This window comes from Crinia signifera, chromosome 3 (assembly GCF_055691185.1).
Source record: "Crinia signifera chromosome 3, ASM5569118v1, whole genome shotgun sequence".
NCBI classification, from domain to species: Eukaryota; Metazoa; Chordata; class Amphibia; order Anura; family Myobatrachidae; genus Crinia; species Crinia signifera.
In genome coordinates, this window is record NC_139219.1 from 167,531,158 (window position 1) to 167,819,515 (window position 288,358).

General features: G+C 43.8%; 1 protein-coding gene across 3 annotated transcripts; it reads left to right on the forward strand.

The window, feature by feature from the left end:
* The first annotated feature begins 4,737 nt into the window (after positions 1-4,737).
* CDK19 (cyclin dependent kinase 19) lies at positions 4,738-229,675 on the forward strand. 3 transcript variants are annotated; one of them, XM_083176899.1, is made up of 14 exons: positions 4,739-5,075; positions 26,471-26,524; positions 31,225-31,300; positions 82,053-82,163; positions 91,321-91,461; positions 125,709-125,766; positions 135,050-135,181; positions 168,041-168,184; positions 170,499-170,568; positions 171,947-172,019; positions 175,853-175,950; positions 185,497-185,575; positions 188,121-188,357; positions 220,972-229,675. In XM_083176899.1, the coding sequence occupies exons 1-14, from the start codon at positions 4,948-4,950 to the stop codon at positions 221,092-221,094; spliced, it is 1,524 nt and encodes a 507-aa protein (XP_083033025.1). In that variant the 5' UTR covers positions 4,739-4,947; the 3' UTR covers positions 221,095-229,675. The 3 variants fall into 3 exon arrangements, with proteins under 3 accessions (XP_083033028.1, XP_083033025.1, XP_083033026.1); XM_083176902.1 differs by lacking the exon at positions 91,321-91,461 and having other exon boundaries at positions 4,738-5,075; XM_083176900.1 differs by lacking the exon at positions 26,471-26,524 and having other exon boundaries at positions 4,742-5,075.
* The last annotated feature ends 58,683 nt before the right edge of the window (positions 229,676-288,358 follow it).

Consider the following 288,358-nt stretch of genomic DNA (forward strand, 5'->3'; position numbering starts at 1 on the left):
CCTCATACATACATTTATACACCGCCACCATCATACATACATACTGTACATTTATACACCACCACCCTCATACATGCATACATTTATACACCACCACCATCATACATACATACATTTATACACCATCATACATACAAACATTTATACACCATCATACATACAAACATTTATACACCACCACCCTCATGCATGCATACATTTATATGCCACCCTCATACATACATACATACACCACCACCACACATTTACACCACCCTCATACATGCATTTATACACCGCCACCATCATAGATACATACTGTACATTTATACACCACCACCCTCATACATGCATACATTTATACACCACCACCATCATACATACATACATTTATACACCATCATACATACAAACATTTATACACCACCACCCTCATGCATGCATACATTTATATGCCACCCTCATACATACATACACCACCACCACACATTTACACCACCCTCATACATGCATTTATACACCGCCACCCTCATACATACATACATTTATACGCTACCATCGTCATACATTAAGTACTTACACCACCACTCTCATCCATCCATCCATACACTGCCTCCTTCATACATGCATACAAATATCCATACATACACTGTCTCTCATATACATTCATCCACTGCCTCCACCAACACAACATAGTGCAGCTACATAGATATGCATCCCCCCCCCCAACACAGCTTTCCTGCCGCTACATAGATGTTTAAAATTCTCCCCCCCCCCAACACAATCCCTGGTTGCCCCCAAACAAGGCCACCGTACCTTCCCCGGGTAACTTACTGAGTAGTTGACTGCACGCTGGGAGCCAGGCGTCCTCCAAATATGGAGACGGGGGAGGTGCTCCGCAGACCGCGGCCAGCCTGTTAAGCAGCCGATCAGTGTACCCAGGGCCGGTGCTAGGGTATTTGGTGCCCTCCTGCAAGCTATAAAATTGGTGCTTTCCCTACACAAAAACGGGTGTGGTATAGGGTTCCGACAGTTCGGGATCCTGACAGTCATTAGCCCGACGACGGGATCCTGTCGGCCCGGACTCAGACAGCTTGGTGGTGCAACAAAGCCCCTTGCGGGATCGCTGCACTCGCCACGCTGCGGGCACGGTGGCTCAGTACGCTCACCACCTATTCTATTCTCCCTCTATGGGGGTTGTGGACCCCCACGAGGGAAAATAGCGGGTAGCCGTCGGGCACCTATATGTCGGCATCCCGTCCGGCACCCTACAAAAACTACATTATGGAACTGATTTAGAACTGATCGCTGCTGTGATCAGATAGCCGCCGCCCCGCCAGAGTAAAGGCCCGCCCTGTGCAAGTCTGCAAATTAATCACTGATCGCAAACCATCTGAAACTCACAGAAAACGTCTGGTTACCACTAACAAACACCGGCTTTCTGTCAGTCAAGCTGTGAAGGGATTGCGAAAAAGTAATCCGTTTTTCTTGTTTGACCTTGCACATGCGCACTATGATCCGTACGCATGTGTAGTCATTCAGTACTCGATCGGCTTGTGAATTCACACAGCGATCAGGTCTGAATAACCCCCTATCACTGCTACTCTGCTTCCCGAACACACTACACTACTGCCGCTACCCTGTACACACTACATTAGTGCATACCCTCCAACATCTGAAGGGCAGAAATCGGTACACATTCGGAAAGGGGGCATGGTCACATGGAAAGGGGTGTGACCACACCCTCTTACCGATTATGTACTGGTAATTTTTTTCCCTTTTTTATGGTTGCCTGTAGTGCACTATATAAAACACACAGCTGTTGGCAAAGCCATACCTGCTGAAGAGACACAATGGCATATATTCAATGCCGTGGGCGAGCGGTGACTGCGAGCAGGACTTTTTGCTCGCAGTCACCGCTCACCCTGTCAGTATTCAACTGACCCCCCCCTCATACGCAAATTCCCCCTCGCTCCGTTTTTTGAGCGAGGGGGAATTTGCGAATGTGCCTCCAAAAGCTGCGAGAGCCGAGGCTAATTACAGCGAGTTTGCTGCACTAGCCGCGGCTCTCGCAGTTTAGGGGAATCCTCGCAGTTTTGTGACTGCGAGGATTCCCCCGGAATGTTGCATAGTGTGAGCGGCCGGCGCGGGGGTTAAACTGCGAGGATCACTGGTTTTCTGTGATCCTCGCAGTTTAACCCCCTCGCCGGCCGCTCGCACCGGCATTGAATACTGCACAATCTGTCCTCCAGTAACCTAAAAAATGCAAACAGTATTGCTCATGTAAAGACCAGCTCCCGCCCCAGACTGTCCCTGGACAGTGACACATTTCCCACTATGTCCCCACTCACATCGTCTATATGAAGCTCCAACATCCCGATTCCTCCACCATCTCCTGAGGGCCGTAGAAACTGACAGTCATTGCCTCCTCTCTTCTGTGCAGCGCTAGTGCGCTGTGGCTACAATAGACATAGTCCTGGTGCCGGCGTGTGACGTCATGAAGCATCGCACGCTGGCCCAGGACCCGCAATGCACCCTTGGGAACCAGTGCTTGGCATGTGGAGCGCACTGTCAGCACAGTGACACAGCCTGGAGCCATGAGGACACCTGGAGTCTGGAGAGATTAAGAAATTCGGTACACATTTAATTTGCCGGTACAGACCGTAAAAAAACGGTACTGTACTGGCAAATTCGGTACAGTTGGAGGGTATGTTAGTGTTCATGCTAGGCTGTTTTAGCAGGGCGCCACATCCTGACGGAGGTTTAAAAGGTAAAAATATGCCCTGCTAGAACAGAAAAAAAAAAATCAGTAATGTCATTTACTAATTCAGCATAACATATAGAACTAATAGAAGGGAGATAAAAATTTGAAATGTGTGTTCTAATAATCAGAGACAAAAGGATGTGTGTGTGTGTGAGATAGATAGCTATATGTACAAACTGCTCAACAGTTGGGCAAAAAGTACATTCCACTGTTCATAAAACTTCAGCTAAGCAGTGATCTTTATGCTTGACCTGTCCTGTGAGTAATAGTGTGCCTCACCGCAATTCTGGAAGTTCGTCCCTGGTCTCTGGATGTGACACCCATATGTCTTCTCAGGGTGCGTGGGGGTATAAGAACAGTGGCAGCTCAGCGGTGTCCCGGCGTGCAGTAGTTTCAGGTCCAGTGGGGAGGGAGAGAGTGCGGAGGGCTGCGGTGCTGCCTGTCTGTCATCTATTCTGACAGGAGCAGCAGGGAGGAGGAAATCGGAGCCACACAGATTATGCTGCCTGCCTGCCATGAGAGCAGTATAACAGGCACACTACACTACTCTTCACCGTGGATGCAAAGCAGGCCCTGAGTGTGTCCTGTCCACAGCTTCTGCAATGAGGGGGAGGGGCTGCATAGAGCCGGGCGGCCCCGCCTCCTCTGACTGGATAGAGTAGGGGTGACCAACCTGCGGCTCATTAAGCAGAGAGCCGCAGCTTGGCCACCCCTGCTCTACGCAGTCAGAGGAGGAGGGGCCGCCCGGGGACACGGCCTTGGGGGGCTGCCGTCTGCCACACTGCACAAACTGTAATGAGGGTCCCCTCCCGGCCAGAATTCGGCCTCAAAGCAATCGGCCTCCCGGGAAACTTCCCGGTCAATTTAATGGCCAATCCGCCCCTGCGTGCCGCACACAGCAGTTTACAATGGTAGGGATGGCCACAGCCAGGAAGCCGTCCCTTCCAGTGGTGGGATCCGGCTGCAACCGGGCGGCCGGGCCGTTGCCGTCCCGTGTGAATGGACACAATAGTGTCCATTAACAACTACTAAGTGCGGCACGGCTTTTGGCCGTGCGGGATTTCGCCGTCTGGCAGGAGCGGGAGCATGTGAAATAAGCCTTAGGGCGTGTTATCGGAGTGATATGGGCGAGTTTCTGATAGTGGTGGCATACAGAGAAGCTGATTTGCTCGCATTGGAGGCCATACTGAGATGGATCATCTGCACCAAGGATAGAGCTGGTGAAAGTTTCAATAATGCAGCCAATGGTGGCAGCGTAGCAGCATTAGCATAAAGTCGAATATGCAACTGCATCAAAAAATACAAGGAAGGCCGCAACTGCATGCAACTCTGAATCAGATTCTATTAGTAGGGATCCGCCCCCTCTTGACAGACTCCACCCCCTCAGAAGACTCCGCCCCCAGGGCTGCTTCCATAAATTTCCCGGGCTGGTTTTACATCCCAATCCGCCCCTGTTTCTGACAGTCGGTGAAAAGGGGTGGTTACCACCCCCACATCCCAACTCAGTCAACCTCTGGTCGCTTTGCATTTATGATCTATATGCATTTGATGCAAATTCGCTGATCAGTGGTCAACTCTGAATTAGGCACCCATGAGCCTTCTAAGAAAATTGGTGTCCATGGTAATTGTACTGTATGCTATGTTTAAATGTTTATACTGCTAGACATATAAAAATCACCCTTGTGTGGGAAATGTATCAGACGGTATGGTAATTCCAAGTTTCTGATTTCAGCTACTGTATGCAGCTTCAATTCAGACACCAGCTAGCAGGTCCTGCTCTCCTGTGTCCCTAAACATGTAAAGACATATCTGCACCTGCGAGTCATAACGCTATGCACATTCATGTCATACGCGCGCTTAGCGCGCCGCTTTCACCTGCACACGCGGGGACGAAGAGCTCACACTCTCCTCCGCTCTTCCAGCTGCTGCTGCAACCATATATGCCGCGTCCACGCCCCGCCCCCCGAAACGATACGTCAGCGATGTGGGAGGGCAGTAACCCGTTGTATCCGGACAGCTAGCGATGGAAACAGAAAGCGAAGAAAGGGGGCGCTGTGCCCGCGGAGTACATGGCATACGTCTGTGTCCACAGAAGGAAAACAAGGAAATGGTGGCGGTAGAGCTGGCTACACATTGCATGTAAGCCGCCGCCGCCGCCCGGGTGGGAGAGCATTAATGGGTTAAGCACCGCCCGGCCGGGGAGCATGGATTACGAATTCAAGAGCAAGCTGTCTGCCGAGCGGGAGCGGGTGGAGGATCTCTTTGAATATGAAGGTTGCAAAGTGGGTCGGGGAACCTACGGGCATGTTTACAAAGCCAAGAGGAAAGATGGGTAAGTGGCGCCGGGGGGAGGGCAGGGGGCGGGCGCAGGGCGGTGTGTGTGAGCCCGGTACACACGTTCTCTGGCAGCGGCACAGCTGCGTGCCCTCTGATGCGGGTGCTACATGTGTGTGCTGTGTGTGGGTGTACTGGCATGTAGCCTGTGTAGAAGGCATGTAATGGGCGGCGGGTGCTGTCAGGCGGGCAGGTTATTGATGATGGTGATGCCCCGTGTGCGCTGCTCCCTCCTCCTCTGCACACGCCCGGGATGCTGGAAGTTGTGTTGGGGGAGGGGGGGACTGGGCTACAATTGTTTATGTTGGGGTAAGCCTGCCCCGTGGTTCCTCCCCCTCCTGCCCCCATGTGTCACTCGCGCATCCATCCTCCATCTCTGCTGCTTCATCGGCCGCTGACATGGCCACACAGCTGCGGCTGCGCTTAGGGATCAGTGACAGCCGTTCCCGTTTCACACGAGCAATAATAAGAATAACAGTAATATATGTCACTACCTCCTGTGAGACCCGCACACAGCTAGATATGGCCTCCGGGCTGCCGCTTCCCCACACTCTTCTGCTCGAAAGTTTTAGAAAGTATGCAGTTTACATATCCTGCAGATGTAAAGGTGCCCATACACTAGTAAGATTTATCTTAAGATTTGGCTGGTTGGAACAAAAACATGGTTATGGATTAGTGACAGTTTGTCAGTTTTCCAGCATTTCCAAGCAAATGGTCAACTGTCATCTGCTCTCATTCATAACCATGTTTTTGTTCCAACCAGACAGATCTGCAGATAAATCTGTGTGTGTATTAAGACGAATCAGGGATGTCTCACTACCACCAATGTTTGTTCGATGTCAACATTCCGATGTTTGATGGTAAACATTAGATGGTGTTCCAATGGTCCCAACCACCAGCCACACTGCAGTGCTTCTGCACATGTGTGGCTAGGCTGAAGAAGTGCTTTTATTGGGCATGCGTCAATCATGATTGTTTTTCCTATTTAATTATTTTGATGCCAACACATTTTAAGAGTCGATGGAGGATGCCCAGCCATGGTTTGATTGTGGGCTTCCAATGTCCATTCTTAAGATGAATTATACTAAAAATAACAAAACCTTAATTTAATACCATCCTAATACTGGTGTAATGTGAGGGAAGGACCTTTCACGCTCATGGGGAGGAGCCAGGCCGGTGGTCTCACAGTGTCACTATCTATGCCACCACCTGTTGCCTTTAGTAACAAGGTGGCAAGCAGCCCGAGCCACTATGCCCGAAGCATGGTGAGCATTCCCATGGGTACGTGGGCAGGACGATGTCTACTGAGGGTGGACAGCTGAAGTCACAGGACGTCACCACATCTTATGGTGTGTATCAAACGGTACACAAAATAATTTGATTTGACTGCATAGTACAGATCTGTACTATATAGTCTTGCCTGCACGGTTTATTTTACTGTTCGATTTACACTAAATGGGAGCGTGCATCGGGATAAAATCGTCATTGAAGGAGGCTGAAAAGCAATCAATGTCCATTCGATTTAGATTCAATTTTGACTATATAGTCAGAATCAAACACAAAATCTCACCGTGTGTACACAGCATTAGTCCCGGTGCTCGCAAATAAAAGTCAGTGGAAACAGGACTTTTCCCACTGACTTTTATTTGCGAAGGCAGGTGAAATCAAGGTTGTTGGTAACCATTGAATGATTTCTCCTGCATCAGAGACATGCGAGGGGATGTGTCTTGATTACACATTCCCTCGCATGTTAATGTGGGGATTCGACGGGGCAGCGTCAAAGGCTTAAGGCCCCCATACACTATGCGATTTGGTCCTGATTTCACTGCCGGATCCATCCGAATTGGGTGAAATCGGGCCAAATCACTTGTCTAGACACCCCGTTGGACCGGCTGCAATTAACATTTGGAAAATTTTATTTGATAAATCTTATGCCAGGGCTTGACAATTTTTTTTAAAATCTAGGAGCCAGCATGAAAAAGTAGGAGCCAGACAAACTAAAAATAGGGGCAGTGCGCTCCGAAGGCGTGGAATTTTTTTTTACAATGTAATGCCTATTACACATGTCACACACCCATTACATGTTTTTCCACATGCCATAATGCCCATCCCACATTCTACAAAACACCGGCATGCCCATTACACGCTGTAACGCTTAGTACATATAACGTTCAAAAGGGCCGCATACATACATGCTCATTTGCTACGGGTTGCATGTTTGATGCTTGGCGTAACTTGCCCTTTTGCCCAGTCGTAACTTGCCCTTTTGCCCAGGGGTAATTTGCCCTTTTGCCCAGGGGTAGCATGCTGGAAACCGGGCTTGTCCAGCAGCAAGAAGCGGTGAGGGCTCAGCGCACGGTGCCCCGGAGAGCAGAGGTGCGGCTGCCAATAGAGGTGCGGGGTCGGGGGAAACACCCCTGTTTGATTAGTGGGTAGTAGCTGTCTCCCTCGATGATCCACACAGCGGGAGAGTCAGGAGGCGCAGCGGCTCTGCGGGGACTCGGTGCCCGGCGTCTGTCAGGATGAAGCCATGCAGGGAAGGAAGGTCAGAGGTCTCAGCCTCAGGCTACCCTGCAGTAATTGGGTGAGGCAACGGCGGCGCTGGGGACTTCTATTGGCTGCTGCAGGAGTCAGGACCAAGTGTATTTTAAAAATGTGTTCTGCTGCCGCTGCTACGAACACGGGGAGGGGGGGTGGGGGTCAGGGACCGCGCTGCCGCTGGCCTGACAGGACGGGGGAGACGGGTGGTCGGGCTGCCAATGACCAGATTCTGCTTCCTCCCTCCCTGCAAAAAATCTGGTCGCCAGGATGCAGAGTCTGGTCGCCGTGGTGATCTGGCGCCCGGTATTTGTCAAGCCCTGTCTTATGCACATAAGATTTATTTGCTAAATCTTATGTGCAGCCGGGCAGGGAACGCTGCGAGGCGGGCAGGGGTGGCGGACACTGCAAGGAGGGCAGGAGCGGGGGACACAGAGGCAGTGGATGCGTCGAGGGTAACAGAGCTGGGTCGGTGGGGCGGAGCAGGGAGCTGTCAGTGCGGCAAGAAAAAAAAAAGCCTGTACAAATGAATGGGCAGCTAGTGATTGACTGCCCATTCATTTGTATGGGCTTTTTTTCCCCCTTGAAGCACTGAGAGCTCCCTGTTCCGACTCCCCCAGCCCGGCTCTCTGTTACCAGCGCCTGCGTCCTTTGCCTCTGTGTCCCCTGCCCTGCAGCATCCCCCGCCCTGCAATATCCCCTGCCTGCTGCCTCTACCCTACTCGCAACGTCCCCCGCCAGCAGCATTCCACGTCACCCCCCCTGCTCTCTCCACCTTGGAGCTCCCCGGGAGTTTCATATGATAAATCGCATGCAATTTGTCATATGCAAAACTTGGCACATCAAGTGCCTAATCGTGTGTCCCCCCTCCCGGTGAGCTGCAGGGGAAATCAGGTCCCACTTGTCCTTATATATTTCATGTTATCAATTTTTTAATTAGACAGTCAATGGGGGAAATTTACTAAGATGTGAATTCTACATTTGCCCATACTACATTTGCCCATTGCCCATGTGATTATTGCATGTGTAAAGTACAAAACGCATTGCATGTGCGATAATCGCACTGTGTACCTGCGGTACACAGTCCCCGCAGTTACAATATTGTAAAGCCAAAAAGTATTTTCAGGCAGTATTTTTTGTGCTTCATTGCATCGCATCAGTACAGGAGTACATGCGATGTGATGCGATGTCCATTAGAACCTATCAACTTAAAAAAAAAAAAAGTGGCTAAAATCGCATCGCATCCCACCCGCAAAGTACAGTACATCGCATTGCATCGCATCCCCCTACAAGTGCCAAAACGCACAGCACACATCAGTGCGTGTATGGGCACCTTACTTCACATCTGTTGTTGCTATGGGCAACCAATCAGAAACTTCTTCTTATTTGTTTAGCACCCTCTAGAAGATAGTAGACAGGATCTGATTGGTTTCCCATAGCAACATCACATGTGAAGTAGAATTCATATCTTATACCCCTTTTAGACATACTACCTGGGATTTTGGCCAGGTTTACCTGGGATTTTCAACCCAGGTCACTCCCGGGTTTTTAGTAACAGACCCCCTTTCACACAACACCTCAGATCCGGGGAAAAAACGGGTATACCCCTTTCACACATACGCCAGGCTTTTCAAGCATTTCAGTGTTTCATCATTGAAATGGGACACTTTGCTGGCTCACAAGAATGACATCATCAAAAGGTGGGGGCAATATTTCCATAAACTATGGCATCCTTCACAGTGCCTGTGATTTGAAATTTGATCTCCTCTTCTCCACGCACATGTAACAGCTCCTTGACCTCCTCTTCCTTCCAATGATGTGCCATGGCACCTGACTTCCCACTGTTGCTGTAAAGGGAGCAAAGGAGCACCATTCAGCCACTGCCTCTGCAAGCACCTCCACACATGTGCCTGAGGTGTCTTTCTCGGCTGCAGCTGATGACGTCATCAGAAGACGCCCCCGGCAGCAAAAAAAAAAGCAACATCACATGTTTAAAACTGAAAAACCAATACAGATAGTGCGCGCCGTAGGCGCGCGTCAAAAATTTTCAACATAATGCCGATTACACGTCACACACCCATTACCTAGCATACAAAATGCCATAGTATGCCACATGCCATAATGCCCATTACACGTTATGCCACACAGCGTGATGCCCATTACATGTTACGCCATACACCACAATGCCCATTACACGATATGCTAGGACTGAAAAGGTATTTTGGAAAGTCGGAACAACACAGACAGTGCGCGCCGTAGGCGCGCGTCAAATTTTTTTTTACATAATGCCGATTACACGTCACACACCCATTACATAGTGTACAAAATGCCATAGTATACCACATGCCATAATGCCCATTACATGTTATGCCAAAAATTTACACCGTAATGCCTATTGCACGTCACACCAATTACATATTATACCCCATGCCGTAATGCCCATTACACGTTATACCAAACACCATAAGGCCCATTACACATGATTCCACACTGTAATGCCCTTTACATGTTATGTCAAACACCGTAATGCCCATTACACATTATCCCAAACACCTTAATGCCCATTACACATTATGCCACACACTGTGATGCCCATTACATATACCGTAATGCCTATTAGATATAAGTGTTGCTTACCTACATGTTAATTGATAGTGGTTTTGTGCTGGATGCCAGGGCCTTCATGCTCGATGCCACTGGGGAGTGCAAATGCCTTTTGCCAAGGGGGAGAACAAATGCCTATTGCCAAGATGGAGCTTAATTAATGCTTGTTGCCAAGGGGGAATTTAATTAATGCTCATTGCCAAGGTGGGGATATTATTAATGCTCGTTGCCAGGGGGGGGGATATTATTAATGCTCGTTGCCATGGGGGGAATATTAATAATGCTCATTGCCAAGGGGGAGTTTAAGCAGGCAGGTAACAGGATTGTAGTCTAACACCGCGCTTACCTGTGATGCTATCATGTGTTGTGGCGCTGCTATACTTACAGGGTGTGACAACCCCTTTATGTTGTAGATACTGAAAAAATAATGTACAGCGCTGCCAACCAATTTGTGCTATGTTAGAGATATGGAGTCCCTGTAATTAGGTCTGTATGTGCAGTAAACGTTGTGCTGCTATGGAGTAGATTATGGCAAAAAGTGTTTATTGAAAATGTATCTGCTACATATAAACAGTGGTAACTTTCACTGGTGCAAAAGGATAATGTCTCCATCTCAATGGGCTGAGCCTGTGCTTTACAAATAATTAGTTTGCTTGTAAAGCTGGGGTGAGCCCTGGGAAGGGGGTCTGGCGTCCCAGTTGCCCCGATATAGGAGTCGGTACCTTAATGCTCTCTCACACGGTTTGCTGGGGCTGGACTTGATCCCTTGCCACATGATCAGTCCCCGTCTGCATCCAGGTGCTGAGCTGCCAGTGGTCCTGCACGCCGGCACTATAGACCACCTGCTATACGAGGTGCAACTTCTAGGCAGAAGGTAATGCGATAGAGCGCTTCCAGGGAGCGCTCTCACTTGCCGGCTGTGATTCCTAAGTGCGGGGGGAGACTGTGGGTGGGCTGATCTTTGGTGCCACTGCATCCGGTGTACTAGTGTAGTGTTATCGGCAGGCAGGCTATAACAGAGCGCCGGCCGGGACATGGGGAGCTAGGCGCTGCACGGACCTGGCTTGCTCACTAGCTATTTCACATCTCGCGCCATCTCGCGGTCCGACAGCCAATTAGGAGCCACCATTACTGATTGGCTGATGAACCGTGAGATTTGAAATAGCCAGTGAGCAAGCCAGGTCCGTGCAGCAGCCATCTCCCCGTGTCCCACTCCCGACTCCTCACTCACACTCACCTCTAGTCACTAGTGGCAGCGCGGTTCCCGGACATTGTATAGTCCGGGAACACCACCCGTCCGGACTCCGGACACCCGGCTTAATTACCGGACTGTCTGGAGTAATCCCGGACGGGTGGTAACCCTCGGTGCCTTGGAGCACTTGCAGGGGTGCCTCAGGTTGGTGGTCCATAATCAATTCAAGTTATTTATGGCCAATGAAATAGGCAAAATCAGTGCTTGTGGCTTCCAATTAAGAATATGTGGGTAAAGAAAAGTGAATCATGTTTCTCACCACATAAGTGGACCTAAGGAAAACATTTAAAACACAACTTTTAAAATATTTTTCCAGAAATCAGTAACCAACTTTTGGCCTAGGGGTGCCGTGAAAAATATTCTGATACTTTAGGGTGCCGTGATTCAAAAAGTTTGGGAACCACTGGTTTAGGCTATATATAATAGATGTATTTTTCCCATCTCTTATCTACTCCTTCCAAGTTCATGCCAAAGGGCAGTATTCAATGCGGCTGATTCTCCATGTTCTATGGCGAATGTGTGCTATTTTTGTGCTCTAAGGTGAATATTTTTACAAAAAAACTGATTCGCCCTCTTCAACATGCACTATTTGCCGACGGCGAACAGGGAATGACGGACAATTCGCTGTCTGATAGTTGCCGTAATTCGCTGTGGTTTTTCAATGGGTTTTTCAATGTGATTTGCCGTGAGTGTATTCAATGATCAGATGGCAAATTGCTTTTCTCCGTGTGTCACCGTGTAGCAATCGCCATCTTTTTATGGTGAACTGAACTGAACTGTGATCTTTTAAAATAAAGGTTTTTTTTTTATTATTTGGTGTCAAAATATGCACATGAATATATATTTAATTTTTTATTTCTTTTTATTTTTATTACACATAACAGCCTGCAGGGGACCGAGAGACGCTCATTAGATATTCATATATTCACTGCTCCTGCTCATTACATATGCCGATCGGGAGCAGTGCAGCGGCTCCCTACCCCAGTCCCCTGCCAGCTCTCCTGGGGGGGGGGGGGCAGCTTGTGCTGCCTGTGTCCCTGGCCCCCCTTCTTCTGCCCAACAGTGTCCGGCGCAGGTAGGGAGGCTTCCATCTCCCTTTCTGCCGTGGCCCCCCAGCTCCCTTCGGCGTTCACCACAGGGGTTAAAATTTGCCGGCAGGGGCAGCGAGCCCCCGTGGCATTGAATACAGAGTCAGGAAGGGCTGGCAGCGACTGCTCCAGCTCTCCGGAACGTGGCAACTGTGCAGCGAATCCTAAACACGATTCGCTGCAAATCGCCATTAATCACATAATACTGAATACTGCCCAAAGAATCCCTTACACATTTTCCCATGGTTAACTCTATATTCTGGTGGGACCTGTGATGTCACAATTGCATGACATGGCAAAACAGGGGATTAGAAGGTTCCAAACATTGGTACCTAATACCCCTTTCACACCAGTAGCAAATTACCGGGTTAAAGATTTTTCAACCTGGGATTTTGCTGAAAACCCTGTGTTTTTCTTTGGTGTGAAATGATCAACACGGGTCTTAAATCCCAGCACTCTGACCCTGCTCTTGACCAGGGTCGGAGGGCCCGAGATTTAAGACCTGTGTTGACCCTTTCACACCACAGAAAAACCCTGTTTTTTTCCTGCAAATTCCCAGGTTGAAAAGCTTTAACCCCATAAAATGGTGGGTAATTGCTGGGTGGCCAGTGTGAAAGGGGGATAAATTTAACTTTGTTGGCTCGTTTAGCTTATCACACTTTGGGTGCGGTGACTTGCTTCACTTCACTTGCCGCATGGTTATAAAGGCAATAGATGGTGGTGTGGATAGCAGCAGTCCAAGCCCACTGACCTTGCTCCACCCCAGGCACGGCGTGCTATGTAGTTTGTCGTCAAAGGTCTTTTCTGCCCCAAAAATAAATCATTTTGTGTTTCAGGTATAGATTCTTGGTAGTGAGTCATGGACACAGCGTTTTTAGTTGGGTTGCAAAGCCTTTTACCTCTCATGAAAATAATTGATTTATATATATCCTAAGTGGTGGGAGAGATCAGAACTTTGCTTTCAATGGGACACCTTCCAGTTGCCTTAACACAGGATATCACATTTTGGGTGTGTGTCTACCATTGTAATAAACCACGAAACTGAATGATAGTAATAAATACTGTCTCTGTGACGTAAGTTATTTATAATGTAAATAATACTGGAATGAGAAGTATTGGATGAGATATAAACAAATGAAGTATTAATAGTCAAGACTTTTGTAGTAAAGTCCTACTCCTTGGGAAATGTGTATGTGTAAGGTGCAATTCTGTTAGACAACCCGTTTTTCTGGTTTGTAACTAATGATTAGACTACAGCGTTTCTCTCACAAGACATTCCTTACGCATAACATCGAAGCACTGTATATCATACTTGGTTGTGTTGAAAAATAATTTCAGGGAAACTGCAAAAAACACCTATGGGCCACATGTATGGGCTACCGTATTAACCACTTTAGCAGATAGTGCCTGTGGCTATTTTATATCTAGTTGTTTCTATCTGTTCATATAAAAAAAAATTTTTTATAATACAGATACACCACCAATAATCTGCACCCTTAGGTCCAGCACTGTGCTGGATTATCCATTTTGCCGGATTATTGATGGTACATAAATGGAATCCCAACTGCTGCTGTAATTTATTCAACTATTCTCTATTATGCAAATTAGACTTTATTAAATTGTAGTGTGTGCATTTATAGGGGAATTCAATTAAGCATTCTATTCAACTGCAGGAGAGAAAATGAGAAGTGGTATATTCTATAGAAATCACAGCATCTTTTTTTTTTTTTTTTACGCACCTCCAGAGGAAGTGTGATTTATCTAAAAAATTTTGGGTTTTTTGTGTGAAAAATAACCAGAACTTGCTCTGTTACCCTTCCCTCTGAGGACAAATTACGTTTTTGAAACCTTCTAGTTAACTTATTTAGTCTGCAATTACCGTATATACTCGAGTATAAGTCGACCCGAATATAAGCCGAGGCACCTAATTTTACAACAAAAAACTGGGAAACCGTATTGACTCAAGTGGGACCCTCACTCGAGTATAAGCCGAGGGGGGCTTTTTCAGCATAAAAAATGGTCTGAAAAAGTAGGCTTATACTCGAGTATATATGGTACTCCCCTTTCGAAGTGGTGTCTTTTCCTGTAGCAGTGTATGTGTGTGAGACCCCCCCACCACACATGTGAGTGACAGTAATCCAAAATTGGGTGCATTGGGCGCAAGGTTTTTCTGAAGGGAAAACATTGTGCCAAATTGAGTTACCATATAGTGGAATATACTTTCAGCATTTTATAACAATGCTATAAAACATAGTGAAATAGCAGAAATACTGCTGTGTTATACGTTGAATTAATCTTCTAGAAAGCTAGAAGTTGATGCATGCACAGTCTTTTGATAATTGAGCAGATTGCAAATTCTCTGATTAGTGTTCAATGGGGAATTAGGTGAATATGCAATCCTTACTAAATCAGTACAATGCCATATGCACATGGTGAATATGCAATCCTTATTGAATCAGTACAATGCCAAAGAAAGAATAGAGTAAGAGTCAAAGAAGGTTTAGGGAAAAGAGAGTTGGATGGTCAGGGTGAAAGAGGGCTTCATGGCGAAAGAAGGGTGAGAGGGAGGTTATCAGATCGAGAGAGGGGGAGGAGCAAGAGGGAGGGAGTGGTGCGGGCAGGTGTAAAGGTGGCCATACATCTACAGATCGATTGTCAGATTGGGCTGGTTGGAACATAAACCTGGTAATGGATGAGTGACAGTTTTTGGTAGTTTTCCAGCATTTCAAAGCATATCAAAGCAAAATCCACAAAATCAAGTCCATCGTACACACTAAGACAGACCAGATACATACACCTGACACTGACCAAAACACCAGCCTCACTACAGAGGAGTCCATTGATAGCCTAACGGACACATCATTCTCCATACACGACATAGAAGAGGAAGTAGATTACAACGACTTAGCCAAACTATCCTTTGATGAAGGGTGGGTAACCACATTGAGAGACTACCAAGATCACAACAAACCCACAACGGGACCCACACCATCCACTTCCCAGGGGGATCGTCCACTTCCCACCATAGACTCAGAAGCACCATGGGGGGAACATTTTTTAGATACAGAGGCAGGCCGCAAAGCCTGCCTGCTAGACCAGACAAAAACAACCCCCAGGACAAAAAAGAGATACATAGAACAAGACGAGGTTGTAGAGGAGGTTCTAAGAACTGCAAAAAACAGAGACATGTAACAGACAAAAATCAAACACACAACAAATCACCAACAACACACCAATCTTCAACCTAAGCGATATAACATTAACACCGGAACAAGAAAACATACTGACCAAGGGACTAAAATTCGCACCTGACAAAAAACCTAACAAATTTTACATTTTTTGTGACCTACACTCGTTCCCCAGAAAACTCTGTGTTAAGAAATACTTCAACTCAAACCCCATAATCAGAAATCACCAAGACACCATTGAGAAATATCAACATACCACTTTAAAACCCAAATCAAACTTTAACCCTACATACCTAAAGAGCCATCACATTAAAACATTCGAAACACTAGTCACAAGAGATCTAGAAACCATTGACCAAAACAAAAAGCATCAGGACACTAGACCCAATCTGACCAAACAGGAGACTCTGGCCATCAGAGAACTGGAGCACAACAATAAAATTACCATCAAACCAGCAGACAAGGGGGGGGGGGGCATAGTGATTCTGAACACAAAAGACTGCATAATAGAATCCCAAAGAATCCTTGGTGACACTGACACATATCTCAAGCTCAAAGGAGACCCCACCAACACCTACAAGAAAAAATTGGACACACTACTAGAGGAGGGCAAACGGACAGGCATCCTAAACAAATCAGAGTACATATTCATCAGAAGAAATCACCCCATTATACCAGTCTTTTATTACTTGCCCAAATTACACAAAGACTAGAAAAACCCACCAGGCCGACCTATTATTTCGGGCATCAATTCACTATCCGCCAATCTTGCACAGTACGCAGACAACTTTCTTCAGGGACTTGTTAAAAACTTACCATCACACATAAAATACACCACCGACATCTTGAACACATTACAACACATCGAACTGAGGGAAGACTACTGACTAGCGACTAGAGATGTTACATCGCTATACACTATCATAGATCACAAACAAGGCCTCGACAGCACAAGACACTTTCTAGAAACAGCTTCAACCCTACCCACTGACCACATAGAATTTATTATCCAATCATTCGACTACATTCTACTGCACAACTAATTTTGGTTTAACAACACATTTTACTTGCAGACCACCGGGACCACCATGGGATCAAAAGTGGCGCCCAGTTATGTAAACCTCTTTATGGGAAAGTAGGAGGAGGACCATATTTGGGGTGAGCATGACTGGAGCGCCAATTTGATCCTATATCGGCGCTATATAGATGACGTCATATTCATCTGGAGGGGTTCCGAAGATTCTTTAAAACAATTCACACAACAACTCAATAACAACAACAGAAATCTAAAATTCACCACCAATTTCAGCAAGACTGCAGTACAATTTCTTGACTTAGAAATCTACACAGACCAGGGTACATTACAAAGCAAAACTTACAAAAAGGACGTGGATGTGAACAGTTATATCTTGTACAGCAGTGGACACTACAAACCCTGGCTAGACAATATTCCCAAAGGACAATTCCGTAGAATTAGACGTAACTGCTCCAAGAAATCAGACTACGAGACACAATCAGGAGAACTCAAACAACAATTCATAGACAAACAATATGATCCAGTTTCAGTCAACATAGCACAACAAGAAATCTCAGCTTTAGAACGGACAGACACATTAACCACTAAAGTCAAGGAAACAGACACCACCAAAGACACAACCCTATTCATCACCCAATATAATCAATCAGCCTCCACCCTTAAAAAGATTCTCCACAGACATTGGCACATTTTACAGCAGGACCCTGATCTAAACACCCACATTCAGGACAAGCCCAAAATAGTTTACAGGAAGGCCCCTGACTTAAAACAAAAATTGACCAAGAACCATATAAGACCCAGCTCACTAACATAAAGCACTCTGACAAACAGTAAGGGCTGTTTCACACAGTACGGTTCCTGCCGCACGGTGAAATCCCGTACGGCCAGGGAGCCGTGCCGCACTCAGCAGTTGTGAATGGACACTATTGTGTCCATTCACACGGGACGGCCACGGCCCGGCCGCACGGCTGCAGCCGGATCCCCCCACTGGAAGGGACGGCTGCCAGGCTGTGGCCATCCCTGCCATTATAAAATTCTGAGTGCGGCGCGGCTCCCTGGCCGTACGGGATTTCACCGTGCGGCAGGAACCGTACTGTGTGAAACAGCCCTCTGGGATTCTTCCACTGTGGGGCTGCTCAGGTTGTACAAATCTGAGCAATATCAGCACGAAAGCACAGACTTCATGGCATTCTACCACGACAAACAAAACTTTCCAGTACAGGGAACACCTCACATGCGATTCCATATGGGTGATTTACCTTTTAAGATGCCCCTGTAATTTAGAATATGTAGGAAGGACGACAAGGGCTCTCAGTACCAGACTTTATGAGCACGTCAGGAATATAAAAAGGGGTTACGAACAGCACAGCGTCTCCTCCCACTTCAAAGACAAACGTAACTGTGACCCCAGAGAACTATACTTCACGGCCATTGAAGCACCCAAGAAAAATTGGAGGGGTGGAGATTTTGCAGAGACACTAGACAAAACGCGAACTTTTTTGGATATTTTCATTAAAAACACTAACACCCAAGGGTCTGAATATAGACTTTAATATAGGGACCCTCTCCAAATAGTTAAGCTTACCCATGTACCCTGATAGGCTTTACAGACATCCCTGTGCAGGATGTCACTGAGAGTCGACACACCCAATGTCGACCATTGGCAGAGAACACTCTGCACTCACCAGCATACACTTTAATAACTGTCAACCATTAATACCACAAAGTCCAGATTATTTTTACAAGATGTTACTAAGAGTCGACACATCCACTGTCGACTACTGACAGATAACACTATGCACTCACCAGCATATATCTCTTAAAGAAACCACCTACTACGAACACCACTAAGTTCAGAGTAACTATGACTCAGCACATATAACTCACACCCTCAATTACCAGCACAGCTGACAGCTGACATTATGACCCTGATTGACAGTGAACATGACCAATGAGATTCACTCTCCATGTGGGAGTGGCCCCCTTTGAAACCCTCTTATACCGGAAAGACAACATGCTAAAACATCCTTGACAAAGGCCCCTAGTGGGCAGAAACGCGTTTGAACACACCAGACCACTACAGTCTCCTCCCCACACTAGGGAGTTGAGCGCACGCCACTCCACTGACTTCGCGCTTCCGGCAGTTGCACACAGCCTGAACCCAGAAGTCGCGTCTGTCAGTGTAGCAGCGGCGTGTATCACCAACGGCGTGCTGCAGGGCTCTGCAGACGCCAGACAAGTTTTCACTGACAGCGAGGGACGGTCGGAGTAAGGAGCAGGAGCCAGGTACGTGCCGGTGCACCACCAGTGGTGCAGGGACGCCAGCCCCTGGTGACACTATTGGAGCACCAACGGTATCAATTAACTTTGTTTCCCACCCACCCCGGACTGCCAACCCCCCCCCCCCCCCAATATTCACCGCTGCACAGAACACCTAGCCCGGTGGACTGGACTCAGTGCAAGCCCACCCCCACTGGATACCTGGAGACCCCATCATCCCCCACCCGTCTCCCAGTATCACACCGGAGGGAGAGTCATACCAGACCGCAGACACACAGTGCAGCGGTACTCTCCCCTCTCTTCCCCCACAGCACCAGCACTGTCAGAATATTTTGGTTGCAGAGCAGTTTATACTTATACACTGTGTCCAATACCAATAAATTCTTCGTGCTTCACCCACTCATATCTGCATCTTTCTTACCGCCGACATAACACACCATCTCACTTATTTGGGGACACATTTTATAGAGCTAGTGCGCTGGTCATTATCTATCTATTTCAAAGCATATGGTCAACTGTCATTTACTCTCATCCATTACCAGGTTTTTGTTCCAACCAGCCCAATCTGACAATCAATCTGTAGATGTATGGCAGCCTTAAGAGAGAGAATGTCAGGGGGAGAGAGAGAGAGAGAGAGAGAGAGAGAGATATGGGAGCAAGAGTGAGATTGTCCGGGAGATAGGGGGTGTCAGGGAAAGAAAGTTTGAGAGTGTATTAGGGAGGAATGAAGTTAGAGACAGAGTGAGAGAGGGTGTCAGAGAGAAAGGGGAGGGGCAAGAGAGAGAGGGGGTGCGAGCATGAGTAAAAGAATGTAAGGGAGAGAGAGAAAGATAAGAGCTAGAGTGACTGAGAGTGTCAGGGAGAGAAAGACATTAGAGAGAGAGAGAGACAGACAGTGCCAAGTAGTGAGATGGAGAGCCTGTCAGGGAGAGGGAGGAAAGAGAGAGAAAGACAGGAGAAGAGTGGGGAGAAAAGATAGAGGAGATAGAAACTGGGGCAGAGAGAGAGAGATAAAAAGTGAGGTGAGAGTGGGAATGAGAAAGGGTTGAGAGAAATAGAGGGGGCAGGAGGGAAAAGAGCAGAGGTTCTCATCAACATTGGCACATCTTCTGTTTCCTGGCTTGACTGCAGCATCCTCAGTTACTCACTCTGGCCGACATCGGCTCCTGCTCCGTGGCACCAGCTGCTGAGCTGCACTGCTCCTCGGTGCCAGCCACTGGGCTCCACTGCTCCCCGGCATCGGTCGCTTATTCCACTGTTCCTCGGCAGCAATAGCCGGGCTCTTCTGCTCCCTGCAGAATCCCCAGGGACCCATCAAGGCTTATGAGCTTTCCATCTTTCTGGCTAGCCTGCTTTAGACCTACTTCGGTCCCCTGACTTTTTCGGGTCCTGATCCCTGGCTAGGCTACAGCAGAGCGTGTCCCCAGGGACGCACTTATTTTGTAATGTGTATTAGAATATGCACTATAGCACGTATTTGCAATCACTGATATTAGCATCTAAGTGACCGCTCTCTGGAGGGTCCCTAATACTAAGTCTGAATGTGGGTCTCGGGATCCCAAAAAAGCCAGCGAAAGTTAGTCACCCCAGGGCAGAATACTAGTGAATAAATAAGTGTTAGTGAGTAAATAAGAAAAAAGAAAAAGCTAGGGGTTAAAAAGTGTTAAAAAAGTGAAAAATTATAGAAAGTTATATAATGCTAAATACATGTTATGGTCTACCCCCCCTAAGGCAACTCAGCCACACCCCCATATATCAGTAAGGAAGCTATCATAGGGGGCGTGGCCTAGCGGCGGAGGTAGCAGGTCACCTTCCTGAGGAGCTCCAGAGTTTTGCCTGCAGAACAGGCCAAATTAGCAATTTTCAGCCCTCTCCAGACTCTAACCGTGCCTCTCCTCTTCTGGGAAACCCTCCGGTGTGAGATGGTGTGAGCCACGGAGTCGGGGGCGCATGTAAAAGCACCCTGCAGATTGCGGCCTACCACCCCAGACGAAGCCGTGGCCTCAAGTTTCAGTTATACCCGGCGACGGAGCTGCGGACCGGAATCGCGGGTGTTTATGACCCGCGGAAGCCACCAGATCCAGGGACCACGCACAGAGGGGTAAGCAGTGTCTCTCCTCCACCATCTCTGCTCCCCCTCTGTTCTTGCCAGCCCCTCAAAGCCTCCAGGAAACACTGTGGAGTGCTGACGAAGCAGCATACCTCTCATAGGAGAAGTGGCCATTTTGCCCAGATCTGAAGCTATCTATATTCCACTGGGCTTCATCAGACTATATCAATAGTACCCAAATTCCATCACTCCTATTATAGCTAGCTTTTGCCCGCATTATACAATTTATCCCCCCCAAAAAAGGGAGAAGCTAGTCCCATCGATACCCATCTACCTTATCCACTTTGTATGAGTGGAGGGCTCCACAACTGAGGTCTGAGGGTGGACTGGACTTTCCAGACTTGGTCAATTACTCTAGATCCTTACTATGCCGTTATGCATTGGGTTGGCTTATATAAGAGAATACGTATTCGCTCTATGAGGTGGATAGTGCGTTGTTCTTTCCATATCTTCCAGGAGCATTATTACATACCCCTAAGAAATCCATTCCGCCTCACATTTACCGTAATTGTCTATTCAGAAACACATATGATGCTTGGATTCACGTCATGACATAATTAGGACAGAATCCGTTTCATTCCGAGTGGTTACCTGTTTGTGGCAACCCAATGTTTACACCAGGTATCAATAACCAATTATTTAATCGTATGCAGACAAAAGGACTACGCCTGGTGTCCCAGGTATTTGACCCTGGAGGGAAATTAATCCCATTTGACTTGCTTCAAGGCCAATATGGCCTTAAGTCTAGCTCCCTTTTTTCGGTTATGCAGCTGCAACACTATGCTGCATCAATCGCAACAGCACTGTTGTTAGACTCACCGCAAACACTATTTTATCAGTGGGTGGACAAATTTAGAATTTATAAATTCAAGGCAAGATTGATATACGACGAGTTACAAAAAATACCTTCAGACATGTTACTAGATAAAATAGCAAATTCATGGATATCAGTTATACCTTTAATAGATAAAACAACTTTATTCAAATATTATATGAAGACGATAAAAACTCTACAGATGTCTCAGTTACAGGAGGTGCATATTAAAATGGTGTGTCGCAGAAGCAGCGAAGCTATTATGATCCGGACGAATCAGGAAAATGTTTGAAATGTGGCTTCCACTCAGCAACATATTTTCATAACATCTGGTCCTGTGGGAAAATTAAAAAATATTGGTATAAAATTGTGAACTATATAAATATTACTTTTAAGTTACAAGTGAAGGTGCACCCGCTACCATTATTGATATCAAACTTCGATGCATGGAATTTAACAACGAGACAGGAATACCTGATCCCCTTTCTAACTATACTTTGCACAGTAGCCATGAAAACTATTTTAAACTACTGGATCACAAAAAAGGTCCTTCTCTGCTGGAGTTGGACAATCTCCTGTTGAGGTATATGTATTTCGATAGATATAACTCTATTGTTGTAGGATAACTCCATAGGATAACTTCAGGCTTCTCCCGTAGATGGAGAATAGAGAATAGGACTGTCCCCTAGGGGTCAGAACTTGGGGGCGCTTGTCAAGAGTGGCTGAACCAGCAGCTGTTCAATAAACGGGGTAGTTAGTCCCGTGATGAGGAAAACAAAAAGGAAATACAAATTTGAAAAGCGCACATGTAATGAGAATCGATGAATACAAAAATTACCATATATACTCGAGTATAAGCCTACTTTTTCCGAACATTTTTTTATGCTGAAAAGGTCGCCCTCGGCTTATACTCGAGTGAGGGTCCCACTTGAGTCAATAGGTTTTCCCAGTTTTTTTTGTTGTAAAATTAGGTGCCTGGGCTTATATACGGGTCGACTTATACTCGAGTATATACGGTAATTTAATAAATAATTGGAAAATAGTAATGACAAATAAATTGATAATAAAAACAATATTGCTAGAATGAACTAGCACAAATGAATGCGTATTAAAACAATGAAAGGGGAACCCCCTGCGGGATGGTAATTGTGTTGGAAAGTCCGTTCCTATGATACCCCTAAATGAACATGAAGATGCAAAATATTTACCACGAGGGGACGCGGACACCTGTGAAGCCCGCGAGGGGACGCGGATACCTGTGAAGGTATCCGCGTCCCCTCTCGGGGCTCGCCACGCTTCGGGCTCGGTGGCTCGCTGCGCTCGCCACGCTTTCTGTTCTCAACTCCACGCCGACGTGGATAGTGGGGGTATGAAAGGGTTGTAGGACGCGTACCGCCGCCCCTCGCGGGCTCGCTGCGCTCGCCACGCTTCGGGTTGACGTTGATCGTGGGGCGGCGTTAACAATTGGGGGGGCCATTTCACACTTGAGGGTGGCTATTTGGCCTCTGTGGACCATTTAACATTGTTCCCTATGTAAAATCGCGGTAATCACGTCGGTCGCATCGCATGTGATTTTTTGGTCGCATGCGATGCGACCGACGCGATTTTCATTTTAACATGTATTTCTATGTCAAATCGCGGGCATCGCATCGGTCGCATTGCATGCCATTATAATTACATGCGATGCCCGCGATGGGCGCCCTTCTAGGTAAAGAGTACCATATTTATTTTTATTATTGACCATTTCTTATTCCAATTATTTGTATTTGTATATCTAACAATGTCCATTTAGATATTGATAATATATTAGCAATGAACTAGTATGATAACCCATTTTGGGTTTATCAAACCTGGCAAGATTAATAATAAGAATACTCGCCTTGGAAGTCTTAGAATTGTTATGACCCATATATATATATATATATATATATATATATATATATATATATATATATATATATATATATATATATATATATATATATATATATATATTGTTCCCATATGCAAACGTCCGCCTAATACACAAAAAAAAGAAAGTGGATGTGTATGATTGGGCTGCCGGGGTGGTATCCTGGCAACTGTGACGCCAGGGAGCAGATCTTAATCCGGCATCTCACTTGCTAGGCCCAAACACTGTTTAATGTTATCATTTTCTGAATACAGTTATATTAAAATGAAGGTTTATTAAGCCAGTTTTTTGCCTACTCCTGGTGGCTTTATCAAAGGTGGGTAGCTGTCCCTGTCCGTGCTGGCTTTATATACCCTGTTATATGGGTCACATGGCTCATTAGCCACAGGTGAGGTTGTCCAATCACATAAAATTAATACACATAGTTAAAATATGACCAGTAGGCAAAAAACTGGCTTAATAAACCTTCATTTTAATATAACTGTATTCAGAAAATGATAACATCAGAGAGCTGCTGGGAACCCACCCACATATTATATACATCTAGATTGAAGTCCGAACCAACCCCTGGATCTACAAATTCACTGTTTCCATTAAGGATTCCACCACCATGTGCCTCCATTCGAGGAACAGCTTTTGGTAATACACCACCTGCAAACCACCCTTTGGGGAGCATCCGAGCATCACACACTACAAACTGTCGGTGATTTGAGCCATCTTTGGGCCGACCTGTGGACACTCGGGGGAGGACATACATACCCTACCAAGGGTGGTAAATATTTTACATTTTCATGTTCATCCAGGGGTATCATAGTAACGGACTCTTCGACACAATTACCATCCCACAGGGGGTTCCCCTTCCATTGTTTTAATACGCATTCATTTGTGCTAGTTCATTCTAGCAATATTGTTTTTATTATCAATTTATTTGTCATTGATTTAACCCAGTTACTATTTTCCTATTGTTTATTTAATTCATTTTTATATGCATCGATTCTCATTACATGTGTGCTGTTCAAATTTGTATTTCCTTTTTGTTCTCCTGTAGATGGGATCCCTTCATTAGATCAAAATCAGATATGCTACAAAGACACATTTATGACACCCTAGACTTGCGCCCACCCTCCGATGGTGACCCATATTGGAACAAAGGTTTACGATATTAAGTGAATTGGACTTATGAGTCATGATATAGATTGTTGAAACAACAATGATAGACTTAAGATCTCACTTATATACATAAGAGAGGTACCCTACTTCCACCTGACACCCACCCTGACCCCTCCCCCCTCCTTTGTCACAACCCCACTCACATACATATCTCATCCTCCCCACCCCCTTACATATTTCATGATAAGGTTGTAATGGATCATTAAGGTATTAAATGCATACTCAGACCAAAGGTAGAGGTTCAAATAGCTGTCAGCAATAATATAATATTGTCAGGCAATTCAAATATTTCACTTAATGATGTTGATGCTAAATGCTGTTATACGCATGTAAAGATATCAGTTGTATGTCTATTTAAGTGCTATATCCATTGCTGGAAATGTATACTTTGTTATTCATTGAAAACCCAATAAATACATTTATTTAAAAAAAAGGAAGCTATCATAACATTTGTTTGTATTTTGACATATTAATAATAATAAGATCGAACATATTGCATGCACTGTCTATCTTTGTGGGCATTGGCAATGCTCGGGACCATCCATCCCCATCGCTATAGGGTTTACACACGGAGCAAACTGTGCTTCATTTCTGAGCGGTCTAGTGAGATTGCTTAGAAATAGGGCTTAAATAGCCCCATGTGTGCGCCCCTTTACTGTAATAATTGTGTCTAAATATAGCACTGCTGCCATGCTAAGGGATGATTCTCAATAAAAAAAAACACAGGTGAACTGTTTGCTGATCATTGTAGATAATCCTATTCATCATTTAAAACCAATCTGGTCCAGATTTCTCCCATCACATTATTTTGGAAAAGGCAAATGCTTGTCTTTTTTAATATAGGGGACCAAGATGATAGACTCCCAAATAAAAATGAACTATTGATTACTAATGTTTGACTATGAATTTATGTGTGGAAATGTTGAATACATGTTGCATGCACTTAATTTATTCTTATGTTGATGTGTTTGTTTAAAAATACAGTAGTTATGGGTAGTATTTCTGTTACATTGTTGTATAGCACAGTGAAATGTCTTGTGTAGGTTGATGCAGATGTTTCCATTTGCTATTGCTTTGCATGTTGACATTGAGTACCACAAATACATTGATCTGGTTCACATGGAAAATCCCTTAAGGCTAGCTTTTTGTATTGGTTCAGTAGAGCTTATTAACTAAATACAGTTGACAAAAAATGTCAGGGAGTTTATGAGCACTAAGTAGTCATGAATGTTGTGAAAAAGTAGCAGTATATCCATTTGAAGTGCTGCAGAAAATAGCACATCAACTGCAAACGGCAACCTATGGCTATGTGCAAATTGGTTCCGACATAGAACAGATACACTATGGATATTAACCCCAAATATTAGAGAAAGATGTACTCATGTATTCATTTCTCCCTAGGCATAAAAAGAAGATCTCCCCACAAATGGGAAAAACAGAAAAAGGCAAATACAGGTTGAGTACCCCTTATCCAAATATCCGTTAACCAAATTATTCCGAAAACTATAGTCTCCAGAAAGTGAGGAAAAATAATTCTTGCTAAAAACCTACTGGGGACATCTGTAGCAGCATTACTGAGGACATGACATGTAACTGGCACTAAATATGTACAAGAAAATGATAGCTTGGCATTTAAATTCAGTATCTGAGATAATACACAAACTTTGTTTCATGTTTTGAAACCTTGTTTTATGCACAAATAAAATATATTTGTGTGTATTTCATGTGTTTGATGTGTTTGTACAACATAAATGCACGATACCTCAAGATACATCATTGAAATATAAAATTATTCTGAAATACGGAATAATCCCTTATCCAAAATTCTTCTGGTCCCAAGCATTTCGGATAAGGGATACTCAACCTGTAATATAATGTTATTGGGCTCTATTAAGATATTATTAATTGGAGGCCTCATTTTTTTTTTGTAATACTCTGAATGGTATTCTGTCATTTGGTCATCAGTGTCTAGGTCAACAGTCAAAAGGTTGACCACTATTGCCAGTCAGTAGGTCAACCCATGAAAAAGGTTGAAATCTATTAGGTCGACATGAGCTATTCATGATTTTATTTTGAAACCAACTCGTTCTAAATTTACCATCCCAGTGGGCATAGAGGGAGAATATAATAGCAATATAATAATAATAATGGCGCAGCCAGGCACAGTGCTCGAAGCACTGTTGCTTTATCACCTTCCACTTTATCAGGCTTAACACATGTGCCCCAGTGTGCGTACAGTCCGCAACAGTTGGGAGTACGTCAAACCCCTTTTGAGGGGCCGAGGATGAAAGCTCTCAGCTAACAGAACTGAACTTTTGTCAGTAGCTTTTCTATATATTGATGTCCGAAACTGGTCTCCCACTGCCTCAACCGAAACATCCAGGAAATTAATACTGGATGGGCTACTGTCATATGTCAATCTGATAGTACCTTTCAGATTATTGAGGTAATCGATAAAGGATACTAGTTTTTCTTTTCCACCGGTCCACATGAAAAAAATATCATCGATGAACCTTACACACATAGCTACATCACCTGAATATACCCTATTGTCAAGAATGTTTTTAGACTCAAATTGATGCATGTAAAGGTTTGCGTAGGCCGGGGCCATATTGGACCCCATGGATGTGCTTTGGAGCTGCAAAAACAAGGAATTTTCAAATAGAAAGTAATTTTTATGTAAAATAAAGTCAACCAATAACAAGAAGAACTCAACTGGTGGGCCAGTATAGTATAGATTGCCCATAATTGATTTTCTAATGGCCTCTATGCCCTCATGGTGAATAGTGTACAAACTTGTTATGTCACACATCACAAGTAAACTCCCCTCAGGTACCCTACCAAACTTCTGTAAACGATTTAAAAAGTCTGATGTGTCCTTTAGAATTGTAGGAAAATTGAGCACTATTTTTTGTAGAAAAAAAAATCAATTTATTGGGAGATACTTTGACATAGTGACCCTCTTAAAGATATAATAGGCCTCCCCGGTGGTCTATGGAGGGGCTTGTGAATCTTTGGCAAAATGTATAATAAGGGAGTGACTGGATGGTCCTGTGTCAAAAACTCCGACGTGGTCTCATCCAACAACATTGCCCAACAAGCCCATCTTTCAATTTCAGTGTGCGTTGGAACTATGTAGCTCCACCTCACACTGAAAGGCGTTCTGTTGGAAGGTCTGAACAAAAGAAATTCCTTTGAAAAGTACATTCCTTTCTGTCTCTGTTAAGTCATAATTAGATAAATTAAATACAGTTATTTCCTCCATTTTGTGTTCCTTGGCTCTACTTGTGCATGTTCTCCCTCCCCTATATATATATATATATATATATATATATATATATATATATATATGTTCATTTGCTGAATACACGTTTTTCTGCTATTTACCTCCTGTGTGCCTCCGTTATTGGACTGTGTATACTTACTCATTGGAGTGCACCCAAGCCATTGAGAATTTGATTGGGAGTGCCGGCATAAAGAAGACTCAGTGTGTGGAAGCCAGAGCGAAATGATCATTTGAGGAACTGGGTAGCAGCCCCTGTTACCAGAATCACTTATCTGGCAGCCCAGCAGTACAGCTGGAAGGGTAACTAATACATACTGCACACCCAGCACTGGGACAGCTCCTGGCACACTTATAGATATCCTTCACTACCTTACACTAAGAACCTACCATATTCCCTAAATAGGGTTAATTACTTTGGCAATTAAGGGGTTATCTGACTCAGACACACACTGTCACTATAGCTTTACCTATAAGACCAATACACGAGAGAACAGGTGCCGCTCACCCTTCACCAATGCACATATTTGTATGTGAGGGGCAGCAGCACACCTGAACTATACAAGCATAGGTCTTTAGAATTTCAACCTTAAAATATCTCTTCTTTCTACTAAGTACTCTCATTCTGACCTCATTAAGGAGCTCACCCTGCACTGGTATTCACTATTCAGGGGGCCCTTGTGTAGCCAGGAAAGCAGAAACTTAGTTTCCATTCTCTCCACAAAGCCTGAGCAACAGTAGATACGCTCACCCACCATACCTACAAGCACATAACTTAGGGCCTTATTCTAGTTCACTCTTTCTGACAAAATCCTTCTTAGATGGACAAAACCATGTGCACTGCAGGGGGGGGCAGATGTAAAATGTGCAGAGAGAATTAGATTTGGGTGAGTTATTCTGTTTCTGTGCAGGGTAAATACTGGCTGCTTTATTGTTACACTGCAATATAGATCTCAATTTGAAGTAAAACCCCACCCAAATCTAATTCTCTCTGCACAAGTAACATCTGCCCCACCTGCAGTGCACATGGGGCCTTATTCGAGTTCACTCTTTCTGACAAAATCCTTCTTAGATGGACAAAACCATGTGCACTGCAGGGGGGCAGATGTAACGTGCAGACAGAAATAGATTTGGTGATTTTTTGGTGATTCTTTGCAGGGTAAATACTGGCTGCTTTATTTTAACACTGCAATATAGATCTCACTTTGAAGTAAAACCCCACCCAAATCTAATTAGATCTGCACAAGTTACATCTGCCCCCCCCCCCCCCCCCCTGCAGTGGACATGGTTTTGTCCATCTAAGAAGGATTTTATCTGAAAGAGTGAACTCGAATAAGGCCCATGGTTTTGTCCATCTAAAAAGGATTTTGTCAGAAAGAGTGCACTAGAATAAGGCCCTTAACTATGATGCTGGCACTGTTTGGTGTGGATGAGTAACACAGTGGGTGACCACAGTCTGAAAACCCAAAAACCTACTTATTCACATGGTATACAAAGTGTGGCAGCAGCAATCTAGATCAGATACTTTAAAGGAGACTTTTCCTTCCACCTATCCCTTCAAAGTGAAGCTTTGAGAATCAATCTATTTTATAACTGATACATTATAACCGCTGGGTACTAACTGAATATTAAATTGCAAAGAGCTGAGACTTACGGAGGCTGCATACCTTAGACACATCATAGTGTCAAAATTGTATACAAGACACATGATAGTGTTATAATTATAGTTAATCACTTATATTTTCGCTGGCCTATGGTTTAAGAAAATTTACATTTTATAAGACAATACATACTGCCTAGTAAATTACCTAAGAAACTGTCAATGTGCACACTGCATTTTTTCTTGAGGGTAATTAATGTGAATAATTGTGTAGTCGATCTCTTTTGTCTATGGGTTACTGAACATTGGATCAATTTTGACCAGTGGTCACCAACACTGTTATACAAAATTTATTTGCAGGGCACACACCTGCAATTCTCTCTCCTCCATGTATTTTCTATTAGAGATTATTGGTTCATTGATATACCCATATTCTATACATTGGAGTGTAATTTCAAATCAGACAACGCTACCACAGTTTGGTATGAAAACACAACCCATGTTACCAATATGCTTTGAGCAACCACACTGAACATGCAGATGATTGCACATTTTTCTTTGTCGGTTTGTCTTTACGTTTAATTATATATATATGTCCTCTAATTTTTTTAACAAGCTTTAATAATAAAAGTTACATTTTATATTTATCCATTTTTCTGGGAATCACTCCCCACTTTTTTCTGTGTAGCAAGAGCCATTTTTAGGACACATCAGGGTATATATTGGACACCTTTATTGTATGCTGATTCTATTGATACAATTAATAGAAAATATATTTTTTTCTTAAACAAGTTTGCCCCAACAAAAAAAAATAGTACTTTTCTTACTACCCAATACATATATTTTTGATTTCACCTCCACAACCTGTGACCTATTGTAAGGCAAAATAGCCTTACCTATGACTGCTTTATAGTGGACTTAATAAATTGTTTCTTAATATTTACATTTATCTACCACACTTGTGCACTGGTCTCCCCCATCCCCCTATCCCCATTATTTGACAGTTCAGTGAAGTTGGTGGCAAGCATTTCCACTTCTTTCTTTAAATGTCTCTCTTAAACCTTAGAAGCCATGAGTAGGTTCATAAACTATTTCAAATATAAAGGAATAAATAAATAAAAATGGGATCAAGTGGACCATTTTATACCAATGTCTGAGAAGCCTTTCAGTCATTTTTTGGTACATTTGAATATACTTTTTTAATTACTTAATGCAATCTTAAATGTAGATGATTTAGTTTCATAACTGTTCTTTTATTTTTGGCTCTTACAGAAAAGATGACAAAGAATATGCACTGAAGCAAATTGAAGGTACAGGAATATCCATGTCGGCCTGTAGAGAGATTGCAGTAAGTGTGAATGAATAGTGGCAATGATAATGTACAGTAATTATTATAACAGTAACGTATGCAGGATTAATCAGAATTATTTTATTATTCCCGACACTTCTGCGTAGTACACAATAACCGCAACACACTTTGGGGTTAATCCATATTTGTCAACATGCTTCTTACCTCTCAATACAGAGCTCCACCAGATTATGGAGAGTATTCAATGCAGCGGCGAGGGTATTGACGGAGGGTAATCCTCGCCGTATTCAATGTTTGGGAGAAATTCTTGCTGCAAATGCAGCGAGCCCCTCCGTTTTGATGGGCACACTTGCTGTTCTACCTTGCTGAAAAGAACCAGTGAGGAGGAAATGGCACATGAAGGGGAGGCAGTTAAATACTCTGATGGCGAGCTATCGGCGCTGCTCACTATCATAGCTCGCCATCAGTGCATTGAATACACCCCTATGCTGTAACCTGTGAACCTGATTGCTAAGTGGGAACGGGCGGGACAGCAACCGCAGGGATCATATGCTGTATGCTTGCTCTAGTGGTACTCTGGCTTGCATTTGGCAGTCAGCACAGGACTGCTTGGAAGAGGGTTAGAAGAGGTGCCTCACGCCCTACTCATACCCTGACCCTCCTTGCTCCCCCCCATCTAAATCCACCATCGTGACTGCGTACACAGAGAGTTCAACTGGCTAGTGGCGAGTGCAGACTGAGTATTTCTCAATGAGAACTAGTGTGCAATTCTACCTCCTGGCCGTAGGTGGCACCACTGGATGGTGCCCCATTCTTGACTGGCGCCCCTGGTGAGTGCCTTCCTGGCTAATGGTTAGGTCAGCAGAGGAGAGGTAGATATGTTGTCAACTGAGAGGTGGTAATGACTTTTATATTAGTTCACCAGAAGTGAAAATAAAAGAACAGAAGTGAAAATATCAGTGGTCTCAAAACAGAACCTTACAGGAACCCAACACATAGTGTGGCAGAGTTAGAAACACTGAAGAATCGTATGGATAGGTATAAAGGGATCTGAACAGAAGTGTGCGGAAATAAAGGTTTGCAGAAGACGAGTGTGATCAGTGGTATCAAAGCAATATATAGGCCCAGATGGAGGATCATGACCCATAGGGTTAAATTTACTAATCGAATTGGTACAAATGCATTCAATGGTACCCTTTCGATTTGTAATACGCCTGGGTCCCGGGCATCGGCTGATCGGCCAACCGTATTCTGCTGATACAAATGCATATAAAAAACTGTAATTAAATAAATACACCATCGATAGAACACGGGCGTATGCGGCCATAGACTTCTATGTGATCACCAGATTTACCATCATTCGTACTGATGAATTCGAATACAAATTCACCAGTAAATATGAATGACGACAAGTAGAACATCTTTTTGCGGCAAGTTTTGCATAAGCCTGCATGGATCAGTCAGATCCGTGCAATGCTGCCCTGTGTAAAAAAATAGAACGAATAAAGAAATAATTTTTTAAAAATCGCCCCGGGCTCATTAAACCAGTCCTGGTTTTAGAAATTCAGGGGGACAAAAAAGTGGGGTACCCACATATTTCTATAACCAGCACCAGGATCATGGGCCATTCCTGGTTCGTTTCTAAAAAAAAATGTGAACTGTCTAAAAAAAATAATCACATTTTACTACGTTTCACCCATGGTTTGATGAATTTAATGTGGGAGTACTTGACTGGTTTGCACTTAGCCCTGACCTCAACCCTTATTTGGACGAACTGGAGCAAAGATTGTGAACCAAGTCTTATCATCCAACATCATTGTTTGACCTCATCAATGCTCTACATAATGATTGGGCACAAATTCCCACAGAAACACTCCAAAATCTTGTGGAAAACCTTCCAGGAAGCTGTTATAGATGCAAAAGGGGGACCAACCCCTTTAAAAGTTTATGTATTTGAATACAATGTCATTATAGTCCCTGTTGGTGTAATGGTTGTATGGCTTCTGAATATTTTTGTCCAGATATTGTATGGATATAGAATAATCACTCCTGAATTGCTGAAAAAATGGCCACCGTGCCATTCTTTTGGAGGTACAGTAGAGTATTAGCACTCCAGTTCTCACTTTACTGGTCTGTGCAGCGGAATGCTGCGGGCAGCAGAGGAGGGGGCCTGAATGATGGAGGCTGCACACGGGCCTCTTTCTCTCATAAAGCGCCCCTGCAGTGCTTTGAGGCAGTGGGGCAGATGTATTAAGCCTTAACAAGAGATAAATGCAAGTTTTATAAGGAGAGATAAAAGTCCAGTCAATCACCTGTTAACTGCCATGTTACAGGGTATGTTTGAAAAAAGTCAGTAAGGAGCTGATTGGCTGGACGTTTATCTCTCCGTATCACACTTGAATTTATCTCTTGTTAAGGCTTAATATATCTGCGCCATTAATACTATTACACCATCCATACTGCCTATAGCAAAAAATGTAAAATGATCACATATATAAAGAGACAAAGACTTGCCAGTTTGATGCTAATGGCCTCCTTATTAGAATTGTTACTTGCAGTAGTTTAATGGATTATACACTGTGGGCATATTGTCATACATCGCTTTTAAGGCTGTAATATTTTTTTCTTAGCTTCCTGATGACAGCACTCCCTCTGCTGACCATTCCTGTATAACAGCATCTCCATGACGCTTTTTCATAAAACTTCTGTTTTAATAATTTGCCACCAAAGAATTTTCATATAAAATAATAATAATATTAATGTAGTTTTAATCATACTGTGGTTTTGTCTCCTGGAGCATTATTATAAAAGTTTAAATATTTCCAATACATGTTATATTGCCCAAGTAATCTCTAGTGTAATCAACCTTAGGGCATAGTGTGAAGGGGGCAATGCTATGAAGAGCTCGTAGTGACACTTCACTGGGCAGGATATGGTGGCCCAAATATTGTCCACTCTTTATAATAATAAGCAACAACCATGGCCAATTTGGCCAAACTGATCTTAACTGAGTCAGTGCAAAGCAAGTAGGTGCCCGGCTGGAGAGACTTCCCCACTGCTCTGCTACCCTGCTGTCGCTGCTGCACCTGCCATACTGGATAACAGGCTGCACGTAGTGTGGCTCTCTGTGTCCTTCTGTCTATCTTTCTCCTCCTCTCCAAAGCTGCAATTGTGTCAGCGGTGCTGCAACTTGAAGTGGCAACTCTTCCAGTGTAAGCGCTGCACTCCCTGCTCTCCTCCCTCCAGAACCGGCCTTAACCAATTCGATGCCCTAGGCAAAAAAATTCTTGGCGGCCCCCCCCCCCCCCCCCCCCCCACATGCCAATTTCCCAGCACACATGCGACTGGATGTTTAGCATAAACATCCATTCGCAACCTTGCACACGGAGGCAAAATTATGATTTCTACAAGGCTTGCAGATCTAAAGCTGTGTACACACGGGGGCAATATATTGATTAGTGTCTCCTTTTCATCAACGAGATGGTCGCTAATGAAAGGGAACCTCTGATGGGGGATCCGCAGAGGGAATCAGCTCCTGCGACCACCGATCATAAGGGGGCTAAAAACGGGAGTGCACACCTGGCGATTTATCACACTCCAATCGCTGGCAATATGGTCGCTCAGCGACCATATTGCCAGCGATTACAGCCTGTGTGTATGCACCTTAAGACACCTCTCCACCTCTACACACTTTAAACAGGAGGGGGGCACACAAAACTTCATCACAGGCAACAGCTGGGATAACCTTACACTTGGGAAGAGACTGCTTTCCCCACATAACAGCTTATAGAAACCCCCCAGGCATGCATTGCATGAGCATACCAGCAGAGGCTTCAGAAAGGATTAGCAGAGTGTATGGGGCTAATGCTTCAGGAACTGATCGCGATCTACCGGCAGAAGCTTTGCAATCGACCAGTAGATCGCGATCGACATTCTGGCCACTCAAGACCAATGGCATAGGAGGCTACAGTGATAACAAAAAATAAATAGTGGGTCCGTGGGACCCCTCACTTACAAAAATCGTAAGAAAGCCTCCTCTTCCCTTCCCCCTAGCATGACACATACATAAACTTCCTCCTGTCCCCCACATGGCATATACCCTGAGCAGACGGCCAGCCTGAGCCAATTTTGTAGTACCAATTCACATTACACCACACATTAGTACCACTTCTACACATTGTGTCAGCTAGAGACACTTGGACACACTGCGCCAGGATTATGCACACCATAATGCCCATTACGCATTATGCCACACAACTTTATGACCATTGCACAATATGCCACATACTGTACCATAATGGTCAAAGGTAATGTGTACTGGACACATATATTGTGTTCAAATCCCTCCTGCAAACTATAATAAAGGAAGGAATACAATGTTCCTATATTATAGACAATGATTCCTCTTCTCCGCCTCAAGAAGCCACAAAGAATATTTAGATATATGCACATAAATGGACCCTTCAGATCGATATGGAGACTAGGTGGTAGACCCTTTACCAGGCTTATTCACTGAAAGGAGAAAAGGTACCATACACCCCTTTTATGGGATTGGTGTCTCCTCTTCTCTGGATAGATACACTCTCAGTCACACTGATTGCTCAGGATATGTTCTCAATCCATAAAAGGCTCCATGTATCGACATAACATATGGAAACACAATAAAACCATATATAGTTTAACACTGTATTTATTGGTGACAACAATTTAAAAAAACAGGTAAATGTAGAAATCTTCTAAAATTCGGGAGACCACACAATGGAGAACTTGTTGGAAAAAGTTCTCAGTAAGCGCTAATAATGAAGGGCCCGGAAACTCTCCTAACAAGCAGCAAACAATCCCAGCAAAAGGTTCCCCGAGGGGCATCCACATAGAGGTCCGAAACGTTTCGACCGCTACTTCGGTCTTTTTCAAGGATGTACTAGACCGTGTCAGCGGTCGCTATTTGAAGGGCTAAATGTCCAATCCAGAGTGAGCACCATTTGGCGCCAAAATCATTGCGTGTTGCTGGTATTACTGCTCGGCTGCAGCTTCCGCCAGTACAGCAGACTTGCCTTGACTCTAACATTTTTAGAGGCGGTGTTTTCGGCAGTGATGTAACTGACCACTATATGAATACGTGATCTGATGCGGTGCAAATTCTAAGGATGGGTATACACTCCCAAGTTGCATTCAGATGACATAGGATATAAAATAGAAAGAGCGAAAATTAAAATATAAAATATACAGCACAATAAACAACACTTCTAAAAAACAGATAGCAAAGAGGTATATTATAAAGTAATATAATAAAATTTGTTATAGAGGATAAAAAATGCATAAACCATCTATACACTAAAATTTGCTATACAGGATACAACTGCATAAATTACCTATAAAAACCATTTGATCTCAAAATCTTTATTGAAACCATGGGGATGCAGAGTATTAAGATTATAGATGCATTTCATCTCTTCTCTAGCTAATTGCAATGCTTTGTTCTTTTTTCTAAGGTCGTCTTTAATTTCTTTAATACCTAGAAATCTAAAAATATTACCTATGTTAGAGATATGCATGATTTTAAAATGTTGGGCCAAGCTTTGAGTCTCTAGACCTTTTTTGATGTTATTCAAGTGTTTGGTTATTCTAGTTTTTAGAGGTCTAGATGTGCACCCAATATAAAAGAGGTTACATGAACATTCAATAGCGTAGATGACATTCGGTGTGTTGCATGTAATAAAATTCTCTATGGTGAAGGTGGTTTGATTGATCACCAATTCTGTCATTTTTGAATGGCCTCCACTTTTCACTATTTTGCAGCCTCTGCATAGACCGCATCTATGGAAACCTTTTGTGCGGATTCTACCATTATGATTAGATGTAGTGAAGGCACTCCGTACCAATTTGTTTCTGATGTTCGGAGCTTGTTTGTAGATACATTTAGGAGCTTTTGGTAAATGGGTACCTATTATTGGATCTTTGAGTAAGATGTTCCAATTCTTCTTAAAATATTTTTCTATGATTTTGTGTTGATCATTGAAACCTGTTATGAATGCCAAATGGAAGTTGTTATTGATGTCTTGCTTAGGTGATTTAGGTCTTAGGAGGGTATCTCTATCTATTTTCTCTGTTTCTCTTAAGGTTTCAGATATGATCTCTGGTGTGTACCCGCTTTCAATAAACCTTTCTGCCATCCTACTAGCCTGTTGTATATACACTGAAGTGTTAGAAAAATTGCGTCTAAGACATTTGAACTGACCGCCTGGAATGGCATTCAGCCAGGTATTATGATGGCAACTATTTCTCTGAATGTATGAGAGGCAGTCGGTAGGCTTTGTGTATGTTTTAGTTTCAAGGTGTCCATTATTGTCAAAAATAGTGATATCTAGAAAGTCAATACTGGATTGGCTAATACTGAATGTTAATTCAATATTTTAGTTGTTTAAATTTAGAGGATCACAGAAAGCCTTTTAACTGACATCATTCCCTCTCCATATAAAGACAATATCGTTGATGTATCTGGACCAGAATACCAGGTCCGCCCCAAAGCCATGCCCATCCCATACATGTTCCTCTTCCCAGAGTCCCATGAAGACATTGGCATAGCTTGTGGCGAACCTGGTACCCATAGCTGTCCCTACTTTCTGGGTGTAAAAATTTCCATCGAATATAAAATAGTTGTTATTCAAAGTTAGTTCAACACTTTCAATCAGGAGTTGCTGTAAGTGAGGATTAAGATCACTTCTTTCTAGATATTTAGATGTAGCTCTGAGACCTTTCTCATGATGGATTATGGAATATATGGATTTGACATCTGCAGTGACTAAATAATAACCTGTCTCCCACTGGACCGTGGGTAGATAGTTCAGAAGGCTGCAGGTATCCTTCAGATGTGAGCGGTTGGTCTGAACTAGAGGTTGTAGAAAAAAGTCAGTAAATTCTGACAAGTTAGCAGTGACTGAATTTATATCGGATACTATGGGGCATCCTGGTGGACAGGTTGAATTTTTGTGGATTTTAGGTAGCAGATATATAACCGGTATCATGGGTTCTTGGACATTTAGAAATTTGAATTCCTTTTCTGTTATGGTTCCTAAGTCTTTATATTTATTAAGTAACCCCCATTTTTTCTTGTATTTTTATTGTAGAGTCTGATCTAATCTTTTGATAGGTTTCTTGGTCTCCTAAATGTTAAACGATCTCATTTGTGTACCAGTCTTTATCTAAAACCACTACTCCACCGCCTTTATCGTCCGGCTTCACAATAATCTCTTTATTGTCACTAAGGTATTTGAGAGCTTGTCTTTCTCTCTTAGTTAGATTGTATTTGTTTTTTTTAATTGATACTTTTTTTATATCCTCAAGTACTAATGCACTGAAGGTTTCAATAAAGTTTTCTTTTACGTGGGCAGGGTAAAAGATTGACTTGGGTTTAAAGTGACTTGTTGTTGCCCTATCCTCGGATTCTATTATTGTATCAGTACTATTGCTAAGAAATAATTTTTTTATGCATAACTTTCGCACAAATTTGTGCACATCCACAAAGCTCTCAAATGTATTTATATTAGCTGTGGGTGCATACTTAAGGCCCTTTTCAAGAACTGCAACTTCCGTTGTAGAAAGAACATGTTTGCTAACATTTTTTTACTTTGTTCGATTGGTTATCCTGCATAATTGTTTCATTATTTTCTCCATTGTTTGGAAGTGTCTTGATTTTGACTTGTTTTTTTCTTCTTTTTATTGGGTTTACCACCCATTTTTCCTCTATGAGTTTTAATCACATTTATTTTATATGGCGGTGGTCGTCTCCTTTCTCTAAAAAACGTATCCTATTGATGTCTTTTTGCAATGGAGAATATCTATTTTGAGTATTTATTGGTGACTCCGGATGATCAGAATAGATGATAGGTCTGCGGAAAGGTCTCTTTGGATGGTTCCATCTTTGATCACTGTGTTCGTGTTGATCTTCTATTCTACGGTTCCTATATTGTGGGATTTAAATGGACCTATTTCATTTCTATTCGTATATCTGTTATTAGTAAACTGTCTTTGGTTACCATATCGTCTATGCTCTTCCCTTTTATGGTTCATTCTTTATGTATGTTGTTCCTCAAATCTTACGTCGGGTTGTCTCCATCTAGATGGAGTGTGGACGTCAGGGTGTACATCCCTATTTTCATATGTATGTCTATTTACATGTATATGTGGTTCAAAGTGTGCTTTGTAATTTCTAGTATCTTTACAATTTCTCACATTATTCTTTTTGAATCTAGAATCAAGATGTGGGTCGATATCTGAAAGTTTATGTGTCTTACATTCACAGGTGAGGATTGGATCTGTTTGTTCTGTACTGATTAAATCGCTTTTATCTCTAATAAATTTCCTGAGTTTGCGATCTATCATAGGTTTGGACAATCTTTTAATATTGTCCTCAATTCTTTTCTCATACTCAGTGTATTCGGGTAAATCTGAAAAGGGATCTATGAGTTCTTTATATATTTTAATTTCCTCATCCAGGAGTATAAGTTGTTTTCTCCTTTCCTCTATAATGAGTGTCATTAGGCGTATGGAACAGTTATGAGTTATTTTAGTCCATTCCTCCTTAAACTTTTCAGTAGCAGTTTCAAAAGAGGCCTGCTTATCTATCAGTAAAGTGTCACAACTTCCCACCATATTTTGTTTTCTTTGATCAGAACTTTTTCAAGTTTCTTCATGATACTTTCTAGATCTTCGTCTATTAGTTATGTACTCTCAATTTCATTGCAGAAAATATGTCCAAACAAAGTAACTCTCTTCTCTCTGTATTTAAACATGGTAGCAGCTAAAATAAACCAGTTCAAACGTGGGGATATAACAACAGCAAAATACAAAAATGGGGAACTAGCTGAATCTCAGCGCTATAGGTCTGCTGGTGGGAAATGAAACACAAGTGGTGACCCCACACCACAATGAAGCAAAATTGTCAAAGGTAATGTGTACTGGACACATATATTGTGTTCAAATACCTCCTGCAAGCTATAATAAAGGAAGGAATACAACATTCCTATATCAAAGAGAACGATTCCTCTTCTCCGCCTCAAGAAGCCACAAAGAATATTGAGAATAGTCACACTGATTGCTCAGGATATGCTCAGGATATGTTCTCAATCCATAAAAGGATCCATGTATCGACATAACATATGGAAACACAATAGAACCATATATAGTGTAACACTGTATTTATTGGCGACAACAATTTAAAAAAAAAACAGGTAAATGTAGAAATCTTCTAAAATTCGGGAGGCCACACAAAGGAATGAACAATTACCGGAATAGGTGGAGAACTTGTTGGAAAAAGTTCTCAGTAAGCTTTAGTTCTCAGTAAGGTCATTCTCAGTAAGGTCATTAAACATTTAGGAGACCAAGAAACCTATCAAAAGATTAGATCAGACCCTACAACAAAAATACAAGAAAAAATGGGGGTTCTACTTAATAAATATAAAGACTTAGGAACCATAACAGAAAAGAAATTCAAATTTCTAAATATCCAAGAACCCATGATACCGGTTATATATCTGCTACCTAAAATCCACAAAAATTCAACCTGTCCACCAGGATGCCCCATAGTATCCGATATAAATTCAGTCACTGCTAACTTGTTGGAATTTACTGACTTTTTTCTACAACCTCTAGTTCAGACCAACCGCTCACATCTGAAGGATACCTGCAGCATTCTGAACCATCTACCCACGGTCCAGTGGGAGACAGGTTATTATTTAGTTAATGCAGATGTCAAATCCCTATATTCCATAATCCATCATGAGAAAGGTCTGAGATATCTAAATATCTAGAAAGAAGTGATCTTAATCCTCACTTACAGCAACTCCTGATTGAAAGTGTTGAACTAATTTTGAATAACAACTATTTTATGTTCGATGAAATTTTTTACACCCAGAAAGTAGGGACAGCTATGGGTACCAGGTTTGCCCCAAGCTATGCCAATGTCTTCATGGGCTCTGGGAAGAGGAACATGTATGGGATGGGCATGGCTTTGGGGCGGACCTGGTATTCTGGTCCAGATACATCGACAATATTGTCTTTATATGGAGAGGGAATGATGTCAGTTTATAGGCTTCTGTGATCATCTAAATTGAAACTAAAACATACACAAAGCCTACCGACTGCCTCTCATACATTCAGAGAAATAGTTGCCATCATAATACCTGGCTGAATGCCATTCCAGGCGTTCAATTCAAACGTCTTAGATGCAATTTTTCTAACACTTCAGTGTATATACAAAAGGCTAGTAGGATGGCAGAAAGGTTTATTGAAAGCAGGTGCACACCAGAGATCATTTCTGAAACCTTAAGAGAAACAGAGAAAATAGGTAGAGATACCCTCCTAAGACCTAAATCACCTAAGCAAGACACCAATGACAACTTCCATTTGGCATTCATAACAGGTTTCAATGATCAACACAAAATCATAGAAAAATCTTTTAAGAAGAATTGGAACATCTTACTCAAAGATCCAAAATTAGGTTCCCATTTACCAAAAGCTCCTAAATTTATCTACAAAAAAGCTCCGAACATCAGAAACAAATTGGAACGGAGTGCCTTCACTACATCCAATCATAATGGTAGAATTCGCACAAAAGGTTTCCATAGATGCGGTCTATGCAGAGGCTGCAAAATAGTGAAAAGTGGAGGCCATTCAAAAATGACAGAATTGGTGATCAATCAAACCACCTTCACCATAGAGAATTTTATTACATGCAACACACCGAATGAGACTCACTCTAGAGACTCACAGCTTGGCCCAACATTTTAAAATCATGCATACCTATAACTAGGTAATATTGTTAGATTTCTAGGTATTAAAGAAATGAAAGACGACCTTAGAAAAAAGAACAAAGCATTGCAATTAGCTAGAGAAGAGATGAAATGCATCTATAATTTAATACTCTGCATCCCCATGGTCTCAATAAAGATTTTGAGATCAAATGGTTTTTATAGGTAATTTATGCATTTGTATCCTGTATAGCACATTTTAATGTATAGAGGGTTTATGCATTTTATATCCTATATAACAAATTTTATTATATTACTTTATAATATACCTCTTTCCTATCTGTTTTTTAGAAGTGTTTTTTTATTGTACTGTATATTTTATAATTTAATTTTCGTTCTTTCTATTTTATATATTATGTCATCTGAATGCAACTTGGGAGCATATACCCTTCCTTAGAATTTGCATCGCACCAGATCATATAGTGATCAGTTACATCACTGCCGAAAACACCGCCTCTAAAAATGTTAGAGTCAAGGCATACCCGCTGTACTATATGTACGTATGAATGGATACAGAGGACCGAAAGTGGGGCAATGGAGCCGGAAGTGGGGCGGAAGCTGCGTCCGAGCAGTAATACCAGCAACATGCGATGATTTTGGCGCCAAACGGTGCTCACTCTGGATTGGACATTTAGCCCTTCAAATAGCGACCGCTGACACGGTCTAGTACATCCTTGAAAAAGACGGAAATAGTGGTCGAAACGCGTCGGTCCTCTATGTGGATGCCACTCGGGGAAGCTTTTGCCGGGATTGTTTGCTGCTTGTTATGAGAGTTTCCGGGACCTTCATTATTAGCGCTTACTGAGAACTTTTTCCAACAAGTTCTCCACCTATTCCGGTAATTGCTCATTCCTTTGTGTGGCCTCCTGAATTTTAGACGATTTCTACATTTACCTGTTTTTTTAAATTGTTGTCACCAATAAATACAGTGTTACACTATATATGGTTCTATTGTGTTTCCATATGTTATGTCGATACATGGAGCCTTTTATGGATTGAGAACATATCCTGAGCAATCAGTGTGACTGATAGTGTATGTATCCGGAGAAGAGGAGACGCCAATCCCATAAAAGGGGTGTATGGTACCTTTTCTCCTTTCAGAGAATAAGCCTGGTGAAGGGTCTACCACCTAGTCTCTATATCTGTCTGAAGGGTCCATTTACGTGCACAAATCTGAATATTCTTTGTGGCTTCTTGAGGCTGAGAAGAGGAATCGTTCTCTATGATATAGGAACGTTGTATTCCTTCCTTTATTATTCCTCACAGGAGGGATTTGAACACAAAATATGTGTCCAGTACACATTACCTTTGACAATTTTGCTTCATTGTGGTGTGGGGTCACCACTTGTGTTTCATTTCTCACCAGCAGACCTATAGCGCTGAGATTCACCTAGTTCACCATTAACAAATGTTATCTGCTCTTAGATAAAGCCTTAAGGATCCATAACATTTTCCAATTCCCTATTGAGTACGTAGCATTTACATCGGGATGCAGTTAAGATCCCGGCGGTCGGGATCCCGGCGTTCAGAATCCCGACGCCGGAATCCCGACCGCCGAAATGCCGACACTTTCTCCCTCCTGGGGTGTCCACGACACCCCTGGAGGGAGAATAAAATAGCGTGCCGAGCGTAGCGAGGCACCGGGCCCGCTGCGTGGCGAGCGCAGCGAGCCCGCAAGGGGGGGCGATCCACGTCCCCCCCTTGTCGGCATTTCGGCTGTCTGGATTCCGGCGTCGGGATTCTGAACGCCGGGATCCCGACCGCCGGGATTCAATACTGAATCCTTTACATCTATTAAAAGAAACCCATAGTAAACACTATAGTTTCAAAATGTGTTAATCCTGACCTACATACCTGCACTGCCTCCTCACATACATACTTCTTTCACATACTACATAATACAACCACTGCCACACATGCATACAAACAAAAACTGTCTCTTTCATATACATAAATACATCCACTGCCTACATATACACCTCCCTTCACCTCGCGCCTGCATCATACCTCCCAACTGTCACGATTACAGCGGGACAGTCCCAATTTTCGGGTCCTGTCCCGCTGTCCCACCCGCGGCAGGCATTGTCCCGCTGCGGGGGGTGGCAGTTGGGAGACCCCCCAATCTAGTAGAATAGACGCTTTGCCCTCATTTGCATACGCCCCACCCCCTTTTCGGGCGCTTGCGCGTCCCTATTTCATCAGGACTGAAGTTGGGAGGTATGCCTGCACTAGGGCACACAGCGGCCACATTTGCCGGACATCTTACTGTTGGTAGGCCTGGCACGCTGCTGCTACTGGATTACTGCTGCCTTCTCCCTGCCCATGATGCTGCTCCCCTGGCTGAGCTGCTGATTCTGGCACAGTGCCTCTGCTGCAGCTGCTTCCAGCTCTATAGTACCGCTGGCCGGTTCGGCGGTCCTGCTGCGGGAAGCTGCTGCTGGGGACCCCTGTGACAAGGGCTGCAGTCCTCCGCGTCTGCAGCTCCCAGCTCCTCCTCAACCCAGTACATCCTGCTCTGCCCACACTCATCCTGCTGTCTGTTCCCTCCGCTGCTGCATCTACAGTTACACCTGCCGGACCATGTCCCGGGGGACCTCTCTGTTTTGAAAAAGTGAGTCGGCATATGAACCTCCGCTGCCAGTGCCGCCCCTAGGCATAGGCTGACGCCCTAGGCAATTGCCTAGTATGCCTATGTCTAGGGCCGGCTCTGCCTCCATTAACCCCCCCCCCCCCAAGTCGATAAGGAGAGCCGTTATGCCCAGCGTTAATGGCTCTCCCCCAGCGTCCCTGCGCATGCGCTCTCTCCCCCGGCCGGCTCTAATGGGCACGCACGAGATCTCGCTATTACTGCAAGTTCTCCAGTGCAGCCTGGAGCCACAGCAGGGCTAGCGTTGTCCCTGCAGTGGGGGATAGGACAACCCTAGTCCTGTGTTCGCAAAAGCGGGCGGGGCAATTTAACGCCTGGGTGGCTGTTAATACATCCCCCCGGCCACTAATCACTTGGGGGGATTGCAGGGGACATCCCCGCCGAGCGTAACTCGGAATGTAACTCAGCAAGCTGTCACTAGCACACGTTAAGTGCGCTGGTAATACATTGGGGAAAGCGTAATCCCCCCAGTCACCTAGCGTTAAGTGCTTTTCTGCACTTAACGCAAGTTCATACATCTGCACCAATGTGTGCAGTTGCTGGGTCCCTTACATTTTAATAGAAATAAGGCAGAGAAATGTATTTGGTTTTGCAGTGAGGAATACCGTGTCCCATACAAGTGCAAAGCTTTATTGCGATTTGTTTTATCATCAGTTTCTACTGAAATATTATTAGGTACTTTTGCTCATTGATTTGCTACTAGCTCCCTATTCCCGGACATTGTATAGTCCGGAAAAGCCACCCTCCGATCCTAATTACTGGACTGTACGGAGTAATCCCGAATGGGTGGGTGTAACCGTAGGATGGGATGAAAAATACATGGATCTGAATATCTTGTTGGGACCCTACACTGATATCACCCCATGTCTTCTAGGGGTAACCTATTTCACCCAGGGTAATCAAGCACAGTGTGCACAAGATGGCTGCCTCAACTGGCACCTTGTAAGGGTAGAATACAAAACCCATGGAAGTTATTATCAAAAATGTCTGCACCATCACTGCATTTTGCTTACTGTGCTCTAAAGGCTTTTTAATGTCTGTGTGACTTGTCTATAACTGTACTACCTAAATCCTATTGTGGCAGGGACAGCATATTTCTACAAGAGGGTAATGTGGAAATACCAGTCCAGGTTTTAGAGCCGCAGCAGGAAAAGTAGATCCAGTCCAGGTTTCCTAAAATGATGTGATCAAGGTTTGGCTGATTAGCAGCACCTGTGGCTTCCTGTTATATTTGTGTCCAAGGCAAGAGGTCATTGCTTCTAATGCTGAAAAGCAGCTGGGTGATAGGCCGGTAATGTAATGTTTCGTTAGGTGCATTGGATGCACCATGCATACTGAACATATATGCCCATAGCACAATTCACTTGCTAGTGACAAGATTTTAGTCCTTCTACATTTTCAGCCCCTTGTATCAGTGGCTTCTACAAGCTATTGTCTTGTGTGTTCCCCTCATCTCTACCAACTTATATTAGTACAAAGCCTATTTGTCATTATCTATGATGCTAACCAGGCCACTGATCACCATTCACAGTACAGATAGATGACGTGATTATACATTCTTATGGCTGTACAACAAATGTGTTCTGTTTTACCTCAGATAGTCCTCCTGCCTCTCTGAAGTGGAAGTCACCTGTGAGTGACAGCTGTCTCCCCAACCATTAGACGTTTATAGCTCACAGTCACAGTGTTATGTGTTGCACTGTTATTAGCCACCCAGCTGCTTTTTCCATCCCAGTTCTCCTCCCAGGTTTCAGGTTGTCCTAAGATTCTCAAAAAAGGCTGAGAGAGCCTATTAGAAGACACCATGATCTTCTCAGCCTCTCATAGAATCCCAGAGTACAGAAGCCCCCCTCCAGCCTCACTGTAGACTGCACTTGTGCATGTTCCATATAGAATATCAGTGACCATTATACATTGGTATAATTGCCATTTTCTCTTTATTTCAGCAGATATGGGTCATTGGGTCAACCAAATTAAGGTCGACATGCTTTAGGTGCACTCACTACATTTTTGCAGAGTTTGAGGCCTTTATTGAATTAGTTTAGCAACAAACAGCAGTTCATTGTTTAAGGCACTATAATGGCAGGGTGTGGTATATTAGGTTGACAATGACACCAAGGGGGGTATTCAATCCCAGCCGCTATTTGCGACAGGGGAATTAGCTATGAACGCCTATTCAATGCTGTCTTTCCCGACCGCATTGAAGAGGCAGATCGACAGAATGGGCCTGACTTGAAAAGCAGTCAGCCCCGTTTTGTCGATTTCGGCCATGAATTGACGGGTTCGCGTTTTACGCAGACATGCCCCCCTTTCGCCGATCGGCATGCGGGACATTGAATCGCGCCTGGCGATCTGCAGTCGAACAAAACGAAAACGGGCCAGTGTCACGGCTGTCAGGTCGGATAGACAGTCGTGACCCGGGTTTGAATACCCCCAAAAGTTTGACATGTACAAAGTTGACAGTGGCAAAAGGTCAGAAAATGTTGACACATGAATGGGTTGACATGAGTGTTTTAAATTTTTTGGGTGTCATTTGTGACACCTAAGCACGTGGACCCCCAATAAGTATGAAAATGTTAAAAAGATAAATGAAATCCCCCCTGAAAAAAACTCATGTCAATGTTTTCATGTGTCGACCATAGCCATGTTGAACTTTTGACTATGTTGACCATATGGTGTATGGTGTTGACCTATTTATTGTCAACTTACCATCCAGATCCCATAGGTGCTGGTAGGGCTGTAATGGGCTAGCTGTTCCTTGGACAGCTCCTCACTGAGGTGGGTGTTATCTAGAGATCCTCATTATTATTTGCCAACCTCCCCACTGGACTAGTTGGAAACATTGTCAAAATCAAGAAATGGTTTCAGCACAGAAATTTACAGGCAGAAATACTTGACTTAAGCCTTAGTGCCTCTGATATAATTTCTGTAGCAGTTTCTAACACTGGCTATGGAGTATGAATCTAAATCGCCTGGTTGCCTGCCTAGCAGACAAGTAGACCATTTGGCTGGGTAGAGGGGTGAACCTTTTTGGTCAATGCCAACAGATGTTATAAAACCAACAAGTTGGGACACATCAGTGGGTGCGGGGACGAGCAACACAACCCCTTTTTTTGTCATTTTTGGGGCATGCCCAGCTCTCCCTGTGCAGCTAGGCAGCTCTCGGCTCTCCTCCCCACACTGATGGATGCGCATGTGCTTGGCATCTATTCATTGATCACCAGCTCCCCCAACTTGCCCCCTGCCTGCTGGACTCTAACTGGGGTGGGCTGGGACAGCGGGACCGTTTTCAATTAACCGAACTGTCCCGCCATAATTGGGGCAATTTGGAGGTATGAAAATGTATCTGATTATTGTACTTGCAGTAGATACCAGGGCCAAATCAGCCACCTTAACCCCTGCAGGGTGGGTATGTAAGTGCCAGCAAAAGATGTTTCTGACCTAGCAGCTTAGCCTACTCCCGTGATGGCTAAACTATGACACGCGTGTCACTCGTGACACGCCAAGGCACTTTGACTGACACGCAGACACAGCTCCATTTGACCAACCGGTGCAGAGAGTGAACACTCAGAAGTGTGCAAGGGAAGCGGCTTAGCCAGCATGCATGCTGCACCGACAATGGGAAGGGGACAGAGGTGGGCGTCACCTGTCCACTGGAGGAAGCAGACATGTACAGAGTTTGCTCCCGCTCTCCTATAGTTTACCCCTGCTGCTGTAGTTGGGCCTGTGGAAGTGCCGGCTGGGGACCAAAGACCCGCCTGCCGCTGAGTCCTGGCACCTGACCCGGAGGATTGACAGAGGTGAGGACTGGGCCCCTGCATCCTGCTGCTGTGGCAGCCATTTTGAAAGGGGAGACTCTGCTCTTTCTGTCTAGGAGAACCACAGATTACCCTCCCTGGGACACCTTTCCCACACATGGGCTGTGTTGAAAACTCTGCAGGCTCCGAACGCCATCACTGCTTCTATTGGCACTGGTAGCTGCCTTTTTGACAAGCACTGTATTAGTGCAGTCTTCTTAAATTATATCTTGCTCTTTCACATTGACTTTCATATTTATATTGGGCACCACGGTGTGTGGCATACAGGGCTATTTTTGTGCAGGCTCCAGCAGGAACTGTGGCCCATATTTCTAGTTCACTCTTTCTGACAAAATATTTCTTAGATGGACAAAACCATGTGCACTGCAGGTGAGGCAGGTGTTAATTGTGCAGAGATAATTCGATTTGGGTGGGGTTTTACACCTCCCTCACCTGCAGTGCACATGGTTTTGTCCATCTAAGAAATATTTTGTCAGAAAGAGTGAACTAGAATAAGGGCCACAGTTCCTGCTAGAGCCTGCACAAAAATAGCCCTGGTGGCATATGTATAATGGAGCATCACGGTGTGTGGCATATGTATAATGGAGCATCACGGTGTGTATAATGGCTGCAAAAATCACCAAATTATTGATATTTCTTGAAGGGACACACGATTTGAGGAAGGCTACACTTTTTAACGATTTTCGACACACCAAGCTGAAAAGGTTAGCCATGACTGCCCTACCCCGTTCCCCCTATCTCTACATTCTGCAAACACACCGACACACACCCAGAAAAACCTGCCCCAAGAATGTGAGCCAGATAAAGTATTTAGGGAGGATGGCAGATTATGAGATACATACTGATAATCTGTGGTTAGGTTGGGGTGTGATATATATTTCCGACAGTCGGGATCCCAACAGTCATTAGCCCGACGTCAGGATCCTGACTGGCCGGACTCAGACAGCGGGGCAAGCGCAACAAAGCCCCTTGTGGACTCTCTGCGCTCGCCACACTGCAGGCACAGTGGCTCGCTACGCTCGCCACCTATTCTATTCTCCCTCTATGGGGGTTGTGGACCCCCACGAGGGAGAATTGCCGGTGGCCGTCGGGACCCCGAGTGTCGGGGTTTTGACTGTCAGAATCCCGATGTGTCTCCCCCAACCCTAACCCTCTCTTCTTGGAGCCTAATCCTTTTCACGCTAACCCATACCGCATACTCACAGATCGGGTGCCAGCTGTGTTGTGGCATCGACATCTTGATTGTTTTGAGGATGTAGCACTCGTCTTCTGATGGTGTTTGGGATGCCGGTGACGGTATACAGAGCACTGGCATACTGACTGATCTCCAGATTATACCAGGAGAAAAATGGCTCAGAGGTACTCCAGGTGGGAATTATGAAAAAAGTTGGGGGTGTCACAGTATCAAGAAGACATTTGCATAGTACAGAAACCAAGGCATGCTTAGGTGCACATTTTCACTGGACAGGCATGCTGAATGACACCGCCATATACCAATGATCTTGCTATGCTTGTCGGTTGGTCAGGAAGTCTGGTGATTTGGGTTGGGCCCCTATTATTATACTCCTGCTTATCATATCTAAAACCTCTGAATAGTTTGTCATAATTATTGTGGAGGCCATATATATCCTGACCGTGGTGATTACGCATGGTATTTGTAAGAGGTGGACCTCTCCTTCCCTTGTACAGACAAGGAACCTGATGCTCTTTTATCCATTTTTTTTTTTGGGCAGGGTTCCCAAAAAAAAATGTTAACAGATTGAGGTACACACTTTGTCTATGCTCATGCAGAGTAGAGCACCTGATCATGTTGCCGTATCATCTAGAAGGGAGTGGTATTTGCAACCACTTTCATGGCACCCTAAAACAGATCCTTAGAACCTTTGCGTAGTCCCATGGAAGAGACTGGGAGAGATTTCTGCCGCACCCCCTCTTTGCATCTTGCAAAATGCCACAAGAATCCACTGGCTTTGCTTCTTTTAAACTCCTGCATGAGCGCTGGGTACTCTGCCTTATAAATTTGATTGGGGAGGAGTGCGAAGGAAAATCCATCACCCCTGAAACATTATTGATACACTGTGTAGTTCAATTCAGGGTCAAAAATGCAATCCCTAATGGCAATGGCACCTAGCAACCTGCCGGCTGCTGAGACCAAACATTGGAACAATATGAATAGGACCGCTGTACAACAGAGCGCATTCTCAGTGGGAAAAGGTTCTTGTATTGATCCCTATGCGGCAGAACAAGCTCCAGGCTGCCTGGGGATGGTCCGTCACACTGTAGTACATTGCCTCAATGATATTAACTATGTGGTAGCCAGGGAGGAAATACCTGTATTGCATTGTCCATTTCTGAGAGGAGGCTGAGATACAACAACCACTTTCGAAAGTGAACTCTCACAGCAGTTTTATAATGTAAGCACATTTAGTTTTCTTCCCTTTTTATTTCTTTAAAGATATTTGTATATTATTGATTGTCATTTATGTAACAATTTTTTAATGTGTAATTGTGCTTGAATTAAAAACCTCCATTCTAGCAGAGTCTCTGTGGTCTTTAAAGGTAAAGCCCACAAGTCTATGTAGTGCCCAATGGAAGCTACTATCTGTGTGAAATTATCATTGAATAAACATAACTTATGTGGGGATAGATTTCAAGGGCTAAATAAATCTTATCTAAGCACCTAAATCTAAATTGCACCCTAGATAAGGATATATGGGGGTTATTCAGACCTGATCGCTGTGGTGTGATTTAGCAGCGCCCTAAGATCACCCTGCAATTAGATAGACTGCTGCCCAGTCTGAGTGAAGTCCCACCCTGTGCAAGCCTGCAAATTGCTTAGCAAGGCTTGCGAAGATTAGCTGGATCAGGGATTTGCTGCATGTCTATACACAAGAATCTCACCATGGAATGATTTGGGGGACGATTAATCACCACTTGCTAAGCAGCTATCGCTCGCTGCTTAACACCACTGGGCTGAACATCCCCTCCCCTCCGGTGGGGGTCCTAGGGGCCCAAAAAAAGGGTCCATCCACTACAAAAAGTGGGTCAGGGAAACAATATATGGCACAATTGCATAACATAGAGGGGTAGAGGACATTGATTGGTTTCAGATTAGGTTCACGGCCACTTAGACCCCAAATCCCGACCCCGCCAGGCACCCAGAAAAGCGTCTGGCCACTACACAAAGTGGGTCAGGTATACAAGTTTAAAAAATATATATATACTGTACATCCATATTTTATATGCAGATTCTGTATATGTCAGATGGTGTATAGACTAGCTTAGTGTAAATTGTGCGCAAGCTATTTCAGTAGGAAGGCAAACACAAACATGATTATTGAATAATTCTTCGATGGAACAGTGTTGCTCTTTTCTGCTCCTAATTGTGAACTAAAATGAGAGTACATTTCCTTACCATGACTGCAGTGTATTCAGCACACACATTGTAAGGCTGCTGTTGTGTAATTTAGTCATGCTCAAAGAGTGTGCATAGTGTGCACAAAGGGAGCACAAAATATAAAGTACATATGGGGGTTATTCTGGTTGAATTCGCAACCTTGCAAGTCCACCAAACCCCTCCCTGCGAATGAACGCCCCCCCCCCCCTTCGCTGTGTGGTTTTGCCCGCACAGGCTGCGAATGGATGTTTTGCATAAACATCCATTCGTATGCCTCGAGTAACCGCCCACATCTTTCGATGGTCGGTGACCATCAAAAGATGTGGTGCGTGCTCGCATATAAAAGTGACTTTTAAGTCCCTTACATATGCGTGCACGCTGGCACGGATATGGGCTGGCAGCTGACATCCGGTGATGTCAGCTGCCAGCCTCCCGCACCCGCGTCACCGCCTCATTACCATGAGAACGCCCAGCGTTCTCATGGGACCGCCCATGGTGCGAATGCACAGAGGGCCGAATGGACTAGAATAACCCCATAGTGTGACCTGGACACAGGCTGAAAAAACTGTATCATTCCTCCCAACTTTGAGGATGGAGGCTGGTGCGCGGCTGAACATTTGGGGCTTATCCTAGCATGAAGGGGGCATGGCCTATACTAATGACACTCTCGCAAGGCCACGTCCCCTGTTTCGCCGCTGTGGGGGCATGAATAGAAGCTGTGCGCATGCAGAGAGCGTCTATTCACTGATGACAGGGGGGGACTCCCAACTGCCCCCGCCGCGGGACACTGCCGGCCGCTGGTGGGAAGTGGGAATGTCTCCAAAAAACAACCTGGTTTTTCTGGTTTTGGCAAATGGCGGCTTCTAAACCAGATGCACTAAGCTTCAAAAGTGATAAAATGGAGAGTGATAAACAACCAACCAATCAGCTCCTACCTGACATTTTTCAAACACACTCTGTGATTTGGCAGGTAGGAGTGGATTGGCTGGTGGTTTATCACTCTCCACTCTATCACTTTTTAAGCTTAGTGCATCTGGCCCTCTGTCTGCATAGAAGATCTCGTGAGACTAGAGAGTTCCCGTGTATTCCCAGTGCAGCCAGTCGTGCAGAGACACAGTGCAACAACACTAGGCTGATGTTATTTGTGCTCAAAAGGGGATCACCAGAGGGGGAGTTTCACTTTTCTCCTTTTATATACCAGTATTTTTTATAATGTAACAGAAAATATATTTTTAGAGTCGCATTTCTATTGACCTTTTAGTATCTGGGTATTGTAAACAGCAAGATAAAGTTGTGATTTTAATAGTGCTGCTTATCGGATCATGCTGCCTTTTGATTCCAGGAAATCCTAATCTTCTCAAATGGTATGCACAAAAATACTTAACATTAGATTATTCAGTCACATACCTGACCATTTCTAGAAGTTTCTGGAGATCGTGTAAAGTATAGATAGTGATTTATATAGGAATATTAGAGTGTCAAACAAATCTCCTCAATTAGTTGTTTGCTTTCTCTTGTTCTGTTCTCTGAATGAGAAGCTTGTCATACTTCATAGAAACTGGAAAGGGCCTAAACTTTAAACTATACTATACACAATTTTGTACTATAATATAAACGCAGTTGTGCACTAAAACCCCCCAGTGATATCGTTATATCCTTTGTCCAAAAAAATGCCAGATTTCTAGAGGATATACTGGAGAGCACTATATATTTGTGTGATTCCTTCTATTCACTTACAGCACCAATCGCCTTGCTGATATGCATCTTTAAATGGTCCCACACAGTTGAGATATCAGTCACTGGTGGTCAATGTTGGGTCATTCCATGTCAGTTCAACCTGGTGTGTCCACTATCTGTCTCAGATTTTTGCAAAAAAATGTACGTTAAGAGAGTATGTCAGTACAACCATTTCTGCCAAATAGCTTGACTGTCTGACAATTAGTTTATTAAATATATATTTTTCAGTTTATTAAATTATGTATGAAGGATCCTACCTGTTGCACGAGCTATAGACCAATGTAATTAATTAACGCAGACTTGTATGCCCCATTCTTCCCTTCTATATGCATTAAGTATAGAACCCCTTACCAGGGCAGCAGAGCCTAACCAGGCCCAGGTACTTTTCCGGATACATTGCTTAATTTGGGAGGTGTGACCATGCACCCTTAGAATAAAATACAGACAAAATAGCACTTCAAGTCCCTCCCTGGACTCAATCAACCCAGCACACAGCAGCATGTGCTGGGTTGAGTAGAGCTGCTTCAGCTTCTGCTGCCAGCTAATGGGCCTCTCCATCAGACCGGGGTAATTAGGGGTAACAGGCGTAACAGTAACTGAGGGTTAAAAAAGAAAAGACAAACTCGGGCCAAATGTAATAGGGTGAGAGTTTCAGAAAGTGAGAGATTTTGGGAGAGTTTTCCCCTTTTTTTTTTAAAGCAGCAATCAATTACACTGCAAAACCAGGTTGATTTTGCCATGTAATTGATTGCTGCTTTAAAAAAACATGGGAAAACTCTCCCAAAAGCTCTCACTTTCTGAAACTCTCAAGGTGCGTACACACGGGGAAATATGATCGCTGGCAATATATTGCTCAGCAATCATATTGCCCCATGTCCCGTTTTTATCTGCGACCAGAGATGGTCGCAGATGAAAATTTAAACACTGCTGGGTGAAGAGGCAGGGGATGTCGCTGGTCGGAGGAGCATGCTCCTCCGACCAGCGACCATTCAGGGGCTGAAAACGGGAGCGTGCACCCGGCGATTTATCGCTGGTGCACACTCCAATCACTGGCAATATGGTCGCTCAGTGACCATATTCCCAGCGATTTCAGCCCCTATCGCCCCCGTGTGTACACAGCATTACTCTATTACATTTGGCCCCTCATGTCTACCTTTTCATGTGTCTACCATTTCATGTCGACATTTTGGCCCTGTCGACCTATTGGATGTCTATCTATTGCATGTCGACCTTTTGACCCTGTCGACCCTATTGCATGTACACTTTTTGGGGTAGACCTACTGACTGTCTATCTAGACACTGTCTATCTAATAATAATGCTCAACCGTTGACCTCACTCCCTAGTCTGCAGGTCGAGCTTTTACTTTATGGTAGTTTTTCCGGACACAAAATTAACAATACTAAATCTGATGCATTAGCATTTCATCTCTGTCTCAATGCGCTGAAGCTCCTAGAGTTTAATTTTCTAATATATTTGGCATCCCAAATCCCCGAAATACTTAGGGATTCAAATTACACAGCATACCTGCGTTGGTGCCACATATGGCCTCCACTTCAGGGAGACGGGCAGGAATATGGGGGACGGCAGGGTGGTGGAGAAAAGCCGGCCGCTGGCGGGGGCTGGCGATAGAATCGCCAGCCCCTGCAAGAACTGGGCCGGCTCCATCTGTACAAAGACATATGACCATTAATATCGGGTTAACTTTAGTCCTCTTCTAGGGAATATCTACTTATCCTGGATTGGTAGACTTAACTCGATGTAAGATTAATATTTGTATTTAATTTAGGTCTTTCCAGACCAACTTTAGTGGTAGAGCAGCAACCAATAATTGTAAGTTCTGGTGAGTTTTGCTCACACACACAGGATACAAACCTCTTGCAGTAGCACTAACACACCACGTAGGCCGTAAAGAACAAAACTTAGACAATACAACTTGAATGTCTGGAAAACAATCTTCGAAAGCAAGATAAAGCTCTCAAATAAGGGAAAAATAGTAATTGTTGACTCAACTTACGTTATGTTAAAGCTTTGAAATTTCATGGTGTCCGGTGTTAATTATGTGGTACAACAGTAATTGAATGTCAACTTTATGTTTTTGCTTTTCTCCACTATAAAACCACTTAATAAAATTAGGATCTCTAATGTTGATATTAATCTAGTGTTTTTACTTCTGATCAAAAAATGTGCGTTTTTGCCATTACGGGAAACGTGAATCAGATAAAGTGACTTGTATTCGGGAGGAAAAGTTAACTTTGAGGTCCAAATTTCATGGTGATTCCTTAATAAACACCCATGATACTTTTTATAAACTGGATAAATACCTCTTCAGGCTAGCTAATCATGTTCCAGAACCACTCACTAAACCTTCATAAGCTTTACTATACAAATATATTTCCCAGTACACTCCACACTTTTTCTTCCTTCTGACTCTGGTTCACCATTGCTGTGATGTTATATCAAGGAGCCCACCTAGAATCCTTGCAATCCGGCGGACAAGTATGCAATATATAGCACCTATCTTTATGTATTAATCCCTATTTCTCTATAGATTGTAAGCTTGTGAGCAGGGCCTTTCTACCTCTTACTATTACTGTTTGTCAGGGATACGGTCAGTTGGTCGACCTAAAGATGGCCGACAGTCATTAGGTCAACACCACTATGTCGACATACTGGATGTTCGACAGGGGTCCAGGTCGACATGGCACAAGGTCGACAGGTCGTAAGGTAGACACAAGCATTAGGTTGACATGATCTATGTCAACAGTCAAAAGGTGGACATAGGGTTTTTCACTATTTTTTGAGCCAACATGTGCCGACAGGCAGCCTTTCATGCCCTACCATCCACTAAGGCGTGGCGGGAGAATAAAACAGTCCATGTCCGAAGCATGTCGAGCGCATGCACTTAAAACTGTGTCGATATTCAGGTAAAAAAAAGTGCAAAACCCCATGTTGACCTTTTGACTGTCGACCTAGACCACGTCGACCTAATGCTTGTGTCGACCTGTTGACCTTGTGCTATGTTGACCTAGACCCCTGTCGACCTTCCAGTATGTCAACCTAGTGGTGTCGACCTAATGACTGTCGACCATCTTAGGTCGACCATACAATTCACACCCCTCGCCATTGCCCAGTTTTGTTATATCTCTGTGAAGAAACTGTTCATTAATAATAAACAAATAAGCTGCAATTAGTAAATAATTTAATAAATTAAAAATTAATATTTAGTGAACTAATTTTCAGACACTCAAGATATTTGTCAGAAATAGTTGTTTTTACATCCTCTCTTAAACTAAACAAAACTAAACATTTTTAAGATGGGTTGATGCTAATGTTGTTTTGGATGCTAATGTCAAACTGTAAATGAGCCACAGAATGATTATAAAATATGTATGTGATGCACACATTAAAAGGAAGGAAAAAATCTTTAAAAAAACAAAGCAAAGTAATTCATTTTTTGAAGACTGAACAGTATGACATTATTTAAGATTTTATTAATGATCTGTTTTTCCATTCTATACTAATATTTCCTAAAATATTGAAAATTCAACATATATTTATTATTAAAAACGAGTCTGTTTTCTATACGTACACATGCATCAGTTTATATTTTGTTCTTATAGCAGTGAGCAGTGTTCCCGTTGCTGCATATTCCCTAGACAAAGAAAAAGAAGAAAGATTAATAGCCGAACGGAAGATGGGTAGAAGCAGAGCAATCAAAATCTAAAAATAGCTGTGAGCATTGTTATTTTCTGTAGTACAATGACACTGTAAATGCTAGAATACATTCATCTCTGCTGTCCAGCCATGAGCCTGTGCGTATGTGTGTGTATATATATATATATATATATATATATATATATATATATATATATATGTGTGTGTATATATATGTGTGTGTGTGTTTGTGTATATATGTGTGTGTGTGTGTATATATATATATATACAGTGGCGTAAGTTTGTCCCAATTGCCCAGAGGCAAGATGAATATTGGTGCCCCCCCCTCAACACAAACACACACAAAACGTTATTCAAAATATATATATAGTCTGTTATGAAATATATATTATATACTGTATACAGAAAGAAGTGAAGAACACATATATATTTCAGAACTCAGCCACAGAAGCGATTTTGATGGCTTTCAATTAATGGATTTAAACTGCCAATGGTGGAGAGGTGCCCCCTTGAGTGCAGGAGCCCGGCGGCAGATGACTCCATTGCCTCCCAGAGTTCTGCCTCTGTATATATATATATATATATATATATATATATAAAGCACGTAGGCATGATTGCCGGTTGCCATCCGTCAATATAGAGGACCAAACATAGTCATCCACACACAGCACGTAGATACGGCGGCACTCAGGTCTAGAAAAAACATATGTATGTATGTATGTATATATATATATATATCTATCTTTGTGGTCGGCGCGACACTCAGCTTTTTCAGGAAAGAAATAGACAATACAGTGTCTGTATATCGACGTTTCAGTGCTTTATTTTATGCACTATCTTCAGGAACTTTACTTTGCAATAGCAAGCAACATAGCAAAAAAAAGTCTCAGGTGTCCGACATTTCGGGACCAAACGTGTCCCTTTTTGTCAAGGTGCTTGTGTATATATATCTCTTATATATTTGGCTACATCTATATATTTGACTTTCTCGGCTCCTGATTGGCCGCTAGGCGGCCAATAGAATCAGTCTGAGGAGAGGCACGGAAGATGAACATCTCTGCGCCTCTCCAGTCCGTGAGCGGGTACCAGCCGGGAGCAGCGCGTCTGGAGCTGAAGATGCCGGGGTCGTCGCCGGGGACCAGGTGAGTAGGTTTTCCTTCCTCAGGTACCCCTTAGGATTACTACGGATCCAGGACCCCGGAATCTTCAGCCCAGGAGCCCCGGACCCCAGACCAGCCCCGGAACCAGGACCAAGGCCTCGGAACCGGACTCTTCAGCCCTGGAGCCCCGGACCAGCCCCGGAACCAGGACCAAGGCCCCGGAACTGGACTCTTCAGCCCTGGAGCCCCGGACCAGCCCCGGAACCAGGACCAAGGCCCCGGAACCGGACTCTTCAGCCCTGGAGCTCTGGACCCCGGACACCAGATCCAGGGACCGACCCACTGGCTCAAGGTAGGTAAGTATCAGTATGTGTGGGCTGTGGATGTATTAAACGTTTATTTTTCTGGGTGTCAGTGTGTGTTATATACATGTATTTAACTATTTCTTGTACTGTGGAACTACAAGTGCCAGCGGGCCCTTTAATGCCCCGCATGCTGGGACTTGTGGTTCTCCAAGTCCCAGCATGCGGGGTAGGCTTGCTGGGACTCATAGTTCTACAGTATAAGACAATAGTTTTTATTCTTTTTTTACACTTTTCATCAGCCCAATGCCCAACGCCCAGGGGCATCGGGGACAGCCCCGGACTTTCAGCATGGGCTGGTAAGTCCTGGAGGGGGGGGACCCCTTCTTTGTGGGGGTCCCCACTTCCCCAGGACCCCTGCCATGCTGACAAGCCAGGGGGATAATACTTTGGCCGCCGGACCTTATATAATAAGTGTCCCCCGGCTGTGGCATTACCCTGCTGGCTGGTTGGGTCTGGTGCTGGTTCTTGAAATGCGGGGGACCCCTAGTCATTTTGTCCCCCGTATTTTGGGAACCAGCGCCGGACCTTGAGCCTGGTGCTGGTTTCATTAAATCAAGGGGACCCCTATTTGTCGGGGACCGTGATTTTATGTCCCAGCACCGGCTCAATGAGCCCGGGGCTGGTTATGCTCTGGCGGGGGAACCCGCGCAGTTTTTTTTTTTATTTTAAATTGCGATTTCCTGCAAATGTGTGATTTTCAGACCTGCAAATGTGCGATTTTCAGACCTGAAAATCGCACATTTTCAGGACTAAAGAAATCGCATCAAATCGCACCTATTCGCACTATTTGGCCCGTTTTTCGCATCTCATTAAATATGCGAAAAACGGCCCAATCTTGCGATTTTCAAAAGTGTGATTAGGTGCGATAAAAAACATGCAGATTTTAACGCATCCCATAGAATGTCACCCAATGAATGAAGAGTGTATTGAAACTAAAGACACATTAAAAATGAATTGCTAGAGCATGTTAGTATTCATCCGTTTTTACACATTGTCCCAGCACATATGTGCCAGTGAGCCCTGAGAATCTTCTAATAAAGGGTACCTTTCCAGCATAGTTACACGTTATTTTTACTTTCTCAGCATAAACTTATAGAGCAAGATAAAATGAGAGTTGACATGCTGTGAAAGTCTATTCCTGCTGGCAGACCGCAGATATACTGTACACAGAGAAGCTATTGGCTGAAATGATTGTAACCAGAAATGCCTGTGATTAGATTGGAAGGCAGGCTAGCAACAGCATGCACACACATGCTTGTAATGTGCTTTGCATCCATAATTACAGTACAACGGATTAGGGAACAAAAAGCTGTTTATTTTGTAAAGCAATCAGCAAATGGTATTAATTGGCACGTGTTCAATATACTAGCATGACAGCAGTATATATATATTGTATCAATACTATAGTAAACTGCTTAATATACTATATTTTGACAAAACATTGAAGTCTTGACTGTTTTAAACCTTTTTAGATAGCCAGTATAACCGTGTGTTTTGTGACCATGACTTATTCAAGCCCATATATGATGCCGGAGGCCGAGTGTGTTCAGACACCTTAGGCGAGCTTTTCATAGTGTGATCCGGCACATAGGAGTGGTATACATGTCTTATAACATTGTACCTGTTGTTATGAGATAGTTCTATGCCAGATGATGTAGGGTGAGACAGATACAGAATAGAAGGAACAAATAGACCTGCTCGGGTTCAGATAATTATTGCACGAGTCATCTTTGGTGAGAATTGATGTCCTGTGACATTTATTTATATTTTTCTGTCAGAATTGTGTCTGTTAGTGAGGCAGGGATGCGTCTGTTTGTTAAGGTGCCCATACACAGTGGGTTTTCGAGTGCGATGCGATCCCACGCACATCCCATCGCAAAGTTCAAAAAGTATGTGCTGTATCAAATTGCATGAACCTTTAGTGAGAGAGGAATGTGCTGACACCAGTAAGGCAGGTATGTGCTTCTGTCAGCGAGGCAGTGATGTGCTGCTGTCAGTGAGGCAGAGATTTGCTACTGTCAGTGAGGCAGGGATTTTCTGCTGGCAATGAGGCAAGGATGTGCTGACATTAGTAGGGCATTCATTTTCTGCTGTCAGTAAGGTAGGGATGTGCTGCTGTCAGTGAGGTAGGGATGTGCTGATGTCAGTGAGGCAGGGATGTTCTTCTGTCAGTGAGGCAAGGATGTTCTGCTGTCAGTGAGACAGGGATGTGCTGATGTCAGTGAGGTAGGGATATGCAGCTGTCAGTGAGGCATGCATGTGCTTACTTTCTGTAAGTAATGTCTCTGTGAATGAGGCTAGGTTGACAGGTTACACCTGTGGTGTGTGATACAGCTATGGCTCTGTGATATAGTTTAGGAGACACCTGGTAGTAGTTCAGGCCTGCAGTTATGCTGGAGATACAGATGGAGCCCCTCTCATTCAATGACGGCGCTCGCGAGAATGTCCCCGCTGGTAAGCGCTGGCATTAGACTAAAAAAATAATGCATGGTCACTGAGGCATCACTGGGTGAGGTGACACTGGTTCAAACTGCATTAAAACTCCCACCCCTCGCTGCACAGAAGGCGTGGCCATGCAAAATGGAGACGTAATAAGTAATGAGGATAGCTGCCTCACCAATGTGTAATTATACTGCTTATGTACCCTGTAATCAATTGTAGTGTGATTATTTTCGAGAGACTGCACAATGGGCCTGATTCAGAAGGGACTACATATTCTAAATTGCTTGCAGCAGCTTAGCATATGTGATCCATAGAAATGCAGATGCAGGAGGAGGCATGGACCACCTCCTGCAGGGCCTGATCACTTCTGTGCCTGCATTTGCGTTTACAAAAAAACTGCAATGCTCAGCAATCAAATTGTTTAGTGTCTGCTTTTCATCAGCGACCAGAGATGAAAAGGAGACACTGCCAGGGGAAACCGAAGGGGGACACAGCCAGGTGCGGGCGCTGCTCACCTGTTCCACGAGAGGGGAGGTGCGGCCGCGGCCAACATGCTGCTCGACGGGGGGAGGGGGTGATGCGGGCGCTGCTCACCTGCTTCACAGGGGGTGTCCACTGCCAACCTGCTGCTCCATGGGATGCCTCCAGGGGAAGCTGCTGGTCGCAGGATGTACGAATTTACAGTTTTGTGCATTTGATGTTTTAAGTTTTATTCATTTCTTACTTTTTTTCCCCCTTGTAGTAATTACACAATAACCCTATTGATATATTGTACTGTGCCTTTGGATGTTGCTGCTGTGCATACTTTGAAATGGAAGTCTTATGATGAGTCAACATTAATGTTAGTAAGAAACCTAACAGGAAAATGCCAAGACTACACCCTCTTTCCCTTTAGCTTCTGTGCATGATTGCCCAAAGGCGATGTGATTGATGTCAATACTGTGGATATTATATTCTACTATCCAGCTTTAGCATAATTTTTAGGACAATTTGAATGATTCACAAAACAAAAAGCATTTATATATATATATATATGGCTGCTGCAACGACCAGTGGCGCCGCTGATGGCTGCCTAGGCGCTCAGCAAAGGTATGTTCAGTGCAGCTCAGCGAAGGTATGTTCCCTGCATCTATAATCCAAATCTAATTCCTAGTGTATGCAAGTATACAGTACCTGTCCAATAAAGCTGATTCTGAGATGACAGCCACTTGACAGAGCCTGTGTGATTTTTTTTATTTTTTTTTTGGTTCCACAAATGCTGCTCCTCACCTCTGGTCAAGAGTGCCCGATGGAGCTTCTTTTGAAACACACTTGCACGACACACACAGACAAGTGTAGCGGCTTCACTGCAAAACAAACCAAGCAGCCACGTAGGACCTGCCAACACGGCTATTTAAAGGAGGTTATACTTGCACTGGAGCCAGGGGCGGATCCAGGATAAAATGACAGGGGGGGCACCATGATAAAAGAGGGTTTAGGTGGGGGAGGGGCAGTGTTAGTGGTGCCAGTGTACATGCTAAGAAGGTGGGAATGGGACTAAAAATAGGCCCTGGCAGTTAAAGTATGCAGGCCCACCATGGCGACAAATGTGAAGGATGTAATTGTGCGCGCGCCGAAGGCGCGCTCCATAAAAGGGGGTGTGGCCACTCAACAGGGGGCGTGTCCTTGAGTGTAGTGTACAACACCATATACAACTTCTAAACATTATGCAACAAAATACTACACCCCATTATACTTGCCCCTTACACATGATGCCAAATGGAATGAGCCAAAATTCACATAATGCCACACGGATTGAGCCAGAATTTACATAATGCCACACGGATTGAGACAAAATTCGGTACTCTTTACCTAGAACGGCGCCCGCGATCAGAATCGCGGGCGTCGGGGGTAAAAAATCGCGGTAATCGCGGGCATCGCGGGTAAATCGCGGGTACATCAAAATCGGGTACCCGCGATTACCGCGATTTTCCCATAGGGAACAATGTTAAAAAGTCAGATTGATCGCGATTTTGCATTCAATGCCTCAATGCCCGCGATTTTCCCATAGGAATCAATGTTAAATGGGCTACAGAGCCCAAATAGCCCCAATTAACCCTTAAATGTCCCCCAAATTTTTGTACGCCACCCCACGATCCACGCCAACCCGAAGCGTGGCGAGCGCAGCGAGCCCGCGAGGGGCGGCGGTACGCGTCCTCCGACCTTTTCATGCCCTACTATCCACGTCGGCGTGGAGTTGAGAATAGAATAGTGTGGCGAGCGCAGCGAGCCACCGAGCCCGAAGCGTGGCGAGCGCAGCGAGCCCCGCGAGGGGACGCGGATACCTTCACAGGTAAACGCGTCCCTTCGCGGGCTTCACAGGTGTCGGCGTCGCCACGGACACCTGTGAAGTCCGCGAGGGGACGCGTATAACTGTGAAGGTATCCGCGTCCCCTCGCGGGGCTCGCTGCGCTCGCCACGCTTCGGGCTCGGTGGCTCGCTGCGCTCGCCACACTATTCTATTCTCAACTCCACGCCGACGTGGATAGTAGGGCATGAAAAGGTCGGAGGACGCGTACCGCCGCCCCTCGCGGGCTCGCTGCGCTCGCCACGCTTCGGGTTGGCGTGGATCGTGGGGTGGCGTACAAAAATTTGGGGGACATTTAAGGGTTAATTGGGGCTATTTGGGCTCTGTAGCCCATTTAACATTGATTCCTATGGGAAAATCGCGGGCATTGAGGCATTGAATGCAAAATCGCGATCAATCTGACTTTTTAACATTGTTCCCTATGGGAAAATCGCGGTAATCGCGGGCATCGCGTCGCGGCCGTTTATGTGCTGCCCGCGATGTCGCGATCACCGCGATGGGCGCCGTTCTAGGTAAAGAGTACCCAAAATTCACATAATGCCACATGGATTGAGCCAGAATTCACATAATGCCAAATGCATTGAGCCAGAATTCACATAATGCCACACAGATTAAGCCAAAATTCACAATACGCTTCATAAACAGGGACATTGTGCGCCAAAGGCGCACATTAAACATTTACACCATAATGTCCATTACACGTTAAGTTACACGCTATTATGTCCATTATGTATTATGCCAAACACCATAATGCCTATTAAAAATTATGCTACATAAGTGCTGCTTATCTACATGCTCATTGCCAAGGGTTCCATGCTCATTGCCAGAGGTTCCATGCTTGTTGCCATGTGGGATTACATGCTCATTGCCAAGGGGGAATACATGCTCGCGGTAAACGGGGACAGCTGCCGCCAGGCAGAAGTGATAGCCACTGACAGTGGCAGAGCCTGGCTGTATTCAGAGCACTGCAGGTCCCGGCTATTTGAAAAAATACCCCTTTCACACCAGAAAATGCATTCCCAGGTTGGCCCCTTTTACACCAGCCTAGTCCCTGCATTTTCTGGTGTGAGGGGGAGAGAAAACCACCCCTTCCCCCTTTTAACCAGTTATCTAATTTAACCGGCTATATCTTCGGAACCAACTGACCCATTTACATGAGACAAATATCATATTGAAGAACTTTTGAGTGGGCTTTGAATGATTTTGGTCCAGTGACACTGGAACGTTTGGTTCCAGAGTAATCTGCCCTCAAAGAACATGAACAGCCATGAAATTACATTTCAAAAATAAAAAAATTGGTTTACATGCAATATCTCTGAAACCGATTGACCGATATGGACCAGCATGGTATCATATTGAAGGGCCAGCGATTTGGAATGGAATGAGATCAACCACAAGCTTCTGCGATGCCAGGGGGGGAACTGGCAGCCGCCGGAACCGGGTGGGGGGTCGGAATTGACGGGTCCCATATTATCCTATGTGGAAAAAAATGTTACAGCTTTGCCAGGCGATATCTCCGGTTCCCGGGAGGCTAGAGACACGGGGCTGGGCTCGTTGGAAAGCCCTGGTCCTCAGCTACAAAATTAATGACAGGGGGGGCACGTGCCCGGGTGCCCCCCCCCTGAATCCGCCACTGACTGGAGCCGTATTGTCTCCTCTCCAGCACAGTTCAGGGAGAGGAGCCATCAGGAATGAAGAACTGTGCCCAGAGCACATAACAATAAAATGTGAGGTGAGGTTAAAAATAATAATAATAATTTTATTTATATAGCACTTTTCTCCAGCAGGACTCAAAGTCACTTTTCCTACAGAAAAACCAAGCACACATTTAACAAAGAATTTTGTATTGCAGTGTTGATTTATTTTGTGGGGGTAATAAATTCCACGGGCTGTATATTATTCTCATCAAAGGTACCAGGTGAGGAAGCCGTCTTGGTTGCACTATGTAGGATTACCTTGGGTGCAATCGTTTTCGCCTAGAATGGATTACACAAAATGTGGTGGTTCCAGCATTCTAAAGCTTGCAGTAGGGTCCTCACAACCCAACACTCAGGCCCATGTATTTTTAATCCCAGCCACGAGTGCACAAAATGAGGCAGCCATTATATCTCAAAACACATCTACATTATGGGGCATGCCGGCCCTAATATGCTAGTGTATTTTTGGACATGATTTAACGCAGAGTCCAAGAGTGTCACTACTCATCTTTAATATAGACCATGTATGGTCGCACGTGCACAGCTTTAGGGATTGCGTCAGCATTGGCGATATGCGTATGGTCATGTGTACGCCTTGCAGCAACACTAAAAGTGCCTGCATCTTCACATATGAATACACACATACATACATACATATGGAGTAACTGGGAGAAGGCCCCCTGCTTCTATTGTACTTAGAGGGAAAACTTAGGGTTGGGGTATTAGGTTAGTACATCTTGCACTTGCTGTCTGCACGGCACACTCTTAACCCATTTTCTCCACCAAAAGTTAACCCATTTTCTCCACCAAAAGTTAAGCCAAAGTCCTAGTGATCTGAGAACTGATTCGTGACATCTAGTTCCAGCGGCAGCCTAGCCCCATGTCACTGGAGGAGGACCACAATGTCACCATTTTTGAAGAATGCTAGGTACACCCATGCAGCCCAAACAGTGTGTAGGGTTAACCTTTGTTTCGTAACTAAAGAGAGATCATTGCTAATTTGAGAAAACAAGGGGATAACGTTGCAGTGTTTATATTGACGCATAATCAGTTTTAACAAAGTATTGTTCAGTTGGTGTTATCTTATTACAAGGGACTATTATTCCTTTGCTAGTGATCCTGCTTTCTTTAAGACTGTACTAAATAATTAGGCTCATGTGTCGTATCAGTTTTTTCATTTTCATGCATAGACCCCTAAATTTTGTGAAACATAAAGCATTGACCTCAGGAACATTTGTGCACCCAATCTTTACTCTGTAGTATAAGAAATGTTTGCCTTAAGAACATTATATTTCTGATCTGAGAACTTTTCTGAATAAAGTACTAAAAACATTGTAGCATAGGTTACTTACTATGAGATCCAGAGGTAGCCCAGTAGCACTAGCAAGTGCAGCCCCTGCTGCGTCTTTATAGAAGTACCGTGGATATTGTGAGAAAGTAGGATAGGTGTGTACCCAGCGCTGAATAGACTGGTGCAGCTGGTAATTTGCAAGGGGTTAACGCCCTAACCCAAATTGGAATACATGTAGCAAAAAAGATTTGCAATTAACCAGCGCTGTGGAGATAATACATAAAGAATTATCTGTAATGTAGCATCTCTATTCACTGCCTGTGATTCTTCTGGGTATAGATTAGAAGTGAATTTACAGTGCACTTCAATTCAGGTGTGCCCGTAACGGTTTCTTTAAGGTAAACTTCACAGTGCAGGAAATGCCAACATGAATTCAACTTACATGAGAATTCGCTCTCGCGTTCATATAAGAGGTTTCTTTATCAATAGATGGTCGTAGACGTCAGGAAACAAGTAGGTAGGATTTATTACATAAAAGATCCACGTATCCACACGACAAACAACGGTAAAAACGAAAGTCCAGATGAAGGCAGTAGCTGATAGCGGGTGCCGGCGGCTTCTCCTTCCGTGCTGGGCGTGCTGCAGACAACGCCGGGGGAAGATGATGGTGACGCTGCCGGAGTCCGTCCCGCTGTTCCTTGCTCTTGCTGAATTGTATTGCGGCTCAATCAACGCGTTTCGGATATAGGGTATATCCTTTTTCAAGATGTTTCCCTATATCCGAAACGCGTTGATTGAGCTGCAATACTATTCAGCAAGAGCAAGGAACAGCGGGATGGACTCTGGCAGCGTACATGCAGTGCACATGGTTTTGTCCAATAGAGAAAGATTTTGCTTTTGTGATTAATGATGAATCAGGCCCAATATCCTCAGATTGAGCTACATATACAGAAAACAAAGGACGTTGCTAGCGAACCGCTGAAGCATGCATCTTAAGCAGTATTGGAGGTCATTCCTTTTGACATGCAAAGCTGCAAAATTCACAGCTTTGCATGTAATTTTACCACCGCCCGAACAAATGGCGCCCCCTCGCACGCTGAATATGCCCACATGTGAATGGTAGTTTAGAGTGCGGGGATAAAATGATTCAAATCGCCGACCAGGGAATGATTTTGCAGGTGCTCGCAGATGTAAGACACCTCTCTGGTGTCTATACAGGAAGCGGGCGGGCAGATGACATCTGCTGACGTCAGCTGCTTGCCCCCCCACCCACGTCACAGGTGAATTTACATGGGAAAGCCCAGCGTTTTCTTGGGGAAGCTGGGCGTTCATAAGGGTGCAGCCCCTCACCACCCACACATCCCCTGTTCGCACTGCATTCAAAGATTACAGATATCAGGTTAAAGGAGGTAAACAACTTGGTATACATTGGTGTGAACAATACAAAGATTTTAAGGACAACTATCTCGAAGCCCAAACAGTGGCCCTTATACAAAAAAAGTTGAAGTGTATTAGACTATGAATGCGCAATAGGCTGCAATGCCAGTGACTCCTAAGTATGTGGAGTTTTCCCAAAGTGGCCCTTATGGCCCTTATGCTGATTGAGTCGGATGGGTCCGTGTGCGGTCGGACGGCCGATGTTTGGTATTTGCGCATGTGCAGAGGCGTATCTGCGCATGTGCGAACGCCTCGCACTTCTGAACATGGAGTGAGATCCGTGCAGAAAATGATCGTATGGAACCATCGAGCAGGGGGTGGAGAGGGGCGTGAAGGGCTGTTTGGGCTCATAACCATATGTGTACGCCCCGCGTTTCATGGGCGTTCCCATGAAAACGCTGGGCGTACATATAGTAATGCGGCTGTGATGCACGTGTGGCGGGCGGACAACTGACGTAGCCGGATGTCAGCTGCCCGCCCATATCCCTGCTTTCATATGGAAAAATGTCCGAGTGGTCTGGAGCACTCGGTGACCATCGGAGGATGAGGGAGGTTCACACAGATGGAGGAGGTGTTCACATGAAACATCCACTCGCGGTACGTACGCTCAGCGTCTTACCGCATTCGGACTGTGTGAGTGATCCGTGCGGTAGACGGGGCTAGGATCACTCGGTTCCTGTCCGAAATACGCATCCGTCCGAATCAACTAGAATAAGGGCCAGTGTGTCAACTAAATTGGTGGGTCATTAGTTATCGGTCGGATAACAGGATGTTGCTGAGAAGCATTTAGTAATTAATAGTTTTGTCGGGTCAGGAAGAGTTGAGATATAACTCTCCCAGAGTTCAAGGCAACACTAGACTGTTTATGAAGGGAAGCTTCCATCCAGTTCATCCAGAATAGTTAGAATAACTTTTCTTTAAATAGTGAAAAAGGGGGAGTTTCAGGAGTCCATACCGGAAGAATTGTTTTTTTGGCAACTTAGCTCAGGATTAATAAAAGTTTGCGACCACCTCCTGAGATTCTCTGGCCTTAAGGTTTCATCCTGAAAATAGCCCATTATCCATAGCAAATTTATAGACCTTAAACCAAAAATGTCCAACTTTTGGGTACAACCACAGACAATGAAATAAGTCTGCATTGTCCCCGTGTCATTTAGGGCACCCATAACTTTGTGAGGAACCCATCATGAAACTACGATGTGGACTAATATAAGTTCTATGATGAATGTTTAAAAATAATTCCCTATATGAACTTGCTGGGACAATACACCAAGAGTCAAAGAGATTTTTCAACAAAGAGTCTATGGTGACATCAGGAAAATGACACTTTCATTGGGGTAGACCCGAGTTTTGTGGGTAATTAAACCCATTTTTTTGTCTCAAGATGAGCTTTTGGGTACTCCAAAGAATCCAATCTCTAAAGTGGCAGAACAAAGAGGCATGGTTGTAATTCATTAATTGTGGGAAATTAATGCCTCCATTAAAGATAGGTTGCTGGAGTTGCGATAAACCAAATCTATGACGTTTGTGATTCCAAATAATTTAACAAAGCATGAGTTAATGTTTTTATGTGTCTTCAATTGTAAGTAAAGGAGGAAGTGACTGTAACAAATGTAATATTATTGGGACAGATATAATTTTGAGCAGGTTAGCCCTACCCAGGTAGGAGTGCTGGAGATGATGCCACCTCGTTACATTCCTAGTCAAGGATACAATAAGGTACTTGTTTCCTAGCACGGCGCCAGCGATTTTAATTGCATCCATCGGGACCCAAAAAATCTCGTCGATGGACGCGATCAACGTGATTTTCTCAGTGCCGGCAATAAAGGCTAAAAATAGCCAAATATCGCGTCCATCGCATACCTTAAGTTACCTTAACTTAAGGTATGCGATTACCCACGACGGGCGCCGTGCTAGGAAACAAGTACCTACAATATATTTAGAAATATTCATGTGGTATAAAGAGGAAGGTTTTTTTTAATCAGTACACCCAAATATTCAAAGTATTTGGTAGTCCAGGAGAACAATACAGAGGAATGCCAAACAGGACTGGAATATCCAGGCCTCAGCTACATTGCCACTGATTTGTCCAAGTTCACTTGAAGACCTGAGATGTCTCCAAAATCTTGCAATAGAGATTGTAATAGAGGCATGGAGGATTTGGAATCAGACAAGTACAAAAGCATGTCGTCAGCAAAGGCCGTATGTTTAACTTCTTAGGAGCCTATTTCAATGCTTTTAATCATGTCATTGGACTGCAATATTCTAAGAAAAGGGTCTAGTGACAGGTTGGACAGCAGGGGTGACAACTGACCCCCCTGTCTTGTTCCCCTGTACATCTGTAAACTCTCACCCCTCACTCCGTTAAGAGGAAAGGTTGTTTTTGGAGAAGTGTAGAAATAGCAAATTATACCTATAAAATCCTGTCTGAATGCTCTTCGCGGTAGAACTTCATATAGATGTGGCCTTCTAACCATATCAAACGTCTTGTGTGTCAAGGCTCAACAGTATATTGAAAGTGGTAGGGTCCCTGGAGGAAGCAATCGTGGCTGCTATGGATGTGCGAATGCGTTTAACTGAATGTCAGCCTTTCACGAATCCCAGTTGGTTTAGAGGCAATAAGGAAGGGAGGATGGACTGTAATCTGGCCATTATTTTATCCAATTTTTTAAAGTCTGAATTTAATGTGCCTATATGAGGACACCAACTGGAGATCTTTGTTGACTTTGGCCAAAAAGATCATAGGAGAATCATTAAAGAAGGAATATACTGGGAAATGCCCGTGAATTAAACTAAACAAATCTAATAATATTGGGCTAATATCAGTCTGAAGTAATTTGTAACAATCACCTGTAAAGCCATCTGGGCCGGGGTCTTATGAGCTGGAAGGCTAGCAGTAGTAAATTCTAATTCCTCCATTGTGATATCCCTTTCCAAGTCACCTGATCTTCAGACAGTTTGGAAAGTTCGGCTTTATTGAAAAGATCATCCTGCAAATTCTTGTTAATCGATTGAGGAATATATAAGCTTTCATAAAAAAAAATAATGGAATTGGTTCATTATGGCGGAATTGTGGGAATAATCTTCACCAGTAGAAGAATTTATAATGGTGGCGATGTAATTACCTTGGCGGGTCAATTTACACATGTGGGCCAACAATTTGCCAGGTTTATTGCCCTATCTGAAATGTTTGTTTTTCATGTGGTTAATTTTGTATTTAGATAGGGACAATACAGTAAGTATGATTCCAGAAGACGACAGAACTGTTTGTAGGAAAGAAAATTAATGTAATTGGGCTGTATAACATATAATTGGAAGGCCTTCTGCTAAACATTATTTAATAAAATGACAGCAGATATTTTTGTCGTAAAATGTAGAGATTTTATTTCCTTTGCTTCCTCTGCATTGAATCAGCTTTACTTGCTACATGGGGGGTTGTAATAATTTCCCCAAATGTGTATTTAATATTTAAATTAATTAGATAACTGCCTGTATTAATTTTCCCTACTGAATATTCCTACTTGACTAAAATTGTTATTTTCACGTGTTATTTTAGTTATATAATCACAGCTCACATGAAATGTTGCCAACTATTCTGCAAAGCTGCTTAGAAAAATCCCCTGGAAATGTATTTTTTTCACTTTGTTTAGAAATAGGTTAGATTTTATATAATAATAATATTAATATATATATATTAAGCAATGGGGGGATCCCCTTCCTGCGTTCAGAGTGTACGAGCAGCTCCTCTGAGGGGTCCTCTGTTAGACAGGACCCGAAAGATAGGTATGTAAAGAAAAGGAGTTTCAGAGAGCACTTCAGAATATAAGACAATTTAAAATAATTGATATTTAATAAAATATACAGATATATAAAAAAAACCTGTAATCAGGTAATATACAGATACATGTGATGAACAATGAATACAGCTCTTATTAGTTGTTCAGTTCATATGATGACAGGGACCAACGCGTTTCGTCATAATCATGACTTCATCAGGGGCGAGAAATGAAATCGGATATCACTATGGTTGTCCTATACCGTGGTATCCACAGATGAACAATTCTAGATAATATTCGGGAATATCCCAATCACTCGAGACAGAAAAAGTTTTTAGGGACTTTTGTTGGAAGAGAATTTCCACAATAATGGGCTCAGGAGCAGTAGCATGCAGCTGGAGTTCACCACAGTGAAGTAAATATATATTTACTTAATGATATTTTGATGCATTCAACATGGGGGACCGATGGTAATGCCCTGCGCATGCACATATTCGCTTATGCGCATATGCAAGGCTTCTGTGCGGGTGCCTTTGGAGACTTGGATAGTCTCCATGGCGCTCGCACAGGAGGGTGGGGGAAGTAGATTGGAGGTGGGCCCCCCTGCCCACCATTTGCATGAGAACGCCCTGTGTTTCTTGGGTGATCCCATGAAAACGCTGGGAAACCGGTGGGTATCCCTATGCGTACGTGGGTGGGCATCTGGCTTCCAGGGGCGGGAGACTGAGGTAACCGGACGTCAGCTGCCTGCCCAGTTTTCTGAACAGGGCGCCGCAAATCTAAGTCAGCAGGGGCTGTACTGTAGACATCATTCGATGGACGGCAACCCTCCAATGATTTCGGACCCGCGCGCTAGCCTGCGAATGTATACAAAACATCCATGCACAGTGCGTTTGGTACATTCACTGTGCGGCAGGGAGAGTGGGCATTTGCAAGCCCGGCGGGCAGCATTACAAGGCTCGCTGAGCAGCAAATGGAAAAACATGGTACATTGTGCAATCTATTGCGGGACAATATTTTAAAAATGAATGAGAATTTGTTATAGTGCTGGTCTGGAATTAGGTGTAGTCAACTGTATGTATGTGTGTGTGAGTGTGTGTGTGTGTGTGTGTGTGTGTGTGTGCGTGTGTATTTATATAAATTATTTTATATGTGTTTTAACTTTTACTATAATGCTATCTATACTGAGTAATATTTGGTCTTTCCTATTTAACACATGTAAACTGTTAAGCTAGTGGACCCAATGCATTGTACTTTTCCCTTAGAGTGTACATTTTCTTCACTTTCGCAAGTGACAGATGTAACAAAATGTTTTATTTGCATATGTAACAAGTGTTGGTTTGTTAAATCTTCCTCACAAAGAAGTCATATGCTCAAGTCAGTCTGCTTTATGCCTTCCAGCTGTGCTACTGTTTTTCATATGATCTGTAGTTTGTCTAACGTGTTACACATCACATGGGATTTTCCCTGAAAACAAACATATTGTACACAAGGTGCCGTTTGCTATTAGTCTACTGAAAAATAATATGCTTTAATTATCTTCTTTAACACGAAGATAACACAAATTTGTGACATGAGTCTAATCCGGATTGCTGTGCACTGTAAATGGGTACCCTGGGTCAATGCGACCCGGGACCATTCGCAGCAATGGAGAAGACGGCGCTGGGAGATTCTCTCATCCTCCAGCACAGGCTCAGGATCCTCTGGTGACGTAACCCGCTCGGCATTGTGCCGGGTCGGGAAGCCGGTATAAAAGTGGAAAGGGTTTTTGACCCGGCTGTCTAGTGTAAAAGTGGAATTAGAGGAGTAAATTGTTTAAAGAATTAGGAGATTAAGGGATTTTTTTGATATTTTCTGTAATAAATTAGCACTCTTTATCGCTGCACATAACGGCGATATGCAATGTGTTTTTATTGGTACTTCTTATTTCCATCATACAGGGACAAGAGCTCCTAAAAAGCCTGTTCGCAATGGCTTAAAAATAAAGGGTACTTGTGTATTATCACGGCGCCCGTTACGTAGTTAGCCCCTGTCAGAATAGGAGTAGTGTTCCCGCGGCCATCATAGTGTAGTGTTCCCGCCCGTTCGCGGCTAGCCGGAGCTTAGGTAGCTAGCGTAGTCAGTCAGGCATCCCTGTTAGTATCAGCGTCATATTCCCGCCCATTTGCGGCCAGCCGGAGCTTACGTAGTTAGCGTAGTCAGTCAGCGTTATGCAGTTAGCGTAGTCAGTCTGCGTTATTACATTGTGTGGGAACCATTGACCATTTTAACCTGCCTGACATGACATATGTTCCTGAAACACCCCCACTATATACGCCAGCGCGCTTCGGGCTGGCATGGATAGTGGGGGTTTCAAATGGAAGCATTTGCCAGTATGTAACATGGAGCACTGGCAAATGCCTCCTTTATTGAGGCACACCCCGCCCTTTGTGCAGGAGACGCACACCCTACTGAACCCCTAACCATGTCGGCAGGGTTGCCGTACCCTGCCGCAATAGTTACTGAGACGCTCAAGCGTCTGAGACACTCAAGCGTATGAGACGCTCCTGCATCTCAGACAGATGGAGCGCCTCTCTGTGAGGGGCGCTCACTAGGCTTGCCGGGGACAGAGCTGCAGCTCCCGTGGACAGTACGTGACTAGCTGCCTGATGGGGACACTACGCTGACTACGCAGGGCTGTCGCAGAGTCACTATGCTGACTACGCTAGGCAGCTGTTGTGCTGCGCTGACAACGTAGCTTAGCCTACGCTGAAAATGTAGCGTAGCCAGGCGCCGTGATAATACACAAGTACCAAATAAAGTGATATACCCAATCATTTCACTATGCCTATATCCATGCAAAAAGTGGCAGAGACTTGCCCTCACTACACAGCCCCATCTTCCCGAAGAAGTCACTGGGAAAATGGTGCCAAAGAGCAGGAACATGGGAGAGGAAGGGTATATACCTGGGACACCCCCTGAGCCCCTCCAACAAGCCTGCGCCCCCCAAGGCACTGAATGATACAGACACTGGCAGACTTGGGGGGCAGAGCAGTAGGTTGACAGTTTGCCACGGCTTACGCCAGCCCCATATATTTTCCAGTAACTAATGCACATTAGTGCCTACTAATCGTCACCCTTGCTGTAGCTGGCATACATTGGGCCTCAGTAAGATCGGATAACTAATGTGAGAATGCAACCGAGCGATTATCTAATAACTGCGCATACATACCATACACATACGCATACGCAAGGGGAAAAGGCAACAGAAAATGCTTATGGATCACAAGCAGAATCCCCTCACTATTTGACTGACAGGAAGCTGCCATTTGGGGATGGAAACCTTGGTGTCAGAAAAAACTTAGGCATGTCCAGGTGTTTTTAAGTAGGGTCTGTGACATCAGCGATGACCACATCCAGCCTGTCTCAGTCACAGATCAGAGGAAACCTCAGATCTTCTCAAATTTTCACAGACAGTAAAATCTTTTAGAAGGTTCAGGAGTTGCAAAAATATTGTGCTTAGCAATTAATTTTCAATTTAGCAAGGGGCTGATACTCTTTTCGTATAAGCGGTGGCTAACTCCTCACAGTCCACCCCAAATTCTCACATTAGAGCTTCAAGCTGAATTAGCCTCATTATCAGTAATAGTGTTATATGATTTATAGCTTTACACTTGCTGATTACTAAATCAACGGGATGGCCATCATCCACCGATCGGTTGCAACCATCAATGGTTTATGGCCAATGGTGCTGTAAATATGCTTCACTATGGTGATTCACAATGTTGAGCAAACATCATCAGCACCTATCGATGGCCATGGTCTGCATATACTCAGCCTTCGATGGTTAATCAACTGATGGTTTTCTACCAATGGCTTTTAACCCCTTCCCGACGCAGCATGTTTTTGCCTTCCTGACAGAGGCCTTTTTTTCAAATCTGACATGTATCACTTAAGTGGGGATAACTTTTTTTTGCTTTTACTTATCCCAGTGATTTTGAGATTGTTTTCCCGTGACACATTGTACTTTAAATTAGTGGTAAATTTGGGTCGATACAATTTTTTTTTTTTGTGAAAAATACCAAAATGTCGTAAAAAAATGGAACATTTTGCTATTGGCAAAATGTTACATTTTCTGCTTGTGAGACAAATAATCATACCACTCAAAATAACTAACAAAGACCATATCTATAAAAAAATCATTATTTTAACCTCATTTATTTTTTTTGGACACTAGGGGGCAGCAGCGTCTAATTTTTACCAATCGCACATTTCAACACTGATTTTGGCTGTTCATGTTTGAACAGCCAATCACAGCGATCGCCCATAACGGGGGGCATAGCTGCCCCCCCTGGGCAATGAGGGAGGATGTCTGCTGTCAGGGACAGCAGACATCATCCCTCTGTCACCGCGTCTCTGGACGCGGTGACCGTTTAAAGTCATGATGTATATATACGTCATGTGTCGGGAAGTACATCCATGTAAAAGCCATGACGTATATATACGGCAAATGTCGGGAAGGGGTTAAACATCAACTATTGACAGTGCAGCCTTCTATGGGCATTACTGCTATCACAATGGACAACAGTAACCAACAACAAATGTCTTTGGCGCTAGGGAATATCTTAGCGGGCTAATTCAACTTCTGCTGCCTCTGTGCTGGAGGATTGCCAACCTCCAAAAATCCAATAGAACACAAAACAAATAGCAAGGGGCGCTGAAGTGAATAGAAACTCAATGTACTTGATAAAATGTATTTAGTACACAAATACAATCAATTCTACGCAAATGCACACTAAGGTTAATACTTTACATATATTAACACAACCTACACATGAAAAGAAAAAATATATAAAAACTAATGGAAGAAAATAAAATAAAAAATGAAAAATAATAAAAATAAAAATGATACAAATAATAATAATCCATTATTCATTTTTATTTTTATTGTTTTTTTAATTTTAATTTTATTTTCTTTCATTAGTTTTTATATATTTTTTCTTTTCATTTGTAGGTTGTGTTAACATATGTAAAGTATTAACCTTAGTGTGCATTTGCGTAGAATTGTTTGTATTTGTGTACCAAATAAATTTTATCAAGTACATTGAGTTTCTATTCACTTCAGCGCCCCTTGCTATTTGTTTTGTTTTTTATTACAATGGACAAGTCTTCAACTGGGGCATACAATGGATATACTGAAAACTATTATCCTAAACCATCCCGAAAGTGTGCAGCTTCCAAGTACATTGGCCTGGCGCACCATGGTGCTATAACCACTCTTGCAAGATGATATGGCCACGCCCTCTCAGCTAATACAAAGCTGTTCCCTTTACACTCTACGGGGTGTGGTCATGCCCTTCCATACATGTTCCAACCTGTAAGTGAATACCTCCTGACACATTGTAACTGAACATAAAAGTGCAGAAGAGACATAACATTCTGCAAATAGAATATTAGGAGGCTCACAAACTTTAGTCAGAACAGGTGGCAGACAAGGATAATAAAAATATACAGGCTGAGGTTAGTGCTGTCAGCAGACAAGAGTAATTGGCATCAGAACTGTGATGAGGCCAGGGAAAGATGGTCAAAATGGAGCAAGGTCACAAATACAACAGATGAACAAACAGAGAGCGAGCATTAGTGTCTGTGACAGATATCACTATAACATGAATGGACAGGGTGCTGCTGACAGGCTTATGAAGCCACCTGCAATCAATATTGATGAGTTAGTCAACCCTGAGCTCACAGCGCTAATCACTCATGCTAAGGACCTGTTTGTCAGGGAAGTTTAATGATGTCTAGGCAACCAGTGTCAATATTGTAAAGAACTGTGTTGGACTGCTTCCATTTGTCTCCATTTATGTCTTGAAACATATTTAGGGGGGAATTCAACTAGCCATGAGGATACAACATGATGTTGTCTGCTGGATACAGTATAGGAAAGAGTTTCATATTATTTTATTATAGGTAGAAATATGAAAACTTTTACCTAACTTGATAACTGGAATTGTACACAGCCGTACATAGGGCCCAATTCATAATTGTATGCATACTTGCCTAAAATTATGACCTCCCCACCAGGAGAAGCCCAGAGCAGTACGGACGGTGTAATGGTTAGCATTACTGCCTCACAGCACTGAGGGCATGGGTCCGATTCCCACCATGGCCCTTACTGTGTGGAGTTTGTATATTCTCCCCGTGTTTGCGTGGGTTTACTCCGGGTACTCCGGTTTCCTCCCACAATCCAAAAATATACTGGTAGGCTACAAATTAACCCTAGAATGTCTGTGTGTGCGTGTACATGTGGTAGGGAACATAGATTGTAAGCTCCACTGGGGCAGGGACTAATGTGAATGTTCACCTATACTCTGTACGCAATGCGGAATATGTATGTGCTATATAAGAAACTGGTAATAAATAATAAATAAGATGCTGCTTAACAGTGAGGAGAGTGTGGCCGGGTCTCAAATCACTAGTCCCTGCCCCCAAAAATGCTTCAATTGGTGGGTATGTGGGGAGGGGCTGGGCACATTTGCATCATTTATCCTCCAAAAGGACTCGCAATTCTATATATGATGGCCAGGTAGTGGTAGAGTGTGCGGGCCGGGCAAATATGTGTGCAGAGTGGGGGACCTTGGATGTACACTACGTCTGGCACTGTTCTAGGCTGCCAATTCATTTTAATAAAAGTAAATCAGGGCGGATGCCATCATGAAGCTCCTGAACCTTTGCCGCTGGCCTGGGACTTTGCGCCAAGAGAGAGACTTCTGCGACAGAAGAGGTGGGCAGGAGGGTTGAGACATCACACGCTGTGGAGGAAATGCTGAGTCACAGTAAGTATGCAGCGCAGTGAGGAAGCCTACCACTGCGCTACCCTCACATGCTATGCTGACATATGATCCATCAGCGCTGGAGATGAGGGTCCTTGTAGTTGACACAATCTTACTACCGAACATTTGGAACAGTACCTGATAGTTTACGTTTTTAAGAATAACAAAATGGGGGCGTGGTCTAGCTGCTGAAGGAGGAAGACGTACCTCAGAGGAGCTATGCACCATGTGCCACTAACTTCTCCAAATACCCTCTGCCCACCTTCACCACATATCCCTGACAAATTCACCAGGCACTCAAAGGGTTAAGTGAGCTCGTAGAGGCATTTTGTAGTTTTGTGGTAGTAATATAACTTGTAGTCAATATTGTGAGTTTTTAGAATGAACATTTATGCTGCTTTCACACTGCCAAACCTGCTCTGACCTTTTTTTTTTAAATGTTTCTTTAATCGGGTCAGAGCAAGTTTAACCCCATTCACACTGCATGTTGTAAATGGTATGTTACTGGTTAATTACCGTTTTTGTACCTTTCACATTGAACCCGTTGTGAAAGGTACATGGTAATTAACCAGTAATATACCATGCAGTAGGCAGAGCGGGTTCAGGGAGTGACCCGGGGGCGGCAGCCACAGGTGTCGGTAAAGCAGCAGGGCCCCCCACCCCACACTGCCAGCACCAAGAAACACCCCCTCCCTCCCCTGGTACCTGGCTGCGGATCCGGGCAGCATTGTAGGCAGCTGGCGTGCACAGGTCACTAGGAGGGAGGGGATCCCGCTCATTACATATGCGCATATGAATGTGCATATGTAATAAGCGGCTCCCGATCATTAAATATCCACTGCGCTGATAACCAGCTCAGTGCTAACTGCTGCCTGAGTCCTATATACCGGTTCAGAGCCATTCACACGGCATAAAAACGGCTCCGAACCGTGTAGGACTCTGCTTTGTAACCAGTAAATGCAGACCGGCGCTTTCACACTGCAGCTCTAACCGGTTTAAAAGGCTAAAAAAAAGGCAATATACCGGTTAAGAGCTGCAGTGTGAAAGGGGTATTAATTAATTACTTTGCAGAAAAATGTAGCCAAAATGAATTATAAAGTCATTCCAACAAGAAACGTCTTTATAATGACTCTTTTATCAAAAAAACACTGCATATCAAATATTTTGTTATGAGAACATTTTAGAATCAGTAACATTGTTTTGTACATTTACCCATAATATTTGTCTAATAGGTTTCATGGGGCACCAGATTGTCTTTGTGAATCAAGGCTGATATTACAGCAAGTAGGTCAAAAGTAATTTAAAGTATGTAATATTTATAATTTTAAAGTAACACTCTTTTATTTCACAATAGTAAATTCAAATATAAGTAACTAACCCAATCTGTAGTATAAAGCTTTGCTCAAATTGTGTGCATTTGAAAGTATCAATATTACCAGTAATAATAATATTGGTTTTATAAAAGTAACTAATTCCTTATCTCCCCTTATTTTTAAGAATGTTATCTAAAAACATGATAGTTACAACAAACCCCCTGTAATTGGGTTGCAGCATTCTTCCAACTTTACCAAAACATCTGGGAGACACATGATTCTAGGGTGCTCTAAAAATGCCTAAAAAAACTGGCAATTCATCCGCATCCAGGGGCTGATTCAGATGTGGTACAACTGAGGTTTTATCGTTACTACTTATAAGGAAGCAGCAGCGATAGCAGTAGTATGGTAATGCAGCGGGAGACGTTTGGTGTCAGTAGACACCTCCTGCTGCGTTAGTGATCTGTGCTGTGTCAGGGGACTCCACATTGGATCACCTGCAACCTCATCAGGTGGCTGTGCGACCCATGGAGGAGATGTTTAAGCTGACCTCTGCAAAGCCAGGAAAGAGGCTAGGAAAGATCTTTCTCCCATGAAGGTCCTTTCCTTGTTACCCCCCCCCCCCCCCCCAAGAGGGAGGCGCCACACCTTTGTTTTTGGAAACAGCCCCTTCCCTGCCCCCAAATGGCAACTGATTGTCATTAACAGCTATAATGCGATCGACATAGCAGACCCGTATTGCACATGTGCAGTACCTGTCTGGTGCATGTGTGAGGTTCCATGTGTCAGTGCACTGTGCTGTGTGTGGCATCTGAATCATGCCCCTTTCATTCATTCTAGTTCCATGCCCTCTAGGATCTCCAACCTTTGTTTACCATGCCTACTAGGCTGCCTCACATTCCACATCTTCTACCTGGCTGTCATAATCACTGCATTTGTTACAGTGATTAGATAAGAATGGTGGCACAATTAATTTAAAACAGGTAGTTCTTAAGCCCCAAGTAATAGGCAAATAATGCAGCCGGTGCCCTCACGAATATAGTAGATACAAAATATAAAACACCTTGCCTTTGATAAACTGCATATTCTTAAAGTTTTCACAAACTCTTCACGTTATATTATATCCTGAAGATGGGGCCGCTGAGCCCCGACACGTCGATTTGCAGAACACTGGATTAAATAGTCCACTTGTTTCCACCAACTAAAAAATGTGTGTGTGTGTTTATTATATAGCAAGTACAAAAAGTCATCTGTGACTGTGGGTTAATTTGTTTGTGCACTAAAATATATCCACTTTGTTAGGAACTAGTGAAATGACTGGGACTTGATGAACATTATACAGTGATATCTTTAGTCCAACAAAAACCCACACTTTTAAGTGATGTTCAGCAATATCAATGAATATGTGTAAATTATCTAAACCAGGACTAGGATTTCAGTGAATGCACAGTCTGTTCATATATAGACACAGTGAAGTGAATTTCAGAGCAAAAATAATGCATATTTCAGTTAATTAAAATTTGTAAGACTAATGCTGTGTACACACGGTGAGATTGCTTTGCTATTCGACTTTGAGTGCTATGCAATCTTTGCTATCTCTGTACTATTTGCATACAATTCATGCTATCTACATTTGATTTGCACTATATAGCCATTGCAGCCCCGTCTATCTGGGTTACGATTTGTTCTGTCATGGGAGCGCCCATCGGGATCGCAAAGTAAAACACCTGTGCGACCTGCATACGATCTGCATACGATCCTTCATGCAATTACGATGCGATTTTGACTAGTCAAAATCTCATGCTGATTGTACCCGTGTGTACACAGCGTAAAGGTGCCCATACACGGCGTGTGTTTTGTACTAGATCACATTGCATCTAGTTCAAAATGCAGTGGATGTGCTACAGCAGTGTGTGTGTGTTTTGAACTGGATGCAATGTGAAAAAAGTGTGCAGCACATACTTTTTGTGCTTTGTGATGCGTGGGAGTGCACATCGCCTCACAAAGCCGGATCACTCTTTTAATAGGCACCTTAAATCTTATACCTGGATTCACAGAATTGTTTTATTCATTTTCCGGTTGTACAGAGGCCTGTTTTTGCGTTAACTGGATTTCTCTTCATTTCTTGCAGCTGTTACGCGAATTGAAGCATCCAAATGTGATTGCATTACAGAAAGTATTCCTGTCTCACAGTGACAGAAAAGTATGGCTGCTGTTTGATTATGCAGAGCATGATCTGTGGGTAAGTGTCTCAGACCAATTCATTTTTAATACAATGCACTTTTTAAATATACCTTTTACGCATTTTAAATATATTCCATGGATTCCTTTACTACAGTATATACCTTATATACATCTTAGCACCCTAACATGGATCAATTTGAAAGGCGCTCTATTTGTTTTTAGTGTTGGATGACATGTTAAAAACTATCTTGCTTCAGGGATCTGTGTGACAACATTGCTCTGCATTTACAATACTGTGACAGGCCCAGTAATAGAGAGCCCTCCCCATCTTAGTGGCAAGGAGAGGTTTAAGCGATGTGAACATTGCAGAGAGAGTATACGGAGTGTGCAGTCTGTGTCTCAGCGTGCATTGCTGGACATAGCTCCGATATCTACTGTGCCCCATAGATACATTCAGGGTACACATAATACTCTACCCTCACCCACCCCAAATACCCACAATTATGACTTGATAACCTTTTGTTTATGCTCACTTCTATCCCTTCTGTGTCACCCCAGTCTGTCTGCCCCTTTAGAATGTAAGCTCTCACGAGCAGGTCCCTCTCTCCTCATTTGCTTTTCTTAGAATACTGTACTGTATATCTCTGCCACCCTGATAATTGTGTCAATGTCCTGTCATTTATACTCCTTTTAGTGCTTTTGTCAGTACTGATCGCTTAAGCAATCAGTATCGCAGTTTCCTGTTTATCAGGAATTGTGCACTCGCCAGACCTGCTCAGCACATGTGCAGATGGGTCCTGTTATCACATTTCAGAAATGTGAATGCTTCTGCCTGCTTGACAGGCAGAGTTGGTTTGCGGGGAGGGGTGGGAGTAACGGCGTCCAGTGTTCTGGAAAATAAGAGCGTCACACAGATTTTCCATGTGTGGCAATGCCAAGGACTGTGTCGCGTATGCAGTTTCTTTGACCTCACAAGGACCCCATCCAATGGCCAGACTTGCCCAGGCTTACAGCCACAGATAAACATTGTGTTTGATGGTCATCCCGAACTGCGATCGAATAGCAGTTTTAGTAATAGCAAATGTAGGAAGGAGGGGGGTATGCACCTTCTCCTGCAATGTTATTGCTAAGGATTGCATATACTAAACTGCTGTAAGCAGCTTAGGATATATCATCCAGGTGTGGTATGAGTGGCCGACGGTCGGAATTCCGAAGGTCAATATTCCGACATGGAAATCTTTTCCACTTGGCTGGGTGAGCTACTGCCTAAAGCAGCAAGTCAAAAATAAAATGTTGCTTATGGCTTATGGTCTCACAGAATGTCATCTTCCCAACTTTATCAGTGAAGAGCGCTGAGAGAGGAGCCAAGATGGATAGACAGAAGATAGGAAATCACAAGAGAATAAATCATAAGGAAGAAGGCAATAGAAGGTAAGTGCAGGGCAGTAAAAGCTGCATGATGGAGGCCCATAATGCTGTTAAGATGGCCCTGGCGTCACGCTACCACTGGACCCCTGTGCAACTGCTCATGTGTGGCTTCAATGCTTGTCTTCTCCACCCTCCATTACAGAGGATGTGACGCTAAGCATCTTTTTAACAGACTGTGTATATTTAGTAAGGACCCTGCTGCTTCCTTTATACCAGCACCACTGTTGGTGTATCTAAGTCACTGCCACCATAGTATATGTAAGTGTGCTACAGTATAGCACTGTTCACATACCATATGAACCACATATACTTCTGGCTGCATAACTACTGCTCTATTACCAGTATCTGCACATGCCAATTCATAGCTTCTAACAATCAGAACTCCTGAAAAGGGGGGGTTGCCTTGACAAAAGGGGCATGTTTTTAGTAAAAATGTAGCACCCTCCCATTTGCCATAACTATGGGGGGGGGGGCATGCCAGTTCTCACTGAGCTGCTGGCCATGCCTCCAGTCCCCCTTTCCCATAGATAGATGCTGTGTGCATGCGCAATTGACAGAAGTTCTCCAAACTGCCCATCCTACCACAGTACACTACTGGCTACGTGTGGGACAGCAGGACAGTTCACCAAAAAATGTAGCTGTCTCGCAAAAATCAGGACATTTCGGGGGTATGCTGTTAACCCTGTTTTTCCCAGCATCTTGTTTTCTGCCAATTGCAAAACCTGAAGCCTGATTAAATTATTCATTGTGTGGACTGACATCTATCACACTCTGCTGACACCTATCATTATCATAGGTTCTCTCAATAAAAATAACATTGATGAAGATTTTTCATTTACAATTTTAGTGAGAACTGATATTCCTCTGGTCTATGTTGGCTGCTAACCAGGTCTCACATGACACGTATAGCTTCTTCTCAATACAGCCACCTGCCCTAACATGACTGCTATTCTTAGAATGTTGTTTATTATGCCCAGTACCCGCAGTGGCGAAGTGAAGACTAATGTAATGCAGTATTTCCCAATGTAGGTCAACCTTTGCCACAAGCTATGTCTTCCTCTGCCTACATTATCTAGGCATCATAATTACGTACAGTCTCAAATGGGGATTAGACTTGGAAAAACTAAAAGGTTGAAGACAACTTTCCTGGGACTCCTGTAATTAATTACAATAAAGCCAGTGTTGTGTACATCATTAAATCTCTTTTAAATTAATATATAAATGTGAAAAACATATTTTTAAAAGTATGGGGAAAAAAAGCTAATTTAATATGTTTGGATAATATTGTCCTGGTATTGTATGTTGATTGCACATCTTAATTCTGCCTCTAGATTTTTATTGTAATATGTGTGTGTGTGTGTTATGGTAAAATGTAGCATTTAATAGAAATTGATATTGTTGATATAAAGCATGGGTCCTCAAACTGCGGCCCTCCAGATGTTGTGAATTTCCAGCATGCCTTGCCACAGTTTTAACACTCCCTTATTGGAAAACTGTGGCAAGGCATGCTGGGATTTGTAGTTTCACCACATCTGGAGGGCCGCAGTTTGAGGACCCATGATATAAAGGAACAGTGCATTAGCGCAGCCAGAACCTAGTCTGTTATGTTACACAGAAGTAAAAGGTCCAGGTAGGATACTTGGGAAAACTTGAAGTTCCCTCCACTTTAGGTCACCTCATAGTACATGTAGTGCCAAGCAGCATGCAAGCTACTCAATAAGATTCTGAGACCATTGATATACATTACCTATTCGGAGGAGCTTGAGAACTGGTACTAGCTTTAATACAGGTGTTTTATTCCACACCGTCCTGCATGTAGCTGTGCTTTTAATTTTTAAACCAGTCATTTTCTTATTAATAAAGACATTTTTTAGGGATTCGGCACATGAACGCACCATGTTGAACTAAAGGGATACATTTTTTTTTTCCCATTCATGGTAAATACTGGCTGCATTTATATGTTTCATATATATAGCCCAGATGTGAAACATATAGGTCATTGACTACAAAGTTGAACTGGAGGAAGACTGAGGTGGGTATTTACTAAGATGGCAGTTCTATTGAAGATCTATTTCTTATTCCTTTAGCACCTTCTAGAAGATAATACATTTAATCTGATTGGTTGCTCATAGCAACATCCCATCTTCAATAGAACTCCCACCTTAGTAATTAACCCCCTGAGAGAAGCTGCTGCACACTGAGGGGGTTATTCTGGTTGATTCACAAGGCTGCAAATTTGCAGCCTTGCGAGTCCACCAAACCCCAACCTCCGAATGTCTGTCCAGCCGCCCCCCCCTCGCAGCGCATGTTCGCCCGCACAGGCTGCAAATGGATGTTTAGCATAAACATCCATTCCTATGCCACTGGTAACATCCCACATCTTTTGATGGTCGCCAACCATCAAAAGATGTGGAAGGTACACACATATAAAAGTGACTTTCAAGTCACTTCCATATGCGTGTACGCTGGGATGGATATGGGCGGGCAGCTGACATCTGACATCTGTGATGTCAGCTGCCAGCCCCCCGCCCCCGCGTCACTGTCTCATTACCATGAGAATGCCCAGCATTCTCATGGGAACGCCCATGGAACGCTGGGCGTTCCATTATTTTAAGGCACCCCGCCCTTCTCTGCCCCCCGCTCGCCTTGGAGGGTGCGTGCGCCCGGCGAGCAGAATGTTTGCAGTGGGTGCACGCACATGCACAGAAACAGACACACAAGTATGATGCTGGGAACATTTTTGTTCATGAATTAAATCATTTAAACACCTACAAGATTCCAGTCTGTGTTCAGATATTCTCTAAGTACCTGCAGTACCAGCTTGATGGCAACCCAGTAAGGTGCAGGTTTGCTTGTTTTTATTTTTGCTCCAAACTGTGAATTTGTGTTGGAAGCCGGCGAAAAGGTCCAAGATTCTGACTGTCAGATCGGAATCTCAGGTTGAATACCCCCCTTATTTTCAGTCTGCCATGCAGTGTGAGAGACCTGATTGCAACATTGCTAGCATTTGGCCTCTTTTCTTGAAAAAAATGCATCTTAGACACAACCTCTATATTGTGTGTGACCGTCTGTATATGGAGCACAATGGAACTTATATTGGTAAAAGCTGCAGCTAATATATCGTAGCACTTTATATGACAAATTTATCAGTGCAGTCACCTGTTACATCCTAGCCGTTGCAACTAATGGTGGCCATACATGAGGCGATTTGGAATCTAAAGGTGCCCAGACACTAGAAAGATCTGTGATATTAAGATGTGTGCATAAATTAGCCTTGAAATCTTTCATCCCTCCTGGACAAAAGATTTCAGGCAAGCACACATCCTCACCAAAGATTTCCCCAAGAACTCCCTGGCAGCTCCCCAGACACACGATAGATCTTATGTGTGCAATTGCACATAAGATCTATCGTAAGATCTGCAACTCCCAGCAACCTGTCATTAGTAGCCTTTTCAGATCATGTGTGCAGCACATAAGATCATAAGATCCACCTCACGAACCGAGGTCTCGCACATTGCATCGTTATTGTAATAAAGCACCTCAGGATATGCACAAAAACACACACAATGCATCATACGAACTGTCAAAATCATGCATTTCGGCATGAAATCATTCTAATGTTTGGTCAGCTTAAGACATATATTTTTAGAAAAACAATACATGGAAAACTATCAGACTCTCGAGGGACATGGTATACCAAGAGGTCTGTAAGCACAATTGTCCTCATACAAAACTAGGGAGTGAAAAGAAATGATCAGTTAGCTGATATAAATTTTATATAGTGAAGTAGGAAAGAATTTGTTGGTGTGACATCCTCGGGCCCCATAATGTACCTTGGTGAATGTTTTAGAAGAGTTTTTAAGGAAATGAATAATGTATTGCATGCGGTAAGTACAGTATACCAGATGCAGACAGCAGCCAACTGGCAAATAGTTGCAAAGTCTTAACAGGTTATTTTGCTGATTAGATAGAGATCGGAGGTTAATTGGATGGAAAAAGTATTTGTATTGGGTAGATTTGTGATGAGCTTAATGACTTCTTTTTAGAGATTGCTTTGTTTTTAAGGAAATTAACACCATATTTGAAGGTATTAGCCATCAGCAATGCAGCCTTTCCAGCATCTATCAGAGAATTCAGGGTATATTTTGTGTAATTGGGAGGGAACATAGAGGCAGATGTATTAAGCCTTTAAAAAAAATAAAGTGAGGGTGATAATTGTAAGCCAATCAACTCATAACTGTCATGTAATAGGCTGTGTTAGAAAAATGACAGTTGGGATCGGATCGGCTGGATGTTTATCACCCTCGCGTTTATCTATTTTTAAGTTTTAATGTTTCTGCCCCATTATACCATCTATATAGTAATTTATGTACATTATATATTTAAATATAAATGAAGCGTTGTTCCAAACGTCATCAGTTAAAGTGATATTCAAATCGGTTTCCCAAGCCATTTCATGAGATGAGCTTTGGGGGACAGATGTCTCTGATGAGGGAGATCAGCCTAATAGATTAACCCTTTGAGTGGCAAGTGAAATTGTCAAAATTGGTGTAAAAATTGCCAAACAAAATTTTTCATTATTTAAAAAAAAATGTATTGATAATAATGACCAGTGATGTTTACCTTAAATAGGAAATCTAATCTGTTTTTACACAACATTTTTTATTTGAATTTTTCTAACAAATGTGAGCGATGCTGGCATCTTTAGCGGATATCTTGCAAATCTCAGATGTTAACACTCATATTTTGCACATCCATAAAAGATGTTGGCATTTTTAGCAGATATCTTGGACATCTCTCACAGAGATATTGGCACTCAAAGGGTTAAGATTGTCTAAATCATAAAATTTCGAAAATAGTGAGAGGCCTATTGACAATGAGCTGTTTTACTAATGAGTGGAAATGTCTAATTTGAAGGAATTGTTAGCAATTCCTGGTGGAATCTGGGAAATTTGAGGAAAATTTGTATCTTTAGAGAGATCGTTTAAGTATAAAATATTAAAATATTTCTGTTTTTTTCCACGGGAGAAATTTATTTGAATCAATTATATATTTAGGGTGAGTTCAGCCCTCTGGCCCCTCCAAAGTGCAGTACTGGTCCATAGTAAGCAGCCGGGAAGGTTTTAGCTATGACAAACCAGGAGGTGTTGCAGAGTTTCCACACATAGGGCGGGATGTTATAACATCCGCGGCCCCCCTTCGCCGGACATCGCATTTTTAATAACGGCATATGCTATAACATATGCCGTTATTCATGCAAGGGACAGCTCTTGCGGTAAGAGCTGTCACTTGCGATGCGGTGCCGGCACTGGACTTCCGGGTCTGTGACCCGGGAGTCCATCTGCGCATGCGCAGACCCCGGCGCCGGCCGCAGGGCACGCTGGGAGGGATCCGTGACGGATCCCTCAAACAGCGCTGCGGTAAGAAGCCCATAGGCTTCTGCAGGGATTCGCCAGCTTTAGCTGGCGATTCCCTCCGCAGCGCTGACACTGCGGAGGCGCCATATAGCATATAGAAATGCGGTAGAAACCCCGAAAACGGGGTTTTTACCGCATTTCTGCTATATAGCATCCCGCCCATACTCATAAGTACAGTAATCGTACCAGGGGATGTTTGAGCCTATTTGTTTCAGCAACACGGTATGAAGAGTCAGTAGCTGATGGAGATAGAAATGCTTATACCCTAGGAGTTGCAAAGTAAGCCCATTCAGGTTTCCAAGGATTAGAGTATTCTTCCCCGCAGTCTGTATCAGCTGTGTGAGTAAGGTTATCCTGCCACACCTCAGTGCTGCAAAGCCATGTAGTGCAAATATTTGTGCTATGCACCTACTATGATTACATTACATTTATAGTGGAACAAATATTTAATTGCTGTATTGCAAGACAATTGCTGTGACAGTAAAAGAGTGGCAAGACAATTGCTATAACAGTGAAAGAGTTAATCTCCCACTACTGCATTAGCGGAGTGAAAGGTTTGTTCTGTGCAATACTCCAACCTATACATTGGTTACAATTGTTACTACTAATAATAATGATAATGATGTTGAACAAGCCAATAATTAATAAAACAAAAAAGTGAATGAAAAAAAAAAAAAAGAAATGACAAAAAAGAACTACATACTTACTACTCCTAGCTGAAATCCCAACCTTTAGGGGTATTCAATGCTGCAGCGAGCGGCCGGCAAGGGGGTTAAACAGCGAGGATTGCAGTAAACCAGCGATCCTCGCTGTTTAACCCCCGCGCTGGCCGCTCGCTCTATTCAACGTTCTGGGGAAATCCTCGCTGTCACAGGATGGCGAGAATTCCCCAAAACAGCGAGACCCGTGGCTGCTGCAGAAAACTTGCTGTTTTTAGCCGCAAGTCTCGCTGCTTCTGGAGCCGCATCAGCCAATTCTCCCTCGCTCAAAAAACGGAGCGAGGGGGAATTGGCGTATGCGGAGGGTGTGTTGAATACTGTCAGGGTGAGTGGTGACAGCGAGCAGGAAGCCCTGCTCGCTGTCACCACTCGCAAACATCATTGAATACCTGCCTTTGTATTTCTATTACCTTGCTCCAAACCCCTATTACAGATAACACTGAGTAACAGTTAATCTGTTGCTAGGGAATTGTGAGTCGATATTGATTTATTTTGCACTCCTAATCATGTACTGTATATGGCATGCTTTTTTTATTAGGTTTTAGTTTTTGAGCTATGCATATGTCGTTAGTGAGGAGGTAGGAATGTGTTATGTATCTGAAATGTGACTACGTTATCACAAACAAAACAAATTCTTGCTATTGGTGAAAGGAAAAAAAGCAAAACAAAGTTGATTCTGTTATGTAAAGGGCCCTCGATTATTAGTGTAAAATGTAATAGGATGAGAGATTCAGAAAGTGAGAGATTTGGTAAGAAATCTCTAGGTTTTTTAAAGCGGCAATCATATACACTGCAAAATCAAACTGGTTTTTCAGTGTTAATGATTGCCTCTTTAAAAAAAACTGGAGATTTCTTACCAAAAATCTCACTTTCTGAATTTCTCATCCTAGTAAATATCCCCCTTAAGGTACTTCAAATGGAGAAAATAATCAAATTTTATAATTTTCCATTCATTTGAAAACTAAAGCCAATTTAGCTATAGTGAAATTATTATGAAAAAACACTGGGGAACAAAAAACATTTTTTTTTTTCTTACCATGGACTTAGGATTGGTTTGTGACTATTTGCAGGTGCTATTTTCACATCAGATGTCCACTATAGCTGAATTGATGCCAGTTTTCAAAAATGCTAAAATTCAAATATGGGAGGGAAAGAGGGTTGTCTTAAGCACTGAAACACAACTTGGATGTGAATTGTAACCAAAAAATGATTATAGCTTGGTTGATTAATTATACCTGGCTAAAGGACCCCTGAAGTCACAACCATGTCACAAATGACAACAGGGGGTGGAGCAAAGTCAGAACATGGGAGCCCAAATGTACCGTAGAGGAGTGCAACACCTGGTTACTATAAACAGTAGACGTGACGTGAATAATGACAGTGCAAGCTCACTAGCCTTGCTCCTTCCTCTTCTGTCACATGTCCTGTGTTTGTAAAGTTAGAGGTCCTTTAGCCCAATACACTTTTGGCAACTACCATTAGAGCTCAGAAAAAGGAGAAGAAAGAGAAGACACAGTGATGCAGCACTCACACTCACCCTATGTGTACAAATTCAGCCATTGACCGTACTGCATGTCATGGCCTACATACACATAGCAATAAAAAAAAAAAAACATTAAAAAAATAACATTTTTATGTTTCTTATTTCTAGCACATCATCAAGTTTCATCGTGCCTCAAAAGCAAATAAAAAGCCAATGCAGCTGCCTCGATCAATGGTCAAGTCTTTGCTTTACCAGATTCTGGATGGAATCCATTATCTGCATGCAAACTGGGTACTTCATCGAGATCTGGTATGCATTTAGAATAAATTAAGTAATAAATGATGCCCTATGGATGGATGTGGGATATTGCATGGAAAAAAAAGATCGGTACGCTATGGGGTGAAAACAGAATAGTAGGTAGAAATCAGTCATGTGTGGTGCATATTGTAATATATAATTTGAAAAACACAATTTATTTTAGTAGTCACTTTTAGATTTAACATCAGGCTCCTTTTCTACAGTGATTATATGATAAAATCATTGACATAATGAAAAAATCATTATAATCATTATAACATTGTGTCAATGCATAATGTTGGAAGCTGTACCTTCCTATATAACTAATTTACAACTACGTGATTCGGTTTACTAATGCTTAAAATCTTCTGTAAAACATTAGGTAAAGCTCTCCACCTTATGTATGTTTTTTGCTTCATTACAAACGCAAAAACTTTACATGTACACATGAAGGAATAAAGCACCTTTCAGCATCAGTGGTTAATTCATCACCAGCCAATCACAAGAGGTACGATACAAACTCATTGTCCCCTTAATTGTGCATTTGCACAAGTGCTTAATCCCCTATAGGTATTACACCTTTCTCACACACAAACGTCCCAGTCTAATTGTGCTTTCAATTGCATGAACACACCCTTACTGTGCTCAGCCAAACCACTACAATGGTGGGCTTGTCACTATATTTGTTTGCACACTAACAGTAATCTGTGCAAGTGGGGAATCTCAAATCAATTGGGTAGGATGTAACACATGTGCAGTAGCAAGTGCAGTTACACAAAAAATGGTGGTTTCAGGAAAAATATCTGGAAATGCATTGCCAATTAATGTCCCTGCTATAAATATAATCTCTGAGCACCAGGCAGTATCCTCCTGATGAAGTCCAGACATTCTGAGAGACAGAACGTGTTGAGATTCTTGAACTCTGCACTAGTACTTTTTCTCCATCTTTTCCATTGAATGTTAAATACCCATTGATTTGTAGAGTATGGAAGTAGAAAGGAACAGAAGGGCTTCCAGTGAAACTTCTGGGTGCACCCTGGTACCTGTTTGGTCCTGAAGGAGGTCTACTTCTGCTTTCATAAAGACCCATGTTGATATATAGATATATTCAAATAATACAGGGCACTCGCCGTTTTCAAGCAGTTACCGTGATCCTTTAATTGTAAAAAGTACCATAGTGCTATGGTACTTTTTACAATTAAAGGATCACTACAATTACAATTAAAGGCTGCAATCCCTCATTGGACCTTATTTATGGCATCTAATCTCCACCGCAGAAAACAGCAACACCAGAGGCTTTGGACAGAAAGAGGGATGGATCTCTGTTGGAGAGTGTGGGCTCGCGGCATGACCCCCTCCATCATCATTTTGTCTCCCCCTCCCTGCGCTGCTAGATGCCATGCAAAACAGCACCTATTAAGTGATCACCGACTGCTTTGCACAACAGAGCAGCAGTAATCACTGGCTCTCCCAAATATTCCCCCCTTTAATGAAAACTGGGGCTGGCGGGTGGGATATCGGAACAGTGTCCAAATAATTAGACTGTCCTGCTGTAATTGTCCTGCTGTAACTGTAATAGATAGTTGGGAGGTATGCACACCCTCCTGTCAACATACACCCCTGCACCTTACACCATCCTTTGATTTCTCACCTCTGCACAAAACCTCGTACTTCCATCTTGCACGCCTGCACCTCACTTCATCTTTCATCTCTCGCCCTTGCACCTTACTTCATTGTTTCACCTGTCAGCACTGTACCTCCATCCCCCCTATTTCTTTACCACAGTAAAGTACGACACCCAGCAGCCTGTATTTACTGTAGCTGCCAACTTCCAGTTCCAGCAGTTCTGACCGGTGGGTCGTGAAGAGATGATTTGGAGAGCATATGTAAAAAAGGCGTCCCTCCCTTTTTACTGCCTTTATCATATCACATAAAATATAAGCAGGAGTCCAAGAGCAAGGAGATGTCTTGGATAGGCAGTGCTCAATATGCGAGTGAGCAGCCTTGGCTGTCAGATTTGTATGCAGACACAGTTGAGTCCAGATAACACACTCTGCAACTGGTGCTACACTGGGGAACAGGTGTCACTCTTATGGTAGGGGCAACTCTTGTGGTAGGGGTAAAACTACTATTATTGGTGCTGTGGGGATATAGTGTGGACAAAGGTAAGCAGATGTACCGAGCAGTGGTATTTGCTGCATGTAAATATGAAGAGTGCTGGCTAGAGAAGAAAACTGTGCCCCTCTCCCAAGGCAATCCCGGATAGCAGTTACCGCCAGCCCCATCAGTTTGACGACAGTACGCACCAGCGACACCACTGTTCAATCCTCCCCTGTCAGCTCCACTAGTTGTGGGACCTTTATCGAGACCACTTATTAGCCTTCATAGAATCAACAGAGCAAACAGTACCAAGTCAGATATATTTATACCCAAACATTAGCATTGTTAAACCCACCCACGATGGGTCACCATTGGAAGTGACATCTTAAATAATACTCAATTATCTTAGTCTCCATTTTCTATATCAAACTATCACAGGTTACCTATCTACACAATTGCGTGTGTGGCAACCTTTATCTTACCATATTGGAATTACTCCACTCAGAACAAAGTCAAAACCATTGGACTAGTCAATATAAGGTCACTTCCTGTTCTGGCAGTCGACCGCACACCTACTATTGCCTGCTGAAGGTGGATGCCAGTGTTTGTTGTTCGAAATATGCAATTATATGGGAGTATTGTTATTTAAGGATAAATCCCTATTATTATTCTAGTTTTACCCAAGCTGGTTGTAAGACAAAAGCTCATAACAATATACACATTTTTTTTTTTTTTTTTACATGCACCTCTTCTACTTCATGGACATATAAGTATGAAGATCTGACAAAACTTAAGTCTTTCAAGTGTTTTATTTTTGCAAAGAGCACTTTGCACTGGAAGGAGCTGTTAGAGAGAATTACATTCATTAAGTCCTTTTGGAGCACCTGTGACCTGGTTGTGAATCCTCCTTGCCTCATATTTCAAAACTATAAAGGTGCCCACACACTAGATGTTTTTTTTTGGTGATGAGCCAATTTCCGACCAATCGGCTGAAAAATCAACTGCTTTTTACCGCTAATTGGCCACAAATTGTCTGATATCGGTCGGATGCGTGTTCCCGCAGATCTTTTGCTAAATCTTCTGATCTTACGTGCTGCATGAAAGAATAGAAGATTTAACAAAAGATCCATAGGAACACACATGGGATCTTAAGAGAAATCTTTAGTAAAGATGTGCGCTTGCCTGAAATATTTTGTCCAGGAAGGACAGAAGATTTCAAGGCTAATTTATGTGCACATTTTAAGATTGCAGATTTTTTAGTGTGTGGGCACCTTCAGAGTCTGACACAACCTCTTAGCAAAGGTTGTACTCAATCAATTATCCTATATCTTAAGGTAAATACTTGATACCCTGTTTCAAAAAAATGTATAGCCACAGGCTTGTCGGATCAACCAGTATGCCAAATATATTGAGAATCTGTGTTGCTTTATTCATTGTCCGAATGTCCATATCATCTTCTCTTCTTCCAGTCATGATTCTTAAATGCTGGGTCAGTACACACAATCCGAAATTATTTCTTAAATTCTTATCACATTTCGTGCCTATGACAATCCGGTCATTGGCATTAGCCATATGTAATATTTCAGTATTAAAGCGTTTCTTTGCTCTGGTGAGGCCTCTCCTTATAAGCATTATAAATTCTTTAAAGCGTCTACAACAATCTCCCGTGATAGGACCATTTTTTTTATATAGTAGTGGGGCTATAATGATGCATTTAGCAGAGAATCTCTTCGTTAGGCTCTGCCACCACAGTGGGTACCATTGTTTCACTGTATTTATTTCCATCATTCTGTCCACTTTACTAGGAAGTGCACAGAATGTGGGAGGAGTTCCAACTACAATCCACCATTTCTACCTTCAAAGGAAGAGTGATGGTTTTAAAATTTAACAAAAATCAGTATCAGATTCGTAACAGCTTCTCAGATCCAGATGGGTGAATTATATACATAAGCTTCTGTTTATGTACCGACAGGTTCCAATATAGAATTTTTAACTGACTTCTATGCTTGTTTTCTAAATTGGACAGAAGAGAATATTATTTTTGGTGAGGACATTCTTCAATCTCATTGACTCGATGCAAGTCAGTGCATCCAGGTAGGGACCAGAGAGCGCCACCCTCCTTAAGTATATTGACTAATGCTTTATGGCTCTATATCCCCTAGAGAAGACTGTATCATCTCACAAGTCAACATTTTTTGTTGTTGTCAATGTCGACACCTGAGTATGTGGACCCCCAAATGGAGGTATAGCATGAAAAAGTCCCAGAAAAATGGGAAAGTAATGAAAAACTCATATAGCACTTTTCATGTGTTGGCCATTGCCATGTCGGTCTTTTGTCAATGTCAACCTTTTATCAAAGTTGACCTAGTGCATGTTGACTTAGACATTGTTTGTAAGCCATCCAGATATCCCCCTAGAGATGCATATATACTACATCCAAAGAATACACATTCTACTCTTACCCCCACCACTCTCCTCACATTCATTTTTGATTGATTTTCACCTTTAGTTTCTCCAGACTGGAAAATTCTGGCATAGAATTTAACATAATTGTAGGCAATGTCTTCACCTGATATAACCTTACCTTCTCCTTGCCCCTCTTCCCACTTCCTATAATTGGAGATTTCTTGTCTATTTAGAAAATTCAGCTGATTGTCAGCGTACTTGGAGAGGGTATTTCTTACCTTTTTTTATGACAATCTAGACCATATTAATGAAATCTGTTTATTTTGGGTAGCCTCTAAGCCAATTATTTGTGGCCAAATACTCAAATATGTGATGATGTGAGGAAGTGCAATTTTTTGGTCTTTCTAATCAGTAAGGCATCTTATGAGGCTGCCAATATATTGTGTGATACATTGTGCTATGAATGGGCTTAATTTACTGTAGACCAAATTAAGGGGACGATTCTGGATCACACACAGTAATCCTAATTTGGCCTCTGCCCTGATGTTTGGGGTTTGCGCATGTGCAAACTCAGATGGCGAATGACTGTGGCGAGTTACGTACTCACCGGGCAGATCGCAGAAGGGAGGGGGATGGCAGTGGCGGCACTGGACCATGGGTACGCGGGCAGGCCGCTCACCCTGTCTTCATTCGAGGTGACCGCAAAAAAAAAGTCAGTTCAGACTAAAGGCAGGAGAAATCATTTGATGGTCGGCGACCAACAACTTATTTCACCTGCAGCAGAGGCATGCAAGGGGATGTGTCTTTGGTACACATCCCCTTCCATGGTTGCAAATGGGAAACGGCGGCAGGCAGAATTTTGGCATGGCGGGCTCTCTGGCACTCGGTAAACTGCGATCTTCACAGCTTACCGAGTCAGCCAGAATCAGGCCCTTAATTCAATATTATTCCGCCCTTTTTCATATCATTAAATCAATAACGGTCTCCTCTCCATGTGAAATGTACATAAATGCCAGCCAGCTCAAGAGCATTTCTCCATTATTATCTGGCCTCCCTACAGATGAGGAGTTTCTCACAGCACCAGTCGAAAATGGACCTTCTTTTTTATTTAAGTCCTTCAAGATGGGCAACTCACGCCACTAGTCAGCAAGAGCTGTCAAGCTTGTAGACCGTCAGCTGCAGCTGATAAAAAGACAATGTTATCCCAGTAGATTCAGAGGCAGGCTATTTCTTTAGCATTTCTATGGCAATTGAATTGGATTCAATGTTCATTAGATGTAGAGGACCGAGCTGAGAAGTTATTTTTTATTTGGCTCCCCTATTTTCTTTATTTTACCTGTTCAGCCCACTTCATTAAGGGATGGCTACTCACCTAGGAAGTGGTCTGCAGGGAATCTCTGGTGGGGCATCTGTATTATTGAGGACATGGCTTAAACCCCCTAGTTTGTGTTTTATAAGGGAAAGTGTACAATGTAATTTTGGTACTCTTTACCTAGAACGGCGCCCATCGCGGGCATCGCATGTACATCTCATGCCATTATAATCGCATCGCTTGCGACCGACGCGATTACCGCGATTTTACATAGGGAACAATGTTAAATGGCCCAATTGACCCGATTTTACATAGGGAACAATGTTAAATGGCCCACAGAGCCCAAATAGCCACCCTCAAGTGTGAAATGCCCCCCCCCCCAATTGTTAACGCCACCCCACGATCAACGTCAACCCGAAGCGTGGCAAGCGCAGCGAGCCCGCGAGGGGCGGCGGTACGCGTCCTCCGACCTTTTCATACCCCCACTATCCACGTCGGCATGGAGTTGAGAATAGAAAGTGTGGCGAGCCCGAAGCGTGGCGAGCGTAGCGTGCCCCGCGAGGGGACGCGGATACCTGTGGAGCCCGCGAGGGGACGTAGATACCTGTGAAGGTATCCGCGTCCCCTCGCGGGGCTCGCTGCGCTCGCCGCGCTTCGGGCAAGGTGGCTCGCTGCGCTCGCCACACTTTATATTCTCAACTCCACGCCGACGTGGATAGTGGGGGTATGAAAAGGTCGGAGAACGCGTACCGCTGGCGCTCGCCACGCTTTGGGTTGACGTTGATCGTGGGGTGGCGTTAACAATTGGGGGGGCCATTTCACACTTGAGGGTGGCTATTTGGGCTCTGTGGGCCATTTAACATTGTTCCTTATGTAAAATCGGGTCAATTGGGCCATTTAACATTGTTCCCTAAGAAAAATCGCGGTAATAGCGTCGGTCGCATCGCATGCCATTTTTTGGTCACATGCGATGCGACCGACGCGATTTTTTACCTTGCGATGCCCAAGATCCAAATCTTGGGCGCCGTTCTAGGTAAAGAGTACCGTCATTTTTTTTACCTTTTGACGTAGCCTTTTAAATTCTTTCTATAACATTGGTGCTGAAAATAAACAGAAGAAAAACAGACGTTTCAGTTTTTAATACATATAACCAAACTACCTTACACAAAACGTGCTTACACATATTTTCTGGAATGAAATCATTTAATTTATAATGTTTTTACATTTTGCAATATTACAACCCCAATTTTGAGAAGAGGGCATTTTTCCATTGTGTGCATCATAATAAGAATCTTATTTTTGGACTACTATGTCGTGCTATCCGAGTTCAGGCATTGGGGTAGAACAATGAAGAATGGGCTGAGGAAGTTAGCAAGGAATTATTCCCACGGGAATGCAATTCTTAAACAAGTCTCTACAGAATACATTTACATGTTTATATTATGTGTAAGAATATTGTTTAATACTATGGACCTGAATCATAGTTGTACACAAAGCCAATAGTTTGCAATCAACTCTGATGGTGGGTCATACATCGTCTCACGCATTGCCCCCTAAGCCTCAGTCTGAGTGACAGCCGGACGCAGTTTGAGGACGGGGAGTTGTGGTGCTGGCCAGCATTCCTGAAAATGGGGACATGTCTAACCCCTTTAATGCTGATTTACTGGCCTCATTTACGGATCTGATGTTTTTCGCAGTTGATCCGATTTTGCATCCTCAGGCGAAGCTGTTGATCACAGAAGTATTCATTTATTTGCACATGATCCCTCCTGCAGCATTTTCATATTACATACAGCATGTGGGTCTTTGTACATTTTGTACAATTTTGAATCAGACCCCATATTGTTAAAGAAAAGATCAATATATGATAGCGGAATATACATTTATAATGTTAGCTTTGTACTTTTGTAAAGAGTCCATTGAAGCACAAAAGTCTTCCTGTTTGAAGTATCTCTGGTATTATTTTTTTGCTGGTGGTGTACTCTCTGGGAATGTCAGAGATGTCTCCCACACGCCCGCGATAGTAGAACAGACCCCTCTATCTCACCTGCCGCCATCCACATAGAATATTTAAAAATTTGCAAGTATGGCTTAAGTAGCATTTTATGTGCAAGTAAAATGAATTCAAACAGATATGCAGTGGTGGATTTTCCATTAGGCATGTGAGGCAAATGCCTAGGAAAGACACTTGCTGGGGGTGACATCCATTGCATGAGAGACCTGCTAGGTCAGTAAATTGTGGTGGTGGACTGGGGGTGACGTTAGTGTTGGAATTGGGTAGCCCTAACATGAGAATGGAAGTGACGTGATGGGGCAACCAATAATGTTGTGCCTAGGGGCGACTTGATCTAAATTTAAAACTGCTTATGCAACAGTGATAATCAGATTGGTGTATACCTGTACACACTGTGCAATTTCTAGCTCAGTCTCTATTTTCTTCAACAGGATCAAGTGGTTGGGACCAAGACACAGAGCACACCAGATATGAAACATACCATTGCAGGAGGCTAATATGCCTGCATACACACATACTGTATACAATTATCCACTGATCGGTCCTATAATTATACAGTGTGTACCTGGCTTTAATCCTACTTTATATTTGGCAAGTACAGCCAAAACACCTCTCATCAGCGGGTACAAAAACCACCATATTGCTCATTGAACATAAAAGGTGACATGTAATAGGGTGCAAATCGCACGTTTTCTGAAAACTGCACATGCAGAAAAGTGTGAATTGCTGTAAAATTCGTACGTTTTGACCTGTCTAAAAAAATTGCACATTCAAAATCGCATCCAGATGTTTTCTCATAGAAAACATCAAAATCGCAAATGTAATAGGGCAGGGCTGAGCAATAAGCGGCCCTCCAGCTGTTGATAAACGACACATTCCAGCATGCTTTGCCTTAGTTTTGCTATTTGGCCATGCTTAAACTGATGCTGGGATGTGTAGTTCATCAACAGCTGGAGGGCCGCTTATTGCCCAGCCCTGTAATAGGGTGAGATCTGTGCATGATTCTGTCAATAAAAGTGTTCTAAAGTTTCTTTTTTTTTTAAATGGCGTGTGGTACCCCCCCCCCCCCAAGCATAACCAGCCCCTCCTCCGATTCCCATTGACCACCTGAGCCAGAGCCGGCCCTAGCCTAAATGATGCCCTAGGCAAGATTTTAGCTGGTGCCCCCTAGCACCGCCACTAGTTCCGCCTCTGACCCTGCTACCCTTTCCCAGCGCCATCAACCCTCATCATAGCAGTCATCATTTTGGTGCACTTACCCACAATATTTTAAATAGAAACAGCCCAAACAGGGGTGTGTTCTTGCTGAGAAGGGGCATGGCCACACAATAGTACACCCAATTCAAATTATGCCACACAGTAGTGCAACTTTATTCACATTATATCATGCGATGGTGTCCCTTATTCACGTTACATCACACCGTAGTACCCCTTTACCTTATGTACATTACTCCTCACATTATTCACATTATGAGAAAATATTGTATTTAAGCAACTCCATGGCCACACTGTAAACCAGCACAAAGTAGTGTGTGCTGGGCAGAGGAGAAGAGCTGCAGCTGCTGCTGTCACTTAAGGGGAGGGGGCCTGGGGCCCCCACTGGGTCCTTCCATCAGACTTTGGCCTGGGTAATTTGTACCCCCTACCCCTTTCTCTCGGCAACCCTGATAATACCACACAGTAATGCCCCTTACACATGACACACATTATTAATGTCCTTATAACCATAATGCCCCTTACACATTATGCCAACCTTTATTAATGCCCTTCATACACATAATGACACACATAATGCCCCTTACACATATGTTGCACATTATTAATGCCCTTATACACATGACACACATAATGCCTGTTACACATATGTCACACTTTATTAATGCATTTATACATGACACACATAATGCCCCCACATATGCCGAACACTATTGCACAACCAACCCACCCGCAGACAGCACTCGCACAGCCGCTAACACTGTGACTTCTGCCTTTGCTTGGATACAGATGATTCCTCATACATCTTGACTCAATAGGCCATGCAGCTCCTGGCCAGTTCTGCTAACGTTGGGTGCCTTTTTTGCTGAAAATTCGTCTTACTTGCATTGTTATGACCAGCACACACAAGGAGCTTCCGATGATTAAAATGATATGCGGCATGCCTATATTCTATGTGCGACTGTGGCTGTACCTGCATACAGAATGCTATGTTACAGTCATTTCCATGAATACACTATTTCATATGCAGATACAGCCTCACTCACACACAGAATTTAGGCATGCTGCATATCATTGTAATCAGCAGAAGCTGCTGGTGCCCCTGGGCTCTCCAAATGCCCTAGGCAATTGCCTAGTTTGCCTATGGCTAAGGCCGGCTCTGACCTGAGCTAAGCCCTGATTGGCTGTAGGCATCTTGATGGAAAGGCTTAGAGCCAACCAGGGCTCAGGGCTGAGCTGAGTCCTTGTGACGGAGGTCACTGGGAATCGGACTCCATACGAGTATATGAAGTGAGGGTTTGTGGGTGTATATTAAACTTTCACTGTTCTGTTTAATCCAATGGTGCCCACACACGCACCGATCCCGGCGGTGCTATGCTATGCGATGTGGTGCGCGCTCTCGCGGCACCTCATCGCACAGTGCAAAAAGTATGTGCTGCACATACTTTTTATACTAGCTTTCTATCGCATAGCATCGCATGCACATCGCATGCACAAGGCATACGATGCGATGTGTGCTAGTTAAGCACAGAACGCACGCCATGATCGATGCGTCTGTGGGCACCTTTAAAGAAATCCGCATACTCTACACATTCACATTACTAAAACCGCACTTGTCTAAAGAACTGAACATATCCGTTACTAAAAATCACCAGAAATCTCAAGAAAATTCTGACTTTGTCTAAAAAAACGCACCCTATTACATTTGTAAATTTCGGACGAAAATTGCAAAAGTGATGTGCGTTTTTTTTTTAGCTGTCTTAAAAATCACACCCTATTACATCCTGCCCACAGTATGTAATTTTATAGAAGTATAGGAACACTTGCATAAGTGTAAACCCAAAGCACAGAATCCTGACCAAAATTAAAATTGACACCCCCAAAAAAAACATTATTTAAAAAAACCTCACTTTTCATGTGATGACCATTTTCATGTCACCCTTTTCTTGTGTTGACCTTTCTTCAACATCGACCTGGTTCATGTTGACCTTTTGGGTAACTGTTGACCAAGTAACTGTCGACCTATGAATCAGACCCCAGAGCACAATGACCTCGGTCATGTTGTCGGTGTGTAGTTTGTTCTGACCGATAGATGCATCCTGCATGCATCTGAAAGATGGGAGTGCTGTGTCTGAGGGCACAGCATTGGATCAGAATAGCAACCATCTATTGCATGATTGAGCAGACCTCAGTGTACTCACTTGTACAATCTGCATGAGATCCAGATGAGATTTTGACTATATAGTCAAAATCTCACCTGGATCTCATGCAGATTGTATGGGTTTTATCCCAAGCGATCCAGATGCGTTCAAGATGCGCGCTCCCATATCTCAGCCAGAAAGTCTTGGCTGCCCTGTCTATATAGTGCAGATCTGCACTATATAGTATAAATTGTATGCATATAGTCTAAATTGTATGCAGATAGTCTGCATAAACTGAAGCTCACTTCAGATCCAGCCAGGCAGGTCCAGGAAGTCAGCGTCCAATGAAAAAAGCCCCTGAGTTCAGCACGCCTACAAAGCCACATGCTTTTGTACAAATGACCCGGGATGCAGTCAAAATCCCGACGGTCAAAATCCCGACAGGGTCAAAATCCCGAATGGGTCATAATACCGATAAGGACAAAATCCCGACATTTAAAATCCAGACAAGGACAAAATCCCTACATTTAAAATCCCAACAGGGTCAAAATACCGACATATAGAATGTACAGGTGAAACAGTCAACATGACTTTCCGTCGACAGGTCGCAAGTTCGACATGGGTTTTTTCACTGTTTTTTGACCCGACATGTGCCGACAGGCGGTATTTAATGCCCTACCATCCACTAGGGCGTGGTGGGAGAATAAAATAGTGTGCCAAGAAGAGAAGAATTGCGAGTGAAGCGAGCTATGGGAGGGGCTGCGAGGTGAACTCCAACTGTGTCCATGTCGACTGTGTCGACATTTGGGTAAAAAAACCTGTGAAAAAACCCATGTCGACCTCGCGACCTGTCGACGGAAAGTCATGTTGACTGTTTCACCTGTACATTTTATATGTCGGTATTTTGACCCTGTCGGGATTTTAAATGTCGGTATTTTGACCCTGTCGGGATTTTGTCCTTGTCGGGATTTTGTGACAATGGCCACAATGGCCATTGTCACAATGGCCGTAACCAGAATAAACAGCCTGCTTCTAAGCGAGATCCTGTTTCATCACAGGTGTGTGTCATTACTCTCAGATCAGCATTAGCAAAGTACAAAATAGCCTATGTATCCCATGCTCAGTACACACTTTAGCAACTGTAAAATATTCTGACTTTACTGGCAATTTGCTTTGATCCCACAACTAGCCAAATTGAATATACCCACAATGCAATCTTGCTAGGCTGAACGTTGTCACACTTTTTGGTGACATGTTTTATTGTTACTCCTGTACACACTAGAACAGCCTTCATGCCTGTCTGTTCTAGGGCATGGCTTGAAGGTGATGTTAAATCGATCCGACATATCATTTGTCTTCTAGTTTGCCGTACACACAGCAAGATAGGCACCAAATCGCTTTCGATATCTAGGTTACATGTGCAGCACCATTTTCCCAGGGATTGTTGAGCACTGTGCTGCTGATACTGGACTCCGGTGAGAGTACCGTATTAAAGAACAAATCTGCAGAGTGTGCTGTATATGCCTCTCTAGACCCATTAGATATGCTACTGCTTCCTTGACATGTGTTTTTGCTAACATTAAAAGCCATTTACTTAAAACTAGAGGGTTCCTCCTGCCTTTAAAAAGTAAAATTCTCATTTTTTCTTACATTCTGTAACATTACCGTTATTAAAAGAATTTGAAACTAGAAAACGTACAACAATTTGCTTTTTATTTACAGAGTAGATACAATTTGGATTAGCCTTTTCAGTATATCAGAAAAACTCCATTGCTGCTTCTAGTGACCATATATGTTCCATAAATAATGTCCTTTCAAAAGCTTGCATAAGTGGAAAGGAATTGTGTTTTCAGTTTACTTTGCATAATACAGCAATGCTATTAGTATTTGTTAGAAACATTGTGTGACATTTTCCTGTTTCTGAAACCGAGAATATAGAGGTTTTTTCCAGTACGACTTCCCTTCTTTCATAAGATGCCATTGTATTGTTGCTGCAACAAACACCGATTAGATAACAATCCTGCGTAGTTCTATTCAATTACTTATAATAAAAGTATATAATAGACACAAATCCTTTAAAAACACAATAGTGCATTTCCAAAATCTGCTGGTGGAAAATAAACCTTTAACTATGCAATTATCATGATGTAAACAAGTTCTAGTTAGTACAGTACTCTACTGCAGTAACTATAACAATTATTAGAATAATACAAAGATGATACAGTATAATTTATACGAAGATTACATTTTGTATTATTCAAATCATTTTTTGTGACAAATTCACATACAAAATATACTCCTTGTGTACATAAAACAATATATGGGTAGCAAGAAACAAAGTGCGCCCCTAATCGGAAGTATCCACCACCAAATATCCAAAAACAAACTGCAGAAATAGAAAACAAATTACTGTTCAGTTTAATAAAAAATTTAAAAAAGACAATAAAACATTTTTTCATCTATGTGGAGTCATTAATTCAATTCGGTCAATGCAAGGAATAAACCCAACGCGTTTTGTCGAAAACGACTTCCTCAGGGGTAACTTTCCGTAGGCAACTTAACCTTGAATATGAGTGTTTTACTCCAGCTGTCAAAACTTTCTGACGCGATGTGAAAAAGGTGTAAGAGTAGATCCTTTGAAGATCTTAATCTTGATGCATAACTGCATATAAAACATAATCAATTTCCATATAGGACCCTTTAAAAAAAGGAAAATCCTGACAGGATTCATGGGAACCGTTTCCTATAGTGTCAACTGGTTCCTGACACACATGCTACTGTAGTTCTTCAACAACGAGTGCTCCACACACTAGTCCGACCACCCACATCATCACCTCCCAGACAAGGCCTCCGCACAACATGTGATCAGTCATGAAGCACCCCTCCTAGTAAACATCCTTTAAATGGTGAGAAGTGTAGAAAGAGAACCATCCAAAGTATTCCAGGGCTGTGTCTGGCTTATGCTACCAAACATTGACCATTAAGGAGTTTGTGGTAAACAGTTCACCAAGTGTTGGGCAACATATCTCCATATCTGGGTCGCAGATTTTCTTATTATCGGGCAAATAATTTTTATAGTCAAAACTCTAAATTATATTTGAGTATAAAAAGTGAGGCAATGTGCCATATTCAATGCTGTGGCAAGTGGTCAGCGAGGGGGTTAAACAGCAAGGATCGCAGAAAACCAGCGATCCTCGCTGTTTAACCTTCTCACCGATCACTCACCCTATTCAAAATTCCGGGGGAATCCTTTCTGTCACAGGACGGCGAGGATTCCCCCAATCAGCGAGACTCATGGCTAATGCAGCAAACCCACTGCATTTAGTCAGGGGTCTCGCTGCTTTTGCAGCCGCATACGCTGATTCCCCCTCTCTCAAACAACTGAGCAAGGTGGAATCGGCGTATGAGGGGGGGGGGTCAGTTGAATACTGACAAGGCGAGTGGTGACACTGCTTGCCCACGGCATTGAATATACTCCAATGTGTTCCCTGCTGCATGTCACTCCTCTACTGAGGAGCTGAGCAAATACTGAAGTTGTACTAGTGGGACAAAGGTCCTTGTTACCTAGGCCTCTTAAATCCACAGACATATGGTTAAATATGAAATACAGAAATATGCAAATCACATTTTATTTGCGTATTTTCTGATTAACCATGGTTCAGTATACATCTTAATGCAATTCAAAATGTCACTGTATCTAAGGCCTGCAGTATAATACCGATAGTTTGAAATTTTTCTTTCAGTACATCTGTAGAACATTGCCTTTATCCAAATACACCTTAAATATAATTCCAACTGTACATATTTAAATGGAACAATCCTAGTTTTCCTTCCTAATTGGGCCAGAAGGTTGGGTGGTATATCCTATACACTGTTGCAGAGCAGTGGTGAGTGGATTTTGCATTCAAAAGCTGGTTTAATGTGAGGGGTGAGCCACGTCCATACCCCCCCCCCACCCCCCACCCCCGGGGGGAGGGGGGGCACAGATTTTGTATTTCCGACACTGGTGACTGCAGCAAATAACTATCCTTGCAAATTGCAAATTCTTAGAGATATGATTTATGATTAAAGGCAGTGGAAGGTATAACTTTAAACAAGACTTACCCACAGAATCTCAGAGGGTAGGTATCTATGACAATGTCAGATCTGTGATGACCCCTATATACTAATAATGTAGGGGGTTATTCTGGTTGTCTCGCAAGGCAAATAAATTAGAATAACCTCCATAGTCTCTTTTATCTTATGTATGTCATATTTAGCATATTAGTCATATTATTGCTTGTGTATCACTTTGTCAGTAAATCCTATTGGTAAACTAGTAAGGACTGTAAGAAAACATGTATTGCTGTCTGTTGTTAACGGAATAAAACAAAAGCTTATTACAGAGATCATCCCGGCAGAACTGATTCAAAGATCTGTGTGAATAAAATGTTTTGAAGCTAAAATTTTACAGCATTCATTGTATTTCTGTGGTGAGCACAGTATTTACACAGCTGGTGTCATGTAAACAGGCTGCTATTTTTTAATGTGGTAAATTATTAAAGCTCAGTTCAGTTTCCCCAGTGCACAGTGAAGAGCCCATTTAAGTGACTGTCTTAAATAAAGAAAATACTCTAGCGACCTTTCAGGAATTAAATTATTATTATTATGAAATCACTGTATAAGCATACACTGTTCTGGTGTCTACTACGCAATGCACATTCTGACCAGCAGCAGCTTCAGTAAGTGTAGCAGTGCATTAGGTGCAGCAGACAACAAAAATCACCTCAATTCTTATTGGCTACTTCTGAGATTTCTGTACAGGAGTCAATACGAATCAATCTGATTTTTACTAGCTGCTGCTAGTCAATTGCAATCGTTGCTTTGGCCCTATGCAATACATTTTTATCATCACACATGCTTTTGACAGAATTTGCCATTGCCTGTTCTACACACTTAATGGCCTATTTATAAACATTTGACTATTGTATTTGACCTCGGCTTGTTTCCTGACCATTCTCCTGCTTGATCCTTCGGTACCTGGCCTGTGTTATCCAGTGCATGATCTTGGCTTGCCTAGTGACCATTCTTCAGTTTCATCCTAGTGTACTGCGATCGGTGCTTTCCTGTGTATGACGCGGCCTGACCTTGGACTCCCTTTGCCTTATCCTTTGGTACCTGCTTTGTCCGTTCTCATCTCGACCTAGCTAGCCGACCCCGCTTCCATATTTCACCCTCGTTAGTACTTATACCAACTCACAAGGGAAACCTAACCAGGGGGCCGCGACCGACATGCCGGACTCTGCAGAAGCCCATATCCCGATTAATGGGGTCACTGGCAGAAAACCCCTCGGACTTGCAGGGGTGCCCTGGGTTGATGGTGAAGGACCAATTAAAGTTATTTATGTCCAATATAATAGTGAAATTATGGACAAACAGAAGTAAATTTTGTCCATTACCAAATAACTGATCCTAAGGATGAGATATAAACACAACCCCTGGAGGTAGACAGTTCCAAGCTGTCCTTTTAAAACTTTTGGAAACAAGTGAGCAGTTATTTGCAATAGCCCACAGGTTCCCAAACTTGGTCCTCAGGACTACAAACAGTGCATATTTTTTAGTTTCCTCAGTGAATCGCAAGTGAAATTACCCCTTCTGGATTTTCTTAAATGTGTGAGTGAGTAATGAATACACATGTGCTCTTGCTAGGTGACCGGGAAAACTTAAACTGTTGGGAGTACTATGCACCAAGATTGAGAACCAAAGCGCTACCCTATCTTTGGGTCTGTAGTCCTGGAAACCTCTGAAAAATGTTTTTTTAAATTAAATTTTTATTTATAATTTTCAAATTTAATCATACATACATACATATACAAACACATAAAAACATATAGAGGAGAGCTAGAATTTACATTTTTGTTTCTTGGTTGTACAGTTCGTTATGTCTTTATCATTTTTTATCCGGTCCCCGACACCGCCTCAATGACCACCGCAGTTGTCTTTATCATTTTTTCAGCTTTTTGTGCTTATATAAGGGGTTTTTCAAATGTCTTTATCATTTTTTATCCGGTCCCCGACACCGCCTCAATGACCACCGCAGTTGTCTTTCTAATATGCTTTTTGTGCTTATATAAGCGGTTTTTCAAAAAATTCCTTTGTGAGGTGCTATTTAAATATATAATCTAAATGTCTATTTAAGGCGTGTATATATTTGTCTACTTTTTTCTTAAGTGCTTACTGCTTTATAAAGTGCCTAAAGTACAAAAGAAGAAAGAGAAAGTAAGAAGTGTTTTACCTTATTACTAAAGTGCGTTAAATTCATACAATTACCATACGGCAGCATCTTCTACATTCTACTATATTCTAATTCTCTTCCCCATCTTTTTTAGACGTTCAGGTGCCATTGTGCAGCGTCGGGTCTCGGACACAACATTTTTACAACCATTACGCGCATTCCCCTCTATTACCATATCCCCCCCTCAGGTTAACAACTATATTCATGATGTATCACATCTGGGGTGAGATTTAATGGGATGAGAGATTCAGAAAGTGAGAGATTTGGTGAGAAATCTCCAGTTTTTTTAAAGTGGCAATCATTTACACTGCAAAACCAAACTGGTTTAGCAGTGCAAATGATTGCCGCTTTAAAAAAACTGGAGATTTCTTACCAAATCTCTCACTTTCTGAATCTCTCATCCTATTAAATCTCACCCCTGGTATCTACTATTTGTCATGGTCCAGTATCAGGTTTATAACATAAATTGTTTCACCGTTTGTTCCATATTAATTGGTGTTTGCCTTCCATCCCCCTTGTCACATATAAATATCTCTCATGGGCTATTGTTTCATCAACCAGTGCACCCCATGTGGCCACCTCTGGTCCCGCTTCTGCCATTCATTTCCTGGCAATACAAATTTTGGCCAGGGTGCACAGGTTGATAACAAACTGCCTTTCATATTTATTCATTGAGCCATCCTCTATTATTGCTAAAATACAGGCTTTAGGTGTACAGTTGTTGCGGGGAATACCCTTTGATATCATTATGCCAATGACCCCTGCCCAGAATCCAGCCACCTTTGGGCACGTCCAAAGTAAATGCCAAAAGGTCCCAGCAGGATCATTACATTTAGGGCAGTTCGCATTCACTCTACCACCAAATTTATACATGCGTTCTGGTGTCATGTATGTCCTATGCACCAAGTACAATTGGATTTGTTGGAACCTAACTTGATTAGTGGCAATTTTTACGCTAGCCAATGCTTTACTCCAGCCTAGTTCTGATATAGGTCCCATGTCATTTTCCCATTTACTTTTGACCTCACCTAGTACCTCCCTCTGTTTAATTTGCATTAAAGCTTTATAACAATATGAGGTTTCATGCCTCGCAGGAATTTTTTTTATTAATTTTTTTGTCATTGATTCGTGTATAACCGGCTGTCCACCATCAAGCTGCTTCTCCAACCCATGTCTTAGTTGAATGTATCTGAACAAAAAATTATTGGGTAATGCATATTCTGTCTTTAATGATTGAAATGAGTGTAACCCTGTATCGGTGTATATTTGGCCTATTTCTATTATACCTTTTTTCCCCCAACTTTTTTCCACTTGCAGTTCTTTTAGTTCTCTGAGGGGGTACAGGGGTGTTTCTCGATCCATGCCCTGACTTCCCAGGACCACCTCTGCCTGCCTCCATATCAAAATTCCCTGTCTTATTATTGGTGGCCATCTACGCTTTAAGTTACCACTCAAAAGTAGTTGCATAGGGGTGTGTCCCGGAGACACTAATCCGACAAGTTGTTCCACTAACTCATATTCCCCTCTCCTCTGAATCCAATTCTTAATTTGCATTAAATGGGATGCTAAATAATATATCCAAAAATCAGGTAAAGCCAACCCGCCCTCCCCTTTTCGTCTGGTCAAGACATATTTTCTAAGCCAAGCTCTTTTACTACCCCAGATCAATGTAGATATAAGACCATCAAGCAGTTGAAAAATTCTTCGGGGGAGGTATACCAGTGAATGTTTAATTATATATACTATTTTAGGTTGGAGAATCATTTCGACTAAATTAACCCTGCCTGTCATTGTCAAGGGTAACCTGCCCCATGGTCCTATCCTAGATTTAACATAGTCGATTTGGAGTACTAAATTAAGTGACTCGATCCTGGTTATCTCCCTCGAGACCCAAATACCCAAATATTGAAATTCGTCCACCCATTTCAATGGGGCATGAATTGCCCTTCTCTGGGCAGAAATACCACTCAGAGGAAGAATACAGGATTTGGCCCAATTAATACTGAGGCCTGAGTGGCCTCCAAATGTATCAATTATTTCCAAAGCTTCTGGGATTGTTTTATAATAATCCTGAATAAATAACAATATATCATCTGCATAAAGCGCAATTCGCTCTTCTTTTACCCCTATTTTTAGACCCTGGATTGCAGAGCTATTCCTAATTAGGCATGCCAATGGTTCTATGGCTATTGCAAATAGCCCCGGAGACAACGGGCATCCCTGTCTTGTGCCCCTCTCTATGTTGAATCTGGGTGAGGTAAAGCCGTTGACAGAGACCCTTGCCTCCAGGGCCATATACAGCATCTTAATCCAGTTGATAAACACCGGGCCTATCCCTGCCCATTCCAGAGCTTCCCAGAGAAATCCCCACTCAATGGAATCAAAGGCCTTGGCAGCGTCGAGGGAGATAACCGCCGAGTCTTCCTTGCTTTCTTGCGGAGTTTGCAAATGGTAATATAACCTTCTTAAGTTAGTTGTAGTTGACCTCCCCGGCATGAAGCCGGTTTGGTCCAAATGAATTATTTCATTTATTACCTGGTTAAGTGTTTTGGCCATTATCTTGGCCAGAATCTTAACATCGTTTGTCAAAAGTGAAATGGGCCGGTATGACTCAACCTTTCTTGGATCCTTACCCTTTTTTGGGAGGACTACAATCAGTGCTTCTGACATGGAGGCAGGCAGAGTCTGTCTCTCATATAGGTCGGCATATAGTTCCAGGAATTTTTGGGAGAAGAAATTCTTATGTCTTTTATATAATTCCTGCGGAATTCCGTCCATTCCCGGAGCTTTACCCCCAGAGATGTCCATTATTGCTAATTCTACCTCTATCAGCGTTATTGGGGCGTCAAGCATTTTTCTCGATTCGCTTGATAGTGTAGTATGCGCTATTTCTTTGAGAGATGTATGAGTTTCAGCGGGGGTATAATGCTGTTGTGTTGTATATAATTCTTTAAAGAACTGCCTAAACCTTTCAGCTATTTTAGGTGTTTGTGTAATTAATCCACCCGCCGTGTCCTCAATCTCTGTTATAGTACTCCTTGATCGTTCTGCTTTTACCAATCCAGCTAAACAGCTCCCTGGCCTGTCTCCCTCTGCATATCTAATATGTCCAGCAAATAGCTCTCTATACATTGTCTTGTCCCTTAAACACCTACGCCAGTCCTCTTGGGCTTTTACCCATGCTTTCTTATCTGCCTGAGTTTTCCCCTGCAGATATTGTTGTTCAAGTGCCGCGCAGGTTAATTCTAGTTGTTGTTCTTCTTTTTTATGGTTTATTTTTAATCTTGCTATCTCTTTTATAAACAGGCCTCTGAGATTAGCTTTAAATGTGTCCCAGATGATCTCTACTGGTGCTGAGCCCTGATTGATTTAAAAAAAATTCTGCCACTGAGGTCCTGCTGTTTCTCCGACTTTAAAATGAGTCAACCAGTTTGCATTTAGTTTCCAGGGGTTAAAACCTTTCTCCTCCCCTAGATCAACACTAATCTCAAGTGGGGAGTGGTCAGATATGCCTCTCGTCAGGTATTTCACACTCTGTATTCGGGGCATCCAGTCCCGTGTGATGAGAGCCATATCTATCCTTGAGAATGAGGAATGAGAGCTAGAGAAGCAGGAGAACTTCTGTTCTTCTGGATGTCTTGTCCTCCATGCATCCAGTAACCCCATTTCATTGATCAAATTTGGGAAACCATTACCCCTAATTTCACCAGGTTTATTTGTCATACCCTTCCTATCTAGTGCGGAGTCTAATATGTTATTAAAGTCCCCCATTATCACTACGGGCGTGCCAGGGGATAAGGCCATAAACTCAGCAGCTTTTTTCAGGACCTCATAGTTAAAGGGGGGCGGTATATATACTGACATAATCAAGAATTTGTGAGGGCCTTATTTACATTTGATAAAGACATACCTCCCTCCCGGATCAGTTTGCACTGACAGCAGGGAGAAGGGGATGCCCCTACGTACTAACACTGATACGCCTCTAGAGGCACTTGAAAAAGAAGAATGAAAAGCCCAACCCACCCATGTTTTCTTTAGGGAGAGCACTTTATTTCCTACTAAGTGTGTCTCTTGGAGACAAATGATATCAGCTGCATATTGTCGGACCTGCCTTAGAACTAATGAGCACTTGATTTTATCATTTAGCCCCCTCACTCAAGTGAGGAGACTATACCTTACTGCCACCATATATCAAAGTTTACAATTACCATCATATAATTCCCACACGATGAAACATTCATAATACAATATTCTACTGGATTTTAGCTTTGTTAATCTGACACCCCGACCTCCCCCTCTCCCCCCCTCCCCCCTCCCTGCATGCCCACCCTCTCTTCTATAAATGACATGCTTCCCTACCAACCCCCCCCCCACCCCCTAATCCCTATCCCACCCCTATCAACCACCGATGAGGCAATTGATATAATGGCTACGAGCTGAGGGCTCCCTCCTGCTCCCGAAGCCATCATAGTTGTAATACTCCCCATGAGCTGATTGTTCAAATTTTACTGTATCTGGGAGGAGTCAATCTCAAGTGGGTCCCTCATTACGCCATCTGCTCGACTAAAGAGGCGAAAAAGGGGTCACCCCTGTTTATAAATTTCTTCCCCCGGTCTATTAATACTTTTGCTTTTTTACACCTAACCATCTAATATGCGACAGTTCTGGCCTCTTTATTCCATATCAGGCTCATATAAAAAAAAAAAGACAGTAATATGTTCAGCTGGATTTTTTTTTTCTTCTTTAACCCAGCCATGTTCTCTGCTAGCTGGGGCACAGAAGGGGCTTGGCTCCAGATATTTTACCAATGCTTGTTTTTTCATTGTATTATACAAGTATAGATACATATACATGTCCCACTTTCTGTGAAAGGATGCGACCCTTATGCCCCCTTCTGTAACCCCTCGCCAAACATATGCCATAGCAATAACAACAAAAGAAAAGAGAAGAGAAACAAAACAAAAAGGAGAAAAGAAAACAAAAAATAATAATAATTTTCCCCTTTCCCTTCCCTTTCCCTCCTCCCCCCTTAGCATAGTTATCCATATCCCTATGATTTTATTCTAACATTATTACTGTAATATCCTGGCCAAACTAAGCTGAGCCATCTATTCACTCCTTGTCGTGCATATTAGCTAGTGTCCATTGTACGTTTGCCTGGAAATTTATAGTCCAGCCAGGCTGCGGCCTCTTTTGATGTTAAGAAGAATTTTGTATTGCCTTCATGCACCACCTGAAGTTTGGCTTAGAAAAGGACTGCATACTGAATCTCTAGCTCTCTAAGACGTTTCTTAATTTCATAGTATTGAGCTCTTTGCTTCTGTACTCCCACAGCATAGTCTGGGAACACCTAAACCCTCGTATTGTCCCATAGCAATGGGCCTTTAGCTCTATTCAATTTCAAAATTGTGTCCCGGTCTGAGAAGTGCAATATTTTTGCAATACACGTACGGGCTGGTGCTCCTGGGGGGGGGGGGGGGGGGTGCTCTCATAGGGACTCGGTGTGCTCTTTCTACCGAGAAATATTTGTAGAAGGCCTCTTGGCCGTATGCTTTTATTAACCAGTTTTCCAAGAAGATCTCGGGATTTGACCCCTCCGTCTTCTCAGGTAAACCCACGAATCTTAAATTATTTCTCCGAAATCTCCCTTCCATATCGGTCATCTTGATGTTAATCAGCTTTATTTGAGTAGCCATGTCCTCTATTTGTGTCACCAGAGGGACTCCAAGGATGAGGTGCGGTGTTCTACCTCCTTAACCCGCTCTTTAACCCTTTGGACCGACTGGCGAATCACGTCCAGGTCCTCCTGGACTTTGTCAATTTTGTTAGTTAACCTTCCCTCACTTGCCGCCAGGGCATCGAGCACTTTTTGTATGGAGGAGGCATTTGGCTCTAGATCAGGGGGGGTTGCCGGGGGAGAAATCTCCTCTCTGGTGGAGGGCGTTGGGGTGGCCGGTTGCCTTGAGAATTTTGCAAGCTTGTTGGCAGCGGCAGATTTTTCCGTTTTCCCCATTTTTCCTTTTTAATGGGAAATTAAATTTATAGACAGGGGGAAAGGCACGGGAACAGGGGACACCAATTGTGCCGTGTCTATTTATTAATATGTGGATGTATTTCTCAGTCCCAGTACTCCTTGATTATACTATATATTCTCACTCTGTTTATTCTTTCCTTTCCTCCCCCTCAGTCTTTCTCACAGTGCACAAACCATCTTGATTGAAGGATTTAGAATGATTTTATCAGGAAGGAGAGGTGTTACTCACATTTAATGCTGCTTATAAAAGACCAAACTTTACCGCACACAAGGGGGTCAGGGGAGAATCCTCCTCCAATTGCTTGCGCCTTCTTCCTTTTGTTTAATTGGGGAAGGAATCAGTCTGCCAGCCAGCCAGTCTGTGCCCCCACCAGCCGATTCTATCACACTGCCGTCTGGCCTCTGACTCAGCCGAACCACCACTCCTGACTCCTCCGGCTCACTCTTTCCAAGTATCCTCCAGCTGCTGCTCCGGCTCTCACCTGGCTCACTGCTGCCCTGCACCTACTCCCGGCCCGAGGTAGCAAATGGCGGGGGTGCTGCGGCGTCTGCGTCTGCAGGGAGCGGTTCTCTGTGTTTTTCAGCGGCACCTGCTCTCACCCGGCCCGCTGTGCACCGCTCTGGCTTCCCCAATGGGCGCTGCGTTCCAGCCGCACGTGTCTCTCTTCCTTTCCCGGTCGTCCACCTCTCCGTCGCTCAGTGAGCGCGTCACCCGGTCCACACGGCAATCACTGCTCCAGGCTGAGTATGGGGGTAGAACTCCTCCTTTTACCCGTCAGCAATCAGACTTCACTGGGGGATATCAAAACAGGATATTTGCTTTGGCTTGGAGCAGGAGAGAGCAGCAACCTGCGTCTCACTCCCTGCCCTCCGTAGCCACGCCTCAAAAATGTTCACTTTTTACTATTGTATAGAATGCATAATAGCTCTATAATGGACATGATTTGATGAGCTCTAGATAGATTTTTGTTTAATTTCCCTGCATTTGTACAAGAACACTCCAGGTTCAGTTGTGTTCTATTACTTGACTCCTCAGCAGGAGGCTTTTCTTTTGGGACTTACATTAAATAAAGATTTTGAAGGAGATGTTGGTAGCTAACATGTTGATAATAATAACCTATAGGTGAGAACTCTTTGAAGCTGGCTTTGTTCCCATGGTGACCCGGGCTTTTTCAGCCTGTGCACTATCATGCAGCTATATTCTTCACTGCTGCTGGCATTTTAGAGTAGGGAGAACTATTACAGAATAAAACACTTAAGGTGCCCATACAAGCTGCGATTATTTTATGCGTTTTGAACTTTTAAAGTTCAAAGCGCATCGCATGTGCGATAATCGCACAGTGTACCTGCGGGGGATGCGATGCGATGCGCGTCCCTGCGGGTACAATATTGTATAGCACAAAAAGTATCTGCAGGCAGTACTTTTTGTGCTTCATTGCATCAGTTTTGGAGTACATGCGATGCGATGCGAGGTCCATTAGTAACTATTAACTTTTTTTTTAAAAAGTCTGAAATCGCATCGCACCGCATCCGCAAAGTACAGTACATCGCATCCACTTCAAGTGCCAAAATCGCATGGCAGCTTGAAGTTCAAAACGCACAGCACACAAAATCGGTGCGTGTATAGGCAAATATACTAAAGCAAATTTGCATATTTGCTTAAAATGATAACAAATGCTGTAGTTTTTTTGGAACATACTTAGTTTTTCCAGATTATAAAGAACACTGCTGCTCATTGACTATTTTGGGAATTATCTGGTAATTTGATTATGTGTTAAGGGTTAACTATCCATAATCAATATCTAATAATGCACGTCATGCAATATAATTTATATAACTATTTAAAAGACCCAGCTCAGTTCCATATCAGCGATTTTGCACCTGCCAGTAGCTCAGGCTTGCCTACTTATTGGCTGGGTCACATGGGGCGTGGAGGAGGTGGTTCGGGGAGTAGTGTAAGTAGTCTGTGAGAGTGGAAACATTTGCACCATCGTATCCAGCCCCCAACCCCCTTTGCAATTCCTACATTATGAATTGCATCACCACTACCACCCACTTTTTGTGGTGAGTGGATGGTATGGGAGTAGGGGGGGGGGGGGGGAGGTGAGATGAGGGAGACTTGCCCCTTAAAAACAGGTAGGTATGATCTTTTGCCTCAGTCACACCTGCTTCTTTATGAACATGCCACTATAAAGCCCTTCCCTGGTGTACGTCTGTGCATCTGAGATGTCCACTTACAGCACTTTCTACACCTAATGTATCTGTACCATAGACAGTAGTTTAACTACTGTAAGGCAGCCACTTGGGGGAGAGCAAGCGTCAGTGGGGTCTGTGTGGGCGCCGGCACCTGCTCAACGCACTGACATGCTGCTGCCCACTGGCTGAACACCGGAGGCGATTCAGCCGTAGCGTGGATGCGGCCATGGCATAGATGACAAATCCCCCCACTGATTCAATTGACTGGACACAGAGCCGGCTATTGGCTACTGTGTACAGGATGGGCAGGCGGATGTGCTAGCTAGGGCGGCCTGGGATGCATCGGAGCCAAGGGAAGCAGCAGTGTCTGCTGGTCTCTCTTCCTCTATCCTGCTGGAGAGGAGCCCGGGGGGCACAAACTTTTTGGCAGGGGGGAGCAAAATTTATAGTTACGCCACTGCCCTTAGAGTAAAGTTTGAGATTTTCTAATGTAGCAAGTTGTTTATATCATAGTACTTTGACAATGCATGACACAAATATATTTAAAGTCAATGTTTACGTAGTTTTTTAATGGTGTATATGCAGACTGACCACGGTAATTCTTTTATTTTTGTAAGTGTCACTGTAGATATCTGTATATATAACATTGCAGTTTAAATAATTCATCTGAAAGATATACTTTTGTGTACAATGAACAACAAATATTAATGACATATTTAAGTGATTTTCAAAGATTCATCAGTGCTCTCATTTACAGTTAAGTGACTTTAGCCCCTCAATAGGTCTTATTTTTATTTTTCCATAAACATGCTAGTTTTACACTGACACTCATTTGCCCGATCTGATTTCTTTAAGGATCTTTTTGGGGTTCAGAAGATTTGGCCAGGAACCATTTGAATTGATTCTTGTTTAATGTTTAGCATTACTGCCTTACAGCAATGAGGCCTTAGGTTCGATTCCCACCATGGCAGTACCCGTGCAGAGTTTGTATATTCTTCCCTTACTTGGGTGGGTTTCCTCCAGGTACTCAGGTTTCCTCCCAAATTCCAAAAATATAATGGTGCATGGAGCTCCATTTGATGTCTCACACGCTCACATGTTCCTGTGAGCAAGGTGGCAGGAGCTGCTTCCCTGGGAGATGGGCAGGGAGTGGGGGCAGACTGGGGGAGCTACTGCAGAGCGGTGGAGGGCTCCATCAGAATGTCGTGTATGTCTTGTATGTCTTGTGCACGCGCACCCCTTTCTGTCTGCTGGCAATTCTATCTTTAGGTTATTTGGCTCCTAACACAAATTATCCCTAGAATGAATGAGTGTGCGTGCGCGCCCTGGCTTCGGCCACATAAGGAGTGATCCGGCGCATGCGCTATTATGTTAGGAGCTCGCTGGCAGCAGCAGTGCCTGTTCAATACTACTCACAGCATGTTCCGCTCCTGATCCTGCTCCGCCTATCATCCTGATCCCCCTCCTGGCTGTCCCCCATGTTCCCTGGTAAGCAGGGCCCTTTTAAAGAATTTTTTTAACTAAAATGGGTTTTTATATACTTGAGGTACAAAAGTGTTGATATATATCTATATAAATAAATATATATATATATATAAAACTCGATGAGGAAGAAAATGAAATAATACAAAGGAAACAAAGAAAATTCACCCGTGACAAAAACGACTACCTTAACGGTAAAATACGTAACTGGTCGAACTTCGAAAGAAGAAACGAATATAACACTTACCAACAAAGACAGGAGAAAAGAAATCCTAATGAGGACCATAGACGCCAGAACTATCAAACTAACGAAAGATTCAATAGATGGCAACAACCAATCTTTAGAAATAATCATCAAGGGTATACCACGCGGTATAAGAATCTTAGAGACCGCTCGGGACACAGAAATCCCAGAGATAACTCAGGCCCTAGATTTAGAAGAGATTATTCGGGCCCCAGAAGGTATGATACTCATCATGAGAGAACTGCATCTGATCGTCATTATGATAGAAACTACACCACACCTTCCCCTGTCCAAAACCGTTCTAAACATTTTTTAGATGGGAAAAGTACACACAATCGACCTATTGTACAAAGGGAAGAAGAATTATTCACTCAGATAGATTCACCTCAAGGAACGAAGAGAGTCCTGATCGGAGAAGACGGGGGTGCAGAGGGGGGAGAAAGAAGCCCCCAAAAAAGAAAAGCAACGTTCAGCCAGAACCCACAGAGACAGGGGTTGTTGACCTCTCTACGAGGCAACTACCTCCAACGCAGGTCTCAATTTTAAATAAAGGGCTCAAATTTGCACCTGATGCACATGTAAACAAGTTCGATCTATACATTGATCTGAATAAGTTTACTAGAAACTTAACCTTACAGAGACATTTTTTGAAGAATCCTATGGTCAAACCTGAAGCCGACATCAAAGCACCACCTTGAGTTGCTCTTCCTTCTAAGTTTTACCCTGTAGAGTCTAGGGGCAGCTTTATCAATATTTTTTATGATTCAGTGAGTGATGATTTTAGGAAATTAAAAGTGACCAACAATAAGTTTAAAAACAACTTGAATACCCAAGAGAAACATGCGATTAAGACTCTAAAGAAAGATAAAGAACTTATAGTGAAAGGGGCTGATAAAGGTGGAGCTGTGGTCGTACAGACCACAGAAGCATACCTTACGGAAGCTGCTAAAATCTTGGATGACCAACTGACATATAGCAAGTTACAAGAAGACCCCACAAATGGCTTTCAGGAAGAACTGTATATAATACTAATGGATGCACTTAAGAAGAATCTCATCACAAAAACAGAATTTGAATATTTATTTGTTAAACATCCGGTTATGGCGGTTTTTTATCATATACCAAAAATCCATAAGGATAAGAAATGTCCACCGGGAAGACCAATTGTTGCAGGGGTCCAATCCCTCAGCGCCAACCTGTCACATTTTATTGACCTTTTATTGCAGCCTTATGTGATCCTTAATAAATCCCACCTTAAGGACTCTACGTCTGTGCTACAAAAACTAGAACCTTTCATTTGGCAAGAAAATCTTTATTGGATAACTGTTGATGTGCAGGCCCTTTATTCCTCGATCCCTCATCTTAAAGGAATACAAGCAGTGGAGGCTACATTATTAAAAGATCCCACTATGTCGGCACAAGAACGCCAATTTATCCTCACCAGTATCCAGTACATTTTGACGCACAATTTTTTTGAGTTCAATGGGGGATTCTATCTCCAACAAAACGGTACTGCGATGGGGACTAAGTTTGCCCCATCGTACGCTAACCTGCTGATGGGCGTCTGGGAGGACACTTACATCTATGGCTCAAGATTCGAACGGCATATAAAATTCTTCCAGCGCTTTATTGACGACTTATTGTTCATCTGGGAAGGCGACCTATCAAGCATCACTGAGTTTAATGCTTACCTCCAGATTAATAACTTCAACTTAAAGTTCACTTTAAAGGCAGATAAAACAAACATCGATTTTTTGGATTTGTCCCTGAGGGGGATACCAGGGGAACAAGTTAGCACCATGACTTTTTTTTAAAGACGTGGATGCGAATAGCTTCATCCCTTACGACAGCTGTCACCACCCGAGGTGGAAAGATGGAGTGCCATATGCACAATTTACCCGACTAAGGAGGAATTGCTCTGACCATGAGGTGTATCTACATCAGTCTGAAATTTTAATGAAACGATTCATCGAACGTGGATATACAGTAGGAGCAAGTTTCATCTTTGCTCCTTTGGGTGTGGCTAGCCATGGCTAGCCATGGCTATTCTATTGTTCTCAGCTGCAATACAATACGTATTGCAGCTGAGAACAATAGAATAGCCATGGCTGGCCATGGCTGGCCATGGCTGGCCATGGCTGGCCATGGCTAGCCATGGCCAAAGGAGCAAAGATGAAACTTGCTCCTACTGTAATGTTGAGAAAATTAATGAAGCTAGATCTAAGGCAGCATTACTAGACAGAAAGAAAATGCTATCCATTAAAACACCTAAAGAAACAAAGCAGCAGGTCCGCCCCTTCATCACCCAGTACAACAGAGAGAATCATCTGATCAAAAAAGTCTTGAATAAACACTGGCATATCTTGTTAAAGGATCCCATCTTGGGGCCAACACTACCCCCAAGACCAAACGTTGTCAACCGTAGAGCGGCCAATTTAAAAAGTCTAGTTGCCCCCAGCCAGTTCCGGCTGAACAAACCTGAACAAAGCAAACATTTTTTAAGTGCAGTTAAGTGCTCCCCGTGCACTAAATGTATTTGCTGCAAATATTTAGAAAGGAAAACATTCACTTGGAAATCCGAAGAAAAATAAAGTCTATTCCCTTAACTATTCTTGCTCTTGCACTTCAAACTTTATAATCTACAGGATTACCTGCGGATGCGGGATGCACTATATCGGAAAGACCAAACGAATGTTGAAACTCCGGATTCAGGAACACCTGAGGAATATTAAGAACAAACTGACCTCTCACAACTTACCACGCCATTTTTTAGAAAAACATAATGCGACCCCTGATAAGAGCAATTTTTCCTTCACCGCTTTGGAACATGTTCCACCTAATCCAAGAGGGGGCAATAGGGAACTCACGTTATCTAAACGTGAGACCTTTTGGATTTATTCTTTACAATCCCTTTCTCCTAGAGGACTCAACGAAAATATCGACATAGTGTCCTTCCTAGAATAACTCCCGCTTCGTTATTTTATACCTCAGATGACATTAGGCATCTGTATATACTGTCTTAAGTGCCCATTCCTTATTATTTCTTCCTTTTTCTTGCCTATTGGTCTACTCAGCCCTTCTGTTTTTGTACCTTTATGGACTTTGTTGGAGGTCCATACCACTAAAAATTATTGTACATATGGGATCAAACTAACTATAAACCTGGTCTAACAGACATCAAGGGTATTTTTACTTTTGCTGTCTTTATATATTCAGTGTATTCATAAGACACATACATACCTTCCCCTTATTTGGTTGTAGATTTTTTCACATTATTTATATATATCCATTTTTTATATATTTTTTATATATTTTTTCCACTTCCGGTCATATAAGTTTTTTGGCCACACTGTATAATTATTATAAAATTATTGTCCAATTCCCCTTTAAATAAAATTATATAGAACCTATAAGACCTAATACTATTTATGTTAGTATAGTGTGTGGTTTCCACATTTAGTTATGTAGGGCGAGCTACTTGACGTTTTCACTAGATACACCTGTTCACTATATTTATATATGATGGATACCCTGATATTAATATTAGCCCATGTATATTTACATATTAGTTGTAACTTATGTATTTCAACCCCTTTCCCTTTAATTATGATATAGATTTTTTATAGTAATATGGACCAATAAGGTCCGATAGTTAGATACTGCCCACTTCAGCACTATGGGGTGTTTTCCTTACTTGGAAGTTTTGGAACGCAGGTGAGACGCATGACGTCATCACCATGCGTACCTGAATATTATTCACGTTTATTGTAGCACATCCTACTTATTTTGTGCAGTCCGATATATGTACTGTTGCCTTATTATTATTATTTTTATTTTTCTATTAGAGCTCTATTCACAGGTTAGATACTGCCCACGTCTGTATAATATGCTGCTTCCATACTTGGAAGCCGTGGAACGCAGAGTGAGACGCATGACGTCATCTCTCTGCGCTCCAGTCCGTTTGCATTTATTGCTTATATATTATTATCTCTTTGCGCTCCAGCCCATTTTGTACTTACTGTGTACATATGATGAGTTTGAGATACTTATTACGCACGCTCTAAGGGTATTAGCTATAGTTAATACTCCGCTATTGGAACACATACCGGAACCGGATATGACGTCCCGCTGCAGGTGGAACGCACAACGCGATCGAGTGCGTTCCAACTGCGGATAACTTAGTTTTTGGTCCGATTGCCTCAAATTTCCATTGAATTTTTATAGCCCCTTGAGTCAGACTCACTACCCCTTCATTCCCCATTTAGGGTTTCTCACTATCTTGGATAGAGGAGCTGTTCAGCACACATTCCCTCCTAATTATACAGGAAGTGATGATCATTAACCACAGGGTATTTAAACCCCTTGAGCCATCGCTTCATTGTACGCGGTACTTCCATTGGAATACACACAGCTTTTGGCTCCCTGGTAAGGTTGCGTTTGTTTGATCCTATATATAGGCTATACTATATGTACTGTTGACTATTTAGTGTTTAACTATGCCTGTAAGTTTGTAACACAGTATCCACTGGCTCTGTGATGTGTAAAACCACCTATATTAGATTGCTTTATAGACATGCTTATTTGGTCTTAAAAATACCAATGTGGAATCTATATCCCCTTTGTTGTTTCTTCATTTTGGATTAAAACCTTTCTTGTATACAATTAAATTAAGAGAATAATGTTATGACATATCAGCGCTTAGCTTCCTATACATATCTAATAACTCTTTCGCTGTATTAAACTGACTATGTATAATATGTGTAAAATTTATGTACCACCCTATTTGTTTGTAGAAGCTCATTACGTGACTATTGAACTGGATATTGTTTACTCCATATCGATTATTTACTGTCGCCTATGCTCATCTGCATCCTCGTTCAACATCTAAGTACAAAAACTTTGGTATGCCTCTCTCCTTTTTCTTTATATGTGGCACCACACTATTAAGCCCTAGAATAAGGAAATAAGGATTCACGGGGACTTTATCTACCTATAGGTTACCTTGGAGCCTTTTTGTGATACCACGCCCAAGAATTGAAGCTGACAATCCTTATAGACCGTTTATTAACAGCATACTTCCCCCAATTATCATCTTATGCGGGAAAATAATCATTTCATTTAATAGAATTGGGTATGTAAATAAAAACTTTCTTCGAACTCCTATATAAAACATTGGTGACTTTCGGGATCTTTTTGAGTTTCTCCTTAAAACCTCCGACCATGTCACTGCCACATCCTCTCGTTCTCTATTCCTCCTTCTCCTCCCATTCGATGTCTTATCTCCTGCCCTAAAGGCCTTTTTTACTTTACTATATACTTATAGCATTTTAATAGATAAAGATTTTTTATAATTTTTGATGTATGTTTCACCACTTAGATCCAGAATTACCCCTGATGAAGTCCTAAACGGACGAAACGCGTAGGGTTGTTTCCTGCTCTGGGATCATTCTGTTTGGACTTACCGATCAAATTTTATGTCAAAACAGTTTTTTTTATATGTACTCTATTGCTGTAATAAATACAGATATTTTAACTGTACATGTTCTGTGGTGTTAAACTGTTCTTAGGGCGCACTCCTATTACTTTCTATTTGTATCCATCGTGCCTTTATTAACAGCAAGGCATAATAGAAGTGCTGCCCCCACATTAGCGCAGAAAAAGGGTCACTACCCCTCTGTTTTCGATATATATATATATATATATATATATATATAATCTTGTGGTGCAGGTGGTACTCAAAGGGACTGCAGAAGGCAGTGTCTGATGATGCTCTGGAGCGGGCCGGGCTTCACTAGCATCCTGCCCGGGTGTCTTTCTTCTATTTAGGTGTCATTTTGCTTGTATTAAATGGTATTAAATTACTGAATCTTTACAACTACTTGCTGGTTTGGTCTTCAATTTCTGATGCTTGAGTGCCGCCCTGTGTACCCTGGTACCACCCACTATCGATCGATCAATCTATCTGTCTTTACCTACATATACGGATGGAGAAAGTTTCATCTATCCGGCTGCTGTGCCACATCGTTCTGTCTCAGCGCGCCAGTTGCCGAGACGGGTATGCACGATTGTCTCATATGCAGACGCTTCCCATTCTCAACAAACGGCACCCCGAGACAGAAAGATATGGAAACTGGCTGATCTGTATATAGGCCACAACCTATTTCAAAATGGGGAGTGGCCTTTCAGGAGCTAGGCCACACCCACTTTGCATAGTATCGGCTCTTTGTATTACCAGAACATATTTTTTGACTCTTTGCCTCTGATTGGTTGGCCACCCCTGCTATACATTGTATCTGAAGAAGTAAAATAAATAAACACATTTAAAATAATAATAATAATAATAATAATAATAAAAGTATTAATAAGGAGCATTTAAAAGTACTAAGGGTAAATCAATTCTTGGGTATAGGCTGCACGTAGTTAGTCTGCGTACATTCATGGGAATTATGGTAGGTTGCACTTTATGGACATCATCAAGAATTAAATTGCCCGCAGAGTCTATGAATTAATTATCGATATAGCTAATATGTAAAGTAAACATTGTATAGCAATGTTTGTAGATTCATATTTGTGATAATTAAGAATAAAATAGTTTGATTTATTTTTCTACTGGTATGTATTTATTTGATTGTGGATAACAAACTAGAGACCAGTTTTATCATCCATGTTAACCTCAAATGTCCTTGTAATCATATTTTACTCTAGTTACCAAACCAATTAAATCAGCTTATTAAATATGTTCTAAAAATAAACTCAATAATGATATTTTATCCCATTTTATAATGTAAGGTACAATAAGGGCTATAAAGAGACTTAATTAAGTAATTTTTATGTTTTGCAGAAACCAGCAAATATCCTGGTAATGGGGGAAGGCCCAGAAAGAGGAAGAGTGAAGATAGGTAAAAGAAAAACATAAATGCATGTGTCACTGGATATCTGATCAAGAATAGTTTTATTGCAAACATGCAAGAGACTATGGGCCTTATTTTGGTTCATTCTTTCTGACAAAATCCTTCTTAGATGGGCAAAACCATGTGCACTGCAGGTGGGGCAGGTGTTACTTGTGCAGAGAGAATTAGATTTAGGTGGGGTTTTACTTCAAAGTGAGATCTATATTGCAGTGTAAAAATAAAGCAGTCAGTATTTTCCCTGCACAGAAACAAAATAACTCACCCAAATCTAATTCTCTCTGCACATGTTACATCTGCCCCCCCTGCAGTGCACATGGTTTTGTCCATCATAAGGGGCATACACACGTAGAGATCTGTGCTAAGCAATTTTGCTAAGCTATTTTGCTAAGCTATTTTGCTGGTGTCAAGATCTCCCATGGGGAGCACATACACATGCAGAGATTTGTGCTAAGTGATTTTGCTCAGCGATTTTGCTTAAGCAAAAAAAGTCAGGGTAATGGTTCAGAATGAGAGATTGTGATCAGTATCTCTCATTCTGTACACACAGAGAGATTTGCAGTCATTTGCTAAGCAATCTGACTAGATTGTGACTGCATGCACTGACTTAGTTAGCAAGAGATATTAAATCTCTCGGAGCATACACACGGAGAGATCTGTGCTTACTTTCTAAGCAATCTAGTCAGATTGCTTAGAAAATAGCACAAATTTGCTCCGTGTGTACACCCCTTAAGATGGATTTTGTCAGAAAGAATTAACCAAAATAAGGCCCTATGTGTCTTATTATTATTTTGTTATTATTTATAGGATTAAAATAGTATTCCTATTTCTGAAGTGAACGGTGGTGCAGATTTAGAAGTGACTTCCAAGGTATAAATAATGTTTCTATAATACCCCTTTTCCATCTACAAGCCGGGTCGCACACAGGATTTTGTACCCGGCTCCAACCTGGGTGCCACCTGGCTTGTGAACCCTTTTCCTTGATGGCAGGTGGGTGGCGGGTCCTGAGCATTGCAGTGAATGGGATCCGGATCGCATTTACCCGGGTTACCTGTTTACACTGCACAGTGACCCAGGTTGAACCTGGGTTGACCCTGCTCACTACCTGGGTAGAAATGCCGGGACTCACGACCTGGATCATTTCAGCTGTAAGCATTTCCACCTGCCTGCAATACTGGGGTTTGCACTCTCCCATGTAAAAACCCAGGATATTTAAGCTAGTTATGGTGAAAAGGGATTTAAATAAAATAATAAGATAAACTGTCACACATGTAAAGAGCAGTAGCATAAACCAAATGAATGTCTGTAAAGGTATTTAGTACAAAATTTTACTCAAAGTAATTTTAAACATCCTAATAAACTCACCAGGTTCTTCACCCTATCAAAATAAACCCCTCAGTGGAGGAGCATATTTGAGGAGGGGAAGGCTTACTCCAAACTCCCCTTCCCCCATCTACTTTCCAATGCTTTACAGACATTTCACATTTGTGACGGGATGTAATAGAGTCCAAGTTAGCTGGAGGTACAGGTTGCCGTCCGAAAGCAGACTTTTTTTTATTTCAAAATCTATGCCTTGTAAATGGTTGCCGCTTTAAAAAAATAAAATAAAAGGTATGGCCGGCATTCTGCACCTCTAGTGAGTTTGGACATCCAGCCATGTCATACATGTTTTTTTTGTATCATTTATTATTAACAAATCTTAAATATTTCTAAAGATTAAAAATGACTAAAGAATAACAAAATCTAAAAGTATTAAACATCCCAACATCTCATGTGTACCTTAAGCATGTCATAACATATGTGAACTTAACATAACTAAACCTGAAATAAAGACTCGGAGACATAGGTTTGGCAGAAATTGTTAACTGATTTATTTGTAGCAACTTTTAAGCTAATTTGTTTGTTTGAATTAATTTGATTTCATTAATTAATTAATGGTGGCCAAGAAAGAACGGCCACAAATGTAACTCCACCCCAATTCTGACGTAACTGACCTAACTCAAAAATACAGGCGGTATCCAACTCTACCCACACATTGACTACCCACCCAGCCGGGTGGGGACGCTGTCCCCGACACGGGTGATACAACGAAAAGGCCTAAGCCAATGAGAGGTGAGTGCACCGCAAACAAGCCATAAAAACGCCCACAAAACCTGTGGTGTGAGCTAATTGATTAAATCTGCCGTTCTTTCCCGCCTATCAGCTAACTCGATTAACACCCACCACCCTCGGTAAGTAACAGGGAAGGGAGGGCGGGGAATTCTGCAGGAAGAAGAGGAAGTCTCCTCCCCTTCCTGCTATTATCAATCAGTCACCACTGCCAGACCTATGTCCTTATTGGCTCTCCGAGTCACATGCCTCTCAGTGTGACACGCAGATGTGGATGTTTAATTCACTCCATGTCAAGTGTTGGCATTTCGTTACTCTAAACATCCCAACATCTCATGTGTACATTAAGCATGTCATAACATATGTGAACTTAACATAACTAAACCTGAAATAAAGACTCGGAGACATAGGTTTGGCAGAAATTGTTAACTGATTTATTTGTAGCAACTTTTAAGCTAATTTGTTTGTTTGAATTAATTTGATTTAATTAATTAATTAATGGTGGCCAAGAAAGAATGGCCACAAATGTAACTCCACCCCAATTCTGACGTAACTGGCCTAACTCAAAAATACAGGCGGTATCCAACTCTACCCACACATTGACTACCCACCCAGCCGGGTGGGGACGCTGTCCCCGACACGGGTGATACAACGAAAAGGCCTAAGCCAATGAGAGGTGAGTGCACCGCAAACAAGCCATAAAAACGCCCACAAAACCTGTGGTGTGAGCTAATTGATTAAATCTGCCGTTCTTTCCCGCCAAAGCGGGGGATTTACTAAAATACCCCCCCGCCCCGCCACCATGGAACAGGAACAAACCCTCACCCGCCAGGTGAACCCCATCCGGCCTAAATAGGTGCTGATGCCCAAATCTTATCATGGCATGAGGAACTACAGCCCCCCCATTCTCCAGCACCCAACGAGCAACGGCCGCATTAAGCTTTTTCCGAGCTTCGTCAATCGCCCTGGGGTCCCTAGCACCCCTCCAAGCAAGCCTAGGAATCACATAGGACCAAACAATGGTGCAAGACAGCCAAGCTGATTTAATGGCAGCAAAATCATCTAAGATCAGGTGCCGCAGCTCTAATTGGGACATTTTCCCGAGGTCATTGCCACCCAGATGTAAGCCAAAACTTCAGGCAACCCGTAGCGTCGGACATTCACCATCAGGAATGCCCGCAAGTCCCTCCAAGACATACCTCGGACACCTAACCACCTAACCACCCGGGAGCAGGCACAGGCTGGACCTTCACCTGCAGAGACTGACCTAGCTGCCCAGTATACAAAGGAATGGCCGACTACCCAGACCCTTTGCCTATCGGGTCCCAGACCTGAGGAAGATATAAAAAAAAAGAGGGGATTAGATTGAATTCTCGGTGAGGCCTTTTTACATATTAGGAGGATCTGCCAAAAAGAAAAAGAAAATTTTGTATATATACATAATTGAGGCACAATAATTAAGGTGCCAAAAGACATGCTCCAATCACAATTGGAGCCATACTGGGATACAATGGGAAAGAGACAAACCAGGGAGGTAGGGGTATTGGAAGGTAAAGGAATGACGGGTGTACTCGGCCGGAGGAAAACGACTGGACCTGCTGAGGGACTATAATTAACTATAACCAAATTAGAGGGCCAGATTCAGTCCGTCAGGTCAGGCAAAAAGCGAAAAAACTCTGGACGCTGGCCTAATGGCAGAGCGTAGATAGCCCCCGAGTAGGATGGACATAGGGCAGGGGAACAGAATGAGCATTCAGGCACAGGCAGGCATAACATACGAGCATAGACATGACATACGAGCACAAGCACCTTTCAGGGCAGGAGGTGAGGTCTAATATACTTCCTATAGCTCGCAGAGTGCCACCTGCCTAACGCCTTGATGTCATTAACTGGCCAGCCAGCAGCTGCGGCCGAGGTAGCAGCCCCAATCCGAAAGGAATGAGTACCAAACTCCCTCGGTGAAAGGCCCAATCGTTCAAGGCAGCGCCTCAGCATCCATCGAAACTGGTAAACCGTCAATGGAGACCTATTATAATGCAATAGCCAGGAGCCATCCAGGGCAGGCCTGACCTCCGCATACAGGGATGCCAAAGCCACCGGGCAAATGGAGACCGGGACAACCGGTGTCACTGAAGACCACCTGCCTCTAGCTGACTGGTCAGTTTTAGACCGCCTAATTCTGAACCACAATGCCCTCGCATCTAAACGAATATCTGAAACTAAAAGCACTGCCTCGCGGGATTTACCTGGGGAAACTAACTCAGAAATCCTAAAAGCTCCATGAAACGCCATGGAAAAGGCTAATCTAAACAAAAGAGACTCAAAAGTGGAGTCCGCGCAATGACCTACTGCATCCAATAAAGACGGGAGCAGTGACGCATCGATGGGCCTACGACAATCAGGGCTAACCGGAGACAAGCGTGCCCAGCCCTTCATAGCTTTAACCACCAGGAAACACTTCGTACAGTCGGGCAAACCTTTGAGCTTAGCAAAAAAGGCTATCCCGGCCAAATATCGCGCAGCCACTGCCCTGGATTTACCCGTGCAATACAATGACCACAAAAAAGACAGCAAAAGACGCTGCCCACGCCTACCTGACTGAGCTGCCCCTCCCGCGAACGCTTCCCATTCTGTCCAGGCCGCCCGATAGTTCCTAAGGGTGGCAGGGGCCAATGAGGATTCTGCTAACCCCTCCAGTCCGACCCGATCACCTGCCAAACATAAGAGGGGCAGGGCACCCCGACATCATCAGCCTGAGGAACAAGCTCCCGAAAACGGATGACCCAACGCTTCCTGAAACTAAACATGGCTAAAACTGAACTTCTAATCTTCCATCCCCCGAACATCCCCTCTTCTCCGACTATCTCCATCAGCATTGGTGAAACCGAGATCACGTCCACCGACCAAACGCGCTGCATCGGTGTCATCATTGACTCCTCCCTCTCTTTCACCCCCCACATTCGTGCTCTCTCACAGTCTTGCCGCTTTCACCTACGCAACATCTCACGCATCAGACCATTCCTCTCCACTGACGCGACCAAAATTCTCATTCACTCTCTTGTCATCTCCCGCCTTGACTACTGCAACATCCTTCTCTCTGGGCTACCTCTCACCTGCCTCGCACCTCTCCAATCCATTCTTAACGCTGCTGCTAGGCTCATCTTCCTCTCCCGCCGTTCTACCTCCGCCTCCCCCTCTGTCTATCTCTTCACTGGCTCCCCATTCCTTTCCGAGTTCTCTTTAAACTCCTCACCACCACCTACAAGGCTCTCTCCTCCTCCACAGCTCCCTACCTCTCTTCACTGATCTCTATCCACACTCCCTCCCGTCCTCTTCGCTCCATCGCTGACCGACGACTGACCTCACACCTAATCACCTCCTCCCACTCCCGTGTCCAAGATTTCTCTCGCGCTGCCCCCCTGCACTGGAACAACCTCCCGCCACCCATCAGGCTATCTGATTCCCTTACCTCCTTCAAGCGCTCCCTCAAAACCCACTTTTTTCGACTAGCCTATCCCTCCTCCTAACCTCTTTTGATCCTCCTATCCTGCCCCCGTTCCCCTCCGTTCCTACTTATGCTATTGTATTTCGTTCGTCCACCCACCTATTTTTAGTATGTTAACTCTTATGAGCAGGGCCCTCCTTCCTCACGTACTCACCCTACCTCATTGCCTCACCTGTGCTCCTGTCCTGTTCTTCCCTTCCTCTACTTCATCTTCAGTCTCCTTGACAATTTTGACACCTACTTCTGAACTGATGCTGATTTTAGTTCTACCAGCTATACCCCTATTTATACTGTATCTTTCAACACACCCTGTACGTTACCTTGTAATTTTTTTTGTTTGCTATGTACGGCGCTGCGGACACTTTGCGGCGCCTTATAAATAAACGTACTACTACTACTACTACTACCTCCTTCATCACCTTCTCCCACAACACGGAGGGCAGCGCTCTAGCAGATTGCAAATTTCTGAAAGTGCCCCCTTGCACCTCCCCCACTACAGGAAGGCGAAAACCTACGCTAAAACCATCCCGCAGGAAAGCGGCCGCTTCCCTGTCCGGGTACGAGCGGAGCCATTCAGCCATGGCCTCCACCCGCACCGGCGTAGCCGCCCTATCCAGCGCCCCCACCTCCGGCAGGCTTGGGGGCAGTGCCAGCGCCCGCCCCTCTGGAGGGGCGGGACCCTCGAAAGCAGGTGGCAGCAGGGTGGTTCCCCGAGCAATTGATGCACAGGTGTTTATACTTGCACCGGGAACCCAGCTGACAGTTGGAGTTATTGAAGGCAAAGCACTTGCCCTTAGCGGCCCCCAGGGGAGCCGGCTTGCCCGCTCCAGGGAAGCGGCGGGCGGCAGAAGACTCTGCCGCCGGCCGCTGCTGCGGGAGGGAAGCCGACGTGGAGGGAGGAGCGGCTGCCGCGGCCTCTATCGGGTCCAAATGTACGCGAGCCACCTCCATCCAAACCTCAACGTCCTTACAGCCCAGGTCTAGGATATGCAGGCAATCCTGCTTACGCCTGAACTGCTCGTCGTACGTGCGCCAAGCATAACCCCCGTACTTTCGCTGCATTTCATGTATCATGTGAATGTAGCGTATTACGTTAATGTGTTCATCCGGCCGATCTTCCAGATAGCAGGCCGCGAAAACACAAAAACCTGCCAGCCAGTTGTCATATGACCTATAGGAATCAAAACCTATGCCGCCCTTATCCTTGGCTGCCTTAAAGGCCTTCTTGGTGTCCTCGGTCAGGCTGAACACATCCACGTAATCCCCTTTCTCGATCTTACGCCTACAACTCTCCCTCAGCCCCCTCAAAACTGCGGTATAGTCACAGTGTACCACCCCAGGCTGATTCCGCCTCTTCCTTTCCCTCCGGGACAGGGAGGCGATCTTCCTACGCTTAACGTGGCGAGCGCGTCTTCCAGCCTCCCTCTTAGCATATTTGGCCGCCCTCTTGCGAGCCTTCGCTGCGCTACCTACATCCGACCCCCCAGCGGATGAGGAGGAGGAAGTGGAAGAGTGGCTATCTCGGGAGCCCCCAGAAGAGGAACTCCCCCTATCGGACCCTGAACCGTACTCCAACAGCAGGCCCCCTATCCCTCCTTGCTCGCCGCCGCCGAGAGCAGCCAGGCCTGGGATCCATGAGGGCTCCGTAAGGACCTGCGCCGTGCAGAACCGTGTCCCCCAGTACGCGCCGGCCGGCCATCCGCCATTGAGGACAAAGCTGCAGAGAGTGCGGATGGATCAAAGGCCGGAGCAGGAGACCTTACCCTGGAACTCGCCCCGGACCCCGAAGAAGATCCGGTGCGGCCCCCGTGGCGCCGGGCCCCATGCCTCCCACCATCGTCCCTAGCCGCCCCCAGGTAGCCCCAGCCCCCGATGGACTCAGGCGCCCGGGCATAAGTGGGCACATAACCAGACCTGCGTCTAGGAGAAACTCCATCACTGCGCTGCCGTCCCCTATACACCTGCCGCGGGGACCCTGACCTACTGGCTGACTCTCCTCTATCCCCCCGCGCGTCGTCCGCATGTGCCCGACTACGTCCTGACTCCCTGTCAGAGCCGGAGCTGACATGCTGGTGTGATGGGGACGGGGCCTGCGCTGCAGCCTGAGGCTGAGCGCCACCCCGCGCAGCTCCCCTGACACCCGCCGCCACCGTCCTGGACCCCCTCGCTCCTCTCCCAGACCTGCCGCCCTGAGCTGCGCCCGACGCGGCGCCCCTGAATGACGCACCCCTGCCACGCTTCACGCCCGCGCGACTCCCAGCAGCCGGCCGCGCGGCGGATCGACCCGCCGACGCAGGCGGAGAACCTGCGCCAGCTCTAGAGGACCCCCGGGCACGGCGGCGCGGAGCAGCGGGTGAGTGCATGCGGACAGGGGGAGACAGCCCAGGGAGCGCGTCAGACGCATCCAGGCCACCTTCCTCCGCGAAGCGTGCGGGTGGACGGGCAGACCGTCTGGGCCGCGGTGAGGGGGCACTGGCTGACATACCTGGCACAGTAGCGGGGTACAGGGCGCGCTGGGTGCAAATCACTCCACAAAGCAAGAGCTCAAATACTGCGACTTTCCACACTGAATTCTGCAGGAAGAAGAGGAAGTCTCCTCCCCTTCCTGCTATTATCAATCAGTCACCACTGCCAGACCTATGTCCTTATTGGCTCTCCGAGTCACATGCCTCTCAGTGTGACACGCAGATGTGGATGTTTAATTCACTCCATGTCAAGTGTTGGCATTTCGTTACTCATATTTAAGTAATCACACACCAAGGTGCATTCTCTATTTAGGCTGTTGCTCACATAACTTTTTTATTTGTCTCTTCTTTCTGTTTTATAATAGTAGACATTATGAAGTCACTGTGGTTCTCTTTGTAGACATGTGGATACAGAGCACACTGAAGTAAATAACTGATGACTGAGTAGAAATAGAGTATAGATGAAGCAAGATAGAACATGTTATAATAAATTCTTTTTTTTTCAGCTATGTTTCATCCATTTTTTTAATGGTGCCCATGTGCAAATAACTAACTACTACTGATTCCTATGTACGCATTTGTCCCTACTTCATTCTGTCAAAAAAAAAAAATGGAGTAGGAAGATTTTAGCAAGTAGTCCATGTGTACAATTCTCACAACATACATTGCATTTCCACTGCTGCACTGTTAAACAGAAGTGTACTGAAACATTTCATCCTCTAGCATCCCAAAAGCTATCCCAGACCATTTCTGCGACGGTAGTTAAAAAAGTTCTGCCACAAGGTAAAAATCTCTCATGGAAAATATTGTATGTTAGTAATCCACACTATCTTGTATTTGATCGTGTCACAATGTGGAAAATCAAAATTTGCACCAGTGTGCCACTATCACTGCAAACGCAGTGTTCTGCACTCACCTTCCTATGTCCTAGAAGCGAGATGGTTAAAATACTGAAGTATGAATTAGTGGTGGTGTTCTCAGATATATTATCTGTACTATCTATACTAAAACTATGGAAAGTTTTGTATTATATTTTTCAGTAATATAGAATATTCCTTTAGTACATAGGAGCAATTGTAAATTAATGTGTTTTTTTTTCATTATACGATAGTCATCATCCATTGTTTTAGCACATGCTGTTTTTATTTTTTTAACATTTTCTTATGTAAATTAAAATATTATTCTTCTGTTGTAGCTGACATGGGCTTTGCTCGATTATTCAATTCTCCATTGAAACCACTAGCAGATCTGGATCCAGTGGTAGTTACATTTTGGTACAGAGCTCCGGAGTTGTTGCTTGGTGCAAGACACTACACCAAGGCTATAGGTGAGTAGTGAAGGAGATCTTGTTCTTGCCACCTTTACCTATCGGAACTTGACACGTCCACAATTTGAAACTTTTTTTTGTTAACAAAGTTTAAGACAAAAACAAATAAAAAGTGAAAAGTTTTATGTTTCAGTCATGTATTCTTTTATTATTTGTTTTTTTTTTAGTCACCAATCTAAAAAAATTACATTATATAAATTACTGTAACTGAAACAGAAGAAACAATCACAATCTTTTTAAAGGGGACATAGCCTGGAAACAGCAAGTCCCTTTAGAAGGAAGGGAACAGGGGTTTGTCAATGTCAGGAACACCCACTTTGAGGGCTAATAATGGTATGGTTTCCATAGAAACAAACGTGTGACAAATATGATTTCATGTGGCAGTGCCATAAGTACAAAAGTCTAATGGATAGATATATGAGACTCAGTATGCATTTGCTATCTAGTGTATCATGTTATTACTCAGTGTGCAAATGTTATAGGACAACCTGAGTGGAGGTTAAATGTTCGATGATACCGTACAGAATGTACTTAAAAATATATCAGCCCCCCAAAATATATATGATTTTCTTTTTATGGATCAAGATGTCTGAAAGAGCTATGAACACATTAAAGCATCGCTTATTTTATGGTACACCATTTTAACCAGAAAAAAATCTAGTACATTCTGTAACTTAGCCTCTGATATACTGTAGGCACACTTTTGGTCAAAGTATTGTATTGTGCTGGATCTGCACTTTTCATACTGTGTCATTTATAATACGATCAAATTTAATTCCCTTACATTTGAAATTTGCATCCTAAAGTATTATGTCAGTCGCTGAGTATTCTTAGTATTAAACAAATTTTGTATTTTATGAATTAAATGTAATAAATACGCTACAGTAGATTAATTCACTTTTGTTAAACTATTGAAAAAAAAATCAGTTATACAGCAGTAATTTAACTAAAACAAATGGGCAATTAACGCAATAACATATCTTCCAACATGACCCTCTCCAGGAGGGACACAATGCTCTGTTTCTGGACTTCCCGCTTAATGTATGATTGCCATCACCTGTTTTATACAGGGTCATGTGTAATGCTGGGTACACACCAGGACGACTAGGGCCCGATCCCCTCAATCTAGATCCAATTCCGACCAATTGGATGTAGATTGTGTGCTGATTGTGCCCTTTTCTGTCCTGGTGTGGACCGATACAGATCCGATGCGCGGTCCCGCGGGTTGGTCGGTCGTTATTGAGATCCTACCTGCTGCAGGTAGGATCTCAATGACGACCATACAGCCGGGTGCGGGTCGCCATCGGATCGGATCGTGCCCCCCCCCCCCCGCGTCACCGTGAGCGGGTCGGACGAGCCACTGACGACCCGCTCATGAGTCGTCCTGGTGTGTACCCTACATAAGAAAGGTGCTTCCACACAGGGATAGCAATCATAAATTAAGAGGAAAGTCCAGAAACAGAGCATTGTGTCCCTCCTGGTGAGGGTCATGTTGGGAGGTGTGCGATACTTGCCCGATGGTCATTATCACTCTAAAATTCTAAGTATTTTCTTATTCTTTAGATCATGTAAGTATAAATATATATACATGGGCACACATCTAACTGATCTAGCAGTTAACCATAAGATTATAATTACGAGCCACCGAGCCCGAAGCGTGGCGTGCGTGGCGAGCGGACGCGAATTACTATACATGTATTCTGCGTCCCCTCGCCACGCTTCGGGCGTGGTATACTATACTATACTATATAAAATCAACGGTACTTGTGTAGTTTCACGGCGCCCACGCTGCGGGCTCGGTGGCTCGCTACACTCGCCACGCTATTTAAAATCAACTCCATGCCAACATGGATAGTGGAGGTATGAACTATCCATGTTGGCATGGAGTTAAGTTACTTTTTTTAACATAGTTTGTGGCGAGCGTAGAACCCGGAAGTAGCACGGCGCCATGCTGGCGCTGTGAAACTACACAAGTACCAAATCAACTCCATGCGTAGTTGGATAGTGGGGGTATGAAATCACCCATGGGTGACTATACAATTAAAAATTGTGTCTTTACAATGAAAAATTGCATCGTATGAATTGTATGCCACTATATTGCATGTGATGCGATGCGATGCGATGCGATGCAATACAATGAAAAAATTGGGCGCCCAGATATTACACAAGTACCGGGATTGCTGACAGATAATGCTTCTGCAGTTGCACCTTTTCTATAACTTGTTCCCCCTAACTCTTGGATTGCATGCTCATTATGGGCAGAGTCATCAATATCTCTTATGGAAATTGTATTTTGTTCACCTGTATATGCACCATGTCAGTACTTTATAAACAGGAAAATAATATACCTTATGGAATTGTTGTGTAGCAGATTTACTTCTTATTACTGTAAGTTCTCAATTAATTAATTTAAAACAGAGGTAGCCACATTCCTCGCTGGCATTGTAGATTGAATGGCACAACTAGTGAGCCCGCGAATGGGATGCACATTCCCCAATCTGCAGATGGAGCCCTCCTCATCTAGCCCTTTAATTGGATTAAGTGAGTAATAGGATTACTCTGCCAATCTCTACTGTATTGTTCTATGTATTGTATTGCTGCTGTGAACAATAGGATAGCCTTGGCTAGCTATGACCTCTGCCTACACAACATAAAATAGCGCTTGGGAGTGTCCTGGGAGTGGCTATGATGACGTATATCGTTCGCCATTCGTTGTTTACATACCGAACGATGTGCAGTATGTTTGACGTGATAACGACTGACAGGGACATGGATCTGTTGTTCATTAAAGAATTTATGGATTTGTGTAGCAGTATGTAGGTCTGGATGCATCCTCACTAAACTTCACATTAGAGCAGACATTTTCTTGTGGATTTGTTATTGAGCTAACACAATCTGTCTATGACAACAGGAAATATCCAAATAATAGAACAGGTCAAGCGTGTAAGCTCTCAGTATCCAAAACCCTGCATGTTACTGCCAGGAATCATCATTGGTATTTAAGCAGGTGGAAAACAATTTTTATGTGACTGGTGATGGTTAGTTTAAGGATTTGTGTACCAAACGTTCCAGAGTTAGATGAGTTATGCACAGGTGTTTCCTTTGTAAATTAGTTGAGTTCAAGTACATAACATTTCTTTACTTATTTTCAACTGAAAACAACATATATATAACATTCTTTAGTGACACACACAGGATGTATATATAACATATAATGAGTCTTGACACCATTACTTGTATTTGAAAAGTAGTAATATCACTTGAATATTTTTTAAAGGGTTCTTTAGAGAATGTTTAAGTAAAGAAAATGTGTAACTGACTTGGGTCAAGATATGTACTTACTAAATGTTAACAGTAATAATGTACACAGTACATAATGGGTGTGTATATTACGTGTTTATCTTCATGGTGGTGGCAAGTGAGGACTGAAGTATTTTTTAACATAGGAAATGATAACTCAGCATTTCAGTTTTAATTTAAACTTTTGTATAGAAGAAAGAATGTAAAGTTGCTAATAATGGAATATATATCGATGTATATGTGAGCCCCATACCAAATATGTATAAAATCAGGTGTATCTACAGTATGATTATTAAGGTGCAATCTTATGAGTCCATGAATTTCAATCGTCTAAAGCAGTGATTTTCAACCTTTTTACCTTGCAGCACACTAAATAAGATTTTTAAATTGCCAAGGCACACCATGAGATCCCCACAGGGCAAAACACATTGGCCCCTACAGGAAAAAAACTAAACTATTGGCCCCCATATAAAAAACAATCACACTGGTCCCCACAGGTAACAAAAATAAAATACATTGGCCCTTTGCATGAAAAGAAGAGACCAGTAATTAACAGTTGAACTGGTGGTGGCTGTAAACTGGTTTTGGCATCTCTAGATCTGGGGGCACACTTGGGAACATCTCAAGGCACACTAGTGTGCCACGGCACAGTGGTTGAAAAACACTGGTCTAAGGAATTAATGTGTAAAATATAATCTGGAGAAACCACTTGGTAATATAGAAAAACATTAATAAGAAGGATAGTTTACACATATTTCATTCTGGACCACTGGTGAGGTGCTGAGTAGTCACAACTAATGACTTATGCTGTGTACACAATGTGCAATAACCTTGCTATTCGATCCCTATATGATCGGGATCGAATCGCACAGCAAGCTTAATGCATGCATTCAATTTGACTGTATAGTACAGATCTGTACTATATAGTTGATAAATCTAAATATTTCCCAAACCGATGGACAATAAGTAAGTTTCGCAGTCTACATAGTGTGTCCGTAAACTGTTACCCTTTATTCCTAACTACGGGCGAACTAATGCATAGCGCCACGTAGTGTATCTTATCAGCATGTCTTATGCTACACTGATATCTTATGGCAGTATCCTTATCAGTATGAAGTACTCAAGTACTCATACACACTCTCAATGTACCAGGTATCGTTCTTGTGAACACTTCCGCTTATAGCAAATAAATTACACGAGACTTGATATGAATTCGCAGTAAGCGTACAAAGTCCTTCACCATAAGTATTTAGTCCCTAATGGACATAAAGGGGTAACAGAATATAACGAGATCACACAGTATACAAATCCTTATGTAAGTCTTAACAACAATTATCCAGAAGGGGAAAAACAAGTGTAAGCTCAATCAGCAACAATTGCAACTACAACAATATAAAAGGTACAGTTACCATCTCTCACTCGCAGTCACCACCTGGACCAGGGATCTGTATTTAGCTCTGAGCACAGTCAAGTAGATTGTCCCTAGTTCGTAAGCAGCAATATAAAGGGTCCAGACAATGGGGTACAATAAAGTTTTTCATTGGTCAAGAGGTCAGGTTTCGCCTCTCCTTATTGGTACAGCTGGTTCTTTGTTCAAGGCTTTGTCATCATGTCCAGGGGTCCCTGCTGTGCATCTGGTTTCAACTGGATTTTCTTGTGGCAATGTATAGATTATTATATGTAATGTCCATAACTTATGAATGGTATATGCTGCACTCTTCAAACACCGATTTGGTTACACAGATACTAAATATGTCCAGGGGAATTTGTGTATTATCCTTAATACTATTATAACCAGGGCTATGTTTCTGCAGGCTCCAGCAGGAACTGTGGCCCTTATTCTAGTTCACTCATTCTGACAAAATATTTCTTAGATGGACAAAACCATGTGCACTGCAGGTGAGAAATATTTTGTCAGAAATAGTGAACTAGAATAAGGGCCTCAGTTCCTGCTGGAGCCTACTGAAAAATAGCCCTGATTATAACCATATAACTATATTTTATTATTTGTGATAGTGGAGTATGAGTATGTGTATTAGTATCACTGCCCTTTGCGTTCGCACAATACTCCGCTCCTGTACACTCTTTACACTACTACTACTTATACGTAGTCTAGATGCTCACTCTTTAGTCACAGTATCCAAACTTCGTTTTATCAGTGTTAGTCAGTGTTTCTAATGCACTGTATTGGGACTGCAAATTTTTTATCAATGTATAAACTTTAATCTGCACCTTCACTTCAGATATGCACAGGATCTATTCTAACTGTAGAGTTACTGTACATTGATGCTTTGGTTTATTAATGCATCTGGTACTGGTTGATGGGTCTCCTGCTAGTAATAGAATTAATCCACAGTATTAAAAAGCGATTTGAATGTAACTGATTACTTATTACATATTACAAGTATTGATTGCCATTTTCACCAGTATGGAAATGATTTTAAACATAAACCTGTATATATAATTTTAGCTTGGGAGGAGGCTTGTTGTGAAACGGTTATGGGGGGGACGGGACACAGATTTAGCTTTCCTCTGCATTGTAAGGACAGTGACTCTGTTCCTACTCTGATCATTTAAAAGTATTTTGTATGAAACCTAAATGTCCTAAACTCACAAAAGATAACTTTGCATTCCAAACACTGTCTAAATACGGTCTACTCAACATTTGGGACCAGCTGTGTTCCTCAGTAGTGTGGAAATTCTGAGATGTGACAGATCCAGGTGTGGTATGTATTATGAGAGAAATTCTGTTCATTCCCACTCATTCAGAGATAATGGTCATGTGCTTAATGGTATGACAAGAATGTCCGATGCACTAATTTATGTCCTATTGAATTATAATTTTGTCACCACCACTCATCATCATAATGAATAGTTTAGAAGATCCCACCAGCCAGGATTTTTTTTTTTATTGCTGTTGTGTTAGCTTCTGAGCAGTCATATGCTGGGCTAAACACATCCTTTTACTTAGTAAATATAGGGGTTTATTCTGGTTGATTCGCTCGGATGATCCAGAGTCAACCAGAACCCGCCTTGCGAATGGTGGTACCCCGGCCCACCATTCACAAGGCGTGTACGTTTGCATGGTATGCGAATGGATGATTTACATATACATCTATTTGCATTGCCAGTGGGAACCTCCCACATCTTTCGAAGATCGCCAACCATCGAAAGATGTGGTGTGCACACGCATATATAGAAAGCTACTCTCAGGTCACTTTTATATGCATGTATGTTCTCTGTGAAATGGGCAGGCAGCTGACATCCGGTAATGTCAGCTGGCTGCCCCCGGTGCCCATGTAATAGGGTGATTGCCATGGGAACGGCCAGCGTTTTCATGGGAACTCCCTTGTAACACTGGGCATTCCCAAGGGCAAGTACTCCTGCACGCTGACCCCCACTCACCGGCCGCAAGGTTGGGTGCATGCACCCAGCGAACAGTTTGTTTGACGTGGGCATACACACCCAGCATCTGCACATGCATACAAATGCACAAAAAACAGAAATGATTCCCGCACCAGTCTCTTTTGTTTGTGGGACAGTTCTATCTCCTTCAATGTAAATATTTTGTAGGGAAATTACCTTTAATTTTTTATATATATATTGTTTTGAGGAGGTGCTACCTACTACTTAAGTAAAGACACACATTTGAAACAAGAAAAGTAAGTATATTGTAGGTGCACTGACAGTCACAATGTTTATTATTTAAGATTTAACTTTTATTATTATTCGTTAAAAAGGTGAAATATTAAAAATATATGAAAGAAATAAAGAAAGAAATATAGAATTTTAAAATATCAATGACCACTGATCCCCAACCTAAGTTGTTGCAGGGTTCTTCTTATCCCTGTATGTTTCCTATGTGTTTGGATTTTAGCACTTTCTCTTATAATTTTTAGAAAGAGATGTCTGTGCTTATAATATAGTGTAATAATATAGGAGTTCGCAACATAAGCACAGACATCTCTTTCTAAAAATTATAAGAGAAAGTGCTAAAATCCAAACACATAGGAAACATACAGGGATAAGAAGAACCCTGCAACAACTTAGGTTGGGGAGCAGTGGTCATTGATATTTTAAAATTCTATATTTCTTTCTTTATTTCTTTCATATATTTTTAACCCCTTCCCGACATTTGACGTACATTTACGTCATGGTCGGGAAGTACTTCCCGACACATGGCGTAAATGTACGTCATGGCTTGTAACTGTCACCGCGTCTATAGACGCGGTGACAGTTTCAACATGTCTGCTGTCCCTGACAGCAGACATGTCCCTGCATGCCCAGGGGGGGCTGCGATGCCGCCCCCCCGTCGGCGATCGCTGTGATTGGCTGTTCAGTGTGAACAGCCATTCACAGCGTTTTCTGTGTCACCGGCGAATAACGTTCGCCGGTGACACGCGATCGGAGGTGATTGGTGCTGTAAAGTACAGCACCAATCACCGCGGGGTGTAAGGGTGACACTGGTGTCACCCCACCTCACCCCGCCCGCCCCCAAAGGCCGTGATTGGTTCGTCGGACCGACGGACCAATCACAGCCAAGGAGGGGGATTTAAACTAACGGTGACTGCACTGCAGACGCCATTCCGGTCTGGAATTGCGTGCAGTGCGGTCAACGTGCCCAGCTGCCGCCATTTACTGACCTGAACTGAGCAAAATACTTACCTGATCGCTGCTTCATCACTGCTTGTAGTGTGCTGGATGCTTCCTGGATCCTGTTACTACTTGTGACTTCCTGTGTTGTGAACTTGTGCTGCTGCTGCAGTGTAATAGCGTTAGATAGAGAGAGAGAGATAGAGAGAGATAGTGTCAGAGAGTGCTATATTTTGTGCTGCTGCAGTGTGATATAGTTATAGATAGAGAGATAGAGAGAGAGAGAGAGAGAGAGATAGAGAGATAGTGACAGATTGTGCTATATATTTTTTATATAACTGACTGCTGCCCCCCTTTTGTGCTGATCAGTATAAATTAACTGATCAGCAACTTTTTGGGGGCGCAGGTTTTTTTTTATATATATATATACCTGTCAGTGCTGCTGCTGCAGTGTCATAGAGTGATAGATAGTGAGAGATAGAGAGATAGAGAGATAGAGAGAGATAGTGACAGAGAGTGATAGAGACTGCTATATTTTGTGTCTGCTGCCCCCCTTTTGTGCACCCCCAGCAACTTTTTGGGGGTGCAGGGGTTATTTTTCCTATATATAACTGTCAGTGCTGCTGCTGCAGTGTCATAGAGTGATAGATAGTGAGAGATAGAGATAGTGACAGAGAGTGATAGAGAGTGCTAAATTTTGTGTCTGCTGCCCCCGCCTTTTGTGCTGATCACTATATCTGAGGTGATCAGCAACTTTTTGGGGGTGCAGAGGTTTTTTTTTTTTATATATACCTGTCAGTTGCTGCCAGTTGCACTGTCAGTTGCACCAAAGGTTGTGCACCTGCTGCCCCTCACTGGTAATCAGTGTCGCATCACTGATCACCTTTTTTTTTTTTTGTGGGTGCTGTGGGGTCTTTTTTTATTTATTTTTTTACACACACTGTGATTTTGTGGGTGTCCTGTGGCCACTGTGCGCTGATCAGTGACGTACATCACTGATCATCTTTTTCGGCACAGGGTTGATCTATTTTTTTTTTTTTGATCAAATTCCTGTTGCCTTTGAGCGCTGTTCAGTGACGGACGTTACTGACCAACATCTGTGCTCAATTTTTGGCGCAGGACCTTTTTTTTTTTTTTTAACCCCTTCAATTTTTTTTTTTTTAACCCCTTCAATTTTTTTTTTTTTTAACCCCTTCCATTTTTTTTTTTTGTATAAAGTATTTTTTTTTTCTGCACTACATACACACTACACACTACATACCCCCCGGGTTGAAATAAAGTTTGTACCCCACCCTACACTATACACGTGTTGAAACATTTCACTACCAGTAACACAAAAATAAAAATGGCATCCCAAATGTCATCCCAAATGTCATCCCAGTCATCCAGAAGAATGTATTCAGTGGAGGAGGCATATGCCATGCTTGCCTCTGACTCTGACACAGCCAGTGAGGCAAGCGGGGAATTTGAAGGATTCGTCTTAAGCTCCTCTTCCTCCTCTGGTGATGAGGGACCCCCTCAAAGACGCCCCCGTAGAGCAGCTGAGACCCCCCCCCCAATAATTGATCTCGTATGGACCCCACCACCAGACAATTTTGAGCCCCAGGTTCCTGAGTTTTTGGCCATGCCAGGAATCCAATTTGATTCCACAGGTCTCAGAGAAATTGACTTTTTCAAATTATTTTTCTCTGATGATTTTATAAATTTAATGGTGGACCAAACTAATTTATATGCCCAGCAGTTTATTGCTCAAAACCCCACGTCATCATTTGCTAGGTGGACCCCTGTAGATGCAGTAGAGATGATGACGTTTTGGGGTCTGGTGTTTCATATGGGCATAGTAAAAAAGCCAGAAATTAGGCAATATTGGAGTACAGATGTTCTGTACAGCACCCCATTTTACCGTATGGCCATGACCCGGGCTCGATTTGAGACGATCCTTAAATTTTTGCATTACAACGATAATGCACAGTGCCCACCCAGAGATGATCCCACCTTTGACCGGCTATTCAAAGTCAGGCCGGTCTTTGATCATTTCAGTGCCAAATTTGAAGAGATGTACATCCCAGATAAATTCATTTGCATAGACGAGTCCCTTATACATTTTAAAGGAAGGGTTAAATTCCGCCAGTACCTTCCCAATAAGAGGGCAAGGTATGGCATAAAAATGTATAAGCTGTGTGAAAGCACCTCAGGGTACACTCACAGGTTTAGGATATATGAAGGGAAGGATTCAAGAATTGAACCGCCAGAATGCCCCCCCTCCCTCGTAGGTGTTAGTGGAAAAATTGTCTGGGATTTAGTGCACCCCTTCCTGGATAAAGGTTATCACCTCTATGTGGATAACTTTTACACTAGCATCCCCCTGTTTAAGGCCCTTGGTTCAAGAGGTACAGCAGCTTGCGGTACTGTGCGCAAGAACCAAAGAGGCCTCCCAAAAACGCACATTGCCCAAGTAATGAGAAGGGGTGAAAGCAGGGGAATATGCACCGAAAATATGTTGTTGGTCAAATATAAGGACAAGAGGGATGTCCTTATACTGACAACAATTCACGGAGACAGTACCACCTCCGTCCCTGTACGAGGTACCAGTACCCACACCTCAAAACCTAATTGTATCCTGGATTACAATAGGTACATGGGCGGAGTGGATCTTTCAGATCAGGTACTGAAGCCGTACAGTGCCCTGCGGAAAACAAAAATCTGGTACAAGAAGCTGGCCGTGTATATCATCCAGATGGCACTGTATAACGCTTACGTGCTATTCCGTTCTACCGGCCAGAGGGGGACATTTATGCACTTTCAAGAGGAAGTCATAAAGGGCCTAATATTTGGGAACCAGCAGGCAGAGGGCCCCAGTACTTCTAGTACTGGCCCCCGTATTGTACCAGGGCAGCATTTTCCTGATGAAATCCCCTCCACTGGAAAAAAGGGCAGGACACAAAAAAGGTGCAAAGTTTGCTATAAAAAGGGAATAAGAAAGCAAACTATTTTCCAGTGTGACACTTGCCCCGACAAACCCGGCCTATGTATAAAGGAGTGTTTTAAATTATACCACACATCTATGGATTATTAGGTTCATAATTTCACCGTGCTTCGGGGGTCTTGCTAATGCCACATAGCACCCACCATTCATTTCACCAGAATCAGAGCCGCGAAATCCAAAAATCACTCCTTCCCTTCTGAGTCCTGCCATGCACCCAACTGGTATTTTTTGGTCACATGTGAGGCATTGCCGTACTCGGGAGAAATTGGGGCACAGATTTTGGGGTGCTTTTTCTCCTTCATACCTTCTGAAAATAAAAAATTTTGAGCCAGAACTGCATTTTTGTGTAAAAAAATGTAATTTTTCATTTTCACTGCCCAGTTGTACCACAATTGGTGAAACCCCTGGGGGTTTGAAATGTACACTATACCCCTAGATGAATTCCCTGAGGGGTGTAGTTTGCAAAATGGGGTCACTTGTGGGGGGGTTCCACTGTATTGGTGCTTTGGGGGTCTTGCTAATGCGACATAGCACCCACCAACATTCCACCAGAATTTGTGCTGCAAAATCCAAATATCACTCCTTCCCTTCTGAGTCCTGCCACTTTTTGGTCACACATGAGGCATTGCCGTACTCGGGAGAAATTGGGGCACAGATTTTGGGGTGCTTTTTCTCCTTCATTCCTTCTGAAAATGAAAAATTTTGAGCCAGAACTGCATTTTTGTGTAAAAAAATGTAATTTTTCATTTTCACTGCCCAGTTGTATCAAAATTGGTGAAACCCCTGGGGGTTTGAAATGTACACTATACCCCTAGATGAATTCCCTGAGGGGTGTAGTTTGCAAAATGGGGTCACTTGTGGGGGGGTTCCACTGTATTGGTGCTTTGGGGGTCTTGCTAATGCGACATAGCACCCACCAACATTCCACCACCAAAAATCACTCCTTCCCTTCTGAGTCCTGCCATGCACCCAACTGGTATTTTTTGGTCACATATGAGGCATTGCCATACTCGGGAGAAATTGGGGCACAGATTTTGGGGTGCTTTTTCTCCTTTATACCTTCTGAAAATGAAAAATTTTGAGCCAGAACAGCATTTTTGTGTAAAAAAATGTAATTTTTCATTTTCACTGCCCAGTTGTATCAAAATTGGTGAAACCCCTGGGGGTTTGAAATGTACACTATACCCCTAGATGAATTCCCTGAGGGGTATAGTTTGCAAAATTGGGTCACTTGTGGGGGGGTTCCACTGTATTGGTGCTTGGGGGGTCTTGCTAATGCAACATAGCACCCACCAACATTCCACCAGAATCTGAGCTGCAAAATCCAAAAATCACTCCTTCCTTTCTGAGTCCTGCCATGCACCCAAATGGTATTTTTTGGTCACATGTGAGGCATTGCCGTACTCGGGAGAAATTGGGGCACAGATTTTGGGGTGCTTTGTCTCCTTCATTCCTTGTGAAAATGAAAAATTTTGAGCCAGAACTGCATTTTTGTGTAAAAAATGTAATTTTGCATTTGCACAGCCCAGTTGTATCAAAATTGGTGAAACCCCTGGGGGTTTGAAATGTACACTATACCCCTAGATGAATTCCCTGAGGGGTGTAGTTTGCAAAATGGGGTCACTTGTGGGGGGGTTCCACTGTATTGGTGCTTGGGGGGTCTTGCTAATGCGACATAGCACCCACCAAAATTCCACCAGAATCTGAGCTGCAAAATCCAAAAATCACTCCTTCCCTTCTGAGTCCTGCCATGCACCCAAATGGTATTTTTTGGTCACATGTGAGGCATTGCCGTACTCGGGAGAAATTGGGGCACAGATTTTGGGGTGCTTTTTCTCCTTCATACCTTCTGAAAATGAAAAATTTTGAGCCAGAACTGCATTTTTGTGTAAAAAAATTTAATTTTTCATTTTCACTGCCCAGTTGTATCAAAATTGGTGAAACCCCTGGGGGTTTGAAATGTACACTATACCCCTAGATGAATTCCCTGAGGGGTGTAGTTTGCAAAATGGGGTCACTTGTGGGGGGGTTCCACTGTATTGGTGCTTTGGGGGTCTTGCTAATGCGACATAGCACCCACCAACATTCCACCACCAAAAATCACTCCTTCCCTTCTGAGTCCTGCCATGCACCCAACTGGTATTTTTTGGTCACATATGAGGCATTGCCATACTCGGGAGAAATTGGGGCACAGATTTTGGGGTGCTTTTTCTCCTTTATACCTTCTGAAAATGAAAAATTTTGAGCCAGAACAGCATTTTTGTGTAAAAAAATGTAATTTTTCATTTTCACTGCCCAGTTGTATCAAAATTGGTGAAACCCCTGGGGGTTTGAAATGTACACTATACCCCTAGATGAATTCCCTGAGGGGTATAGTTTGCAAAATTGGGTCACTTGTGGGGGGGTTCCACTGTATTGGTGCTTGGGGGGTCTTGCTAATGCAACATAGCACCCACCAACATTCCACCAGAATCTGAGCTGCAAAATCCAAAAATCACTCCTTCCTTTCTGAGTCCTGCCATGCACCCAAATGGTATTTTTTGGTCACATGTGAGGCATTGCCGTACTCGGGAGAAATTGGGGCACAGATTTTGGGGTGCTTTGTCTCCTTCATTCCTTGTGAAAATGAAAAATTTTGAGCCAGAACTGCATTTTTGTGTAAAAAATGTAATTTTGCATTTGCACAGCCCAGTTGTATCAAAATTGGTGAAACCCCTGGGGGTTTGAAATGTACACTATACCCCTAGATGAATTCCCTGAGGGGTGTAGTTTGCAAAATGGGGTCACTTGTGGGGGGGTTCCACTGTATTGGTGCTTGGGGGGTCTTGCTAATGCGACATAGCACCCACCAAAATTCCACCAGAATCTGAGCTGCAAAATCCAAAAATCACTCCTTCCCTTCTGAGTCCTGCCATGCACCCAAATGGTATTTTTTGGTCACACGTGAGGCATTGCCGTACTCGGGAGAAATTGGGGCACAGATTTTGGGGTGCTTTTTCTCCTTCATACCTTCTGAAAATGAAAAATTTTGAGCCAGAACTGCATTTTTGTGTAAAAAAATGTAATTTTTCATTTTCACTGCCCAGTTGTATAAAAATTGGTGAAACCCCTGGGGGTTTGAAATGTACACTATACCCCTAGATAAATTCCCTGAGGGGTGTAGTTTGCAAAATGGGGTCACTTGTGGGGGGGTTCCACTGTATTGGTGCTTGGGGGGTCTTGCTAATGCAACATAGCACCCACCAACATTCCACCAGAATCTGAGCTGCAAAATCCAAAAATCACTCCTTCCTTTCTGAGTCCTGCCATGCACCCAAATGGTATTTTTTGGTCACATGTGAGGCATTGCCGTACTCGGGAGAAATTGGGGCACAGATTTTGGGGTGCTTTGTCTCCTTCATTCCTTGTGAAAATGAAAAATTTTGAGCCAGAACTGCATTTTTGTGTACAAAATGTAATTTTGCATTTGCACAGCCCAGTTGTATCAAAATTGGTGAAACCCCTGGGGGTTTGAAATGTACACTATACCCCTAGATGAATTCCCTGAGGGGTGTAGTTTGCAAAATGGGGTCACTTGTGGGGGGGTTCCACTGTATTGGTGCTTGGGGGGTCTTGCTAATGCGACATAGCACCCACCAAAATTCCACCAGAATCTGAGCTGCAAAATCCAAAAATCACTCCTTCCCTTCTGAGTCCTGCCATGCACCCAAATGGTATTTTTTGGTCACATGTGAGGCATTGCCGTACTCGGGAGAAATTGGGGCACAGATTTTGGGGTGCTTTTTCTCCTTCATTCCTTCTGAAAATGAAAAATTTTGAGCCAGAACTGCATTTTTGTGTAAAAAAATGTAATTTTTCATTTTCACTGCCCAGTTGTATCAAAATTGGTGAAACCCCTGGGGGTTTGAAATGTACACTATACCCCTAGATGAATTCCCTGAGGGGTGTAGTTTGCAAAATGGGGTCACTTGTGGGGGGGTTCCACTGTATTGGTGCTTTGGGGGTCTTGCTAATGCGACATAGCACCCACCAACATTCCACCACCAAAAATCACTCCTTCCCTTCTGAGTCCTGCCATGCACCCAACTGGTATTTTTTGGTCACATATGAGGCATTGCCATACTCGGGAGAAATTGGGGCACAGATTTTGGGGTGCTTTTTCTCCTTTATACCTTCTGAAAATGAAAAATTTTGAGCCAGAACAGCATTTTTGTGTAAAAAAATGTAATTTTTCATTTTCACTGCCCAGTTGTATCAAAATTGGTGAAACCCCTGGGGGTTTGAAATGTACACTATACCCCTAGATGAATTCCCTGAGGGGTATAGTTTGCAAAATTGGGTCACTTGTGGGGGGGTTCCACTGTATTGGTGCTTGGGGGGTCTTGCTAATGCAACATAGCACCCACCAACATTCCACCAGAATCTGAGCTGCAAAATCCAAAAATCACTCCTTCCTTTCTGAGTCCTGCCATGCACCCAAATGGTATTTTTTGGTCACATGTGAGGCATTGCCGTACTCGGGAGAAATTGGGGCACAGATTTTGGGGTGCTTTGTCTCCTTCATTCCTTGTGAAAATGAAAAATTTTGAGCCAGAACTGCATTTTTGTGTAAAAAATGTAATTTTGCATTTGCACAGCCCAGTTGTATCAAAATTGGTGAAACCCCTGGGGGTTTGAAATGTACACTATACCCCTAGATGAATTCCCTGAGGGGTGTAGTTTGCAAAATGGGGTCACTTGTGGGGGGGTTCCACTGTATTGGTGCTTGGGGGGTCTTGCTAATGCGACATAGCACCCACCAAAATTCCACCAGAATCTGAGCTGCAAAATCCAAAAATCACTCCTTCCCTTCTGAGTCCTGCCATGCACCCAAATGGTATTTTTTGGTCACATGTGAGGCATTGCCGTACTCGGGAGAAATTGGGGCACAGATTTTGGGGTGCTTTTTCTCCTTCATACCTTCTGAAAATGAAAAATTTTGAGCCAGAACTGCATTTTTGTGTAAAAAAATTTAATTTTTCATTTTCACTGCCCAGTTGTATCAAAATTGGTGAAACCCCTGGGGGTTTGAAATGTACACTATACCCCTAGATGAATTCCCTGAGGGGTGTAGTTTGCAAAATGGGGTCACTTGTGGGGGGGTTCCACTGTATTGGTGCTTTGGGGGTCTTGCTAATGCGACATAGCACCCACCAACATTCCACCACCAAAAATCACTCCTTCCCTTCTGAGTCCTGCCATGCACCCAACTGGTATTTTTTGGTCACATATGAGGCATTGCCATACTCGGGAGAAATTGGGGCACAGATTTTGGGGTGCTTTTTCTCCTTTATACCTTCTGAAAATGAAAAATTTTGAGCCAGAACAGCATTTTTGTGTAAAAAAATGTAATTTTTCATTTTCACTGCCCAGTTGTATCAAAATTGGTGAAACCCCTGGGGGTTTGAAATGTACACTATACCCCTAGATGAATTCCCTGAGGGGTATAGTTTGCAAAATTGGGTCACTTGTGGGGGGGTTCCACTGTATTGGTGCTTGGGGGGTCTTGCTAATGCAACATAGCACCCACCAACATTCCACCAGAATCTGAGCTGCAAAATCCAAAAATCACTCCTTCCTTTCTGAGTCCTGCCATGCACCCAAATGGTATTTTTTGGTCACATGTGAGGCATTGCCGTACTCGGGAGAAATTGGGGCACAGATTTTGGGGTGCTTTGTCTCCTTCATTCCTTGTGAAAATGAAAAATTTTGAGCCAGAACTGCATTTTTGTGTAAAAAATGTAATTTTGCATTTGCACAGCCCAGTTGTATCAAAATTGGTGAAACCCCTGGGGGTTTGAAATGTACACTATACCCCTAGATGAATTCCCTGAGGGGTGTAGTTTGCAAAATGGGGTCACTTGTGGGGGGGTTCCACTGTATTGGTGCTTGGGGGGTCTTGCTAATGCGACATAGCACCCACCAAAATTCCACCAGAATCTGAGCTGCAAAATCCAAAAATCACTCCTTCCCTTCTGAGTCCTGCCATGCACCCAAATGGTATTTTTTGGTCACACGTGAGGCATTGCCGTACTCGGGAGAAATTGGGGCACAGATTTTGGGGTGCTTTTTCTCCTTCATACCTTCTGAAAATGAAAAATTTTGAGCCAGAACTGCATTTTTGTGTAAAAAAATGTAATTTTTCATTTTCACTGCCCAGTTGTATAAAAATTGGTGAAACCCCTGGGGGTTTGAAATGTACACTATACCCCTAGATAAATTCCCTGAGGGGTGTAGTTTGCAAAATGGGGTCACTTGTGGGGGGGTTCCACTGTATTGGTGCTTGGGGGGTCTTGCTAATGCAACATAGCACCCACCAACATTCCACCAGAATCTGAGCTGCAAAATCCAAAAATCACTCCTTCCTTTCTGAGTCCTGCCATGCACCCAAATGGTATTTTTTGGTCACATGTGAGGCATTGCCGTACTCGGGAGAAATTGGGGCACAGATTTTGGGGTGCTTTGTCTCCTTCATTCCTTGTGAAAATGAAAAATTTTGAGCCAGAACTGCATTTTTGTGTACAAAATGTAATTTTGCATTTGCACAGCCCAGTTGTATCAAAATTGGTGAAACCCCTGGGGGTTTGAAATGTACACTATACCCCTAGATGAATTCCCTGAGGGGTGTAGTTTGCAAAATGGGGTCACTTGTGGGGGGGTTCCACTGTATTGGTGCTTGGGGGGTCTTGCTAATGCGACATAGCACCCACCAAAATTCCACCAGAATCTGAGCTGCAAAATCCAAAAATCACTCCTTCCCTTCTGAGTCCTGCCATGCACCCAAATGGTATTTTTTGGTCACATGTGAGGCATTGCCGTACTCGGGAGAAATTGGGGCACAGATTTTGGGGTGCTTTTTCTCCTTCATACCTTCTGAAAATGAAAAATTTTGAGCCAGAACTGCATTTTTGTGTAAAAAAATGTAATTTTTCATTTTCACTGCCCAGTTGTATCAAAATTGGTGAAACCCCTGGGGGTTTGAAATGTACACTATACCCCTAGATGAATTCCCTGAGGGGTGTAGTTTGCAAAATGGGGTCACTTGTGGGGGGGTTCCACTGTATTGGTGCTTTGGGGGTCTTGCTAATGCGACATAGCACCCACCAACATTCCACCACCAAAAATCACTCCTTCCCTTCTGAGTCCTGCCATGCACCCAACTGGTATTTTTTGGTCACATATGAGGCATTGCCATACTCGGGAGAAATTGGGGCACAGATTTTGGGGTGCTTTTTCTCCTTCATACCTTCTGAAAATGAAAAATTTTGAGCCAGAACTGCATATTTGTGTAAAAAAATGTAATTTTTCATTTTCACTGCCCAGTTGTATCAAAATTGGTGAAACCCCTGGGGGTTTGAAATGTACACTATACCCCTAGATGAATTCCCTGAGGGGTGTAGTTTGCAAAATGGGGTCACTTGTGGGGGGGTTCCACTGTATTGGTGCTTGGGGGGTCTTGCTAATGCAACATAGCACCCACCAACATTCCACCAGAATCTGAGCTGCAAAATCCAAAAATCACTCCTTCCTTTCTGAGTCCTGCCATGCACCCAAATGGTATTTTTTGGTCACATGTGAGGCATTGCCGTACTCGGGAGAAATTGGGGCACAGATTTTGGGGTGCTTTTTCTCCTTCATACCTTCTGAAAATGAAAAATTTTGAGCCAGAACTGCATTTTTGTGTAAAAAATGTAATTTTTCATTTTCACTGCCCAGTTGTACCACAATTGGTGAAACCCCTGGGGGTTTGAAATGTACACTATACCCCTAGATGAATTCCCTGAGGGGTGTAGTTTGCAAAATGGGGTCACTTGTGGGGGGGTTCCTAAATTTTAGCATCTTATGGTGCCTAGAAACCTACATGGTGCCTAAAAAATAATCTCATAAAAAGGAGGCTCCAAAATCAAGTAGGTGCTCCTTCTATTATGAAGCCTGTGGTTTGGTCAACGTGCACACTAGGGCCACATATAGGATATTTATGAAAACAAAAGAATTGGGGGAATCAATTTTTAGTCACATTTCTCTAGTAAAATGTACTGTGTTCCTTAGAAAAATGTATTAAAATTGCAAATCTGCAAAAAAAATGAAATTTTGAAATTTCACCTACACTTTGTTTTAATTCCTGTGAAACACCTAAAGGGTTAACAAACTTCCAAAATGCTGTTTTGAATACTGTGAGGGTTGCAGTTTTTGAAATGGTATCATTTATGGGGGTGTCTCACATACAAGTCCCTCAAAGTCACATCAGAACTGAACTGGTCCCTAAAAAAATCAGTGTTTGGAATTTTCTTGAAAATTTGAGAATTTGCTATTCATATTGTAAGCCTCCTAGTGTCCAAAAAAATTAAAAGGAAGTTGAAATAATGATGGAAACATAAAGTAGACATATGGTCTATGTTAGTTATTAACTATTTTGAGTGGTATGATTATTTGTCTCACAAGCAGAAAATTTAACATTTTGCAAATTGCTAAATTTTCCATTTTTTTACGACATTTTGGTATTTTTCACAAAAAAACACAGACTGTATCGACCCAAATTTACCACTAATTTGAAGTACAATGTGTCACGAAAAAACAATCTCAAAATCACTGGGATAAGTAAAAGCAAAAAAAAGTTATCCCCACTTAAGTGATACATGTCAGATTTGAAAAAAAGGGCTCTGTCAGGAACGCAAAAACTGGCTCTGTCAGGAAGGGGTTAATATTTCACCTTTTTAACGAATAATAATAAAAGTTAAATCTTAAATAATAAACATTGTGACTGTCAGTGCACCTACAATATACTTACTTTTCTTGTTTCAAATGTATGCATACAAATGCGTCTGCCCTGTGCGAGCGAAGGGGCCAATGCGAACGGACCAGAATAAGGTCCATATTCTGGTTTAATTAGGGCAGTTGTAAGGGAGTAGTAACTGATAAATATATATATATATATATATATATATATATATATATATATATATATATATATATAAAACATGGGATGCGGTCACTAGGTCTACAGTTATTAGGCCGACTACTATAGGACGACAATCACTAGGTCGGTCGACATGAGTTTTTCATTTTTTTTTTCTTGTTTTTTTTTTTTAAAAAGGTGGTTTTTAATACTTTCCTATCCAATGGGCATATAGGGAGAATATAATAGTGTGCTGAGTGTAGCGCGGCACCGTGCACAAAGCAAGGAGACGGAAGCCAGCCATGCACGGGGACGTTGTACACTTATACAATGTCCATGTCAACATAGACACAAAAAAACATGAAAAACTCATGTTGACCTATTTCATGTGTCAACCTAGTGACTTTCGAACTAATGACTGTCAACCTATAACCCATACCCAAGTGATTGTTTTAAACATAATGTAAAACTAAATATTATAATCCTATCCAATGTACTTTATTAGAAAATCTTGCAGATCTTATTATTTTAAATGTTATTTTTTTTTTATAAGGTCCTAGTAGTACAACAACAAACCACTGCTATTATATTTCTATTTGATTAAGGTCTGGCCATTCCAAAATGCTTTTTTTCTGCTGCAGGTATTTTTATTTTTTTATGTTTCACACTATTTCCCTTTCTGTTATGCCGTGTCACGGACTGATAACAGACTAATAACCTGACATGTTTTTTAGAATTTGCTTTTCTTATTAAAATTCATACTTCCATTAATGCTGGCAAGCCCCCCTGGTCATGTGATTGGAAAATAGCCCCACTTTACACTGAGATGAAGTTTTTGTACTGGCTTAAATTTGTTGGTTTTTACCAAACATAAGCTTCATTATTTAAAGAAAAACTCATCTACAACATATTACTCTAAAGCTGGGTACACATAGAGGATATGTTGTCTCATCCTGTGGATAAGACCAACATATGGAGCACATCATCTATATAACTGCTATAAGATGCACATGCCGGTGCGTTGTCAGCAAGTATGGAAAAGGTCAGAAAATAGGCATTGATGAGGGCTTTATAATTGAGTGTGACAAGCTTAAATTGGTTTCTGAATATGAAGAGGGTGTCAGTGTAGGACTTGAATAAGAAAGGAGGCAGACTTAGTACATGTGAATGGTAAGATGAGCCTGGAAACTGCAGACTGGAGATAAGAGAGGCAGCAGTCAGGGAAGAGGAGGTTACAGTAGATCAATATGGAGATGACCAGTGAGTGGATAAGAGTCTATGGGGGTTATTCAGGTTGATTCGCAAGGCTGCGAATTCGCAGCCTTGCGAGTCCACCAAACCCCGCCCGGCGAACGATCGCCCCCCCCGCCGCCCCCTCAAATTGCGGCTTCGCCCGAACAGCTGCGAATGGATGTTTTGCATAAACATCCATTCACATGGCTCTGGTAACCGCCCAGATCTTTCGATGGTCACCGACCATTGAATGATGTTTAGCGTGCACGCATACATAAGTGACTTTTCAGTTACTTACATTTGCGTGCACGCTGGCGTGATATGGGCAGGCAGCTGACATCCTGTGATGTCAGCTACCCGCCCACCACACCCGCGTCACTGCCTCATTACCATGGTAACGCCCAGAGTTCTTATGGGAATGCCCATGGAGCGCAGGGCGTTCCCATATGGTAATGGGGCAGCCCGGCGCCCCCTGCCCATCTCAGCCCCCCCCACGCCGGCATGGGTGCGTGCACCCGCCGACCCGAAAGGTCGCCGTGGGTGCACGCACCATACGCCTGCACATGCGCAGATACCCTCCTGCGCAACATCGAACACACGCAGTACCAAATTGATCTGAATGAGGCCCTTTGTTTCATTCACATTTAGATAGGGTCTGATCATGGAAATCGTGCCAACATGGATAGTGTTCGGAACTTTGGGGGACAGCTTTATACACAAATTACAAGCTTATAATATAGAGGAGCTGTTGAACAGTTAAAGAGGAAGGTAGTTACAGAAGGAGGGAAGAAGTTTTTTTGAGCACATTTGAAGGCTGAATGCAAGGGTGAGCAGTACAGGAAAAATCCACGAGGAAGTGATTGTAAATGAGAAGAGGCGACAGAGTGAGTGTGTGAAGAAGGAGAAAATTTGTTGAGTGAGTGATTTGAACTTGATTCTGAATGGAACAGGGAGCTGTGGAACTGAATGGCAGAAGGAACATAGAATACAGCGAAGAGAGATGAAAATTAGGCAGGCAGAAGAGTTAGGGATAGAATGGGAAAGGTAAGAGTTTGGCAGGTCAGTGAGGATGGTTGAATGTTTTAGATGGAAGTGGCTTCCAGAGTAAAAAATAGACTGATCCTTAAGGCTGCCTTAAGTATCTTACTGTATACTGTAGGAGTTAGTACAAAAACATTTTTTATTTACAATTTTTCTATTTCTTTTCTCAATTGACTAAGCTTACCATTCAGTTTAATACCGCTATATTGGCTAATGTAATTGTTAAAATCTACTAGCATCCTCCACTTGTAAATGTATTTTTAATTATGTTGTATTTAGAGAATCTACAAGTACCCCCTTATTGGGCTTCTTTGTTTACTGGAGTGTTGTTCCTTCCGACCATTTATTTCATGCTGAGACTGGCTCCTTCTATTTCAACAAGAATTAATTCAGGAAATACTTGTGTGGCATAAGATTTGTCCTATAAAGGAGCATTTCTGGAACAGACATGCTTTGTACAGTATTTTAATAAATGAATTTCCTATGTCTAGACGTGTAACTAAATCTGTTGTTTACAAAACATTCATTGAGAATGTTCACATATTCCCTGGATGATCATTATAGATTGTCATAAAATTCTGCATACATACAAAATTTTGGAAGGGACTTCTTTTTTAATGTGGGCTGGCGTGACAAAACCGCAGTCAAGTATGTCCAAGTCCAGGCAGTGGTGTAGCAATAGCCCCCACTGACCCCTAGGGGCTCCTAGCCACCTTGGGGCTATTTCTAAGCCACTGGTTGCAGGGGGTCAGGTCTGGACTGTACAGCAGATAACCAAGCTCCCAGATGCATTTACAGTATGTTCTAAAATATCCACCACTATTCTGGACTTGTGGGTATGTTATGATGAAGAAGCATGAGTTCTTGAACAGTGCCTAGAAATGGCTTCCAGCACTTGGCAGGCATTGGTTGGTATACAGTGATAATGCTACAGTAGCTACATGATCAGTCTTGGCCACAAAAACAGCCACCATTTGCTTTGCCACGCTGCACTCATTAAGGAAGCTTTTGTGGCGTACATCTGGGGACCACTGCGAAAGTGTAGATCCTAATGTTGCTCCTCACAGGACCGGAGTTAAGGCCTAATGGGCATGGAGCTGAAAATGTTTAAGAGCCTATTATTAAAAGTGGAGGAGGTGAGGCCAATGCCCTGTAGGCATGTAGAACCCATACACTATGTGGGTTATTCTGATTCACTCGGAAAGGCACAATCACTCTCTAATGGACAAAACCATGTGCACTGCAGGTGGGGCTGGTGTAACATGTGCAGAGAGAGTTTGATTTGGTTGTTTTATTGTTTCTGTGCAGGTTAAATACTGGCTGCTTTATTTTTACACTGCAATATCGATATTATTATTATTATTATAATTTTATTTATAAGGCGCCACAAGTGTTTCGCAGCGCCGTACAAAGGAACAATACAGGGAGACAAAACTTGGCATAACATTGAATAAATAACAAAAATACAGTACAAATAAAGAGCACCACAGTTCAATACACATTACAGCTTAAATGTAAGTAGTGAGGACCCAATCAACATACAACTAGAGGCTTGAGGCCAATGATGGAGATGAGTATGAAGATGGTCACTGAGTGTTGGAGTAAAGGAGAGCTGTGAGTGAAATGTGAAGAGAAGTGGGCTTTGACAACAGGAGGGAAGAGGGCCCTACTCGGAGGAGCTTACAATCTAGTAGGAAGGGGAGACAGACAGATTACAAGAGGTGCAAGCGAGGGGGTGGTGGTTAGATAGCAGGATGTAAACAGGAAACAGGCAAGGGGTCGGAGAACCAGCTGGTTTATGCAGTGGAAGGGTACGCTTTGATGAATAGGTGAGTTTTCAGTGCCCGTTTGAAGCTTTGCAAGGTCGGGGAGAGTCTAATGGAGCGAGGGAGTGCGTTCCACTGAAGGGGTGCAGCACGGGCAAAGTCCTGTACTCTAGCATGGGAAGCAGTGATCAGGGTGGAGGAGAGACGACAGTCGCCAGCTGACCGTAGAGGGCGGGAGGGTGTATGAATGGAGATGAGGTTAGAGATATTTGGAGCAATGGAATTAGAGATGGCCCTGTATGTGAGTGTGAGGTGTTTGAAGAGGATTCTGTAGGGGAATGGAAGCCAGTGCAGATTTTGTTGAAGGGGAGTAGCAGAGTTAGAGCGGCGGGAGAGGAAGATAAGCCTGGCTGCAGCATTGAGGACAGATTGGAGAGGAGCTAGTTGGGATTGAGCGAGGCCAGTGAGAAGAGCATTACAGTAGTCAAGCCGTGAGATGACTAATGAGTGGATGATCAGCTTAGTTGCACTCTGTGAGAGAAAGGGCCTGATGCGAGCAATGTTGCGTAACTGGAACCGGCAAGAATGGGCCAGGGCTTGGATGTGGGGTGCAAAGGAGAGGGAGGAGTCAAGTGTGACACCCAGGCAGCGGAGTTGGGGAACAGGGGAGATGATGGTGTTGTTAACAGTGATAGAGATATTAGTAGGGGGCATAGCTCTGGGTGGGGGAAAGATAATAAGTTCGGTTTTGTCCATATTCAGCTTCAGAAATCGCTCAGACATCCAGGTAGAGATGGCAGCGAGGCAGTTGGAAACTTGAGAGAAAACAGTGGGGGACAGATCAGGAGAGGAGAGGTAGATTTGGGTGTCATCTGCATAGAGGTGATATTGGAAGCCAAAGGAGTTAATGAGTGCACCCAGAGAGGAGGTGTACAGAGAGAATAGAATGGGGCCAAGGACGGAACCCTGAGGGACCCCGACAGGAAGGATAGAAGGTGGTGAGGTAGAGCCAGAGGCAGAGACTGAGAAGGAACGGTTGAAGAGGTAAGAGGAAAACCAGTTGAAGACTGTGCCAGAGAGGCCAATGTTTTGGAGTGTGTGGAGGAGGAGAGGGTGATCCACAGTGTCAAAGGCAGCAGATAGGTCCAAAAGGATAAGCAGGGAGAAGTGACCCTTGGATTTGGCTGACAGCAGGTCATTGGTGACTTTCACTAGGGCAGTCTCAGTGGAGTGAAGTGGGCGAAAGCCAGATTGAAGGGGATCTAGGATGGAGTGGTCAGACAGGTAGCTTGTGAGACGCCTGTAAACCAGCCGTTCTAGTATTTTAGAGGCAAATGGGAGAAGAGAGATAGGGCGGTAGCTTGTGGGAGATAAAGGGTCCAGGTTAGGTTTTTTAAGAATAGGCGAGACCAGAGCGTGTTTGAAGGGTGAGGGAAAGATGCCAGTAGAAAGAGATAGGTTAAAGAGGTGAGCAAGGTGGGAGCAGCCAGTGGGGGAGAGGGAACTGAGGAGACGGGAGGGGAGAGGGTCCAAGGGACAGGTAGAGGGGGGAGAGGATGAGATGAGTGAGCGGACTTCCTCAGCTGTAGTAGGGCAGAAGGATGACAGAGTGGGGTAGTTGGTAGGGGAGGATGATTGGGGTGGGTGGGCTGCAGAGGGGGTATGGAAGGAGATATCATGTCGGATTACCTCAATTTTAGAGAGGAAGAAGGAGGCAAAGTCAGTGGCAGTGAGGGATGAAGGGAGGAGGGGTGGTGCAGGGCGAAGTAGAGTGTTGAAAGTATCAAAGAGACGTCGGGGATTGGAGGAATGGGAAGAGATGAGAGATTTGAAGAAAGATTGTTTGGTATAGGAGAGAGCAGCGCTGTAGGAGGAGAGAATAAACTTGAAATGGAGGAAGTCTTCCAGAGAGTGAGATTTTCTCCAGAGGCGTTCAGCAGAGCGTGCACATTTTTGCAAGAATCTAGTTATTTTGTTGTGCCAGGGTTGTGGTTTAGAGCGTCGAAGGGGAACAGTGTGGAGGGGGGCTACAGAGTCGAGAGCAGAGGTGAGAGAAGAATAATAGAAAGAGGCAGCCTGGTTGGGGCAAGTCATGGTTGAGAGAGGAGAGAGGAAAGTCTCCAGGGAAGACAGGACAGTGGGGTCAAGAGATCCGAGGTTACGTCTGGTGACTGTGGGTCTGGGCAATGAGGGGAGAGGGGAGGATGAGAGGGTGAAAGAGAGCAGATTGTGGTCAGAGAGTGGGAAGGAAGAATTAGAGAAATCAGAGAGATTACAATGGTGGGTGAAGACTAGGTCAAGGGAGTGTCCGAGATTATGAGTGGGGGTGGAGGTCCATTGAGAAAGTCCAAAGGAGGTGGTAAGGTCAAGAAGGTTAGAGGAGGCAGCATTATTGATGTCAATTGGAATGTTAAAGTCACCGAGGATGATAGAGGGGAGGTCAGAGGCAAGAAAGTGTGGAAGCCACGCAGCAAAGTTATCAAGGAAAGGGGAGCAGGGGCCAGGGGGGCGGTAGATTACAGCCACAAGGAGGTGAATGGGGTAGAAGAGGCGGATAGTGTGTACCTCAAAGGTGGAGAATGTGAGGGAGGGCTCAGGTGGGATGGCGCGGAAGGTGCAGTTGGGGGAGAGGAGGATGCCCACTCCTCCACCCTGGCGGCCATCCGGTCTGACCGAGTGTGTGAAGGAGAGGCCTCCATAAGAGAGGGCAGCAGGGGAGGTAGTGTCAGATGCGGACAGCCAGGTTTCAGTGATGGCAAGAAGGTTAAAAAAGTGGGAGATAAAGAGGTCGTGGATAATTGGGAGCTTGTTGCAGACTGATCTAGCATTCCAGAGAGCACAGGAGAAAGGAAGGGAGGGGACAGGTGAGATAGTAATTAGGTTGTGTGGGTTGTGGGTGCGTGTGAAAGGTGTGGAAGTTGAGAGGGGGCGAGACCTGGCAGCAAGGACTGGTATGGGAGTGGATCTAGGAGCCATATTTCTGTGTAAAGTTGGTCAGAGTAGTGATATAGAGTGAGATTGGAGTGGCCTAGAATGAGCAGTGAGAAGGTGGAGTACTGGAAGTGTGGAGAGCCTACAGGAAGTATAGTTAATGTATAAGTGAGACAGAGGCAGTGTGTGACAGCATTTAGTTCAGCATGGAGATCAGTGTCCAGGTTGTGCAGACTGTAGGTGATGATGAGGCAGGTAACTCACTGCAGTATGTTGATTGCTGGGGTTGCAGATGGAGGACGAAGTGTTCTTTGTCCTCCTGTTCATCTCCTGTATATCTCCTATGTTATATTACTATAGTCTGCATACTTTACACTAGAATACTTCACAGCCAGAAGGCCTAACAGCCTAGCATATAGTGAATAAATAGCAGCACAGGTCCTAGTGATCCCCACCCCCTAACTCCACCCACACCTAATTGATTTATCAAGGTGTGATCAAAGACAGACCACTGCCCCCGCTAATACACAGACATTTCTTGTTTACTATATATTCCAAAGGGAATAATAAAAACAAAGGTTTGTGGAATTGTCAATACCTAACAGAATTTAGTAGCCATAGGGAGCAAAAAGTGGAGAGATACAATTTGCAGCAGATTAAAGCCCATACCTAACAGAATTTAGTAGCCATAGGGAGCAAAAAGTGGAGAGATACAATTTGCAGCAGATTAAAGCCCATACCTAACAGAATTTAGTAGCCATAGGGAGCAAAAAGTGGAGAGATACAATTTGCAGCAGATTAAAGCCCATACCTAACAGAATTTAGTAGCCATAGGGAGCAAAAAGTGGAGAGATACAATTTGCAGCAGATTAAAGCCCATACCTAACAGAATTTAGTAGCCATAGGGAGCAAAAAGTGGAGAGATACAATTTGCAGCAGATTAAAGCCCATACCTAACAGAATTTAGTAGCCATAGGGAGCAAAAAGTGGAGAGATACAATTTGCAGCAGATTAAAGCCCATACCTAACAGAATTTAGTAGCCATAGGGAGCAAAAAGTGGAGAGATACAATTTGCAGCAGATTAAAGCCCATACCTAACAGAATTTAGTAGCCATAGGGAGCAAAAAGTGGAGAGATACAATTTGCAGCAGATTAAAGCCCATACCTAACAGAATTTAGTAGCCATAGGGAGCAAAAAGTGGAGAGATACAATTTGCAGCAGATTAAAGCCCATACCTAACAGAATTTAGTAGCCATAGGGAGCAAAAAGTGGAGAGATACAATTTGCAGCAGATTAAAGCCCATACCTAACAGAATTTAGTAGCCATAGGGAGCAAAAAGTGGAGAGATACAATTTGCAGCAGATTAAAGCCCATACCTAACAGAATTTAGTAGCCATAGGGAGCAAAAAGTGGAGAGATACAATTTGCAGCAGATTAAAGCCCATACCTGGGAAGAGAGAGAGAGAAGAAGGGGTCACATCAGCTGAGGCATCTCCTGTATATCTCCTATGTTATATTACTATAGTCTGCATACTTTACACTAGAATACTTCACAGCTAGAAGACTACACAGCCAGAAAGATATCCGTTTGAAGTACACCCCCCACCCAAATCTAACTCTCTGATGCACATGTTACATCAGCCCCACCTGCAGCGCATAAGGTTTTGTACATTAGAGAGTGATTGTACCTTTCAGAGTAAATCAGAATAACCCCCTATATACCCAGTTGTCTCTAAATATATAAAAGTTAATACAAATTTAATAAATGTGTAAATGTGCAATTTTAATATGATTTATGGCCAACTATGTGGCCATCTGGGGTCTGTCGGGTGATCAACATACTGTCATGATGATGGGTCTATTATTATGTGGAGGCCTGGAGCTGCAGCTCCATCTGCCCCATCTGCCCTGGCTCCTCCTCAAGTGCTTTGTATGCCAGCTCCAGCACTGACATTACAGGGGGTTATTCAGACCTATTTGGTTCTCTGCTAATTTATAATCATATATTGTTTCTAGAAGGTGATTATCCCTTTTCTCCCTTCATACTTAAACAAAATCGATAAATGAGGTACCATTTTAAAGATTAAGGGCCTTATTCTGGTCCACAAGCAATGCTGTGAAATTCACATTGTTGCATGTGGATAAAGTGCCGCTCGCACAGTCACCAGCCCCCCTCACTCAGCGAATTCCCCCGTACGGCTGCGAATGGGTGTTTTGCATCAACATCCATTCGCAGCCTTGGGTGCAGGGCAAAATCCTTCGATGATCGCCAACCATCAAATGATTTGGAAGGTGCTCGCAAAATTCTGACTGTTGTCTTAGCTTTGCATGCTCCATGCAGAGCCGGCCCTAGGCATAGGCAACATAGGCAATTGCCTAGGGCGCTTGGGAAGCCTAGGGGCAGGCAGAGTTATAAGGCACCTGGACACTGGCTCTAGCTGCCACGATTTCTAGCTGAGCAGAGCACCGATCGGGTATCATCCTCAGCAATCAGATACAGGGAAGCTGACTTTGGGCTTCACGGCTCCCCTGTTCCCTGCCGCCAGGAGGAGAGTCTGCGGTCGGACCTGCATGCAATTCATGTCAGATGCGCATAGGACCACGCATCGGACCCGAGGGGACAGCAAAGGCATCCGATTTGGGCCGATTTCTCCTCCAGATCAATTGGGATCGACTGAAATCGGATCAAATCATTATAGTGAATGGGGGCCTTTATTGCAGAGACCGCTGGTGGCTAAAGGAAGCAAGGCAGCTGATTAGTTTGGTAAATATCTTTGCTGTGCTGGGAGAGGGGTACTGGGTCATAGGTAAAATTAGTGGCAGTGATAGGGGGCACCAGCCAAAATATTGCCTAGGGCATCAAATTGGCTAGTGCCGGCTATGGATCCTTGTACGGGAACAGAGTGGGCAGCTGACATCCACTGACGTCAGCTGTCTTCCCCCGGCACCCGTGTCACTGCCTCATTTCCATGGAAACGCCCATAATTTTTATGGGAACACCCATGAACCGCTGGGCGTTCCCATGGGCGGAGCCCATCACCGCCACTCCATGCTCCCCGATCCGCACTGCTAGGTGCAAATGGGACTGTGAACTAGCAGTTTGCCGTGCCCACTCACACCCAGCGTATGCACATGTGCAGAAATGCGCATGCGCAGAAGGAAAACATCGCTCCCCTGTGAGACTGAGTGGGGCAATCAAAATAAGGCCCTAAGTTCTCCGCTTCTGACAAATTGTTAATTTAGAATTTCACTTTGTATTATTTGTTTAAAAATTGACTTTTGGCCCATTCGCATGCAAAATTTTAGCAAGGGCCACCTAGTTTGGTATGTCATTGTTTCACTGCACTTTTCACTCCTAGATCTCAGGTACATGTGATATGTGACTGCAATCTTTATATATAAAAAGCTAACTATTCCTATTTTGATGGGCTTTTAACTAGTTTTTAAATAAAAGTCACAGAGGATCTACATAATAAAGTATGGGCAGAGACGGAACTACCATTGGTGCAGCAGGTGCAGTTCACCAGAGCCCTTTGATGACTAAGGGGCCCACTGCTGCCCCTTTCACACTCTTGCTTTTGCCCACTGTTCCTTTCTGTCACACTTCGCCAGTGGCGTAACTATAGCCCCTATGTTACGCTCTGTGTGTGGCTGGCCAGGACGTGTGGGCAGACGGCGTGGCCCCCTCCGCCTCGCCCTCCCATCCGCCCGCCCTCGTACAGTTAATCACCCCCCTTACCCCTCCTCGTGCCGCCGCATTCTCGCAGCGCAGATCTCCTCCAGGCTCCGGACCGTTGCCTCCTGACGTACAGTTCTATTAAAAACCGTCCCTTACAATATGGCTGCCCCCAAACAGCAGACAGTTTTTGTAGGGATGCTAGAGGAGGCGGCGGCCTCCTCTAGCATCCTTAAAATCTGTCTGCTATTAGGGGGCAGCCATTTTGTGATGGTAATATTTCATTAGCACTGTACGTCAGGAGGAGACGGTCCGGAGCCTGGAGGAGATCTGCGCTGCGGGAATGCGGTGGCGTCATGCAGAGGGGTAAGGGGGGGGTGTTTAACTCGGGCGGTTGGAATACCTAGGTGGGGGGCGGCGCCTCCTATAACGGCGGGGGGCGCAAAAATCCTAGTTACACCACTGCACTTCGCCTCTCCCTCTCACCCACTGCTGTGTTGCATATTGTGAATTAATTTCAGGGGGACCCAAATTATATTTTTGCACATTGGCCCACAACCTACAAGCTGTGCCACTGAGTATGGGGATTTAGGGAATTATTCAGACCTGTTTGCTGGGCTGCTAATTTGCCCTTGCATGGAGAAACGTGCCCTTGCATGGAGAGCTCAGCGCGCCATTCACGGTGACTTGGTACACTCTGACGGTGACAGTGACGACATTCAAAACCAAACAAGGAAAAAACCCATGTCAACCTTTTGACTGTCGATCTAGCTATTGTTTATAATGTTTCCAACGCTGTTGACCTATTTCATGTGTCGACGTAAGCCATGTTGACCTTCTGTGGTCGACCCAATGACCCATACCCATCTGAATAACCCCCACTGTTATGTGCTTCTGTAATTTTGGGTACTTGTGTATTATAGCAGCGCCCCCGATGTTGGTCGTACAATGTTTTTATCGAATCGCATCGCATGCCATACACCCGATGGAATGCGATGCGACGCGATTTTTCCCCCTAAACGATGGAAAATTGTATAAGCACCCTAAAGGGTGCTTTTAAGCACCCAAATGGGTGCTTACAATGTGAAATGCACCCCCACGCCACCCCCCCCACTATAAACGTGAACCCGAAGCGTGGCGAGCGCAGCGAGGCCGTGAGGGGCGGCGGTACGTGTCCTAAGACCTTTTCATACCCCCACTATCCACGTTGGCGTAGAGTTTAGAATATAAAGTGTGGCGAGCGCAGCGAGCCACCGAGCCTGAAGCGTGGCGAGCAGACGCGGATACCTTCACAGGTATCCGCGTCCCCTCGCGGGCTTCACAGGTATCCGCGTCCCCTCGCGGGGCTCGCAACGCTTCGGGCTCGGTGGCTCGCAGCGCTCGCCACACTTTATATTCTCAACTCCACACCGACGTGGATATTGGGGGAATGAAAAGGTCGTAGGACGCGTACCGCTGCCCCTCACAGGCTCGCTGCGCTCGCCACGCTTCGGGTTCACGTTTATAGTGGGGGGGTGGCGTGGGGGTGCATTTCACATTGTAAGCACCCATTAGGGTGCTTATACAATTTTTAATCGCATCGCAATAGCATTGTATGGCTTTGTATGCCATATACAATGTCATACAATTTTTTAATTGTATGCCATAGTACAACATCGCGCGATATCGCATCGCATACCATCGTATGCCTTATGGTATACGATGCGATGGGCGCCGCTATAATACACAAGTACCTAATTTTGTCCTGCTGGAATTTGGAGTGCCAATCATTTTGCTTCTGGTATGATACGTTTCTGGCACACATCACACATTTAAAACTCTCATTTACAAGGGCATTAAGGAGTGTGTGTGTGTGTGTTTGTGCATGTCTTAACATAAATAGAAACATTCTAACTGGGGTTTGGCACACAATACAGTAGATGTATAGGAAAACTTCGAAAATTTTCGAGGTACACTAACCAGATTTTCAGCATAATTGCTTTATTTAGGTCGACATGAGGGTATGTATAGATCCAATGTTCTGGTCCTTTATGGGACCTTTATCAGGGCACACTTATATACACAATGACAAACCTCAAATAGCCACATAACGCATCCTACAATTAACAACAAACTTATTTGAAAAGCCTTAGTGGATCACTCCCTCTCCGTGACATCATCAGTGCCAAAATCAAAAAAGATTAAAACAATAATCAAATATCACTGTGGATCAGTCTCATAACTTGCAGATATCCAAGAGTTGACCACATTGCATCAGACATCATGTATTTTTGCGTGCTTATTGTTGGAACTCAAAATAGCTATCGATAATGTGTGTGCATCAATATCTGCTTAAAGCATCTTGTCTAAGAACACATAGATTTGACTAAATACCTGTATTTTTTTTATTCCTTAGATATTTGGGCTATTGGCTGCATTTTTGCAGAATTATTAACATCAGAACCCATTTTTCATTGTCGTCAAGAAGATATTAAGACAAGTAACCCATTTCATCATGATCAGCTGGACCGCATATTCAGTGTAATGGGATTTCCTGCAGGTACACTCCTTTTTATTTGGTCTTTTTATCCACTTTCCCCTTGACTGGGGCTGACTTGGAGGTATATTCTTAAAGCTTCTAAAAATTAAAAGAGGTCACATTGCCCACAGCAACCAATAAGATTCTGCCTATCATTTTCAGGGATTCAAAAGAGAAATGAAAGAGTCTGATCGGTTGTTATGGGAAGTGTCACCTATTTTCATTTTTAGAAGCTTTAGTAAATTTATCAATAAGCATATCAGTGAAGTGTTTGAAAGGATTCCTATTAGTAGTTTAATTTATTGAAATTATCTACTGAAATAAAAAATAATATTATTTATACTTGAGCAACTATAAGAAAAACACCTTATTGACAATGCAACATCTTCATCAGCTCATCACAGTTTTTTTCTTTTCTGAAGGTGCCCACACACGTTGCGATTTTAACATGCGTTTTGAACTTTTAAAGTTCAAAACGAATCGCATCGGTTAAAATCACACTGTGTACCTGCGGCGATGCGAGTACAATGTTGTATAGCACAAAAAGTATCTGCAGGCAGTACTTTTTGTGCTACATCACATCACATCACATCAGTTTTGTAGTACATGCGATGCGATGTCCATTAGGTAACTACAAACTAAAAAAAAAAAGAGGCTAAAATCGCATTGCATCGCACCCGTACAGTACAGTAGATCGCATTGCATCGCATCCCCCTACAAGTGCCAAAATCACACGGCACAAATGAAGTACAAAACGCACAGCACACATATTGGCACGTGGATGTGCACCTTTACATATATTAATTTGCAGTATACATATTGTATATGAACATGTTGTTTACATTGCTATTTAACCAGAGCCGGTATAGATCTGCAAAGTCTTGTACTTAGCCTCTCATGTTTAATTAAATGCAATGAGGTCATCTGTCCATTAGTTGTATAGTAATGTAGAGATGCCATGAAGTCTGATGCAGATGCTGTAGTTGCAGGGAAATGCGGATGCTATCTTTCTGGGATATTGCCAAGAACACAATGTTCATTCAACAAATAACAGTTACAGTATTTGATAAGCCCTATAAGGAAAAGAAGTCAGGACTCCCACCTCAAGCATTGATATTTCACTTCTGCAAAGATAACAGAAAAGTTGGCAACATTAATGTGTTAGCAGCAATATTACATTCCATCCATTGTCCTCAGTTACTGAATCAGACTAAAGCAAGATGTAGTCTAATATTTACAGTGGTTAGCCCCTTAAGTTTTAACACTTTACTAAATAAAACAATACTAATAACCAGTGGCAGCTACATAGGAGAGGCTGCAGCGCAGTCCAAAATTCAAATAGGGGAGCCTCACCAAGGGCCTTATTTTGGTTCATTCTTTCTGACAAAATCCTTCTTAGATGGGCAAAACCATGTGCACTGCAGGTGGGGCAGGTGTTACTTGTGCAGAGAGAATTAGATTTGGGTGGGGTTTTACTTCAAAGTGAGATCTATATTGCAGTGTAAAAATAAAGCAGTCAGTATTTTCCCTGCACAGAAACAAAATTACTCACCCAAATCTAATTCTCTCTGCACATGTTACATCTGCCCCCCTGCAGTGCACATGGTTTTGTCCATCTAAGAAGGATTTTGTCAGAAAGAATGAACCAAAATAAGGCCCCAACAGCCAGTGAGTCAGCTTGAAATGTCAGTTGGTGCCAGTTGCTGTGTCTCTCCTATTTGAATTTTGCACTGAGCTGCAGCCTCCCCTGCGAATAACACTTTCAGACAGAAGCCTGGGCAAAGCCCCAGATTTTACCCAGCTTTTGGCAAATAGGTTGGATCCTGTTCCCAAGCTCTGTACCCTTTTCACACAAAAGAGAAAATTCTCGAGGGAAGTATTTGGACCCCCAAGCTTGCAAAACCTGGGTCCTTTTTCTGTGTGAAAGCGTAAAAATATGGGGCCAAAGTACGAGGTCCTTGACCATGGTCATGTCTAGGGTTGAAGTCACAGCATTTTTGTGCCAGATTGACCCTTTCAGACAGTGAAAGGATCCAGGTTGAGAAGTCGTGCCCCAATTCACCGGATCAGATGCACTGTGTGAAGAAGGTGTAAGTTTTATTTTTGGGGGACTTGTATGGTGTTGATTATCTAGAATACTTGTAGATTAATACCTAATAAACATTTAAAAATACATATATAATATATACTGCCATTCTCCACACTGCCTGTTTTAACAACAGTACTCAATTCTAAATCTGGATTCTGGATGTCCAATTAAAATATTACATATTTTATCAATTGTTTTGTCTCTTATTTGAGTCTACAATAAACCAATATATTCCTTTTTGTTTAGATAAAGATTGGGAAGATATAAGAAAGATGCCAGAATATCCCACACTTCAAAAAGACTTCAGACGAACAACGTAAGGATTTGTGAAATTCATATATAAAGAACATTAGTATTTAAGATTATGTGGTCCTTAATATTGGCTATTGAATTGTAAATCTCTGGATTAAGTTTAGCATGAAGGACACAATGTGCCATTATGGAATGTCACACTGCGGCCACTGATATTACAAGTTGGTACTACCATATATGACCGTTAACCATGCCGCTGGAGTCATGTTGAAATGAATCAGCCCGTCACATACATCTAGCTTCATTGCACCATAAAAACCCTTGAAGTCAGATCATGCCATGCAGATACAACGCAAAAGCAGCTACTGTTAAGTCAAATTATATGCAGCATTCCATGTGCGACCGCGGCGGTATCTGTATACGACATGCTACTTTCCAGTAATGTAGCATTATGTATGCAGATAAAGCCACGGTTGCACACATAATATATACACGTGCACTTATCATTTTAATCAGCAAAAGCTGCTTGTGCATACTTTCACATCATCTTGCAAATAAGACGCGTTGTAATGGCAAAAGTTGCAGACAAAGACACTCGTACTACTGAATCAGGCAGAGCTCACACGTTATGTGTAGCACGTGGAATATAGATGTATGTGGACACATCTGTATGTGGCCCGAAATTACCGAAATTACAAGCAGCAATTCAATCTGGTGAGGATCATCAAGACTTGCAGAAGATGTAATTGGACATTGACTGTTATCTAGCATTTTGTGCATTTGTCATCTTTCCATATTAATGGTACCCTAAATGATGCAACTCAACACCAAACAGCTGGATTTGTCTGATTTCACCCTACAAAATACAGATCTGGCCACTTAACTTATGCGCATCCTAATATTTTTTTTAAATCTAAAATCATTCCTTTTTATAAAAAAGTGTACACTAAGCAGTGTGTGACTATACAGTATGTGTGTTAGTTTGTGCTTGTATTTAGTCAATGGCGATAAAACTCCTGCTGAATAAACAAAGCTATTGTTGTCAAATGTACTGAACGCTGGGATGGTGCTTTACTAACCAGAATTCTATAATGTAATCTGAATGAGTCATCCAAACAGACTCGTCAATAGTTTGCAGCTGACTTCTCTTAATGTGCAGAGTGCATTTTACATGCTGCAGAAATAGTCATGCAATGTGTGAGATCTAAGATGCTCGAAGAAATCTGGTTCTCATACAGTATATACTATGTAGCTGAAAAAAATGCTAAGAATACGTTTTAAGTTCTTCGTGCTATTATGTGTTGATTATATTATGTATATGGTGAAATATCTGGTTCAGGTGGACAAAAGTATCTGCTCTCAGTAGGCATGGATGAACTTGGAAACAACTTGCTACTGTATCTCATGTTCGCCCTTTATATTTTATCTGAAATATTTTGCAGGTATGCAAACAGCAGCCTGATAAAGTACATGGAGAAGCACAAGGTCAAGCCTGACAGTAAGGTTTTTCTCTTGGTAAGTGAACAGCTTAATGGGAAAAAAGACAATGTTTTGCTGTTATAAATGTGCATATGTTCCCCATTATGTATATTACAAAGATAAATGATGCTAGTAAAGGGCTTCCGTATCCCTATAACCAAAGTGGACAGAAATTTAGAGCCCAGGAGCCACTAAACCAACTTTAGAAATCAACAGCATCATGTAAGGAGCCAAGTGAGTTGTGCACCTATTGAAAAACATAAACGAATGCCAAAAGGGGTGTGGATTGGATGGTCAACTAGGTTGACACCACAAGGTCGACATGGGACAATGTCGACAGGTCATTCGATCGACACATGCATTAGGTTGACATGGTCTAGGCCAAAAGGCAAAAGGTCGACATGGGGGGTTTTCACTGTTTTTGACCCGAATGTCGACACGGTCAACATGGACACAGTATTAAGTGCACCACATCCCCTCGTATGGCTCGCTGTGCTCACCGTGCTTCGAGCACGGTGCTTTGCTGCGCTTGGCACACTATTGTATTCTCCCACCATGCTCTAGTCGGCACATGGCTCAAAAAACAGTGAAAAACCCCATGTCAACCTTTTGACTGTCGACCTAGACCACGGCGACCTAATGATTGTGTCGACCTAATGACCTGTCGTCTTTATCCCATGTCGACCTAATAGTGTCGACCTAATGACTTTCGACCATCTTTAGGTCGACCAACCGACCTTATCCCGCCAAAAGTGTGGTACCAGCAGCAATGCAGCAGGATACCTTGTTCCCGGGATGTTTACAGCCTTGCTCTATAATAATAAACCTTGGCTGCAGCCTGCAGAGGTCACTGAACTCTGAGATGCCATTGTTCTCTGAATTGTGTTATAAAGTATAGGTACAGTATAATTAGGGCTGAAACTTGGATTTTCATCACCCAAAACATTAATTTGGCTCTGCTCCATCTCACTCCCTCCTGCATACATCTATGAGTATCACATGTAGTGCCTGGGGCATGTTACCCGCTAGCCCTCCCTAGCTATGGCCCTGGTGTAATAATAATATGTACCCATTTTATTTACAAGAGATTGTTACAGAACTAGGGCTAGATGTAATAAGTTTCAAAAAGTGATCAAATCGAGAGTAATAAACTATCAGCCATTCAGCTCCTAAGTGTAATTTTTTAAGCACAGCCTGTAATGTGGCAGTTAGGAGCCAATTGGCTGATTGTTCGGCACTCTACATTTTATCACTTTTTCAAGCTTAGTCCATCTAGCCCCAAGTGTGCCACAACAAAATGTTACAGTCATACACAACACATACATAAATTACACTGAGTGTCACAGACCCTTGCCTATTTTGTTGTGCCCATGTTCACTCAATATAGTTTGTGGACCAGAATAAAACCCTACGCTACCCCAGCCCCACGCTCACATTGCACAGTCCTGTGCTCAGTTTGGTAGACCCATGCTTAGTATAAATGGGATGCAGTTAAGATCCCGGCGGTCGGGATCCCGGCGTTCAGAATCCCGACACCGGAATCCCGACCGCCGAAATGCCGACACTTTCTCCCTCCTGGGGTGTCCACGACACCCCTGGAGGGAGAATAAATTAGTGTGCCGAGCGTAGCGAGGCACCGGGCCCGCTGCGTGGCGAGCGCAGCGAGCCCGCAAGGGGGGGCGATCCACGTCCCCCCCTTGTCGGCATTTCGGCTGTCGGGATTCCGGCGTCGGGATTCTGAACGCCGGGATCCCGACCGCCGGGATTCAATACTGAATCCGTATAAATGCCTGTGCCCAGCATACTGGATTCATGTTACCCCAGCCCCATTCTTATACCCTTTACATTTCCCATTTGGAGCCCATGTGGATAGCAAAGTATGAAAAAGTCCCCAAAAATATTGTCAAAAAGCTCTTGCCGACCTTGTGTACATTGAACAATTAGTATCAACCTATTGACTATCAACCCATCTAACGCATACCGCCTCCTATAACTCTTTTGCTCTAGTATCACTTCACTTCCTATTCCAGGCTTTCCCAACCACGGTCCTCAAGGCACACCAACAGTGCAGGTTTTAGTGATATCCAGGCTTCAGCACAGATGTTTAATCAGAATCCCTCAGAAACTAATTAAGTCACCTGTGCTCAAGCCTGGATATCTACAAAACCAGGAATGTAGGTGTGCCTTGAGGACCGTGGTTGGGAATGCCTGTCCTATTCTCTTGGAATTGGTATTATTGTCACCTGATTAAGAAGCTTTGTTTTGTTATTGCTTGCTGTAGGGAATATAGATTGTCCACTGGTGTAAATGCTCAAATATTCTCTGTAAAGTGCTGCGGAATATGTGTGCGATACATAAGTAACTGGTAATAATTAAATATGATTGCTGTTTTTTACATTGGTATATCACATTGCTGTATTTGGTATATCACATTGCGGTATTTGGTATATCACATTGGTATATCACATTGCGGTATTTGGTATATCACATTGCTGTGTTGAGTTACCTCTGTTTCCTCTTCTCTGTTAGCCAGATGATTAATGTCAGGCCTGATAGTTTAGCCTTGAGAGTCTGTTTTTTCCTTATTGATCCTCATTTATGTAGTGAAGTGGGGTCCATTTCCATATGAGTACTGTACCTGTATTTTTAATTTCCTGATGAATGAACTGTTGTTGTTCTCTAATTTAGATATAAGTAAAGCCCCTTAACAGCAACATACTGTAGCAGCAAACATGGCAGATGGGAAAATTATTATGTTCCGGTTAGCATGACTAGTTTAAATAGGTATTTATTAAGTGTTAATTATAATTTAATTGAAACATAGACATAGCCAGTTACAACTTTACACCTATTTTACACCTACTATTATTGAGGCTATACTGCTTGAGCTAAAGCAGGTCATGATGACAAGCATCCAGCTGTCTTTATGTATAACTTGCATTAGGAAGGTAACAGTATATTTCCATAGAACAGCCTTGCACTCTAATTTCAGAGGATTGCTTTGTCAGCACCATTAAGTCTCTGTATGGTTTATCCCGTCATATACAAAATGTGCTTGCATACACGTGTTCCCAAACCATTTCCCAGAAATCAAACACTTTTCCAGTAGTTTTGTAGACATTATAGCTATTTTGGCATTACTAGATAAATATAGAAAAACATATATAGAGTAAATAAAATGGTATAGTAGACAGCAGTTATTACATTCTGTAATATCATAAGCAGAAATCTCCCAAGGAATACATAATAAGATGTGTTCTGAACAATTAAACCTAAAATGCTGGTAAGAACAATACATATGTATTTACAAATTGAGCCTAATATATTTGAAATGCTTGTAACCAGAAGTATTTTGGAGTTCGGATATATATCTATATTTTGGAATATTTCTATAATTTCGTATCTTGGGCATTAGAATCCAAGCCTAAACACAAAATGGTTGGGATCAGAAGTATTTTGGATTTTTCTATATTTTGGAATGTTTCCATCATATTAAATCTTGGGGATTAGAATCCAAGCCTAAACACCAAATGCTTGGGATCAGAAGTATTTTGGATTTTTTAGTATTTTGGAATATTTTGTATACCATAATGTGGTATCATTATGGTAGGACTTAAGTCTAAGCACAAAATTAATGTATGTATCAAATTCATCTTATACACATAGCCTGAAGGTTAATTTATACAATATTTTAAATAATTGTTTGCCTCTATGGGCCTGTGTTTTGGCAGGTATCTAGACCATCTTGTGGCAAAAGAGATCATTTCTGATTCTATGCAGTTTTATGCATGTTACATTAATTCCTGTATGATTTTGAAATTGTGTTAATGTTTGCTTCATTTTCAAGTGTTTTCTGTGATTATATGCAGCTTCAAAAACTTCTTACTATGGACCCCACAAAAAGGATAACTTCAGAACAAGCTTTACAAGATCTCTATTTCCAAGAGGATCCTTTACCGACATCTGAGTATGTATTATTTGTTTTAGCTACATCACTATTTCTTAGTCTAATTTGAAAGAGAAAAAAAAACATTCTCCTCTCTCATCCTGTTGAGACTGGTCCATGAGTGAGCACTTATGTGGATCCGCACAAATCTAGCGACTCCTCCTTGTATGTCTGCTCATTTCCAAGACTGCATCTAAATGTTTAATTAGCATTGAATCCTTATGTGCAGTGCTGCCTAGTACTTTGTGTTAAGACATTAATGTTTTTTTTATGTTTTTAGTTTATTTTAGTTTCATTCACTGCTACTTCTTAACTTGCTCTTACATTCCTCCTTAGAGAAGGGAACTTCCATGTCTGATTATAACAGCTAATGCCATATACCTGTATTTGTAGAATACGGGGATCTTTTTGTCTTGTCAAATATGAGGAGCAATGGAGTAGTTTCATTGCAAAGTCTAATGAAGGGAAATCTGGTCTGTATTTTACTTGTTCCAAATGTCTTGTGACCTTGGACCAGGTAGGTTTATTAGCCAGCAGAGAAGGAAGCAGGAGTAGTTTGCTAAGCAACCAGCCTTCAATCCTTTGGGCAAGCATCCAGCAGGACAGTGTTTCTCCCCAACCAGCTGAAGCTAATTTCCTGCTCTTCTGGGATCAGTGGTTCAGTTTCACTCCAGATGCCTGGTGAGAGAAATCATAGAGCAAGCTTACATTATAGATCTCCTCAGATGATTATTTTCCTCAGAACCATGGGGAGATTAGTTCTCAAAGAAGTCATTTAATATTTAGTCTCTTTGAGAGTGGCTGGTCTATTCCAGAAACACAGAGGTTGTGGAGTTTTTCCTCAAAAATGTACAGATTTTACAAAAACAGACATAACGATTTTGTCCATCTTGAACGTAAGGTCCCTTAGCACCAAAATTTAATTTGAAATAAAAGTGGCTCAAGATCTGTCCCTAGTGGCATGGAGCAAGGTGAATTTATAGCCTCCATAGACATCACAGATGCATACCTACAGTACATGTTCAACTTGAGAAGGATTATCACTCAGTGCCTGCTCGGAGTCACAATTGAAAAAAAATCACCAATCCGGTATCCTTAAATTTGGCAATGACACAATCATGGCAATAAGGGATGCTCTTCAAATGTCCAGAAGAATGACAGTGATTTAGTTTATGGACAATCATCAAAGGGGGATCTTTGTATCTTCATCAGTACTGTTTGCAGGTGATAACTCAGAAGCTGAAATCCCATGCAAGCATAATCAGCTGTAAGAAGTCAATCCTGACCAAAGAATTTGATTTTTTTTTATCACTACTGATCAATACCAGAGGATGCTGTAAAACAGTTGATCAATTTGTAATTTGAGACTGGACTATAGTAACATTATATGCACGCCTGTGGAGCTCTGACTGCAGCAGCTTCTGCAGGGATATATGTATACTGTAGACAACAACAACAAAATGTGCCCTTGACTCACAAGGTTTAGGAAGGGAGAACTTGTAATGTGTATTGTAGTAAAGCTGCAGGTTTAGAGAAACAAGGGAACTTAAAATTGGAACAGAAATAAAACTCAAACCTACAGTAAATTAAAAAGTGTCTCAAATGTACTGTAATGGGGCTTATAGCGATGAGTGCTGTAAGCGATGCTAGATCGCTCAGAACACTCAGATGACTCAGCACACAGCGCTGCACAGCTACATGCTGCTGAAAGATCTGTCAGGGCCAGAGTTCTTCCTGAGAACCCTGACCCCAGCAATTAACTAGATCACAGGTTCTCAAACTCAGTCCTCAGGAACCCACAAAGTGCATGTTTTGCAGGTCTCCTAACAGAATCACAAGTGAAATAATTAGCTCCACCGGTGGAGCTTTTAAAATGTGTCAATGAGTAATGAGCGCACCTGTGCACCTGCCGGGTGACCTGGAAAACGTAACCTGTGTGGGGTCCTGAGGACCGAGTTTGAGAACCCCTAAACTAGATTTATCCAGCATGCTGGCTATTAATCGCCAGGGCAAGAGTGACTATGCCCCCACACATGGAGCGATCTAGGGGCATTTTGTATGCGATCTAAAATTAAATTCCTCTTATTTGCTACGTGTGTGGGCCCTTTAAGTAACAATAATATGTTTAGTACTTGTGTATTATCACAGCACCCGCGAAATCGGCCGCAAATCGCATGCAAAAATTGGGTGCGATTTAGCGGCCAATTTTCGGCTGATTTTCTGCCGATTTTCCGCGATTTCCTGCCGATTTGCATGCTATTCCATCCTTGCACACCCCCCACTATCCAAGTCAGCCCGAAGCGTGGCGAGTGGACGCGTTACGCGTCCTCCCGTCCTGTTAATACCCCCACTATCCACGTCGGCGTGGAGTTGATTTTATAAAGCGTGGTGAGCGGACTCGTAAAACGATCCCGAAGCGTGGCGAGGGGACACGGACTACTTGACGTGTATTCCGCGTGCGCTCGCCACGCTTCGGGCTCGGTGGCTCGATGTGCTCGCCACGCTTTAGAAAATCAGCTCCACGCCGGGGGCTTTACGTATTGTACAAAGAATATAAAAGTATAAGTACAGACTAGGGCCCTTATTCTTATCGGTGTGGCCGGATCCGAATATGCGGCCAGGACCGTGCGTGCAAAACCCCGCCTTTCATACGGATCGCCAACTCAGTCCGTACGCGGTAAGAAGCTGGCCGAACGGACCGCACGTGTATATTTCATGGAATACGCCTCCTCCATCTCAGGGAACCTCCCCCATCATTCGATGGTCGCAGACCATCGAATGCAGGACCGAGTGGTCCACCAGCTCCCGCAACCTCAGACCACACGGACATTTTTCCGTGCAAAAGCAGGGATCTGGGCGGGCTGCTGACATCCGGCGATGTCATATGTCCGCCCCCTACACGTGCGTCACGGCCGCATTACCATACGTACGCCCAGCGTTTGCATGGGAACGCCCATGAAACGCGGGGCGTATGCATATGGTAATGAGCCCAAATAGCCCTTCACGCCCCTCTCCACCCCCTGTTCGGAGTGTTCACATTTCATGCGGGATTTGGCCGTACGCCCCACTTGCACATGCGCAGAGACGCCTCTGCACATGCGCAGACACAAAACATCGGCGGCACGAACGCACGCGGATATTACCGCACCAACCAGAATAAGGGCCTAGGAGTCTCAGCTGACTGTAAATTTAAGTTCTCTCATGGGATGATATATTTACGATTATATGCAAAGAGGTGTGAGTTCCTCTAGTGTTTCCGTGCCATGTGTGCAGATTCCACAGTCACAGAACAGCAAAGTCCTTTTGCAGGTAAGTTTACCCAGAAAGCTGGAGAGCAAAGAGCTTCTGAATCACTCCCCTGCTAGGCAGATCATTATCACAGGTGTTTTCGGATGCGTTTCTGCGCTGATTGCTCTTTTCTCAAAAGCAATCCTGCACCCATGAGCAGGAGACACCAGAGGGAATGGTAAACCTGAAAGAATGTCAACATTCTGCAGATGCTGACATGTTCAATGTTGATATTCTCACAATGCTTTGATGTTGACATTTACAATTATACTATCCCAGTCAGAGTGCTTTTAATTAACCAGGTTTTAGTTTGATTAGCTTTAAAGACATGACCGTAGAGGCCATGATTGGCTGAGATTGCGCTTAAGGCCGGAAAGCCCATTATAGCCAGAAGTAATCATAGAATATGAAAAATTTATATTTCTGGATGGGAGAGAATGGGCTTTCATACATCTTACTGTACTTTAAATTGTTCCACCTTTTGTTGGCCTTGCAGGGGGGGTCTTGACTATTCTTTTTCAAGAGAAAATGGGGCAGATGTATCATTAAGCTTGTTACGTTTGTGAAATAACGAGTCCCGCTTCTCCTGCATAACGAGGAGAAGCGGGCACTCGTTATGGGGAGATGTATTAACATCCCCCAAGCCAATAAGGAGAGCCGTTATGCCCAGCGTTAACGGCTCTCCTTATCGGCTCCCTCGCCGCCCCGCACATGCGCACTCCCCGTCACCCCCCCTGCCCGGCTTACTGGGCATGTGCGAGATCTCGCAAAAACCGCGAGATCTCCAGTGCAGCCCAAGCCAGACGCAGGGCTAGCGTTGTCCCCATAGTGGGGGATAGGACAACGCTAGCCCTGAGCTGGCGAAGCGGCCGGGGCGAATTAACGCCTTGAAGGCTGTTAATACATCGCCCCGGCCGTTTATCCCTGGGGGGGATTGCAGGGACAGCCCCGCCAAGCGTAACTCGGCGGGCTGTCACTAGCGCACGTTAGGTGCGCTAGTAATACATTAGGGACAGACGTAATCCCCCCCAGTTAACCAGCGTTAAGTGCATTTTTGCACTTAACGCTGGTTAATACATCTGCCCCAATGTCTCTTATGCTAGATGTTTAGGTGTTTTTGCAAGAGGTATTACAGTACAACATGTACAGTCTTCATATGACCCTATGTTGCTGCATAACATGGTTTTGACAGTTGTGCTACAACCTGTGAGTATACGGGTTCTTCAATCATCCACACACCAGGCAGAGAAAACCAAAATAATGGTATATTTTTCACAGCACACAACAATAAATAATACACAGGAACAATAGGCCAATGTAGCGTAGAAATTAAATATCCAGGTAGCAGTCCAAACAAGCAGTCCTTGTAGAAGTTACAGCAGTTCCACACTGCAAAACTATCACTTATACACATAGCAGTGAGAGCAGATTAGTCCTCCCAATTCCACAGGGATCACCACCGCAACCCTATCACGTATTCCACAAAGCCATGATAGTGCAGGAAATCTGTATAAGTCCACGCAGCACTGGACGCTCCACATAGGAGAGTAGTTGGGCCCACCCAGGGCAGATGATGGGTTCCACAAGATACCTTGGCAGAGTATTACCCCTTAGCCCAAGTCAGTAGCTAACATGAGGAGCTGACCTGCACAAGCTGTTTTAAAACCTCTCAAATTCCCACGGTGCCAGTAACCACCAGAGGATTTGCACAGTTACCTGATTGGTGGGTTCCCTTCTTCCTCCCACAGCTGTCACTGTCCTGCTGCCCACCTGCTGTGTCAGGCTCCACAATGTCTGTTAGATCTCAGAGATGGTTTATGTCCTGTTCACCCCATGTGGAGGTGGCCTTTTGGTGAGATTATATACTTTCCCCCTGAATACTTCCTGCGTGGCCATCTAAGGATAAAAGCATATGATATACAGGGTAATGCCATATGAATGGTCCTAGTCCTAGGAATACACACACACACACATGGGAATAATGACATAAGCATGACAGACACGGGGAACAATATGGCTAAAATGTACATTAATTGCGGTGGAGAATAAGACACTTTTACCACTGATACTATTCCTTTACACACCCTCTATTTGCAAGTTTGTGGTTTGTGTGTGAATTAAATATAAAAAGGAAGAACGTATTCTAGTAGTTTAGTGTTTTCAAAATTGGAGGAGCTGTCACGTGAATCTATGTATATTTTATGAGGACATGGTGGTCTTGTGTAAAAAAACATCCATTTAGTCAAAGATGTTTAACAATTCTGCATTAATCAGATCACAGGGACTAATTCTTGTTTGTAAGCAAATAAAATTGAAATTTTCTAGGCTACAAAACTGCTTGTATTAGCAAGTAAAGCTCCCACCCTTGAATGAAAAAGAGATGCCCACAGAGCCATTACTAACTCATTCACAGCTGTGAACTCATTTGAAGCCTATGTGCAAAAAGGAGGAACATCAGAGTTAAGGGTTGGTCTATGGCCAGCGGCACATACAAGATTTCAGCCAATGGTAGACACACACCCCGAAAATGGGCATGACTCACCTGCATTTTGCCAAGCATACCCAGTAAACTCCCAGTGGACACCTCCAAACAGTCTTTCAATCCCTTTAATAGAATCACATTGTGAGCGAGATCACAGCGACACCTCCGCATAGTCTGCCGATAATCTCTCTCTGTTGCATGATGGTCGGCAATTGCGTACATACATGAATAAGGCCTACAGTTATGTGAGTGCCTTCACTTATTAAATATAAGCAGGGTCCTGAGCGTGTACTTGAATAGGACTTCAGCAATTTGTGACACAAAAGAAAGGATGGCTGGCAGCTACACAAAACATGCCAGATTGATTATGATTATTGATTATTGATTGATGGCTGTAACTCATAGAACATCTATGATGGTAGAAAAGCCATTTCAGGAGAATATCACTCCACTAGATAAGTGAGTCCTACTCCTTTATGAATGTTGCAGCACAGATTCTTTGCCAGGCACTTTGGTCGGGCAGCCATTGGGTCTTCAGGTCATACATTGACAATATTTGACTGTTTCAATGTGTATCCGTACAATGAATCTTGTTTTGGGATGCTAGATTTGAGCACTCCAATTTCTCACTGTACCCAGTATGAATGATCAGCTAGTATTTTTATACTTACCTTAATGTATTTCTCTGATTTTGTATGGGGATTCTATATGCTTTTCTTTATTCCACTACTACATCAAATGTATTTATTTTCGAAAAGAGAAATAAATATACTTGTTGGTTTGGTGTTATTTGTCATATACTGTTAGAGTTGCTTGCATGGACTGGATGCAGAAGAGGAGGAGTTTCTTAATTTGTGCAAATTCCAGTTAAATTCCTGGGCCAGCCTCTATACTCCAATGTAGCAGTGTCACGAATCAGAAATATGGAATTAACATGAGTGACAAAATCCTATTTTATATAATATAGAATTCCAAGACTAGACATTTATGCTGCTTTCAGACCGCATAACTGGCTTTGACCCTGTATTTGAAAACATTTCCAAAAATGGGTCTGCCAGGTAAAACCCCTTTCACGCCGCATCTCTTAAACGGTATATTACCGTTTAAGTGCCGTTATTTTGACACTGGCAGACCTGTTTTTGGAAACTTTCCAAATACAGGATCAAAGCCAGTGTGGTCTTCAGCGCCCCCCCCCCCCCCCCCCGTAGGGCTAACCCCCCCCCCATCACCACCCTCGTAGGGCTAACCCCCCCCCCCCCCAATGTGTTTAAGAAACCCCCTGTGCAGCCGGTACCTCCTGCGTTGCGGATCCCGGCTCCTGCTGCTTATAAAAACGGTGACTTTTGGAAAATGGCTGCCCCCATATGAAAGACAGTTTTTTTAAACAGGTTTTCCTATGGAGCAGCCATTTTCCGAAAGTTACTTTTTTTTTATAAGCAGCAGGAGCTGGGATCTGCAACGCAGGAGGTACTGGCCGCACAATGGGTTTCTTAAACACATTTGGGGGGGGGGGGGGGCCTGTTAGCCCTACGGGGGGAGAGGGCTCCAGGGGGTGTACGGGTTTGGAATGCCTATGAATATTTAATGAGCACTCATTAAATAATCACTGCACTCATTGACTGGGTCCTAAACACCGTTTCAGACCCTATTTTGGTGCCAAAATACTGGGTCTGAAATGGGTAGGACCCTCCATTTTAACAGTTTAGCATAAACGGCTTTTTAAAAATGGTAAATCGGTTCTGCACCTTTCAGACCGCACATATAACAGTTTTGAAATGGTTAAAAACCGGCAAAATACCGGTTAAAAAGTACGGTCTGAAAGAGGCATTATTTGCTTATCACTGTGGGAGCATTATTCTTGTAGATTCCTTAGTCTCTGTTTTCACACTTACATCATTTGGCTTGAAGACTATAGAACAGTGCCATTGACATTGATAATGACATTGAAACAATCTGCCTGCATAGTGAGAACTGGTACAGAATGTGAAAAGAGGTGCCTTTGTAGATTGTGTTATTAAATATTATGGACAGTAGGAAATATAGACCTATATGTTTACATTTTAAAGATGATGCTGTGCCATATTTATTTTCACAGAATGATTAAATCACACCGTACTTAATGTCTTATAATTCTTTTTGTGCAGGTTTCATATTTTAACAGCAATAATTGGACACCCATGTATTCAAAGGTGGCGGGTTCACTTTTTTCAGTCGAATTAGCATGGGTGAAAACAAAAAGTGACCTAAAGTCACACAATAGTGCTGGTATAATTGGTGGTCAGTTACAAAATATTATTATGTGAGTCAGCTGCAGCCGCCTTTCAGAGGGATTGTGTACCTCTATATACACCATTGCGGCATGGGTGAAAACTGACCCAAAAACAACGCAAAATGGACAAAATATGTGGATCCGCTGCAAATTTGCAGAACCACATGGTTTTCATCCATGCTGGGGTTTTTTGTCCAGGTGAAAAAGCGGCACATAAATTGAATAGAGTGAATCTACTTCACCTGTCAAAAACCTGGAACAGATTGAGTGCACCCATAGTGCATATCATTGCATGGAATAACTGTAAATGGAAAATAATGATTTACATGTAAATCTGGATTCACTGTAGACCTGGGGTAGCCAACCCTAGTCCTCGAGAGCTACCAACAGTGCATGTTTTGCAGGTCTCCTCACAGAATCACAAGTGAGCTAATTAGCTCCATCTGTGTATCTTTTAAAATGTGTCAGTGATTATGAGTGCAGCTGTGCAGCAGCTAGGTTGTCTGGAAAATGTGAACTGTTGGTAGCTCTCGAGGGCTAGGGTTGGCTACCACTGCTGTAGACTATGTGTGTACCCAGCGAAATTACAGGTGACGGGGACCCAGCTTTGGCCAGCATTGTCAAAATGATACAGTGGAGAGTGATAACCAGCCAATCAGCTTCTAACTGCCATGTTACAGACCGGGTTTACAAATAACAGGAGCTGATTGGCTGGTAGTTTCAGTCTACACTTCATCATTTTTTAAAGCTTTGTGAACCTGGCGCATGGTCTTTTACGATAGTCTCACTTGGGGTATTCAATTAGCTCCAATCATTTTTTTCTCGAAAAAAAAAAAAGGTGTGATTGTGAGATTTGTTTACTGTCATTAACAGGCTATCCAATTAAAACCTGGGAATTTTTTTATAGTTATTAAAAAAGTGCTGTTTTCCTGCAATAACCCATGGGATCCGGTATCCACATCCCATGTATTATTGTGGCTCTGAGGGCTACATATCATGGATTATGCTTCACTGGGGCACTGGAAGCATAATTCTCAATAAGTGCTGGCAGCGGCGTAAATTTGTTCCAGCTACCCGGAGGCAAGACATATACTGGTTGCCCCCCTGACACACACACACACACAACCTTATACAATCTATATGTGTGTCCATTCTGAAATGTATATTTATCTCTCTCTATATATATCTAAATATAAAGATAGAGAGAGACAGAGAGGACACATTTTAGAGCTCAATCACAGAAGCGATATTGATGGCTTTCAATTAACTGATTTAAACTTGTAGGCTAGGAAAGGTGCCTCTTGGAAGCAGGAGCCCGGCGGCAGATGACTCCATTGCCTCCTAGAGTTCTGCCTTTGAGTGCTGGGTATAGCCCCCAGCGAATCAATTAGCTGCAGTAAGCTGTGAATAAAGGACTTATATTGCTCTTAGACTAAATGTTTCTCCATGTGAAAAATGAAACTTCCAAGACACAACTGTGGAAGGTTTAGGATTATTATACCAGGTTAATTTGACTGCATTTTATCAGTGTATTTGCAGGCTGTCAGATTCCATATCCAAAACGTGAATTTTTAAATGAAGATGAGCCAGAAGAAAAAGCTGACAAGGTATGTGTGTGAACGGTATGTGGTTATCTATTGCTTAGTGATGGTAGGTCAATGTTCCATCTTTCTACTTAGGTGTCTACTGATTTTTTTTTCCTGCTTCGAAAGCTGCGTCATGTAGAATGTTCTTTTACTGCTATTGGGAGATATGTAAAAGGTATACAAGGTCATAAGCTACAGTATATATACAGTATCACACCCAAACATCAATAGCATAGAATAGTATAAGAGTATGGATCACTGGATAGACAGCAATTAGCCCTCCTCGTGATGCTGGGGAAAGATGTGAGAAAGGGGTGGTCAGGAAAAGAGAAGGACTGTGAGAAGAGAGAGGGAGAGGAGCAAGAGAGAAAGGAAGAGGTATGAGCAGCCGTGAGAGAGATTGTCAGGGAGGGAGGGAGAGAGTCTGGTAGAGACAGTGCCAGGTAGAGTGACAGAATTGGGGAGAGAAAGAGATAGGGGCAAGGGAGGAAAGAGATAGCTGGGGAGCAGAAAGAGAATAGGGGCAGAGTGATGGAGGGTGAGTAAGAGGGTTGAGAGAAAACAGATGAATGGGGAAAGAGAACAATGTAGAGAAATAAAGAGGAAAGTGAGTGGGGGGGGGGGTGGTGGGGGTGGATCCTGTATTGCTGTGTTCAGTGGTGTTCCTGGTCCCTGGTGGTTAACCCTCGTCTGTCCAGTCTGTTTGATGTACCGTGTACCCAGAGTGTCATCCCCGCGATCCAGTGTACCTGTTCTGGGTTGTCCTGCAAGTCTGTGCTGCGGTGTCCCAACTTCTCGGCTGTATAAACATCTCTCAGCTAAGTTGGGGATTACCCACCTACCCATTGCTTTGTATTGTTACAGTTGCTTATTACATCTCAGTGTATTGTTACACCTGCACCCTGTATTGGCACTATTGGTACCGGTGCATTCATTTTTATTGTGTGTCATCTCCTGAGCATTGTTGCTCCCCTGGGGTTTCTGGGAGTTCCCCGTTTCTTGTGGGTATTAGTTAGCTTGTCCCCTTGCTCTCTCCTGGCCTTGGTGGGCGCGTTGTCACTCTTAAGACCAGGTGGCATCGGGGTTGGAGCTAGACTAACTGGCTCCTTCTAACGCGGCTTTTATTGGCGAAGCCTAGTTCTGCACGTGCCCGCCAACCCTAGTCTGAGGCAACGGAGGTAGGTTTGGCGGGAACACTCCCAGAACCCTTACAAAGAATGAGGGTTAGTGGGAAGTGAGAGAGAGAGGGGGTGAGACAGGTGAAAGGGGAGGGAAGAAAATAGGAGAGAGGTGGCTGGGGAGAGAGAGAATGCAAGACAAGAGGAAAAAAGAGAGGAGAGAGAGGAGAGATCTTAATCCACCCCACCTGACTAGGCATTACAGGTCAGGATGAACTGTGCCCCCCTCCCACAGTAAAAAACTGGCTTGTTACCTCCACAAACCAAAGCTGCTGCGATGGGGGGAGAGGAGGCACAGGGTGCCAAGGTTGGGAACAGGGGAAGAAAGGGACGGGACGGCAGCACTGCGGCTGCCAAGGCACTAGCTAATAAAGGTCTAAATGCCTGCTTAGCCCTTGGGCGGCATAGCAGTTGCACCCCCTGCACCCTCTATAGTTATGCCACTGCATTCGCGTCTTGTTTGGTATAGGCAAATATGTGATTTGTACAGATATCCATCCTTCAACCTATCTTATCAGTACAGCGCCCACCAATTTCTTGAGCATATCTAATTTACACATTTTACCTTGTGAAGTCCCAGCACATTTTAATGATTAAAGAAATAACTGTTAACCTACAATATCCAAATCATCAATGTATTCAATCAAAGATGCAAGGGGAGATGTTTGCAGTTTCAGTTTAATCCTTTGATTGCCAAGTGAATTTGTCAAAATAGGTGTGAAAATTGAACGCAAGCATTTTTATTCATCATAATGACCTCTAATGTTTACCTTTTATTGGAAATATAATCTTTTTTACTTAACATTTTTTATTTTAATTTATATAACAAATGTGAGTGATGCTGGCGTTTTAGCAGGTATTTTGCACATCTCTCACAGAGATGTTGGCACCCAAAGGGATAAGGCCGTTTCAGGAATAAGTCCAATTAGGTGTAGTCCTTTTTCGGCAGATAAAAATTACCTTAGTGAGCATTTTTTGACCGATAGGTATTATTATACTACCCAATTACAGACTGTTTTTTATCAGACGATATCTTATTGCAGCTGCATTGGCTGCTTTTTTGTAGATTATGTTGCTGGTTAGATTGTGAAACATCAATTTATTAATGGAGAGTGAGAATACATAACGATAAGATGTGCATACTGCTGCTCAATCTTTTGCATGGAAGGGTAATTCTGGAATTCATATGTATTATTTATTAAAGCCATTGCATGTTGCTACAGTACTTGCATACTAGATTAATCTTTGCTAAACTACAGGATGGTGCATTGGTTTTGCACACAAACGTCATGAGCATGGCTGAAGAAGTATATTTGTGCACATGTTTATACAGTATTACAATAACATTTAGTTTCATTAATTAACATGGTAAATGCTTTGATATTCAGAATCAACAGGCACAAAATCAGCACCAGCAGCAAGCAGCAAACCAACAGCAGACAGCGGCTCAGCAGCAGAATAGCAGTCAGACAAATGGTACAGGGGGAGCAGGAGGAGCAACCGGGGCGGCACTCCAACATAGCCAAGACTCCAGCCTTAACCCAGGGCCTCCAAACAAGAAACCACGCATAGGACCTTCTGCCGCTAACTCGGGCGGACCCTCTCTGATGCCTTCAGACTATCAGGTGCACATTTATCATTATGACATATATATATATATATATATATATATATATATATATATATAAAGGAACCTTTGAATTATAAATTCGGTGAAATAATTCGATACAGTGACAATTTGGCAAGAATAGTGTGTTCAGATAGGTCAACATTGTTTTATTGAAATACATATATATATATATATATATATTCCTAAAAGAAGTGATACATGCTGTAAAAATATGATGCAATTAGCTAATGTTTGACTGAAACTGATTTTCAAAGTTATACATTCAGTGAGATCATGCAGTTACCACTGCAAATTTGACATATAAGAGAGAAAAAATAGTAGCCAAGAGGTAAATGTTTGAATCAGTGAGACATTCCCAGTGATGAGCATCAACAAAAGCTGTGCTGTCTGTTTGAATTAGGGAGGCAAATACTGGGATTGCAAAAATTGCCCCAGGGTAGACTTCCCTGGATTAAATCAAGGAAGTGGATAGAGAAAGGCCTACTGCAACCTTTGGGAAAACCCACCAAATTGGGGTAAGGGTTAAGTCTAAATTTTAGAGGGCTAAAGGACCTCCTGACGTTACAGGGGAGGAGAGGGGGTGGATAGAGGAGGAGCAAGGTTGGAAGAAGGGTCCCAAACGGACGCTCGTGGGCTCGCTTCCCTCACCATGCTTCTGGTTACTAAAGGCAAGCAGTGGTGGCGTGGATAGTAAAGGAGCAAGCCCCCGGCCTTGCTCCTCCCTCTGGGCATGGAAGGTCCTTTAACCCACTACAATTTAGCATCTACCTTGGGGTAAGACCACAAGAACAATAAGAACTACTCAGTATTTCATCTTATCTCTGAGGTCCTCAGTGTAAACAACATTTTAGTATTGGTTAGAATAATTTTAAAGCCGCCAATTAGGGAAGCCATGCCCAGGTCATCTTTTCAAACCTGGTATGAAGTAGGTGGTGGCACTGACAGGCCTCAGCAGCCTTCAATGGCTGCAATCCATCCTCCTCCTATCCTGTATGAGGGTGGCTGCATAGCATGCTGGGAGTGATCCAATCAGATACCTCACGCAGCACTGCAGAAAGAAGCAAAGAGGCTTCTGTAGGGTAATGCCAGCTATAGCTCAATCCTGGGATTCCCAGGATCCCGAGATTGGCTTCCCTAGTAATAAAAAACGCCCTGGCCCCCTGCATATTTACTTACATTTGCGGAGCCAGGTTGCTGAGTGGGTGGCCAGGCTGATTGGGTTGCCGGGAGCCTGGTGTGGCCGGGTTGCTGAGTGGGCAGGCTAATTGGGTGGCCGGGAGCTGGGTTGCTGGATTGCCGGAAGCCGGTTCGCTTGGTGGGTAGGTGGGCTCATACGGCCTCGTGGCTGTGTGGGCTGGCGGATGGCTGAGACGGGCTGTAATGCTGTGGCCTGTGCAGCATGACCTCTGACCTAGTCACGCTGCGCTGTGCTACACTGTGTCATACACTGCCCGGCATTAGACTGCGCAGGTGCAGTCTAATCCTGCAATCCCAGGATTGGAAACTCCAATCCCGGGATTGAAATCCCGGTATTTGGGGGCAAAATCCCGGGATCCCGCCGATCCCGGTATTTGCCACCCTACTGGTGTTGCCCCTAAAAATCCTTTAAGTCAGAATGCTAGCAATTACTTTTGAAGGAGGGATGTGACTAATTACCTATTATGGTTTTGTCAGACTATAGTCACAAAAAATAGGACTTTCATAGTTTACAGTCAGGGACCTTATAATGCTGATAAACAGAATAAGTAACATTTTCAGTATTATTCTAAAATATAAGATTACTTGATCAAGGCTGGAATCTGAGTAATTAGCGGTTTAAAAATATTTGATTAATGCTTTTTGTACATCAGGTGAAAAGTCAAATTAAAACTAAAGGTGGCCACACATCTACAGATCGATTGTCAGATTGGGCTGGTTGGAACAAAGTTCTGGTAATGGATGAGTGACAGTTTTGGGAAGTTTTCCAGCATTTCAAAGCAAATGGTCAACTGTCATTTGCTCTCATCCATTACCAAGATTTTGTTCCAACCAGCCCAATCTGACAATCGATCTGTAGATGTATGGCCACCTTAAGGTAAGGGGCAGAGTTTTTTTGCAAACTAATTTTTATTGGTTTTCAACAAGAGTCAGAAAATACATGTAATCAAAGGTCACAATACAATGTATGGACTCAGAATGACAAGTAGATACTGCTAAATAACAACCAGATATACATTTGTGTTTTAAAGACATTATCTACAGAGTATATGTATGCAGGAAATAAAATATATGAGAGAAAGAGGTGAAAAGAAGGTGAAGAGAGAAGAGGGGGGTAGGAGGGTTGGGGTGGGGGGGTGAGGTATGCCAACGTGTTACTAGTGTGAATCGGTCTGTGTCATATGAGTGATTCCTTAAAGGTGAACCAAGCCGCCCAGGTGGTAGTGAACCTAGTGGATGAGTTTGGAAAGGTGGAGGTGATATCCTCCATGCTCATATAAAAATCGACTCTTTGTAGCCATCGACGTATTGGTGGTTGGATGGACGTCATCCAGAAGCAGGGAATGGTGGCTCTCGCTGCGTTCACCAAATGGCGTAGCAGCGAGTTTTTGTATTGGGATAGTGGCATCTCCATCAGAGTAGCCAAAATTCAGGGGTCTCTGGGACTGGGTGTTCCGTGAGTTCCTGAGTGATTTTGTGGACTTGTTGCCAGAAGCCAGATAGCAGGTTGCACTGCCACCAGATGTGAAGGGGAGTACCCAGTGGCGTAACTAGGCCTCCGCAGCCCCCGCCATGGCGGGGAGGCGCAGAGTAACTATGGGCGCCGGGGGGGGCTGTGGTGCTATAGTTACCCGCTGCGCTGCTGCCCGGTCGCATCTTCGGTCACTGTCCCGTCACTCGCTCCCGGCGCCGGCTCCTGCTGATAATGAAAAGTGACACTTAGAAAATGGCTGCCCCCGTATTGCATACAGTTTTGGCAGCCATTTTCTAAGAGTCACTTTTCATTATCAGCAGGAGCCGGCGCCGGGAGCGAGTGACGGGACAGTGACCACAGATGCGGCCGGGCAGCAGCGCAGCGGAGACTGGAGCAGCGCAGCGGAGCTGAGGGAGACTGGATGCGGCTCTGTCAGGTATGGGTATGGGGAGGGGGGGGGGGGGGCGCCGAAAAAGTTTGGCGGGGGGGCGCAAATTATATAGTTACGCCACTGGGAGTACCTGTCGATTGTTTACATCTCCAGCATAAAGCAGATGCAGATGGGAACATTCTGTGTACTTGTTCAGGACAACGATACCATCTGGACATTATTTTATATTGGGTTTCTAGTACCTGCATGGAGGGCGAGCTAGCAAATGTGTATCTGAATATATTGGACCACTGTTCTTCTGAGAGTTCATGTTGTAGGTCTTTGTGCCAGTCTTTGATAAATTTGGGAGCTGGGAGAGAGAGGCTAGATAGGCAGAGCTGGTATAGTTGTGAGATCAGATGTTTGGGTAGGGAATCAGCTAAGCATAGGTTTTCAAAAGGGGTGGGTGACCACCCTATCGAGCGCAGTGGTGAGGAAGTTATGAGATGTCGTATTTGTAAATAGGTCCAGAAACTATTGGGGGGTAGGTTGTATGTCAGGGTCAGTTCTGTGAAGGAACGAAGACCTGTGGAGCTCACAAGGTGTGTCAGTCTCGAGACGCCAGCCTTGGACCACGCGGCAAGAGATGTTGCAGTAAGAGCATTTGGTGGTATGTCTGGATGAGAAAGTAATGGCATGGGTAGGGAGAATTTAGGGCTGAAGGTGCGTAGGTATCTATGCTTTTTCCAACATTTCAGGGTTGGGTCTAGTGTGGGGTGTCTAAGGTGAGGGGTTTTCAGAAGCCAAGGAAGTATATGGGAGTGCGTATTTGTGGTGGCGCTAATTATCTGTGGCCATTGTTTTTCGGCAGGGAAACACGTCATTTCGACAACTCTAGCCAGATGTATTGCATGGTAATAGCTTATAAAATGTGGAAGTTGTAGCCCCCGTCCTCTCGTCGTCTAATTAGTATCGACTTGGCTAATCTATGTCCTTTTGATCCCCATACAAATCGGTTTGTTGCAGCCTGAAGTTCCTTAAAAAAGGCCTCTGGTATAGCTATGGGCAGTGCCTGAAGTAGGTACAGGACCTTGGGCAGCACGTTCATTTTTATGGTATTGATTCTACCCATCCAAGATAGGTTGAGGTTTGTCCACTTATTAAGGTCGGTTTTGAGTTTATGGAGTAATGGGAGTAGGTTGAGTCTATAAAGAATAAATTGGGGATATAGAGAGCGCACTGTGTTGATTTAACACTTTATTAAATATAAAAATAAATAGTAATAATAATAAAAAACAATTTAATAAATGCAAAAATATACCATACACACAAAATACAGTTAAAAACAATTTGACACTAAGATATCCAGCATTAGGTTATGGGATAGCGATGTAGTAATATAAAGTCCCATCCAATTAATAGCAGCAGCTCTTTGTAAATGGTAAACTCCAATGTCCAGACTTATTTAGATTAGAATAGCTTTTTGGATCAATATATATGGATATAATTACCAGTCCCGCTGAGCTCCGTGAATTCGGAGATGGAATGAGGGAGAACTTTGGGGAATCCACCGATGCCCGCTAACAACCGGCGGGGCTTAGTTGAAATGAAAGCCACCGTCGGGAGCAGGTATCCAAGATGTAATATGGTTTGCAGGAGGATTCCTTTGACCTCCGCTTCCACCGGCGGGGCTCAGATGTAGTGTGAGCCACCGTCGGGAGCAGATGGTCCGTCTCCTTCTACCTGAATTCACCAGGTCCCGATGGAAGGAGGAGAGAGGAGCTCAAACACCGGCCTGGTGTTACGTGGCTGTTGAGATCGCCGCAGGTCACTCGCAGCAGACGGCCGGGTAGCGGTAATATCTGGAAAGCCGTGAAAGTAGCAGGTTAAGCTGGAACTCAATTGGGGATAAAATCAGCAGAGCTTGGCTGGATAAAAAGTTGGCTTGACGCGTTTCTCCGTCTTAGAAGCACGACGGTCGTGCTTCTAAGACGGAGAAACGCGTCAAGCCAACTTTTTATCCAGCCAAGCTCCTGCAAACCATATTACATCTTGGATACCTGCTCCCGACGGTGGCTTTCATTTCAACTAAGCCCCGCCGGTTGTTAGCGGGCATCGGTGGATTCCCCAAAGTTCTCCCTCATTCCATCTCCGAATTCACGGAGCTCAGCGGGACTGGTAATTATATCCATATATATTGATCCAAAAAGCTATTCTAATCTAAATAAGTCTGGACATTGGAGTTTACCATTTACAAAGAGCTGCTGCTATTAATTGGATGGGACTTTATATTACTACATCGCTATCCCATAACCTAATGCTGGATATCTTAGTGTCAAATTGTTTTTAACTGTATTTTGTGTGTATGGTATATTTTTGCATTTATTAAATTGTTTTTTATTATTATTACTATTTATTTTTATATTTAATAAAGTGTTAAATCAACACAGTGCGCTCTCTATATCCCCAATTTATTCTGTCCTATTGAATTTATTTTCATATGGGAGCAGCCCTAACTAATTATATTTAGCTGTGGCCTTAAAGTGACCATTACCTATTTTGCGCCCGATTTACTTTCTGTAGAAGTATCCCCGTCCGATGAGTCTATAAAGGTCCGCTACATCACGTGATAGAAGGACCCCCAGATATTTAAAGTGTGTGGGATGCCAGAAGAAAGGAAACGATCCGCTCAACCCTTCTATGATGTGCGGCTGAGTAGATATATTTACTGCAATAGATTTTGTGTAGTTGATCTTGAAGTTCGAAAGGGTGTTGAATCTAGAGAATTCGGACATGAGCACTGGGAGGGATGTGACAGGGTCAGATATGGTGGCCAGTAAATCATCAGCATACAATGCCAATCTGAGATCCTACTTTCATGCCATGTATATTTGGGTTAGCTCTAATAGCCCTTGCTAAGGCCTCCATGCAGAGCACGAAGATAAGTGGAGAGAGAGGGCAGCCCTGTCTGGTCCCATTTTTTATTCCAAAGGAATTGGAGAAGGTGCCATTCACTCTAACTTTTGCCGATGGGGAGCTGTATAATGCCAATATACGCTGGAGGCAGGTGGGTCCCAGGCCCAGATGGCCGAGGACCCCCTCTATGAAGTGCCAGTCGACTCTATCGAAGGCCTTCTCAGCATCTGTGGACAGGAAGACCACGCGGGCAGTGCCAATCTTTGCGGCATGGAGAAGGTCAATAATTTTGGAGGTATTATCCTTCGCCTCCCGGCCTGGCACAAAGCCCACCTGGTCCCCATGTATTACTTCAGGAAGAAGAGGGCTCAATCGATTTGCCAGCATCTTGGCATACAGCTTTACATCGCAATTAAGCAGTGAGATGGGTCGATAACTCGAGCATTGCGTGGGGTCCTTGCCCTCTTTGGGTATTACAGAAATGTGAGCTTCTAGTGTTTGAGTAGAAAAACCTGACTTTATGGAGATTGAGTTGCATGCCTTTAGGTATAAAGGCAGTAGGGATGTTTTTAAAGTTTTATAGTAGCAGACAGGGAGGCCATCTGGACCAGGGCTTTTTCCCGTTGGAGTAGATGCCAGGGCTGCCTCAAGTTCCTCAGATGTAAAGGGTTTTTCTGGGGAGTTTAGGTCTTCTACAGATAACTTGGGGAAATTGATTTCGTGGAGGTAATCTTTGACTAGCAGTTTTGGATCTTGTATGGGCATGTTAGGGTGTTCTGATCTTAAGTTATAGAGGGCGGAGTAATAATGCTGGAATGATTCGGCTATTTGGGGGGAGGGTGTGGACCATTTTACCGCTGGGGTTTCGCACTGCATGTACATAAGATTGTAGTCTTTGTGCTCGGAGCGCGCGGGCCAGCATGGAGCCGGGTTTATTGCCCCATAAATAGTATTTATGTCTGCATTTGCCTATATCCCTCCTGGTCGTGTCACTTAGAAGTTTGTTTAGTGCGCTTCTAGCTTCAGTGAGATCATGTAGTATCCGAGGGTCTAGTGTCGATTTATGTTGAGATTCTAGAGACATAATGCGTTTAAGGAGAAGCTGTCTCTGCGCCATTTTCTCTTTTTTAAGCTGTGATCCTAATTGTATACACTTGCCTCGGATAACGCATTTGTGAGCCTCCCAAATAGTCATTGCACCGACATCAGGGATGTCGTTGATTTCAATGTAATTTGTTATTGCAGATTTAAGTTCTGCTATGATTCGGGGGTCACGAAGGAACGATGAGTTAAATCTCCAGTTCCAGGGCTTTTGTGTACCCGGGGACATTTTAACGGAGGCAAATGCAGGTGCGTGATCCGACCAAGTAATTTGGCCAATCGAACTACAGGGAAAGAATTGTAAGGATTTATGGTCTATCAGGAAATAATCCAGTCTGGAGTACATGTTATGTGGTGCAGAGAAGAAAGTATAATCCTTCACCGTAGGGTGATGGATCCGCCATAGATCAATTAGCTGGAATTCGTGTAGGAGCCTGCAGTGGTTTCTATGGTCACGTGTGAATTGGCGCGAGGTTGAGGGTGTGCAGTCTAAGGTAGGGTCCAGCGACCAGTTGAAATCCCCTCCTATAACCAGGCAACCTTCTTTAAGAGGTTCAATTAATTGTAACATTTTAGAGAGGAATTGTTTTTGGCCTTGGTTTGGGGAGTAAATGTTTACAAAAGTGTACATGTGAGAGAATATTTGACATTTAAGGACATGGCACCTGCCTTCTGCTAGGACCAGATGTGAGATGTTCGTAAGAGGGAGGCGACGAGAGACAAGTATCACTACTCCAAGGGATTAACCTAAGGGGTTGTCGCTACAGTAAACTAAGGGGTAATAATAGTTACTGAGTTTTGGGGCTGCTTGGAATTTAAAATGTGTCTCTTGTATGAAGGCGATATCCACGTGTTCCTGTCTAAGCTCGCGTAAGAGAGTGGACCTCTTCTCAGGTATGTTAAGCCCTTTCACATTGAAAGAGCACATTTTGAAATCTGGATTAGCCATGTAGTTTTGGGGGATACGTGCTAGCTAAACCCACTTGTGTGTAGTAATATTGAAAATAAAGACTCACCAGGATCCAGTAATCCTTGTTATCCAATTTCAGACCACGATGGCAAGGAGGGGTGAGGACGTGGGGTTGAGGGGGAGGAGATAGCAGGAGTATAGGCAAGAAAGTAAAAGCATAGTTAGATACAGATAACAAAAGCAAACATCTTGTAGACTGAAAAAGCAACATTATAAACGAAAAAGTTGCCGCCAACGGGCTACATGGACTGGCCCCATGGCCCAAGCTCCAATGCAGGATGGCGGAAAACCCAACTGGGGTGTGGTGGCAACCGGGCCACCCAGTATCTGAATTAAGCTCAGACTATGAGGAGGATATTAGGCCAACTTATGCATTTATGAAATATGAGATAACGGCCTCATGTTAAAATATGAATTTTAGAATACAGAAACTGAGACTATTGTAGACTGCAGAGTGCAGCCTAATATAAACCAACTGGTGATTAAAGTATAACAATTAGGTATATAACCGTGACAAGGTCAACTTGGAAGGGGGGGGGAGAAAGACCTAGGGTAAATGGGCCGGTGACCCACTGTCAATAGTATTGAAGGTTGGTTCATTCTAACGGTGAGCGGTTGAGTAGACACTGAACCACTTGAATGCGAAGAGACGGTGTAGCAGTATGTAGACTTCAAGTGACTGAGCCAGCACATGAATTAGGTTGGTCTTGTGCTCCACGCTTCCTGTTGCCAACCAGAGTCCATTGGTTATCTGACGTGGGTATGGCAGGTGGCTCTAGACGGTGATGTGACTGAATCCAATCAGTCAGAGATGGCTTGGTAATTTTCAGAATTGTGCAAAAAGTGTCCAAATCTTCTGGGGACTGCAGGGTAGCGTGGCGACCTTCATGGGAGGCTTGCACGCTCAGGGGAAGCCCCAGCGAAATCGTATGGCCTGGTGTTTTAGGGCATCTGTAAGGGGTTTTAAGAGGCGTCTTTGTTGGAGCGTGTGCCAAGAAACATCAGGAAATATATGGACGGGTGAGCCATTGAACTCCAACCTGTCAAGTTTCCTGGCTTTGATGAGAATTTCCTCTTTAACATGATAGTAATGGAGGCGGCAGATTATGTCTCTTGGGGCATCTTCCCGGAGGCGTTTAGGGCGGAGGGCATGGTGAGCTCGGTCGAATAGAATGGTGTTGTCAGCTCCTGCATCCAAGATCTCGTTGAACACCGATGTAAGGGCATCAACTATACCGGGCCCTGGACGTCCTCTGGTATTCCCCGTACTCTAAGATTATTCCTCCTACCTCTGTTGTCCAAGTCATCTTGACGTTTCTGGAGCGCTTGTATTTATTGCGCCTGTCGGGCAACCGTCTTGTGGAGTTTACGGTGTGCTGTATCGAGTTCCTGAACATGTTCTTCATTATCAGACACTCGACGAGTTATTCGTGCTAGGTCGGCTTGAAGTAAGGAGATTTCAGCTTTGACAGTCTCTCTGAGTTTATGCTCAAGGTCTTGGAAGTCGCGTTTCGTTGGAAGGTCTTTCTTGGTCGGAAGTGAGCGGAGTTGTGCAAGCACATCAGCCATCGTGGCCTCTGAGTCTCCTGGTGGCGGAAGCACATCAGAGGAGGCCATGGTGTCCGCGTCGAGTGCTGGTGGGGGGGGAGTTTGATGGAGGGGTTGATCTTCGCTGTCTGTTTCAGGATGTAGGTAGCGATATAGGTTCGGCTGTAGTGAGGATTCACCTGATTTTTTAGTAGCAGGAGTCTGCCCCCCTTTCCTGTTAGTTCTCCCCATTAGCAACTATGCACCTACTGGTACATAAATGGGTGTTTATAGTTATCATGTCACGGTGTTGTTAGGGAACATCAGACAGGGCTCTGCCTTTGGAATCACCTGGGCAACCGGATCAACTACTCGACCCCATCGGTGGTGGGTTAGGTCAGGGGCTCATGGCCAGCTGGCAGGGCTCCAAATTATGGTATGTGTGGGGGGCATCAATGGGTTCTGTGTGATGGGCACCTTATATTAGACCCTGTTATCAAGTTGCAGAGCTACTGTATGGTGGTTTCCTACTGCAGGTGGTAAAAGGCAGAGTGAAGGCTCAGTTATGCACTGTGTGGTAGGGCTTTAATGAGTGCTGAAGCTGGTGGAATGGGGGAGATGTGATTCACCCACCAATAAAATGGCTGCCGTCGAATCTATGTGCCCAGCAATCTTATAGGGCCACTCACCCAACCCAGTACCTTTATTGAGGGGTCTTTTGTTAGCAGTGAAGTCTCTTATAGCAGGCCAGTTCTGTCCCTGGTCATGACTGATGCTGCAGTCTGCTGGCCGTGCTGTGTGATGTACAGTAGCTCTGGGACTGGGCTTCAGATCCTGGCCCTGGGTGTGTTATTTCTTCAGGTGCCGGTCGGGTATACACGGCACCTGGATGGTGGGTGGTAGCCTCCGCAGGGTTGTTTCCCTGCCCGGTGGTAGTGGTAGCCGGCTGGTTAGAGGAGGGGGGAGGTCCCGCGCCGCCGAGTGAACGCTGCGGGCGCGCTCTAAAATTTAGGTCCCGGCTCCGGCACAATAGGAAGGCCGCAACCTGCAGACGCACTGAAAAGTGCACCCCGGCTCCGCAGCGCTTCCCCGTCTGTGCCGATGTGAAGGGGAGACGTCCGCACCTGAGATCGGGTCACGGGGATGCCCGGTAGAGGATGTTAACAGGGTGAGTTGGCAGGATCACCCAGGAGCTCCCCGGAGAAGCGTCTGCTCACCTCCGCCATCCCAGAGTGCCTTTTTTGTCATGGGGATCTCTTACTCTTCATCTATATGACATTAATGAAGAACTGAAAGGTTATTCAATTCTGAGAGCTAAACTTGAATCATACTAACTTCAGAAATCTTCCAATTACAATATCTCTAAATGTCAGATTAGCAGTTCTTGAGCACTAGACAGCACTGAAGTCAGACATTATGTTTTGCAGGTAATGTGCTTCATCTTAATAGCTATTCAAGATTATTATGGTCAGAAACTTATTAATATGTACTATGTATACATGTACTAAGTATATGATATAGTTTAGACACTGGGTTTTCTTCATTTGTGGGTCATAAGCCTTATCAGAATCAGAATCGCTTTATTGGCCAGGTATGCTAGTGTATACTAGGAATATGATTTTATATGCCATGCCGTACATATAGAATACATTAGAACAGCACAAGGTGAACAGAACTAGACATACAGATGGAGCCGGGCTTGTCTTTGCAGGGGATGGCGACGCCAGCCGCCATCCCCCGCCATATGTATCTGCGAAAGGGGACGCGCGCGCACGAGATGCACGCGCGTCCCCTTCCGATGGGTCTCCGCCGGCTTGTCGGCGGTCACCCAGGGTCGCCACCGCCTCCCCTCACACCCCCCCCCCCCCAACCCTGTCCGTCTCCCTGAAGTGGAGATGGACAGGTTCCCGTTGCCCCGCCGCACGTAAACTGAGACGCGCACGCCTACGTCTCAGTCAGATGGAGAGCCAGGCTGCTGGCGGATCACCAGCGGTGACAGTCTGGCGATTTGCCAGCAAGAGGGAGCCCGGCTCCATCTGTAACACAATTAAAGCACAATTCTTGGAACAGAATACAGCTGAGATATAGGGAAGTGAGTGAGAAGAGATGCAGGTATAGATTGTAGGTGAGTAAGAGAGCTGTAATTGAAATACAAGAAGAGTGCTGTGAGAACAGGAGGAAGGAGGGTCCTGCTCTAAGGAGCTTACAGTGTAGAGGGAGGGGGGGACAGGCAGGTGACATGAGGTGCAGGTAAGGAGACCTGAAGGCAAGACTTGAGCAAAGCAGGGATGGTCAGGACATGAGGCAGCAGGTAGAGAGAATGGGCAAATATAGTATAGGTATAACATGCAGTAAGGAAACAGGAAGAAAATATAAGAGTAAAATACAGTAAATGGCAGTATTAAAACAGTGGTAAATTCAATATAAAAGTAATGGAATTAGATTACACATGTTTCAGGGAGCAGCAGATGATATTTGCAGCAACAGGACCAAAGTGGCCTAGTCGCTAGGGTGGATGATATAGTCAGAGGGGTATCCAGAGTAAGAAGTTAGATTAATGCAGTCCTAGCAGAAGAGTTGGCTGACAGATTAGTCTTCATTGTTCTCCTTATGTTTGCCTTCTCTTTAACTCCTGTATAACTCCAGCTTCGATGTTAATATTGTAATATCACTTTGAACTGATCACTTAGAATCTGAGAGCAGCCTTGACCTAGCAGCCTAGCACTCACTATAAGTACTGCTGCTATCAGGTGTCCAGACAAAAAAACCACCCCACCCCCACTAGGCTTCCTCCCACAACAAAAGGTCACCAATGTTATTTAAGAGTATCTTACAATAACAAACATTTAAGCAGCTGGAGAGGGAGGTGAGGATAGCTGTTGCTAAGGGCTGAGAAAGGGCTGGTAAGGTGGACTGCTGCTGGCTTTGCTGGGTTCCCCTGGTCCATGGCACTGGCAGCTAGCCTGGGTGGGAGCTCCTGCGATGGCAAACTGTCCCTCGGTGGCAACATCTCTGCCCATTTCCTCCTTGTCTTGGGAAGACAGCTGGGGTGTTGCAGGGGGATGGATTCTACAAGTTAGTGGCTGGGCTCCTCTGTGCACTGTACAAATCACATGCATGCAGGAAGCCAATCTGGTGACGAGCCTGCCAAGAGGAGGGCCGACATGTTTATTGACAGCAATCAGCGTTACTATGGTGGCAAGCGGGTGAGTCAGTATCTTGAAGCTAAATACATGATAAAATAAAATAAAAAATGACATGGGGCATGTGCATCCCCCCTGGATCCGCCATTGTTGGTGTGTGGGTGGTGATGGAAGCAATAAGCTGAAGCACCTAGGGTGCAACAGTCGGTAGGTAACAGTTCAACAGTAACAGTAAAGATATGCATAACACATACAGGTATACGCTAATCCTGGGGATTATAGAGGCAGGGAACATATATTTGCTGGGCAGCACAGTGCCTAGGCAGCAGTGCCACTAGTCGTTGCAAAAGCCAGGCAGGTAACAATGCAAGCAGAGACAGTACAGTTATCACACAGGGAGCATATACCCGACGAGCAACCTAGCACCTAGGCAGCCATCAGCGGCGACACTGGTTACCACAACAGCCAGGCAGGCAACAATACAAGCAGAGACAAGACAGGGGAGACACTTGGTTACATATGGCTGAGTGCACAGTTTCTAGGCAGCCATTTGCTGCGCCTTCTTGATCAAGCTACTCGCAGCAGCACAAGGGCTCAACAGGCCATCTTCCCTACAGCACACAGCAGGATGAATCCTAATGCTATAGGGGGGCAGTGTGTCAGGGCCCTGGCTGGGGGTGCAGCTGGTGGGGATCAGAACATCAAACTACAGCTATATTATGTACTGTACAACAATTTAATAAGTTTAAATAATAATGGACATTTTATATAATTGTAGTAGTTATGTAGTGGTGAGTGTGATATTATGCTTTATGTGATTGTGATATTATGCTGCTTGGCAGGGAATAAGTGTGGGACAGAACAATAAGCACATACTGTAACAGACAGTGTGGTTTTCAGTAGTGACACCTTCTTACCAGTCTTCATGTGTTCCTGCATAAATGGTTCTTTCCATTGCTCACTGTCAGATAAGCAGACATGACAGACTGGTGACACATTTTTCCATGTAACACTAAACCACTCTTATTCACCTGTAGGAAAAAATAGACATTGCTGAAACCTCACCACGTCCCATGTCATAGGGTGGATGTAATCTGAGATAAGTATTCAGTTGCAGTGTGAGAGGCAAGTGTCACTGTAGGCTGCACACCATACTTGCCGACTTTTGCTGGCTGCCTTCCGGGAGAGGGCAGCCAGCTCCGTTATACAGGGGGGCGGGGCTATCGCCGGGAGCTTAAGAGACAGATTGGGGGCGGAGCCACAGACGGGCTTCCCTGTTGGGGGGCGTGCCTACAGGCATTGCACGGCGGGGGGCGGGGTTAAAATGACGCAATCGCGTAATTTTACTCACGGACCCCCCCGCCGAGGGGCGGATCGCGGGGGATTGGGGATAATGCGGGAGGGTTGCCCCCCTTTCCGGGGGGCCGGGGGTTGGACCCGATTTCCGGGACCCTCCCGGCCATTCCGGGAGGGTAGGCAACCCTGCTGCACACTGATGCAGGTGTCTTATTTTAGCACATTCATTTACATGGCTACGATGCTCATACAAGCAAAAAATAAATTAAAAGGATTTTGCATCAAAACATTAATGCAGGGTTGCCGCCCCTCCCGGAATTTGCGGGAGTCTCCCGAAAATCGGGTCCTTCCTCCCGGCCCCCGGAAGGGTGGGCAACCCTCCCGGAATCAGGGGGATCCCCACTGAGCCCCCCGATCGCGGCATTTATATGCCGCAATCCGCGGGTCTCAGGGGAGGGGGCGGAGCTAAAACGGTACAATCGTGACGTTTTAGCCCCGCCCCCTCCATGGATATCAGTTATTTATGCTATTTGCTGTAATGGGGGCGGGTCTTAATGACGTCACAGTTAAGCCCCGCCCCCAAAACTCGTAATGCTAGATTCCTCTCCGGGCTTCTCCCGGAGAGGATTTTTTTAAAGTCGGCAACCCTGCATTAATGATAAAGTCACACATGGTGTGATATATCCAGGTACGTAATACAGTTTTTGGGAATGTACCGTCCAGCAGGAACCTTTAAGTAACACAGTTTTTACTTGTCACACAAAAAGTGCTTTGGCTTTTAAAATGCTGCATGCTACCTCTTGTGTGATGGGAAATAACGTTCCCATTCACTTGCCCCTACTTGGATTTTAAAAGTCTCCTTTTTCTAACTATAAAATCCAGGGTACTTGTTTCCTAGCACGGCGCCCAAGATTTCCGTGTTATGGCATCTTATGCTTTCGCATGCATCGCATGCCATATAGCCTCATGCGATGCGATACGATTTTAAAGGAGTTTGTAGCGGGGTAGCAGGGTGCCACATATAAGCACCCTAATGGGTGCTTACAATGTTAAATGCACCCCCAATACGATTTTTAATTGTAAAAGCACCCTAATGGGTGCTTACAATGTTAAATGCACCCCCACACCAACCCACCATCAATGTGAACCCGAAGTGTGGCGAGGGGTGGCGGTAAGCGTCCTCCGACCTTTTCATACCCCCACTATCCACGTCGGCGTGGAGTTGATTTTAGATAGTGCCCGAAGCGTAGGGAGCCCCGCGAGGGGACACGGAATACATGTAAAGTAATACGCGTCCCCTCGCGGGGTTCGCTACGCTCGCCACAAAATCTAAGATCTACTCCATGCCGACGTGAACAGTGGGGGTATGAAAAGGACGCGTACCGCCGCCCCTCGTGGGCTCGCTTCAGGTTGGCGTTGATAGTGGGGGGGGGCATTTAATATTGTAAGGACCCATCAGGGTGCTTACACAATTAAAAATCATATACCATCGCATTGTATGGCATACGATGCCATACAATTTTTTATTGTACAACATTGCGTTGCATCTCATACCATCCTATACCTTATTTAGTCTTATGGTATACGATGCAATGGGCGCCGTGCTAGGAAACAAGTACCAAATCCAGTGTTCATAATTACCTGTGGGACAAAACACCACTTTAAACAACTTGTACATACTTATATTGTGTTTTTTGCTGTGATTGGTTTCCGTTTTAAACATTCTTAAAGTCTAAAGCTGCCCATACATGGAGCCGTTCGCCGGCATCCGTTCTGTACTATGCAATGCGCGCTCCCGCGCATCACATAGTACGGTACAAAAAGTATGTGCTGCACATACTTTTTGTACTAGGTACACATCGTATCGGATCGCAGTGCATGCACACTGCATGCACTAGGGATGCGATCCTATCCGATGTGTGCTGTTTAAGTCCCAAACGGATCCGTTAAACGGACCGAGTATGGGCAGCTTAAGATCTATATTATTGGGATGCGGCGTCGATCCCGGGGGGCGGGATGCTGGCAGTCAGAACACCGATGCCAGAATGCCGACATTGATGAGGGTGTCGTAGCCAGAATTACAACTACTGGCCTCCTGATTGTACGTATGTAGGGCAGCTTAGTGTTAGGCCGTTAGTGGGGATGGTGTTAGGTTTAGGCACTAGCGTGGGACTTAGGATTCAGCTGCGGCGGATGGGAAGCTTAGGTGTAGGCTGCGAGGCAGGAGGGCTAGGTATGGGCAGGCTGTTAGGCAGGTTAGGGTTAGGCACTAGCAGGGAGGGTTAGGGGAAGACAAGGGGAAAGTAAGTATACTTGTCTGACACGTGTCAGTATTCACTGCATCGGGATGCCATATTTTGAACGCCGGCATCCCCACCGCCAGTCATCCATATGTATTACAGATTATTTACCTAGTGGTAAAGCTGTACATTTAGTGGTATTAATCTTGCAGCAGACTGGGTTTAATTAAAAAGAAAAAGAAACTCGGGTGGCAGACTGGGTTTAACAAGACACACAATAAGCATAATTTGTTTAGATAAAAACATAGAAATTACATTATTATAGGTCATACAATTTTTTATTTGTCAACATTCTCAGTGAGTGTTACACTGTGAGGAAGGGATGTGGTCAGGTATGGGGGAATGGATGGGTACCGCCTAATGCTAAAGGTAACTGGCAAACTCTTGTAGCGTTGAGTAAGCAAGGTGTCTTCTGCAGCTGTTAAGGGATCCTTCTCGCTCCCAAAATAAAAAATGTTTATAACAAAAAATGAAGCAGCTCCTAGATAGATACAAAGGGGGAAATTTACCAATATGAAAAACCTAGTTTTTCGTATTGGTATTTTCCCTACGATTGCATACGACTGTTTAAGTCGTATGCAAACTCGTGTTCCGGAGGGTCAGTTACAAAGCAGTCAGATACGACTGCTTTGTAACCCTCCGATGGTGTAACCATCCGTATTAGCGGCCGTAAATACGGCTGCTAATACGAATTATTTGTAGGCAGTCTGCACGGATCAGTCAGATCCGTGCAGGCTGCAAGGTGTAAAAAAAAATAGAAAAATAAATAAATTAAAAAAAAAAACGGCGTGGGGTCCCCCTCACAGCTGTAACCAGCACCAGGCTGAAGGAGCCGGGGCCGGTAATTAAACATCAGGGAACCCGACAAATAGGGGTTCCCTGATTTTTAACAACCAGCCCCAGGCTCCTGCTCTGGGGCTGGTTCCCAAAATACGGGGGACAAAATGACTAGGGGTCCCCCGTATTTTAAGAACCAGCCCCAGGCAAAACCAGCCAGCAGGGTAATGCCACAGCCGGGGGGAGACTTTTTATACAAGTCCCCCCGGCCAAAGCATTAACCCTACCGACCAGTCAGCCTGGCCAGGGGCCCTGGGGGAGTGGGGACCCCCCCAATAAAGGGGTCCCCCCCCTCCAGGACTTACCTGACCAGGCTGAAGCCTGGTGCTGTCCTCGATGCCCCTGGGCGGTGGGCATCGAGCTGATAGCGGTGTAAAAAATAGAACAAACGATTGTTTTTTACTGTGGCACTACAAGTGCCAGCAAGCCTCCCCAGCAAGCTGGGACTTGGAGAACCACAAGTCCCAGCCTGCTGGGCATTAAAGGGCCCCCGCTGGGTCTTGTAGTGCCACAGTAAAAAAAATAGTTAAATAAAACACACTGACACCCATTTTAAATAAAAGTTTAATACACACATTACACACATACTGATACTTACCTATCTTGATCCCGTTGGTAGGTCGCTGGCTCCGGTGTCGGCGGCTCCGTGTCGGCGGCTCCGGGGACGGCGTCCTGTCCGAGGATAATCCATGTTGGACCTGTGGAAGGAAATCCTACTCACCCAGGTCCTGCATGGATGGTCTTCTTTCTTCATCTGTCGACATCCAGGTCTTCTGACAGCTGCTGGCGACTTCCAGCAGCTGTCGGCATCTTCCGCGACGCTCCCCGGCTTTCAGAGCCGGAGAGAACCTTCCCCTTCGGCGTCTGGGCTCAGAATGAATTCTGGCCAATCAGGAGCCGCCTAGCGGCCAATCAGGAAATTGGCCAGAATTCATTCTGAGCCCAGACGCCGAAGGGTGGCCGTTACCTCCGAGTCCTGCCGCACCCATTTGCTCCGGGTCCCGGCTCTCCCGGCTACTGCTGCTAATGAGAAGTGACACTCGGAGAATGGCTGCCCCATACAGCAGACCATTTTAAGGTTGCTAGAGGGGGCCGCTGCCAACGTACTTGGAAATCTCCCTGCGTGCACGCATTAATCTATTTGTTGAGGACTTCAGGGTCTAGTTGCCGGCTCCTCTGTGCTAATGTGGCTAATGCCCGGCGGCCAATGACTCCATTGCCTCTGATGCCACTGCATTCCACACTGCTGTGATAAGTAGAGAGATATATGCTGGTGCAGTATGGTTAATAGCTTTATATGCTAGTAGAAGTGTTTTATATTGAATACGATAAGATACAGGTAACCAATGGAGGGACTGGCAGAGCGGATCAGCAGATGATGAGCATCTTGCAAGGAAGATCAGCCTAGCAGCAGCATTTAAAATGGATTGTAGTGGTGAGAGTATGTTCTTGGAAAGACCAGTTAGGAGACTATTGCAATAATGAATGCGGGATATAATGAGTGCATGGATAAGAGATTTAGTAGTGTCTTGTGTACGAGCTTGTGGGGTAGGGTAGATTGTCGAGACTTAAAGAGACTTAAAAGTGTTAAAAAGTCGCTTAGGGTTGGTGGCATGAGAAGAGATGAGAGATTGGTAGTATGTTTGTTTGGCCATGTCCAAAGCATTGCAGTAGGAGTGGTAGCTAGTCTTATATGTGAGGAAATCAGTCATATTACGAGATTTACGCCATTGGCGTTCTACTTTACGTGACTGATTTCATAGTTGTTTTGATGTTTTGGAGTGCCACAGTTGGCATCTAAGCCTACGTGGGGTATAATGGGTAGCTGGAGCCACTTCATCAAGGGCTGTTTCAAGAGTCAGGTAGAGGTGGGAAACAGCAGAGTCAGGAGAGGTAAATGTAGAAATTAGTGAGAGCTGTTGTTGAAGGGAGGTGGAAAGTTGTGGAAACTTAATAGCAGTAGTATTTCTGCGGGTTAGACTAGGCATGCATTATTTCTGTGTCAGTGAGCTTGAGGTAATGGAGGAGAGTGAGAGGGTAATGAGATTGTGATCAGAGAGAGGGAAGGGAATGTTAGTAAAATCAGAGACTGAGCACAGCCTGGCGAGGACAAGGTCAAGGCAGTGGCCTTCCTCATGAGTAGAGGGGTCGGACCACTGGGAGAGGCCAAGAGAGGAAGTTAGAGAGAGGAGTTTGGAGGCATGCAGTGATGGTGGACTGTCAATAGCAATGTTGAAGTCACCCAAGATGATAGTGGAGATGTCAGAGGATAAGAAATGGGGGAACCAGGCAGAGAAATCTTCCAGAAATTGAGATTTGGGAAGCCCAGGTGGGCGATAGATAGTAGCAACACTCAGAGAGAAAGGGGAAAAACCCCTAATTGAGTGTACTTCAAATGATGTAAATGTGAGTGAATGAACTGGTGGTAGAGTATGTGAAGGCTTGTGACAGTAATACAGTATACCTACCCCACCTCCTTTACAGTTTCCAGGCCTGGAGGTGTGAGTGAAGTGGAAACCACCATGCGACAGTGTTGCAGGCGAGGCCGTGTCTGATTGTGTGAGCCAGGTTTCTGTAATGGCCATCAGATTGACGTTTTCTTTAATAATCCTATTAAAGAAAAAATGGAAAATGAGACAACCACAAATACATGTAGCTGCCCCTTTAAGAAGCGCAGATTTACTCAGTAAATCAATCACACATTGAAATCATAATATAGTAATATTTATTAAAAGAGAAAAATTCATATGAAGCTTCAATATTTAAAGTGCACTTAGTAATAACAACAATCATAGACATACAAGACTCACAACACTTAACAAATATTTCATATAGGCTGCTTGCGGCTTTCTGTATGGCTTGAGTATATAGAAGAGGCTTTGAATACTTTAGATTGACTCTAGAGGCAATCAGTATGACTCTAGAGGCAATCAGTATGTTATATTTACCAGTCCTGCACAGTTATAGGTCCAATATAGCTGTAAAGATGTTATACTTTTTCCATTTTAGTGTTAGGTCAGTCTCTCTACTCCTTTTACCAGAAATGGACTCCGGACAACTTTGCAGAATAGATGCTGCTGTAGTGGGCAGACCTCAGGATGTAAATATCAACCAGCTTGTATACAACTGTATATCCTTGGGATCTGGTGAAGCAAGGCTCTCACAAAATGCGTTTCTCTGCCTGTCACAGCTCGACGGCTTCCTAATTTTGAGCCCAAGTACCTCTGTTAGCTTCTTTTATAGTGCGATCATTCGCGCGCCTTCATCCAGCCGCACTTCCAGGCTTGCTGTCCAAGCCTCTTTTTCGTTGTCTCTTATTTGTAGACTACCGTGGCCATTTTCCTTATGCTTGTCAAGCCTCATTCTGACATCAGGAACGATCACGGACATTTTAACGCCATGTTTCTATTAAAACCAAGCCTCATTGTGATTATCTGCAGTCATATTTGCCTCATTTTGCTTGTTTTCAAGCACTGCGCATGCCACATTTTAGCCAAGCCTCATTTTCGTCTTTATATATCTTTATTCGCCTATATATCCATATAGGCCAGTATTCAATGCCTCTGATTCTCCATATTTTCTGGGGAATCAGTCAATTCCCCGGGTTTACAGGGAATTTTCTCACTGGAAAAACAATTCGCCCTATTCAATGGACACAATTCTCTGCAAATGAAGAGCGAATGTCTGGCGATTCTCTGTTTGTGATTCTCTGCGATTCGCCAGTGGTTTTCAAAGGGGTTTTTAGTGGAATTCGCTGAGAGTGTATTCAATGCTGAATTGGAGAACTGCTTTCTCCAGTGATTTTCCCCGGATTCTCCATTTTACATTCGTCATCTTTTTCTGGAGAACTGGAATGTGATCTTTGAAAATAATGCGTTTTTTATTTTTATTTTGGTGTCAAAAAATCCGATTTTTTTTTCTGTGAAGGGGCATGCTATTTTTATTCATGTGCTTGCAGCACATGAATATATTTTAATTTAATTTTATTTATTTTTAAACAATATAAATATTTTTTTTTACACATTCACCAGCAGGGGGCCGAGCCGAGAGCCGCTCATTAATATTCATATATTCACTGCACACTCGTCCCGATCATTACACATGCACGATCGGGACCAGTGTGTCTAACACAGCCCCCTGCCAGCTCTGGGGGCTCCTCTCCCTCTGTACCTCACAGCCCTCCTTCACCCCCGCAGTGTCCGGCGCAGGCAGGAAGGCTTCCATCTCCCTGCCTGCAGCCGTCCCCCAGCTCCCCGGCGGCATTCGCCGGGGGGGTTAAAATTCGCCGCCAGGGGCAGAGAGCCCCTGAGGCGTTGAATAGGGAGAACGGGCGGCTGCCCGGCGAATCTCCCTACAGGCAGAATTGGGGAGAAAGTGCAGCGAATCCTACACAGGATTCGCTGCAGCTCCCCAGAGCAAGCATTGAATACCTGTCATAGTCTCACCACAAGCCTCCTTTTTATAATATGTACAGCATTTATATAATCACATTGTGCATATACCAAATGAATGAAATAAAAATAAATAAATATAAAAAATAGAAATGAAGATAAAAATAAATATAGATGAAAGCAAAAATGAAAATACAAATAACAATGAAAAATAGAAATAAAAATAAAGAATAAAAATATAAATGGGATAAAAAAATAATAAATAAAAATAGAAAAAATGAAAAATAGAATTAAAAGAACAATGACGATAAAAATCGAAAAAAAAATACACAAATACATCCAAAGGTATAACTAAAGAAAGATACTACATAATTTAATATCTAAAGATATTTCTACATACATAAACATTCATTCTTATAATTAATAGTCTAATGTCTAAAATGTCCCACATTATCAATCCAACATGGATTTTGCGAGTATTCAGCTACCACTACAACTGTTATGATCCTAACCCTATTAACAAAGCCACTAGTAATGGAGGGGTATAGTCCAACCCTCCTCCCTCCCTAACTCCCCACCTAAATCCCTAGCATCCTTAGGGCCCTCCCTGGGGTAACCAACATGACACCATAACACCACAATTTCGAGGACCTTTATTCAATTACAGACCATTAAGTTCTATAGTATCATTAAGGCCCAACGGGCTCAGAGTCCTCAAGCAAAAGATCCAATACGCCTCCCGTCTACAGAGGGGAACATATCTATGCCCTCCTCGGTGGGTACTCCTAACATGTTCAATCCCTATCATCCTCACTTCTTTCATATCCCCTTTGGCAACCAGCCATGTGTCTATATAGACTATTGTTCCTGCTCATCTTTAAGATGTTTCTCTTATGTTCCATATATCTCACATGGAGATTTCTGATTGTGCGGCCCAAATGTTGCAGACCGCATCCACAGGTTGAAAGATAAATAATGTATTTTGTTTTGCAATTAATAAATGTCTTTATAGGGAAAATTTCACCAGAGACATAAGATGTAAATTTTACAGTTTTTTTTCTCAACAGTTAAGCAAGAAGCACAGGAGCTACGCACCCCACCTCCTCCACATTTATGGTATCTCTTGTTAATGGTGATTAAACTATGACCAGAGATACAATATGTGAAAAGCGCAGGTTACGTAATGTGTCCGTAACCTGCTTACCCTTTATACCTAACTGCGTGCGAACAAAACGCAGCGCAGCGTACAGTCTATTGTATGTTATACACCAAGAACCGATACCTTAATAAGAGATCCTTTCGCAGGACTTGTCTCCAATTGTGCGAATATACCTTAAAGGACAGATTCCGCAATGTAAGGACAGAGTCCTTAATGTACCTTATCGCTATTATGCGAATAACTAGACACGACCACGGAATAGAAATAAGGAGGTTAGAACTCCATAAAGAGATTGTATTAAAGTCCCTAATGGACAAAAGGGGGTTACAGAATTAAGAATAAACAGGTATAACAAGTGATACAATACAATAACAATGAATACTAAACACTCTCTTCTAAGGGGAAAGAATACAAATACAAGACACAATCAGCCAACAATACTACAAGGATAAATACCGTGATAAAAATGCAACCGTTTACCGTGGTCATCTAGTATGCGAAGCGCAGTCCGGTCAGAGCTCACTATCGTTCAGGAATGAGCGATAGTCCGGTAGGAAGGTCCAGGGAAGGTAGTTGTGCCGAAGAGACCCTGGCTGCTCTGGGTCGCCTATCTTATAGGGTCAGAAGGGGGAGGTCAAAAGGCCATTCTCATTGGCCAGAGATCATATGTCCGGTCCACTGTGATTGGAGGTTAGACGCTGTACCTGGTCTGACCAGGTGCAGGGGAGTGAACTTTAAGAGTCCTTTGTTTGGTGGTTTCGGCGTCAGCAAGGATAAGAACCGGTTTGAGCTAGTTTCCTTTGTTAACTACTTACAACAGAAACTGTCTCTGGGATATGGATTATGTCCATAACTATCGGACAGTGTACATTGCGAAATATTCGCAATGACCGGAATACTTTGCATGATGAGCTGAGTGGAACGGTACTAAACACGATACAGACAGATGTGTGCAGGGCTAACTAAGCTATGTGTGGCGTTCTAAACCTTTTTAACTATATATTATTTCGTGTAAGTGTGTTATTATGAATTTATGTGTGATAGTATGTCTACTCTTCTGGTCCACATTGTCACACATACTCGGGTATGGAAACTTTATTTGCGCAACTCTGCGAACCAAAATGGCGGCCATACTATCACAAAATGGCGTGTGTGTACCTAGACTTCCACAGTCCACCCTTTAACAGTAAATATAAAACTGTTACATTACAAAATATTTCACACGACACAACAGAAATTCATAATCCTAACAGAGAAATTCGGATACATGAAATAAACATATAAGGGGAGTAAACCATCTGCTCTCGGCCGATCCAGGATCATGGATAAACGATGGGCCGCATTTATCGAACAATCTACTCAGGGTCACGAAGGATAATGTACAATTTTGGGATAAAAATAAAAACAGGGGTGGTTACAACATATACACGTTCTTCAGATATGGCATCCTTTGGTAGGTATTGTTTGTGACAACAGACTCTTGAACTCTTTGTTGTCTCTCTTTTTGATATGCTTTTAAGTATGATGGTATTAAAACATCCGGTCCTGGGTAAGGTGTCAAGTTTATAGATTCTACCTTGACCTAAGCTGGGACGGGTAACACACTCTCAGAACTCTGTATCGTCCGTCCAATGCCTGGCAGCAGGGCGGCGGCGGTATCCTTGATTTGGAAGATGAGAACGGATAGTGGGGGGGGAAAGACAAGAATAGGACCCACAACAGTAGAGAAAACTGAGAAAGGAAAAATTTTGTTAGTGATCCTTTCAACCTGTTACCAGTGGGGTGTGTCACAGTCCCTTTTGTAGCTTGTACAGGTTGCTTGACCTTAGCTGCTCTCCAGTCCTCCCGAAATGGTGCCTCTTAGCGATTTCTTTCTTTCGCCCTCGAGTGTAAGGACCTTCTGGTTTTCAGTTCCTTTGGCAGTAGGACGACCGTACCCGAATCTCTCTCTCTGCGACTTTGTTATTGAGGTAGTGCTGGTCAACAAGATTTGGGGTGGTTCTTTCCAAAGGTCTATCAAGCAACCTGTTTATGGCAAAGCAAGGGAAACAACAACAACATCTCCTGGGTCATGGTTATGACAGTTCACAACAGGTGTCAACAAAGTCCTTTTGCTGCAGTTTTCCAGGTGTGGATACATCACTTGCATTTGTGGTCTAGGATCTCCTTGTGGGATTACCATAACCTGTGGCTGCCCGCCAAGCAATGTTTCGATGGGGACCAATGAGGTGGAGTTCTGAGAGTGATTTTACTACTACAAAAAGAGATTATGGGGGTGTACCATCAGTCCCTGAAGGTTAACACATGACTTAAACCTTTTATATATATTTTTGCATACTCAAGGGTGCTTCTGGGCTGCCATATCTATACACACAAACGTCAACACATACATGTATATATACATAAAAAAATAATAATAAATAACTATAATGCTTCTAGAGTGGACTGTGCAAAGCCAATTTTTGTATTACCTGCAGAGGATCCTGCTGGAGGAGGGATGTGGAGATGGCTCTGTGGGAACAGCCGTTGTAGTTTCTTTCCTCCAGACAAGTAAGGCATGATTCTGTCGTCTTACCTGTCTGTGGGCACACCAGTAATTTCGGACTAATTTTTTTTTTTTTTTTTTTTTCCACATACCTTCCCTGTCAAGACAAGTCAGGCCATGGGCTATCTCTGTCCTGACAGTTTGGCATGTTCTCAGAGTCACTAGTTTTCCTTGTCCATCTTTCTATTCCTGTCCACATCCCTTCGGCTTCCAGACTGCTTCTCCTGCAGGGGACACAAATCTTGTATTACTATGTGAATATACTGACATTTATAGGGGGAACACAAACATTATCCGCAGAGCGCATGGCTCACCCAGCTGCCTCGCCAGCATGTTCATTATCAAGTGACACTGAATCCTCATTGAGGATGTGGTTTTTACACTTGATAACAGCCACTCTGTCCGGCAGCTGTGTGACTGTCAGAAATCTTTTAAACTTACAACGCTTGCGCCACTGGAGTGCCAGCTACTGAAACAGAACATCTGAGGCGCCATAGGGCCTACGATCTTCTGTATTACCCCAACAAACATACTTGGAGTCGGCATGAATATTGGCTGTTTTTCTCTCAGCCCGCAGTACTACTAATGAGACTGCTGTTGCTGAGTGAGACGTCCAATGGGTTCAGCCTCTACTATGCCTTTTCCATCTATTACGGTATAGCCAGTGTACAATTTTCCCTCTCGGTGTTGTGGAAAGAATGAAAAAAATGAATTACCTCTTCCAATGGGTTGTTACCACCCTTTGGGGGCATGCTGCAAAGGTCTGATTCAAACATGCTATGCAATCATATTCTTCTCGGCTCCCCCTAAATTCCACTATTCCAGCAACCTCAGCACCACTCCACCCCTTGTGCCTTAGTGGGCACACCTGGTAAGAGTGTTGCTGGGTTTACAATACTACCCATTTTTACTGGTAACATCAATGCAGGTTCCCATTTAGTGAACTTGGCTGATGAATATTTTTCACATGTTTAGGCAGAATTTTAGGAGTGTCCAGACTATACGAGGAGCATAAACAGTTAAAACACACCCCAACACCACATTCTCAGTTTTGTTTACCAGTAGTGCTATGGCAACTACACTGTGTAGACAAATATGAAGTGCTTAAGTAATAGGGTTTAATTGTACACTGCAGTACGACATTGGTCAGGCTGGCATCACCAGGTTTCTTACGTCACTATATCTGCCGCCCCCTCAGCAGGTCTAATACTCTAAATCACATGGTCTCTTGTGTCAGTTTTACCCATGGCAAAAGGCTGTAATCAGGCCTGTTTCTCCTTCTTTATTGTCCACATCTGTCTGTGAAGACATGGGTATTGTGATTGCACCTATTTATATGTAAATGCGTTTTACAACCCTTTTCATTCTTTGTAGAAGGGAAATGCTTTGTGTATTACTTGGACTGCTTTTCACAAGATGGTGGCCGTGGTTGCCCTGGGTAACATTAGGAGTAATGCTTACAGTTATTGGGACTTTGTTCAAAATTTACTGAAAAATATCTATATTGTGACTACTCGCTTTACAGGGTACCGCATATTCACAATGGTATTTCTCTGCTGGGGGTGCGACAGATTCTTCGAACTGTTTTTCTATGATTTGTGGGTTTCTGGAACAGAAGGGTAGGGGAAGGAGAAAAAATTGGAAAAAGAGAGAGAGATAAACTCAAAAAGGGTAGAAGATATTTATGACAGTAATGTGTACATTTATTTTCAACAGAAACATTTTTCTTTTATTTTGAGGACGCCAGGATTTAGCACTATGGGGGAATTGGCTCTCAACTATTTGGTTCTTACCCTTTTCAACTCCTGTTCTGCTTCTTAAGCCCTCCCTTTCTTTCTGTTTCCCAGTGTGGTTGTGACTATGGGCTGTGTCTAGGGGTATTTAGCTAAAAGTTCTCTTTTGGGAACCTTGTTATTTCACTGGGTATTTTCCCAGCTCAACCTCAGGTTTCGAATGGTGAAGCTGTACTTTGGGGCGCTATACTTTCTGTTTTTAACAGGGTTTCTATTGAAGCTATGGTTGCCATTGATCCTGTGTCCTTCCCATCTTTAGTTCAAAGGGAACTCGGTATTTGTGCTGTAGTTTTTAGCTACCTTAGATGGATTTGACTCTATAACAGTGGAATACAACATTAGCCTCTGAGGACTGTCCAGCATATCTTGCACTTCTTGTGTAAGATTTCTAGTAATGTCCAGAGATACCCCATCAGGGGTGTAATAGATGACACATCCCATTTTGCATAGTAAATCTCTACCCAGGAGGTTTGTCGGGGCCGCTGCAGCCAACAGAAAAGAGTGTTTGGTATGCAGAGGCCCGATTGTAACCTCCGCTGGTTTCGTCAGTGGGTAATGTTGTATTTTTCCTGTTACCCCAATTTCTGCTACTGATTGCTTGGCACAACCTAGACCAGGAGGGAATGTTGTTAACGGGTTAGGTACAAAAAAAACTTTATTTTTTTAAACTATTCCACTTACCCATATCTGAGGCTCCTCCCTAAGGTATTGAATTAGTCTAACTGGTTGTAGGATGCAGGTATGACCTGCTTCCTATTGTCTGACCTGGGTTGCCCTTAGCACAGTGTCAGCCATAAGATGGGGAGGAGGCAAGTTGCGTGACCTGTCTGTCTCCTCCCATTGTCTAGGGGCTGGGTATCTCCGTGTCTCACCTTTGTGAGATTCCCATTCTCGCTTATGTGTCTTGATAACTCCTGGGGTTTCCTGACCTACAATGAGCTGAGTAATGACCTTCCCTATTGCAGTTGTAACAGATAATTGGCTTTCTACCTGTGTCCCTGGTGTTTCGTTGGTAGGCAGCTTTGTTTGGGGCATTAGTAAGGGCTTGGATGCTAACCATCATCAGTTTGTCAGTTTGCAGTTCCCTGTGCTTCTTAATGTTGCGGTCGTGGTCCACAGCAGATTCCCGTAGGGCGTCTACTGTCATTCCACGCCAATTTGGAAAGGAAGTTTGGACTCTGGCTCTCAGGTTTTCGTTAAGCCCTTCCACCAGCACAGACACAATCAGCTCCCTCAAGTGGGGGTCGTCCTTAGGTTTATAGACACCAGTGTATTTTGATACCGCCATCAAACTCCGGTTGAAATATTCGCTAGCTACTTCACCATCTTTTTGTTTGATAGTGAATATCTTGCTATATTCCACTGCTGCAGGAAAATACACTCCCAACTGTAAGTTGATTTGGCGTATATTTTCCTGGTTGATGTCATCATTTATCTCCTTGTCCACTTTCAATCCACTATCCTGAATGAATTTCAGGATGTCAATGTGAGTGGGGAGACAGGCCCTCAACATGATTCTCCAATCCTTGTTGGTGGGCTCATCAGAGTTTCCCAGATCCCTTACAAATTTCCGGCACAGAGCCAGATTTTTCCTAGGATCAGGGAAATCTGTAATGATGGACCGCAGCTCTAACCGTGTCCATGGGTTTAGCATGGTCATCTTTCTGGTAGGTATCACACCCTCTCTGTCTGCCTTACCATAGGGAACCTCCAGTGTGCGTACAGGGTATGTTTGTACCACCTCTGCATTACTGGGACCTGCTTGGGAGTCGTCTGTGTCTGTGCTGTGTAGTGCATCCTTACCTGAGTCCACTTCTATGCCGTTGGCACCAGCTGCCTCCTCCTCCTGTGCTGGAGCCCCAGCAGTGGGTTGAGCTTTACCCTCAAGCATATTAAGTGCATGGGAGACGGCCAGTGCCAACAGCTGCTCGTTTTCCTCTCGGGTTTCCTTATAAGGGGATAAAACAGGATACAAGTTAGTAACTGTTGCATTATTACTTAGGTCTTTCTTATGAGACATTAACCCCTTCGGCACATATGGGGGTGGGGGAGCTGATTCTATTGCGGCAACGGTTGCATTTTTATTGTGGCTGATTGTGTCCGGTATTGCCAGACCTTTGATTCCCCATTGTTCCTGTCCTTCCTTCTGCCACAATTTAAGAATATCTATATGCTTCACTCTCTCCTTACGACTGGAGAGTAGGCATATTTCATCTTTTACTGCCGATAAGATTTCTGGATCGAAGCTACCAACACTGGGAAATTCTAACTTGCTGCCTTGTGTCATTTTTCTCCATTTATTTTGGTAAACAACTGCGAGTTCACCGTGCTTCTTGCACATAATAAAAGCAGCCGATCCTCTTGGCCGGCTTGCTTCCTCCCTATCCTGCACGTTATCACAGCGTGACCCGTTATTACCCATAGTTACAGGAATAAACGTTCACAGCTTAATAGATAATCGGTGGGTTATTAATTATCTGAGAGCTCCCCAAACACTCACTTCTCCACACAGCGACACTTCGACGCAATCAAGCGAAGAGCCCACAATGCGAGGTATGATACTCAATCACCAAGCTCTCAACTAGCAGCGAACTTCTAGCCAACTTGCTTGATGCGGCACAATTTTTCCAGGGTATAACAAACTTGCTTTCCTATACCCCCAAAAATCGGATTTCTAAAGTAGCTAATCGGAAACAAGTGCGTTCCGATATATCTTCTTGTACCCTCCTAGCGGAATTAATTCCACTGAAGGGGCAGTTCCTATGGGCACGTCGTCACGTGAACCCGGGTCCTAACTGGACTGTCCTACACTGGACTACACTGCGCTGAGTCGTGCCGTCACACACCCGTTCGCCTCAGTTATTTTTCACACTGGGCGCTAGTTACACCTTGGTCTTATGCTAATTTGTGAAATATTTCTGTACAGAAAATTTTCCCAGGCTGGTAGCTTTTCACTAGATTCTTATGCAGGTATAAATCCCTTATAATAAACTATAGGAATCTATTAAAATAATGCTTGAGTTGCTTGCTTATGAGAAAATGAACAAAAAGAAAACCTTATTTTCTTTTCTTAATCACCGCTTCATTCGCAGTATATTACTATACTGTTTAAATAAAGCTAGTGGTTTAAATACTGTTCACTTCTTCCTATGTGTGCTGCGTGTGCAGTACCAATGAACAGCCACGTGTGTACGTGCGCTTGTTCACAGGCCGCCGATGAATCGGCCACCCACGTGTTCTATAGTGTATTTGCAAGGTTGCGCTCGGGTTTCGATATACGCAGTAATTGCGCCTAAATGTGGAATAAATCCCTTAACTCTGTCCGAGAGTTACGTATCAAGATGCGAAATAAATCCCGCACTTAATCCGTAAACCACGTACAAAGATGCGAAACTTTCCCGATGTGGGCACGTGCGCGCGCACCTTGCGTAATACACAATAGACGCTTTACGTTACTGCAAAAAGGCCCAGGACTTGTCGCCACGTGGCGGAGTCCCTGTTTTTGCGGTAGCTAACAATAAACAATTATAGTTTTTGCACAGAGGGGATCCTCTATGTACTATAATAAACACAGATTCCACGTGTGCGAACCTTATCGCACGTGGTACATATACTGTAATAAACAAGCAACCTAAGACACTATACCCCGTTAAACTACTTGTGGCAGGCAGAAGTACAGTTTACTAAACACTTAGGTATGATATACTTTAAAACACGTGGCTTTCACCTATTGTACTCCGGGTTCAGCGCTAGCACTTCCCGAACCCCGCACCGCCGCGGACCTGGCCTATCCAGCAATGGATAATACTTCCACCCTTTTGCTGGTATAGGTCGGGTCGCACGCCTGGTACTGAGTTCTGGAATGTGGAGCGGACGGACGTGCCCCCAATTGTTAATGGTGATTAAACTATGACCAGAGATACAATATGTGAAAAGCGCAGGTTACGTAATGTGTCCGTAACCTGCTTACCCTTTATACCTAACTGCGTGCGAACAAAACGCAGCGCAGCGTACAGTCTATTGTATGTTATACACCAAGAACCGATACCTTAATAAGAGATCCTTTCGCAGGACTTGTCTCCAATTGTGCGAATATACCTTAAAGGACAGATTCCGCAATGTAAGGACAGAGTCCTTAATGTACCTTATCGCTATTATGCGAATAACTAGACACGACCACGGAATAGAAATAAGGAGGTTAGAACTCCATAAAGAGATTGTATTAAAGTCCCTAATGGACAAAAGGGGGTTACAGAATTAAGAATAAACAGGTATAACAAGTGATACAATACAATAACAATGAATACTAAACACTCTCTTCTAAGGGGAAAGAATACAAATACAAGACACAATCAGCCAACAATACTACAAGGATAAATACCGTGATAAAAATGCAACCGTTTACCGTGGTCATCTAGTATGCGAAGCGCAGTCCGGTCAGAGCTCACTATCGTTCAGGAATGAGCGATAGTCCGGTAGGAAGGTCCAGGGAAGGTAGTTGTGCCGAAGAGACCCTGGCTGCTCTGGGTCGCCTATCTTATAGGGTCAGAAGGGGGAGGTCAAAAGGCCATTCTCATTGGCCAGAGATCATATGTCCGGTCCACTGTGATTGGAGGTTAGACGCTGTACCTGGTCTGACCAGGTGCAGGGGAGTGAACTTTAAGAGTCCTTTGTTTGGTGGTTTCGGCGTCAGCAAGGATAAGAACCGGTTTGAGCTAGTTTCCTTTGTTAACTACTTACAACAGAAACTGTCTCTGGGATATGGATTATGTCCATAACTATCGGACAGTGTACATTGCGAAATATTCGCAATGACCGGAATACTTTGCATGATGAGCTGAGTGGAACGGTACTAAACACGATACAGACAGATGTGTGCAGGGCTAACTAAGCTATGTGTGGCGTTCTAAACCTTTTTAACTATATATTATTTCGTGTAAGTGTGTTATTATGAATTTATGTGTGATAGTATGTCTACTCTTCTGGTCCACATTGTCACACATACTCGGGTATGGAAACTTTATTTGCGCAACTCTGCGAACCAAAATGGCGGCCATACTATCACAAAATGGCGTGTGTGTACCTAGACTTCCACACTCTATATAAACCTATTAAAGGGCTAGATGATGTCATACTAATTTCTCAAAACTCACATACCTCACAATGGTGCCCCCAACTCCAATTACGCCACATAGTAGTGCCTCTTATTTATATAACACGACAAACTAGTGCATAACAATTCATGTTATGTCACACAGTAGTGCCACTTATTCACATAACGCCACACTAGTGTGCCCACATAGGTTAGATTCTTTAATTGTCGTGGGCACTGGACTTTGGCCACAGGCAGGACTGGTGAAGTCTGTACACAGTCTTAATACACACTAAAGATATGTGTGTCTGCAATGACAGGTATGGAACTTGAATAGTGGGCAGCAGCTAGGAATCCAGATGACATGTAGTGAAGGAAGATGGCTAGGTATAGCAGAATATTTGGCGCAATTTGATGATAGGTGTATTTGGACTTATCTGTTAATATAAATACTTGTATGTGTTTATACTAATATTTGTACATTTCTTTCCCTTAAAGCACTCTACGTCACGTCTGGGTTACCAAAGCAACGTTCAGGGAACTTCTCAGCCCCAGAATACTTTGGGCTACTCCACGACATCTCAACAGAGTTCACAATACCATCAGTCTCACAGGTACTAGGAAAGTGCGCCGTAGAAAGAAAAATCTACACACCACAAATGCTCCAGTTGGAAGAACCCAAGTTATTTTCATGCAGGATGCAGGAAGAACAATGTATCTGTGGGTTCTTCAGAACTTCAACTGTGTTCCTTGTCTGTAGATGTCATCAAGGGTTTGGAGAACCTCTGTCATTCTTAAACTCCTTAAACCTTTCTCTGTTGCAGTCACATTGGTCAGACTATGTGATCTGATGCCAGCACTTATATTATTTTTTTTATTTTTAAAGGAAATATTCATTGTGCAGCTTTTCCATGCCGTAGCAGTGAAAGTTATTTATCAGGCTGCTGAATGGAACAATACATTGTATAAAGATAACCGCAAGCTTTCTAGCTGTGTATACTTTTTTATAAGTGAAAAAATGAGACAAAGCAAAACACAAATGCACCTTTTAAACACTGTGTTCTGTTCACAGAGCATTGCAGTTTTACATATGGATGTCAAGAACAGGAACTTTTACTGTTCCAAATTTCCTATCTTGCTTTTATTTTTTTTAATTAACAGAATTATATAAAAAAAAAGAAACAAAAAAAAATATCAATGAGCCTGCATCAGGAAAGATGATATAAATGCAAGATCCAACTCAGGAGTGGCTGAAGTAAATTAAACTGTAGTACAATTTATCTGTACAAAACTCAACCATTAACCTATTCATAGAAAATGTACGCATGAACCTCAGCTTACAGCATTGCCAGCTATTTGGTCATTCTTTCAGTGCAAGAAGTCTTGAGTGTGCATCATCCAAAGAGGTTACCTATAACGCAAGATGTAGGGAAATTCTGAAATGTAATCCCTAGAACAGTGGTTCCCAAACTGTGTGCCATGGCATCCTTGGGTGCCTTGGAGCGCATTAAGGGGTGCCCTGGGTTGTTGGTCCAGGACCAGTTCAAATAATTTATGGTAATTGCCATAGTCAAAACTAGTGCATGTGGCATTCAATCATGAAATATGTGGACAAGCAGAAGTGAATCCTATCCTTCACCATGTAAATGAAGGGTGAGATATAAACACAATTTACTTAATAAAAAATGATTTTTTTAATTCACACAATAAAAAACTTTTGGTCTGATACTCTAGGGTGCCATGATTTAAAAATAGTTTGGGAACCAATGGCCTAGAAGTTGACATAGTAACAATATTTGCATTATGTATTTAAATTAATGTGTTATCAGTTTGTTATGTCAAAGTCTGTTTTTGAGCTCCTAAATACCTTAATTCCTTTCCCCATTAAGATTAATTTGTTTTCGTAAAATATGTCATGAACATCAAATACAGGGTTCTTAAAGTGTACCTGACTTAAACTCATACGAGGGAACCATTTGATATTCTGAACCATTTTTATTTGGTTTCCTATAAATTGGCTATCTCTAGTAATATCACTCAACCAGGAGACATTATGTACCTCATGCCTTAACGATTTCATTTGTTTCTAAACTTGTAAGCTATATGTTAATTCAGCCCACAAAATAGCTGCTTACACTATTAGTAGATCAGAAAGGCGTATCCAAAAGTTAGTATAGCATAAAATAAAAAGGCAAGCCATGAAGATTACAGGACATCCAGGGGGAGATTTATCAAATTGTGGAGAGAGAAATAATTACCAGCCAATTGGCTCCTACCATTTTACAGGCTGTGCTTAAAAAAAATAGTTGGAAGTTGTTTGAATGGTACTTTATCTCCAAGAATTGATAACTCCCTTCCCCCTGCAACAACATGCACATTGTCTATAATGAAAAAGGAAAAATGGCTCATTTAAAATAATTTAGATTCTTGTGTGTCAAGTATCAGAATGGCACTTGTTGTTTACATACTTTCATTTTCTGCTGGTTGTCTACAACAAATCATTCAGTCACTTCTGCTAAAGCACAGCCAAGCAGATTCAAATATTGGTTCTTTGCTCTTTTCCCAGCTGTAGTTGTATGGGTTTTTTTTTTTACACCTATTTATGTTTCCATATTTAATTTGTATTACATTTTCTTTTTTTGCAAAGTACCATAAAATTTCATTTTCTCTGGATAAAATATACACATTTGTTATAAGAACTTTGTAAAGTTATGTAAAACTGTATATTTATCATAATAACTTAACCATAACTTGAATTTGAATTGTCCCCAGACTGGGAAATTTGCACTGATGTTTCGCAGTTGTCTTGTCCAGTTTTCTTATGAGATGCATTAGTTAGTATCATTCCACATACCCCCTTTATTGGTAGAATTCTTAGCTGTAGCACTGTAATCAATTCTTAACTATTGCGTGACAGGAATTTTATGTTAACTTAAATTTATAAACTAAAATACACAGATATTGGTCTCTTTTTGCTAGTAATTCGACTGTGCATGGGATCGGAATCTGAGCTAAATATATGTATCCCCTATAGAAGTAATTGTTAAGCCTTAGGATCACTTGCCCCAATGGTAGGGGTTTGCAAATGCGCAGTTCAACCGCAACTGTGAAGGTCCGCGATTAGTTACACACTCACAAGGACGTTCGCAGTGTGGAGGGAGGGAAAGGGGTGGTGGCGCCACTGGGCTATGGGAAATAAGGATGTCAATCCTGGGGCATTTTTTCAATCCCTGGATTGCCATACCTAAAAAAAAAAAAGACATGCCCCTTCGCCCCCACACTGGTTACCCCGCAGATTTACTTACATGGGTGGCTGGGAGCGGGGCAGAGAGCAGAGGTACTAAGGTCCGGTACCTCCAGGCGGATGGCGTCAGCAGCATCAGCATGGCAGGAGGTACGGCCGGGAGCAGGGAAGTGACACTGCGGCTGGGAGCGGGGATGTGACAGTGCGGCCTGCGCAGTGTGATAGTTATAGGTCACACTGCTCAGCCCGCATGCCAGGGTCGCATACAGCCGGGCAGCATCTGAGTGGGTGCTCAGACACTTTCCAGCATTCTAATCCCGAAATCTCAGGATTGGATACTCCAATCCTGGGATTGGGCCAAATCCCAGGATTTTTTATGAGTGTCCCCATGAAAAGCTGCCGTTCCCATGGGTACGCTGGTGGGCCGGTGACTGTCTTCATCCCGGTATACACAAATAAAAGTCAGTGGAGACTGACTTTTATTTGCAAGGCAGGAGAAATCCTTCGATAGTCGGTAACCATCAATTGATTGCTCCTGCTGCGGCATGCGAGGAGGGGATGTGTATTCATTATGAAGCAGCAGCAGGGGGGCTGTTCGGCGAGGCGGCGAGCTCCGCAGCTTACCGAGCTAATTAGAATCACCCCCTTAGTTATATGTAAACAAATGAATTAGTAGCTCTCCCATTTTCCTGCATATTATTTATTATATTTCATATCTCTGATAATGAAAATTGTGAACAAATTGAAGATTTTTTTTTTCTTGCAGTAAAATATTGTAGATGTTTTAAAGATCATTTATGAATGACAGAATAGGCAGATTGCACATTCATATTATATGTAATTCTGTTTGTGTAAAGGTGCCTAATTGTCCTTCTAATGCAAAAATCACATAGCAAGCAAGTCTCATATAGCAAGCAAGTAAAAATGTCACTTAATTTAGTATTTTGGACCATCCACTTTATTCATGGTAAACGTTTCCATTTTTAACCTAAAATACAGCTCAGTTTTGCCTCATGTTCTGTACGTCTTAAATTTACCTTGAAATAGTGAATGACTAATGTAACTCTATTGCTTGTTTTACAGTATCACATGCTTTTCCAGTATGAAGTGCAAAGATTCTTTAGGAAAATACCATAAAGGCTTAAGTACCTGTAGTATAAAAAGAAGTACAAAATAAAAGTGATTTTGGGGGTGACAAAATGCTCTCACTTCCTAAGCAGGAACACAAAATGACCTTCTGTCCTTATACCAGGGTTGCCAACCCTCCCGGAATGGCCGGGAGGGTCCTGAAAATTGGGTCACCCCCCCAGCCCCCCGGAAAGGTGGGCAACCCTCCCCCCACTCCCCCCTGATTGCGGCTTCCCCCCCTGACCGCGGCATTTAAATTACCTTATCTGCAGATCTCCGGGGAGGGGGCAGGGCTAAAGTGTCATAATCGCGTCATTAAGCCCCGCCCCCTCCACGGAGATAGGCAAATTGAGTAAATTTCCTTCGTGGGGTGGGGCTTAAGGATGTCACGTTTAAGCCCCGCCTCCCGAACGCCTGCTGAAAGTCTCCTCTCCGGGCTTCTCCCGGAGAGGAGCTTTTAAAAGTCGGCAACCCTGCCTTATACCTGATTTACACAATGTTATGCCTCAGAGCATAATCTCATTTTTGTATGAAAAGGTGAATTTACTGTATGACAAGTAAAATAAAAGTAATGATGTGCTGTTTGTCACACATATAACATTTAAAACATAAAACACATGGCCGATGTTATCATTTAGTGCTCTTCCAAAAATGCTGCAATATTAAAATTATGATGTCAGTCTTCTGCTTTGGCTAGTGCAAGTGCATTCTGTATTCCATAGAGGGTTTATACCATAATATTTTGGAAACAGAATGCCATTTTATTAACCAAAGCAGAAGGGTACTTCTATGTTAGTTGGGCGCCCACTAAGCTATTTGCTTAGTCTTACGTGTCCCCTCGAGGGACTCGCTACGCTTGCCACGCTTCGGGCTCGGTGGCTTGCTGCACTCACCACACTGTATACATTCAACTCCATGCCAACATGGATAGTGGGGGTATGAGCGTACTAATTATAGTGGGCGCCCAACTAACATATAAGTACCAGCAGAAGACTGACATAATAGTTGGGATTACAAAATAATTGAATCCCAGATAATAGTTGGGATGTAAATAAGTTTGAGACAGAACACGTGCGAGAAGCTTGCTCATTTCTGACATATTTTTAAAGGGGCAATCATTCACAGGCCAAAAACCATTCCTTGTAAATGAATACCCCTTTAAATAAAAAGTCAGATATCGTCTGGAATCCCGCACATCCGGTGATCTTGGACTCCATTATATCCTGCCCAAATGAGTTATTTTATTAAGCACTTTTTGGGGATCTGTGGAAGTTATACACTACACTACGACTTTTTATTGAATGATGGCAATTGCTTATTCGGGATACGGTCGTTACGTCGACACTATCAAGGTGGATATACATTAGGTCAACCAATAAAGGTCTTAGGTTGACACATGAAATAGATTGTCATAACTAAGGTTGACGGGGTCAAACGGTCGACACAAACATTAGGTCGGCAATAGGAAGGTCGACAGTCAAAAGGTCGACATGAGTTTTTCACTTTTTTTGTATTTCATACCCTACCACCCACTAGGGCATGGAGAAAAAAATATATTAGTGTGCAGAGTGCAGCGAGGCACCGTGCCCGAAGCATTGCGAGACATGCGAGGGGATGCGGTACACTGATACGGTGTCCATGTCGACTTATGTCGAAATTCGGGACAAAAAAAGTGAAAAACTTATGTCGACCGTCCAACCCTGTCGACCTTAGCCTTGACGACCTATTGTATGTGTCCCTGTCAACCTATTGTATGTCGACCTTCGTAGTGTGTTTTATGTGTTAAATGTTATACAGTATGTGTGATAAATAATATCATTGTATAATTCTAGTTGCAGTTTGTCACAATACTGCACCGTCTTACGCACCCGATTACTTTCTACTTTAATGGGCAGTGTAGTTTTGGATTATCCTACAGGACCTTTAATGTTAAAATTAATTAAATAAAATTGTTCTCAATAAGATTCAACTAGACAATTCCAATTGGGTCGTTTCTGTAGTACTGTATGTTAGAATGCATAGAAATATCCTGTAAGGTATTTGTACTAAAAGGTTATATTTAACTAACTGAGTCCATTGTGAGATTTCATCCTATGTATTACCTCAGCATCAAGACCGAATGCTAGAAAATAAATCTTATGCTTTCACAAATACTACACACATTCATATCTCCTATAGACTTGCGCTTCTTCTTTGTTCTGTTTGTCCGATATTAAGTCGTGGTTCCCATATCATAATAATGTAGCTCACACTGGGGCTGATGTATTAAGCCTGGTGAAGAGATAAAGTAGAAATATAGAAACAGATGATAATGCACCAGCCAATCAATGACAGTTAGGAGTTGATTGGCTGGTGCGTTATCACCTTCTACTTTATCTATTTACCAGGCTTAATGCATCTGCTCCACTGTCCGCAATCCTCAGAGAAGTGAAAGTTTATCAACCTTGTTTATGCAGAAAGTCTTTTTAGAGAACTGTACAACCAAGAGGTATCAATATGGCTGACAATATGTATGTCAACAGTCAATAGGTTGACATGCACATGGTCAACATGAGTTTTTGGAGATTTTTTTCACTTTCTCATACTTACTGTACCATCCACGTGGACTATGATTGGGAATGGTAAAGTGTGCCAAATTCACCGGTAGCAGAGGAAGTCACATGGCCTGCTGCATGGCCAGCAAGGCGATACATTATTTGGGGGTCCATATCCTGACATTGACACAAAAAAACATGTGAAAAACTCATATTGACCTATTGTCAACCTTGGGCATGTTGATCTAATGACTTTCTACCTACACATTGTCTTGGAGCTATACCACACCCCAACCAAGAGTGAATAAGCACTGGTAAGTGTATTACTAAAATAAATGAATAAAATAATATATGTATACAACTTCTTCACTTCACTGCAGAGCTTATAAACTACATCTTACTATTTCATTGGCAAAATATATTTTCTGGTAAATATTGTTGCAGTTCTTGATAAGAGAAAATGCATATTAAATATTTATTTTACTAATATAAATCTGAAGAATTTAATATGCCCAATAAGTTAAAATAAATCAAAATTATGGACCATGGTACGTGATATAATCTAGAAAAAAATGGACTTTGTAGAAACGTATTGCCGTTTAAAGAATTGAATTATTCTGCCTTGTTACAGATAATGGGAGGTATAGAGAGGAGAGCGCTTTCAGCTGACGTACAATGCTTCCATTTGGTAACAGCAGTGTCCTAGCTCAGTTCCTCTTAAGCAACAGGGCAAAGTCATTCATATACAGTGGGTTAATGTGTGCTTAGTTTTTGTTTGCTATGTTATGTAAATAGTAAAGTACATATGACATTGGGATAACATTCATGGGATCAAAGCACATGGTAAGTGCTTACACTCATTATAGAAGATAAAGCTTACTATATTCACAGTGCAAGCAAAATCCCCCCCCCCCCCCCCGCAAACAGCAGGTATGCCTGCAAAGTAGATTTACATCCATCATTATAATACAAAACGTAGAGATAGCAGTTACTTACATTTGCAACATTTAGCAAGCCACCCGCCATGTCAATGCGTCTCTGCTATGGTGGTCGTAGGTCGTACACTACATGATAACAGCACCTACTTTGGGCTATACATTTATGTATTTTGGAAATGGGAGCTAACTTATCTGGAGGCCCCCATGACCCTCCAATATGGCACTGCAAGGAATATTAGGAGCAAAGCAGATGTAGCAATGAGCAGGGCTGCCAATAGGGGGGTGCTGTGGGTACAGCTGGCCCAGCCCGGCAGCTCATTTTGCCCACTGCAATCCCTCCGAGTGCCTCCGCTGCACTGAACAAAGCAGATCCCGGAGCACAGGCTTATTCAACCCAGCACGCCGGCGGCCAATTAAAATGCTTCACTGGCTTTTGAGCCAATCAGAGCATCTGCCAGTATGCAAGCTCTGATATCACACCAGCCAGTGCTGCATTTTAATTGGCCACCAGCATCCTGAGTTGAAGAAGCCTGCTCTCCGGGACCTCTTGGCTGAAGCTCAGCGGAAGAGGAGATGGGGGAGCAGATGCCGGGTTACTGTAAGTCACATGAGGAGTGGAGGGGGGCGGACTGGAAATGAGTCCCAGGCCCCAAAATTCCTGATGGCTAGATTACCGCATTAATCCAGTGAGAGGCTATAAAAAGCAATTCTATTTAAAATACTTTTCCATGGTGTCACTAATTAACATACTGTATTCTAGTGACTGCTGTACCTGAAGGCAGACCCAGGTTACAAATATATAAGGGGGAAAAAAATTCAATATATTAAAAATTTTAATAAAAAAAAAATGCAGCAATAACTACATCAAACCTTAAAGAATGAAAAGCAAAATGCATAAATCCCTCAATCAATTGCATTGTTTCAAGAATGATAAACACAACTTTTTTTTACTATGTTTTCATTTTTTTATATAATTTAATGTATGATTCCTGATGTCATATGGGTTATCTTTGTTCTTTAAAACTAGCCCTAGTATTTTTCCATCTAGCCCTAGTTTTTTCCCCAACATAGCAGACATTGGTGCACATTACATATACCGTGCTGTTTATTATTGACATTAAAAAAGTCTAAAAATAATTGTGTCAACATGACTTCTAACATGGTAAAGAGGTCCAGATGGTTGTTTCATTGTACTGTATATCCATGGCTAGTTCCTTTCAATTGTGTATCATTCATATAAGCCATGCACGTGTTACTCACCTGTTTATGAAACTTATTCCATCTGCTTCCTATCTGAAAAATGTGTTTCCTATTTATCAAATAACCTTTGTGTTTATTTTGCTAAATTTGTTTATCCATTCACAAAAGTGTGTGCCGTGCAGTGTGGCAAGCCTTGTATATTTGTGATATCTCATGGTTGTGTGTACATCATTGCTTCCTTTCCTCATAGTCTCCTACCAAAACATGCCCAATCTAAATGTAAGCTGGAGAGGTGAAACATGCAATTTATTATACGGCATTATACCTGTACAAATGTGGCATGCCCTGCCTGCCATGCCAACTTCTAGTTGTAGTTCTGCTTGAACACTGTATACATTTGGGTCAAAACTGTTGGAAGCACTTGAATTTATGGGAGCGTCACTTTTTTCACCCCCGGGGGGGTTATTATATTGCAGTGATAACAAATGATTTTGCTCCAACTTATCATTGATACTTTGTTGGAACAACAGCTGCCATAAGAGCCTGACCTAGCAAAGCAGGTCTGTAGTAAACTAAGAGTAATCACTACTACGGAGTGCCAGATATGATTCTGCTCCTGGGCAACCAGCTCAACAGAGATACAATGGAAGGGAAGAGTTTGTTGGCTGCCAAGGAGTTTCAGAATAGAGACAGAACAGTTAAAGCCATCTTCAGATCAATAAGTTCCTGATTATCCTAATTAAATTGAAAGCTACATAATGTGTCCACCTTTCTGAACCTTTATATATTTATAAATAATGCTTTTGTTAAAATAAAAATGAACCCAAAATATGAAATGCATTTCTGTTATAGCAACTGTTTGCCTTTTTGCAAATATACTGTATGACACACAGTTGGCGCACATTAATATCACAACGGAATATTGTTTAATCGCATTCATCTTTAATATAAAATATCACAAGCAAGGTGTCCTCATAGGATATTTGAAATGCATCTCAGGTATCTTAAGATGTTTTTAAGTGATCTATATTTCCAGCAAATAACTATTCTCTTATATCTGCATGAAGCATGCATTGCATAATTTGTGCTACTTCTATATTTACATCACTTGTGAACATGGTACTATTAATTTATGCAACACATAATATAGATGTCTATTGCTGTGGGATTCTTAAAAACTGGACCCCACAGTCAATCAAGTTTTGTAACTGATAAATATGTAAGGAAATGTAAATAGTTGTCTTAATGCAAATTTACTTGTCATAGGTTAAATATATATTACTGACCAAATATTTCATTGTTTTTTATTGGAAAGTATGGAGTGTGTTTTCTCCATAGGTTTTGTAGTGAATGGCTGTAAAATATGTTAAAATATTTTCCATGCAATACTAATTACTGCATTTTGTATCATTTGTGCATCAGATAAACATTATGTACTGTGTAGGTCAGTATAACAAAATTTACCATCATTCGTTCAACTATCTACTATTCTCGCTACTTATGTAGTGTTCATTCTAGCACCCGCTATCTTTGAGAACCCATGCAGTTACTCTTCCCTGCCTGGGGTGTCGCTGTCTGCTGTGGTGTTTCTAGCACAGGTCTGGCTTGCATATCAGGGCTGATATACAGACCACACTGTGCTAGAAGCACTACAGCAGACAGCGACACCCCAGGAAGGGAAGAGGAACTGCATGGGTTTTCAAAGATAGCAGGTGCTAGAATGAACACTATTATGTGACCTGTCTGATTCCTCAACATAACAGATATGTTTATTGCTTAAGAATTGAGGCATTGTAAATACTTTACCTTTTAAAAACATGAAAATTGTGGTAATGAAATAGAAGGTTTAGTTTTTAGATGGAATCTTTTTATTCTTCTTATCTAAATAAAGTGTGTCTAACACCAATTTTAATTCAGCTAAACTATTTGGCCATATTACGCATACATACTGTAGCAATGGTTACATTCTTATCCATTCTGCTACTGTACATTCAAGAGTAGTTATTTCAAATTAGACATGCATTTATTAAAGATAGTTCAAAGCCCCTTCTTTAGAGCACAATCAAATGTATAAGCATAGTCATAAATATATATTTTCCCCTATAGATTCTGCCACAAAATAAACTATTTGTGAATAGGAATTTAAAGGTAAGTGCCTTCCTCAGTATTTGGGGGAACTTAAACACTACCTAAAAAATAAGGGTGCTTACATGGGACATTGTGGATAGGCCAATGCATGTAAATGGTAATCAACCATACAAGAGAACATCATAATCTCTTTCTTCATAATGAATTTGAACTTCATTGTGAATAAATTCCCTTTAAGCAGTGCCGTGATATTATTCCTGGCATACAGGCTTTCTTTTGCAATGTAACCTCAACCTGTTGTCTGGGAAGGCCACCCATACACCCGGAATAGCATTCCTTCCTTCGGTATCCCACCAACTTCCTAAATAAAAAGAATGTGAAGGTGGCATGGCAGATAAATTCCCAGATTTATTATTGAATTACCCGCACTGCACGGCAATGCTTAGTTATATTAATCACACCCCACACACACACCCCTCGCGCACACACACAAAAAATCCATGGGCATATTTAATTGTAAGATATTTACCCTTTTGGAACCCCCAGAGAAGATTTTAAAAAGTAGGTACGGGGATATAATAAAAATATGTAGTGTCTTGCATGCAATTTATTATATATTTATATTTATATGATTTAATACATTTGTCTCATGCTCTTCCTACTTCATCTTGTACAAAATGCCAAAATACTGTACATCACAGCTGTTGGCATTATGGGGTGACAGGGCCAAAAAATACCAAATGTTCAATAAATAATAATGATTAAAAAAAATAAAAAATAAACGGACATAAATATATATTGCCCTGAACCTACAATTGCACAACTAAACCATTTTTATTTTATCTTTTTATATAATACATTTAATTACTCAATAGTGTGTAGCTAGTAAATAAAATCATCACTGCTTAGAATAATTGCAGATGGGAATTCTATCAGCTGCATTATAAAACTAAATAGGGTTATGCTCATTGAACACATTGTGACCTTAAAGAAGTCACTTACAGTGAAGAGTCTCATACAGCAAACAGTACCACATTTTTATTCACTTAACTTCTAAGTGATGATAATGATTAGAATTATTCATATTTCTATTCCAGGAAATAACATACAGTACTGTCATGCAAATAATAGTAAATACCAAAATAATGTTTGGTTACAACAAATACTTTAGTATTTGATTGCACCATTTCAAGCAAACACATTTAGATCCAGTTTCCCTATATATTTCTCAGTTAACTTTGTACTAATCACATTATCCCCTAGGCTGAATACCACAAAGTGTACAATTTATAGGATCTATGGGAAGTTTACTCAGACAGCACTATACAGAAATCTGTTTAATGGTCTCTGCTCTTCTTGTATATATGGCCATATGTAATCTAAAATGAATTCAATGTATTACAATGTAAAAATATCAAACTAAATGCACTGTTACGTCCAGAATATTTAGTAATAAATTAATACTATTTAATGGTTTTATAATAAATTGTCTTATTTAGACACTAAAAAGTATTAAAATGTGTAATTTTTAGCCATTAGGAATCATTTTCTATTGGTTATGTAGATATATTACTGTACTTTGTTTTTTTTTTACTTAATTCTGCCTTTCTAATGAGTGTTTTAGGCATATGTTATGCAGTTTGATCGACTTGTACCAGGACCAGGAATGAGTGTATGTGCCCAAGTCAAAGTCACTTTCACTAATACCTGTGCCCCAACTGATTGTGTTACTGATAAAACCTAGAAGAGTTATAACTAGTTTACTATGTAGATGCATACACATATAACAGTCATTATCTTAGAGTGAAAATTCCAGGGCTTTGCTAACCTGATTGGGTGTGCCTTGTAGCATTGGAGTTTGCAATGTTTCCTTATGATGTGTAGCTTATGATGTGTTGTAACTTAGTGGAGGTAGTGGGTAACGATGGTGGGGCTAGCCAAGTATTATGTGTGCTTGTCCTGCAGGTATGTGCCTTACCTAAAAATCCTAACTATCTATCCGGCTTTGGTCTGCATGAGCCTGTCCCAAAAATAGCTTCTTGTTAGTATAGTTGAAAATCTCTGTACTGTATAAACCACCTTAAAGTTTTACATTTCAGTTCAAGTCTTCTGTCCCCATATAAGAGCAAGGATTCCCAATGTTATGGGAACTAATCCATTACCAATAGAAGCCTTTGCAGAACATTATGTGTCTGGTGTTTGGAGATACAGTAGATAAACCGTGTGCATGTTCTTCTTATATCTCCAAATGAGTTTAATACACATACTGAAGATCTCAAAATACATCATTTAATTTTACAGACTGTTCTGAGAACCTTTCTTCCACAAACTATAACTGTGTGCATTCACGTCATCCATTCTGTCCACACCACTGTTGTAGATATAAATATCTTGAGTTCATTTTGTATTTTGGTTTGAAATAAAATGTTTGTGATTTGACATGACTCTTGTTTGTTTCTTAAAGTTAAATTATTTCCATTGAAATTAGTTTTTTTTTTTCATTTAACTTAATATACATGTTTTTTGCTGTTAGGTGCAATTTTTTTTTTTCGCCTGCATGCATGTAGCAAAAATATGTCATGTTTCACCTGCATACTCTATGTTGGCCAGCTTTGTATTCCCACTGCATTTTGAGTTGGGTTAGGCTGCACTTCCCCAACTCAATATAAATTTTGTCCATGTTACATTTCCCACCATTTCCGCTACTAACTCAATTTCAACCCTTTTAGAGAAAATGCGGTACTTGTGTATTATCACGGCGCCCATCGCATCGCATACCACTAAATAAGTTATGCGATGGCATGTGATTTTCGCGTCAAAAATGGAAAAATGTAAATTATTTAAAATTAAATATTGCATGCCAGCAAATGGCGTGCGATGCGATCGCATGCAATTTTTGATTGTACAAGCACCCTGATGGGTGCATACAATGTTAAATGCCCCCAGAATGTTAAATCCCCCCCCATTGTCAACGCGGCCCCCACTATGAACGCCAACCCGAAGTGTGGCGAGCCCGCGAGGGGCGGCGGTACGCGTCCTCCTGTTCAAACTCCCACTATCCACGTCGGCGTGTAGTCGACTCTAGATATTGTGGCGAGCCCGAAGCGTGGTGAGCGGACGCGGAATACGAGCCAGAAGCATGGCGAGCCCCGCGAGGGGATGCGGAATACATGTGAAATCATCCGCTGCACTCGCCACGCTTCAGGCTCGGAGTACATGTGAAGTCATCCGCGTCCCCTTGCGGGGCTTGCTGCGCTCGCCATGCTTCGGCACACTATCTAAACTCAACTCCACGCCGACGTGGATTGTGGGGGTATGAAAAGGTCGGAGGATGCGTACCGCCGCCCCAATTGTGAATGTGTTTTTACATTTTGACAACAAAAAAGAATATACAGCACTAGGTTAGACTGAATAAAACACACTACCACATGAGAAAAAGTTATAGCATAAATGTATTAATACGATGCATATATCGTAAAAACTTTTTAATAGAGAATTCTCATTAATAAAAAAAAGGGAGGGGGGGTGTAGTTGCTGATCGCTGTTATTAGGTGACCAATCATTAGTAGTCTAAATGCTCCAGTGAGTAAAAGTTGCAACAGTTCATAGCATTTTAATTTCTTATAGTTACCCAATTGAGAGGCAGCAAGAAGATTTGAATCCCTTGTAAATCTGTATTAGTAGGAATTGTCCCGGAAAAATTGCCCAGTGGGATCCTGATTTACTCAGAGGCAGAAAAGCAGGCAGTCTGTATGGTATGTGAATACCTTATTTGGCTGCAATATGGCTGAGGCTTGTAGGATCCTGGAAGATAGGAATTAACTGGTCCGGTGTAGGCTGCAGTCAGGTTGGGGTAGAATCAAATGCTGTATGGGGTGGCATATATGGCGTTTCAATCTGTTCACACGTCTTCTTCAGGAGCTAGAGTGATCAAACTATCCTAGGTTCCTCTATAAATACCCTGGATTAATGATTTCAATCAGTTCAGGTGTGAGGACAAACGTAATTAAAAAATTGATTTTATTTTTTAATTACCTTTGTCCTCACACCTGAACTGATTGAAATCAACACACAGGTTCAGTAAATGGGATAGTGTTCATTTTATTTGTCAAGATAAGTCCTATCCAGGATATGTACTGTAAATATATATTTTGTGTATGTTCGCTTTAATAGTAACTAGTAGGAGGTGTTTATTAGCATAAACAGTTGGTCATATAACTTTATTAAGCTACAGTAAGAGAGGTATACTTTTGTATTATGAGATAAATTAGGGAACAGGGTGAAACAACTGAATATCCCCTGGGGAACAGGGGAAGATTGGGCGCTAATTGACCACACAAATAGAAATATAAATTGTATAGACAAAAATATTATAAATATTTTTAAGCTGCAGTTCTCAACACATGTACTAGTGTCAGTACAAAGAAAACTGTATATACCATGGACGTGCGGTGAGGTAAATGGCTCAAGAGTCCCTGGCAAGTACCAGAGCCAGATTTGCACACAATATATGAGCCATGGGGTACATACCAGCATTATACACATGTGCAGCAATGTGTAATGTTGGAGATTCACTGAGTTTTGATAAGAGATGTGAAGAAATGGTAGCCAGGTGAGGCACTGCCTCACCTGCCATAGACTTTTTACTCCAGAGTTTTGACTATAAAAATGATTAGAATAATAAAAATAAGATTTTTTATAAATTATTTGTATTTTTGACATACTTTATCAATTCAAAATGCAGGCATATGCACTAGTATGACAGGAAAGGCTGTGCCTCACCTGCCTCACCCCACCGCACGCCACTGGTATATACCCATGGATCAACCGCGGGAATACACAGAAAAAGATACTTAATTCCTATAGGAACAGGAGACTGCGCTTATTAACCCCTTCCTGACAGAGCCAGTTTTTGCCTTCCTGACAGAGCCCTTTTTTTCAAATCTGACATGTATCACTTAAGTGGGGATAACTTTTTTTTGCTTTTACTTATCCCAGTGATTTTGAGATTGTTTTTTCGTGACACATTGTACTTCAAATTAGTGGTAAATTTGGGTCGATACAGTCTGTGTTTTTTTGTGAAAAATACCAAAATGTCGTAAAAAAAATGGAAAATTTAGCAATTTGCAAAATGTTAAATTTTCTGCTTGTGAGACAAATAATCATACCACTCAAAATAGTTAATAACTAACATAGACCATATGTCTACTTTATGTTTCCATCATTATTTCAACTTCCTTTTAATTTTTTTGGACACTAGGAGGCTTACAATATGAATAGCAAATTCTCAAATTTTCAAGAAAATTTCAAACACTGATTTTTTTAGGGACCAGTTCAGTTCTGATGTGACTTTGAGGGACTTGTATGTGAGACACCCCCATAAATGATGCCATTTCAAAAACTGCACCCCTCACAGTATTCAAAACAGCATTTTGGAAGTTTGTTAACCCTTTAGGTGTTTCACAGGAATTAAAACAAAGTGTAGGTGAAATTTCAAAATTTCATTTTTTTTGCAGATTTGCAATTTTAATACATTTTTCTAAGGAACACAGTAGATTTTACTAGAGAAATGTGACTAAAAATTGATTCCCCTAATTCTTTTGTTTTCATAAATATCCTATATGTGGCCCTAGTGTGCACGTTGACCAAACCACAGGCTTCATAATAGAAGGAGCACCTACTTGATTTTGGAGCCTCCTTTTTATGAGATTATTTTTTAGGCACCATGTAGGTTTCTAGGCACCATAAGATGCTAAAATTTATGAACCCCCCCACAAGTGACCCCATTTTGCAAACTACACCCCTCAGGGAATTCATCTAGGGGTATAGTGTACATTTCAAACCCCCAGGGGTTTCACCAATTTTGGTACAACTGGGCTGTGAAAATTAAAAATTAAATTTTTTACACAAAAATGCAGTTCTGGCTCAAAATTTTTCATTTTCAGAAGGTATGAAGGAGAAAAAGCACCCCAAAATCTGTGCCCCAATTTCTCCCGAGTACGGCAATGCCTCACATGTGACCAAAAAATACCATTTGGGTGCATAGCAGGACTCAGAAAGGAAGGAGTGATTTTTGGATTTTGCAGCTCAGATTCTGGTGGAATGTTGGTGGGTGCTATGTCGCATTAGCAAGACCCCCCAAGCACCAATACAGTGGAACCCCCCCACAAGTGACCCCATTTTGCAAACTACACACCTCAGGGAATTCATCTAGGGGTATAGTGTACATTTCAAACCCCCAGGGGTTTCACCAATTTTGATACAACTGGGCAGTGAAAATGAAAAATTACATTTTTTTACACAAAAATGCAGTTCTGGCTCAAAATTTTTCATTTTCAGAAGGTATGAAGGAGAAAAAGCACCCCAAAATCTGTGCCCCAATTTCTCCCGAGTACGGCAATGCCTCACATGTGACCAAAAAATACCATTTGGGTGCATGGCAGGACTCAGAAGGGAAGTAGTGATTTTTGGATTTTGCAGCTCAGATTCTGGTGGAATGTTGGTGGGTGCTATGTCGCATTAGCAAGACCCCCCAAGCACCAATACAGTGGAACCCCCCCACAAGTGACCCCATTTTGCAAACTACACCCCTCAGGGAATTCATCTAGGGGTATAGTGTACATTTCAAACCCCCAGGGGTTTCACCAATTTTGATACAACTGGGCTGTGCAAATGAAAAATTACATTTTTTACACAAAAATGCAGTTCTGGCTCAAAATTTTTCATTTTCACAAGGAATGAAGGAGACAAAGCACCCCAAAATCTGTGCCCCAATTTCTCCCCAGTACGGCAATGCCTCACATGTGACCAAAAAATAACATTTGGGTGCATGGCAGGACTCAGAAGGGAAGGAGTGATTTTTGGATTTTGCAGCTCAGATTCTGGTGGAATGTTGGTGGGTGCTATGTCGCATTAGCAAGACCCCCAAAGCACCAATACAGTGGAAGCCCCCCACAAGTGACCCCATTTTGCAAACTACACCCCTCAGGGAATTCATCTAGGGGTATAGTGTACATTTCAAACCCCCAGGGGTTTCACCAATTTTGATACAACTGGGCAGTGAAAATGAAAAATTACATTTTTTTACACAAAAATGCAGTTCTGGCTCAAAATTTTTCATTTTCAGAAGGTATGAAGGAGAAAAAGCACCCCAAAATCTGTGCCCCAATTTCTCCCGAGTACGGCAATGCCTCACATGTAACCAAAAAATACCATTTGGGTGCATGGCAGGACTCAGAAGGGAAGGAGTGATTTTTGGATTTTGCAGCTCAGATTCTGGTGGAATGTTGGTGGGTGCTATGTCGCATTAGCAAGACCCCCCAAGCACCAATACAGTGGAACCCCCCCACAAGTGACCCCATTTTGCAAACTACACCCCTCAGGGAATTCATCTAGGGGTATAGTGTACATTTCAAACCCCCAGGGGTTTCACCAATTTTGATACAACTGGGCTGTGCAAATGAAAAATTACATTTTTTACACAAAAATGCAGTTCTGGCTCAAAATTTTTCATTTTCACAAGGAATGAAGGAGACAAAGCACCCCAAAATCTGTGCCCCAATTTCTCCCCAGTACGGCAATGCCTCACATTTGACCAAAAAATACCATTTGGGTGCATGGCAGGACTCAGAAGGGAAGGAGTGATTTTTGGATTTTGCAGCTCAGATTCTGGTGGAATGTTGGTGGGTGCTATGTCGCATTAGCAAGACCCCCAAAGCACCAATACAGTGGAACCCCCCCACAAGTGACCCCATTTTGCAAACTACACCCCTCAGGGAATTCATCTAGGGGTATAGTGTACATTTCAAACCCCCAGGGGTTTCACCAATTTTGATACAACTGGGCAGTGAAAATGAAAAATTACATTTTTTTACACAAAAATGCAGTTCTGGCTCAAAATTTTTCCTTTTCAGAAGGTATGAAGGAGAAAAAGCACCCCAAAATCTGTGCCCCAATTTCTCCTGAGTACGGCAATGCCTCATGTGTGACCAAAAAGTGGCAGGACTCAGAAGGGAAGGAGTGATATTTGGATTTTGCAGCACAAATTCTGGTGGAATGTTGGTGGGTGCTATGTCGCATTAGCAAGACCCCCCCAAGCACCAATACAGTGGAACCCCCCCACAAGTGACCCCATTTTGCAAACTACACCCCTCAGGGAATTCATCTAGGGGTATAGTGTACATTTCAAACCCCCAGGGGTTTCACCAATTTTGATACAACTGGGCAGTGAAAATGAAAAATTACATTTTTTTACACAAAAATGCAGGTCTGGCTCAAAATTTTTCATTTTCAGAAGGTATGAAGGAGAAAAAGCACCCCAAAATCTGTGCCCCAATTTCTCCCGAGTACGGCAATGCCTCACATGTGACCGAAAAATACCAGTTGGGTGCATGGCAGGACTCAGAAGGGAAGGAGTGATTTTTGGATTTTGCGGCTCAGATTCTGGTGGAATGAATGGTGGGTGCTATGTGGCATTAGCAAGACCCCCGAAGCACGGTGAAATTATGAACCTAATAATCCATAGATGTGTGGTATATTTTAAAACACTCCTTTATACATAGGCCGGGTTTGTCGGGGCAAGTGTCACACTGGAAAATAGTTTGCTTTCTTATTCCCTTTTTATAGCAAACTTTGCACCTTTTTTGTGTCCTGCCCTTTTTTCCAGTGGAGGGGATTTCATCAGGAAAATGCTGCCCTGGTACAATTCGGGGGCCAGTACTAGAAGTACTGGGGCCCTCTGCCTGCTGGTTCCCAAATATTAGGCCCTTTATGACTTCCTCTTGAAAGTGCATAAATGTCCCCCTCTGGCCGGTAGAACGGAATAGCACGTAAGCGTTATACAGTGCCATCTGGATGATATACACGGCCAGCTTCTTGTACCAGATTTTAGTTTTCCGCAGGGCACTGTACGGCTTCAGTACCTGATCTGAAAGATCCACTCCGCCCATGTACCTATTGTAATCCAGGATACAATTAGGTTTTGAGGTGTGGGTACTGGTACCTCGTACAGGGACGGAGGTGGTACTGTCTCCGTGAATTGTTGTCAGTATAAGGACATCCCTCTTGTCCTTATATTTGACCAACAACATATTTTCGGTGCATATTCCCCTGCTTTCACCCCTTCTCATTACTTGGGCAATGTGCGTTTTTGGGAGGCCTCTTTGGTTCTTGCGCACAGTACCGCAAGCTGCTGTACCTCTTGAACCAAGGGCCTTAAACAGGGGGATGCTAGTGTAAAAGTTATCCACATAGAGGTGATAACCTTTATCCAGGAAGGGGTGCACTAAATCCCAGACAATTTTTCCACTAACACCTACGAGGGAGGGGGGGCATTCTGGCGGTTCAATTCTTGAATCCTTCCCTTCATATACCCTAAACATGTGGGTGTACCCTGAGGTGCTTTCACACAGCTTATACATTTTTATGCCATACCTTGCCCTCTTACTGGGAAGGTACTGGCGGAATTTAACCCTTCCTTTAAAATGTATAAGGGACTCGTCAATACAAATAAATTTTTCAGGGATGTACATCTCTGCAAATTTGGCACTGAAATGATCAATGACCGGCCTGACTTTGAATAGCCGGTCAAAGGTGGGATCATCTCTGGGTGGGCACTGTGCATTATCGTTGTAATGCAAAAATTTAAGGATCGTCTCAAATCGAGCCCGGGGCATGGCCATACGGTAAAATGGGGTGCTGTACAGAACATCTGTACTCCAATATTGCCTAATTTCTGGCTTTTTTACTATGCCCATATGAAACACCAGACCCCAAAACGTCATCATCTCTACTGCATCTACAGGGGTCCACCTAGCAAATGATGACGTGGGGTTTTGAGCAATAAACTGCTGGGCATATAAATTAGTTTGGTCCACCATTAAATTTATAAAATCATCAGAGAAAAATAATTTGAAAAAGTCAATTTCTCTGAGACCTGTGGAATCAAATTGGATTCCTGGCATGGCCAAAAACTCAGGAACCTGGGGCTCAAAATTGTCTGGTGGTGGGGTCCATACGAGATCAATTATTGGGGGGGGGGTCTCAGCTGCTCTACGGGGGCATCTTTGAGGGGGTCCCTCATCACCAGAGGAGGAAGAGGAGCTTAAGACGAATCCTTCAAATTCCCCGCTTGCATCACTGGCTGTGTCAGAGTCAGAGGCAAGCATGGCATATGCCTCCTCCGCTGAATACATTCTTCTGGATGACTGGGATGACATTTGGGATGACATTTGGGATGCCATTTTTATTTTTGTGTTACTGGTAGTGAAATGTTTCAACACGTGTATAGTGTAGGGGGGGGTACAAACTTTATTTCAACCCGGGGGGTATGTAGTGTGTAGTGTGTATGTAGTGCAGAAAAAAAAATACTTTATACAAAAAAAAAAAATTGAAGGGGTTAAAAAAAAAAAATTGAAGGGGTTAAAAAAAAAAATTTGAAGGGGTTAAAAAAAAAAAAAGGTCCTGCGCCAAAAATTGAGCACAGATGTTGGTCAGTAACGTCCGTCACTGAACAGCGCTCAAAGGCAACAGGAATTTGATCAAAAAAAAAAAAAATAGATCAACCCTGTGCCGAAAAAGCTGATCAGTGATGTACGTCACTGATCAGCGCACAGTGGCCACAGGACACCCACAAAATCACAGTGTGTGTAAAAAAAAAATTAAAAAAAGACCCCACAGCACCCACAAAAAAAAAAAGGTGATCAGTGATGCGACACTGATTACCAGTGAGGGGCAGCAGGTGCACAACCTTTGGTGCAACTGACAGTGCAACTGGCAGCAACTGACAGGTATATATAAAAAAAAAAACCTCTGCACCCCCAAAAAGTTGCTGATCACCTCAGATATAGTGATCAGCACAAAAGGCGGGGGCAGCAGACACAAAATATATCACTCTCTATCACTCTCTGTCACTATCTCTCTCTATCTCTCTATCTCTCACTATCTATCACTCTATGACACTGCAGCAGCAGCACTGACAGTTATATATATGAAAAATAACCCCTGCACCCCCAAAAAGTTGCTGGGGGTGCACAAAAGGGGGGCAGCAGACACAAAATATAGCAGTCTCTATCACTCTCTGTCACTATCTCTCTCTATCTCTCTATCTCTCACTCTATGACACTGCAGCAGCAGCACTGACAGGTATATATATCTAAAAAAAAAACCTGCGCCCCCAAAAAGTTGCTGATCAGTTAATTTATACTGATCAGCACAAAAGGGGGGGCAGCAGTCAGTTATATAAAAAATATATAGCACAATCTGTCACTATCTCTCTATCTCTCTCTCTCTATCTCTCTCTATCTCTCTCTATCTCTCTATCTATAGCTCTATCACACTGCAGCAGCACAAAATATAGCACTCTCTGTCACTAGGCCTCTCTATCTCTCTCTATCTCTCTCTCTCTATCTCTCTATCTAATAACTCGCAGCAGCACAACACAGCACAGGATGTCACAAGAAGAAGCAAGATCCAGGCAGTGATCAGGTAAGTATTTAGAGGGGTTCTGATCAGTATATCGCGGCAGCTGGGCACGGTGACCGCACTGCACGCAATTCCAGACCGGAATGGCGTCTGCAGTGCAGTCACCGTTAGTTTAAACCCCCCTCCATGGCTGTGATTGGTTCGTCGGTCCGACGAACCAATCACGGCCTTTGGGGGCGGGCGGGGTGAGGTGGGGTGACACCAGTGTCACCCTTACACCCCGCGGTGATTGGTGCTGTACTTTACAGCACCAATCACCTCCGATCCCTGTGTCACCGGCGAACGTTATTCGCCGGTGACACAGAAAACGCTGTGAATGGCTGTTCACACTGAACAGCCAATCACAGCGATCGCCGACGGGGGGGCGGCATCGCAGCCCCCCCTGGGCATGCAGGGACATGTCTGCTGTCAGGGACAGCAGACATGTTTAAACTGTCACCACGTCTATAGACGCGGTGACAGTTTAAAGCCACGACGTACATTTACGCCATGTGTCGGAAAGTACTTCCCGACCATGACGTAAATGTACGTCAAATGTCGGGAAGGGGTTAAATTGGTTTCCCTTTTACCATGGATGAGTACAAATGATCAAGAACAATGGAGACTGTTGCAATTTAAAAGCAATAATTTGCCATTTATTTTATATAAACATTAAATATGAATACTAAAAAGAATAAACATAGGCGGCCACCTATAACATTTAGTGTACTAGTACATTATATTAATGTTCATACAAAAAAAGGAAAAGAAAAAAGATCAAAAAATACACATATATTGATTAGAATATATAATACTTTGAAAAGTGAGGAAAGCCACGATACTTCTAGCAGATGATTGAATATATTCCACACTGGGTATTTATTCTTTGAAAAAGCCCCCCAGTCGGGCGAAATGCGTTAGAAAGTGGCGAATTGTTTTCAAGATGGGCTTACTCACTTTCAAGGCCCTACATGACCAAGGCTCAAGGTACCTGCAGCAGCTTCTGATTCCTTACTGTCCTACTCGATTACTACGATCTGTTGAAGAAGGACTACTAACAGTACCCAGAATTTCCTTGAATTCATCTAGGGGTCGAGCTTTCAACTTTGTTACTCCAACTCTATGTAACTCTCTTCCTCGTACAGTGCGAGAAGCCCCCACTGTAGAATCCTTAAAAAATAAATTAAAAACGTACCTATTTACTCAAGCATAAGTTTTGTATTTTGAGCTGTAAATACAATGGTAAAGCACTTTGAGTCCTATTGGGAGAAAAGTGCTATATAAACATCATCATCATTATTATTATTATTATTAACATCACAAATTTGGCCGATGGTGTCCCGCCATTCTACTCAAGGCTCATATATTTGATGTTTGATGTTATACCCTGCACACCCAGACATTGGCCACCACAGAAAAAAATCCTGATTCTTGTTTTTACATTATTTGACATTCATTATTAATGCAATGCCCATTACACATTACGCCACATACATTAATGTCCCTTATACAATATGCCCTACACTGTAATTCCCATTACACATTATGTCACATACTGTAATGTCCCTTACTGGATATCCCACCATAATGCACCTTAAACAATATTCCCAAGTAGTGCCACTTACTCATAAATCCCCAGTAGTGCCATTTACAGGTAATGCCCCGAGCAGGGCTGCTTATACACATCAGTAGTCCAGTAGTGTTGCTTAGATACATAATGCCCCATTAGTGCCACTTGTACATAATGCCCTAGTAGTGCCACTCACACATAATGCCCACTTATACATAATGCTAAGTGCAGCTACCAGTCTGCGAGCTATGATTGGCTTTTGAACTGTTAAATGTAATTCCCTGGAGCAGCCATGCGTGGAAGAGTCCAGCACTACCAGTGGGGTTGGTGTCCCGCTCGACCCTGGGTTTGGTGATGTCACTCCTAACACTACCTGAGTCAGCGTTTCGAGATGAGATAATATCTAAGAGACAGCTATTTTTATATTGGGAACTGGTGCCTGGTCGCATAGACCCAACATACCTGTTCACACTGCATTGTGAGCCAGGTTGTATCCATGTTCAACCCTGCTTGTTACCTGGGTTTAAATGCCAACCGCTCAACTTGGCTTATTTCATCTGGTTGCTTTCACATTGTATAATATCCTGGAATATTTACTGCAGTGTGAAAAGGGTATTAGTGGTTTCCAAAATGTATGTATTAGAATAGATTATTTATATAGGAAGGCATTATTATTACCATCTGATAGATGCATTCTGACAGCGACTGTTTATGCCCAGGATCCTAATCTGCAATGTAAATAATTTCAAAAGGCAGAGAATGTAGACAATTCAGTCAGAGAATTTTCTACACTGTGCACAGTCCAAACCGTGTAATCGCTGGTACAAAGTTGGCATGGGCACGTGGCAGTGAAAGGATTAAAATAAGTGGGAACAATTGAACATGCCAGATGCAGAGGAAGCCAGCCCGGGACAATGCATAGCATCTCCTGACAATTCAATTCCATTTACCAGATGCAATAGTGTTGCACATATGGATATTATGAATGAAAAAAGGGTTAACCTTCATATATATTGGATACGGTCATATTGTCGACCCGACTTAGGTCGATACCATTGGGTCGACAAGCAACTAGGTCGACAGGGTTCTAGGTCGACATGGATGAAGGTCGACAGGTGTCTAGGTTGACATGGTTTTAGGTTGACATGGTTTTAGATCGACAAATGCGTTAGGTCGACATGGGTTCTGTCAACAGGTCGTGAGGTCGACATGGGTTTTCCACTTTTTTTTGCGCCGACATGTGCCGACAGGTGGTATTTAATGCCCTACCATCCACTAGGGCAGTGTTTTTCAACCACTGTGCCTTGGCACACTAGTGTGCCTTGAGCTGTTCTGAAGTGTGCCCCCAGATCTAGAGATGCCCAAACCAGTTTACAGCCACCAGCAGTTCAAATGTTATTTACTGGTCTCTTCTTTTCATTTAAAGGGCCAATGTATTTTATTTTTGTTACCTGTGGGGACCAGTGTGATTGTTTTTTATATGGGGGCCAATAGGTTTTTTTTTTTCCTGTGGGGGTCAATGTGTTTTGCCCTGTGGGCATCTCATGGTGTGCCTTGGCAATTTAAAAATCTTATTTAGTGTGCCGCAATGTAAAAAGGTTGAAAATCACTGCACTAGGGCGTGGTGGGAGAATAAAATAGTGTGCCCGAAGCATTGCGAGCGAAGCGAGCGATGCGAGGGGCTGCGGTTGACTTCCAACTGTGTCCATGTTGACTTTGTCAACATTCGGGTAAAAAAAAAAAACAGTGAAAAAACCTTTGTTGACCTCGCGACCTGTCGACCTAACGCATTTTTTCGACCTAAACTCATGCCGACCTTGTCCCATGTCGACCTAGACACCTGTCGACCTTCACCCATGTCGACCTAGAACCCTGTCAACCTAGTTGCCTGTCAACCCAATGGTGTCAACCTAATGACTGTCGACCTAAATCGGGTCGACAATATGATCCACACCCATATAATATAATGTATGCCCCAACTATAGTGCATGTGAAGGATTTTCATAATCCAGAAATAGCACTCACCAATAAAACAATAATATCTTTAATGGTACTTGTCAGATCAGAAGATCCTTTTGGCCACTAGAGGGCCTTTGTCAAGACACAATACAGCACACAACCGCACAGCTCAAAGAATCCAGGTACGTATACATATATATACAGTGGTCATAGTGGGTCGGTATGCGGTGGTATGGCACACCGGCACTTCTTTCCACTGACCTGGAAATACAGAGATGCAGAAGGCGGGGGAGTGTATGCCACACTTATGCTGCTCTGTATAGCCATCCAGTGTGGTGCCGCTGATCCTGTCTCCACTAGTCACTGTCTGCAGCCAGTTCCGTCGCTGGTCCTCTCCCTGCCCAGCTCTCATCACTGCCGTCTCTGTGCCTCTAATCCCTCCCCTCCAGGCTGATCCTCCCTTCGGTCACTTCCATCGCTGGGGCTGTCCCTGCGTCTGCTGGGCTCTCATCACCGCGTCAACGCTGGTCCTCTCCCTGCCTGTGGCGGGCACCGGCTCTCATCCCTCCCCGCTGGTCCTCTATGATAAACAGCCACTGGCGCTGCAGAGCTGTCTTGCCAGCAGCTGTCCAGTAGAATTTGGATATGTAGCCTGCTGTTTTAGAAAAAGGACTGCGAGCAGACTGCATTAAAGGAGCGGGCTGAAGGCCTTTAAGGCACATACAGCCACACATAGACTGAAAGCTAGAGACATAGAGATTTGCCGCTCACTGGTCCTGGATCCAGCAGGGGCCCTAAGGTGAGGGCTGCTGGCAGGGGTCTCGAAGTAGTATACTCACTGCTATACCCGCTCCCAGCAGATAACTCTGGCATGCTGTAACTCTCCATGACATGGGGATGTCTCCTGCTGTCACTCTCCCTGTCCCCATGTCTCCTTCTGTCATTCTACCTGTATCTATGTCTCCCGATGTCACTCTCCCTGCAGTCACTTTCTCTGTGTCCCTGCTGTCACATTCTTGGTGCCCTTGCGGTCACTCTCCCCGTGTTCCTATCCTTATGTCTCTGCTGTGACTCCCCCTGTCCCTGTCCCCCTGCTGTCTCTCCTTCCCTGAGTCCCCACTGACAATATCTCTCTTTCCATTTCCCTGCTGCCACTTACTCTCTTTCCCTGTGTCCCCGCTGTCACTCTTTATTTCCCTGTCCCTGTGTCAGCACTGTTATTCTCTATTTCCCTGTCCCTGTGTCAGTGCTGTCACTCTCTCTATGTCTGCTGTCACTTTCTCTATCCCTGAATTTTGACTTATACTGTGTGGCATAATGTGTAAGGGGCACTAGTGCAAGATAGTATAAGTGGTCCTACTATTGCAGTGCATAAAGTAATTTAGGGGTATATGGTGTGGTAATCTACACTTAAGGACATGCCCCTTTCGAGTGGCTTTACCCCCTTTCCAGATGTATACTTATGTTTCCATACCCCCACTTTAAAATGTCCACTTCGAGCACTGTATATATACAGTATATATATAAAAGAATGGTTGTACATACAAACATTGAATTTACATAAATATATACAAAAATACAAATGTATAAATCACACCATAACAGACCTAAAAATCACAGCCTGAGCATACAGGGAGGGCTGGAACATTACCTCAAGGAGTTCCAATTTATCTTATCATTTAACCCACATGGGTACATGGTATTTAACCTAAAATTCCAGCGTGCTTCTAAAACCAAAAGACACTTAGCCCTGTCACCACCCCTGGGTGAAATTTTAATGTGGTATGTAATAAAATATTTGAGGGAAAATAATGTATGACGTTTCTGTTTAAAATGGCGTGCCACCGGCTGGTCAATCTCTCTGCAAGATAGTGACAGATTGATCGCCAACCGGTGTTGCGCCATTCTTTCTCTGAATGAACTTGTAGTTTGACCCACATAATAATAGTCACAAGGGCATAAAACTATGTAGATCACAAACAAAGATTTGCAGGTCAATACATGACAAATATCATATTCTTTGTCAAGATGTGGATGTTTATATTTCTTATACACCACTAAGTGGCAGCATGTTGCACAGTCATAGCAGCTGTAGCAGCCAGGAGGTTTCTCGTAGGTATTAGGGGCACGAGGTATATCAAAACCAGTAATAACAGTTCTCATGAGCCGATCTTTAAGATTCGGCCCACACTTGAATGCTGCCAGTGGTCGCATAGATTTCAACACTGGCAGTTCACTATCGGATCTAACAATTGGCCAGAAAGCATTGGAGGCATGGTGTATCACAGGACTTGCTACCGTAAAAGTACTGGTCCAAGGCAGGACCTCTATGCTGCTTCTTTTCTTGGGCACCAATAACTCTGACTTAGACATGGCCAGAACTTTGTTCTTTTGAACTTCGAGGGTCTCAGGGTCAAAACCTCTAGAATTATTTTTTTTAATAAGATGATCTAAACGGATTGGGATTTTGGTTGCATCACTTATTAATCTAGCAACCCTCATCATTTGTGATAAAGGGCGGGTGATGACTGGACGCCAAAAGAAATGTATTTCTATCAACATCCTTCAGCTATACATCAGTACTAATAACATTATTATCAATGGACACTGCCACATCCAAAAAATGTGTAGTTGTCTCACTGCAAGAATAAGTATATCTAATGGGTGACTGCCTGCCATTGACTTCAGCCATCAACAATTCAAACTTTTCCTGTCCACCCGCCCTCAAGATGAACACGTCATCTATGTAGCGGGTACAGTCAGGGCCGGTGCAAGGGTTCTTGGCACCCTAGGCAATTCCAAGCTCCTTCACTGGCTGACGAAGTGAAGTCAGCCAGTGAAGGAGCTTGGAATTTTGCTACACTGTGGTGACTATTTGAGAGGTGACATCCCAATCCGGATCACTCTATCTATTTTTCTATTGGTATCTGGAAAGTTTATCTGTAGTAACACGACCCTGTGAGCCCTGTTTCTTAAGATTGTTTTTCCCTACGGGAATCTTTAATACACGAGGCCGGTGTGGCCTTTCCCAATCTTTCCACCATATTGGTATGGTGAACCCTATACCCTAGGATCACACCCTAAACTGTACAATATACAAAGCTAGACGGGCTCTCCCCGATAAAGTCATCACCCTAGCGACTCCTAGTGTCCAGTTGTCTGGGATCTGATCCCTACAGGTGTTATTCATTACACCAAGCTAAAACGGCTTCCCCTAGAATCATCAGTTTAGGGGCCCTGTGAGCTCTAATTTTAAGGACTCCATCCCCACAGAAAAAACTCTCAAATCACATCTGATTACTAAGCCAGCCTGGCTTTCACCTATTTTACATTCTACTGATTTTACCGTTATCCTGTATGAATTCTAATCGCTGAATAGACCATACATTTAAAATACTCTGTCTTACCCCTGAAGAAGTCGTTCTGACGAAACGCGTTGGGTTTCAATAAAGAACTTTTACCTTGAACGGATTCCACGTTTCATTCGGGAAAGGGACAATGAATTGTTGATATAAATGTGATTGGTGTCTTACCCAGTAAGAAATCTGTACTAAAGTGACTAGGTGGTACTAAGCTCAGCGCTCTCCGATAAAACCTTTTTTTATATATATATATATTTATATTTATATATATATATTTTATATATATATATATATATATATATATATATATATACACACACACTTGTTGGCAAAGAAGGGGGCACTCACCACTTTCAGATGAAATTATTTTTTTCATATATGTATGTCCCTGTATCTTTATATCTATATCTATATCTATATCTATCTATCTATCTATCTATCTATCTATCTATATATATATATATATATATATATATCAATAAAATTATAGGTGCGCTGACACTTTTTCTGTCCTTATAGAAACACTTTAAAAGTGATCCTTATCCACACTCAGTCCAATGGGTTAACTTGTTTAGGGCAGCAGCTCCCCTCTGGTGAACCCGATTCCCACGGGAACTTCAGAACATTTCCATCTAAAACAAATAGAGGGGGCGCTTCATAGTGTAATACCGTTTATTTAAAACAGGTGGACAATGCTAACAGCAAATCTCCTATTCGGAAGGTAGAACCCGTACCGAGGTGTTCCTCCGGTGTGGGCTGGCTACCACAAGATATATATCGAATAACCACTGGCACAAACTGCAGGCACTTGTAGCTCACTCACGGGACCTCTCACTGCTCCAGGAGCAAGGTGTCAATTCCGGAACCCAGCGCCTCAGCGTCTTTGAGCAAAAGCAGCCACACAGCACGATCTCCAGCGGCACTCAATGCGTCACACAGGCCACGCCCCTACGCGTTTCGTCATAGGACTTCGTCAGTGGGGTGGACTGACGAAGTCCTATGACGAAACGCGTAGGGGCGTGGCCTGTGTGACGCATTGACATCATGCTTCTGGAGCAGTGAGAGGTCCCGTGAGTGAGCTACAAGTGCCTGCAGTTTGTGCCAGTGGTTATTTGATATATATCTTGTGGTAGCCAGCCCACACCGGAGGAACACCTCGGTACGGGTTCTACCTTCCTAATAGGAGATTTGCTGTTAACATTGTCCACCTGTTTTAAATAAACGGTATTACACTATGAAGCGCCCCCTCTATTTGTTTTAGATGGATATATATATATATATATACAGCCATACATGGCATCTGTTATACACAGATACATTATCACCCCCTCCCCAGGCAGCCACTACTTCAAGTGCCATACCTCCGCAACAGCGGGCGGCTGCTCTGATTGATGCCCGCAGTTCTGTCACAGTGCCGCGGGACCCGGTCTCCCCTCCTGCCTTTCAGAAATCGCGGAAACAGGTTTTTAAATTATGCAAAGATATGGCTGGCGCTGATGACACTGACCAGCTCAAGGGGGAAGGGAATGGGTGGGGGGAGGTGCGGGCTCTACCCCCGCCGGTGACACTGACTAGCTCCGGGGAGATGGGGTGCGGGCGCTACCTCCCACCGATTACACTGACCAACTACAGGAGGAGGGGGGATTACGGCCTCACCTGCACTTTACATGAAGGCTGGGATGTATGGCCGGTGCGTTCCTCCTGCTCCTCGCGTGGCAGCTGCTTTCCTGCAGCTCGGTACCGCCCTCCAGTGGCCGGCACCCTAGGCAAATGCCTGAAGCTGCCTAGTGGTGGCGCCGGCCCTGGGTACAGTAATATATGTTCATTGACATCAGGTCGGCCCAAGAACACCTTTTCCTGTTCATTAAAGATATAAATATTCGGGTAGGATGACGCAACAGCCGATCCCATTGCGCATCCATGCCTGTATTATTGTAGTTAATAATTACCATTGAAGAGGAAGTAGTTCCATTCTAGCATAAGGCCCAACAATTTGAGAAACAAATCATGATCAAAGACAGAATTGTCAAGGTGTGACAAAAACAGCTGTACAGCCCTCAAACCTCCAGCATGAGGTATCGAGCTGTACAGACTCACAATGTCAAGGCAGCACATCACAGTTCCGGATGGTAATCGCTCCACAACACTTAATCATTTAAAAAAAACTTGTGGTGTCTTTAAGAAAAGCAGGTTTTTGACACGACAGCGGTTAAAGCACAAAATCCAACATCTGTGCTACAGGCTGGTATAAGGAGCCATGGGCAGCAATGATAGGACGCCCAGGAGGATTCCTGGCATCCTTATGTAATTTGGGCAACATATACAGAGCAGGGACTACGGGTGATGCTGTATACTGTAGATGCGGTCACGGATCTTTGAAGTCAACAAGCCCGATTGTACTGCTGACGTCAAAAGTCTCGAGAGTTCTTGTTGAAACCTCAAAACTCAGGAAGTTTACTGTGAGGTTATCAGACTCGCAGTAAGATTGTAATTATTATATTTTATTATGTGTAGTCATTAATGTACTTTTTAGTCCGTCTGTACCCTCTTGTTCTCCGTAGATGTTTCTATTCCCCATATCTGTGTGTATTTCCAGAACCATAGTATTAGACTGTAGATCAGATGCTGTTGCCCAAATATGGTCAGACAGGAAATGACCACAGGGGGTGATCCAATTCCCCTGCTATTTACAGGAAGGTTATGTCCACGGGGGGTAATCAGGACATAACCAAATTACCTTGTGATTGTTCCTCCTTATTTGCACTTCTTTGTGCATCTCTGGACTCTAGTAGACTCTGTGGAACCAGACCCAGCAGGGGGGCAGCAGCAGATGGACAGCTGTAGATTACCTGGGGAATATACCTGACTCTTGAATCCACCAATCCGGACCAAGTGCAAATCCACTGATATTTTAAGCGCCGTGGGAATTTAGAAGGTTTTAAAATGACTTGTACACATGCCAGCTTTTTATGTTAGTCGCAATCCTGGCTGAGAGGTCATACTCTGCCACTGGATCTTGTGGAACACGTCGTTTGCCCAGGGTGGGCATCCTACTACGCTCTGGTGGGGAGCGTCCGGTGCTGTGTGGACTTATACAGGTTTCTGCTATCACTGCTGTGTGGAATAAGTGATAGTTTTGTGATTTGAAACTGTGATGCTACAAGGACTTGTACTGCTACCTGGATGTTTATATGCTACATTTTGCCTCTTGTTCCTATCTTTATCTACTTGTGTGTGCTGTGAAAAAATAAAACGTATTTTGGTTTGATCTGTTCGGTGTCTGAGTGATTGAGGAACCGGTAACCTCACATTTGGCGGCAGCGATAGTGGGATCATTCAGACACCAACCATTGAGCACAGAAGAACAGAGGATCAGACCATATGTAAGGAAACGGAAAATGCAGTAAGGTGAAGTCCAGCAAGTGAGCAGGTGACAGTCCGGTGAAAGGTAAAATGTTTCCAAGGAAAGAAAATCAATGTCTCTAGACCCCTGGAGCAGAGGAGCTCAGGGATGGAGGTTCTTCAGTGTATCGGCAGGCTGGGAAGCCGGATCTGTTATTTATTGTCAGAAAAATGCAGTATATCTGGGAGTACTGGGAAGAAGCTCAGCAGATGATCAGCGGGTGGAGAGTATCCAGCACACAGAATAAATGGAAGATATCCTCAGAAAACGTCAGACAGAACCTGAAAAATCTGACTGGGAAAAGTAATTAACAGGCTTGGATGGTGACCACTGCTTTGAAGTCAGATATCTCCGGTTCCCAAGGGCCGATTTTTAAAATTCGTGTACCCATGGAAAGAGGGGACCCTCAGCTTTCAAGCTAGGGATGATAGACTCCTGTGGGGTTTTCTGGGTACTCAGAAACTCCCCCTGCGTGCGCCACTGCAGCTAATCCACCATCAAGAGCATTTGCCCTAGAAACATTTATATCAGGAAATCACAGGTGCTGCTGATTAAACACCTGCTACTGCTTTAGAGATACGTAAATAGAAACATATTTAAAAATCTAGCAAGAATAGCCAGTTAAAATATGTCTGCCACTTTTCTAGAGAACCCAAACATGCACCATAATATTTTTGATATTTAAATTATACCTGAATATAACATATTTCATAGTTCCTCAATATTTTATTGTTTTCCACTCCTCATTTCCAACCACAGGCACTTTGCTGCCTGAAACTCATGGGGATTTTTTTCCTGCAGCAGTCCTGAATTTATTCATCTCCAGTTATATTACCTATAAGATGATTGACATAGAAATGAAATAGCAGCTGTCTTAAGGGTAATGGATAATACCTTCTCTATGAAATCACTTTGCATCTATAAATATCCGCAAGAATCATGCTTGTGGTGAGATATGGATTACAGATCAGTTGCAGCAGCATTAAAGTCACTGTGTATAATAAGCATAATAAGTATAATGAGTCCACGTTCTAAGGTGAATAGAAAACCGGGAATGTGACAGAACAAGCAAATTATGCTACTCAGCTACTGTAACTGCACCATTCCCCAATTTCTACAGATACATGTTTCATTCTCAGTATTAAACTATAGCAGGGTTGCCTACCCTCCCGGAATGGCTGGGAGGGTCCCGAAAATCGGGTCACCCTCCCGGCCCCCCGGAAAGGTGGCCAACCCTCCCGGATTCTGGGGGACCCCCGCCCCCCCCCCTCTGATTGCGCCCCCCCCCTCTCCCCCTGACCGCGGCGTTTAAATTACCTTATGTCCGCAGATCTCTGTGGAGGGGGCAGGGCTAAAGCATCATAACTTTCCTTCATGGGGACGGGGCTTAATGATGTCACGTTTAAGCCCCGCCCCCGAGCTCCTGCTGAAAGTCTCCTCTCCGGGCTTCTCCCGGAGAGGAGCTTTTAAAAGTCAGCAACCCTGAACTATAGCTGATTCTATGGTCTAGCTGTGGTTATTAGTAAGTGCTGGTAATGAAGGAGATGAATTTGTGAAAGTAATGGTAAAATTGGATGAAGTGAACAAAAATAGGAGAAGGCTGGTGGATTCATGCATTCAGGTACCCTATTATACAAAAAAGTAGACTTGCCCAGAATCCATCTATTGCAGGCATTTCCAAACACGGTCCTCAAGGCACACCAACAGTGCAGGTTTTGTAGATATCCAGGCTTGAGCACAGGTGACTTAATTAGTACCTGAGTGATTCTGATTAAACCATCTGTGCTGAAGCCTGGATATCACTAAACCCTGCACTGTTGGTGTGCCTTGAGGACCGTGCTTGGGAATGCCTGATCTATTGGATGCATCTATTCTGTGCCTAACTGTAATTATGGCCCAAATTATATTAAGATGTTGATAAACGGTTAATAGCTTTTCAAATTCAGCCTGTGTTTATCTGTAACAGACGTTTTGGGCAATATCACAGTGTGTTGTGTAGCCAGCGTTAATCCGCCTAGTCTGGTTACAAAGTCCTCCTTTCAGTCTGCCATTCTTTATATTTCTTTACATAATCTTATTATGCTACAGGGAGCCATTCTGCCAATCTTATTCACATGAGATAGACCTCTGACAACGTCTACAGACAATTTGGCAGGGGGGAGAAGTAAGCTACAATATTGGCAGAAACGATAACATTCTGTATCATGTTCAGAGCAGGGCCTGATTGCAGGTTCCAGGTGCCCTAGGATAATGTGCATGTAGCTCCCCAAGTAATGCACACCTGTATGGGTGCTCAGGGACTCAACAGTCATACAGCCCATGTGCATGTAGCAATAGGTATACAACTGGCATGCGTGATCTAATGCTTGTGGCATGTGAACAAGACTTTGGCTTCAGGCTGCCCAGCTGGAGCTGTAGCACAATGTACATAAAGTAATGGTTCCATCAGTAAGTTACATTGGTTATATCCATCTGGCAGTCAACTTAAGAAATTGATCTCCCCCCCTATAGTACATGATAGCTAACAAATATGGAACAAAATGAGGCAGTCATTTTATTCCTCGGCTGTCACCAGCAAGGCACCTCCACCAACCTCCTCCCCAGTCCTGGAGCCCTAGGCTGCAGCCTAATCAGCCTACTGGTTAATCAGGCACTGGTTCTGATATAGCAAAGATGTGTTATAGAGCATAAAGCTGAGCTCACCTGCGCCCGAGTAAAAAATAGAATAACACTATTGTATATTGATGTGGAAATATGAGTCCCAGCAAGCCCCCCCCCCCCCCCACATGCAGGGACTTGGAGAACCACAAGTCCCAGCATGTGGGCATCAAAGGGCCGGCTGGAACTTGTAGTTCCACAGCAATATAGTTAAATGAACACACTGACACACAAGATAAATAAAACTTTATTGCATACATAGCCTACTCATACAGATACTTACCTATGTTGAGCCCGTAGGTAGCCCTCCATCCGTCCATCGGTGCATCCTGAAGAAATCCATAGCGGTACCTGTGGAAGCAAATTATACTTACAAGGGTCCTCCGGCGTAGATCTGGCCCTGTTCATTCCAAGTAGCATCCATGGTCTTGGCAAAACAAAAAAACGCAAATACCTGATCCATGCCAAACTGAAAGGAGGAGACGCAGGATGTTTGTTTACATCCTGCGGCTCCTCCTCCCGAATGCCGCTATTGGCCACCCAGTGGCCAATCAGGAGCCACTAGGCATTTGGGAGGAGCCGCAGGATGTAAACAAACATCCTGCCTCTCCTCCTGACAGTTCGGCATGGATCGGGTGTTTGCGTATTTTGGTTTTGCCAAGACTGTGGATGCTACTTGGAATGAAGAGGACTAGATCTACGACGGAAGACCCTTGTAAGTATAATTTGCTTCCACAGGTACCCCTATTGATTTCTTCAGGATGTACCAATGGATGGACTTTCTCTTATACTGGATATCTAGTTCACACATTTATACAACCAGCATTTCTCTTACCCGCACAATTACCATAAGGAGCTGAGCTCTTACACTATTTACTGAGGTCCTAGTGCCATGCTTTGTTTTATAGGGATGATCACCCTTATGCTTTTACTTCATATATTTTATTTGTAATAAATTGTTATATTGCATTTAATTGTTTTTAATATTATTTTAGTGAAACTCAGCGCTGTTCCAAGTCTTCTATTTTTGTCTAGTCCAGGCAGCACATTACTAATATTTATCTTTACACTGTTCATTACATTGTGTATTGTGTATCGGAAATCTTCACTGATCGAAGACGAAGAGAATTCACCATGACCATCTACAAGATTGCTGGTCATACTAATGTGTACCCAGTCTAAGTTAGTGTAAGACAACATCAAGACCATCATCATAATGATTAGAAAATCTAGCGCACCGGAATATGCAGAGAGCCGTTACAGTAGCTTGAGAAAAACATAATTAATATTGATTAATAATACTAATATTGATGTTGATTGATCAAATAAATGGTGATGTCAGAGGAAAAGACATAAGCAAGCAAGAAATGTTCGGGGAATAGTTGAGATGAACCAGCAGGAAAGTAAATCACAGATTTGCACAAGAGAAGGGGTTGAATATCTGGACAGCATGTAATTTAAAACATGAGAACGTGCGTTAGGGGAAAAAGCATTCAAGTTGGCAAATTTCCATTATGAGGGCACATTGGTAGTTATGGGAAGCTGGACAGTGGACATGATACAGGAGTAAAGAAGCTAGACAGGGCTGTGTGAGGAGAAAGAACATGTGTCCATCCAGCAGTGACACGTGGAAAATTAAATTAGGAATTTTTACAACACACGTTAGTTTATGACATTATACATATACCTTTAACATGTCCATGGAATAAGTCTGCCATCTAGTGGGCACAACTCCTTACATAGTCTAACTCTCAATAAATACACAGTGTACAGTATTGCACTTCACAATACTCACTGCACATTTTCACTTTATGGGCTCAGCAAGCTGCAAAGCAGATAATTACAGGTTAATATAATGAAAGTAAATAGTTAATGAAAGATGTTGGTAAAAGAAAGCCTGACCTCCAAAATCTTGACATTTTAAAACATTTTCCATGTACTTATGCGTTGGTTCCCAATATGGGGTACTTGCACCCCTGGGGGTACACTGCAGACCAGTTGGGGGTACTTGAAAATAATATTGGTAATGACGGAAGAAGAGGAGAAAGTTTCCCTATGGCGGATGAAGTCTTCCATTGCTGTGGAGATGAACCACGCTGCGTTACTTCTGGTTCCATTTGCAGCTTCAGTGTCTCCTCATGCTTTTGCCAGACCAGCAATACACTGGGAGCTACCCGTGCTGTCTTCGGACATCAGCGAGCATCTGTTTCGCCTTGACACAGGTGAAGGAAGCAGCAGCATTAATGTGTTAGCGTGAACCCCAGAGAAAGGACAAAGCCAGCAGTCAGACACAGACCCGATTCTTGGTCGCAAACTACTCTTCTGCTACTTCTTAATATAAGGAGACGTACAGGGCCGCCATCAGGGGGGTACTGGGGGTACTATAGCCCCTAGTCCCAGGCCCCACGGAGTGCAGAGGCTTCTACCTGCAAAAAAACATGAAGCAGTTTGCTGCTGAAATAAGTAATGATGCAGGCTGGGGAGGCTCAATAATGGTGAGATACAGCTTCCTGCTGCTGCCGTGTGGGCTGGAGCCAAGCCTGTAAGTGTGGCGGTACGGGGTGGTATGGCATACTGCTAAGATATATTTTGCCCATACCCCGTACTGCCATAAAACCTTAATGGAAATGTGATCACTGCGCATGCGCAGGATCACGTGTTGCCGTGCGTGCCGCAGAGGACGGTTCACGGGAGTCTCCAAATCAGCCTGCTCTGACTGACCGTGGCAGAAAAGGAGGAGGAGACCGTGGATGCGACGCCGCGCAGCCCTACTCAGGACCATGGACAGGAGTCAGCTGCGACATCCTCTGACTCTGGCACCACTAATGTCTCCGGGAGGATGGCGGGACACGTGACAGGACGTTGGCGAGAGTCAGCCATCCACTGTCCAGTGCGCAGTGTCGGACTGGGGCATGAAGGGCCCACCAGGGAAATCACTCACAGGGGCCCACCAAGGGGCGTGTTGCGCGCTGCAGGCGCGCCCGATTTTTTTGGGGGGTGTGGCCTAGCAATATGGGGGTGTGGCCTATTTCAATGAGACCACGCCCCCATTTTTGCCGCTGTGGGGCATGCCTAGTGGCTCTGAGCTGCTGGCTATGTCCCCGGCAAGGACAGAGAGAGTGACAGCAGACAGAGAGTGACAGCGAGGACACAGAGAGAGCCACATATGTATATTGAGCATCATTGTGTGTGGCAAATGTATAATGGGCATCACGGTGTGTGGCCTATGTATAATGAGTCCATTATACAGTGCAAATGCACTGTGGGCAAGGCACAACTGGCACACAGATAGTTACTTCCCTGTGTGGGACACAGATCAGGCTGCTTCTGCCTCCACCCATACACATTATTATGTTTTTCACTAGTGTTTAATGACAGGTGTTGGTGCACTGCCCTACCCTAAAACAACCACTGTCTGCCAAAATAATGATCTTTCTTTTACTTACCATGTTCTTGGTCTTCTTTCTTCTCCTTCTGTCTTTCCCTTTTCTTCTCCTTCTGTCTTTCTCTTTTCTTCTCCTTCTGTCTTTCTCTTTTCTTCTCCTTCTGTCTTCTAGGGCTCCTCACTGTATGCTCCTCACTGAATGATGCAAAATGTTATGAGGTGGGAGGGGGTCTCTTTTCAAGTGTAAAGGCCCCCCTCCACTAGTGCACTTTGGAATGTTTAATCCGATGCAGAGCAATCAAATCAAATCAAATTAAAATGTAAAATGGAGATAGAATCTACCTTCATTTTACATTCCCTCTCCCCTAGGACCCAATAGCAGCATCTTCTACCAGGTACCAGCATCTTCTACATTCATACATACTACACCCACTGCCGCTCTCATTCATACATACTACACACACTGACGCTCTCATTCATACATACTACACACACTGACGCTCTCATTCATACATACTACACTCACTGCCGCTCTCATTCATACATACTACACACACTGTCGCCCTCATTCATACTATACACACTGCCGCCGTCATTTATACAAACTCCACACACTGACGCCGTCATACATACATACATACTACACACTGCCACCCTCATTCATACATACTACACACACTGGGCACCTTCTTCATCTTGCACCTTTGCTGCCCGCTGAGGTGTACAGAGGCGCTGGGCACTTTGCTAGTTGAGCCTGTACCCAGCTGCCTGCTTCAGAGTAAAGCTCAGAACTTGGGCCAAAGGAGGAAGGGAAGCGGGACCACAGCACTGGGAGCGCTGCTTGTGCAGCCCGCCCGCAGCAGGAGAGGAGGAAGACGGGACTGCGGTGCTGGACACTTTACTTGTTCAGCAGCCCGGTACCCAGCTGCCTGTGCACAGTTCAGATGCCACGGCAGAGGAGGGGGGTGGCGGACCCCAGCACTGGGAGCGCTGCTTGTGCAGCCTGCCCACAGCAAGAGAGGAGGAAGACGGGACTGCGGTGCTGGGGGGGGGTGCGCAGCCATTGAGTGGATGAGATGGAGAAGGGGGGCATGGGTGAGAACTGATGGGGGTGGCGGGGGCAATCGCAGTTGTTGTGCGCGGCCGCCGGGCGTGTGGGGGAGTTAGATGCACCCCGTAAAATGTGTAACTGCAGTGTACAGCACACAGCAATTTCCGCGCTCCTGTCACTTCAAAACTTCTTAGTCACATGGGTGTGACGTCATCTGAGGGCAGCGGGTCACATGGAGGACGAAGTCATCAAGGATCCTTTCCACAAAGGGAAATTAGCCACTACCGGGGCAAGAGGAGAGAGAGGGTGGGCTAGTGGGTGTGGGGCGAGAGAGGGTGAGCCTACTGGGCTAGAGGGGCTGAGGCGAGAGAGGGTGGGTGATGGGGTGAGTTGATGAAGAGCGAAAAAGAGAAATGAGTTGGGGTGGGGGGAGAGATGAGAGGGGGTGAGTTGACGTGCTGGAGCGATGGGAGGGTGTAAACGTGGGGTGCCCCAACTGTGATAAATACACTCCCAGTGTACCTGATGCCGCCGTGGAACTGAAGACAACGCACCTGCTCTGTCCTGCAGTGCACGCGTACTCCTGCAGCTCCGGGAAAACATACCCGACGGGGGGCGGACAGCCAACGGGGCGGGGGTGGACAGACACGGGGTGAGCCGCGGCTGAGAAGTGGGTGCGCAGTTGAAGCCATGGACGAGAACAGGGGGTAGCCCTGGGTGAGAAGGAGGGGTAGCGGGAGCAGCCGCGGGTGAGAACTGTGCGCAGCCATTGGGTGGATGAGATGGAGAAGGGGGCACGGGTGAGGGGTGCAAACACACCTCACTGGTAACACAATAGTTAGCAGCAGGCTGCTCACATAGTGTGTATACACAGTCACACCACAACAGTAATACAATGGTCAGCATCACGGTAACACAGTGGTCAGCAGTAGGCTGGCCGCATAGTGTACAGTGCTGTGTGTGTACACACACACACACACACACATCACACCAGTAACGGTGCAGAATGGTCAGCATCTGTGAGCGGCGCGTACAGAAAATCAATAGCTCAGAGTAACTTTCCATCCCCGGAGCGCTGCAGGTCCCGGCGCAGAAACTCCCCTCCCGGCAGGGATAATGCCTGTCAACCCGCTCACCTGCTTGCACAGCGTCTGATATTACGTGGCTGCTGGAGGTCCGGGGGAATTCCTTCAGCTTCCTTGAACTGAGGCTCGGGATCCTGGAGCTGGCAGCCTCCTCCAGGGCTCTCTCCAAGCCGAGGTTGACAGGCAGGATGAGGCTGAAGTTGGTCCCCACAGTGCTGGGGCAGTGGCGCGGGACGGGTACTGTGCCTGGAGCAGGGCGCTGACTGGCAGAGCAGGGAAAGGCTATAAGGAGAGGGAGAGGGGGGGTCGGTCGGGCAACACTACCCGCGGCCAGCTACTCCGTTAGGACGGGGATCGGGCTGCCGCTGCTCCATTGCGAGGGGGAGACGGGGGGGGGGGGGTCGGGCAATCGCGGGTGTTGTGCGCGGGTTAGGTGCAGCTGTGGGTGTGACATACACCCCGTAAAATGTATACCTGCAGTGCACACAGCAATCCCCCGCGCTCCTGCCGCTTCAAAACTTTTGAGTCACATGGGTGTGACGTCATCTGAGGGCAGCGGGTCACATGGGGGATGACGTCTGCAAGGATCCTTTCCACGAAGGGAATCTAGCCGCTACCCTAGCGCCCCTGCCTGTGCACGGCGCATTGAAAAGGTGTCACCCCCGATACCGGTGACACCCGGTGCGGCCCGGCGGCACCCCCCCACCGGCCTTCTGATGCCACTGCCCGGCGGCACATTAGGTTAGTGTTAGGCCCCGCCCCGCTTTGAAAGTGGGCGTGGTCATAAATCAAAGGGGCCCACCGGGGAATCCCCCGGTTCCCCGCCAGGCCAGTCCGAGCCTGCCAGTGCGTGCAGGCAGTGGTAGGCTGGATGGATGTAAATTAATGTAAGTTCTTTCCTCTTATGCTCCTCTGTCCCCTCTCTCAGACTCTACTCTCTAGTCTCCTCTCAAAAATAGCTCGCTGTCATTTGATTTAACCACAGATGGCTGGGGGCTGCTGCTGCTCAGTCACAGATGTCTTGGGGGGGCCAGCCTGGATGGATGTAAATTAATGTAAGTTCTCTGTAACTACACTATCTGGCACTAAGAGACTAATTATATGTTTTGTTTTCATTGGAGTCTGAACTATTATGGTTTAAACCAGGCCTGTAAGTGTGGCGGTACGGGGTGGTACGGCGTACTGCTATCTGGCATTGGGGGCATATCTGGCACTGTGGGGGCATACCTAGCACTGTGGGGGCATATCTGGCACTGGGGGCATATGTGTGGTACTGTGGGGGCATATCTGGCACTGGGGGCATTCCTGGCACTGTGGGGGCATATGTGTGGCACTGTGGGGGCATATGTGTGGCACTGTGGGGGCATATCTGGCACTGTGGGGGCATATCTGGCACTTTGGGGGCGTATCTGACACTGGTGGCATACCTAGCACTGTGGGGGCATATATGTGGCACTGTGGGGGCATATATGTGGCACTGTGCGGGCATATGTGTGGCACTGTGGGGGCATATCTGGCACTGGGGGCATACCTAGCACTGTGAGGGCATATCTGTGTGGCACTGTGGGGACATATCTGGTACTGTGGGGGCATACCTAGCACTGTTGGAGCATATCTAGCACTGTGGGGGCATACCTAGCACTGTGGGGGCATATATGTGTGGCACTGTAATGGCATATCTGGCACTGTGGGGGCATATAGAAACATTGAATTTGACGGCAGATAAGAACCACTTGGCCCATCTAGTCTGCCCCTTTTTTAAACATGTTACCTCAAACCATATTTGATCCTTATTTTTTTGTAAGGATATCAATATGCCTATCCCAAGCATGTTTAAATTTTACTACTGTATTTGCCTCTACCACCTCTGATGGGAGGCTATTCCACTTATCTACTACTCTTTCTGTGAAGTAATTCTTCCTCAAATTTCCCCTGAATCTTCCTCCCTCTAGTTTCAGTGCATGTCCTCGTGTTCTGCTGCTCCTCTTCCTGTGAAGAATGTCTCCCACTTGTACCTTGTTAAAACCCTTGATATATTTGAAAGTTTCTATCATGTCCCCCCTTTCCCTTCTCTGCTCTAAAGTATACATATTAAGATCTTTTAGTCTTTCCTGGTTCGTTTTGTGATGTAGGCCATGCACCATTTTAGTTGCCCTTCTTTGTACAGTCTCTAATGTATTTATATTCTTCTGGAGATATGGCCTCCAGAACTGAACACAATACTCTAGGGGCGAGATTCTCTGTCACTTGCGGCGAATCTTTATAATTACCGCTACTTGTTCGTCACTTTATCACGCCTTTACCTCTTCCTCCTTCTCCATATTCTCTATAAATGCAGTTACCGCAAACTGATTGCGGTAACTGATATGTGTGCGATCACCGGACTTTTGTGTCCAGTGCGCATGCGTCCGATGTCTGCCTTGCGGACATGCCCACTGGCAACTAATATGGTTAAAAAAATTAGACATAAACCCCACAAATGTAACTCACACCATTTTTAACTTATTGAAACATACAGCTTCACCAATCATTCAAGGAATTCACAAAACCAACGAAAAAAAATACAATAGTGCTTTATTAAAACAATAAAATTACTGTGTCATACATTTAAAAACAACTAACACAAATGCCACGACAATAAATTACATACATTTAAAACCTCATCGCCATACCTTTCTGGCGATTAAAACACCCGCTGTATTTATCGCAGCGGGGCATAGAGAATATGCACAGCGCGGCTCCCCAATGTTAACTTATGGGGAGGCGCGCGCATAGAGAAAAAAAAAAATGTGGACGTGAGGGACGCGCCGAGACGCCGAAGCCTGATAGAGAATACCCGGTGCAGGCAGCGAGGAGAAATCTGGACCCTGGCCGCGGCGGTAAGTGATAGAGAATCCCGCCCTAGATGAGGTCGTACCAATGACCTATACAGTGGCATTATTACTTCTTTCTTTCTACTGCTGATACCTCTCCCTATGCAACCAAGCATCTGACTTGCCTTCTTCATTGCTTTGTTACATTGCCTACCTGCCTTTAAGTCCCCTGAAATAGTGACACCTAGATCCCTCTCTTCCTCAGTAGTTTCCATTATAGTGCCATTTATACTATATTTAGTCTTTGGATTTTTGCAACCCAAGTGCATGATTTTGCATTTTTTGGCATTAAACTGTAGTTGCCATGCTCTTGACCATTCCTCTAACCTACCTAGATCATCAATCATTTGTTTTACCCCTCCTGGTGTGTCTACCCTGTTGCATACCTTTGTGTCATCTGCATATTCGTAATGGGCATCAGTTGTGCAGCAGTGGCACAATGGACATTATGGGGTGGGGCATAATGTGTCATGGGCATTATGGCACGGGTAATATGTATTGGGTGTGTGACGCGTAACAGGCATGTACTGTGTAAATTTTGTCTGCCCGCAATATCCCTGTTTGTAGTTTATCTGTCTCTTACATTTTGTGTGCAGGATGCAATGCACAAGCCCAAACAGAAATGTCATTGTGTTCTAATGTTTTGTCATGTAGCCACTCCCCCCAATTGATGTATGACCACGCCCCTGACCACACCCATTTATGACATGCGCCTTCGGCGCGCAGCACAGTACCCTGACATTTTTCCTACTTGCACCACTGGCTGTCGCACATTATTCTCAGCCTCAGTGACTGAGTGACACACCACCAGGGAGAGAAGCGGACAACAGCACACAGCAGCAGATTGCAGAGATCACTCCTGGCCAATCTCAGCTGCCTCTCCCCCTCCTATCTCCATAACGGCAGTGACTGTGTGTGACCCCGCCTCCTGCTACGATGCACTACTGGGAAAGAAGAGCTCTATGTGTGCCTGCAGGCTGCTTCATGGTATGTTTACAGCAGAAGGAGCCACCTCAGCAATAAAAGGAAAAGGTAGAAATGCAATATTTTTAGCCTTCCATGCCATCTGCCGCCCTAATACAGCCTTCCCTGCCTTTGCCTCCTAGTACAGCATTTCATGCACTGTGCCTAAACCCCTCAGTCCAGCCTTCTCTGTACTCTGCCATCTAGCCCTACCTTCCCTCTCCCACTTAGCCAGTCTTTCCTGCCCTGTGCCCCACTAACCCTGCCTTCCCTACCATGTGCCCCCTAAGTCCAGGCTAAACTGTAAACTGAATTTCTTTCTCCATCATTGTTTCCTTAGAGCAGGCATGTCCAAAGTCCGGCTGTCATTTCAAGCGGCCCGCAGCCTCCAGCCAGAAGTGGGTGGAGCATCAGATTCGGGACACACAGCAGTGAGGAGGTGCCAGCTGCCACAGTGAGATGTGTTTGGCATCTTTTGGGTGAGTATGCATCCAACCCCTGCAGCTGCAATTGTATATCACCCTCCTCCACAATCACAGTGATAGCAGTGTGTGGGGAGGGGGTGCAGCAAGGGGGAAGCTTGCTCCCGTAACATGCAGAGTGGAGGAGGGTGGCAGCGGGATTCCTGTATTTATCAGATTTGCAGCCAAAATTGAAAGTTTAACTTCTTTGGGAATTCTTCTTAAACATTGAAGTTCTATGTAGTAATTATCCTCATTTGTGGGTTTAACAGGAATAATTTGGCTGATATAGCTCCATGGTTATTGAAATCCAAAAGGAACAAGGGTTGAATGTAATATAGAATGGGACTTTAATTGGTCCTCAATGCTGTAATATATTCTTTGTCCTTTAGACAATTTATCCAATTTATCCAAGATAAGAGATTGACCGCTCCTGGTCAGTGCACGTGTGCTCATCAGAGTCCAAGATGCAATGTATATATAAATATATATATAGAAGTGTCCAGGGGGCGAGCACCCACGGGTTTTTCTGATAAAGTAAATCACTCCATACAAAGAGGTAGCTACCTCTTTGTATGGAGTGATTTACTTTATCAGAAAAACCCGTGGGTGCTCGCCCCCTGGACACTTCTATCTATTACATTTGGCTGGAAGCACCACGGTGGATGTTTGCAGCTGCAGGAGGGTGCCTGTCCCTGGAACTTGTAAATATATATATATATATATATATATACACAAACAAAGGGGGCCCAGCACTCACTACAACAAACTAACTCACCTTAACATTCAAATAATCAATTAAATAAATTTATTTCATTGATTATTTGAATGTTAAGGTGAGTTAGTTTGTTGTAGTGAGTGCTGGGCCCCCTGTGTTTGTATTTACTAGAGTGTGTGTGGTCACAGGCCAATGCACCCCATCCTAGGAAGTGAGTGCTGTTTGCACCCCATTCTTAGGAATGGCGAGTGTGTTGGTACTTCTGTATATATATATATATATATATATATATATATATATATATATATATATATATATATATATATTACCAATAATCCTCTCCGCGCTATATATGCAAATCAAATTCAGATAATGCAGTAAATGGCTGCCTAACCACAAAATCCCTAGAGGGTCAAGGGACAGAAAGAACAACAGAATAAACAATTGTGGTATGGCGTATTTTGGAAAGAAGAGAATTTATGATGTTACCCCTGATGAAGTCGCTTTAGACGAAACGCGTTGGGACACTTCTCACGGTTTTGCCTGTGACAGAGTTGAAGTAAATAAACAAGAAATTGGATGAAATCTTCTGGTCTGCTTCACTGTATATTGGGATCACCATATATATGGACTTCATATATTAACTCTAGGCGCCATACCACAATTGTTTATTCTATACAGAGCCGGCCTTAGGCATAGGCAAACTAGGCAATTGCCTAGGGCATTTGGAATGCCATGGGGCATCAGCAGCTTCTGCTGATTAAAATGATATGCAGCATGCCTATATTGTGTGTGTGAGTGAGGCTATATCTGCATATGAAATAGTGTATTCGCGGAAATCACTGTAACATAGCATTCCGTATGCAGGTACAGCCACAGCCACACACAGAATATATTTATGCCACATATCATTTTAATCATAGTAAGCTCCTTGTGTGTCCTGGTCACATAACAATGCTAATAAGATGAATTTTCTGCAAAAAAGGCACCCAACGTTAGCAGAACTGGCCAGGAGCTGCATGGCCTATTGAGGCAAGATTTATGAGGAAACATCTGTACCCAAGCAGAGGCAGAGGTCACAGCGTTAGCAGCTGTGCGAGTGCTGTCTGCGGGTGGGTTGGTTGTGCAACGCTTCTGAAGAAGGGCTTTGGAAGCCCGAAAGCGCGCTTAAGCATTTTGTCATTACCGATCGATCCGGACGTGGGACACCTGTACGTGGATGCCTGTACCTGTCTTGTGACCTGCTTACCGGACCCTGCTATCCTGGAACGGGTGATATGCTGTTTTAATTTTTTACAATTGTGAGTGCACTGAATAAAAATCTGTTACATTTTTACTCCGACTATATTGCACTATTTGAGCTTCTATTTTATCAGACTTACGGATAAGAGAGCACAGGAGGAATTCCACCTCATAAAAAGACCCTGCTACATGCCCATATATGTTGGATTTATGTGAGTGAACTGAGTAAAACCAATCTATCTCCATCAACATATTATATTGCACTATGGTCTTTTTCTCTCTGTTTTTGTTTTGAGCAATTTAGATCAAACTGTTCACAGCCTGATTTAATTCAATGGTACTTCTTTACTTTCACGGCGCCAGTACCAATTCAATTACTGTGTGAGTTAACCGCCATCGCCAGTGGGTATACATATCTTTTTTCTATTTACTGTTTCCATAAGCTTTTTGGTGAAAGCTTTATTGGTGTCACCCTGGGCTGAAGGTTGTTTGTTGCGCTGTGGTTAAATCACAAAATTTGTCTATGGTTGTGCAATAGTGTTTGGTATATGTGTAAGGGTCATTATGTGTCATGTATAAATGCATTAATAATGTGCAACATATGTGTAATGGGCATTATGTGTGTCATGTGTATAAGGGCATTAATAATGTGCGACATATGTGTAACAGGCATTATGTGTGTCATGTGTATAAGGGCATTAATAATGTGCGACATATGTGCATCAGGCATTATGTGTGTCATGTGTATAAGGGCATAAATAATGTGCGACATATGTGTAACAGGCATTATGTGTGTCATGTGTATAAGGGCATTAATAATGTGCAACATATGTGTAAGGGGCATTATGTGTGTCATTATGTATATGAAGGGCATTAATAAAGGTTGGCATAATGTGTAAGGGGCATTATGGTTATAAGGACATTAATAATGTGTGGGGCATTACTGTGTTGTATTATCAGGGGTGCTGAAAGAAAGGGGTAGGGGGTACAAATTACCCAGGCCAAAGTCTGATGGAAGGGCCCAGTGGGGGCCCCAGGCACCCTCCCCTTAAGTGACAGCAGCAGCTGCAGCTCTTCTCCTCTGCTTTGCGCTGGGTTGCAGTGTGGCCATGGAGGTGCTTAAAATACAATATTTTCTCAGGATTTTTTTCTAAAGGTATAATGTGAATAATGTAAGGGGTAATGTATATACGGTAAAGTGGTACTACTGTGTGATACAACGTGAATAAGGGACACCATCGCATGATATAATGTGAATAAAGTTGCATTACTGTGTGGCATAATTTTAATTGGGGGTACTATTGTGTGGCCATGCCCCTTCCCAGCAAGAACATACCCCTGTTTGGGCTGCGCACCGAATGTGTGCACTGTTTCTATTTAAAATATTGTGGGTAGGAGCACCAAAATGATGACTGCTATGATGAGGGTTGATGGTGCTGAAAGAAAGGGGTAGGGGGTACAAATTACCCAGGCCAAAGTCTGATGGAAGGGCCCAGTGGGGGCCCCAGGCACCCTCCCCTTAAGTGACAGCAGCAGCTGCAGCTCTTCTCCTCTGCTTTGCGCTGGGTTGCAGTGTGGCCATGGAGGTGCTTAAAATACAATATTTTCTCAGGATTTTTTTCTAAAGGTATAATGTGAATAATGTAAGGGGTAATGTATATACGGTAAAGTGGTACTACTGTGTGATACAACGTGAATAAGGGACACCATCGCATGATATAATGTGAATAAAGTTGCATTACTGTGTGGCATAATTTTAATTGGGGGTACTATTGTGTGGCCATGCCCCTTCCCAGCAAGAACATACCCCTGTTTGGGCTGCGCACCGAATGTGTGCACTGTTTCTATTTAAAATATTGTGGGTAGGAGCACCAAAATGATGACTGCTATGATGAGGGTTGATGGTGCTGGGAAAGGGGAGCAGGGTCAGAGGCGGAACTAGTGGCGGTGCTAGGGGGCACCAGCCAAAATCTTGCCATGGGCATCATTTAGGCTAGGGCCGGCTCTGATTATATATATATATATATATATATATATATATATATACACACAAAGGTTTAGTATCCCGTATCCGAATATTCATTATCAGTGGTGGACCAGGACTTTTGTCTCATCAGGTGCATCATTCAAAAGTTGCCTCCGGAACTCAAACACTTCTCTTCGGTTCCTAGTGTAGCCTGATAGCACAACGCAGAGTACTTCAGTCCTAAGCAAATTCCAAAAAACAACAGATACATTAATAAAACTTATTATTACATAATTATACATCATAAATAATTATCTTGAGTATACAAGCAGCGAGCCTATTTAAATTATTACATCAAATGCCTTTATACAATTTAACTTGCATGTCAATATGATACTAAATGAAACATAGCGGGCGAAATGTAATGGGAGGCAAAAAAAATTTTTTTGCGTTTTTTTCCGCAAAATATGCCGTTTTCGGGTTTTTCCCGAAAATCGCATATTTTATAGGGTGCGATTTGCGGCAAAAATCGCATTTTTTAAAGGTGCGATTTTTAGTTAGACTAAAAATCGCATCCAGATGTTTTCCCATTAAAAAGTATAGAACTCGCATATTTAATGGGTTGCGATTTTTAGTAAAGGTTACTAAAAATCGCAAAAAAAAATAGACCAGGTTCATTGAGATCTGTGCATGGTTCTGTTGTAAAAAAATAGTTAAAACAAAAAAAAAGAAAAAAAACGGCGTGCGGTCCCCCCTCCTAAGCATAACCAGCCCCGGGCTCAAAAAGCCGATGCTGGTATCATAAAATCAGAGGGACAAACAAATAGGGGTTCCCTTGATTTAATGAAACCAGCACCAGGCTCAAGGTCCAGCGCTGGTTCCCAAAATACGGGGGACAAAATGACTAGGGGTCCCCCGTATTTTAAGAACCAGCACCAGACCCAACCAGCCAGCAGGGTAATGCCACAGCCGGGGGACACTTATTATATAAGGTCCCGCGGCCAAAGCATTATCCCCGTGGCTGGTCAGCATGGGCAGGGGTCCTGGGGAAGTGGGGACCCCCCCCCCCAATGAAGGGGTCCCCCCCCTCCAGGACTTACCAGCCCATGCTGAAAGTCTGGGGCTGTCCCCGATGCCCCTGGGCGGTGGGAATCGGGCTGATGAAAAGTGTAAAAAAAAGAATAAAAACTATTGTCTTATACTGTAGAACTATGAGTCCCAGCAAGCCTACCCAGCATGCTGGGACTTGGAGAACCACAAGTCCCAGCATGCGGGGCATTAAAGGGCCCGCTGGCACTTGTAGTTCCACAGTACAAAAAATAGTTAAATAAAACACACTGACACCCAGAAAAATAAAAGTTTAATACATCCACAGCCCACACATACTGATACTTACCTACCTTGAGCCTGTAGGTCGGTCTCTGGATCCTGTGTCCGGGGTTCGGGGCTCCTGGGCTGAAGAGTCCGGTTCCGGGGCCTTGGTCCTGGTTCCGGGGCTGGTCCGGGGTCCTGGGCTCCAGGGCTGATGTCTCCGGGGTCCAGGATCCAAAGTAATCCAAAAGGGGTACCTGAGGAAGGAAATCCTACTCACCTGGTCCCCGGCGACGACCCCGACATCTTCTCCGGCAGACGCGCTGCTCCCGGCTGGTACCCGCTCACGGACTGGAGAGGCGCAGAGATGTTTAATCTTCCGCACCTTTCCTCCGGATGATTCTATTGGCCGCCTAGCAGCCAATCAGGTGCCACTGTTGGCAAGGAATGCTGGGAACCTTCTTTTTTTAGTATTTCCAACTCTGCAATAGGGTAACCATGCTGGACAAATCTGGATACCATATTAGCCAATGCTGGGCAGGCCCGGTGCTTCCATTAGGCAGCTTTAGGCAACTGCCTATGGGCGCCAGGACCTGAAGGGCAGAACAGGAGTCCAGCAGCAAATGTGTGGCCCACTAAAAGGAGCCTCTTTTTCACATACATGAGTAAAAATGTATTCACACATACCAAGGTCTCTGTTTTATTGTATGCAATTTCTTTTTATAATATTTACATGGTTTAATGGTATATGTTAATGTGTAGGTATGGGTGTACATTGCTCTTTTGAGGTTTGCTTGTAAATGGAATAGGTCAACAATAGTGGTTTCAAACTCATGGTCCTCCAGTTGTTGTGGTAGTACACATTCCACCATGCTCTGGCACTAATTTGAAAGAATGTATTGCTTAAAGTGTGTCAGGGCATGCTGGGACATGTATTTCCACAACACCTGGAGACCCATGATTTTTACACCACTGGTATACAAGATGTGAATAATGTACTTAACAGCATGAACTCAGCAAGGGATAGCTCAGCTTCACCAGCTTTGCCTGTAGGCCTCTGACTACTCTAATATTGTAGAAAATATGTGAGGACACTTACAGCAAAGGTACATGTTAGTATAAAGTGCACATGTCATTACCTGAGAAGTAGTGCCTGATGATGTCTGTACACATCAGATCCCCCCTCTGCGTACCCCTCACTACCATAGGTGTGGTAGTTTTTGCTTCCTGCATGGCTGCTGCATTGCCATCCTCCACATAGGATGGTTGGGAGAGGGCTATGTTGTGTAACATGCAGCAAGCCTGGACAATCATCACTACTTTTGCTAAGTGGTAAAGCAGTATTCCTAATGACCTGTCCAAACACCTGAAACGACTTTTCAACCCCCCAAAGGTACGTACACAACATTGCGGGTGTCAATGTGTGATTCGTTATAGCAGTGCTGTGCAGGGCCTTCTGTACAGGTGTCATGAGCCACGGAAGACACCCATATCGTGAGTCACCTTTACAGAAAAGATGAGGTCAGTGCAGTATATGGTAAGGTATGTGCATTGGGCTAATTGGGCTAAGTGGGACAACAGCAATATGCATGTCAAACTGTTAAAGTAGAGGGACTGGTTCCACCTACATTTTGCACATATCAGAGGGGAGTACACAAATACCGGTATTTGTTAAACGGGTAAAGCAACCCTATTCAAGGGAGATGAGAATACTATTACCAGTGGGAAAGGGGTAATAGTATTCTCATTGCCCTTGAAGAGGGGTGCAGGCCATCACTTTTATATAAGCCCTGTCTTGCCAGATAGCTTGACTATGACCTAATAATCCGCATCTCTCCTCATTACACCAATTCCTTAGCCTAACATGGAAGTTTCTGATGCACTATGTTCCCTCTGTGTACTGGCAATACTTCTGAAAAAGTTAGAGTGGTAACAACCTGTTTTAGAGCGGTACCTACCTTCCTAAATTCGTCTTTTATGGCCATGACTTCAGCATTCAAGTCATTTGTGCCTAGGTGGACGATGACATCCACCTCCCCATCTTTTCTTGCTGCCTGTACAATTCTTAGCATGCGCTCTTTATCTCTTGGAGTTGTGGTATCACCATTGAATGATCTCTCCTGCCTTCGCTTAGAAAAGACAGCATGAACTGACTTTTCCAGTGGCTGCTATACGCCAAATTGGAGGTGGGAGCTGACATCATGTGACTTCAGCCCCCACCCCAAGCAGGCGTAGACACACCTGCATCTGCAGGGGTACCCCCACATTTTTATGGGCACTCCCATAAAACTTGCCGAATTCCGCTGCTGTCGCCCACTTTCCGCCCCACCGCCTCCTCACGTAAATATAATTACTCTTTATGGGTGAGATGTACTAAGCTCTGAAAAAGTGATAACATGCAGAGTGATAAGCTGCCATCCAATCAGCTCCTACCTGTTATTTATCAAACACAGCCTGTGACATGACAGGTAGGAGCTTATTGGCTGATGTTTTATCACTCTCCATATTATCACTCTTCAGGTTTAGTACATCTGGCTCTTTAAATGAAGCTAACCTTTGAATATATGGAAGTCTATCTTCTATAATTTGTTATTATACTGAATAGATTTTGATACATTGTGTAGCTGAAGGATTTTATCCTCTTCCTTTTGTCTTCTTCCCCAACTTTCTCTCTGTTACTTTTCCCCACCCTTACTATGCATTTATTTCCCTTGTTTTCATTTCTGTTTGACAACTATACCCATGTGCATTAATATAAATTGCAGACTGAAGTTATATATCTAATGAGCATAGGCAAATCTAGAAATATGGTAATGGATGGTCCTAGATCCAAATACTGAAGCAAGCTGGACCTTTGCCTGGAGAAAAGGGGGCGTGGCCTCATGGAAAGGAGGCGTGTCATCACAAAAAGTGGCATGGTATTACACATTAGACCACACACTGTAATGCCCATTACACATTTTAGCAAACTCCAGAATACCCATTACAAATAAATCAGTCCCGGGCCCCACAATTTTTAGTGGCAGCCCTGCTGGTATTACAGCCCTTACTGGCACCGGGCAGCACCTGCTATTATACAGCGCTGCATCTTGGCACCAGAGCCGTGTGGCAGGGGTTTTATATATATAAGCACATAGGGTATAAGTAGCAGTAACTTGTGAATGTGGTGCCAAGTATGTGGCTGAATGCAGCTATGTGCAGGCACTGGGTACCTACCTACTGTAATGGGTGTGCCCATCTGTGCTGGCCAGGCTCTGTTGCTAAGGGATTGCTGAAAACGGAGGGGTCCGGAACACCGGAACAGAAGGGTTCCAGGCTGTGACCTGTGCTGCCATATGGCATCTGTACACGTCCCATCAGGTCTCCTGCATGTTACAGACCGCTGGCACATGTGCAGGGAGAAGTTGGAACAGCTTTCTAAACGGCTGCTGTTGCAACTCCCCTCTCTCAACACTGAATGCCATAGAGGGGGTGACGGGCAGCACTGGATGTTCTGCCGCTGGCCAAGAGGAGGGCAGGGTTGGGCACTGCTGCTGGTCAGGTGGGGTAGCAGGGTCGAACACTGCCCCTGCTCAGGAGGGGGAGAGAAGATGGCAGCCACTGCTGCCCACGTAGCCGTTGCTCATGAGTGGGAGAAGAGGTCGGGCAGCACTGCAGCTGGTCTGGAGGGGGAGACACGGAGTTGGGCATCGCTGGCCCTCTGCCGCTGGCTGGGGGGCGGGTGGGCACTGCTGCTGCTGCTCTTGAGGGGAGACGAGGAGTCAGGCAGCGCTGCCGCTGGACAGCGGGGGGATCGGGCCCCACTGCCTGTGCTGCCCTAGAAGGGGAGACGAGGGTTGGGCACTGCTGCCATGCCCACGACCAGATTCTGCTTCTTGCAAAAAAATCTTCCCCCGGTATTTGTCAAGCCCCTCTAAGCAAAGCAGTAGCTCCATTGATACTTTCAATGCTCGCGCTGGACCGCGAGCCAGGAGTTCACAGCCAGCAGCCAATCAGGGGCGGCATTGGTAGTATTGGTGACCGCTCCTGATTGGCTGCCGGACCACAAGCTCCTATTGGGTTGCGGTCCAGCAGAAGCATTGAAGATAAACAGTAGACTGAGCTGCTGCTTTTCTTTGCTTAGACAGTGACTATACAGCCGGGCAGCACACAGCTCCTGCTGCCTGGTTGTCATTTCTTTAAATTGTTTGTGCAGTGGCAGCCGGCGGTCTAATGGGTGGTCCGGTGCACCCTCGGACCACCCCTTAGATTAGCCTATGCTAATGAGATCTCTATACAGTACAATACATTTTACTAAAAAATGTTCAGGTTGAAGTATGGTTGACAATATGCACATAGATATTATCTTTGTTTGAAAATTCAATAAATGGATTTTCAAAAAAACAAAACATAATGGTATATTTATTATTGTTAAACAATTTGTTTGAAAAAGATGCTCACCTTATCTTTTGTTCACTTGTCCTGTAACTTATTGTGGGAGAAACTGGAACGCTAACTTAATCCTAGAAAATGGTTAATGAATTTTATATTATTGTTTAACTGAAATTCCTTGTGCAAATCTAAAATTTACTAACTAAGGTTGTGTCATACAGGTTGACATTTATATGTTTTCTAAATGTGTCAAATTAATATTAATGTTTAAAGAAATCTGTAACAGATGTAATTAGCCTCACCATTGCACGGGCATACAGTTTGAATCACAGCATAAGGGCCGGCGTTACCCGCTCAGCAGAGCCTGCAAAGCAGGGAGGCCCCGTGCTGTATAGGCGCTCTTCTTTGTTCTGCGACTCTGCCGAGTCTACCCATGCACTGTGTGCAGAGAATGGGATGTGCGCTGCTGCTGCACCTGTCACATTGTGTGGCAGCCAGGCAGCAGCACTGGCAGCAGAGGGGAGGGATGAGAGCAGCAGCAGTGGGGCCGGGACACAGAGGAGGGCTTACATGAATGGAGAGGACAACAGCACCAGCAGGGGAAGTCCTGGCCTGCACCTTCCTTCCTCACTAGAGTGCTGAGCCCCTTCCCCTGATCTCTGCATCAGGGTCAGGACAGCATGTGCCGAGCGGTGATTGGAGGAGCTCAGCACATACTGAGTGGTGGAGCCTATCATATTCTCCACTGACCCCTGGAACACCAAGGATTAGTGATGGGCAAAACGGGTCACTAATGAGAGCTGGGATCCAGCAGATCAGTCAGTGAAAAGATCCGTATCTTTTAGGCAGGGACAGCGGTTCACTTCGAAAGAAGAGGTCATTTGTTTTACAATCATTTATTGCCATTTTTTTTTACTTTTTTTTTTTAAAAACAGTGAGCTGAACAAATAAGAACATACATAACCGAGTAAAACACTGATCAATGGCTGGGTGCAGAATCGCCATCGATGGCAACCATCGATGGCGTCTGCACCGATGGCCATCTCTAGCAGCAGCAGCAGCCTTGTTGTTCTTTCTTTTACTTGCAGTAGCAGCACTGAACTCAGTCTCCTGAGTTAGTACATCTCAGCTGCCACAGGTGGCAGTGCTGAGTATAGGCAAATGCATTGTAATGGAAAACTAAACTGAAAGTAAAAGAACGACGGATCACCTTTTTGGGATCGGCGGCTTCCTCAGTCTTTTATGGGATCCGTTCAAAAGACCCGCTTCGTTCGCGAACGACCCATCTCTACCAAGGATCCCACAGCACATGGCTTCCTTTCTAAGTTACTGCACCCAGCACCTTGCCTCCTCTGTCTCTGTAGCTCTGGCCTCTCTGCAGCCTCTATCTCTCTACTCATTTGTCCTACCCCCTCCTTACCCAGCATCTGTCCCCCTGGCCAGTACCTCCCCCCCTCTCCCTGCCCAGCATTTGTCCCCCCCTCTCAATGCCCAGCATCTATCTCCTCGGGTGCCGGACGGGTTCCCAACAGTCGGGATCCCGACAGTCGTTTACCCGACATCGGGATCCCGACTGTCAAAATGCCGACAGCCGGGTGCCCGACGGCCACCCGCTATTTTCCCTCGTGGGGGTCCACTACCCCCATAGAGGGAGAATAGAATAGGTGTAGCGAGCCACCGTGCCCGCAGCGTGGCGAGCGCAGCGAGCCCGCAAGGGGCTTTTTTGTGCACGCCATGCTGTCTGACTCCGGGCAGTCGGGATTGCGACGTCGGGATAATGACTGTCGGGATCCTGACTGTCGAAGTCCCATACCACACCCATCTCCTCATCACTGCCCAGCACCTGTTCCCCCTCCTGCCCAGTATCTGTCCCCCCTCTCCCTGCTCAGCACCTGTCCCCCCCCTCCTGCCCAGTATCTGTTTCCCCCTCTCCCTGCTCAGCACCTGTCGCCCCTCCAGCCCAGTATCTGCCCCCCTATCCCAGCCCAGTATCTGCCCTCCACTCCCTGCTCAGCACCTGTAGCCCCTCCAGCCCAGTATCTGCCCCCTATCCCTGCTCAGAACCTACACCCCCCTCCTGACCAGCATCTGTCTCCCCCTCCCTGCCCAGCACCTGTCCCCCCTCCTGCCCAGTATCTGTCCCCCTCTTCGTGCCCAGCATCTGTTACCCCTCTTTGCTCAGCATTTGTCCTCTCTCTCCCTACCCAGCATCTGCCCCCCTCTCCCTGCCCAACATCTGTCCCCCATCTCCCTTCCCAGCATCTATCCCCCCCTCCTGCCCAGAATTTGCCACCCTCTCCCTGCCCAACATCTATCATCCCTCTCCCTGCCCAGAATTTGTCCCCTCTCCCTGCCCAGCATCTGTCCCCTCCTCCTGCGCAGTATCTGCCCCCCTCTCCCTGCCCAGCATCTGTACCCCATCTCCCCACACCTTTACCCCCTCTCTGTCTCCCCAGCATCTGCCTCTCTCTCCCCAGATCTGTTCCCCCTCTTTTTGCCCATCATATGCACATCTGCACCCCCTCCCCAGCATCTGGCCCCTCTGCTTCCTGCCTAATATCTGTCCTCCCTCTCCCTGCCATTCATCTGTCCTTCTTTTCCCTCTGCCCCCTCTCCCCAGTATCTTCCCCCTCTCTTTGCCTATAATCTCTTCCCCTCTCCCTACCCAGCATCTGTCCCCCTTTCTGCCCATCATTTATCCCCTCTTCCTGACCATCATTTTACCCCCTATCTCTCTCTGCCCAGCATCTGTACCCGTCTGCCCAGCATCTGACCAGCAACTGCCCCCCTCTACCCACATCTGTCCCTCCTTTCGCTACCCAGCATCTATCCCCCCTCTCCTCAGTATCTGCTCCTCTCTTTCCACATCTGTCCCCCCTGTTTATGCCAGCATATGGCTATCCCACCCTTTATTTGCCAAGCATGTGTACCCTCATCTATCTGCCTGGCATCTGTCTGTCTCGCTTCTATCTTTTTTCCCTTTTTACAGTTTTTTCTCTCTCATGTCTACACTCCATCTATATTCCACCAATTTCCAACAACACCCACTTTTCCCTTGTTCAACCCTCACAACTCACTGTTTCTCTCACATACCCCTTCTCGTGGCTCCCCTTCTGGTGATTCTCCTTTCTGCTCTCTTCACTCCTTAAACACACCTTACGTCACTACTACTGTGGGCATTATGTGTATAAGTTGCATTACTATTGTGGATTTGTGTAATGGGCATTACTGTGGGCGTTATGTCTAAGGGCATAATTTTTTTAAGTAACACTACTGGGAGTTATGTATAAGGGGCAAAACTACTATGGGTGTTTTAAGTGGCAGCGCTGTTGGCATTATGTTTAAGGGGCACTACGTATGTGGGCATTGTGCATAAGGGAAACTACTATTGTGGTGTATTGTGAATTAGAGGCACCATGTGTGATGTAAATAATATTGTGCTACTTTATGGTAGGGATGCACACCGGCCACTTTTCGCGTTTTGGGTTCAGATTACCTTCAGGTTTTGGGTTCTAATGGGTTTTGGGTTCTGATTTTGTTTTAAAAAAAGCATAATAACTGCTAAAATCGCAGACTTTTTTAATTTTTTTGCTCCTATGCTATTATTAACCTCAATAACATTCATTTCCACTCATTTCCAGTCTATTCTGAACACCTCACACCTCACAATATTGTTTTTAGGGCAAAAGGTTGCACCAAGGTAGTTGGATAACTATGCTAAGCCACACAAGTGTGCGGCACAAACACGTGGCTCATGTAAGAGTGGCACTCCAGTGGTAGACAGGATGGCAGTTTAAGAAAATAGGCCCCAAAAAGACCCCTATCTGGCTTGATCGTGCACTGTTTACTTGCAGAGTTTGTCTGCAAGTGTGTAACTTTTGATCAGTTTAATATTTAACAAGACCCCTATCTGGCTTGATTATGTGATTATGATTATTATTAATTAATGTAATCTGATTGTTTAATTTTGTGATTATTATTCATTTATTACCAGTCGTCTCTTAAATCATTGCCTAATGGGTGGGGGGGGGAGGGGGCTAATCAATTACTAGGTGGCAGATGGAAAAGAGTTCCCCCACCTCTTTAGGACCACTTTTACCCCTGCATTGGAGCTGTATACCATTTTTTACGGGTGGCTTCCTTCCTAATCGTATCTGGCTTGATCCTGTTTATAATATGCAGCAGAGGGGCAGTGGGCGATTCGTGCAGCAATCAATTAATCTCAGCAGTGGGATTGGTCAGCTCTATGATTGATTATAATTTTTTTAATTTATTACCACTGTGAAGAAGAATGCAAACAGTTGTATGCATTGAAAGACAAGTCCACTTGCCCCATGAACTGTAGGAAGTTGGATTAATGAATGGCGATGCAAGATGGAATTGTCCTTGGGCCCTCCCACCCACCCTTATGTTGCAAAAATAGGACATGCACACTTTTATAAACCAAACTTTTCAACGACAAGGCCTACAAAACTGGCTGAAATGATTGGTTTGTTTGGGCCTCCACACAAAAAAAACAATTCATAATAATATCTCCATGTATAAATGGTTCTATAGCGACAAGATGTCATCCTCACTCGTCATCCTCCTCCTCTGATTCCTCGCCCCCTTCAGTGTGTACTTCCTCATCCTCACAGATTTAAAATTCGTCCCCACTGGACTCCACAATCACAGGTCCTGTTATAATCTCTGGAGGCAATTCCTGATCTTCATTGAATCATTCATTCCTGATCAATTAGATTCATTCATTCATTTTTATAAACATCATCTTCTCCAAATTTTGCGGAAGCAACCTCCTTCGCTGCTCACTGACCAAGTTCCCCGCTGCACTAAAAACTCTTTCGGAGTACACACTGGAGGGGGGACAACTCAGGTAAAATAGAGCCAGTTTGTACAGGGGCTTCTAAACTACCTTTTTTTCCTGCCAGTACAGGTAAGGACTGTCTGACATGTTTACTTGGATGCTGTCACCAAAGTAATCCTCCACCATTTTTTCAATGGTGACAGCATCCAATGCACTGACAGTAGACATGTCAGCAATCGTTGCCAGGTCCTTGAGTTCGGACCAGATGTCAAAACTACCTCCTGCCTGCCCTGCATCCCCGCCAGCGGGTTGTGTGGAAAATCGCAGCTGTTTCCTCACAGGCACAGGTGTGGGAGAAAATGAAGGAGGAGCTGGGGCCGTGACTCGGTCCCCTTCAGATGACAATCTCCTGACCAGCAGCTCTTTGCACCTTTGTAGACTTGTGTCCGCCGGAAACAGAGACACAACATACACTTTAAACCGAGGATTGAGCACGGTGGCCAGAACGTATTCCTCTGACTTTAACAGACTGACCACCCTCATATCCTGGCAAAGCGTATGGAGGGCTTCATCCACAAGAGCAACATGATTTGCGGAATTGCTACGCTTTAGCCCCTCCTTCACTTTCTCCAACTGCTTCTGCAACAGCCTGATCAGGGGAATCACCTGACTCAAGCTGGCAGTGTCGTAACTGACTTCACTTGTAGCTAGTTCAAATGGCTGGAGAACCTTGCCCAACACGGAAATCAGCCTCCACTGCGATTGAGTCAGGTGCAGCCCCGCTCCTCTGCCTATGTCGTAGGTGGCCATGTAGGCTTGAATGGCCTTTTGCTGCTCCTCCTTCCTTTGCAGCATACAGAGGGTGGAGTTCCAGCGTGTCACCACCTCTTGTTTAAGCTGATGGCAGGGCAGGTTGAGGAGTTTTTGCTGACGCTCCAGCCTTTGGCAGGCAGTGGCAGAATGCCGAAAGTGTCCGCAAATTTTGCGGGCCACCGCAAGCATCTCCTGCAAGTCACTTCTGATGAAATGCTGCACCACCAAATTTATTGTGTGGGCAAAACATGGCACGTGTTGGAAATTTCCCATGTTTAATGCCCGAACAATGTTACCGGCGTTGTCCAACACCACAAATCCCCAGGAGAGTCTAAGGTGGGTAAGCCACTGGGAGATGATTTCCCTCAGTTTCTGTAAGAGGTTGTAGGCATTGTGCCTCTTCCTGAAACTGGTGATACACAGCTTAGCCTGCCTTGGAAGGAGCTGGCGTGCAGGAGATGCTGCTGCTGCTGTGGAAGGCGATGAATCTACCCAGTGGGCTGTCAGTGGGCTGTCACAGTCATATAGTCCTTTGTTTGCCCTGATCCACTTGTCCACATGTCCGTAGTTAAGTGGACAGTGGGTACAGCTGCATTTTTCAGGGAACTGAGGACAATTTTTCTGATGTCCCTGTACATCACGGATATTGCCTGCCTAGTGAAGTGGAATCTAGATGGGATTTGGTACCGGGGACACAATACCTCCATCAACTGTCTAAATCCCGCTCCACTGATGGCGGACACCGGATGCACGTCTAACACCAACATAGCTGTCAAGTTATCCGCTTTGCCATAGGATGACTGCTGTCGTATTTCGTCCTCATGGCAAACGACTGTTGGACGGTCAATTGCTTAGTGAAAGACATATTGGTCTTATGACTTCCCCTCTGGGATAATGACTGACTTCCAGGAGCAGCAACAGCAGCAGCGGCAGTAGTAGTAGGCGTAGCGCTGCAGGAGCCTCCAGAGGAATCTATGGCGTCAGTCATGCAGGTGAAATGGCCTGCAGGACTCCCCAAGATACGGATCGAGGAGGAATTTGACGAGGAGGGAGTTGGTGGTGTGCTTTTCAGGCGCTTGGCTCCAAAAGAAGGACCAAGCGATTTAGGTGTCCCTGGACTGCTAGCTGCAGTTCCTGAACTAAACACTGATTTATAAAGGTTGTTTAGGTGACATAGAAGGGAGGATGTCCCTAGGTGGGCAAGATCCTTACCCCTGCTTATTGGAGTTGTACATAAGCTACAAATGGCAATAAATTTGTTGTCCGGATTCGGATAAAAAAAATTCCAGACCATAGAGGTGGATTTATTGGTCCTCTGCCCAGGCATGATGATGGACTCATCCCATGGACAACAACTACCCCAGGTGCCTCATTCCCCCCTGGTGCATCATTTAAGCAAACCACCTTTTCCATCCTCCTCGTCAACTTCTTCCTCAGCGCCAGCTACATCAATATCCTCCTCCTGGTGTACAACATCACCTTTATTAATAAAATCTGGAACTAGACTGTGGGTGATCCTTCCAGCATATGCAGAGGGCATACTGCAAATGGTGGTAGGAGCCACCTCTTCACGTACAGTGATGGGAAGGTCCGGCATCACAACCACCGACACCCTAGGACTCTCCTTGGGGATTTGGGATATGTCTCTAGAAGGCAGAGTTGTTTTTTTAGTCGGTGTCAGCCTAATTCTCTTAAATGTACTATAGGGCGGGGGGAGAGGAGGAGGACTTTGATTGTCATGTGAAGCTGAACCACTAGTTATGAACTTAGGCCATGGCCTTAGCCGTTCCTTGCCACGCCGTGTCGTAAATGGCATATTGGCAAGTTTACATTTCTCTTCCAACATTTTACATTTACTTTTTCGAATCCTTTTACCGAACTTTGGTTTCTTTTTTACATGCTCTCTGCTTTCACACTGGGCATCAGCCTTGTCAGACGACGTTGATGGCATTTCCTCATCCATGTCATAACTAGTGGCAGCAGCTTCATCTTTCCCTATTTTTCATCCTCCATATTTTGGATCTCCATTATTTTTGTGGAGTTATGTCACAGGACAGCACCACTGGAGTGCAATTATATACATCAGTAGGTATGCACCAGCCGGCAGGTATTACAGATACGGCAGTACTAGGCACCAGACAGGTAGATACGGCAGTACTAGGCACCAGATAGATAGATACGGCAGTACTAGGCACAAGGCAGGTAGATACGGCAGTACTAGGCCCCAGACGGTAGATATAGCAGTACTAGGCACCAGACAGGTAGATATGGCAGTACTAGGCACCAGGCGGTAGATACGGAAGTACTAGGCACCAGACAGGTAGATATGGCAGTACTAGGCACCAGACAGGTAGATACGGCAGTAGTGGCCCCAGATGGTAGATACGGCAGTACTAGGCACCAGACAGGTAGATACGGCAGTACTAGGCACCAGACAGGTAGATACGGCAGTACTAGGCACCAGACAGGTAGATACGGCAGTACTAGGCACCAGACAGGTAGATACGGCAGTACAAGGCACCAGACAGGTAGATTCGGCAGTACTAGGCACCAGACGGTAGATACGGCAGTACTAGGCACAAGACAGGTAGATTCGGCAGTACTAGGCACCAGACAGGTAGATACGGCAGGACTAGGCACCAGACAGTTAGATACGGCAGTACTAGGCACCAGACAGGTAGATACGGCAGTACTAGGCACCAGACGGTAGCTACGGCAGTATTAGGCACCAGACAGGTAGATATGGCAGTACTAGGCACCAGACAGGTAGATACGGCAGTACTAGGCACCAGACCGTAGATACGGCAGTACTAGGCACCAGACAGGTAGATACGGCAGTACTAGGCACCAGACAGGTAGATACGGCAGTACTAGGCACCAGACGGTAGATACGGCAGTACTAGGCACCAGACGGTAGATACGGCAGTACTAGGCACCAGACAGGTAGATACAGCAGTACTAGGCACCAGACGGTAGATACGGCAGTACTAGACACCAGAGAGGGAGATACGGCAGTACTAGGCACCAGACGGTAGATACGGCAGTACTAGGCACCAGACGGTAGATCCGGCAGTACTAGGCACCAGACAGGTAGATACAGCAGTACTAGGCACCAGATGGTAGATACGGCAGTACTAGACACCAGAGAGGGAGATACGGCAGTACTAGGCACCAGACGGTAGATACGGCAGTACTAGACACCAGAGAGGTAGATACGGCAGTTCTAGGCACCAGGCAGGTAGATACGGCAGAACTAGGCACCAAACAGGTACATACGGCAGTACTAGGCACCAGACAAGAGATACGGCAGTACTAGGCACAAGACGGTAGATACGGCAGTACTAGGCACCAGACGGTAGATACGGCAGTACTAGGCACCAGAGAGGTAGATGTGGCAGTACTAGGCACCAGCCGGTAGATACGGCAGTACTAGGCACCAGGCAGGTAGATACGGCAGTACTAGGCACCAGACAAGTAGATTTGGCAATACTAGGCACCAGCAGAATGATATTATAATAATTTTATTGCAGTAGGTACTAGTTGGCAGGGCACCAGGAGCCTGGAATTTATTACAGCACTGCAGGACAGGTATTATTTATTAATTAAATATAATAGCCTAGGTACTACTAGGTAGGCAGTAGCACTGGCAGTGGCAACAGTGGACTGAGTAGGTACTGGCAGACTCTTTTCAGTGCAGGCACTAGCAGCACCAGTGGACTATATATATAATATAATATTATTATGTAAAGCACAGCACCAGAGGTAGGCCCCAGCACAGAGGAGACAGTAGTACTACAAGTACACAGTTACACACACAGCAGAATCAGTGATTAGTTTACAGTTACACAGCTGACTGTCCTCCTTGCTAGGGTGATCCCACCCTAAGCACAGAGGACAGAGTACACAGCAGCACTGAGGGAGACAGGCCCCAGCAGATAGCCTCAGCAACAACTTCAGTTCAAGCAGCACCAACACACCCTCTCCCAACCCGCTCCTAGACTGGAGTGAAGATATCGCTATTTAAAGCATTGCGATAATCCAGCGCTGGGTGATGATGTTTTGCCCGAGCGCCACTCGAATCCGGGCTCGGATTGATGACGTTCGTGTGGGTTCGGATCTAGGAAATCGAGCCCGCACATCCCTAATATCTACTTTTTATTCCCTGAGTAGTACAGCACCTGCACATTTCTATAATTTGTCGTGAAATACTGTATCAGAATTTATTAATATTGAAAATTGAGTTTGTCCCTGGAACTGTAGTAATCCAAACCCTCCACAGAACTTCTGGGGTGGAAAAAAGGATTATGTCATAATATTCAATAAATACAACCTAATTCATGTAACAAGTGTCATTTTTTTCTAATCTGAACACAAGCTAACTTTTTCATTTATTTAATTATTTATGTATTTATTAACAGTTCTTTATAAAGAACGCAAGTTCCTCTGCACGTTACAATTGTAAATAGGGACAAAACAAACTGAGTAGTTATGGACAGTCAAAATTGTAAAATTGTACCATTCGCAAGCTTTCAACTTTGGTGAATGTTGGTGCGTTGCAGCAAGTGGGGTAAGGACATTTGCTTGTGATGAAAATGGGGTGTACAGCAAATTCATTATTATTGGAGATATAATTTGATTTTGACATTATTATTATTAGCAATTTCTTAATTTGTGCATTATTTTTGGTGATACCACCATAGAATTTGATGACAGATAAGAACCACTTGGCCCATCTAGTCTGTACATGTACGCTCACACACTAGGGTTATTTTTTTTGTTGGAAGCAGATTAACCTATCAGTATATATTTTTTATTGTGAGAGAAAACCTTCACGCGCAAACATAACAATGCAGAATCTTTTATATTGGATATACTTTTTTTCAGCCCTAAAAACTGAAACTAAACAGGGAAATCTAACTCACAGACCTTGATGGTGGCTCTCATTGGCTCTTTATTCTTTCAAACTATTGATATAACGGAGTTCTATTCTCTTGGAAAGCTGCTGGACTTGCTAGGTTGAATGTCCATAAAATAAATGAGTCAGTCTTTTTCATGCAATTGCAGTCTGCTTAGAAATTGTTTCCCCAAAGATATTACACTGCCACGTTCACCCCCTTCTTCCCCCACAGAACACTTCTTTCCTACCAAGTCTTCACTCCCACTGTGACCACTCGCTACAGTAGATTGACTTTTGGCTTTCTGCTGGGCTGACGCTGCCACTGACTGGAGAAGATTAATGTGAAAGGCTCCTCACAGCACATGTGAAGTCATGACATCACCCTTGGAAGCTTGGCTCTAGATGCCAGAGTTTAAGTTGGTCACAATCTATCAGCAGATAGCTAGTGATTAATTGCGATAAACGTTTTGGCTGGGTCTAGAGCACTGAAAAACATAATTCTTCACTCTGGCCACAACATGCCTGCAAAGAAAGCACTTTGGGCCTTATTCTGGTTGACATGCAAAGCCGCAAAATTTGCAGCTTTGCATGTGATGTTAATGCTGCCCTCCCCCCCCCCCCCCGCACGCCGATTTCCTTCAAGCTTGCATGCCTTGCGTGCAGAGAAAAAATCATTCGATGATCGGCGACCATCAAATGATTTTGCAGGCGCACTGCTAGGTGTGAACAGGATGGCGAACAAACAGTTTGCATTGCCCGTTTGCACCAAGTGGCTGCCAGAGGCAAATGCAGGATTCAAATGGGGGGGGGGGGTTTCCATATGTATATGTATGTACTTGTGTGTGTCTAATATATATTTATATATGAAAAACTGGGTTTGACTGTATTGCGCTATTTCCTAAATGCAGCACCTCCAAAATCCCTTCTGTAAGTAAGGGACAACAGATTAAATCACAACAAAAATATTATTGGATTGCGCAAATTAGCATATATAGTACCACCCAGTTCAATAATCAATACAATCAGAATTAATTCTGGAAATAATCTTCATGTATCCATCATTGACCGTATTCGCAATAAACATGCACAATCCATTAAAATGAATATTCTTTTATGTCAAGAGAAAGCAGACGCGTTTTGCCAGAACATGCTTACCGATGTGTGTTAGTTCAAAAAGTCTAGGAACATCTATGTGAAACCGTAGACGCACCCAGCTTTTTTTAGGGTATTTGATTCTATGTAACAGAATAATCTCTTCTACGGTGAGAAACAGTATCCCAAATAATTGATCAGGATACTGGGAATTGCAGCCTTCTCATCCACCAGCTGAGAGACTGTAGCGCACATTTCCCAGAGTTTATCCAGCAGAACTCAAACTGCATTCTTACTCAGTAGTCTGTGCATTCCATCTCACATTCCCCTTCCTCAGTGAGCTCCGTATGACTATAAAGCTATAAGCTCTGTCTTATTATAGATTACTATATATGCTCATTAGGGTTGCAAGACAGCAGAAGGCAGAGATCACATTTAACTGCCAACCATATACAAAATGTTATAACTTGCTATATATTGCAAGACAGAAGACAATAGTACATTATACAAATAGAATTACTGTATTTTATTTAGATTTACACTGATACAATTTATTCTACATAGTGGCTTCTTTTTTATTTTTTACATTAAGCTGAGGCAAGATCAAAGGTGTGTTGCAGTGGCGTAACTACTGTAAGGCAGCCCCAGCTGCCACTTGGGGGAGCAAGCCACAGTGGGGTCTATGAGGGCGCAGGACCCGCTGGACGCACTGACATGCTGCTGCCTGCCACTGCTTACTGGCTGAGCACCGGAGGCGAGTCAGCCGCAGTGCGGGTGCGGCCATGGCAGAGACGACAAATCCCCACCACTGATTTAATTGACTGCACACAGAGCCGGCTATTGGCTGCTGTGTACAGGATGGGCGGGCGGATGGGTGTGCTGGGGTGGCCTGGGATGCATCGGAGCCAAGGGAATCAGCAGTGTCTGCTGGCTTCTCTTCCTCTATCGTGCTTCAGCTTCTCCGCGTGTGATGTCATCACCTCAAGCTGGGGGAGCACTCTGGAGAGGAGCCTGGGTTGGGGGGGGGGTGCCACAAACTTTTTGGCATGGGGGAGCAAAATTTATAGTTATGCCACTGGTGTGTTGAGACTTTTTTAATAGGCCTATATAAAGTATAAATTTTAATTACAGAACATAATAGGATTCTATAAGGCGTACTATTATCACTTTTAGACAATATGTAATTGCTTATTCACACCGACAATTCAGATGGTTCTTACAAAGGGCCATATGTACTAAGCATGAATATTGATAAAATGCAGAGTGATAAACAACCAGCTACTCAGCACCTAACTGTCACACTACAGGC

What these genes read in the sequence shown, in the direction of transcription:
- CDK19 (XM_083176899.1), top strand. Translation starts at nt 4,948, where the DNA reads ATGGATTACGAATTCAAGAGCAAGCTGTCTGCCGAGCGGGAGCGGGTG. An exon ending in CGGCCTGTAGAGAGATTGCA is followed by an intron (nt 31,301 to 82,052) that starts GTAAGTGTGAAT and finishes CATTTCTTGCAG; the next exon opens with CTGTTACGCGAATTGAAGCA. An exon ending in TGTAATGGGATTTCCTGCAG is followed by an intron (nt 168,185 to 170,498) that starts GTACACTCCTTT and finishes CTTTTTGTTTAG; the next exon opens with ATAAAGATTGGGAAGATATA.